Source organism: Acanthochromis polyacanthus, chromosome 19, assembly GCF_021347895.1.
Source record: "Acanthochromis polyacanthus isolate Apoly-LR-REF ecotype Palm Island chromosome 19, KAUST_Apoly_ChrSc, whole genome shotgun sequence".
In the NCBI taxonomy this organism is placed as follows: domain Eukaryota; kingdom Metazoa; phylum Chordata; class Actinopteri; family Pomacentridae; genus Acanthochromis; species Acanthochromis polyacanthus.
In genome coordinates, this window is record NC_067131.1 from 10,281,773 (window position 1) to 10,570,130 (window position 288,358).

The 288,358-nt window shown below is 38.6% G+C and overlaps 11 protein-coding genes and 1 pseudogene across 16 annotated transcripts; 7 read left to right on the forward strand and 5 right to left on the reverse strand.

Moving 5' to 3' along the window:
• Positions 1–334: 334 nt before the first annotated feature.
• LOC110949572 (ras-related protein Rab-5C-like) lies at positions 335–7,351 on the forward strand. The gene is made up of 6 exons (XM_022191703.2): positions 335–514; positions 2,717–3,056; positions 4,880–5,031; positions 5,360–5,482; positions 5,598–5,691; positions 5,968–7,351. The coding sequence occupies exons 2-6, from the start codon at positions 2,888–2,890 to the stop codon at positions 6,093–6,095; spliced, it is 666 nt and encodes a 221-aa protein (XP_022047395.1). The 5' UTR covers positions 335–514; positions 2,717–2,887; the 3' UTR covers positions 6,096–7,351.
• Positions 7,352–19,966: 12,615 nt separating this feature from the next.
• Positions 19,967–113,984, forward strand: LOC110949571 (zinc finger protein 385C-like). 2 transcript variants are annotated; one of them, XM_022191701.2, is made up of 9 exons: positions 19,967–20,125; positions 57,660–57,935; positions 98,798–98,952; positions 101,789–101,896; positions 106,678–106,861; positions 110,250–110,615; positions 110,722–110,924; positions 111,100–111,198; positions 112,235–113,984. In XM_022191701.2, exons 1-9 carry the CDS (start codon positions 20,089–20,091, stop codon positions 112,463–112,465), a joined length of 1,659 nt encoding a protein of 552 aa, XP_022047393.2. In that variant the 5' UTR covers positions 19,967–20,088; the 3' UTR covers positions 112,466–113,984. The 2 variants fall into 2 exon arrangements, with proteins under 2 accessions (XP_022047393.2, XP_022047394.2); XM_022191702.2 differs by lacking the exons at positions 19,967–20,125; positions 57,660–57,935 and adding an exon at positions 74,710–75,158.
• A 1,574-nt stretch (positions 113,985–115,558) lies between these two features.
• On the forward strand, positions 115,559–129,394 carry LOC110949569 (dnaJ homolog subfamily C member 7-like). Its single transcript, XM_022191700.2, has 14 exons — positions 115,559–115,688; positions 118,909–118,997; positions 119,478–119,602; positions 119,711–119,824; positions 119,946–120,020; positions 120,481–120,599; positions 120,707–120,860; positions 121,847–122,011; positions 122,239–122,330; positions 122,427–122,500; positions 122,605–122,751; positions 122,866–123,021; positions 127,788–127,862; positions 127,964–129,394. The coding sequence occupies exons 1-14, from the start codon at positions 115,618–115,620 to the stop codon at positions 127,999–128,001; spliced, it is 1,494 nt and encodes a 497-aa protein (XP_022047392.1). The 5' UTR covers positions 115,559–115,617; the 3' UTR covers positions 128,002–129,394.
• Positions 129,395–129,904: 510 nt separating this feature from the next.
• On the forward strand, positions 129,905–153,157 carry aclyb (ATP citrate lyase b). Of its 4 annotated transcripts, XM_022191699.2 has the most exons (30): positions 129,905–130,072; positions 132,829–133,010; positions 133,221–133,343; positions 134,610–134,672; positions 135,879–136,069; positions 136,876–136,955; positions 137,147–137,277; positions 137,648–137,766; positions 138,071–138,207; positions 138,534–138,595; positions 139,692–139,809; positions 139,971–140,125; positions 140,856–140,949; positions 141,184–141,240; positions 141,884–141,913; positions 143,377–143,518; positions 144,370–144,538; positions 144,639–144,743; positions 144,906–145,102; positions 145,253–145,334; positions 145,419–145,529; positions 145,624–145,751; positions 145,845–145,938; positions 146,522–146,676; positions 148,997–149,147; positions 149,499–149,642; positions 149,774–149,887; positions 150,925–151,007; positions 151,644–151,720; positions 151,804–153,157. In XM_022191699.2, the coding sequence occupies exons 2-30, from the start codon at positions 132,852–132,854 to the stop codon at positions 151,896–151,898; spliced, it is 3,366 nt and encodes a 1,121-aa protein (XP_022047391.1). In that variant the 5' UTR covers positions 129,905–130,072; positions 132,829–132,851; the 3' UTR covers positions 151,899–153,157. The 4 variants fall into 4 exon arrangements, with proteins under 4 accessions (XP_022047391.1, XP_022047389.1, XP_051795731.1 ...); XM_022191697.2 differs by lacking the exon at positions 141,184–141,240; XM_051939771.1 differs by lacking the exon at positions 141,184–141,240 and having other exon boundaries at positions 141,887–141,913.
• A 1,079-nt stretch (positions 153,158–154,236) lies between these two features.
• On the forward strand, positions 154,237–161,369 carry klhl11 (kelch-like family member 11). The gene is made up of 2 exons (XM_022191696.2): positions 154,237–155,069; positions 158,474–161,369. The coding sequence occupies exons 1-2, from the start codon at positions 154,537–154,539 to the stop codon at positions 160,056–160,058; spliced, it is 2,118 nt and encodes a 705-aa protein (XP_022047388.2). The 5' UTR covers positions 154,237–154,536; the 3' UTR covers positions 160,059–161,369.
• Positions 161,370–182,159: 20,790 nt separating this feature from the next.
• LOC110972760 (7-methylguanosine phosphate-specific 5'-nucleotidase-like) lies at positions 182,160–190,559 on the forward strand. Its single transcript, XM_022223118.2, has 10 exons — positions 182,160–182,369; positions 183,011–183,085; positions 183,473–183,571; positions 184,438–184,507; positions 184,631–184,677; positions 184,822–184,907; positions 186,378–186,467; positions 187,330–187,492; positions 188,070–188,270; positions 188,366–190,559. The coding sequence occupies exons 1-10, from the start codon at positions 182,367–182,369 to the stop codon at positions 188,480–188,482; spliced, it is 951 nt and encodes a 316-aa protein (XP_022078810.1). The 5' UTR covers positions 182,160–182,366; the 3' UTR covers positions 188,483–190,559.
• On the reverse strand, positions 190,547–199,339 carry fkbp10b (FKBP prolyl isomerase 10b). Its single transcript, XM_051939772.1, has 10 exons — positions 198,792–199,339; positions 198,398–198,543; positions 196,513–196,702; positions 196,142–196,287; positions 194,702–194,891; positions 194,418–194,563; positions 193,431–193,620; positions 193,169–193,311; positions 192,405–192,568; positions 190,547–190,825 (listed from the first exon to the last, which is right to left on the reverse strand). The coding sequence occupies exons 1-10, from the start codon at positions 198,980–198,982 to the stop codon at positions 190,631–190,633; spliced, it is 1,701 nt and encodes a 566-aa protein (XP_051795732.1). The 5' UTR covers positions 198,983–199,339; the 3' UTR covers positions 190,547–190,630.
• Positions 199,340–200,376: 1,037 nt separating this feature from the next.
• Positions 200,377–213,428, forward strand: LOC110959312 (endoplasmic reticulum protein SC65-like; annotated as a pseudogene).
• Positions 213,429–213,577: 149 nt separating this feature from the next.
• LOC110959311 (disintegrin and metalloproteinase domain-containing protein 11-like) lies at positions 213,578–251,085 on the reverse strand. The gene is made up of 26 exons (XM_051939774.1): positions 250,702–251,085; positions 250,373–250,524; positions 244,012–244,088; positions 243,521–243,587; positions 233,690–233,772; positions 233,180–233,237; positions 229,609–229,672; positions 228,869–228,990; positions 226,821–226,895; positions 226,003–226,074; positions 222,111–222,277; positions 221,397–221,481; positions 221,203–221,293; positions 220,816–220,867; positions 220,406–220,514; positions 220,091–220,144; positions 219,586–219,678; positions 218,529–218,609; positions 218,378–218,428; positions 218,220–218,283; positions 217,931–218,036; positions 217,721–217,840; positions 217,097–217,265; positions 216,866–216,980; positions 215,758–215,848; positions 213,578–214,060 (listed from the first exon to the last, which is right to left on the reverse strand). Exons 1-26 carry the CDS (start codon positions 250,757–250,759, stop codon positions 214,018–214,020), a joined length of 2,319 nt encoding a protein of 772 aa, XP_051795734.1. The 5' UTR covers positions 250,760–251,085; the 3' UTR covers positions 213,578–214,017.
• Positions 251,086–252,632: 1,547 nt separating this feature from the next.
• dbf4b (DBF4 zinc finger B) lies at positions 252,633–259,858 on the reverse strand. 2 transcript variants are annotated; one of them, XM_051939874.1, is made up of 12 exons: positions 259,753–259,858; positions 259,062–259,262; positions 258,159–258,350; positions 257,821–257,871; positions 257,625–257,694; positions 257,163–257,227; positions 256,852–256,888; positions 256,682–256,727; positions 255,657–255,788; positions 255,335–255,470; positions 255,111–255,244; positions 252,633–254,990 (listed from the first exon to the last, which is right to left on the reverse strand). In XM_051939874.1, the coding sequence occupies exons 2-12, from the start codon at positions 259,209–259,211 to the stop codon at positions 253,463–253,465; spliced, it is 2,541 nt and encodes an 846-aa protein (XP_051795834.1). In that variant the 5' UTR covers positions 259,212–259,262; positions 259,753–259,858; the 3' UTR covers positions 252,633–253,462. The 2 variants fall into 2 exon arrangements, with proteins under 2 accessions (XP_051795834.1, XP_051795833.1); XM_051939873.1 differs by having other exon boundaries at positions 255,111–255,470.
• Positions 259,859–261,479: 1,621 nt separating this feature from the next.
• Positions 261,480–272,774, reverse strand: LOC110959325 (gap junction gamma-1 protein-like). Its single transcript, XM_022206133.2, has 3 exons — positions 272,045–272,774; positions 270,812–270,892; positions 261,480–264,294 (listed from the first exon to the last, which is right to left on the reverse strand). Exon 3 carries the CDS (start codon positions 264,239–264,241, stop codon positions 262,862–262,864), a length of 1,380 nt encoding a protein of 459 aa, XP_022061825.1. The 5' UTR covers positions 264,242–264,294; positions 270,812–270,892; positions 272,045–272,774; the 3' UTR covers positions 261,480–262,861.
• A 5,687-nt stretch (positions 272,775–278,461) lies between these two features.
• Positions 278,462–284,722, reverse strand: LOC110959315 (probable phosphatase phospho1). Its single transcript, XM_022206121.2, has 2 exons — positions 284,606–284,722; positions 278,462–281,591 (listed from the first exon to the last, which is right to left on the reverse strand). The coding sequence occupies exons 1-2, from the start codon at positions 284,616–284,618 to the stop codon at positions 280,807–280,809; spliced, it is 798 nt and encodes a 265-aa protein (XP_022061813.1). The 5' UTR covers positions 284,619–284,722; the 3' UTR covers positions 278,462–280,806.
• Between the last annotated feature and the right edge of the window lie 3,636 nt (positions 284,723–288,358).

Here is a 288,358-nt window from a genome sequence, read left to right on the forward strand (position 1 = left end):
AAGTATGCTATTCCAGTAATTTTTTCAACCTAAAAATAAATCTCATTATGATCTTAACACACTAAACATCAGGAATTACATTTTGTTGTCGCTAAAAAATCATAGCTCGGTCTGCTCTGCTCGAATTTTTATATTTATAAAAATATATGTATTGCTGCAAAATATTAATATACTACTAATTAATCTTTCTAAAAAAAAAAAACGTTGCAGCTGTGTGCATATATTGATTATTTTTTCTCAAAATAAATTATTTTTTATTGCAAGGCCGTGAGCTGGCGAGAAGGATATGAGCAGGCTCCTTCTTACGTCTTGCAATCCTCCCATTTAATTGGCTGTGACTTTGCATCACATGACTGGTGAATCCAGGAAGTGTTTTGGTTACACAAGGCGGAAGCGTCTAATTTGCTGAAGCTGAAAGTGTTTTAGGGGAAAAGCATAAAACGTCCCTAACGAGGAACAACACAATTACAACTCCCTGGTCACAGGACGGAGTGAACAGTCTTTCTCGCTGTTGGTAAGAACGCCGTCACATTTTTTGTTTAATAGTATTTTTTCGTATTAGCCGACATTAGCATTGCTAACTCATCTCATCGTTATCACAGGCGAGCTTTAGCCTCGGAGCTAACTCCCTGCTGCTGTTGTTTTTGTCCGTTTCGACGGCCGCTATTAACCACAGCAGTTTTAGTTGGTGTTGTAATCGGCTTGGGTGGAGTTTGTCGTGTTTCCAATTCGAATAAATAGCTCCACTTTGTTGATGAGGTTGCGATGTTGACGCCGGGAAGATAACAGTTTAAAGCTGAGGAGACAAACATTAAACAGTCAGTTTCCTACGTCAGTTGAGTGAGGTGTGGAAACTATTTGGTATCTCAGCTAAATTCTCGTTATTATCACAATGCTGGATGCATGTTTTTGAGTGACACATTAGTATTTGACAGGTCAAGCTATGATGACCTATTTGAGTGGGTGTTTTTTACACGATCACATAACCCTATATGAACAGTTAATTCTTTTAAATGTTTAAGAATTGTGAGCAAGATGTGTTTTAAACTGTACTTTTGCACTTGAAAAATAAGCCACTCGTCACTGCACATTCTGATCCCAATATAATTTGCAGTAATAGTGACCAGCATATCAGTGAGGCAGATTTATTATTGTTAACTCAAACAAAGATTAACACACCAGGTAGTAAGATGACCGACAACTAGACTAGCTGGTCTACTTGACATTCCGACATAAAATGTGATATGAAATTAAAGTGTTTCTGGTTAAAGATGCAACAAGAAGAATATCTTCAGCCAAATAAAGATGAGTATGGATACACAATATGTCTTTCTATAAAAAGAAATTCATACCGGCCTCATTTTCCATGACTAATCTACAAGATTAGTGTGTCTGATGGATCACAATGTACTGTCATTGAAGGATTCTTGGATGCACCAGTTTCTTTTCAACTTTTATTTGGAAGACACAGGGTTTGTTACATGGAGCCTCCACCTGTGCAAAGCAAAATGAGTGAAGAATAGGAGAACACTGGAAAAAATAGTAATTGGTTACAAAAAGAAGCGTTTTGGCTGCAGAAGGGATGGCATTGACCAAAAGTAGACAACATCTTGGAGTTATTGTCATTACACAGGACAACACAACTAATGTGTTTGGCAATTAAAATCGGCACCACTAAGCTTTGTATGATGAGTGCAAAGCCAAGTCTGAATGCCATCCAAAGTACCATATGATAAAGGTGCCATTATCAGATTTTTAAAAATATTTATTAGCGTTGGTGCAGATTTACTTTTACTTGATCAGTCTAGTTATTTTAAAATGATCATTCTTTCCAAATGGAGTTATCTGGAAAAGCAAAGTGTGTGTGTGTGTGTGTGTGTGTGTGTGTGTGTGTGTGTGTGTGTGTGTGTGTGTGTGTGTGTGTGTGTGTGTGTGTGTGTAACAAAATATCACCATGTCAATTTATTTTATTGTTGTGCAGCCCCACTGCCCTGCCTATTGATTAATATGCAAATTATTGGCTGAATGGACAGGTTCATCATTTTTGTATTCCCTAGAGCCAAGGACGCTTCTTCAAATTCTTTGCTTTATCTCATCTAGCAAGATTATTAATTATTCAACGTTTTGCCTCACTTGTGCGTATGGTTTGTTCAGCTTATTGATATGTGGATGTCTTTATTTCATATTGTATAATCTATTTGTTTAATATTTAACTATTTAGGGCTCCATAAAGTACTTAGACATGTCTGAACACACTAGAGATAACAGTTGTTGCCCTGAAAACAAATGAAAATTTGATTAGTTGATCAATCAAGTGATATGAAATTTATATAATTCACTTTTGGTTGATGTTTTTCCATAGAAGAATGACAAAAATGTGTTGTTACAGCTTCTGAAATGTAAAGATTTTACTGCATGGCTTTCTTTTGTTGCATAGTAAAACAGTTTTGGAATTTTTTCCCTCTATTTTCTGATCTTTTAAAGCTTAAAATATCAACCAACCTGCAAACTATTTCGGAGGGAAATCAACAACTGCAAACCCTGAATACCAACAGCATGGCAGTATACAAGCTGATTCAGAGTTTTGGTTGTTTTGAAGTTTAATTCTATAAAAGTGTGAACTCAGATCTTCAACTTTAAAAATGCTAGTAAAATAAACGACTTCTGTTCTTATAACTGAGCCCACTGATTTTTCCATGCTTCTTTTTTTTCCAAGGTAACTGGGGTCAGTCCTCTGCTGTTCGCCCCATTTGGCTTTTGACACCAGGAGTTTGTTCTGTCACCTCATTTACCGTCAGTGCCTGCGTTTCCAAGGTCTTCTCCCATCTTTGCGCCTCGCCGACCAGTAGTTTCGGACCGTCTCATCCATAACAGTCTCTGTCTGTCAATGGCTGGGCGTGGTGGAGGAGCAAACAGGCCTAATGGTGCCGCGGCAGCAAATAAAATCTGCCAGTTCAAACTGGTGCTGCTGGGGGAGTCGGCAGTGGGCAAGTCCAGCTTAGTGCTGCGATTTGTCAAAGGCCAGTTTCATGAATTTCAGGAGAGTACCATTGGAGGTAAGCGAAACATGTTTCTAGACTTCTGAAAGAGAGCATTTTGTGTTAAAGCTTTGTGTGTCTGTGGGTAGATTATGTTGTTATGAGCATGTCGGTGATGAATATTGTTCATATTTTATTAAAACTTGTCCTGATTCAACACCACAATGGTACTTTTCTGTTAACCTACTTTAAGGATAATGAATATGTCTTTCATATTTATATTTTCTGAATCAGCCACAGTTTCACATGTTGAATCTTGTCTATAAATAAGCAGCTGTATAAGAACTTTGCCTCAATAAAATAACTGAAAATTCACTCAATTTAGAAAAAGTGAAGAAAATTATAGATTGACAGGACAGCCTATGGCGGTTTAGGGTGTTTGAAGACTGTTGATAAATGTTACACAAAGCTGTCATACGAATCCTAGCATAAATTGCAGAAATGATAACCAATACAGTTTTTTACCAATACCAGTTTTAATACTGAAGTGGATTTTGCATACAAAAGTTATCTAAACTTTCAGTATTAAATCACATTTTGAAATTTGATTTCTCTTTATAAGGTCAAAGAGCTATACCCTAATCAAAGGCTAAAGATAAAGGTGTCCCAACATATAAATGTAGAATGTTGGTGCTACAGATCATTTTGTACTGCAGTAAAAATCAGGTCATCGGATTCTATTTTTTTCAGTGGAAAATGAATGAAGCACTTACCATTCCCACTTAAATCGTGACTGATATTAGGAAGTATTGGCTGAAAGGTAAAGGCTTTGTGCTACTGATGTGCTATTAATATTTTTAAACTTTACTTTTCCATTTTTTTCAGAGAACATTTTTACAGAGACGGTAGCTAAACAAGATACGAATACATACATTAATAATTGTATAACAGTATGGAGAACAGCAATGGTTGTGAGGATAGGAGCACAGTACTGGAGTCTAAAAGATAATAGTATTGTTTTTATAAACCATAAATCAGAAAGAAGGCGGATTATCACCTCTTGTTGTGAGGTGGGTGTCCCATTTTTCCCAGAGAGCATTGTCATTTTGGAGTTTTATACTGAAAATCATGTGTTCCATACACTGGATGTTTGTGATTATTGCTGCCCATTGATCGATAGTAGGAGGTTCCTCACAGAGCCATTGCCTTTTTTTTAACCTTTTTACTCGCTGCCATTAAGATTTTTTGAAAACATCCGTCACCTTTAGGTAAGCTTGGGTCCATATCCCCCAAATTAAATGGGGGATGCAAGTGAATTCACTATCGCAAAAAAGGACTTCTCTGACGGCGCCATGAACACAGTCCCAGAAGGTTTTATGAATAGAACATCTCCAGAATATGTGTGTATAGTCTGCTTCACTATAGCCACATCCTCTCCGGCATTTAGATTGTGTACCAATCTGTTTGGACTTTTGTTTTGGGGTTATAAAATATCTACTGCAATTTTTCCCAAGAGAAATCCCTCCATGTATGTGAAGCAGTAGTTCTGATTTGTGTGTTAATTATGTTTGTGGGCTATTAATTTTAAGATATGTGGTGCAAGTCACCTGTTGGGGTCTTGAGCAACGCCATTTAAACTTTATCTGCTCCAGGCCTGTTCTGCTATGTCTGGCCCCATTGAAAAGGGAAATTTGACTCTCCTATCTGTCGCTCAGCCAGCTATTTGTCACATTAATTCCAGCTTATTTTTCTGCACATTGATCAGCCCCACTGAAAGCTACAGATTTGATTCTTTTGTCATGTTGAAAATGATGTAAAAGTTGTCAGAAGGAACCTGAACTGATACTGAAAACATTGCCTGGATCTTCGTCTGCTTACATACTTTGTTCTTCCCTCTTCAGCTGCCTTCCTCACTCAGACTGTCTGCCTGGACGACACCACTGTGAAGTTTGAGATCTGGGACACAGCAGGTCAGGAGCGCTACCACAGCCTGGCCCCGATGTACTACAGAGGTGCTCAGGCTGCCATCGTGGTCTACGACATCACCAACACAGTAGGTGTCACGCAGCAGAGTTATGAAGGGTGGTTGTTTCAGCAATAGCTACTTTTCTTATTTTACTTTAATGGCTTTTCTGATTCTTTGTATCAAATAATCTTGAGTTTTATCAACGTGTTATGTGCTGGTTGTTACTTAAGGATTCAAGACACTCACGAGTCTCGGTTCTGTGTTAAAAATTCATTGCATCTCGTCTAAAATTAGACCTGTTTAGGTGTTCAGACTTGTGGGTGTTTTGAGGTCAAATTTTCCACCAGAGTTGAAAATGGCTGTAGTCATAATAACTTGGTGTGAAAGATACTAATCAAGTTTGCTTCTTTATCAGGACACTTTTGCACGCGCAAAAAACTGGGTGAAGGAGCTTCAAAGACAAGCCAGTCCCAACATAGTGATCGCTCTGGCTGGGAACAAGGCGGACATCGCAAACAAGAGAGCTGTAGATCTTCAGGTAAGAAGATGCAGAAATATGGTTCAGGGTGACAGTACTGGTCTTGAGTTTATTTGATCATGAAAATGCAACAAACTGCCGCAGACTATCTTCTGTATCCAAATGATTTTCTCAGGAGGCACAAACGTACGCTGATGACAACAGTCTACTTTTTATGGAGACCTCAGCCAAGACTGCCATGAATGTCAATGAAATTTTCATGGCTATTGGTAAGTATCACATGAGAGCAAATCTCCCGGATGCATTTTGGTAGCACTTCAGTTTCCTGCTGCTTCCATTTCTGCAGCAAAAAACTTTGTAGACAGATTCAGTCATTGCTTTCCTGACCTAAAGGCTAGTTAGTAAAAAAATGACAAATTAGTTCACTTGTGTTCTTGAAGTAATACAGTTACCGTAAAAAACTGTAAATAAGGTTTCAAAAATGTCTAAAATTTATATTTCAACAGTAAAAAAATAAATAAAAATCTGTGCTCTTGTCCTTGTAGCAAAGAAGCTGCCTAAGAACGATCCTCAGGGTGGACCTGGACAAGGAGGACGGACGAGGACAGGAGTGGATCTACAAGAAGCCACCCCTCAGGGCCGCAGCAGCCAGTGTTGCGGCGGCGGCAATTAGCAAGTACAGAACAGCGAACTTAGTGAACGAGCCCTGAACATCATTTTAAGGACATCACGTAGCTAAAACCCAGAGAGGCAGGAGAGGGCAGAGCCACTCGACGCTCCTGCACTTAAACTGAGGTTACAGATGAGATTATCTGGATCCTCTTTGATTAAAGGAACTTTTTTTTTTTTAAAGAATCATAAGCTAGAGGGAATTCCCAAGATCCCTCACTACTTCTCTTCTGTCTTTCCCCTCCGTGTGTCTGTCTACCTCCCTGTTCATCTTCAGCCTCTGTCTCAGTTGATTGAATACTGTTTTAAATGAACTCTTTTGAAGCGTGATGCTGAGGTTGTTTTGTTTTGCCAGTTCCCTGTTTGTTTGAGCGTGTGTGTACAAACAGCATATATAGATGCACATGCACACATTTTGTACTCTTGTCATATCCCTCTAGGTTGATCTTTATAGTCAATACAAATACAAAGACCCAACCTCTTATTAATGCAGAACTTGCAAATGGAGACGCGATGAAGCTTTTTGTCTTATTGGCCCCATTTGCAGCCGGTGTTAACATGTGATGAAGTATCTGGATAATGACATCAGATCCTGCAGCTTTGCCCTGTTGCACCCAGTATACAAATGTGTTCTCATTATCGACCCGTACTCTCAGTATGCAAATAAGTCAGGTGCTAGCTGGTGATTTTGTCATTTAATCTGATGTAAGTCAAGGAAGGCAATGCCGCAAATGGACATTATTAATGAATCATTTCTGAGAGAAGACCTGCCAGCAATGTTTCAGCTTGCTGAATGTATCAGGAATAGACAGAGAAGGCTTTTTTTCTCAAGGATGTGGTCAGGCAGTCTTGACTGAGATCTGATCACAGTGAAAGCTTGACCACCTCTAAGTGTGTCCTGGCTGATTACTAGTCCCACTGTGTTCTGTGTGCTTTTACACCTGCATTTCCCCCCCTCTTCTTCCCTCTCCTAAAGGTATCCAGATACAGATCACATCTTAGTGCCAGATGTGAAGGGGGTATTTTATTCTTGGATGAGACGCAGTTAAAAGAGCCGCCCGTAACTTTTTATGGAAGCAGGCCGTGATCTGATAGGCTACACACATCTGAAGACGTTTCCGAACTGTACAACTCATTCGTTGTGTATCGCTAACTGTAACACCAGAGAGTTGTTAGCCTTTTTTTTAAAAAAAAATGTGAAATAACTTGTAAATCTAAAAAGTAATAAATAACACAAGATTCCTTTTGTGTTGCTTTGAATTGTACTTTGACCCTTTTTTTTTTTGCATGTCCAGTCTATTGTGACAGTTACACACTGAATTTGAACTTAAAAAGTCTCCATTTTAATTTTACTGAAAACATGATTAAAATGGCAATGCTGTATTATTAACCAGTTTATGAGCAAATGTCTCAGTCAGATTTTTGAGCACATTCTGCAAGAGAGTTATAAAATTATTAGAAATCTAAAATGCTCTGAGAAGAAATGACCAAAGTAAAACACTAGATGGCAGCATCACATTTGAATTCAAAGAGCCTTGTCACAAATGCATGTGGAGCTATCAATTTATTTTTGCCAAAGGGGGGGGGGGCATTTATTCAGCTGAAACAGATAAATTATTATTCATTTCGCAGGTAGAGCTGCTAGCTGAAAAGCTGCAGTGTTTAAGTGAAGGAAAAAAGGAGCTTTTAGCCACAATTTAGTGAATAAATTTAGCACGCAGTCAGTGTTTGCATTTGCCTGCATCCCCATCTGTGTGTCTGTGTGAAAGGGAACAGTGTGTAGATTGGCTACGCAAAAAGCCATTACTGGCAAAGTGAAAAAAAATGTTGTCCTGCAGAGGAACAGCTTGGTCGTGATGTGCTTCATTTGTGTTCACCTCATTACTCTGCAGCTCATCTTAAAGCAGCGTTTCTGTGGGTTAATGCCGCAGCTCATTGTCAAGATGATCTTTGCCCTTTTAATGGAGGTGCCTGGAGCCGATTTAAGACCATTAGTTGAAAAAAATATTTATATATTAAATGGTATCAAGCAGTTCTCAGTACATTTAACACTATAAACTACGGCATTTTATAGTGAAACCTCTGTGTACATACACTCAATGTCATTTTATGTGTAGCTGATCAAAGTTGATGGAGTCCAGTGAAAGAATTTAATAAAAAAAAAAAGATTATATCTTCAGTTATGGTTTAGAGAGGCGATGAGTCAATTTTATGGAAATTTTTAAGCTGTAGTTTGTGGTGCGCTTGAATCATTTTGGCAGTTCTGATATTTTTTTGTATTTTTAGTCAAAAATTGTAGCATTAAGCAGTGCTATTTTAGTAATTTGTGTAGTTTCTGTGATTAAAAGTTACAGAAAAAATTATATTGAGATAACTAGGTGGCTGGAGATGAACAATTTGATCGATCCCATTGAATTATTTCAGCCAAAGAGCACCGGTCAAGCCTGAAATAAGAGGAAATTGCGTGGCAAATACAAGTCAAATGTGCTTTTGATGCTCATTTTATGTCTTCTTTTGAAGGCTGCTACAGTCTTCTTATCTCTCCACACAGATCTGATGTTTTTGTGTGCTGCCATTTCTCATCTTTTCAACAGAGCTGGAGCTATGTCTCACTGTTGAAATTCCTCACATTGTGCTTTTACCAACACACCAATTCTTCCACCTCAGGCAAACGTAATGTTTTTGTCACTTTTTATGTACAATTTGCAAATGTGCACAAAAGAACTTACTTTATGGAAGTTTTGTATGGATAAATAAGACATTCTCCCCCATGGGAAATGATAATGAAGTGAACCCTTCTGCAGTTCATTAATTCAATGGTTTTTCCAATATATTCTTTGTGGGTCAGTATCTGATGTTAATGACTAATGTTTAGCGAGATACATTTAGATAGTTATTCCTTAGGTCCGCAGTAATTCCTGTTTAAGCAAAACACCTATCTCTGAATGCACGACCAGCAAGCAAACCCAAACAAGACATCAGGCATAATATTTATTTCCCATTGAATGGAGTAATCAGAATTAGGAGATACCGATGAAGAATCCTTGTAAAGATTTTCACACTGGAAACTGAAGTAAGCTGCTTTTAAAGGCCCGGTCACACCACCCGAACTTTGCTGGAGCGTTCCTTGAACGGTAGGGAGGGGGGGCCGAATTTCGACAACGCTCGTCACTGCGCAAAAAATGGGAAAAAAAATCGAAAACACGGGCACTGAAGCCGGCGTTGCTTTAGCGTTGGTTTAGCGGTGACGCGAGCGTTGGTATAGCGGCGTTTTGCCAGCCCGGTCTCACGGGGATTCGTGAAACTGTCACGTCAGTTTTTGTTTCGGTTTCGTGCGCACCAACACGATGTCGTCATGTTTTTCGTGCCGCTCACCACGAGCGAAACCCGCTGTGGTAATCACATCTGAAAGTGGTTTATACCGGCGGATTCATGACGATTTAAGCTGTCCATCCGTGTTTGCGGATGTCTGGCGGCCGCAATGGCGGCCGCAGTGGCGGCCGCAAACGCCGATGGACAGCTTAGATCGTCATTTTACATAACACACAGGAAAAATGGCATGACAAGTACACTATGCCCTTATGCCATTTTTCCTGTGTGTTATATAAAATATACCACATACATGAAGAAAAGTGCCATTTTAATACTCATAAAATAATCATACAAAACATAAAAAATCCTTAAAATTCAATTTTTCATTTAGCACCAAACAAAGAGTTGTAGTTTGACCAGCCGCAGCCGATTCATGGCTCCAGTGATTTTAGTGGCTCTACAGGGTACAAGAGTAAAGTTACTGAATAAATGTGCAGTGTCTCTTTTCGCTGTTGCAGCGGTTTTGCTATTTGCAGACGGTCCCTGTTCACTCGTTGCACCGCCGGCTGCTCATAGACGCCAATGTTATTTCTGTAGCTTGAAATACAGCGACTTTTGATAAAATTGGCCTTGTAGCACATTGTCTACCTTACAACGATTTGAAAGAGGCATCGTTCATGTTTTGACAACATATATCTCATGAGTTATTGATGCCGGAAGTCCGAATCTGTGAATATCTTTCCAACTTTACCGAACTCCGCCAGATTAATTGTAAACTAAACTAATGCACGTGTCTGAGTTTGCAAAGAACTAAAACTGGACTTAATTTACAGCAATTTAGGCTGTACAATGGGCTGATTCATACGCCAATTGCCACGATTCATAATCTCAAATTATGTTTGTTTTGTTATTAAGCCTCCTTAGCCTCCTTGCATTAGAAGGCTAATGTGTCACCGGCCCGGCTCGTTAGCGTGCAAGCTAAGCAGTACCGTCTTTCGTCCATAAACTGTATATCAATTAAAACAGTACAGTTTCATGAAATAAATAAATTACAAGAAGTTGGATGTGTTATTTACTTGACCTGTGAGGCGTCACCTGCCCCGGTAGGTCCACCGGGTCCACCCGGCGTCTACTCTTTATAAATGGCGCATGCGCGTTTGGAGCAATCTGTGTTCGATTACCTTCCCCTGTGACCTATGTGACGTCATTCCAGTATTTTTCTACTCGTACCCATAAACTTGAATTCGTCCTCACAGGGAAGACTTCGTAGTCGTAGAAATTAGAGTTGCACTCACAACTTTTAGGTTCATACTCGTAAAAACAATCCTAACCCTTAATTTATCAAACTCATGCATATGACAGCAGAATTTTGTGTACACATTTTTTATTAACATACAAATGTTTAACATTACGAATACGAATGGTTAGAATCGTGGATGAATACTTTTGACAGTAATCTTATTCCATACACCATCAGCTTGTCATACAGTCCATGTTCAGGCCTTCTCAGTATCCACTGTCTGACCCACACAACTCTGTCTCTCCTTCTTCTCTCTCTTCTCCTTCTGTCAACAGTTTGTTGCAATCTGAGGAGGTTCTGATTCTGCTGCTGGACTAGTGCACCAATCATAAGTCTCTCAGCATCCATGGTGATACAGTTTTACTGTAACTTTGAGCAAATTCGATATAGATGAGGTCTGAACTCAACGGCAGCTTGATTCCAAATGAGCTCCTGGTCCATTTCTCCCCGTATTTACAGCCAAATTCTGGTCCCGCTCCGACACCTCTATACCAACGCCAAACCAAAGTTCATCGCCGCCATGGATCGCTGCTTCAACGCCCGACACCGTTCCAGCAACCCCGTGTCCGCTCGTAAAACGCTTACAACCGCTCCACCGAAGTTTGTGCAACGTTTAATCGCCTCCCGGGCAACGCTGGCGAAGCAGCGGTGGTCCAGTGTTCAAGATTTCTGCGTTGGCCGAGCGGACCCAAGCGTCCACGAACTTGTGTCTAGCGGTGCCAAACTTTGATTGGGCGTTGGTGGAGCAGGGGTGAACATTGCCGGGGCGGAAAATTGCCCCCTCCTCACCGCTCGCAATATTTTGTGCAGCTCAAAACTTTCAGAGCGGTAGGAGGGCCCCTCCAGAAACATCAGCGGTGGCCGAGCGTATACGGCGTTGCTTTAACGGGGGCCAACTTCTGTTAAACGGTGGTGAGCGGTGATGATTTTTTTTCACCGTTCAAGGAACGCTCCAGCAAAGTCCGCCCGAACTTTGCTGGAGCGTTCCTGGAGCGGTGAAAAAAATTCATTACAGCTGTGATGAATTTACAGTAAAACTGTATCACCATGGATGCTGAGAGACTTGCTATGATTGGTGCACTAGTCCAGCAGCAGAATCAGAACCTCCTCAGATTGCAACAAGCTGTTGACAGAAGGAGAAGAGAGAGAAGAAGGAGAGACAGAGAATCAGAACTTGTATCAAAACGATCCATTCAGCTCCGTAGTCACAAGCGGTATGCCGCTAAACCAACTTTATACCCCCGCCAAGCCAACGCCCGCATGCGCAGAATGCCGCTATACCAACGCTCGCGTCACCGCTAAACCAACGCTTAAGCAACGCCGGCTTCAGCGGTGCACCGCTAAACCAACGCCGTGTTTTCGATTTTTTCTCATTTTGTGCGCGGTGACGAGCGTTGTCGAAATTCGCCCCCCCCTCCCTACCGTTCAAGGAACGCTCCAGCAAAGTTCGGGCGGTGTGACCGGGCCTTAAGATGGTCAAAACAGCTCCTGAGGTTCTAATACCAAGGAAGAATTTACATTAAATCCAGTTTTACAGTCATTTCAACACACACACACACACATGGGCTCACACTCCTCAGAGATAGGCAGCATCTCTTGCCAGAAGCAGGCGGGCGCTCTGTTCACAGTAAAGGATTTCTCATTTGTTGAGCTGTCAGTCAAAATGCGTTCTGTCAAAAAAGAAACTCATTTCATGCTTGGCCTCTGTGAATCATAATGGTGTGAGAGCCGGACTGAAATTGACAGTGTTTAGAGGAGGAGATTTGCAGAATAAACCAAATGTGCCCTGAAAATAAATGCATTCACATTTTGTTCCACTGTTTTTGTTTTTTTAAGTCTCTTATCTTCAAATGAAGCAGGTAATGCGGATAAAAAGGCGTTAGTTGTCATAACAACAGGAATTTTCAGATTAGCTTGAGCACTGTAAATGTGCATTTTTTGTTTTGTTTTGTTTTGTTTTTTTTTGCATGAGAAACCAGTGGCTCAATTTTATAGCACAGCAAAGTTCAAAAAGACGGAAAATTTCCAAACGCTCGCTCTGATGGATTCCCTCTATCTTCCTGAGCAGAAAGAAATGTCATTAAATACCAAGGGCACGGGGACACGGTATCTGGATTGCATTCTGTGGTGCGGTTTGAGATTTCTGCTGATAATGATGGTGCATGTGATGTGCTATAATAATTGTCTCTTATCTAAAATGAAACATCTAACTGTGTTGCCACAGGATGGGATGCTGGCGAGGAAGGTAGTCTACCGAGGAAGCACAATAAACAGCTGCTGGAAGGAGACTGGTTTTAAAAGCATCTTGCTGCATTTTACTGGATTAGCATGTACAACCCGTCAAGTGATATATTTTTTTTCTGCCATTTTACTAGATGTGATCTGAAAATTACCAGAACAGGGAAAAGCATTGAAAAATATCTTTAGTACTCAATACATGTAGTTTCTCTTTCAAATAATGATATTTTTCTCTATTTAAATGAAGTCAAATAAAAATAAATAAATGCCAGAATTATATAGTCAAACTTTGTAGAAGCACAAATTACTATTTATAAAATTACAGATTTTTGATGTCGATATTACATATAGTTGAGCCTCTTTTGTTTTTTTGTTTTTTTTAACAGTCAATGCAAATTATTCCCTTTTTCTGTAATTTTATCAGATGTTATCTATAATTTAACAAAACAACGAGAATCTAAATAACTACATTTAAAAATTATTTTTTAAAATTTTTATAATCTTTTATATACATATTTTATCTTGCAATTAACCACAAACATCTAGAAAATAATTAATTAATGGAGATTAAATACAGCAATAATTCTATAATTTTACAGTCAAATGTTGTAAAAGAATCATTTGAAAAAATATATATATAGCTTTTGATTTGGCCATGACTCACACATTTGGGCTTCTATTTATTTAGTTATTAATTTTAATTATTTTTATTTTACCAGTTATTATCTGGAATTTACTAAAGATGCAAAATCTGTACAATAACAATAAATTATATAATTAAAAAAAATTACAGTTCCAAAACTGTTAAATAATATACATTTTTAAAAATTGTTTATCTTCCTGGGTTATTCTGCTGGTTGCTTGACAACCACTCCCAGGACAAATATAGTCCCATAATAATCACATAAACACACAATCCCTCAGTTGAAAAAAAAATTGTTTTTACACTTCTGTGTCTGTATGATGTTTTTTTTAATTAAAAAGAAAGAAAAGAAACACATAATAAATAGATAGATAGATAGATACTTTATTAATCTCCAAAGAGAAATTCACAATAATGCATTATTTGATGAGTTGTAGGGTTGGTAGGTAGGTTGATTTTGTTACATTTGGACACAACCAGGCTAGCTGTTTCCTTCTCATTCCAGTCTTTATGCTAAGCTAAGCTAACTCGCTCTAGCTTCATCCAACCAGCAGACTATTTTCTAAAATTCCTGTCCGCATTAAAGCAATAAACAGCTTCGTCACATGTTACCACTATTTGTTCAACGTGCAGGGAACACAACAGCACAGCTGATGAGGGGGGAGATTTTTTAGCAAGATCACACTTGTCCCAAAGGACAAAATAAGAATCTATCAAAGCATATTTTTCTTGGCTTACACTGCAGGACCGTTAATGTTTTTATTTTGACAGTATATTCTATGTACGGCATGATTTCTACTCCCAACATCTCTAAAAAGATGAAATACAGAAAAATAATATCTAAAATGTTTCCATGTTTGTCCTGGAAAATCAGCTCCCTTCAAAAGAGTGAGTCAGAAACCCAAAACATTAAATACACAAAAAATCTGAATGGCTCCAGCTGTGGATTTCCGTAGCTGTGTTCAAAGCTCTTATTGTCCTCTTCGGTGAATCATTGCCATCTTGAGCGCAGTTCCATTACTGAAAAAAACTGAGGGTTTTGTCAGTGGCACTGACCCTCAGGAATGGAGGATGCACACTTGAGGAAAATGTCTTACCCAAAATGCATCACAATCTAATTTTCATTCATTTCTAAGAGGCTTTCATCATCTTTTGCTCTCAGCTTATGCCTGCTGAAGAGTAAATATGTTGATTCTGAAATGCCCCTTCTCTAAAAATGATTATATATAATGCAGTGTAGGACGGTGTTGCACCGTGTTAAAGAGAAGTGAGATGATGACGGTCTCTGCCATCTTCAAAAGGAGTTTTTTTAAAAGGAAAGAACGAGAAAATGCAAAAGGTTGGGCATAGTCGTGTCCATAATACAGTTGATATTGAAATAAAAATCTAAATTTTGAATTCTCTAATGTAAAGAATAAGAATTTAATGGAAATTTGTGCCGTGTTTCCGGCCTTCTGAAGCTACCAGTGAGATTTCTTCATGTCTGCTGATGATTCATCCCATGCTGAGGTTGGTGACCCTCATCAGCCTCCACTTCCTCTGAATGGCACAGTGATGGTGGTGATGCCCTCTGAATATCAGAGGCATGACTCCTCTGTTTCAGATTTAAACAACTAAAACTATACGAGTCTAAATCCTAATATATCTGCATGATAAGAAGTGTATATCATCACGAAGACATGCTTCACAATTGGCTGTTTTATTTTTGTAATATATATTATAATTGTTTTTTTTAATAGATTCTCCGTTTTGCTAATTTACAGATAATAACTAGTAAAATCCCATTTTTTTTAAAGAAGTGCACAAACTGTAAAAACATCCACGTCAAAAATCAGTATTTTAACAAATAGTAAGTCATTCTTTTACAGTGTTCTACTAAAAACTTGCTTTTTTTCTCCAATGTTTACTGTATTTAAATTACAAAACAGTGTTGAAAATTATTTCACAGATATTTAGTTGAATTTAAAAAAAATGCTTTGTATATTAAGGATTGAAAGATGGCTAAAAAATCTTGTACCTGTTTTGTTAAATTACATTTGAGTAGTAAGTTACAGTAAGTCTGGTAGAATTGCAAAAAATATATTAATTTAAATGAATAAAGAAATCAAAAATGTATATTTTTTACAAGTAACAATTTGTTCTTTTACTATGTGTGCCTATAAAATTATGCTACTTTACTCTATTTAAATCCACTAAAACATATAATTATTTAATGGGTTATCGCCATTTTCTCAGTTTTTTGGTTTTACTTTACAATGTTTTTTTTTAATGTGACAGTATTTATTCCATCATTACTTACATATTTTTTCTGGTGCTAGATATTCAAAGTTTTTAGCAGGGCTTGTTTTAGATTTTTTATTCATGATTTTTTTTAGTCATTTTTCATTGTTTTCATTGTCTTTCTGAAAACAATGTTTATTTATGCTAAAATTTGTGTTTTCTGTTCGTGATCTGTTCTGGCACCATGTCATCGTCCTTTATTGAGAAACTATGATAATGTGAGAGGAACTAAAATGGAAAAAATGTGAGGACAAACACCTTCCTCTCACCAGTGTTGTAAATCAATCACAGAAAATTAAGTGTGAGGTTTGATGACATTGGTTGCCAGGTTTTGTTATACTAAAGAGCTCTCCTGCTCAAAATGAACTTCATCCTCATTCTTCTTATTTTTGTGAGTCATAGCTGTCGTCGTATTCCAAAATAGTACTTTTTTTTCATGAGCAGAAGGCCATCAGATACGAATTGCTATTGATTTAGCTTTGATTTGAACTTTAAAGCTTTAAAAACCTCATCAAAAATCAGTTCAGGAGACTTTTGTCTTTTACATTTTTCAATACTTTTTACTTAGAGCACAGTGGACTAGTATGTCTGTCTTACCCTAAATTTATGGATAAAGCTAAATAACAATAACTGGGTTAATCATCCAATTAGTCACATCTCAAGGACATGAAATCCTTGGATGCTCTGAAATGAATGATTAAAATTCTACTTACTGCGGGAATGTATTTTGCTAATAACTAGACCTACTGAGCATCAAATTGAATGTGAAGGTGGATATTGTCGTCACGCTCAGATACTCTTTACCGCTGTGGGTTTCGCTGTTCCAAGCTGTGAACTGCAGTTATTGTGTGGCTGCTGCTTCCACAATGCTGCCATTCTTACATTCTCTCTCCATCAATTCGAAATGAACCACTCACATCCTTCAAGTGCCATCTCAATCAAACTTTGAAGTCAAAAGACGGAGTGAAATGCATTTAAAGAAGAAAAAAAAAAGAATGTTGCCATGGCGACCAGGTTAAACTGAAACACCGAATCGTGGCTGGTTTCCTCGTGATTCTGGTTTGCGGCGGAATAAAAATGTCCCTTTAATGAAAGCACTCGAGGTGATGATGGAGCCGAGCACTGGTATTAACTTTGATGCAGGGAACACGCTGATTGGACTTGAGCTTCATGGAAATGGAGGCTGTACATACCCTAATCCAACTCTAACAACAGGAGGCTGATTCTGCTTCGGTGCATCCTGTCTGAGGTGAACTTCGCGTGAGAGCGTGTGGCTATTTCACTCTGTGTTGTTTTCCTTTGTATCCAAGCAAAGACATCAGGAGAGCTGATATCTTACACCCTTGTCTCTGCCTGTATGTGCACATGTGCTCCTTTATTTTTAGGGCGGCTGCCTTGTGGCGGGGTCAAGCAGGGTGCCAGAGGACTTCAGTGAGAAGGACATAGCTCAAACTCCAAGTATATTTCCACCGTGCATCCATCACTGTCCATCTGACAGCTGATCCAGACGCACACCACCAGGTTGGCCGCGGCACACGGAGGCATGTGCCCGTGTCACTGTACTCCTGAATTCATCCGCAGGCATCTGCTTTTGAACACAGCCCAACAATGTTAATGAGGGGGTCTGCATGGGGAGGGATTGGGGCATGATGGCTGGTGATAGGCCCCTGTGGCACACAAACAGCACCTAAAGGTGGAGGGGATTTGACATGTCAGACCAATACATTTTCCTCTGACCCCCTCTGTCTTAGTCCCAGTGACCATTATGTGGTAGCAGGTTTATAATGGGACTGTTTGTGGATGTACATTAGCATTGTTGTGTGGCAGTAAAAATGCCAGCAGGTGTTTGACAAAGACTTTAAAGTGAGGCCATTCAAAAATGCACTTTCACTGGTCTAAGTGAGCAAATAATAGAGCCCTTACAGCGTCCCCTTTTACTGCAGGTGAATATTTAGCCTATTATGGTTGTATATTGTCTGCTGCTATTGTCAGTTTGTAATTCAAAGCCTGTATTACAAACTGAAGGTGAAAAATTTGAAAGATGTCAGATTGGTGCAGATAATGGAAAAATCGGTTAAACTGTCACAAGCATAAAACTTGACATTACTTATGAGTCGGCAATTAAGAAAAAAATGCTTAAAATTATCGGAGTTTTTCAAAATTGTGGATGTTAAAGCCATATTTTTTTTATTTTTATGAACGTCTTCAAACTCTGTTATCCGTTTTCTATGATATTAACATTGTTTCATACATTTCTGACACCTTAGAATTCGACTTTGGAAGCAGAAAAATCTATGAACCTTCTAAATAAAATCTTGTTTATGGTCTTGTTGTCAAATTTAATAGAAGAGTGTTTGCTATTTGTATAACAATTAATTGGCCCGGTCATGAAGTGTATAGGCTAAATTATGTCTAATTATGTTGCTTAATTCCATATATTTTACCACCAAAACCCAACAAATCACTCTACGATCATGCAGTTTGAAAACGTTTAAAATTGCATGTTGGAAGTACATTTTGCCATTGTCCTTTTGCAACATTCTTTTATGAAAAATTGCCCTGTGTCAGTTTTGATGCCTGTATGGCAAAATGAATGATTCTCTTCATATTTGCAGTTAACTGCCTATCTATCTTCACTATCAGGAAGGAAGGATGGAACAAAAAACAGTCCAGTTGGGTGAAGATGGGTGAACGTTATGTGGATGTCAATGATGCACTGAATATGACAGAGGACTGATAGGATTGGTACACATCTGCACTTCATTAATGAAGATGTCAATGCCTCACATTATTGAGAAGAAATCCTCACACAAAGTAATGATATTTGCTGATTTGAGCAGAAAAAAGTGTCATTTGTGGTCAAACATTGTAGAAAACAACAAATCCCATTTATAAAAATACAGATTTTTGGACATTATTTACACATTTGGCCTGTTTTATTTTACGGTTAACATGCTAATACTTTTTTCTGTAATTGTACTCAGCCTTTTCTGTAATTTAACAAGACAAAGGAAATCTGTAAAATAACAGTAAATTGTTGATAAAAATGTAAATGTTTCACTTTTGCAGTGTACACTGTAAAAAAAAAAATCCTGAAAAACAGTGTGGTTTCACTGTCACACATTGTGAGAAAACACATTACTATTTGTACAAATACAGGTTGTGCAGAGTTTTGGCCTGCTTTTGGTTTACAATCGACATGGAAATTAATATATTTTTCTGAGATTTTATTAGATGGTATCTGTAATTAAACAAAACAGGGTACATCTGTAAAAAAAAAAAAAAAGAACCTGTTTATGTAGTTATTTACCGTCTTTCAGTTCCTCAATATGCATAGTTGTTCTTTCAAACATCATTTTAGGGTCTCATCTGTTAAAAAAAAAAAAATACAGATTCTTCATGTGGACATTATTTACATTTTTTGTGTATATTTTTACAGTTAATGTAATGCATTAATGTAATTTTTTTCTGTGACTTTACTGGCTATTATAAGTGATTTACCTGAACAGGTTTTTTTTTGGACAATTGTGGCCTGTTTTTTTGTTTGTTTTGTTTTTGGTAATATACAAAATATTGTGTTTGTTCAATATACATATTCTGTCTTTCAAATGCTGGAAAACATCTGTAAAATAATGATTTTTTTTTCAACTTTTGCTATAGACATTATTTACAGTTTGCATCCTTTTTTCTTTAAAAAAAAAATCAGTGAACATGTCAACAAATTGTTTTTGAATGTGATTTTACTAGATATAACCCCTAACTTCACAAAATAGGGATAGTCTTTAAAATACCAGTAAAATGCTTTTAAAAACTGCAAACAGAAAGTTGATTTCCATGTGGCTTCCTGGTTACTCCCTGTAGCCAATTAAGTCAATCAACATTTAGAGCATTTTTTTTTTTTTGCAGAAAAAGAAATTAAAATGACGGATTGTGCTCCACAATTATGTCCACGTCCTTTGAGCAGCTTTAAAAAGTTACTGGTGTCTCTTATTCCTGTTTCCATCTCTCCACCCATCCTCTGTTTCTCACCTTCCGCTTTCATTCGTCTTCTGTTTCTTTTTTCTGTCTCTCTCGTCCTCGTGCGCGGTGATTCGGTATCTCCCTCGCGCAGACGGCAGCGGCACGGCGCACGCACATTACCCGCGTGGTTTATCTTTCCTTGACTCGCTCGAGGGACCGAGACGCTCGCAGCTGAGCTCGCGCTGTGATCTGAGGCAGCTGGAAATGGACAACGGAGGAGCCGTGAAAGCGTCTCACACAGGTAGGGGAAAGACGCGATTATTTCTGGTTTATTTCTACACGAGGTTTGTGGCGTTTTCGGGGTCGTTTTGGACGCTTGGACTGCTCTTGTATGTCGAGCAAGTGTCTCTACAATGAGTCTCCGCTTGTCCTTTAATGGTTGTTTTTGGCTGAAAGTGTCTCAAACGAGCAAATATTGTGTATTTATTATATTGTCTAAATAATGTTTAATTGGTCCTGTATGGACAACAGCAGGTCTGCAGGTGTTTTACTTTTCTTAAATCCACATATTTCCTCGGTGTTGCTTTTCCATACCGCTGTAGCTACTTTTACATAAAAATTAAACTTATAGATTAGAGTTACTGAGCCAGTTTGTTTGAAGAACTTGAATATTAGCCAATAGCTCCTAAGATAGTTGACTCCAATTTAAAATAGCTTAAACTGTATTTTCCTTTCTGAGTGGTAAGTGGCTTAGTTTTTTTTGTGTGGCTACAAAGGGCTGTTATTGAAAAGAATATTGCGTTTTAGAGGCACCCATATCAGATTCATTCATCATCGTTAATTATATTATATTATATTATATAAGGCTGTGTTAATCATATTCATTAAGAAATGCTGTCTTGATGCTGCTGTGGTCCGGTTGATGGAGGTCAAAGGCATAACTGGGTTGATGAATAAGTAATTATTTAAATCTTGTCATTCAGCTAAGTCTTCCCAGACTCTTACTGAAGATATAACTGTGTGTGTGTGCGTGCGCGTGTGTGTGCGTGTGTGTGCACAGATGAGTGTCGGCCACCAGAGGTATTCTATTGAGCAAATTGTGAATTAAATCGCTGATTGAAAACAAGAGACAACTTTACAGGCATCAATGCGGAATTATTCATTGGTTGTCTTTATGGTTACCAGTCTTTTTTCAGTAGGTCTTCTTTGTTTTGTGAAATGGGGTCATGTTGGATTTATTTTTATTTTTTTGGAGAGGCAACCAAATATGCTTAGTGTTGTGGAAGTAATAGACATACAGATAGGCAACAAATTAGGGGGAAAAAAACCTGAACCCTTGTGCCCTGCAGTAAGGTGATTTGGTGACTCTATTATGTTGTGGGGAGCATTTTACCTGGTGTATTTTGGGTTTATTTGTTCCGTTAGAGGGATGAGTCGCTGCAAATCAGTGCATGGTTGTTCTGAACGATCAACTTTATTGTATGATGAAATGTTTTTATGGTGATGAGAGTGGCTTCTTCCAGGATGACAATGCTCCCATCCTTTGACCATGAAGGCTCAGTGAATGGGTTGCTGAGGATGAAAATGACGCAAATCATATGCTGTAGCTTTCACAGTCACCAGATCTCAACCTGACATGTTATTTGCTGCTCTCAATCCTCATCAAAACACCAAATGAGGGAACACCTACAACAATGATGCACCCTCCCTCCAGCAAACATCCATAGATTTATAGAATCAATACCAGTGTGCATTGACGGTAGCTTTGTGGACAGACACCTTACTAAGACAGTTTATTTGAGGTTTTTCTTTTAATTTGTCACCCGTTTGTATGTAGTGCAGCTGCAGTTCAGGTGGTGGAAGAAGGCTGCTCATCAATCGTAGTTCAATTCTCTTTGAGGAAGAGTGAACTCTAAATCACTCTGTGTGAGTTTACGTGAACGGAAGAAAGTAAATTATTTTGGATGAAATTGTCTGCAGAATAAAAGCATTGTATTGTCTATCCAAGAGGAAAAAGTGAACTCACTGATTGGTGGTCATTTTGTCGAGCCTTGGAATCTTTGTAAAATGTAAGAAAATAGTAGGACATGCAATCACAATTTCCTAAAGCTCAAGTTGGCAAAATCGGAGCCTTTTTAATGACGTGTCGGCAGCAGGAGTGGATTTGACATTTTCCTTCAAAGTTACTGATTTATTTTCTGCAGGTTAACTAATGGAAAAATCAACTTATAGCTTCACATGTGCAGTGATGAAACACCATATGTGTGTTTGTGCTTTGCTTCTCATAGTTCAGTCAGTTTATCTTCCTATAGATGTGTCTCCCACTATCATTACTGTGAGTGTTGCCTTGGCATGCTCAGCGGCGACTCAATTCAAGCAGAGTAGACACACTTAAACACCCAGCACTGGCCACATCATCATGTTCTGCATCCTCTTTAAATGACCTTGCTCTCCTCCGTCCCCCTCTGCGTCAGCTTCAAACCTAAATGGCTCCAAATGACGCCTCCCTGCCTGCCAAGCACTGCCGAAGAGATGTTCTTTCCAACTGCATGGAAGCAGTCATTTTCGCTGTGAACAAAAGGTCCTTGATTCATCAATTCCCGCATCTCCTAGTGCCCACTCCCCAGAGTGATGCTGTAATTTTCACTAGCACTTCTCCTGTGTGCGGCTGGGAGAGTTTCTAGGTTTTTTTTGTTTTTTTGTTTTTGCATCATGTGTGATTTTTGTTGGCATCTCAGGTGTGTACATAGCAGGTCCAGACTTACTCTCCAGTCTCAACAGGAAGACTATCATACAGAAGACTATTTATAAATTCTACTGTATGCAGAGATAAACTCACTTTTGTTAAATATACAAGAAGGAAGTGCACTGAGGACAGCTTCCCCAGAGCAGGCACGTAAACAGCATACAGTACTTACTGTATAAATAAAAGGTCATCTGTGAGACTGCTTTTAAAAGAAATGACAGGTAATAAGAGGTCTAGTTGGCTTATTGCTTTTAAATTACAGTGCAAGGCCACTCAGTGCTTTGTGGGGACAAAGTGTTCTTCACGGCAAATCTAGTGAGCCGATAGGTAACAACTGAGCCTGTTGTTTACTGTGGGGATTCAGCAGCTTGTTTCACAAAATTGATCTGTGATCATTGCTTACACAGATTGCAAATCTCACATGTAGAGCTCAAACAGTTGGCAGATGAATCAATTAGTCAACAGAAGATAAGCGGCTGACCATTCTGATAATCGAATAAACGTTTGTTGTTTTCAAGCAACTTTGCCAAACATTCACTGGCGTTCCAGCTTTTCAGTCTTTGTTTTATGAGACTGTTAAACTGAGTGTCTTTGGATTTTTGGATCAATTTGAAGAATTTGTCTTCTGGAAATGGAGATATTTTCTGACATTCAGTACACCAAAGAAATATGCTTCATCAAGACAGAAAATCTCAGATTAATCAATAAATAAATTATTCTCAACTGTCTTTAATCAGTGAAATAAGCTCAAATGAATGAGTGAGATAATGTTGTAAAATCAAAACAAACTGAAACAACTCTCAGGTCAGCAATTATTTTTGCCCCACACCTTCTGCTGAAGAAGTAAATCTATAAAAATCAAGTCATGAATGTATCATGTTTCAACACATTGAAATTAATTGCCTAAAACAGCTGGACACTGTAATTTTGACACAAATGGAATTAAATAGTTTATTTTTAAGACCGTTTTTTTTGCTGCAGGTTTGGTCCTCTAGTGAGAATTTACATCCAGAGGGATCAGCTTAGAATGAACTACAGTTCCCAATTCATTGTATTGAAGAAACACGTCACCCAGTGCAACCATGCAGCTCCTTGTTTTGTATTAATTTTTGCATAACAATAGAGCGCTGTGACACAAAGGAAGAAGCAAACTCAGCTTTAACTGCACAATATGTGTTAGTAGGATTAATCATTGCTTGTTGACAAAAAAACCCAACAGAATATTAATAGATTCTTCCTCAAAATTGGTATTTCCATGGAGTAGTTTCAGGTCAAATGTTAGACAATCAAAACATTGATCATTATATTTCTCAATGTGTGGCTTTTTTGTTTTTTCTTTGACATCTGCCTGCAGTGTCTATCAGTCACTATTGTGTGTTAATGTGTCACATTAAAATCATGTCTGTATTGTTTTGTAGCTCCCCGCACACTGTTACTGTCCTGCACCATGGCAAAAGGTCACATTCACGGATTACTTCCAACCCAAACATTGGTGATAAAGTTGAGTGACCAGCTTATCTTCTGTCTCCCCCGTCCCCTAACTTTCTCTCCTACCTCAGAGCTTTCTCTTCTGTACTTTGGCATTTGGCTGCTGCCGTCTGTCTCAGTAAAAACCATCAGCTGTGAAATTGAGAATAATCATGTGGAACGAGATTGGGATGGGAGCAGCTTGAGCTCCAGCCCTTAACTGTCAATGGAGTCATGGCTCCTGCTGATAAAGTCCACCAAAGATTGAACAATCATCCACAAAACATTTTTTGTTGACGTGTGGGCAATATTGCTTTTTTCCCCATCGGCATGACCAAAGGGTTTTCTCCAGCACTGGTCACTCTGCGGCCTTCAGTGTCAGGGTGGTAAAGAAGCCAGTGATTATGTACAGCTGTGATTTCAACATGTTTTAAGCAGAGATTGATGAAATATCCCTTTGGTACTTGTAAATACTATACAGCTGCCATGGGGTGTGGCATTCTAATGTGTTTTATGACTAATGGCTATGGCAGCCAACTGGCACGCAAATGTGTCTCTTTATTTGAGCAGCCTCTGGACATTTGGCAGGTTTAAATGCAATTAAAGCCAAAATACTACAATGAAAATCAAACGGTCCCAAAACTGACATTGTACTGGATACTGTAACTACATGAATAGATGTGGGAAAATATATTCTTTTTGAGTAACTGAAAGAGAAATGTGGTGCAGTATATCATCAATTCACCGTTATTTATGCAGCATATCAAAACAACAGACACTGATATAAGGGGAATAAGTGGAAATGTCAGTTATCTGCATTGCACTTAATCTGAGAGTAATATGGTGTTGTAATTATTAATAAAATAAAATATTTATCAACATTGTATTGATAGTATAAATTACATAAAGGTGCTTATTAGACAAAATATGTCAGTGATATTGTGATAAATAACATTTTGCTCCTTTACGAATGCATTTGAAATATAGTGAACAGCAGACGTGAGTAAACTCCTGTGCAATATCACTACAATCTCAAATTTCTCAGAAATGTCTCTTCTCGGTAATTGCATTCTTTCTATGTTGACAAGTAGAATATTTCCTCTTATGAACACTCAAGAAAAAACTCTTTATACAGACTGTATCGAAAATACAGGCCCAAAAGTAGAAGCTGATTGCCACACAAGTGATTACCCTGATAATCACTGACTCACATGTAAGAAAATGCATTGTCACTGAAATCAAATTGAGTGATTTCCCATTAGCCTAATTGCATGAATATTGTTAGAAAATTACCTGAACATTCTGAATTTTGGACATATGATGTGTGTCTATCTGCATAGTGACTCCATGTGTAAAAATCTGTCATTCTTCACAGAGATAAGAAAGTACAGAAACATCAATGACCAGCTAAAGTAAATTGAAACCCAATTGCAACAGTATTCAGCAGGTAAAGATCGAGCCATTGTACCACTAATCAGAACTACAGTAGCCATGGACAGCGCACTCCTTGCACAGTTGAACTCTGTCGAAAAAAAAAAAAAACATGAAGTCAAATGCTTCGTAACTGGTACAGGGATTGTCAGTGGAACTCTGAGTTTCTGTGACACCTTACACAGTGTGAAGGACCATGTGTAGCATCAGCTTTTTTTAGATTGTACCTCAGAAAAAAAGCCCTTTGGTAGGGAACATACAAAGAAATCTGATGAATGTTGGGAGCAAATTATTAGATTAGATAAGACGAAGGTAAATTTGCTCTGCTCAGGGTAAATCCAGCATTTTTGTCTTGTTCTAGGACTACCACAGTGAATGTATAGTCCTGACAGTGGCGCACAGAAGGGCGACTGTGAAGATTTGATGCTGCATGAGTGCAAAGGTGTTAGGGAGATGACATTTATAGATGGCAACCTGAAAACTCTTAATTTGCCAAAATACTGACTGCCAAGATGACTCACAGTTAGTAGACAACAAATATTCCAGAATGACCTTGTCAAAATCACACAAGTTTCTCAAGTTAAAAAAAAAAGTGAAAACTATGAGCTAGACAAGCATGTGACCTGACTTGAATCCAATAGAACACATTTGAGCTGATCTTTTAAAAAGGAATTTTGAGCACCTCAACTCCTCTAGCAAAGCAGCTGAAAATCAGTCTTTGAATAATGGAAGAACATTTCTCCAGAACCGTGTGCGACACTGGAACCCTCCATGCCAAAGATGAGTTTGCCATCAAAAATGATACGAATATAAAGTACTGAAAATAAACAATTTGAAGCTCAGTAATGAAAAGTGCCCTGGCTTTGGAATCCATACCATGGGGCCTGAATTTTATAATAAAACAGTTTTTATTTTGCACAAGATAAAATGCTATCCTCTTCTACTTCAAAGTAGTGCAAGTGTTGAGTGGTGATTCAATTTTGAATCGTTTGACATTTAAGTAATATTGCACAGCTGAGCTTCAGTGTTTGAGTATAGAATATTCAAAGATCACAAGTCATGCTGAAAAGAGTTTTAGCTTTAATACAGTTCAGTGAGCATTAATCTAGTGCAGCCGTCTTCATCACTGCCACTTCGGAGATAAATTAATGTCAACGATCCAGTCTGACAGTTTAGAAGAAATGTTTCTTTATTTGTAGAGTGATATCGTGCTGATTTTGTGTTTGTGTTTTACAAAATAATGACACATATCACATTTTAATATTTATATAAAAATAGATCACATCAACTAGAGATGCAAATAATGATTATTTTCATTACTAATCTTTTGATAATTTTCTTATTGAAATAATTATGTGCTTGGGAAGTTTTTGATAGCCTTCAAATTGTTTTGTTTCTGAATAACAGTCTATAGTTCAGAGGTGTTTGATTTAAGTTGATATAAATCTTCTAAAAATGAAGAGAAGATGGAACTATAAAATATTTATTTATCACCAAGATCATTGCTAATGAATTTCAGGTCATTTGATTCATATTCTCTTTGTTTGAGCTCTTTTGTATGTTTTGTTATGAATATACAAAACTGCAAAAGAGAGTGGCAGAAAATATGGCAGAGAGAAAACAGTGCATATAATTACGATTGTCAAAGCCTGAATACTGCAGTCTCGCATCTAGGCAGCCATTTTCTGCCCTGGATTTTACTGTTGCATCACCCGCTTGTCTTGTTGGCACACGTTTTTTCTGCAGATGTCCGATATCAGCATGGAAAAAAAGACTACAAATGTTTAGATGGAACACTTCTGTACTCCTTCTGTGACCAATCTGGAATAAAAAATCCTCTGTCTGTCATGAGCTATAGTTTGAAATGGACTGTCTGTAAAATTACAAACCACGATCATCATCATCAAAAGGAAGCCTCCACCAGCAAATTGCAGGTGCAGTGTACATCTCATCACAATAGACTCACAACAGATTGCTCTTCCCAACCTCCCCCCTCTGAGCCTGCCTCACCTCAGACACTCTGGAATGGATTTCTGCTTAAGTCTCCCATCAAAGATGTAATGGCTCTCGGGCTGTGTCATTACAAGTCAGATGACAGTCTCCTTCACTCAGTGGCAGCTTAAACCTGCCTCTGGACTGATAACTGTGATCTTTATTTGGCTGTTCGAAGGTGAAGACGGGGCAGAAACACTTCCCCGACTATCTAGTAACCCCCCCTCCAAAACACAGATCTGTCAGTCCTTCAAGGTCCTTTGAAAATGTCAAAATGGCCACAAATAATCAATAGAAGACTTGGTATGACAACACAAGCTAGTCAATACTGTTAATAAAAACTGAGCTGAAGAAACAAGTCCTTGTCTGTAGCGAAGTGAAATGTATGGTTTACGGTAAATAGTTTCACAGCTCGTATATCATCTTCCCTGAGGCTGGATCATCAGCTTCCCCGTTGGGAAAAACTTAACACTTTTGTAAGCTGTTGAACATCTATGAAGGAATCAGAATCTATGTGGAGATAAAACAACATAAATACCAGCTGTTTGGAAAGAGCCACTGAAATAGGATTCTTACAAGGGGCAGAGTTACACATACAGACCTTTTACATGCCACTGTGGGACAAAAAACATCCTGCCATCATACCTTGTAATATCAACACACAAAGTGCTGAAGTGTACATAGAGCACACAGAGTGCCTCAGCCTCTCAGTTTCTCCTCCTGGTTTTTGAAAGCAAACGTGTAGTTGTCTCTCACATGCTGTTGCTACAGTACCTCTGAAATGTTGCCGGTTGGTGAATTTTGCCTCCGTGTACTTTAAGCAGCATATTGTAGATCCTACCTACGTTTAGAAAAACAAATTCACTTGATTTGTGGTGTCTGTCAAATGTAATGCAGCAGCTCAGATGGATAGTTGCTCTTTTGGTCCCTGTCATATGGACAGAGGGATGCACAGACACCTTGAGGGCCATGTGGGAAGTTGAATTTTCGCACAGCCCATTACCTCTCCATTCCCTTGTGGCTGGATTGCAGGTACAGATTCAACACAGCAGGAAGCAGTGTGAAAATGCTCCTCTTTGTGCTTGTATATGTGGTGTATATACGCCCACATATGTGTGTGGAATATTCTTCATAACGGACATGAACAGAATTTCCCAAAAAACTGTGTTCTGTGTGTAGAGTACGGATGACAATAAAAACATGCATTTAAACTAGAACAGAAATTTAGACTCTACTGAGCTACAGAATATTAGGCAGGTGGTTTCAATGTTGTGGCTGATTGTGTACAGTATGTTAGTTGAATTGAAAAAGGACAATAATGGGCTAATTGTGTATTAACTTCCAGTAACTAGTTTTCAGCTTGCCATAAACACATCACCGTCAGTACAAATGTAGTGTGAACTCTGCTGCATGTGCTGCAGACGTGGTAAATTGCATGAATAACCATGCTAGACAAGCTATTGGACGACACAGTACTAAATTACTCAAGCATATTTTTCTTCATTGTTTTCTGTTTACAAAAACAAGAACGGTGTGTAACGGGAAACTTCAGCTGATAATATATAGCAGGCAGACTGATACATTGACCAGGCTCTACTTACTATTATTATCACCAAGTTTAAAAAAAGGAGAAACATTTCACTGTTGGAGCTAAATCCTTTTTAAGGCTAATCTCTGGGGATGTAATGATTCAATTTGATTCCAGTTTTGAGTGCCATGATTCCAATCAATTTTCAAACCAATAAGTAGTAACAGACACTACTACAGTAAACTATGCTGTGATGTTGGCATGAATGAAACTCAGTGCTATCTGTACTTACCTGCTGTTAGACCTAGAAGTTGAGTTATTTTCTTCACTAGTGTGAAGTCAAACTTGAATGTGTGGGTGTGGCTGTCAGTGTTAGTGGTGATTGACGGCACTCATGGGCACAGGTGGGTTGATCACCTCACAGCGCGGCTTCGTTTCACAGGTGTTTCAAATGTTGGTTGATTAGCGGCACACAAAGAAACAGCACTCGCAGAGTCGCGTAGCCTGCTAAGTCTGCTGAGAGTCCGGAGAGGCAGCCGGTAAGAGTTTAAGCACTTTTAGCAAGTCGGGTTTGCGGTGTGAAGCTGAGGTTGGTGTGTGTTAGGTTACTGATTGTTTGCGTGAGTGTTTAAATGTTTGTGTGGCACACGGCGTCTGTCTTTGAATGAATGGATTTGTGGTTTTGTCCTGTAGTTCTTGTTATGCACAGTGGATGGCTTGAGTCAGATTGACGGAGTTTATGCGCAGATGTAAATTTAAATGTTAATTGATCGCTGTGGAAGTCGTGTGTGCATGTGCTTGGATGGTAGGATTTAAAATATATTTTGCTAAGATGATTATCTTTATTTAAAATAAAATTAGTGTATTTAACACGGTGAAATGTGTTATTTGCATGTTTTATTCTGTTGGTTTGTTGTTTACACATGTGCTTTGTGTTTCTTCAGGTTTTTCACCTGAGCAGCCGATAAGCAGGCATAACTAAATGAAGTGAAACATTTTTAATTCCAATAAAAAGAAGGGGAAAAAAATGGAAAAAGACTGCCTGGCCTGAGTGAATTCCTGCATGACCCCAGACCTTTAAAACAAAGCTTCCTTTTCAAGTTAGGAAGAGCAGGCTGTAGATTGATTGATCATTTATTTCAAACCAGCTTCTGACACCACCAAAATCAGACAATTTACATAAGTGATTTGAAAAGGGGATGGATGAAGCAAAGCTTATAAATTCCAACCCCCCACTCACCACCAGACCCCCATACAGGACCACACTCTCCCGCCACACACAACATATAGATGAGACAAAAGACAGACCCATTACTCTTCAAACCCACACCACTCCCCCCTTTGAACACTGAAACATCACAATTAGGTAGATACACAATACATCCACACAGATCCTTGAGCATCTACTTATGCTAATACATACCAACAACATACAATGTTATACAAACACATGAAATTATGTAAAGTGGTGTAGTGTGTTAAGCTAGTCAGCAGAGAGATTCCTACTTTCTTGGAGCTGGGTGCTCTACTCCATTAAAATTGGCGTTTGGTTGATGGTACGCAAGGTATTTACAAAATACTTGTCTTAATTAGTTGAAGAAACTGCCTTACAATACACTTATGGAAGACAAACTGCAAGATAACTTCAGAGTTTGAATGCTGGACTCTTTTCTTAAATGTTCTATCATGATAAGGACATACAAAATATTTTTTTTCCTGTTCCAGTGGCGTTTGCTCTTCTCCAGAAATTTCACTTCAGCGTTGAACCAAAAGATTCCTACATCCTAATTCCCATGCCTTCATTGTTATACCAAAACCCCAGTTAGAAATGCAGAGTTCGACCCCCAACAGAACTAGTAAGGGGGCACCTTAATGTTGTTTGGCGGCAGATTAATTTTTCTTCCTTGCACGTATTTCACTCTCAGCACGTTTCGTGTGCCATCATATCCAGCGAGAACAACATGTATGCATGTCTTGTACTCTGTTGTGTATGTTCCTGTGGCATAAAATGGGATAGTTACTAGAGGACAAATAAACACAATCTGACCAAACGGGTTTGTTTTGGTTTTTAGTCTCAGAAATAACTATTTATACTAAGGGGCCGTTTACACGAGGACGCTTGCAGGTAAAAACGTCAAAATATTTCAACAAAACGCCCTACCGTTTATACGAGGACGGCGTTTTGGGGGCTTGAAAACGCAAAAATTTGAAACTGGCCTCCAGAGTGGAAAAGTAGAAAACGCTCCGCTGTTACGTTTCCGTCTAAACAGCAAAACGCAAAACTTTGCCAAGATCTGACCACGTCGCGTACGCGATTACGTCACATACGTGCGCCGGTGCTTTGGTTTGCCGGCCGGTACAAGGACGTAAACAAAGATGTGATTATTTCCATCCTTCGTACCTTCAAGCAACTCTGGCAGCTCTATGTACACTACAGGAGTCGTACCAACAAACGTACTGAATCTGTACAGATTCCATTCATGAACATTTACCGTGGCGGAGATCCGAAAAGGGAGATAGTACGCATGCACGTAGACAAGGCAGTTTTATCACAGTGCCACCCACCTGCCTGGCATGCATATCCAATTGAATTCCACACACTATGGAGTCACCATATATACGCAGATTTCCTTCAAAACTGCTCATCTAAACGTGAAATGACAAGACACCACTTTTGCGTTTTCTGTTAAGATGGTCCTCGTGTAAACGGCCCCTAAGGCTCTGATACAGTTTGTACATTTATCCTTTCTGCTAAAATGCAGAACGGGAAAAGCTCATCTATTTATAAAAACCCTGACTAACTGCAGGCTTTGGGAAATGTGTTAGTGAGGAAATGAATTACATTTCCTTGTGAGCAAATAGTTCCCAGCAGAGAGCCTTACAGTCAAACTAGATTCAGTACAAAGTACAGTTGACAAAAATTGCAGATTTTCAGGAAGCACCTCGTCCATTTAGGGCCATTTCAGTCCTTGTTTTTCATTAGATCAAAAAGCTTGATTGGTCGTGCAGTCTCCTATTCTGAAATAATTTGTCTCTTTGTTCCCCCATTTAATGGCGTGTTATAGTCTCTCTAATGGCTATAACTACTGAGCACAAAAGACCACTCAAGCAGGCCAAATTAAATGGTCGTTAATTGAAGGAGCCATTATAGCATGGCTGTGCTGCTTCTGCTGTCTGCTTCAATCATGGATGAATCACAGGGAGTTGAGGGTGAAGCTATTGGACTTTTGTGTTCACTGTGCTATGATCACTGGGCTCATCTGGTTAAAATCTCAAGAATAGCATTCTCATGTTCAATATGTTTAACTTCTTGTTCTTATCAGCCTTTTTGAGGAACAGCCTGGTAATGAATTTTTGCTACTACATCTGCCGTTTTCTGCTTAGAAGTAAAGTCTGCGACTACTCTGTTCCCCAAAGAGCTTTTAAGTCAAACGAAAGATGAATACTCTGGTTTTCTGGGTAACAGCTGCTGAGAGCTCCAGCTTGTCTCATGATGCAAAAATACTACTGGAATACAGCAGAAAAGAGTTCTCATCTCTGTTTCAGGTCTTTGTTTAAATATCTAGCTTCACTTGTACCATCAAAACCAGTTTCTAAGAATTATCTGTTTTTGGTCTAGTCATAGTTAAAACTGAAATGTTTATTTAGGTAATTTATAAAAATAGCCAAATGTTATTGCTAAAATGTCATATCTGGTATTTGTTTTCGCTCACACTACATGAAACAAATCAATTCAACTCAACAAAAATATAAACGCAACACTTTTGTTTTTGCTCCCATTTTTTATGAGATGAACTCAAAGATCTAAAACTTTTTCCACATACACAATATCACCATTTCTCTCAAATATTGTTCACAAATCTGTCTAAATCTGTGATAATGAGAACTTCTCCTTTGCTGAGATAATCCATCCCACCTCACAGGTGTGCCATATCCAGATGCTGATTAGACACCATGATTAGTGCACAGGTGTGCCTTAGACTGCCCACAATAAAAGGCCGGACATGTCACCCATTGAGTGTTTGGGATGCTCTGGATCCGCGTATATGACAGCGTTTACCAGTTCGCACCAATATCCAGCAACTTTGCACAGCCATTGAAGAGGAGTGGACCCCCCCCAATAAAAGAAAACTGCGGATTTCAGAGTGGCCTTTTATTGTGGGCAGGCTAAGGCACACCTGTGCACTAATCATGGTGTCTAATCAGCATCTTGATATGGCACACCTGTGAGGTGGGATGGATTATCTCAGCAAAGGAGAAGTGCTCACTATCACAGATTTAGACAGATTTGTGAACAATATTTGAGAGTAATGCTGATATTGTGTATGTGGAAAAAGTTTTAGATCTTTGAGTTCATCTCATAAAAAATGGGAGCAAAAACAAAAGTGTTGTGTTTATATTTTTGTTGAGTGTATATCTATGTGTATGCCAGCAATAATAATAATAATAATAATGGATTAGATTTATATAGCACTTTTCTGGGAAGCTTTTCAGCAGGATTACCCTTTTAAATCAATGAAACATTACCTCATGACCAAATTAGCTGAGCAAATCAATTTAAGAAGGTATCAGTGAGTCATAAATTTGGCTAAGCTCAACTGGAATTGTATAATTTGTTGTAATTATGTATAGTAGCACTGTACATAGCAGAGTAATCTAACGTATGTAGACTTGGGGTATAAGTCTGCTATTGGACAAGCATTCTCCTCCCCTTCTGTTGTGTAGTGAAAAATTGTCATCATTGTAGGAAACAACTACACAATAAAAATGGCTTGTTTTGACAAACTTTTGGATTACACAATGAGACAAGCTTGCTTGATTCTTGTGTTGAATGGCTGTAAATATCTGCAAAGAAGATGCTGACAGCATTTACTGTCTAAGAGGGACGTTCTTGCATGTTTGCGATAAAGAAAATGGAAAAGTTTCATTCTGCAAGCATATTCCACCAAAATGAATTCCCCTCCGACCCCATTTGGCAGCGATACTTTCACTCCATCATGTGCTTTGTGTAAAGACAGTTGTTATTGTTTTAAAGAGATAGAAACAAGCCAGAAAGTTTTTTTGTTTGTTTTTTTTACCCTATAGCAGAATAATAATGGGTTTAGCCATTCTCCAAAGCTGACACAGCTCTGAAGCTAGATAAGACAACATCAAGCAATTTGAAGGATTCAGTCATTCTCTTCAAGTTACACAACTCTACAAAAGCTATTTCAATTGCAAACACACATTTACTCTCAATGAAGGACATTATAAATGCATGTCTCTTATTTAGTACTAAGAACAATGCAAAAATTGAAGTCATCACTAAAAAATGTGTAGCAGTGTGTAGTAAAAAGTAAAAGAAAGACTGTTGCTCTGAAGAAAATCACAATATACACTGATAACATACTATACATAAGTCTAGTGTTGGGATGTTTTTGACATATCAAATGATACATCAAAACATACACTGTGTTTGGCAGATCTACCCTTAACATCCTGAATCTTAATTAAAAATTCCACCTTATTCTGATAATCCTCTTGTAGGAACAACTACAGACTTTATTAACATTGAAACACTTAAAATGAATGAGGCCCTGAATGACATTACATGTTGCATTAATAATATTTTAATATTACAGACTGTAAAAGATTCCAGGTGATGCTTGTTTGCTTTAAACAAACATCTGTTTGAAATAACTGGTTTATTTGTTAGGATAAACAAGTCTAGATGTGCCTCCTTGCCCTCCTGCTTTAAGGAGCCAGCAAGATAATTCACACAATTAAACCCATTTTACCTTGGGAGTGCAGCTAATTAAAAGTCAATCCAATTTAGCCCGTCAGGTTTCCAATGCGAGTCAGCACAGATAAGAACTTGGAGGATGGATGATTGTGGGAGTAGGAGCAGAGAAAGAGCAGCGATCTTATCTGTAGTCATCTGTCAACGTTGGATGACAGGCTGTTGAAATTAAACGCCATTGAATTTCTCCACGATGTGTTTAGATACCTGTGCAATCCTCACTAATGTGAAAAGTTATTTAATCTAAAGTTCAGCTGGATAATTACTTGTGCAGGTAGGCAAAAATCAATATAATAGACATTCTGTTTATCTGTATTGTATTTACACATTGGAAGGTTTAATGTTGTACTTACTGCTGCTGATCACATTATTTTAAGTTCACTTTTTGGAAGCTATAACATAGATTTTGCAGCGTAGTTTTGATTTACAATATTTGATGACTGTTGTGTTACCGACCGGATAATAGTTCATCTTTATAAACCGTAGGTGCTGATTTTTATACAGAAAATACTACTATGAGGTCGCCATTTTGTAATATTTTTTTCTGTGTTGCTGAAATATATTAATAAAAAAACACCATTATCATATCAGGGTTACAACCGGGACCTTGTTAACTCTGGTGTGTAAGTAATCCACCAATTTTTATAATAGTGTGTATTATGTGTTACCCGTGAGCTTAACTTGTGTCCAATATATTTAACCTTTTTTGGTGTCGTCTGATAGTTTCTTACAAGTTTTGGTTTCACCCTAACCCGATTAAAAAATTATATAAAGGTGTTCTTTTTAATTTAAGAGTTCAAAAAAGAATAATGTTTCACGTTCTCTCATCTATCATTGCTTTTCCTTTACTGGCGTTTTTGGTCTTTGTTGTGGTTGCTGTGGCAACGTGCACACCATATGGGGCAAATGCTTTTAGCAGTGATCTTAATTCCACCTTTACTTCATATCATTCACTTGGTCTCTTTCCCACATTTGCTGGCTCTCTGCTCTGTCGCTATCTGAAGTGTAGGTCAGTTATGAAGGATGTCAGACACTGTGAAGCGTCTTGAGAAAAATTTGTGGTTTGTGATATTGTATTAAGTCGATAAAAATGACAAGTTGACGGTTGCAACATGAGCAAATCAGTAATGCATCCTGACCAGATGTTTTGAAAACCTGATAAGCTTTCAATGAAGCATAAAACAGACATGATTAGAGATGGACACCAGCCGTAGACACTAGTTGGAGAATCAGCTCATAATGATGTATTATTAGAGCATCTGAAGCAATCTTAGAGAAAATTGCATTACTTGGTCTTTAAAATATACCAATCTAAATGTATGTTTGTGTGGTTGCTTGTGTGTAGCTTTGTGAGACCATTTCAAGTAGTTCCTGTTGTCAATAATTTGCTGGCTGCAAATGAAGAGCCAGCAATCGTTACGTGGGGGTCTCGCCATCAACTCTACACAATGTACACTGACAGTCATTAAAAACTTTGAGACCAAATTTTTCAACATATTTTTTATTTTGAAGCCCGAAACTGGATTTTCTTCATATGAATCATTTGTTTAGCATATTGGCATACAGAAACAAAAATCTAAAGTTTCAAGAATGATTTCAAAATAAAGAATTTCACAAAAGAAAACGGCACCTGCCAAACACAAAGTCACAACAGTCAACACCGAGTATGGCCTCGATGCAGGCAGCAATCCGTCGGCGCATGCTTTGGACCAGGCTTCTGATTGTGGGTTGGGAACAGCCCATACGCCTGGCTACATCACTGTAGCTCAAACCGGCCTCCACCATACCCAGTGCCCGGAGACGACGTTCATGTGATAGACGCGGCATGATGCTGTTCACTGGACTAACAATGGTGGCCTTTTTTGGGCCTTTATATAGGCCTTCAAAACCCATTCTCAAATTGTGCAGATACTCACTGAGTATTGCTTGGTGTGTATTTGGTTCACATTTGCAAAGTGACCAACCCATGTGCAATGAATCATGACAAAATGACAACTCATTATCTCAACTACCAGGGCACTAGATCATCAGTAAATCCACAATGAATAATTTCAACCCCCCTACAAGTAGAATTCTGCGTACATTTCTACCTCAAAGTTTCTATTGACTGTCAGTATATATTTATCATCGGATGGGCTAGACATAGGCTAGACAAATGACACGGAAAACCACCCTGAAAACATCTCTTAGTCATCCTCGTTAGTCATCTGTGCCTCCATGCTCCCCTCCTCCCACCTCTAGCTATCACTCCACATGGAAAGCATATGTTTCTCCTCCAAATGGAAGTATTTTTTTTTTTTTTTTTTTTTTTGCTTGGCACATCATCAATTAGCATAAATGTATTTAATATTTTTCTCAAGTTCTGGAAACAGGCAGAGTGTAACTTGAAGCTAAAGCAAAAGAGAGAGAGAGATAAGGTGCATGTCTCTGTGATTTAGATGTCCTGAGTCCCTGCTTTAGTGGTGTTATCAGTGTCACGCAGCTACTGATCTGTGAGCTTTCGGGAGCACAAAACCTGAAGGGAAAACAAAGTGTCTTAACCCTGCTCTGTCCAGGGGTCTTTTCCAAATGCAAACATGTGTTCACACCCATGTGTCGGTGCCAAGAGAACTGAATAGCATTTCATTGAGATTCCTCAAGTAGCTGCTCGCGTTGTTTCCAATGCCAAGTTTGTACCCAAGGTTATTCCCAGAATTTAAATTGTGACATGCAATGAGGGACCTACCAACAACCCAGTTTAAAATAGATAATTGGCAAGCTTGTGCCAGAAGTACTTAGAATGAGGAGGAAATCTAAGTTAAAGGTGGAGAAACTATATTTAAAAAGATACTTTAGGAGGAAGGGATTGTTCAGCCAGACATTGAAATCTCTAACTGGTGACTTTTTTTGCAGCACTTGCATTTTGCATTACTGTAGCTTTGCTTAATAGGACACAATTCCAAACAATGCAACACAGTCTTTGTCTTAGACTTCACTTTATTTATATCTTTGCAGGAGTCATCAGAAAAGTCAATTCATATCTGGTCACTGACTTATGACACAAAAGTAACTCAATAAATAAACCGATTATCAACCTGGACAGTTATTGTGGTCTTGCCTGGGGACCAGACAGCCTTTATATTGTGTATTACAAATACACATAAAGTCAGTCTGGAACTGCTCCATTGAACCAAATCTAGCCCAGAGGCGGGACTACCGATCACAGCTTGAATTGGAGAGAGCCAATCAGCGTAACTCATGTGTGACGCAATCACTAAGCGACCTAACAGTTGCCTTTCCGCCATGATGTTTTGTAGTTTTAACAGCTTCCTTCGCCGTACAGGGGTCCTGAGGAAAATCTAAGCTCTCCCTTTCAACAGTGGAGGGCAGCATTACGCATTCTATCGTACAGCCTGCCGGAATTAAAAATACATCCTTTTTAAAAAGAAAAGCTTTAAGAGCTGCTTCTTGTTGAGGTTTTAAGGACAAATTCAGCCCGTGCAAAACAGAGGAAGGCGCACGAGAGAAACCTCGCTCTGTTGCGGTCGCATCGTTAACTCCCGCCTCTGGTGCTCTGATTGGTTCGGTCTGATCTGCTCGGAGCTTGAAAACCTGTCAAAATGTGTCAATGGAGGAGGGCTAGACCGTATTCCCGTATATCCCTTATAACGGGAATGCAGTCTAGCTAAGCTAGGCTAATTGTGGTCGATATTTGCCGTTTTTCCAATTGTCAGTATTTTTATTGACCAAATATTGATAAATTAAATATGCTACTTCAGGTCTGATGCAAGAAATGCAAGCTATTGCCACAAACTAGGAAACTGGCTGCTCTCACAGTAGCTAAGGCTATGCTAATGGCTAACAGCTAAGTCAGAAGACAGCCAAAAATTACCCCAAAACAGAGCGAGGGTAATAATAATTTAGAATGCTTTAACATTTGGGAAATAAAAGTGATAGAACAGTGAAATACTAATAAAATAAAGAACAGAAGACTGACCTGCAGGAGACAAACTGGCCAATCCAAGTTGATCACACATAAATTTCTGCTGTCACGTGATGTTAAAACATGACATTTAATATTGGTCCCAAATGTTGGTAATTGGCCTTTCTTGACCACCAATAATTGACATCAGTATCTGCCTTGAAAAACCCACATTGACTGATCCCTACTTAACAGGACACGGGTTCCAAAAAATGCAACACAGTCTTTGTCTTAGAATTCACTTTATTATCTTTGTGGGAGTCATCAGTAGAGTAGCAGATGAAACTGGCCACAGAGATTGGAGACTTAACTCAATAAGTCTCTTAAATGAGCCAGAGCTCACTGCAGTAACTTGCTGTTGGCTGCTGCAGGACTCAGTGACCAGAGTCTGAAACTACAAGCTGTATATATTGAGTTAAATAGGCAAAAGATCACATGAATTAAACTCTTGGCCATCATTCAACCCCTAGCAGGATTTCAGCTGGATGGAATATGTGGAAAAATCTTCAGAAAAGCACCAAGGACAGTGTTTGGGATGCTGCTCTGCTCTCACACGTTTTGGATTTTGAAAATCACAGATTATAGAAATATTAGAGATTTGGATTAACTTGAAGTGAGTCAGCTCCACTCCTCCTCCATGCAGATTTTTACATCAGAGATTCACACAGAGACTTACTAGAAGAAGTTAAGTGATCTTGCACGATGTCTCCAATCCATTAACGTCTCCCAAGAAATGCATAGCAGCCTTTAAATGGCATCTTTGACATGCACAGTTTACCATAAGTTGCATGTGTACTAATGAATGTGTACAGTCAGATGACTTTGCCTGGAGTAAAATCTACATTACACAGCTCAAAATGAATCTACAGCAACCTTCTGCATGCTGAACAAACAGCCAGTGTGTTTATTTCCTTGTCATTTTCAGAACAGCGGACATGAGAAACATAATAGCTCAATTTTCACTCAATATACACCCCATACTGTATGATTTCACACTATTTTTTGGCATCCTGCAGTGAGCTGCTTTTGTTAATGTAGCTAAAACAATTAAAGAGAATTTAGGTCACGTCTTGTTTTGAGTGTGAAGAGAAGGCAGAGGAGGATTACAGCTGACTGTAGGCCAATCCTTCCAACAGCCCACATCTCGCACAATTGTCCCAACTAATCCATCTCTTTGTAATCAGCAGTCTCTCACCACATCTTCTGACATGGCCCCGTCGAATCTCAGCACATGTAGTCCATTTAAAGCATATGCTGACACAGTTGGTTTGAGAACTGAGCTATTAAATTCACAGTGATTTCATGAAAACCCTTTTTGTTCAGCACCAAATGATCTTTGTTTGCATTCTCACATCAACATACTTGTATTTATTTTTGGCTTTTTAAATTTTCACCTCATATTTTTGCTGATATATTACAATATTCATTTCACTTAACACATTACATTGGTGCCCTGAGCAGGATACATATTCTGTTCAAAATATTGCATTTGTTTGGTGTGATGGTTGAATGGTGAGGAAATGCAGGAGAAGCTGAATGATTGAGCAGAGATCAGCATCAAACTACAAAATTATAGCAATCCTTTATGTGGCAAAAACATGAAACCTTATCTTGACTTAAAGGAATGGTGTGACTATTGGGAATTACTCTTAGTCTCTTTCTTACTGGGTGTTATGTGTAGTAGTACCTGGTTGAAATCAATCAGCCTATTTCCTTGAGAAGTTGCTGGGCAGTGAGTCGGGATTCCAAGACTCCATCCATAAAACTGTCAAGCCTATAACCACCTAATAAAAACATTACTGTTCTTTCTACACTTCAGTTTTACCACTGATTAAAATAAACAGACCTGACATGGTAATTACTGTGCTTTACAGGAAAGAAACACACTTGCTGTTTCTCCCTGTGTCCAGTCTTTGTCTTACACTAAGCTGCTGCCTATTTCCTCATATTTACTCGACAGATTAACTAGTGTGCCATTAAGCTTATCATTTAACTCTATTTGCGTGACATCAAATAAGAAAAATGTTGATCTCTTTCTTCAACAACTGAGTATATAATATAATATTGTATTTTGAAAACACAAAGAATTGTTTGATCCATCAGGTGTATCAAATACAAACTCTTGTACTAAATGCTGTGCTATTCACTGCATCAACTGTATATATTATTAGCAATTTCTAGCTTTAAAACTGTACTTTCATGCTTTTTTCCACTGTTTGCAAATTGGCTGGGCTCTGTACTCTGCTGTCATGCTCAGGTCACATTTGCTTTGGTACCCACAGGAGCCTCAGGCCTCTCCCAGATGGCCGATGACAGATGCCCACAATTGCTGTTGCCCTTGGTTGGAGAGCAGTTCCTCCCTCCAGATAAAAAAAGTAATTCCCGAGTTCCCACATGGTCCTACTTTTCCTATTTGTCCTACCCTGGTTTTTTTCCCCTCATAATTTACTTTCCATCATCGTCTGTCTCTTTTGATGTCGCTCTGGCCACCTACTGCCTTCACTTTGCGTTTCTTTGAAAATAATTGTTTCAGCTTCTCTTTCCCCATTAGAGATGTCCCACCTCTTCTTTTGTCTCCTCTCCTTTGCGACACTACTCTTGTTCTTTGACTTGATTTCATGCCCTTTGCTCCTGTTTTTATGCAGTGATGATATGCGCTTACTAAAGATGAAATAAGATGCCTATTCGTATATCCTCTATCCAGTTATAGCCAGGTATGAAAAACCTGCCAGAGATTCGTGTCTTGTTATTTACACCTGTCATACACTTGTGGTTTTAAGTCCCCTGTTGAATCTTTGCAATGAAAGGGATACTGCTGGAGGAAGACTTTTGCACTCTGGTAAAGTGCAATGCCATGTTTCTGAGTGCTTGAGCTGCATTAGTGCCCAGAATGCCTTTATATACTGTAAGTGTCAACAGTAGAGAGGATGCAGGAAATGAGGGGGAGAACATAAGGGAATGAAATGAAACAAAGGTCCCTCACACAACGCAAACTGTAAAACCTGCTCATCGGTTGTTTCCACTTCAAACCCTTTAATTGCCAGCGTGCTTCCTGTTAAACACTTCAATTTCAAACATTGACTAAAAAAATTATAGTTTTCTTGAATAATTAATTTACAATTGCTTGTATCAAAAAACTCTTGCTGATTTTGAAATCTTTAAACACAAAGCATCGTGTCAGCTTTTGTTTTTCTCAAAGTTGTGTTGTTGCACTCCATCTATACCTACATGTGTATTACAATACAATATACAGTTTTTGCAGACAATTAAAAAGTGGTGAATGTTAAAGCAAGTCTCTGCAAAGTAATTCTCAGATTGACAGTAAATGAGCTATAATGCCCATTAAAATGTAAAAACGTTTGAGTAGTTCACTGGTAGAACTCTAAATGTTCAGTGCAAATTCTTCTCTCTCTCTGTTACAGTAAATACAGTCTGTCTGCCACATGCTAGACGACACTTCAGTTTAAGAGACTCCACCTGGGCGAAGGAGATTACATTTTGTCATTCTTGACAGTGGCCTACCTCAGCAGTGTTTGCGCTATGCACAAACGATCTTTCTGTGAATGTGTCAAGGCTGAAAGAAGATTAAGTGCAAGGACAGGGATTTATTCCAATAGGCACGGCCACTGGGTTCCTCTGATTATGGAAATCTTTAACAGTTTGTGCCAGAATAGGACTTTTACTTAGATTGATTCTAGTTTTCTCCACTAAGCATTGGCTTTAAGAGAAACATGGCAGTATTTACACAATTAAAATGTTGCCGTTTTGCAATTTATTCTCTAGTGTTTGATCCATATTATTTGATAGTGATTGCAATATGCAGAATTTAATTACAGTTTCGTATAGAAGGATTTTGCTGACTGTAAATGCTGTTGTTTCTTTTTTTCAGTTAGTCTTAAGACACAGCACAGAAAATAAGACCCTTGTAAATTTTCAGGAAATAACAGGCTTCCAGATTTTACACTACAATGAAGTCCATGCGGGCAGAAGCTTATCCCTCTTTATGCTCTCACCACTCTTTATGAGCCCACTGCTGAGAACAGGGTGTAACCCTCAGGGCGAGGCTACAATGAGCAGATACTCCTCTAAAGTTAAGGTCAGAGGTCACAGAGGGGCACCTGCCACCTCTTGCTATACTTTGGTAAAATGTTGAAATGCCCTTTGTGTGTGGTCACTGCTGAGAGAACGGCTTCACACAGCGCCGTTCATAGACAGCTGCCAACACCTCATCAATCTGCTTCATGGTGTATGGAAGCCTGTAAAGATCAAACATACAAACGCATGACTTCAGCATAACATACACAGATATGAGACTGCATGTGGGTCGTAATCTTTATTGGATGTGTGTGCTTTTACTATTTGGGTGAATTTTGATGTCTGTACACTACATAATATGTGCAATATTATAAGGTGTGCATATTTTATTCTTATGATTAGTTTCTTTTTGCTTTTTGCAGCTGCTCTTACTTTTCTGTCTGACCTGTGACTCTGAACATCTATGAATATTAATAGAAAAAGGTTGATTTGATATTCGGACTGTCTGGTTTATCTCGTTACATCTTTTGAAGCCGAAAAGGCAATCAGTTCCTTAATTAAAAGGTATTTATCTTGATCCACTCATAACCCATCAACTGGTAAATTAGACCACTTGGTGCAGTTCATTTTCTGTTGTGGTGGTGTCAGAACTGTAGCTTTTCTTCAGAATTCAACACTGAAACCTTGACATAGCATTGTTTCAGGTGCATGGTTTCTCATCATCCAACAGCCTCAGGGGCAGTGATTAAATAATATGGTTTGGCAAATTAATGAGCAAAGATTCTACACATTTACTGGTTATTGTTGGTTAATTTTGCAATTTTTGCCTTGAACTTGTGGTCTGTCTGTCTTCACCTCTCATGCAGCCACAGTCGAGAATCCTGAGTTTGAACACTTTATTACTCTGCCTGTGCTTTCTGTGGTCCTATTACTGCTGCAGTCAGTCAACACAGGTAAAAAACAAACAGACAAAACGTGTAGGAATTGAGAGAGCTTGGGAGTTTTTTCTAACGTATAGAGGAGACTAAAGGCCTGACACACGTCTTACGATAGCCTCACCTTTCACCTCAACCTAATGGGTGACAAACCACTCTCTGAACAGTCTCTGTTGTCTTAAATGAATGGAAACAGACTATTCTATCCTTTTCCCTATATAGCTTATATATCATACTGCAAAGAGGCCAGAGCTGCAGAAATGTTCACAATAAAAGTATCTTCCCTTTACACATGGGTGACTGCAAAAGTCAGTTTAACATTATTTCAGTAACTTCACATTACATTTCAGTAAATTCTACCACAAGAGTCTCAGCAACAAGCTCACATCTAAATGATTTTGCCAATAAATGTTTAGTTTCCTCCAGATGTCCCTACTCTGCAGACAGAATCTGTATCTTTATCGTTTATTGGGTAAGAGCACCTTTTCTAGCTTTTGGTGACATTACTGTTGTTTGAATTGAGATCATGGTGCAAATAGCATTTTTATATCACTTGTTAACTAAGTTAGATACCTCCTGATCATTGTGGATACTGGTTTGTTGATACCAATAGTTCTGTGAGGTAGAATGCAGTGATGCTATAGGAATTTTGTGTAGCACAAGAGACATTTTCATCACGCTAAAAGCACACATCAGGATTCATCACTGAACTTTTTGGAAAATTTTCTTTAAATGAAATGGTTTAAATGCTGCATTATGCATCAGTCTAGTGCCCCTCTAATGGATTTTATGATTCACTGAGCCTCTTGGATTGGTTGAGTAGTCCGTGTTGGCAAATACTAGTCAACATGGGTAATGCTAAAATACCAAAGAGATGGCATGCAGAGCTGTCTGGTCCCGTAGAGCCTCCAAACACATCAGTGAATGTGACAGCTGATTGGCTGCTCCACCTTCTATCTGTCTGTCTCTCTCACAGTGAGATGGTGCGACAGACAGCTCTGATTACAAGCACTTAGTATATCAGTGTGTATGTTCAGATTTAGCATGTTTGACTCAGTGGATTTGCTTATTGTTAAGGTTCTGAATTTTCCACTGCTCTTCTGACAGGTTGAGGTTAGTGTAAAGAATAGGTTTGGCAAGTTATGGTCAGGTTTAGTCTCCTGGAAATTAATGCAAGTCAATGTAGTGTCCTCCGAAGTGATGGAAACATGACTCTTTGTGTGTGTGTATATCTGCAGATAGCAGCGGTCTAATTAAAGAGCTGGCATGTCAAAAACCTGCTCTGCCTCTTTGTTTAACATTGGACCTAATCTCTCGCTACAGAGAGCAGTGTGTCTTTCTGTGTGTGTGTCTGTGTCATCCGTTGATTGCTGTAAGGGAGCCTACAAGATGAATGCCAAACCTGTACGGACATTTGTTGGGAACCAGGCCAAACCACCTTGGGGGAGCATGTGTTTGTGTGTGTTTGTGTATATGTGGTTGTGCAATTTCACATGAATTACACGTGTTAGTACGTGCCACACGTCATCTTGTGTTGCTGTTATTTCCATAGATATTTAGGTGTTTTGACAATATTTCATCTCTGAGCCTGAATGAGCATCACATGTGGTGTGCTGAAATGTTTTCTGTTGAGGCAGATACTATATATGTGTATATTAAAGGAAAACATCTATGAATACCTCTCATTACCTCTATAATTTCTTAAGGTTTGACTCAGAAGACACATACCATTTCAATCAATTTTTTTTTTTTTACAATGTATGGCATGTCATTTATTCATCTATGTAGGCAGTGTGCTGGAGCTTTAGTGAGAACATATAATATGCTGATTGGATACTGAAATTAAGAGGAGGAAATAACCATTTCAGATTCAGGACACAGTAAAAATGTACCTTCTTATGTTTTTCCACTGTATAAGGCCTTCAGTTACCTTCATGTACCATGTAGACAAATTTATTGTTGTGTTTTGGTTGACCGCTTGCATGGTTCACTGCTGACCTGTTTTTTTTTTATCATTATTGCATCAAAGCTATTTTAACATACAGTTGAACATTGAGCCTCAGAGTCTCAATGCTGTGTACAACAATATGCATATGTACAGCGTCACTGCCCCGTGTTCCCAGTACCAGAGTCCAAGGGAAATGGTGAGACTAAAAATATGCACCCTCTTAACAGCTCCCACTCACTTACCTAACAGAGTGAATCACTGCATTATATGAGTGGAACATTTGCAAATGACCTTGTCATAGAGATCTGGCACACAAAAGACCACTTGTGCTGTGGGATTATGTATTCCAGCACAGTTGTTTCTATAGGCACACATACACTGATCTGCTACAGCATTAAAATCAGTGACTGATAAAGTAAAATATTGATTCTTTTGTTACACTGGCACCGTTTAACGAGTGATATATGTTAGCAACGGTCAGTTCTTGAAGCTGATGTGTTGGAAGCAGAAAAAAATAAGCGTGTGTGTGTGTAAGGACCTCTGAGACATTAACAAGGACCAGATTGTGATAGCTAGATGACAAGGTTAGAGTGTTAGGCTTTGTTGAGTGTCCTCAGTATGCAGTGGTATCTACCAAATGTGGTCCAAAGAAGAACTAAAGGTATAATTATGATGTGGTCATGGGCACCAAAAGCTCATTTATGCAAAAGGGGATTGAGAGCTGGCCTGTAACTTCAACCACAAGAGTTACTGTAGTATTACCTATGATAGGTGTTTTTGGAGGGATTTATAGCCACCGCTAATCACTGTCTTCTTACGGAAGCGCCTACAATGTGCATAAAAGCATCAGAACGGAACCACAGAGAAATAAAAGAAGGTGGCCTGGTCTAATGAATCACAATTCCTTTTCATAATGTGGACCATCGAGTTGTTTGCGTCATTTAACTGTGACTAAGATGGCGTCACCACCTTGTGACTTCCAGGTCTCAAAGGATTTGCCGCTAATGTCTTGATGCCTGATGCCAGAGAGCACCTTCAGATGTCTGTGTGCCTCGATTGGTTTGGACTTTCACAATATTAGGCAAGTGTTTTTAAAGTTGTTGTGGCTGATCGATGGTAAACAGAGTGTAAATGTGCATGTGTTGCTTTAAGAATCATGGTATGAATTTTTGAATGTAGTCTTTGTCTGGCAGTGTGTGTGTTTCAGTTTATTTATACTCTATTGAGTCTTCCAGGTGAGTCATCCATCTCTTTGAGCTCCTTTCTTAATAAAAGGCTCTTTGTTATCTTATTTTAAATGCACCACAGAGAGACACATCTTAGCACAGCGAGAAAAAGCTTTTACTTCACCACTTTCTGATAAAGTGTATTTTTTGTTATTCCTGTACACCTGCCTGCCGCATTTTTTTAAAGAAAAGCAATAAATCTTTGCAATGTAAAAGGTGCAACAGGAGAATGTTTTGGAATTTTTGCTTTCCGATTATTATTTAGTCTGTTGATCAATTATTAGACTCATATTTGCTTCAACTCTAACTCCACTACCTGACCACAAAAACTGATAAATTTCCAGATCATATATTGTGCCATTGCACTGTAGTCATTAGGTTCAGCCTTTTTGGTCTTTTCCTGCCTGTTTGCGTGCTGCAGACATTTGCCTTGAGTTAAAATGAAGTAAATCTTTTTTTATAGCCTAATGGCTTGCTCTGTTGTTGGCATCTCGGCTCTCACAGCACTTCAACAAGGTTATAAAAAGCTTGTAGAATTGGCTGTAAATATTGAAAAATCCAAAGTGACTTAAAGCATAAGATGTAACATAATTTACCTTATAATTTACCCAAATCTACAATGTTCCTCTAATCTTAACTGAAGTATTTTAATTTAACAATATACAGGATACAACAAGCAAACCTTGGTCTTCCATAACACTTCCCACACTTAAAAAAAACCTTGCCAGCTAGCATAATCCATTCAACAATCACATTTATCTTTGAGCCATATTTGGGAAAACCAATTAATTGTATATAAATGTCATTTTCAACAGACTGATTTGTCCTGTTTTTGAGTCCATGACACACTTATCAGAAATGTTGTAGGTGGCAACTTGCACAGCAGATCTCAATATCAGTGTCGCACCAAGAATTGTGATTGTCCCAACACCTGGATTCAGCACCTATTTCAGTGTTAAAGTGGTGAGATGATAATTTAGTTCACCCATGTTTCAGCACTGCAATCAATACATGGTATTTCATCAAACTGCAAACTATCTCACTCTCACTCTGAAGTCTGCTCCAGCTAGTTGTGTTCATATAGTTTTATCCTTTTTTGATTCAGGTCCAAGTGGGTTTCATTCATCTCTTAAACCAGCCTGCAGGTTTGAAAAGCATTATCTTTACAAAAATGACAAAACTACACAATTTGTCAAAGCAGGAAACTGTAAAAGCTACAAAAAATAATTGGATTATCAACTTTTCAATGTTTTTTGCAGTAGTCATCTGCGATATGCGGTTCTGTCTGAAAACATAACTAAATCCAACTTTAAAAATTTGATCAAAATCACTTTCTTCTATACCTTACATTTAAAACGTTCTTGATTCTCTATGGCAGTCTGATTTTTCAGATTCTGTAAGAAAGTAGATATCCTGCGCTCATCAATGCAACCATGCATTAGCAACTCAACTGTATCCAACTGTCCTGACAAAAATTATTTTCACCTGAACTGGGCTGAACTGCATGTTGTGCTTAAATGGAATAGACCGACAAGGATTGTAACAAATTAAAAATTAAAGTGGGAAAAGTATGTGTGCAGAGTCACCATTTTTCCATTATTAGTACTACCTGTGGGCACTTGTGGTGGTGGGGGGGAGTTATACAGGCTGATTCCAGGTGATTCCACAGAAATGCAACTTTTTTGGTGCCGGACTTTATACTGGAGTGATGAATGAACCCACAGTAAGTGAAAATGTGATGTGAGCAAAAAAAAAAAAAAGCCCCTAAAGTACTTAGGGTGCAAGATGTTCAAGTTCATGGCCAAAAAAAATCTTTATCAAACCATTTATTTGCAGTCCCTGAGGAAGCCCTTCTGCCTCTCTTTGACATAGCAAAGGGGGAAAAAAATGGTGACGTATACAAACACATGCTAACTCAGCCCTGCAGTTGTTGGCAAGATTAAATGACTTAACATGTGGGACTGTCTCAACTCTCCTGCGTCAGTGAAATAGCTACTAATTGCAATAGCTGGACTTTAATTGATATTCAAGGAATCATTTGGTAGAACTAATATATCCACCACGTAATGTTTATGTTCATCAGCTGTCACAGAAACCCACAATGACCCCCTTGGTGTAGTTTGGTATGATTGTCCTTCAAACAAACGTAAAAAAGACTCGATAAAAGGTTTTAAAATATAAGAAGCAGATTAGGATTTGGATTCAGTGAAATGTAGCTGAACTCATCCCGACCTCCAGCTCTCTTCAGTCTGTATTGTCCATGTTTCACCATTCCCTATTCCACAGACTATGGATTTTTTGTACTTTTCTGCACAAATTACAGCATAATTGATCTGCGTTGTGTGGGGAAACGGCTTGAAGTCACATTCACACAGTATATGCAGGGTTGCCTAGCGACAAAGCTATAATTGTAGCCCACATGTTATTCATTTGTTCAATATTCAATACTAAAAGTCATTTTTAATGGTGACAACAAGTTGTGATGTGTGAGCTGTGAACATTTATCCCTTGTGGGTTTCAAAACTCTTCTCCTGGCATTTGTTTTCTCATCACTCAGTAAATATATCCAATCTAGTGATTATTAGAAAGATCAAAATTATTACTCATATTCCACCACTGTCCAGTTTTTCCATTCCAGGCTGAGCGCTTCATCTGCTGTTGTCTGCCGTTGATGTAATGGAACAGCGATGATGACAGGTGTTGGGGTGAGAGAACTCATCTTGGCCTCAGTGTCTGGTATAATGCCATTTTTAAAAGAGCATATGCCTGTGCCAAAACATCCCATTCACAGCTGCCTTCCGCGTAAGTGCTGAAGGCCTCCGTCCACCTCTCCACACATCTGGATTAGACTTGCTCATTCCAGGAAGTTTCCTTGGTTGCAGATGAGAATGAGCTGCGAAAGTTCACAGGTTCAGGAGGATTAATGGCCTGAAGGGGTGTTGGATTTGTTCCGTCTTAATTCTTAAAGGCCAGTCTAAATAGAGGACTTGGTTCTGTGAAAGATATTCATAGACCACCTTGTAGTTATATGTGATTATTATGGATTCAGCAGGCTTTGATTGTATGGAGACAGATGGGCAGACTGTGTGGTTAAGGGACAAAAAAAATGCATAGCAACGTAGCCTTTATAGTGTAATAGATATACAGTACAGTCACAGGGAATTAAGTGCAGCTATATATAGAGACGTGTCATGCTGTACTGTGACCCACTGGGAAAATATAGGACAGTGATCCACATGCTGATTGAGTGTTTTTTTTTTTGTTTTTTTTTATCATACGATAATGTGATTTTTGTATTATCGCAAAATGGAACACAAGTGAAAACCCAGATAGCAAACTATGGGTGAATCAATGTTGAATCTATGTTGAGACCTAACGTCGAAATTATACAGAAAGCGCAAGGTTGATAAAATGTTGAGTCAACGTTTGCTTTTCAACCATAAATCACACTTTACCCAGATAGCAAAAGATGTTAAATCAATGTTGAATTAGGGTTAAGAAGGTTGAATTGTGGTTACGGTTGAAGACTGATGGTTGGATCAATGTTGTTTCCACAACATTTTGTCAACATTGAAGTTTGTGTTTAAAAGATACCATTGAATCTACATTGTATTTTGGTTTAATTAAAATGTTTGACAGGTCAATGTTTAATTAATGTTGAATCTATGTTTGCAAACATGTAATCTATGTAAGCAAACGTTGACTCAACATTTTATCAACCTTGCGTTTTCTGTATAATTTCGACGTTAGGTCTCAACATAGATTCAACATTGATTCACCCATAGTTTGCTATCTGGGAATGAAAAATTCCTCTAATCTCTGCAGAGCACCTGTTAATTTTACAAAATTTTAATATCTAAACTGATATGTTCCCGAAGGAAAAATCACATTTCTGAAAATGTTTGATGGCATATTGCTCTAAAAAACTCTATTACTCTTCGCGCTGCCAACACTTTTCTTGTAGAAGCCCTCATTTGTCAAAGCTCAGTGATAAACAAGTTCTCCCCTGGTGTGAAACAACAGCCCATCAAGGCGGGCAGCACATCATACAGATGGGAAGAGCAGCTTGAGGGAAATGGGCTGAACAGGTTGGCAGCTTTATAGCAACCTGTCAGCTCAGTGTCCACCTGGTTGGACCGTGTATAACTGCTGCTGTTAGACTCTGTCCAACATCTAACCTTCTTACCTTTAAAAGCCATTAATAAGACTTAGCAGAAAAAGCCAAAGCAAGCAAATATTATTTTTAGATGAGTGCAAGATCTACTTAATACTGACTCAGCTATTCTAAACCCTGCATGATCACATATAGGCCCGTCTTTAAAAAGAGCTATAAATCATTTTCCATTGTGCCAAAACAAGCAACTAAAGAATCTCCTTCTTTCTCTGTAAGTCAGAACTCTAAAATTGTACATTAGATATTGGCAGTCCTTTGACCGGCTTCCAAATATTCGGTTCATCCAGGGATTGGTAGAGAGCCATTTTCATGTCACAGAGTGAAATGAATGATTCCTCATTTATGTAGGCACCCATGTGGAGAACATTACACTGCAGCTACAAGTGAGTCCCTTGATAGAGTACTTTATGAAGTTGACAGGTCATTTCCATGCAGCTGTCTCAGGCCATAAAGCAAAGATGTTGAGCATGACTGTTACACTAAGGGATGCAGGCAGGTGAACAATTTTACTTATTTTATATCTGCTGTCTTGATTGACTGGTGACAGGAGTCTTTAGTTGGAATCCTTTTACAAGATCCAGATGAAGGATAGCATCATACTTAATTTTTATTAAATCTTTATTTAACCAAATAATCCCACGGAGGTTAGCGAGGGAGACCTGGCCAGGGCAGGAAAGTTTCAGACGGGATCAGGCACACAAATAAAATAATAAAACCGGGGGATGATATATGCTTGTTTCAAAAATAAAAATGAAGTTACAAAATCATTTTCAGTATTAAGAGAGCTAAAATGAGTTAAAAAATTATGCAAGAACTAATTCAGAAGTGATTTGAAAGATTATTAAAATCTTAAATTCAACCTGGAATACCAAATTATTTAATATTACTTTCTTTTGCAAACTATTCCAACTGGCTGAAGCAGAAAATGGAGAGGCTTTCCTCCCAGTTTCTGTTTGTACGCTGGGGACAAGCAGCTTATGTGTCTTGTGACTGGAAGATGAACTCTGTGAAATAAATTTGGCAACTTTTCAGGGAAGTTCAAATGCAATGACTGTATAAATAAAATATGCCAATAACTGAAGCGCTCTTATTCTGCAGTAGCACAGCACTAAATAACAAATGGTATTCTTGTTGCTTAGGTAGTTTGGTCAGTGGTGGACACAAAAGGAAGCCAGACAGTCAGTGTTGATTATGCATTTTATAAATTGCATGTAATGTGGAGTGTTAAGATTTTTTCTCCATTCTCACACTCTCTTTTTTTTTTTCATTTTAGCTATATAAAAATCTGCAATACCCATTTGATTTCAGATAGTAGATAGCTTTAAGCTTAATGGCTACCTGTGTTCAAAAACATAAAACGATACTCGCGATGTTAAAAACAAAAACCCAACCAGTGCTTTATTTTTGAGGAGGAAAATGATTCAGTTAATGTATCAGTTGATATTTTGATTTTATATCTACATTTTTTTATATTTTAAAGGGTAAGACAAAATGAAGACACCACTGACTGCTCAGCTGTTGTGTACTCTGCTGCATGTGCTGAGAGGATCCTAAATGATGAATTTGCAGTCAATATTCTTATTTTGGATATATTTTAAATGATTTCTCTTATGTTATATATCAGACTTGTACTGAAAAGAGAAGGAAACCATGAAGGCATTGCTTGACTCGCTATCACTGTTTGCTCTGCTACATGTGCTGCTGACAGTAGTGTAAACAATGAATTTGGAGTTGCAGTCAAAATCTTTTTTCTTTTTAAAAATATCTTTTTATTTTATATATCAGACTTGAATTCAAAAGGAAGTGACACCATGAAATCACCACTTTACTCCTAATCACCATCTGCTCAGCTTTTATGTGTACTCTGCTGCATGTACTACACACGGTGCAAAGTACACATAAAATCTTTAAAATGATTATTTCAAAGCTATATATTGACACCAATTATAAATCAAACTAATCATATTTTCCAAGCACATTTTTTTTGTATTATGCTCTGTAACAAAAAAAAAAAAGATTGGACATATCACACCACTTTTACACCAATGCATTATATTAAACTCTGTTTAATAAGATGTGAAAAGGAAACCAAGTGTTTAAATTTTCCTCCATTTTCTGCTTCAAATTTGCTACAGGGCAGTTTGGATGCTAAAAAATGGTTCAGTGATTTTATTTTTCCACTTTGCTATGGCAGAATGCTTTTTGAGTGTGGTCAAGCAAACACAAACCTCCACATGTTGTACTCTCTGACATGCTTATTTGTTCAGGATTTTAACTGTACAGAGCATCAGGACAGAGAGTGCAAGAGAACAAAAAGCATCTTTTATGACCTCTGTTTCATATTCTTGGCTCTGATGTTGTCTTTCGACCAAAAGCCAGGCTGATGAGTGCTGGTATTTAAAGAGCTGCAGAGGCCAGATAGCTGCACGACAAACAGGACAACAGATAGTGTGTTCACTGATAAAAGGTACCAAGTTTCTGATGCTTGAACTCCTCTCAGAGCTTCATGATACACAGAGATCCTCCTATTGGCTCGCTGGGATTTATCTGCAACCACGGGATGTGTAGCTGAGCTCATGTCGTCTGCACGGATAATTCTACCAGCTTGCAGCTCACATCACTTTACTGTAGGCAGGAACATCTGAACAAGGTGTCCCAAACACTATCGGTAAGCCATTATAATTCACAAATAATATGGCAGTACAAAGAGTGGAAGAGAAATTCCCTTTTAAATCTGTATTTATGCTGATATTTGGATTTATATGCATCTTTTGTATGTTAATTTGTCTGTTCATTTGCTTATTATCCCACTCCGTTGTGTCATATTTCTTTAGAGTAATTTATCTTTTGAAGCATAGTTGTTGGTTCTCATCTGCAGAGTATGGCTTTAAAAATCATATAAATAAACTGTAATTATAGACAAAGTATGAACAATGAAGAGAGATTCATGGTGCCTGTTCGCTTTAAAGGATCAAAAGAAGTTTAAATTCTCATTACTTGCATTTCATTTACTGATATGTTTCCAACGTTTGCAGAAAAGAACAACTTAAAACTTACACCTGCTTCTGTAAAAACATTTGGCACGACACTACATAAATCATTGGAGGGCCCAGAGCAACAGCTACAGCACTGTGAAGGTTTTACAGCTTCATCACGGAAGTGCAGAAATCCAACCTGCAGTTTTGTGGGGGGGGGGTTTGGCTCATGATTAAATTTTTGGTGTTAATTTGTTTTAGTAATAGTTGGATTTCATTTAACATGTTTTATAGGATGTGATAGGATCTAATATTCTTGAATCTTTTGTCATATTCATCTTGTGTAGTTTTGCATGGAGTATAGTTATTTTTCTAATGCGTGTTGATATAAAACCAGAGATTTTTAATCTCAATGGGACTTCCTGGTTATAGGTAAATAAATAAATAGATAAGAATTGGCAAAAAAAATGGATCTGCTGGGATTTTTGGTGAAACTAAAGAAAAAACGTAATCTTGCAGATCACAATGAAATCAGAAGTAAAACGGCAATAAGTTAAACTTTCTTCAAAATTTTTACTGAAACAACCCAACTATCCCAAACATCTAATATTTTCAGATCATTTGTTCTCTTGAGTGACAGAGAGCAAAATGATTAAAAGTATGGATTGCTGGACTGTTGAAGTTTTCAGACTTTATGGTTTAATGGTTTGCAAAACTTCATTAGTAACAGATAAATGCAGCACTTAATGAGTGACGTTACAGTTTTACTTCACTACGTCTGGTATTATCCTCAAACTTCAAGCTAAAACCAATAGATTCAAACACGCTATTATACGTTCTACCATCTCCCTCCTACATTATAACAGAAAATATAGTTACTGTGTCTTTTATTTACCTGTTTGTTCTTGTTTTTTGCTCTTTTGTCCTAATGTTGTATTTATGTGCCCCGTGTTTTATGTGTTGTAAATATATTCATCCTACTGCTGTATAGCCAACTGCCCAACTTGGGACCAATAAAGTCAACTGATTGATAACTAGTACATCATATAAATAACCAGACTGTTGTGAAATACATCATATAATGAGCACTGGTCCCTGTAAGGCTTAACTGCATCTCTAGAAGTTAATATATTGTGATGAAAATATAGCAACACTATCTTTTTGTGAAGGATTTCCAGTCTCAGCTGCAGGTGCCACAGATTGTTCTGCGGAGCGTTGGTCTCTTCGGCCATTTGGTCCAGAGCAGAGGACTGAGCTGGTCCCAGCTGCTCTTTCTGATGCCAGACAGGCAGAGCAGCTTTGGCTGTAGTGCCAGCAGGAACCAGCAGCTGTGGGCCGGCAGGCAACCTGTTAAATGTTGTTTTTTAATGTGGCCCTTGGTGCCAACTCCAGCTGACCGCATAAAGATGAGTGATTGGAGCAGCTCGGCTGGTTCCAATGTGCTGGAGGGTTTACACCTAGGCTGGTGGCATCTGTGTACAGTATGAGATATTAGTAAACACAAGCATCCAAACTGTGATTGACTTGGAACAAAAACATGCCAATACTTTACCCTCTTCTGGCATGGAGGTCACTTACCAGGACTGAGCGTTATCTGTGAAGAAACACACAACTGGGACCGTTTTTCAACAGTCACCAAGCCTAAACCAAAGAGGCCAATTGCTCCTACTACAATTAACATGGATGAAGAAATTAATTTCTTCAGCATCACATTTGGTAGATTTGTAGGTAAGAATTTTTAGAATGGGTTTAGCAACATCTGGACTCTCAAATTTACAGTTTTGATTAGACAGCAGTCAAAATGTCAGTTTTTGTAGAGTTTTTTGATGTTGTTCTGACCTGATAATAGGGACACAGTCTTATTTTATACATTTTATATTATATATGTTTTATTATATTATTTATACAAATGCATTCCATGTGCACAAGACAAAATCCCATCCAACTTTATTTAGTTTGGCCTTAAGTGTGATATTTTAGGACTTTAGGCCTTTTGCTCCGTTAAAGCTTAGCTGAAAATATATTATAGTCTAGCACTATAAAATATTTTAAAAATGTTTGAATTTTTCAATACAATATGGTTTTCTTCTTGAGAATGGGTTCATTTTTTTTGTCTAAATAACCATAATACTGCTTTTATGTTTGCTAAGCTGATTTGATGGGCGTGATGGCACATATAGTCACTATTTTTAGGGCTTTTTTCTCTTTGATTAAATAAAACCTAGTATTCTTTTGCTGAGCAGAACTGCAGGGAGGTGCACGGGGTGGATGGTGGGCGTACAAAGTGTTGGTTAGTTTTAGGCAGAAGCAACCATTAGCAATTTCAGTTCAATGCTTTATCAAGATTTTGTGGCTCACATTTGTTGACTTTGTTGGTCAGTGTGTTTTTGTTGCATTATTGCTGTGCTCATATAAAAGCACAATCTCTAAGATAGTGGGTTGGTTTTTCTTTTAGTGACTTAAATGTTTAAGAGTCGCTGACAAACACTTTCACAGTTTTATCTGTGTCAAACTTGCATGTAAATCCATATTATATTGTGAAGAAAATAATAAAACATTATAACAAGCTTGTCAGAGATCAGAGTGTTCATGTTGTGCTGCTTTTATTTTAGTCTGTATCTGGCTTTCGGAAATTATGCCAATATGGTATGTTCACTATCTTTTAACACTCTGTTTAGGCATGTGTTGGGACACTCCTTATTGCAGTCAACATCTTCACCAGCAGCTGTTCCTACCCACTGCCAGACTAACATTCAAATAATTGTGGCGATGGGCTGCAGCTTTGAAGTCCGTGTTGCTGGTTGGAGGCTGATGAATTCCAGTGAACACATTTCCATTCCACTTTCATCTTGTCAAATAGAATTTTTAGAACAGCTAGCATTTTACAAATGAAGGTTTCTGTTCGGCAAGATTTGGGGGGTGGGGGTAAATCCAGACGAGGCAGGCAATAAAATGTCCAGCACCACGAGGGCTTAATTGATGCCATTATCACATGAACGGAACCAAAACAAAGAATTCACTTACTGTCGACTTTGGGTGACATTTCCACATTCACAGCAGAGCTTGCGCTTAGCTGTTGCTTGATTTATGCTGTCACTCTGCCATAATCGCTCAGCCATTACAGGTATTAACTCTGCCTTGTACCACAAAGAAACATGTCACTTTGTGTACGCCACGAATCGGCTTTTACTATCTGGTGAATAGAAAGACAGTGGAACAAGATATTTATCTGCCGTCTGTAGATAAGTATCTTGTTTCAAACCCTTTAATGGGATCTCGGATGTTTTGAACGCAGGCATCTGGACATATTGATACATTTTTACGAGCTGGTGCTCTCGTCAAAGGATATAGATAAAATCAGGTGAAAAGCGTTCTTTGTTTGCCTGTAAAATCTCCCCGTTACAGTTAAAAATCAAGCAGCACAATGGCAAAGAACATGAAATTGCAGTTTTGGCTAATAAAATAGAGCAGTATTCCTCTCTTCTAAATGAAGCCATGCTGCTCTGTTGCCCCCCTGTGGAGGCTTTAGCAACTTGCATATGTGACTTGAGCGTTTTACATGGAGACTGTTGCTTCTGTTTCACATCCATTTCTCAACACTGCTAGATACTTACCTCTAAAATATTGTGTTTCCTCAGATATGAAACGTCCAAAGAGCAGCGACTGGCTGGACGGCAGCCCCCCTCCCAAGTGTGAGGATGGAAGGGATGAGGAAGAAGAGGAAGAGGACGAAGAGGAGAGGAGGATCGGGACGGGGATCAAGGCCAAACGGGAGCGACGACAGGGCAGCGGGAGTGCCACGGTGTGCCAGGTGTGCAACATCCAGCTGAACTCCAGCGCCCAGGCTCAGATCCATTACAGAGGAAAGACACACCAGAGGAGGCTCCGGCGACTGGCAAAGGCCGTCAGTGCAGGTAGGGATGGACGCGTTTTGCTTTCTTCTAGAAGAGTTCTCGTATGTTCTGATTTAATGTAGATTATTGCTCTTATTTAATGTGAAAGTTGACTGGGCTCTTTGTAAATATATCCTGGTAAAGTAGCTTCATACCAGATAACAGGAAGATGAACCCCAGATAGATGAACGCATAATTATTTTTGCACTATATAAAATGAATGAATGCTCCACGTCTTTGGAGGAATTTTCTATTAAATTTGCCCCCTTTTCGGTGCTTTTCAAAGTTTCTGATACTTTCTTTGTGCTTGTATGGCTGATGTTTCTTATCTCTGTGCCGATTTCTTTTGTGGTTTTGCGGTCTTGGTGTCAGTGTGTTGTTGTTGGGTACATGATAAATGGTGGACAGCATGGTTAATGAACTCTGTATTATAGTAGCTTTGCAGGGAATTTACGCTGATCGAAGCTCATGATGTTAATTTTAGGGTGATAAATGGTACCAACCAGAATTACATCCATGGCAAGCAGGAGAATGCGCCAAAACTATGTTAAGGGATCCCAACTAAACGACCATTTACTAGTTTAAGTGGAGTTTTCCCAGTTGTAAGTGAAACGAAGCTTTGGAGCTAGTATGATTTTTATTCAGAAATTCACTGCTGATCCAATGCTGTCTCTTATAATTATGTTCCTGTGCAACTAAACTGACAGAGGCATAAATCAGCAATTGGACCGTTCCCTTTGAAAACAGGGTTCATGTCTTATTTGGTGACATTATTCTTAGTTACATTTTGTTTACATTTGTGTTTCATTTTCACTCACTGTCTAGTAAGGTTTGGACACCAAATCTACATGGTAAGATTTAGGAAAATATCTGACTTTAGTTAACACATTAACATTGATAACTACACGTTTGAAGCTTGGCTAAGTTTAGGCACCAAAACTAATGGTTAGGCTGAGGAAAGCAGCATGAATTGGGTTAAAATATGACCTTTTTATATACATACAAGTTTGAAGTTTTTCCTCTATTTTCTGCGATACAACTATGATAAATCCTACCCCATATAATTTGTCATTGGTTGTCTGAGAGGGAGCAATAATAAAGCAATAAAATAAATGGCAAAGATATGTTGATTGGACACATATTTATGATATGCCACCAATGAAATCTGGCATAAAATGTGTTTTCCTCAAAATGTAGCCATTGTTAAGCTGTGTAGCCGTGTCATTTTTGGCAGTCAGGGCTCGCAGATGAAACTCTGTGGGGGGGAAAAAAAGCCAGTGAGGAAGGAACTTGCCTGCTTTGGTGACTTTGGTGGTTTTTCAAAGTTTTTTCAGTGTTTTTGAATTCAATGCTTCAAAAGTGAGTCACACGGAGATGAATACCAGACGAGAGCTTTACCACACATTTGCCATTTAGACCTGACATTTAAGGCAAATTAAGATGAAAAACATGCACAGACAGAAAGAGGCTAGGTAGTCCCCACACTAATGGACGTTTCCCACAGCAGACATTGAGCAGGAAAGGCAGAGGTGTAACTAATGAAATTAATGATGGCTCCATTACATTTAAATGTCCCACTAAGGCATGTCAGTGAGACGTTCTTTGCAATACCTGAGTGCTGGAACTGGAGCATCTAAATGGGACAAAATCAGCATTTGTTTTATAAATTGTACCAAAATTTTTCTTCCAGTGATGTGTGATAAAGAAGCTGAAAAATGTGACAACAGGAACAATATGTTAGACCTTCACCAACACTGACTGAACATCTCATAACTTTATATTTGCTTGACAGAACAGCAAAATGCCTGAAAATGACCACAGTTTAATCACCACCTGTTACACTCTGAACAAAAACACTGAATTATGAACTCAGACAAATTGGTATTTATACTGAAGTGCCGCTTTGTTGTCAGTGGTATTGTTCTTTTGTCATCTGCAGCGTTTTAATCTTTTCTCTCCACATAAAGCGTTAACATAAGAGTTCATGCCGTGGTGCAAACAGCTTTACAGCGTTCATGGTAGTTTGGATTTCTCTGCTGCATAGACAGAAGATTTTACAGATTAATGCCACAAGAAAAGGATGAACAACCAACATCTATATTTATTATCATTCATAATTATTAGTATTATTTTAAAAATAAATTAAAATAATTACATTTTTATTGCATTTTTTAGGGCCGATACTGATGCTGTTGATTGGTAATCAAGACAGACCAATAACTCATATTTAGAATGGATATGCATTAAGTGTTATGTTTTAACAGCATGTGATGGGTGTAATTAAAGTAGGATGCTCACCTCTGATTTTATGGAATCGACTGAGATGGATCAGTTTGATTCCTGCCAAAATCATCAAAAATTATCTGCTATTGTTGTCTATTTTCTTAATCTTTTACTATAATATAACACTCATTGCCCACTAAGGTCCACATCTTACATATTATTAGTTATTGTTTTCCAGACTCTGTTTCAGATTAATCTGTGACTGCCTTCTAGCTTAGCTGCTAGCCATTAGCATAGCCTCAGCAACTGTGAGAGGAGCCAATTTCCTGGTTTGTGGCAAAATCTTGTTTCTTGTCTCCACTTGAGACATTTCTGAGAATACAGAGTAACAACAAACAGAGAGAGGCCACATTAGACCTGAAGTAGCACATTTAATTCCTCAATAATCAAACAATAAAACCACAGATACCGATAATCGCAAAATGCCAAATATCGGCCTCGATAATCAGCCAGGTCGATAATTGGTCTATTCCTAGTTTGGAGCCACCATGACTTATCTGAAACAGATTAGCTTCTTTACACTACGGCAAAAGTTGTGCTGTTTGGTGTTTTTGCCTCCAAAAACTCGACCGTCTCAGTCACGTTCACATCTGCAAACCATGAGAAGATGTTATGCACTGAGTATACATTTATCATTCCAGAAGAGCCCCTCGCAGTTTCCAAGTAGTTTCTGCACACCTGTTTTGACGAAGGGCCATTAATCTCCTTCAGTCAGCAGCACCTGTGTCACTCTGCCACGCTGACCAGCTTGATCAATCAGGAAAAATCCTCTAATGAACAACTGGCCAGAAAATGACACATTTTAACGTTGATTTATGAGACTGTCCTACGACACATATTTAGCTGTTTCAGTCAAATACAGAACATTAGACTGGACTTATTTTATAGCCATTGTTTAATTTCTTTCTGATTCCAACCTTATTCTGTTGTCATCAGAATCTTATTGACTTTTTCGGTGTCAGATAATAGCCTTTGCAGATCATCATTCATACTTAAGAATGGGAGACTGATCCAGTGCAAAAGGAGAGACTATTATGGGTGTGTGAGTGATTTTGGGCTCTGCTATCTGGCTTTTGTGTTTTTGACTTTCCTGTATCCAGAAACCAACTTTATGTTTCTGATTCATTCAGGAATTATCTCTTTACTATGAGTGTATGTTAGCTGCTGTGGAAATTGGGGTTGAAATGGGCACTTTTTCAGCTTTTTGGTGTGGAAACCAACATTACTCTTTATCTAGCAAGTGGCAAAAACTGTCTTGTATAAGTAGATGTGACTTTTTACATCTTCAGGATTTAGCAGAGGGCTGTATTCAAAATCTCCCTCTCATTCACTGCTATACACACTCAGTAATCCACTATATGGAGGGCAGCAAGCCCACTATGGATCATTGCCTTTCTGCAGCTTAAATGTAAAGTACAAAGAGAATTAACTGTTCCAAACTAGGTGAAAACACTAACAGAAAAATAATATCTACAAGCAACATAATGAATGAAGCAGGATGACACCACAAGTGTTATTTTTCTTGTGAAATTTGTGAAGCAGGAGTGTACAGACATCTGAAATTGACATCCATGTGACAGTGCGTTACCATGCAGACTATCTGAAGGCTCAGCAGTGGCCTCTGTTGTGATGCAAAGGGTGTTGACAGACTTGAAACAACGTATTGATCATTACCGGTGCTAATAAAGGCAAGGTGATAAGGCTGGCAGCGCAGCAGTGCTGTAGACAAACTGACAAACACTTGCTCTTCTTTTACCAAACACTTTTAAACACATCAAATACAATTTATCTGCACTTGCTTGTTTGCTTGTGAGTGTGTGCTTGTTGTTCCTGGAGTTTTCCTGTGCTAACAAGGTATAAACCAGCAGATTAAAGACATATGTGGTGACTTTTAGTGTTGTCTCACTGAAGCAGTTTACTGGGACACTTACTCAGGTGGAGTCATCACTAATATTTCACTTGTGCTATAATGAGCCAAAATATCTGCTTTCAAAAAAGGCTCTGTTTAAGTCAAAGCTTGATGTTTAAACATGAAAAGGATCAATATAAAAGCTGAAACTAGTGTCTGACAGAAAATGAATTAACACTTTTAATAATCATTTGCAAAGTCGTAAATTCTGGTCCCAGAAACTCTTAAATGAGAGTTTATCACTTTTTTATTCTTCTTTTCTATTTGTTATGATTCTAAATCTAATGTATTTGGACTGTAAAGAGACAAAACAAGACATTTTAAATTCACCTTGGGCTCACAGAAATGTAATGGCTATTTTTATTTATTTTTATTTCATTACATTAAAGATTTGACTACTTGAAAAAATAACCAACATGCTAATTGATAATTACAATAATCCTTTGTTGCATCCCTGTGCAGTTAGTGTCTAAAAATGCTTGATTGTTTTATGCAAACATTTACAGCAGCAAGTTAAATTGACAACTGGACAGTGGACATATATATACATTTTATTTTCTAAGGCGTTTTTAGAGCTTTTAACAACTTCCGTAATTTATTGTATGTGTAATTACAGCTGATTCTATGTATGCATTACAGAATGAGGTAACAGAGTTCATCAACAACACACTATACAACGCATGTTTCCCTCTTGAGCTCAAAACCTGGTGAAAACCTGCTTCCATTTAGTTTGGAATTGGGACGCAGCTTGTCTGATTGTAGAGAGCAGCAGTAAATCATTCTGACTGTATATTTTAACTAAAGAGATTTGTTATGTGGAGAATGATAACAGTGTGACAACAAACTGATAGTGAACTGAAGTGTGCATGTGATCTTTTGAATGTGACCTCCATTCTGCTCCAGTTTATTCGTTCTCTCTGATGAAGCACTGCCCTCACTGACACATTTCTCTGAAATAAAGGTGAAGTAATGTCAGAAATACTGCTCTGTCTTAAAGGGGAACTTCGTTTTTTTTTCAACCTAGGGTCTGTTTTCACATGTCATTTCATACATGTGAGTGATGGAGAAATGAATTTTCGACATAGCTCCAGTATTTAGCCAGGCAGGCAGCTTAGCAGCTCAGCTAGCAGCTCAGCTAGCGAAAAGTATGGGGCAACTTGCCCCCCCGCGTCAAAGTCCGCCCTAACGTGCTTTTTTTCCCACACTGACCGGCTCGGATAGTCTCAATGAGTGTCCCACAACATAGTAGAGATGAGAAGTGAACGAAAAACCTCCATATTACCTGGCGATCGCTGTTTGTTGTGGTCTGTATCCAAGCGATAGCTCGCGAAATCGCCAAAACACTGGTTTTGGCGCGAGTTATTGTGCGATTTCGGAATGAGATTTGTTTTCTAGCGTCCTGAGATTTGGATACAGACCACAATAAACAGCGATCGCCAGGTAATATGGAGGTTTTTCGTTCACTTCTCAAAATTCATTTCTCCATCACTCACATGTATGAAATGACATATGAAAACAGACCCCAGGTTGAAAAAAACTGAAGTCCCCCTTTAATGTCATCAGTCCTCAGTGTATTGCAATGGGATGGTGGCATATATACAATTTTAAAAAAGGAGAATACCAGCACACTTTTTTGTGCCCTCTAAAAAAATCCAAATGTGTAGTACAACTTAGTGTCTAGAAGCAGTTTCATGGTGGGATGTAAAGGACGAAACAAACACACAGAAAAAAATAGTTACACAATGGCAATGTGCTAGTAATGTGTGCAGGATGTCATCTTAATACCTGGGCTTGATATGGGGATTTCTTTTTATCTTATAAATACAGGGACATGACGGTGTTTTCACTAGAAATGGGTGAAAATGGTGTTATACTACACACTTACTTACACATACTTGGACATCAGTAATTGTTGCAGACTGTAATCTTATGAAAAAGTGCAGGCAGTTTATTCTGATCATAGCTACTTGTCATTGTAACAGACCACTCCTATGGTCATAGTAATAACTAGAAAAGCACTCAGAGAGTGCAGACCTCCGCCAAGGATAGAGAGGAAAACAGGAAACCCATGCAGTAAAGGATCATGAGCTGGAATCGAACCTGCATCTCTGACACAGTTCTGTTTACAGATCATCTTCTTAACCAGTTGAGCTATCTGGACACCTTGCTCCAATTTGTTGGACGACATACTAACCTATGATTTGTCATATTTTGGACCACATACTAAAAAATTCAAAGTGATCCAGAATGCAGGATCCTTTCCGGATTGCCACCAAAATTAAATCAGCTCTTCCTCATACCATAGTCTACATCCCCTCAAAATTTCATGTGAATCTGCCCAGGCGTTTTTGAGTTATCTTGCTAACAGACAGACAGACAGACAGACAGACGGACACACAAATGCCAGGTGTCACATAACCTCCTTGTCAGAGGTAATAACAGGAGCAAAGGAGGAAGTGAGACGACATTGTTAAACAGCTGCAATGTTTGCATCGGGAGGAGCTCAAGGTGGATGGAGTGGTCAACAAGTAGCGCTGCACTGATTTGTCGGCATAATGGATGAAAATGCAACGTCAGTGTTTTTTTTGTGCTTTAGTTCCTTATAACAAAGCATTTTCTTCCGTAAAACTAAGTGACATTGCTTACATTAGTCATCTCTGGCTTGTTTTGTTTTAGACTAAGGCTTTGAAAGTGTATGAGTACTTTAGATGATCAAAAACAAAAGGGTGGTTTGTGCACTCTGTCAACTTTTGGTGGCAAACCACAGCAGCACTACTGCAATGCAGGAGACCTGAGAAATAGGTATTACTTGACATGGAGGCACTTTACATGCTTTTCTTCTTTCCATGCTCCTCTATACTGTCTTTTCATTAAAATGAATTCCCTATACAGCTCATTTACATATTTTTCTGTTGTCAGGCAATGACATAAGTATGAAATAGTGACTGAATCGCAGCTCATTAGGACGACATGTTAACCAGCTGTCACTTCCAAGCTGCTGCTCTACCCCTATACAGTCGTGATTTGATCACTGCAGCGTGATCTGACAAACTCGCCACATACATGACTTAAAGATGACGGCTGTGCAAAGGTTTCAGCTTTATTTACCCAGAGCTCAGACCTGCTAGCAGAGTCTGAGGACAATTATGCAATTTATAAAATTTCACAATTTATTTAAATTATACAATTTGGAGAAATTAGTCGTTTTGACTGTGTTCACTTTGTTAAATTTACCAACCAAACCTTTTCACTTTATTAAGTAGTTATACAGAAATCTGGATTTGTAGTGGAGGTGCACAACTGACCTGAATAACAAGCTGTCATTCTTTACTTTTTCTTTTTAGTCGTTTTGGAATTTGAAGTTTGCTCCTACAGTTTTGCACTTTAGTATGTAAATTGCATTTCGTATTGTGCTGAATAAAATCATACTAAGTTTGTCCCAATGGCATGACCCTCAGTGGTCTTTTTTGGGTGTAAAATTAATTGTTTTAGATTAACTGGCTAATCAGTGAAATAGCCTAATAGAAGCTTAAAGGAAGAAAAACCATTGTTAGTGGCATCTTTGTGACCACAGATTGAACAAATCAACATTTCTTTTAACGCCTAGTATTCCTTAATGTTACCTCTTTGTTCATTATAATAATATTGAAAATTGAAAACCTTAATTTTCTCTTACCCTAGCAGAGTTGTTTTTCTGTTAAAACCTAACCAAATAGAAGTGTAAATCATCTATTTTTCCCTGCCACTAATAAGAGCGCTAAATCAGGAAACACCCCTGTTTTCTTGTGCTCAGAGGGTGGAAGCAAACCACTGTATGGCTGTTTGGGTTCGAGGCAGAATAGCAAAGTATTTTCGCTTATAGCTTGCTCAAAGGGAATCCTTGGATTTGTTGGATTTTTGTCTGTTTGTTTGTGAAATGCCCTGGCTGCTGTATGAATAAAACTGAATTCAACTGGACTGAATTACCACCACTGTAACGTCTATGCGTTTGACGACCGACTGCATTGCTTACTGTACATCATCGCTGCGCTGTCAGAACCATGTCATCTGCTAATTGATATTTAAGCTGAGACTCACTCGTGGCCTGCTGGTGTCAGTCCCCCAGGGTGAAGAGCCTCTTGTTTCCCCTCGCAGGGCACAGAGTGATTTCACACCTGCCATGTTTGAACCAGTTAAATGAACCCCGCAGCGTTTGACCCCGTTTGTTTGCTCTGCTGAGAAACTGACAATACCAGTCAAACTGAGCAGTACAGCAAACAATTGCCTGGACTAAAATGGTTTATTAAATTGTTTATTTGAAGCAAAAAAAAAAAAAAAATCAAGTGCATCATGGACAGGAAAAGAGCCTGTAGATGGTCCTTTTAAAGACACAGCTGCCTGATTTTTCCCACTTTCCTGCACTGCGTTTCTGATTAATCGCACAATTTCCCCTCGAGATCACTGAAGTATTTCCGATTCTGCCTCTGGTTCAGATTTTTCCCTCTACTGCTTGATTTTATCTGGTTTACATAATGACAATGAATAATGACAAATGCATCATAAACCCAAACTTGATTTTTTTTCAAATGTTTTATGTCCAAACCCCACAAATATCCACTTTACTATCTCAAGACAAAAGAAAGCTACAAATCACAATAAAAAAGCTGAGAGCAAAATAAATGCAAAACAACTTACGGACAACAAATAACCCATTATCAGAAAAGGTGGTGAATATCTTGTGGTTATATTTGCATCAGAATAGCCGTCTTCTGCTTTAGCTTAGGGGTCACATGCATAATTAATTTGTTACTGTATACTGGAACATTTCTGCAGATTGACTCTATAAACTGTATAAATATGTATTATTTACTGATGTGTACACACGCACAAACCTAAATAATTACGAACAAGGAATTTATCGCTAAAAAAACTTTAAGTCTTCCACCTAATTAACAGAAGGTCTATTTTTTGCTCAAATCTGATTTCTTTCATTCAGTGCATTTAGCACACAGTATATGCAAATGAGAAAGTAAAATTTTCTCACACAAGTTCATACAAATTGGAACTTTTATCCAAAATCTCTCACACGCAATATTCTCAGTAAGCCATTCTCCCTGTTGCTTTTTTAATTGTAAAGAGGAGAAAGAGGACGAGCCAAGTCAATTAAGGTGACTGTTAGTATAATTCAGCGTGTGCTGCAATGAAACCAGCCTAATAATACCCATTCCCTTCCCACAGCTGAACTAACTTTCCCTTTATTTAGCTTCATGAAGTGATTGCTCAAATGAAAAGAGATTTTAATGGGATGGTTCTCACTGGGGGCCTTTTGAAAAGGGAACAGAGCAAAGCGCTTCCCACTTCCTACACTCTGCACTAAACTGCAGGACAACAATTCACTGTTATGATTTTCAGAGTTTTTGGTGTAATGTGTGTGCAGGCAAAGGAGTACCACAGAATTACATTGCAAAATGCTAAGATATGAGCCACTTTCAGACATGTATGCTTTTAGGTTAACCTGAATTTAACATGTTTATCTCATATCCAAATAGCACACTTGTCACTGTAAAATGTCTTTTCCAACAGAGTCCGGTAATATTTACCTGTCAGTCAATACATCTAAACTGAGTATTTAAATTATTACAATACATTATTAAAATAAAGACTGTAGTACTATGACGATAAACATGTACAAAGACAGATATGCAAGATACCTAAACAGATACATTGTGAAAATCAATTTAATAAACTTAATTATCTATATATTTTTAATGATTTGCTGTTTAGTTTAATTATAGAAACCAAGAAGTAAACAAAAAAATGTTACTTGCATGTTGACTGTAATGAAGAAATTTTTTTTTAAAAAACTGGAAAAAACTGTAAATGAATTCCACATCAAGAATCTGTAATTCATTCTTTTACAACATTTAATATTACCCTTTTTTTTTTACTATATTTTAATGAGCCTAAAATGTCATTATTTCACCATTATCATTATTAGTGATGTGTATAAAGAATAAAGAATGGTACATAATTCAACCTCCAGCTCCTGTATTTTCAGTATCAATTCCTTCTTTTACAACATTCAGCTTTTTAATATTTTTGCTGTATTTAAATCTGCTAAGAATATAGTTAATTTACAGACATCTATTAATTTCACCGTTTCTTTTTGCAGTCTTTGAACATTACAGTATCATAACGTGTTTTTTTTTTTGTATTTTTTTTCTGGCACCCTTCCTGCAGAATTTCAGTTTTTTTTAGAGGGATCTGTTTTGACAATGTGTGAAAAATCTAACATATAAAGATCATATCAGTATGTAAAAAACTAACTTCTCTCTAGAGGTGCAACCAGGAGAAAAGAAGCTGGCACTCTTCTCCACATATATTCACACCAATTAGGCAGACAAATCAATGAATATCCAAAATATTAAATATAACATGTTAGTGTCTACTCCACATCATTCAGAGTTTGTGCACTGACAGATATAAAAAAAAAACAGATTGCAGAATCTCACTATATGGTAACATTGATGAAAAAATGTAGGTACATTCACAGTGAAAAGTTGAAGCAACCTTTTGCCGTCTAAAAAATTACTGTTGTTTAGAATTAAGTAGCTTATGTAAAAGTACCTTTTGAAAGTAAACAAAACCATAAAATGACTTCCTCAGTCACAAGCTTTTTGCTGCTTGTAAATGTTTTTCTACTCTGACGTGAATTATCCTACTTTATCTTTTCACATACAGCTGAGAGTTCGATGGTTAATGGTCACTTTTGCAGTTGCCACTGCTTCTCTGTCTGAACTCCTAATTGTCAACAGAGTCATTATTGTCTTGTTTTTGTCATTCTCGTCACAGTTTAATGATGCATCTTATTTAGGGATGCGCGATATTGGATTTTTGCTGATAACTGATATGCTGTCTTTTTTCCAGTTCATTTTGGGTGATTGCTAATGTACATATTTTTTCCACCTAATTGCAGAGAACATAAAATCTCCTCTGGAGTGGAATTGACATATTATTATGCCTACTTCTATTTATACACGCTGGCTAATGCAGACAATATAATACTTTTCAAATGTACACATTTACTTAAAAATAAGAAAACATCTCTACACATAAAACATTTATTGTTATACAACATTTCTGAGGAAAACCGCTATCTGCCTGTCATTGTTATTTTAGGCTGCATTAAATTTTAAACCCTTTACTGGCTGATACAGATGATGATGCTGTTATTATTATTGTGTCCATAGCTTTAGTTATGAGGCAACAGTAAAAGAAGAGACGTTTTCACTTCTTAGTGCTGTTTTATGGGGTTGCTTAAGTTGTTTTAAAGGACAAATCAAGGAACAAAAGTCCTGTTTCCACAGATTACACGAAACACTGCAACATGATGTGCACTCATACATAACTGGGAATGCGCTCTACACCTACATTATTACACCTCTAGCTAAAAATTGAAGTTAACCTGACCCTACATGGATTTCCAGTCTTCTTAGATTTGATTTATAAAGTAAGACAGTTCAACAACACATCCTGAATAATAATGCCTTTCAGAGAGGTGACCTACCACATTTCCTTCAGCGTTTATAACAATTTGCCCACCGAGAGGAAAAATAAAGCTTTTTGTCTTACTCAAGCACAACTTCCCCTCACTAATGGAAAATCTGTAATTTTCTCAGATAGAGATTGACTTGGCTTAATGCTTTTCTGAAGGTTGACTCGTTCCTGCTCCTGTACGCCGACCTACAGTAGTCACAGTGTTTAAAAAAAAAGAAGAAGAAGAAGCCATAAGAGCACTATGTCTGCAGGCACATATCCACACACAAACATGCTGAAACATATTATGTGAGCTGTGAAATAGGACATTTATCAGCCGGAGTTTGGTGCTGCTTGGCCTCATTTCATACAGCAGAGGCTGCCGAGCAAAAGCTGACTTTTTTTTATTTTCTCAGATGTCACTTGATCTGTCATCAGCTACTATTCTGCACAGTCTGAGGCTTTCAGCAAGGAGTGCTATCTGGACACAGAGTTGCAGTGACACAAAAAAGGGGGTGATGTTGTTTTTTTGTTTTTTTTGACTCTGGCTGCTGGATTCAGCACTGCAACCCTCATAGACTGATTGCGTTAAAGTGGACACCTGTTCCTCAGTATTCACATCAGCTCTGTGATTGAAACAGGTCAGGGATGTCGCAGAAATTACTGAGGAAGCTGTATGTGGATGTTAGAGTGAAAGAGAACAGTTAACAGGTTCTTTTTGGTATTCTAGATAGCGGTGCATTTGGGGCTGTGTTTGTGAAAACATGAGTCATTATTCTGCATGTGAAGCAGAATCACTGTAGAGTCAGTGAATATATTTAAATACCTAAAAACAAACATGAGGAGTGGAAATTTGGATTTGTCTTGGAGTTAAGCCTTGCTTTCTGAAATTAATTAGTCTGACGTGATAAATTAAGTGTATGTCTTTATATAGTTATTCATTTTATGTGTATTTAGGAAGTAAAGCTATATGTTTGCATGCAGTAAGTTGTGATAATGCAGGATGCTGAAATGATGAAACAAGAGGCTTTGTAAACCCGTATCATCTCTGTTTCTGTCTCCCTGTCCTCTCTCATAACCTTTACCAAGTCTGTGATTTCCATAAGTAACATGACATGTCAGTCTCACACACACAAAATCCACAAGTAGGTAGAACAGCTGATGTTTAGGAGGTCCGTGGCTGCATGAAAGCACGGTCTGTGTGGCCGACATGCGATTGTTCTGCTCGAGGCCCTCTCCCTGCACTTTCATTTGGATGCCGCAGCCTGAAATCAAGTGTAAAACTGTCAGGATTGGTCAGTGTTGTGCTTCCACACCACACTTATTCAAGTGGACAAGGAGTCAGGAAGGAGCACACAGGGCAGACACAAGCTGTGTGTAGATGTGTGTGTGTGTGTGTGTGTGTGCTGGTATTACTCGTGTTGTGAGGACATGAATCTGTTTACATAAGCATAATGTGGGGACTCGCCTCCCTTTTGGAGACAAAAGCAAATCCTTATAACATAAATCATTACATTTAAAGGTAAAGACATGGTTTAAAGGTTAGATTTATGTTCAGGTTGGATTTAGGAAATGAATGTAAGTCAATGCACTGTCCCTGGAAGCGATGGGAACATGACTGCTTGTGCGTGTTGACAACACTTGACATTTCAGGCCAGGGTTCCAGGGTAGAGACTGTGGCTATAATTGTGTTTATTTGAAGTGATTATAGTGACTGTCGAATGAATAACAATGCATTAAAGGCTTGCCCTCCCCAGCAGTGCACAACTGCCTTTGTGTTGATTATGCAAATGTAGAAACTATGTGCTTCTGGAATGAGTCGAGTTTTCAGATGCACTGAACCTTCTCCTGCCCTCTTCTTCAGCAGCCTAAAGCACATAGTGGCAAATCCTGAGGTTAATGCATATTCTGTACCGACTCATTAATATTTAAAAATACATCCATTGTTGAAATAATCACAAAATGTGTAACTTGCTGCATATTATACCTGAGAAAATCTGCAAAAAGTACTCAGGTTTACATAAAAATTCGCAATACTATAACAGAACGATACAGCAAAGTAGCAGTGCTACGTCTGTTATTTTATGGGATTTTTGTTAGAAAAGTAAATTTTTCTTTGAAATTTAGTGGAGAAAGTATAAAGCAGTGGAACATCCATGAAAGATATGATAAAAGACAAGGTAAGCCTATTTGTAAAGCACATTTTAACAACAAGACACTTCAAAGTGCATTACATAAGACATAAAAGGCGTTAAGGAAATAAACACGAGGCAATATGAAAAGACATATAAACCGGACTTTGAAAGAGCGAAGAGATAAAAAATAAGCTAAGTCAGTAGAAGACGGATTAAATGGGGGAATTAAATTGACTGTTAGATGGAATATTTTTACATGCAGGCATTAGCTCATTTCCCAGTGGTGTTGCCAAGGCCGTCACTGTGGTTAATACATCCCAACTCAAAGAACTGTTTAATGTATATCACACAGAAAAGACTGTAAAACGTTTTATTCAGTGGTGGAGCAGAGCATAGCAGCACAAAATCCAGCTCTGCTCAACAGAAGAGTTAGTAATCATGACACGATTAGTCAGGAAAATTAGCGAGCTATTTGTTGAACAATAATCTCTCCCACCTGCTCATTAAAATAAACACTTAATCTCAAATAGTTTAAATTAATACTGAGTGGAGAAAGAGCTGCCGTATGAATATGCTACGCATGCGTTCATAACTCATTACGGAGTGTCAACTCATTTTTGGACATTTGCAGTGTTTTCATAATGAATCAAAAATCTGCTAATTAATCCAGCTTTTGTGTAAAAAAAAAAATAAACATTTGCATATAGGGACATGTTACTATCTCTTAAGCTTTCAATCTGTCTCAGCTCTTTGCAGAATGCTGCTCATTCTTCAATAAATGGCAGATGTGGGTCACTCTTAGTTGTAGAAATGTCCAATTCTTTAAGGACGAGGTCTTGACTTCATAAAGCTCCTTTAGATCATGATATGTGCTATTGTTCTAACCATTAGCCCAACTCAAAAAAAGGCAGCAATTGTAAAGTTGCTGTTAAGAATTAATACTGCATCAATAAACCAGCTGTTTAATATTGTGAAGGCGCCTCTTGTGCAACCAAAACAGCTCTGACCCATGCTTGATTGGATTGAGATCTGGGGAGTTTGGAGGTCAGATCGGTGCTTTGGACTCTTTCTCAAGCTGTTCCTGAGCAGTTCTTGCGGTATGTTGGAATTTTACCTGCGGAGAGAGGCCACTGCTGTCTGGGAATACCATTTTTAAAAGGGAATATATGGATTTATTGTCTGACATATTTTATATATAACCCATATATACATATATATTTATGTTAAAATGATATTGAGAAGGAAAAACAAAGGTGTTGTTAACTTTCCAACGATATATTTCACAAACTAGTTATCATGTTATTGTGAAGGTAGACATTTATTCACCACCTTTGGCTCCAGTGTAATACGTACTCTGCTACATGTGCTGCAGACAGTGTTGCACTGTAAATTATTTTTATTTTTTAACAGATTTTTCCAGTTTTGTTAAATTGCAGATGATATCTAGTACAATCACAGAAAAAGTATTGACTGTAAAATACCATAAATGGGCCAAAAGTATAAATAATGTCCACGTGAACAATCTGTATTTTTACAAATATTAATTTGTTCTTTTGTAATGTGCGCTGTAAAATTACACTATATTTATTGCATTTAAATAAGCTAAAAATATCATTAGTTTACAAATATTTATTTGAAAGAAAAGATTATTCATGAAGAATTGAAAAATGTTTTAAAATTGCAGTGTACAATTGTATTGTTTTTTTTACAATTTAGTGCTATGTCATAGATTTTCCCTGTTTTGTGTCATTACAGATAAAGTCTAGTGAAATCATTAATAAAAATATTCATTTACATGTTGTTTGTTGTAAAAGCACCTAGTAGTAATGCATTCTTGGCGTTACTTTAAAATTCCAGTTTTGCTGTATTTAAATCAGCAAAAAATGTCATTTTACATTTATTTGCTCTTTTCTCATGGTTTTTCAATGTTAAAATATCCCCTTGTTTAATGCATTGTATCACGCATCTTTGTGGACAGATTTTTGTAAGTTTATCTTTACAGTGTGAGGATATTGCAAATAATGGAGTTTTAGCTGCTCTCTTGGATGTTCGTAAATTATCTCAAGCAACTTTTTCTACAATATGTTCTATACAAAAAAAGTTTTCATATTGGTGTACAACCAACAACATATATACTGATATGTCTGTAACAGTCTGATATTGTTCTGGCTCCAGATTATAGTTAGATATTGCTCCATAACTGTTAGTTTGACTCCTCTGTGATGTTGTTGGTTCTGCAGTTCATCTGTTTTTGATGCTTGTGGCCACAGTGGTTGTCGTGCAGTGAACATGCAATTTCTTTCAATTGTTAAATTTATCTTCTGTTTTTCTGGCAGTGTCACATGTGGCTCTGCTTCCTGTTCCGCTCCAAAATGCAGATATTGCTCTGTGAAGTTTTAAATATTTCAATATCAGGGTTTCAAAAAGATACAAGCAGTTGGTTTAAAAGCTACGTAAGGCTACTTGGGATGACCTGTGCTGCTGAAGTATGGTAGTGATAATATCATATTGTGCTGCATGAGAACTTTGATTAGAAAATCAGAATATATAACTGATTGGAAATATAAACCTGGAATAAAGGAAAATATGACTCTGTTGCAGAATGAATCGCAACAATATCCGACCTCAACATGTGCTGCATATTATTTAGAAGTGAATGAAAACTTCTCAAACGTCTCACTCTTGTGCCCGTGATTGCAGCTTGAGAACAACGCAGCACAGCAGCATTTTAGAAAGAATAGAAACAGATTGATAAATGACGTCCATTGTTGTCAAATAATGCCAGGAAGGAAATTTCATTCGAGTGTCCTTAAGAAGCATGCAGGTGTGAACCCTTGACTAGAAAATGCTGCGAGGAAGAAGAGGAAGCAGGGGGAGATGTGGGATGCTCATGTTGTTAATAGCCCGTTCTCTGCCAGCTCGCTCTCTCTCTCCACCTCTTTGTCGCTGCCTCTCTCGCTCTTTCGCTCCCCCTTACATACTCATACACGTAGAAGAATACACACTTGCTCTTCAGACACTCTCTCAGCCTCTTTTATTTCTCCTTTCAATCCGCCTTGCTCTCCTCTCTCTCTCTCCGTCGCCTCATAAAGGGCAGCGCGATCAGCAGAGCATGACACTTTTAATTGAAGCGCATATTTGTCGTTCTTTCGCTGCGGCGGTTTGGATCACGGCCAAGATGTGTCATTGACCGAGAGAGGACTGCCATTTCACCTTAGGCAGAGCATCAAAGTGGGGGAGAAGACAGATACAGTGAAGAGACGGAGGCTCAGTGAGGAGGCACTTTGGTTGGTTTTCGGTCAACTTCTTCTGATGGGAGATCAGCTGGCAGGAGAAGCCTGAGTCGAACCCAGAGGAGAGTTGCAAGCAGAGGAATCCTGAAACACGTGGAGATGCTGTTAGGTAAGACTCTCACAGTGTACGTATAAGAGTAGCTTTAGGTTTTATCGGGTTTTGTTCATCTTGAGATTTTCCTGGCTCCATCTGCCTCAGTGCATGTGAGCGCGTCCCCCCCTGTCAATGTGTGTTTTACAACAATGACTTCACATCAGCGCTCAAGGGCAGCTCGGTCTCCTGCCTACCATCTGCCCTCATTCAGTTCCTCTGCATCCAAAATGAGTCCCCGGCCTGTTTGTTTTTCTAATTGACCCCTTTTGATGAAGCCAAGTGCGGAGTTCAAACCAATGCAGCGCCGTCGCTCCCACATGTGTCAAGTCATTTTAAAGCCACACAAGAACAGTGCTGATATCACTGTGCAGATTGCTGGCAATTATGTCTTTGCCTCCCCAGGGAAATATGCCCAGATTAGCTCGCATAATTGGAGCCTGTTAAAGATAAAGGCAGTGTGGGGATTTTGAGTCATTTGTGTTTTTTTTTTTGTTTTTTTTGTTTAAGCTAAGGGACCAAAATGCTGATTGCATGTACTTTTTTTAACGTTCAGAACCACTTTATTTTTACCAAGTTAAACTCTTATTTAACTTGCTGACCTTCAGAGTGCTCGTTCTTCACTTGAACTCTAGATAAACCTGGGGAAATGCAAGACTGAGCTGAGTTTATTACTGATGTAGCTGATGTTATTAGTCAATTAGTAGGTCAAAAGAAAATTAATATGCAGTTATTTTTAATAAACTACTGTCATTTTTTTTTAGCAAAAATCTCCCAAATATGCTGGTCTCAGTTCCTTAAATATGAGAATTTTCTGCCTCTTCTTGGTTGAGGCACTTATTATTTTCTGACACTTTATAGATAAAGCATTTGTCGGATCTGCTAAGGAAATGTTTACCAACTGAGAATTAATCAGCCAAATAGTTTGCAGATTATTAACTGCTTATATAAATATCTCTAATGTTTGCATTCTTTGGATTATAGCCTTTGTATGAGAATGATCACTGCAATTTCTGATTTCATACAGTTGACATAGAGGTTTGAATTATGTATATGCATGTATTTTGTGATGCGCTTCAGTAGCTTACGGGCACACACAACAGTGAGGATGGAAACACTGAGAAGTGTCTGTGTAGCAGCTTTGGGAGCTTTTTTCTTTAAATGGCAGATTAGGGAGATCAAAGGGAAACAGTTGGAGAGAAGATAACTGTGGTTTTGCCTGGTGGCCATGCTGCATCTGTCCCCACCCCTCCACCCCTCGTCAAGAGCTACGTTTTGAGGTTGCAGTGAAACCCCGGTGTGTATAAATCTCATCTCTGCTCAGCACAACATACAGGAGATGTGACAGTGTGGAAGATCCCAGAATCAAGCTTTCAGATTCCTATTTTTCTCCACATCTTTTGTTTTAAAGTCGTAGAATAACATGTAGCACTGTAGAAACTGGAGGAGCTACAGTGGCAGCATTGACAGTGGTGTGGCAATGCTTTGCCTTGATATACTGGATGAAACTTTTATAATAAATCACTCCAGGAGCATGATAGTGCAACAGCACACACTGGGGGGGTTCCGTGCATCATACTGCACTGGCAGATTTGCAAGTTACAGCCACCTATAGCACGACACAGTGACTGGTTTTGATAATTAAGTGTTCAGAGGCACACAGCACGATTACGGCACTGTTGGAAATTAACTGCGTCTCGTGGTGGAAGATGTTTATCATGCTTTCGCTGCAAAGATTCCAAATTGATTTTACAATACAGCAAAAAACACGAGATCGAGAACTCCTCTATTAAAGCAGGGAATGCAGTAACAGAGGGCGATGAAAGTAAACCTGTAGTAGAATCTGATAAAACCGTTCAACCAAACATTTCAGACAGACTCCTGCACACTGTCCAGTTTTCACAAATACTTTTATTTGCAGTGTTTAGTGCTCAATTTTCATCAGGCAAATGGTGTGTTACATTTACAAAACAGATGAAGGTCGAGCACAGAAACATTACAAAAATAGTCTTAAAGTTTCTGATATAATGCCCACCTGCCTCATAACATACATGTGCAAACGGTTCCTTCGTTTGTAAAACTGCTTGAGAAGAAACTGAAGAAAAATGAAGTTAACAAGACAAAATGAAACAGTTTGTCAAAGTGAGTCTTCAACCAAGATTTAGAACAACAAATTCCCTCGTTCTGACACGGCAAGCATAATTTATTCCAGTGCTTTGGGGTGCATCATCGTCTTCAGTTTTAAGTTGAGTTGTCGGCACTGTGTTCCTCCTCCTACATGCTTTCTGTTGCTCTCTACTGTCAATAAACAAATACTGGAGAAATTCCAAATATCTGTTTAAAAACATAGCACAGTGTGAGATAGGCTGGCTTGACTTTTAAAGCAGGTGAAACAAAGTCTGCACTTAACTACAATCCTGTTTGTGCTTGTGCAAGGCCCAATTGTCCAATGTCATAAAAATAAAAATCCTGAGATGCATTTTATCACCCACACACAAAGAAAATTACCTCTCGGTTACTGTTTAAAACAAATTACCCCGGTGATTGCTCGCTATTAAATGTAGCAGTGATGTGTGTTTAATTTATCATCTCTTTCTTGCCAAAACATAGAAGAATCTTACTTTAAATATAAATGTCTTAACATACAAGTTAAAGATAAGTTGTTTTTTGTGTATTGTTTTGGTTACAAGTTATTAATATTTTCCTGTTTACATCCATATATTGTCTATATTGTAGCAATGAGTGCATTTTTCCCTGGAATTTACATGATAAAATGACCTTTTGGTGTATCAGCTACAACTTGGACAAAAATAGGACATGGATTTCTTTCTTACCATTTGACAAACTAGTCGCTTACTTTTCTTTTTTCCTCCAAATCATTTGCTAGGAACAAACAAAATCACATTCATGCAGGTCACGTGTGATGTTCTGAGCCATTACATTAGTTATGAGACATTAATCTGTGTTCTGTAGGGGTGGAGAGCTTCAAAGAAAACAAGCCTCCGTTTCTTTGTTGTGGGAAAACTTTTCCAATATGTTCGAGGAGGCAGAAGTTCATGAGTCAGTTTAGATGGGATCATTAATTTTCCTGTTGGGGCACATATTCACTATCCAGCAGCGTTAATGACTCATTATTCTAATCGAAGGGTAATGAGTATGGAACAGTATGGTTTTAATTGCAATACTGATAGTGCAAATTATCTTCGAGACCAAATTTAATTAGTCTACTGTACTGACTCGGTACACTGCGTCAGTGAAAATGTATTTGAACCACAGTAGTACTTAAAACATGCAGTATGACACAACGATTTCTCATCGATGTTGTTTTTTTATAGTGATTGTTATTGTGTATATGGCTACATAAATGTTCCATCATGAATAGAATATACGTTACAGCAACATATGCATGAGAAAAATCGCTTGTTGTCTGGTGAATAACTAGCAAAGCAGATGTGTTAAGGCGAGTATAACGACTTCAGTTAACACAAAGGTCAAAATAAGTCAACAGTTAATAACTGAAAACATTTTCACTTGAATTCAACCCCAGGATGTTTGAATTAGTGATAAATATTTGTGCCACTCCACTAAAGACGCCTTTGTTTCCCATTTTTGTCTATAAATTTAAATGTGTGTTGTCTGATCTATTATAGGGATCGACTGATTATCAGCCTGGCAAATTACTATGTAGCATTTTTGTTTGTGTGTACATGCATATTTGGTTACAGTAAGCCTTACTAATGAAGGGGCCTAGTTGTGAATGACAGCCATCCCTTATCAGTCTACTTCATTACCACTAATCTGCGTCAATATCGGCCCATAACAAACCAAATCAGTCGAACCCTCACCTTTTACACATGATCCTTTCATTGCAGGTAAACATAAATTTTACACTTGTACATATGCGCCGTTTTTGAGCGCATTCGACTAGTTCTTTTTTTTTAATTCCAAAGACTGGATAAATGTGGCAGGCTGTTTAATTGTGTGCGCGTTTGTTGTTCCAAATCTGAGGCTGGTGCAGTAAAAGCTTGAGCAAACTGACACACAGCACAATGACTGACAGCCCCAATCAGTCATTGTGGTGTGTTGACAGTGTGAGTTTGATTAGCCTGACTGGTAATGACTGCAGGAGTGAAGACGTGCACACACTCTCAGAACAACGTCTCATTGTTTCCTTTCCCCTACACCCGAAACCCGAATATAATTCTAATCAAAAGCAAAGTTTTACCCAAAACATGAATTTTAACCCTTGTCTCAACTGGAGTTTGAGCCACATAACCACACATTTACTTCCATGCTGGTTTTCACATATTCACAATTGAGTTTACATATGTGAAAACCTCATGTAAAGTTTAAAAGATGCATTGTATGGTTGATGATGGTTGGTTTTAGGCCTGCGTTGCACAACTTTTGTTACCCCCTTCTGGCAGTGAGAGTAATTACACAAACATGATATAACATCGATGCCATTTGCTTTTTAAATTTTTTTCCTCTGAAAATGGGAGCATTGCAAACCTTTCTTGGATACCTCCTTGTTTTTTCCACCTCTGATTGCAGAAGTTTATTCCGTTTTTGTTGGAATGGTTGCTTCCTTTTCAGCTCTGGCAAAACAATCATTGCTGGTTGGCATAAAATGCATCGCTACTGGGGAGAGAATGTCAGCAGCGTCCAGAGGCTGAAAGATAAAGCTGATCTTGAAGTGCCAAACACTGCAGTTCCTCAAATGGCCACTTGATGCTTGCTCCCAAAGTGAGTCATTGTCTGTAGAGCCCCATGTTGAAATGACTAACATTATAGCAGAAATAGTCATGTTTACAGCCTGGTACAAAAAATTATTTGTTTTTTTTTTAGGCTAATTTATAAACTGTGTTGTGAGTAAAATGTTTAATTTATTCACTCATTTATATTGTATTAAGGCTTAAAGTTATGCATAACAAAGGAAGGGGCCATCATAAGAAAGTCCAAGGCCCCTTCAGCTCCACTCACACCCCAGGTCTTTGCAGATTTTTGGATTAGCCTGAAGTCGAGCAAGGTCAGGCACTGCCAAGATGTCAATTTTTTAAGTGCTGTGCAGGTAACCTATAGGTGACGATATAGAGGTTAGTCCTTCTTTGTATGTACACCAAATTTGAAATTCAGACATTTACTTGACACTGTTAGGCTTAATGGACTCACTTGGCTTGAATGCATCAAGGGTTCATTCATATGTAAAAGTCCTGCACTCCAGCTTCGAGTTGTTGGTCTCTTTGCATGTTTAATTGAACACAATTTTTTATTTTTTTTTGCCAGTGTTTTTGTACAGGATGTGTTGAGGTCTGACTTTTGATAAGACAGATATATTTGAGTGTATGTGTGACTTTTCAGTATCTTGATAATTGCATAATTAGTTTTGAAACATCAGAAGCTTTTAAGAGATGACGAGTTACAAATTCACTTCCTGCTTTATATCGTATTAGACTTGGAGAGGCTTAGGGTGACTCACATCCTGCATCAAAATGAGGGCAAAATTTTCCAGATGTACCCTGGGAACGGAGTTGCATGCCACTACACTAAGTCATTTTAATGGTTTAGACACGTGTCATGGATCTCTGTTATATTCTGGATTTGCCAAGAAGTTGTGCAGCCTCAAGATATCTGGTGACCGGGGATGTGCTGCTGCCACCAGGGGTCTGTGCGCACAAAGTGAGTTCACTGAAGGCTTCCTCCACCTCATTATATAACCGACTATGTGGGTTCTGAGAGTGAAGTGAAGTCAGATGTCCTGATTTTTTTCAAATAATTATCCCTGGATAAATAAAGCATTAAGTCTCTATAAATGAGGTTATATATTGTTGTCTGACTGACTATACAGAAATAACTGGAGGAGTAACAGCACAGAGCAAAGTGATTAATCAGGTTCATCAGATTTGACTCTCAGGCCTGCCTCCTCCATTACTACGGCCTCTTACCTGCCCACATTGTGCCCTCTCTTACTGCTGACAATCTGTCCGTCACTGTCAGTCATATGACCCGTGATGCACTTTAATGGATTTCCCACAGAGAAAGCAACCATTAAAGTGTCACCATGAGTGTCAAGCAGCAGAGAAGAGGGCTTAATCTAAGGCACATTTTTCACTGCCGTCAACTTGATTGACTAGAAAAACCTTTTGGTGGAAGTGTTCCAATAGCTGATGCAATGCAAGTTACCGGTCCGTACCAGACAGACAATAATCATGACAACCTTTTCATGTCTACTAGTTAAATTTTCCAAGACCAAAATGGGATGTTCCATTTCTTATATTTCAAATATTTGAAAAAAAGATGACTTTTGCAAAATTAACCCTTTAAACCTCAAACAGTTTCTGGCCATTTGTTCCTCCTTTCAAATTTTCCTTGCTGTTGGCTCATTTTTCACTGCAGTAGTCCTTAAAGTCCTACACCTGTATGGAGAGTAAAAAGAACTCAAATGTATGTTGTGTTACACAGTTGTATTGCAAGTATTTATTTAAAACAAAACTGAATAAAACAAAAGTTGCATTTGGTCTTCTTGCTGCTCTGGATTCAATTCTTGTCACATTGCCATTGTTTGCAGCTGAGTCACTAATGGGTTCCTGGTAGTGCAAATGAGCACAAAAGTAGTGTTTGTTTTTGTTTTTTTTTACAGAATCTGGTTAGACTAAACTTTTTATTTTGGTGATTTAAAACCGAAACATGTCAGAGTAAAGTGTTTTGAGGAAGTTGATGTGAATTTAAGCTAGCTCAGACCTATTGTAGCTTAAGTTTTTAGATGGAACCCAAATTTGCACATAAGTTAAAAGACTTTTGAAAAGTTGAAAATATGACAATTGTTTCTGTTTTTCAGGGTCTGTCTCTGACAAGCAAGGTAGTTTTGGTGATTTTTAAAGGATAACATGCTTTTCAAATCTGCCAGCAGGTTTTATGGTTCAGGAGGTTAAAAGAGTTTTCATAATCTGGGTATGGTTTGAGTTCCAACATTGATATAATAACAGAGAAACACCTGTAAACTAGTTGCTGTTCTGGTAATGTGTGTATCTCTCACCAGTCCTCCACTGCTTATATGTTCAAGAGGCAAATTTATAAAACCTGCAAGACATTTCACTTATATTGAAACATTTCCAATTCATGTCCCCCCAGGTGATTTTGTGTCCAGTTTTATATGCCTTCACACTGCCTACAGAATTCACTTTGCATCCAGCGAAGGCTCGGAGTTCATGGAACAGACCGCTTAACATACTTTCACAGTTGTGGCCTGTGCTCTGTTCTTTGTGGTGCAGCCAACACCAGTGTTGGGATGAATAAACTGGTGAAAAACAAAAGCGATGAGCCCGCACAGCATGGAGTTAGAAACAGAAGGGAGGATAAACTGAACTCGAAACAATCATCATCTCAGGGTGCAAGCTGGGGTGTCTGGGAGTGTTTTTGTGTCAACAGTCATCAGACTGTATAATGCTACCTGTCCAAACAGCTCCTGCCTGAAATCACTAGGGGAGTACTGACGTTTGCTGCCTGCATTGTGTACACAGACCTCCATACATTCCCAGTTTTATTTATTTGCATGAATTCTGTCCTGTATGCATCATTAAAGTATCTGCGTGTTGTAATAATGCGCATGGAGTGATTGTTACTCCCTGATGTTTGTCTGTCTCTTGGTTTGTGAAACAGATTAATTTAGAGGAGGATAACTGCTGGTCAAGTTGACATAATTTGTATTTGCAATGAAATCTCTAGAAAATTTAGGACTATGTTTTCAGGAAATTTTTTGTGGCTCAACAGGGAGTGAGTGTTTTGCTGATACCCAGCGTGTACTTTTGTTAGTAAGGGCAGGTCGCAGAAAAGAACATCATGAGAGGTGAAGATTTTTAAACAGTAGAGAGTGTTCCCATATCACCTAACTGTTTGGTTTTCATTCACACTTACCTGACAAACTGTAGTGTCCTCCTGAGACTGAATTTCATGCCAAAATGAAAAATATCTCTTCCAAAGCTAACCTGTCACATCTAAATGGGATCCAGCACCCTGAGGGCAAGTCACCATGTGTTCTGTTGAAGCGTTTTCTTCTGTTTCACCCCCACTGAGGGCAGGACTCCTGAGGACACTAGCATCGTTACACCCTCCATGTCCTTCTAACAGGAGCTGTTAGCATGTGGCTCTGCCACTTTCCAAACCCTGCTTTCTGCATAAACGGTAAGGTAAGGTGCAGTTATTACTCTGGAGCTACTCTTTTTACACCACCTGCTACCTACTGCACATGAGCAAATGATGTCTAAATATATTTTCTGCTTTCTCTGGAATTAACCCTAACCCTCTTTGGAATAATGACAAACAACTGATGTTAATTGTTCCAGGAGCCCCTAAAGACACACTCACACAGGTTTTAAGCTTATTAAACATATCCATATGATGTTTTTATGTCGTAGAAGACGCATCATGACAAAATAGGAAGCCAGTGTCATCACTATGCATTTCCACCTTAAAACTGGAGTGTGTTAAGGTCCATTTGAAAAGCATGGATTTAGACTTCTGGGGATTTATATGTTTAAAAAAATGAAGGAACCAATCCTGTTAAATTAGAGGTTTCTCTGTAATTATTCTCCAGAATTGCTTTGACTGAATTACTTCGATATCAAAACATACCATTGTGTAATTTGGAGTAGTTCTACAGTCAAATGTGAGCATTGTAAAGGAGCAAAGGTGTCGAGTCTCATTGAAGCCATTTCAAGCCATAAAGGGATTATTTTAATGGAAAAAATCTAACTATGTAATTTCAATATACAGAGAGACATTTTCAGAGTTTAATCAATACCAGGAGAGGAACACAGTAATTTAAGATACAGTTTGCACATGACCGCAGAGCCACACAACAGCAGACGCACACACACACACACACACACACACACACACACACAGAAGCTACACACTCTGTCAGCAAAATGCATTCACGTGTTGGTATTTTGCTGAAACCCTGACATGAATGAAAATATTGTGCCCCCAAATCCGACAACGTGCCTTGAAAATCAAGCAGGAAATGCAAAAACCGTGCTGAAATATGCAGCTGCCAGGAGACATGACATTGCCTAAAAAACGTTGACTGCAAATTTAAGTGCTCTCTATTAGAATTCATGTAATGCACTGGTATGTTGTGTGCATCATTAGGTCAGCTGCAGTGAAATGTGTTAAAAAAAAAAAAAAAAAAAAAGGTATGTGTTTTTGAAGCTTAAAATTGACGGATGTTTCCTTGCAGCATTTGCCCTTTTCCTTGAGATGGTTTTTTAACCAACAGCAAGCTATTAGTCAGATCTGTGAGGGGAAACTTGAAAAAGTTTCCCCGCATTTCATAGAGTCAATAGAGCTGTTTAAAAGTGTCAGTAGGAAAATATGCTGAAATATAATATGATTCTGAATGAAAGATCCAGTACGAAGAGTCTTAAATAAGCACTTGATACATCCTTACATATCATGCTGAGGTTGCCCTTTGTGTGATCCTGTTTGTGATATTCACGAACAGGATCTCAAGTCCCCGTGGCTGTGGGGAGGGTGTCCACACAACCACGGGGTTTTGCAGCCTTAGAGTTGCTTTTTGTAGATGTCGTAGTTCTGTTTGCTTCTTCAGGCTTTGACCTTCAGCAGAGGCAAGGTGAGTCTGCACCTCCGAGTCTGAAGTCATAGTTCTCTGGTGAACCAGTGGACTGTTTTCTTCTGGGTTGTGGGTTAGGCACTGCCCTAAACGGAGGAATTTAAGTATCTCTGGGCTTTGCTCACAAGTGAGATATAAATGGAGCATGAGACGAACAGACTGGGGAGTCTGTGCAGTAAAGGCAGCATTGTACCAGATCGTTGTGGTGAAGAGGGAGAGGAGTTCAAAGGTGAAGCTCTCCATTTAGCAGTTGGTCTATGCTCCAGCCCTCACCTATCATTACGAGGTCTGGATAGTGACAACTGAAAGAAGTGGCCAAACGCATTTGCTTCGTAGGATGGCTGAGCTCAGCCTTCTAGATAGACTGATCAGCTCGGACATCTGGAGGGAGCTCATTAGAATCAGTAGTCTTTGCGATCAAAAGGAGCTAGCTGAGGTGATTTCAAATTGGACATCTGATAGGATGCTTTTCTCCACAGCCTGACTCTGGATAAGCAAAAGATGGATGGATGGATTGTTGGATGGATTGTTGGTTGGCTGTAGATGGAACAAGATTAATTCAAATAGGACCCTGTGAAGATCTTAGTCCCAATATTATTTGTTCGTCAGGCTGTTTGTATGTATTTATATAAATAAGTTTGCTGCTTATGGTTTACATACTTACCAGTTTTTCCTAAATAACTGCTTTCACTTGTAGGATAGCATACAAATCCAGCTTTCACAAAGTGGACAAATGCCAATTGTTACACAGTGACTGTGCATTTGTGATCATTCCTAACCATGGAAGAAACACCATATGCTATTTACTTAAAGTGTCATGCAGGTAAAGGCACTATTTACTTCATTACTTGCCCTTTTGCTTTTGTGGCATTGCTTTTGCAGAGGGTAAAGAAAAGACAGCACCTTACACATGCTGCTGAAAGTCATTCTTATTAGAATCTCATGCACACCTTATTAATACATGGAGGAAGCCAAACTTTAGAAAGTTTTTTGAATTACTGTGATCAGACTATTGACATTTTCCCAGATCTTCATGTTTAACAGTATTTACTTTTCCATAACAAAAATTAAAATCACAGAAATATTTAACATGCTCTGTAATACCTTTACTAGCTTGCCTTCTTTAATATAGCTCTGATAACCCTCTTTCAAGGTGCGATTGTCGTCTTAGAAGCCTGCTAATGCATAATCCTTGAGGCTCACTCCACCAGGCAGACTGCCATATTTACTGCAGCCCAGAGAGGAGCATCGAGACAGAAAGCTGCTAATTACCAAGTTCATGAGGCGGATAAAGCTGCGCACAGACTTTAAATATCAATAAGTATGTGCTACACGTTGGCTGACTGCCGCTCAGTAGGTCTGATTGGACTCTTATCTCCTTTCTCAACTCGAGCAGATGGTGGCAGTTTATTTTAAGTGTTTGAAACAGACGTGCACAGTGCTATGTAAAGGGAAAGGGTTGGTAAAAGAAACAAAACATAACACGGCAAACATTGCTCTGTCTGAGCAGCACTGATAGTGCAATCACACTTGTTTCCCTCCAGATGAGCTCCCTCTCTCAGCGCTTGTTTATTCTTTGTGGTCATGTTGCAAAAACTTAGCAAAATCAAAACAGCAGCGTACATTATGTGGCTTAAATTTGATGTTTATGTGTTTTCACTAGGCAGTCTTTTCAACACAAACAAGGCCGGGAGAGTAAATGATGCTTTACCAGAACATATCAAAAATATTACTCAATATGAACAAGGGAGGATAGTTGCTCAATTTAATTTATGATTTGGTGCCAGTATTAACATTTCCCTGGATAAGATTCCTTGTGGATATATTTTAAATGCAAAGTGTCAACAAACCAACAATCTGCTGTAAAACTGCATTCGAATGGATATTCATCACATTTGCTTGTTGATTTGCTGCTTTGTGCCAGCAGCATGGACGAAAAGGTTGTTGGAACAAGATGAATGTAGTTTAATTCTCCTGTGTGGACATTACAAGCCGTTGTAGCTTGTGTCCTCAGCAGTATCCTGTGATTTTTCTTTGACCAGAGGACACAAGTCCTGGATTTCACCTTGAACAAATTCAATAAAAGTTTGTGAACCCTGGGGTGAAAATGGGCCCACAGTGCTTCAGCTGAAAGTAGGACAGATTACCACAGGGAGTCTGATCTGGGCTGGATGATGCCCTGCAGGTAGAATTTCTTACGAAGCTACTGGCTTTGCCAGCTGCGGCTGTATGAGTTTAAATAGACGTTGACAGCCAGCAGGAGAATTTGCCTGTTGGCTGCCAGTTGTGGCCTAAATGTACTTTGTCACAATAAAGATGATTTATTTAAAGACCACACAGAGCAAGGCGGGGGCAGTATTTCAAGCCATCATGGAAATTAGGCCTTCACTCTCCACTTTTTTGTTTCCAGTGGAGAGAGCTGAGCGGAGCTGTCAATGGCAGTTTTAATGGATGCTAATTCATCCTCCAGAGCTCATCATAAATGCCTCGCTCTCTGCCTGTTGTGTAAGCAATGAATGGCATCATCATTACTGCAAAAGCGCAGTGCACTAACCACTTCTGTTTTATGACTCAGAAAAGCTGTGCGCTTCATGCTTTTATGGAGTGGAAAACATAGCATTCAATTTTCATTATTTGACAATGTGTTTTGCAGGCTTAACAGCAAACCCCTATCAAGAGAGAAGACACTTTCTTACATTTTAGCTGCACATTCCTCAGTGCTTAAACCTGCTTATTTCATTAAGCCATTCTGCAAATAGAAAGATTATTGTTGGTTAAAGATACAGTGACAAGGATTTTCTGATCTGCACCATATAGAATAGAATGTACCCCCATATCTGTGTGATAGGTGATCATAAAAGTATATTAGCACAATTGTTGGGCAGTTTCTTTTTATTCAGTGTATTTACTGATGCTGTATTTTTAATACAAAATCCTTAATATGCTATTACCCTTAGTAAATCAACGTACAAAGTGCCAAAAATACTTGTCTATCTTAGTTAATAAAAGTTTTTATTGACATAAAGTATTAACACAAGCTATTTATTCAGTGCTAATGTCAACCAGCTCAACAGATCGTTAAAATTATTCTCTGTCCAGGTTCAGATTTATGATGTGGTGATGCCCCAATGTCTACACCAGATACTATTTAAAGACATTTGCAGATTTGTGGTTTGCAAAATGAGGAAACATGTAAATTACATGTCACATCTGGCTGAAAAACACACTGAAAAACACAGATTGAGTTTGAGCAGATGTTAGTTTTCACTCAACGTAATGCTGGGCACTGCAGCTGAAAACCTTAGAAAAGGGTCAAGATTTAACTAGAATTGAATTGAGTTTGTAGAACAATTGGGCTTTTTATGACACAACATCCATCTGTTGACTGTTGGGTTCATATTTTTGCTAACAAGCTAAATTTAAAGCTCAGGACTTTAATAATTATTGAAATTCCACTAAATTCAACATAAATGTTTTTATCATTTTAGTTTTATTTAGCAGCAAACATGCAGTTGTTCTCCAGCTTTAGCTAAACCCAACCTAATCTTAATGTGAGTAATGTGTAAGGTCATTGTAGAAACAATATCACAAAACTGTATTGCAGTGGCGAAAAAATAAACATGTATTAGCAAACAAATTCAAGGAAAAGCCTGAATAAATGATAGGTGCACTGCATGATACAATTAGGAAATTAAATAATGTAAGTAAATAATAATTGTTGCATGTATAAAAATGCTGAGGAGACCTAGTTGATTTTAATTTTGTATCAAGATCTCAGTAGGATAACATCTATGTGACTCTGATTCATTGTTGGGGCACAGATGGCAGGAGCTTCAGTCGCAAAGACTGCTCAGTTCCCTTGTGTTTCAATGTGACTAAAGTTGCATCTGTATTTATATTTCTGGGGAAGACAACAGTATAGATCATCTGATGACAGTGATGCTCATACATTAGTGTCATATTAAAGGAAAAACCAAAGAGAGCTCCTCCTCAGGTGACTGAGCTTGTTAGTGCAGGACATGATCAGACAGTGAGCAACAGTCCATCAATATTCCTAGAGAGGAATATTGTAGCTGGGTTGCAGTGTACAAACTCCTCATTACAGAGATAAATGCACATTTGAGAGGTCAGCGGTGCAAAAACAGGCGCCTATTTACAGAAATGTAGAAAAAAACACAATCGGATGAGTCATTCTTCCCCATATTCTTGACAGTATGAGCATGAATGCTTGAACCTTTCAGTGCGGCAGCATTGCCATTGCAAACCACTGAGAAAATATGGTGGTATTTTTTCAGTGTAAAAACCTCTTTGTTGGACACACCTACTGAGAAGGAAGGGTCACTGCAAATCAGTGCATACTTGTTCTGAGTGACGAACTTTATCCTACTGTGGAATATATCTTTCCTTATGGGAGAGGCCTCTTATGATGCTCTTGTCTACAGGGCATGAAGGGTCACTGATTGGATTAATGAGCATGAAAACGATGTGAATCATATGTTGTGACCTTCACTGTCACCAGATCTCATGAACTCCTATGGGAGATTTTGGACTGATGTCATCATCATCATCACCACCACCACTGTTTTGGAAGAATGATGTATATCCCACCAGTAGAGTTCCACAAGCTTGGAGAATCAATACAAAGGAGCACTAAAAACTGTTCTGGGAGCACTTGGTAGACAATCATTTTACTATGACATTTTTGTATTGGGTTTTCCTTTAATTTGTGTAGGTATACATACATTGTTCAGCAACTGGTTTTCAAAACAAAGCATGAAGTGTTCTTTTACATGCTATGGGAAAATCCGCCTACCAGTTAAACGAAGTATGCCACCTAAAAACAAATGGAATTAGCTGAAAAATGCACTATCACAAAGCTGAAATTATACTGTTGTTCTTACCTCATTGGAGACCCATGGCAACAATAGGTTAAACACTACATTGTGAAGTAGATTTGTCTAATTTAGAAATGGGAAGATGAGAGGAGAAAATTTACACGGTGACTCCCAGCTTCATTACCTGAGGGAATAAAGAGAAATTAGAGCTCAAACCTGTGAGTTTGATTCTGGCCAGATCAAGTTTCCTAACTGAGAGTGGACTGAGAGTCAAAGCTTTCATATCTATCACCTAGATTAAAGTGAAACATTTCCCCTGAGGAGCAAACTACCTACAATTTGTTCCAGTTCCCTTACTTGATTTTGTCTTGGTATAGATTCAGTTTCAGTAATTTTAATTAAACATGTTTTTATAGCAGAATATTTTCAACATAAAAGCAGTGAAACAGCCCTAATTCATTTGCTAATGTCACCAGGCATTAGCTCTGCAGAAAGGAGGCTCACGGGGGGATGTTGTTGGGTATCAGAAATGAGACTGTGCTTCCACACCACCATGTTGGTTCACAGTGAAGACAGAGAGCCTGGCTCAGACAGATAATCCCAGGAAATGTGTTCACCATGAAAAGAGGCAAAGCAGCCTTTCCTCTGATGCTTTCGCTGTGATTTGCCACTATGAAAGCCTCTCATCCCCATTTCTTTCCACCCTTCATGAAAACATGCCATTTCTCTCCCTCTGTGATTGCTGTGATGTTGAGTCACCCAGAGACTAATCTTGGAAATAATAGAGATTAAGCGTTTCCTCATTTTTTTCCCCCAAGATGCTGTAATTTCTCCCGCTCATAATCTTTTATCCCCTCTCAATACGGGAAGGTTGGCTGCTGTGACCTACACTCCCCAGTCTTACTGCACAGAAAAAGAACGTGAATACAGATTAGCGGGCAGGAACCGGCTCATTTTAAAATGTGGATTTACATTTATAGTAGCAAAAGGAAAAGAGAACAATCAAAAGTCACACCGGTGTCAAGCTTTGAATTTCTCCACATGAAGCAGCTGTGTGAACAAAGGCTTTAGTAGGCTTGATGCCTAACATTTAAGGTTTCACACTGAAGACTGATCGCTGGTGTCTTTTTAGTGTTTACAAAACCAAACGCACAAGTATTATGTTGTAGGGTTAAGTTATGTTTAAAAACCAGACCATTCATAAATGATAATAAGTTAATCCATATGCTTTACACGGTGCAGGATTAGAACAAAGGTTATGTGCTGTATCTGGTCCAGATTTGGATTGAAGATGGGGTTGTAAATGCTCACAGGGTGTAAGAATCAAGACTAATTCCTGGGTAAGTTTTCAGCGGGTCAGGTGAGGGAGAATCTGGGGTGCCAATGAAATCACAATGTGTGGAATAACCTCCTCAAACAGTATTCATTTTTGACAATTTGGTCAATATTCATGCAATACTTCTGTCACTGAAATAGGAAATGCTCTTTTAAGATGCATTTTACGTTGAATTTTTTTCACAAAGTTACTTTTTTAATGTTGAATACAATCTTGTTAATTTTCTCCCTTATATTTATGGCTGTGCCAACAAGCTCAGAGTCTTCAATTTTCTCGGAGAATCTGTTTATTACATACTATTTATTTTTTTTAGATGTCTAGAATAATGTGATTTTGGTGAAATATCACAATTTTAGGCTTACATTTGGTTAAGTTACCAGATGGAATGTCACATCAAACATACAGTGCCTATTATAAGTATTCACCCCCTTTGATGTTTTACCCTTTTATTGCTTTCATAAATCCATCATGGTCAATAAAATTGAGCTTTTTTAACAAAAAAATTATTGGAAAAAACTCTTTAATGTCAAAGTGAAAACAGATTTCTATAAAGTAATGTTAATGAAAGAAAATTATATAAATGAAAATAATTGTTTGCATAAATATTCACCCCCTTCAAGTCAGTATTTAGTAGATCTCCTTTGGCTGCAATCACAGCAGTGAGTCTGTGTGGATAGGTCTTAGTCAGTCTTGCACATCTGCCCACTGCAATTTTGCTCCATTCTTCTTTGCAAAACTGCTCAAGCTCTGTCAGGTTGCGCGGGTATCAGGCATGAACAGCCCTTTTCAAGTCCAGCCACAAATTCTCTATAGGATTGAGGTCTGGGCTTTGACTCGGCCACTCCAGAACATTTACCTGGTTCTTTTTTAACCATTCCTGTGTAGCTTTTTCAGTATGTTTTGGATCATTGTCTTGCTGTAAAATAAATCTTCTCCCAAGACGTAGTTCTCTTGCAGACTGAAAAAGATTGTCCCCCAGGATTTCAGTGTATTTTGCAGCATTCATTCTGCCCTCTATCTTTACAAGCCTTCCAAGTCCAGTTGCTGAGAAACATCACCACAGCATGATGCTGCCACCACCATGCTTCACAGTGGGGATGGTGTGTTTTTGGTGATGTGCAGTGTTTGGTTTCCGCCAAATATGACGTCTTGTCTGATGACCAAAAAGCTCAATTTTGGTCTCATCAGACCAAAGAATCTTCTTCCACTTGACCATGGAGTCTTCCACGTGCTTTTTGGCAAACTCTGGTCGAGATCTAATATGACTTTTCTTCAACAGTGGCTTTCTCATTGCCACTCCCCCATAAAGCTTTGACCGGTGAAGAACCCGGGCAGCAGTTGCTACATGCACAGTCTCTCCCATCTCAGCAGCTGAAGCTTGTAACTCCTTCAGAGTAGTTGTAGGGGTCTTGGTGGCTTCTCTCACTAGTCTCCTACTTGCACGGTCACTCAGTTTACGAGGGCGGCCTGATCTAGGCAGATTCACGCAAGTGCCATATTCCTTACATTTCTTGATAATTGATTTCACTGAACTCCGGGGGATGTTCAGTGCCTTGGAATTTTTTTGTAACCATCCCCTGAATTGTACTTCTCAATAACCCTTTCCCTGAGTTGCTTAGTGTTCTTCTGTCTTCATGGTGTAATGGTAGCCAGGAATACTGATCAACCACTCTCTGGACCTTTCAGACACAGGTGTTTTACAACTCAATCACTTAAAACACACCCACACCACTCAGGTGATCTTCATTTCACTAATTGTGAGACTATTGGCAACAATTTGATGGACCTCTATTGAATTAGACCATTAAATTAAAAAGGGGGTGAATAATTATACAAACAATTATTTTTATTTATATAATTTTCTTTCATTAACATTACTTTATAGAAATCTGTTTTCACTTTGACATTAAAGAGTTTTTTCCAATAATTTTTTTGTTAAAAAAGCTCAATTTTATTGACCATGATTGATTTATGAAAGCAATAAAAGGGTAAAACATCAAAGGGGGTGAATACTTATGATAGGCACTGTAAGTTTAACTTTTTCTTGTAGCTTTTTAAACTCACCAGCAGGCCTTGAGGTTTAAATAGTAAAGGTAAGTTACTGTTTATAGTCTGGTTTTTAAAAAAATATTCTAATCATTTTTACAGTAAATCCAAGCATTTTTTAAAATATTTTATTTAATTTCTTTCCTGTGTGCAGGGAGCTAACAGATGTCAGTTTAGTCAAATGTTGGCAATCTCAGTTGCACTCAGTTGAAAAAGACAAAGAATATGAAGTAGTGTGATCAACATTCAGGTACCTCGTCAAGGAAACTTGAAAAGCTCTTTCAGCTAATGTGCCACTGAGCAACTTCCATTTAGATGAATAAGGCACCATCTCGTCGTCTGGTATCTAGCTTTACATGATGATGATCAGGTCAGTCTTATGAAAGTTTTTAAAGTTGTGTTTTTGGTCTATAGACCATCCACACGATAGTTCTTCTTCAGTTGAAAGTTCATACATTTGAGAGTGCTGACTTCCTAGTTTATGGTTCCCCTCACCATAAATATGATCAAATAATTTTATTGCACAGCTCGTCTAGATTTTCCTAAAGGCCTTATTGCCAATGTTGTGGTAGTATTGCTATTTTTTCCCTGTTGCATATAAAGGGGTTAAACTAAATCCCTCCCAACTCAACGGTTTTCATTTTAGGCCTTGGCTGCAGTAATTGAGTTCATGCGTTTGAGGTCATGAAGTTAAAGTGATGAGTGACTATTTCTAAAAACTTATCAAGGCCACCCGGTTAACACATTCCCAACATGATTGGATGAAACTAATTTAAGCACAGCTTTAGTTGATCTTGTTAAATTTGCTGGAATGAATCTTTTGCGACGCTTTCTGGATGCAAACGAGATGGGTGACATGAAAAGGACAGTCCTGTCAAAAGCATGTTCTTCTTGTCGCCAGATGTTGCAGAAACTCTCACGGATGAAGGCGGTTTCTGGTTTGTTCAGAGCAAAATGCAGTTAATTAAACGTCTCACCCTGATGTGTTTTGTGACTATATGCGTAGGAGATTAATGAGATCAATTTCAGATTTGTGTAGGAGAGGGAATCAATGTCCCCAAAAGTCATACTGACAGGCAGATTAAGCACATCGGCCTAGCGAAGGGAGAAAAAAATGTCTCTCATCTGCCTCTGCTTGTCTCTCTCCTCCTCTCTTTCATTTTCTCTCATTTCTCGCTACTCTGTCATTCACTCTCAATTCAGTGTAATGCAATTCAGTGCACTTTATTGGCATCAGTGATACATGAACGGTCCCAGTGGAGCATTTTAATGAAAATGGAATTCAACAAAAACAAAATCAAATCGTAAACATGTAGTACTTGTGTATGTTTATTTTTTTTGTTCAGCCTATGTGTGTTTTCCAGGGATATTCATGGCTGAACATTACAAATGCAGGATCAAATAACAATGATAATCGCTCTAATCACTCCCCATTTTCAAATTCTAATTTGAATAAATGCATGGCGCAGTGGAGGGAATGGAAATCTCTGAATAAACAAAATAAACTGTGTTAAATAAGACAAGACCACAAATAAAACCCTTTTGTCTACATGTAAGTTTAATTAGGAATTTCAATACTTAGAGCAGTGGGCTTTTTTCCCCAGTAGAATGTCTTCATATTTTGTAAGAAAAACTCCTAAAGCATTGAATTACAGTGATGATTTATGTCCCACTTTTGTCTTTATCTCAGTGCATGCAGTCTTTTGGTAGTCAGGACTTGTTTCTTCTTCCCTGTGGTAAACTGTGGTCATTCCGTTTAAGGTTTTCAAGTCTTCTTATGTTTGCTATCAGTGTTTCAATGTGTTTCAATTTGCTCTTTTTTGTTTCTTTTTGGTTTGAGATTTAAAAGCATCTGTGATTAATCCCTTACTGGTTTGCAGGATTAGTTATTTGCTTGGCCAGTCTGTGAAACAATGCCTTCCTTTAAGAGAATTAAGTCTTGTAGTGGTTTATCTTTTTGTGTCCTAGAATGTAAAAATTTGAATGAATCTTGAGGAACTTTGATCTGCATTTTTAAAAATTCTTCCTGAGAACACTGTGTCAATAACAGTTGGTCAGTCCACCAGTTTGGTCTAAGCTAAAATGTCTTAATAACTATTAAATGGATTGACCTTTAGGCTGTACAGATGATGAATCCTAATGATTCTCATGAGCTCCTGACTTTAACTTAAGTGCCACCACAAGGTTCTTTAATGTCTTATTGCAGGGACTGCTATGCATTTTTGTATATAAGATGTCGTGCCAAGATGGTTTTTAGTCTGTTTGATTATTTACCATGTAGCACCATCATTAATTGTAATTTGTCCCGTGTTTTGGTTGATGACTAAATTCCTCCAAAACTTATGCAATTCCCTCCATCTTCAGTATGCCTTCCTAACACGGTGCATGAACAGCTGGCAATGCCACTGTTAGCATGTTAGCGCTCCACTGTTTAGGGAAGTTGTGACATTAGAAATTTGGTAGATTGGTAAAAAAATTCTGAACACCAAATTTGATACAAAAGTAATTCACCAAAGGATTGAACATAATCTTTTATGCATGCACTACCCGGCAAAAGTTTGGACACATTTTCTCAGTCAGTGTTTTTTGTTTAAGTATTTTATACACTGGAGATAATAACTGAAGACATCAAAACTATAAAAGAATACATATGGAATTTTGTTGTAAACAAAAAAGTGTTAATCTTCAGTATTAATCTACAATATAGGAAATGATACAAATAAATAAAAAGCATTGAATGAGAAAGTGTGTCCATACTTTTGACTGGTAGTGTATATGTAGGGGAAAAAAGACAAAAAACTACATGCAATCTACTAGCATTTTGTGCAGCATTTCAGGAATTATAATTAATATTCATTGATCACCCACAACACACACAGGTGACTTCAGTGACACTGATAATCTTATTAGAATGCAGTGCTCTGCTGGGAAACCTTGGGTTCTGGTGTCAGTGTAGGTTCTCAGTCATTCTGGTCATGATAATCCTAGGAGCAATCAGCAACTAGACTTCTTGAAGATGTTTCATCTCTCATTTAAGAGGCTTCTTCAGCTCCTGGTATTCATGTAGATGTTACTTCGATAGGAAGAACCTCCCTAAACATTGTTCCACACCAAGCAAACTGCTCCGAAACGGCTTGAGAGCCTGACAAAGACCTTCTGACGCTGACCTGACCTCCAAACTCCACAGATCCCAGACTTATCAAGCAGCTTTAGGAAGCACTAGAACAAGCCCCATTTTCAGAGCCCTCACCATGTAGCCTACAGCATCCAAAGGTTCTGCTGCCAACATCCCAGAGGCAGACTCCACAGAACACTCCCAGAAGTCCTATGCCCATTCCCCGACTGGTCAGGTCTGGTTTGGTGGCACTTGGGGGACTATTTTATTATTGTTGCTGATTGGTGTAGAGTTAACAACTGAAACTCACCTTAAATTCTGCGTACAGATCCTGATGCCTGACCTTGAGGTTGCTAGATAGGTCTGCAGTGTTACTTCTTGTCATTCAAAATGCTCTGTTACACTGTTTGCATACTGGTTTTTAGTCATATAACTTGACCCTGATTTTCCAATTCAAACACTAAATGTCTCCACACTGTGTGGTTTTGTTGCAGCAGACCTCCTTCTGCACATGAATTTGCTGCCACTATTTCACATCTTTTCATTTTTGCCCAGCATCTCCCAAATTTACTGCATCTATGGTAACTGCACCGCGATGGAAAAAGCAAAAGTACTTTTATCTTTTATCTAGAGTCTATGGTACTGACATATTTTCAGAATTTTGACATCACTTTGGTTTTCCCACTATTACACACTACATTTACCACAGCTAAAAGCACGGTTGTACCGGCCAAACAGAGAGCTCCCATCGTGGCTTTGGATTTTTAGTCTTGTTTAGCATTTATTCCATATAAGGTGTCAGATTGCGCTCAGTCAAATTTAAAACTAATACTGGCAGGGTTTTATCTTTTACCATATTCACTGCTGGAAGAAAATACCCTGAGGCTTTTGTTGCTGGAGGCGATGATAAAACAAGACATGCTGCTTCTAATCTGTTAGCTGCTGCTTTTAGTAAACATTAAGGCACCTGCTGCATGGAACAATTCAGCATCTTTGATCGTTCTCTAACCAAAATTTTAGCCTGTGTTAAGTATTCCCTCGGCTGCACTGTTCATAACAATCATTTGGGCGTGTTTTGAATCTGAAAAGGCTGCGTTTTTTTTCCTCCTTTGCATTCCTCTCTTCTGTACTGTGCTCAGAATCTTTGGAAAATGAGACCAGATTAGTAAAAACATGCTAATGCTCAAGGACTTTCAAACCTGCCCCGTCCCCCAGAGATAAATCCTGAAATCCAAAGGTGAAAGAAGCAGAAAATTGAGGAAAATTGCCTTCTTGTTGCAGTGCTTTTCAGTAATATGAAATAACATCATTAGACTCCAAATTTAGGCTGGACTCTATTCAATGCCTGCAGTATTTAGAGAACATGTTTAGGTTTTAATGAATAATGCGCATTACGATCGTGTATGTTTTGGCACAACAAGCCAAAACAGTGTCTTATATTAGCTCTGCCATTTACTTAATGTTTATCTAATAAAATAAATCTTCGTTGAGCTGACAGTTTTATCCAGAAGGTGATAAATCTTTCAGCAAGCATGTACATTATGGTTTTCTCACATATTTTTCCTAAATCCATAATCAATGAGTCATCTCTCTCCGTCATTCAGTCAAGAATTGGATATGTTAATATATCTGGCTTCATCAGTCAATTTCATTGAGTTTTTCTACAGAGAAGCCTCCTGCTACCATCCACTGCTCCTTTCATTCGTCTCATCAAGCTCCTTTTGACATTTTCCATCCAGCTCAGGCCAAACATCCCCTCCATCCTCGCTAACCACAAATTTTTGATCCATACCGAGTCAAGCTACCAAGTCTGTCAAATTGAACGAAAAATGACAGGTATTTGCATTTTTAGCTCCAAAATTTGATGTTTTTTCCGCTGCTAAGATGTCAGACCAGAGGAAAGTTTCCTTTTTTTTGGTAGAATCACTGTGTGACCAAGTTTCGATGCCACATTAGTTTACACATGACCTTTTCACTTAAGGACTTTCAGCATACAAGCATTACAAACAAACTGCAATCATCATGCTTATGTAAGACACTGTGCATTTTAATGTGAGTGCACTAATGCTGCTTTGAGTCTTGACAAAGGTCAGTGCCATGCTGCTCTTTAAAGCATGAGCAGTCTGAAAGCGTTTAGGCCAACCAAAGGCAAGTGTGACGAGATGAGAGGTCATGTGGAAGGAGGTTTCAAAGCAAAATGTGTTGGCGAAATTGCTGTGGGATTCATCAAAACAAACACTTTAATTGTAAAGTAATGTACACAGGAAGACAGGAAATTAGGTAACGCTGAATAAACAAGCATGTACATTAAAAAACCGTGCAGTCTGTTCGGCACCTTAAACTCTCCTTGCGATTCTTTTTCTCATTGTGTTGACTGAGCTGGCGGAAGAAATCTCACAATTACGGACCCTGGTGTTGTGTTTAAAGGCCAGAGACATTTGTCAGGATAAACTATGGACTTGTAAAGCAGGAAAAGGCCACACAAGGCCTCTCATCATTTATCCCCCGCTATTACTGAAGTCATTAAAGCTTTACTGAGTGAATCATTCACTGTGGGAATGGGCCTCGCTCTCATACGTGTGCTAAAATCTCTGTTTATCCCGGTGCGAGTGTAATGATCTGCAGCTTTGGTGGCCTGAAAATAAAATTTGTGTCTTTCCGCAAATGACTAAAATACAATCCTGTCTGCTTTAGGTGCACTGTCCCAGAGCCAGGTCCACCCACTGCTGGGCTCCCTGCCGATGCCGGGTCGACCCCTTCAGCCGCAGACTCATGCCCAGCTGGAGCATTTCCTGCCACTTCGGGTTAACGGATCCTCGCCGCTCAGCCTCTTCCCCAATTTTAACACGGTACAATACGCACGCATCACAGATGAGGGTACAATAGATATTTAGAAAATGATTCCAGCCCCAAACAGAGCCTGAAATGTTTCCTCCGCTGTCAAGGCAAAACTGTGATTTTAGCTAAGGTCTGAGATTAGGGTATTATTTAACTCAAATGTTGCTCAAACCTGCATTTGTTAGTTTTAAAATCATCTCAACTGGAGCTCATTCATCATGTAAAGCCCTGACATCTATAAAATTAGTTACATATTATCAGTCATTAACCAACTTGCAATTATTTAAGATATTTTTGGAGTCACACATACAGTTGTCACTTTTTAGCCAAAACGCGCCTTCAGAAGTGCCTGCTAACACCTCTAATGTTTGATTTAACACATTATATCTCATATAAAGGTGTTGATGGGCACATTGTTTGTTTGTTTTTTATCTTTGTACAGAACAAGGCTAACTGTTTCAGTTTCTAGTCTTTATGCTAATTTCATCTAACCCGGCTCTACTACAGACACGAGAGAGGTGTCGATCTTCTCTGTTAAATCTTAGCAAGAAAGTGGAAAGCCAAAATTGTCCAACTATTGCACTATCAACGATCTAAATGTCTACTGTAAGTTAGAAACAAAAGAATCTGACTCAGAAAAAATATTTATCACCAACAGGCAGTTATGGAGGTTGTAAGGTAAACAGACTCCTCACTTTAAACCAAAATAAGGTAATTAAGAAGGCAAACTTCTAATTAAATTAAATGCAGCTTGAACAGCCACCTATATTTGCATCGCCCCTATTTCAGTGAAAAATGTTCACAGCTTCTCTCAGCTTGAACAATGTGAATAATTACCAGCATTAAGAGAAAATCTGATTTTAAAGGTTCATAATTTGCGATGCTTTAACTATTTGATTGTTATTTTGTGATTAAATTGTGGGGAAAAATGTTTTAATAGCATCTTTATTTTTAAAAAAAACAATTACACCAACACTGTCATATAGAACTATTCATTATCAAGCAGGCTAACATAACTTAGAATTTTAACTTTCTATCACTTAAAACTGGAGCTGCATTTTAGAGGAAAACATATAGTAAGACTAGATCACAACTGTGTATTGGCAGGGACTAAATATATAAAATTCCTCACTTGTCATTAATCAAACCCCTTAAAACTCATCTCTGTGTATCTACATAACATATTTAGATTAGTCTCCACCTACCCTTCTTTGCTCGCTCCACCTCGAGCACACCAGCTCACCGACTCTGCTCAAAGACTTTAAAACGACTCTACACAATTGGAAAGTTTTAATGTTGGAGTTATTCATGTTTGAACCAATTCTGAGGAAAAAAGCATCACTCAGCAAGTTGACGGGTTGAATTGGTTGTTTATGTTTGTTACATATGAAACCCTGCAAATCTGAAGCAGAGACTATCATCTGTACTCGGCAGATTCAAGGTGGAAATGCTGAGCCATCATGTTGCCTATAATATGTCTTCCAGTATACAAATAACAACCTGTTAACAAGATAAAAAAAAAAAAAAAGATTTTCACTGGAGGAGGTTTTTAATTGCTTAGTTTCAATGCAAACACATATCCGAGGCACATCCACACACACACACTATGTTTGGTCTGGCTTTAAGTAGTGAAGTGACAGACTTTCACAAGCTGCATTATGTTTAACCCCTATTAAGCAAAGTCAGAGAAAAGTGCTAAATGTATCGGGCATGTGGGAGGCCGGGAGAATATTCCTGTCTGACATCTAAAGCTAAAAATATGGCTTCAATAGCACAGCTGCACCGTGGGGATTAAATGCACGAACGGAAGTAGTGATGGGAAAAAGGCTATTTAAAAAAAGTGTGAATTCAAGACAGTAATTTTCTCATCTCAGGTTCTGAAAAATATACACAGCTTGCATTGAATCTTTACATAAATCTATTCAAGAATAGAATGATAGATGGTAAAGTCAAACTTATTCCCCTCTTTATTAAAGGAATTCATGTTTAACATCACACAGTACAATAATTCATTCAATCACTGGATGACTCCAAGCTGACATTTCTGCCTTATTTAATAAAAAAAATTACAATAATCAGCACTGACAAATGCCTCATCACTGACCTGGAAGATGGTGGTAGTCGTGTGGATATTTATTTCCTATATCTGGGCAGATTCAAGTCCGATTCATTAGCTGAGAAAAAGAAATAAGCTTAAAGATTATTGTACTAGAAACACACTAGTAGAACAAATTTACTGTGCATTCATTGTATTTAATTAATAGGACCATTTGGATGTGCTGACTGGAGATAAAACATGTTCTAACGAGTGCAATGAGTGAACAGCTACAGGAGGCATTTTAAATGCAGTATTAATGTTAGAAATGTTCCGAAATGTGGAAAGTGTATTCAACACTATAATCTATACAACTATGAAGAGACATTTTCATTTTTTAATTGAAATGTGAAGTGTGTTTAAAACTGCTCCAGATGCTTTTTTTTCCTGTATTTTTTCCTTTATTCCACAAGGACTGTCGAGAGAGACAGGAAAAGAGGGAGTAGTAGTATTAGTAGTAGTAGTAGTAGTAGTAGTAGTAGTAGTAGTAGTAGTATTAGTTGTAGTATTAGTAGTAGTATTAGTAGTAGTAGTGTAATAGCATGCTTGAAGTTGAACTTTGTGGTTAAATGATTAAATTCTCGATTCATTTCTTAATTCTCAAACCCTGAGGGATGCAGTATGCCTACTAAATATTCATCTGTATTTTTTTTTATATTACTAGGGTTAGATTTGGTGTTTTTGTAGGGTCATTGCTGTGTTAAAATTTAACACAATAACTAACATGTTCATGTATGTGTTTCACCTTGCAGATGGATCCGGTGCAGAAGGCGGTGATCAACCACACCTTCGGCGTCTCTCCACCCAAAAAGAAACCCATCATCTCCTGTAACATCTGTCACCTGCGCTTCAACTCCACTGTGAGTCACACACCGACGTCACAGAGGGAAAACTAAATGGCTTTTATCTGCAAAACGAGATACGACAAAAGCTAAAAAAAGAACTGAGTTTATCTTAAATTCGCTGCAGGAAGGCGATAAGCCACCTCTGACCACACAGCTCATGTCTGACTGTTTTCCTGCAGAATGTAATCATTAGCTGCAGTCAGTCACATTAACCTGTGATGTATTTTAATGTAATAAAATGAAAGAAGAGTCAACCTTATCTTGCTTTACTAGCTTTTAAACCCCCTGAACCTTTTGATGTGGGCTTTTCCAAGCAAACAAAAGTCATCCAAAGGTCATCTTTTGATAATTGCTATCATGCATCCACATTTTTGCAGCTAATTTCATATTTTTTGCATCCTAATGGTCGAACACAATCTCGAAGCAGGCTATTTTTCTTGTCGATCGAATATCCCTGCCATTTTCTGACCACTGAGCTCTTTAAAGGAAACCAGTCTGCTCGTTCTGTCGCCTTTTGCTCCTTATCACACCTACCTATTCATATTCATTTGACTCCAGTTCCTATGGAGTTCATTTATACATATTTGCATTTATATTGTTAGAAGGAACCTGGCAGAATGACAATGACTCTTGGTTTTTGTGAAACTTGAAAGAAGCAGGACTGGTGCAGAGCCTTTCTGCTACTCTGACTTCCTCATCTGTCTCTATTTTCTGTCTCTGCTCTTTACTTTTGGACTTGCAGTGATGGTGTCGGGAGTCTGTTTTCTAGCTAACAGACTCTCTCCTCCTCCCTCTGTGTTACCTGCAGCAGTGCTGAGAGTGATGGTTGACCCAGGAGTTGGATGCCAGGTTGCAGGCAGGTACCAGGTCCCAACAGGGGGCAGCACTGATGAGCTGGAATTTGCACCCCACAAAGAAAACTGATTAAAGGAATAGTTCAGAATGGTTGAAGTCTAGTTGTTTTTTTATACTCACTGCCTGTGTAGTAAAAACACGACGTACCGTAGGTTGAATTTTCACAGTCGTTCGTACTCATTTTTCATTTTGGACACAGCTTCAGCTCGTTAGCCAAAGTTCAGTGCAACTCGCAGGGATGAATTCGAAGTTTTTTGCGCAAGAAAAACGTTTAATGTTTATTGAAAGCTAAAATAATTTAACAGTAATCTATAAGGCTCAATTAAGTTTTTTTATTGTTGATGTGCAGTTGTTTTCTTTATGATTATGATAGGAAATTATTGCAGTAAATGATGTCAAATGGCAAGAAAATATAATGTATAGACTAATGTGGGGAAAAAAATTAAAGCTGCTCCAATCAATATTTTTCTATTAACAATTCATAAAATGGCTATATATAATATGTAAAGCATCACTTGTTGGTAGGAACCATAGACTGTATATAAAGATGGACGTAGCATCTGGCTCCAAAGTTGAAGCCCACCCGGAAGTGTCAAAAACTTGCAATATCACGCCGTCCGCTAGGGTTGGCTCCAAAAAGCTTTTGCTCCATAGACCCCAATTCATTTTTGGAAAAAATAAAATTTGATAGACTGATTTTCTACAGCTCAGGATCTTTTTTTCCCCCCGTTAGTTTTCATGGTCAAAATGAGAGATCAGGTGGCCGATCTTAAAATAAATCAATACTGAATTTTAAATAAATCGTTAAAGTTGGCAGAGCCAGGGGGCGTGGCTATACTTGATTGACAGTCCCATTGACTGGTGCTGCCCCGAGTTGCTCTCCGGTCCAGTCTGTTTGATGATGCTTTTTACGTCACTGGCTCCAAGAAATCCAAAATGGCAACCAGGAAGTAACAAAATCTGGGCTTCATTTTCTCGGTGTTGAAACCAACGGGTGACGTCACGGTTAGTTCACGCCTGGTAGGAACCCATATTTTTTTATTCAATTCTGCAACTCCCCATTAGCGCCGCACATTTTTTAGCATCTCTTAGCTTATTGTTTTGGTCTGATGGCCCAAACCTCTGTTGTTTTGGTTCACCCATTTCATAGCATTGTTTTTGCAGCAGCAGGCATGTTTTTAGCCAAAAGGCTCTACAAACCCACTGAGATCTACTTGCCTGGCACCAAAGGTCAAAGTCAGCAACTAGCTTGTGGACATGGTACTGCAGTAAGCAGCTAAAAATATTTTTTTCAGGAGTTAGTGGAGAGCAGAATGTGACAAAAAAGGAAGTCTATCAGATTCTCTCACAGCAAAAAACATAGTTTGGTTTAAATGCCAATTTTAATTAATTTCATAACATTATGTGTGGTGTCTGCAGTTTGTTGTATTTTCACCAAGTGGACAAAAACAAATACACTAAAATTCCCTCTGATATACTGCTCTAACATCATGCTAATGCAGGGTATTAGAGTGCTTCAGTGCACTGAATGAAAATGTGAATTTGTCCCTTCTTGAAAACTGAAGCAGTTAACATGGATGACTGTGAAAGTGAAGCCTATGTGTAATACTGCTACATGATCGGTGTATATAAAAATAAAACAGACTACAAAAATTCCAAATTACTCCTTTAAGGCTGCTAAACTCACTGAAAAAAAGCATGAAAGATTCAAGTCTGACAGCTCGCACATGATATTCTAATTTTGCTGCCCTTCTGTGGACAGTTGTTGCTCGTTGTTGGAGAGTTTGAGCATCAATGATGTGACAATGCATAAAGCAGCTTGAATCAAAGGCCTTGGAGGCTGAAACTGTCCTGGCGGTCTCCTTCACGTGTCCTTAACTGAAGATCTTTGTTTTGCTGTCCTCTGATACTTATTCCATGTTTTATTCTACTCCAAGCTACTATGACGCACCATAGTGAATTCATACTACACTGGCATGCCAGATAGTACGGTAGTATGCAGACAGGAGCAGAGTCATCCCTCTGACTCAGTTGAAAATCACGCTGAATGGTTAGTGTGAACTGACATTCAACGTAGCCAAAGGGCTTGTGTACCCTTTGCTCAGCCCCGTATTCCCCACCACACACTTTGACCCATGGTGGTGCCCTTTCTGTTTGTGTAGCCGTCCAAAGCTTTATGCAAAGTGTTGACAGGGAGACTTCGACTCCACCGCTCCGTGCACACAGTCAGTGAAAGATCATCTCTGCACACTATGAGTTTGAATGCGCATTAGCAGGGGCTGTGCAGTGTGTGCCTGGAAACTGGTATGGATAATTTGAGCAATGACAAATTATCTAACAACCTTGTGTGAAGCCAGATACTTGAAGTCTTGTCACACTGATTCTGTTTATTTAGGGAGTGCACTGTCTTTTATGTACAGAAAGGCACCAGTGTTGTAAAACTATGTGCTCTTAAAGGATAAGGATGGTTATGTTTTACTCGAGTTTTCTTATTGTCAATAAATCCCATGAAAAGACCAAAAACAACAATGGTTGTTGGACTTTCACACCTTGACAGCCTCAAACCGATTTAGTTCTACATTTAAAATGTATCACAAATATTTAATATAGTTTGTTTTAAGAAAGGACTTAATAACTTCCTATGACAACTTTCTTTTTAACAAAAAATGTTTCTTCAACAGGAATAGATACACCATTCATTAGGGACTATTTTCAGTGGTGGCATTTGGCATTTTAGCAAACATGTAGCCCCAGCAAGGTGTATGTTGCTAAGACTTGTTTTAAAAATAAGTTAGAGAGCCCTTGTTCATTATTTTTGAAACAATATGTCACCCAGTGCTAGTGTGTGGCCCATTTGTACTTTTTATTTTAGAGATTTTCAGTAACAGTGGTGGCCCAGAAATCAGATATTAGACACAGTCTTTTTTCTTACTTAATTACTTGTTTTATTCATATTAATTAAGGTGTTTCTTTTTTTGACAATAAGAAAAAATCGAGAATATCACCAAACTTATCCTTCGTGAGTTCTGCTTGTTCTGTACACTTGTTATGGAATGTTTAGTCAAGTTGCTGAAGCTGTTTTAACTAATTAAGCATAGTTTATTTCCAACCATATATTTATCCACCTGTAAAATAATTACATTTTTATTCAGTATTAAATAACAGACAGGTCTGTTTAACCTGTGACATCTGTAAATGTTAAGTGAACAAAAAACGTGAAAATTATATAGCATATTGTGTGGATGAGAGCAAAATAATCAACAAATTGCTTTACTTTATTGTCGTTTGTTTCTTAAAGCTAATGTGTGCAAATAAAATGTGTAGGTTTAATGTGTTGTATGCAAAAATAGCGTGTGAATGGACTGCAAATTAAATCTGATCCGCTTCAGTCGTTTTGTGTCGCTGTTGTTGTACTTTGAGTTGCTGGAAGCTGATTTTCCTCTGTGGAGGATGTCTCGCTTTCTCTACAGGCATCCAGAGCCATTTTGGGATCCCAGATCTGCATGCATCTGTTGTCTCACTGCCACAAATGTGTTTTCTCTTACAGAGGAAGGCACAGAGGTCATTTTGTGTCACAGCATAACGAACACGGGCCATTTTGTGTCAGAACGAATCAGTGGAAAGATGAGCCAGCGAGCTCAGAGGATGGTCATGAGATGCCATGAGTCCAACTGATGCTCATTTGTGCAGCACCATGACAATGACGATTATCACAGTGGTGATGGGACTCTACCTCTGAGTCAAATGCTCATAATTTTTCACAAACTCCATGGAGGCATGTGCAGCCAATGCATTGGAACAGACGGAAAGATTACAGTTTACTGACTTTATGCGGCCCTTCACTAATTTAATCAGCCATACGGTGCATCTAATGTACACTGACTTTCCCCTCTGCTTGTCCTGCTGTTGTGTGGTTATTTGTATGTGTGTGTGACGGCCAGACCCAGGCAGAGGCCCACTACAAAGGTCATAAGCATGCTCGCAAGCTCAAGGCCTTGGAGAGCCAGAGGAATCGGCAGAAGAACGGACACAATCAATCCGCGACAGGAAAAGACAAAGACAGAGAGAAGGGGATGATGGGATCAGCGACGGTGCTGACAGACTTACAGCTGAAAGACAAAACGGGTATCAATTTTTCTTTTTTTAAAAGACAGCCCTCTCGCCACCTTGTGAGTAATTAGTTGTAATTGGAGAGACGTATCCACTAAGGCTTGGTAGTTGCCACTCAGCTGGTTAATTACCAGCTATTACCTGTCCTGCTAGCATTGGCTCTGTCAGATACGTAATTACTCCCATGAAGCAAAGACGTTCTGAAGATGGGAAGCATTACAGCACTTAAAAAGAGAAGCCATCTGAAGAGGGGTGCGATGCAGTTACAGGCTTTCGTTTGGTTGTACATCAGCGGTGGCTCAGCAGAAGCCCCACTTGCTGTCAGTTTGACAGGGGACAAGTCAAAAGCTGTAGAAAATTGTGAGACCAGAAGCGCGAATAATGTTTACAGACATGTTGTTTTTTTGTTTTTTTAGTCAAACTCAGATAATGTGGCAATCAGCAAACACAGCAGAACTTAAGCACGTATCTTTCTAATTGCAAAAGATTAACCACGAGTGGAGGCAGTGGAATTAAATTCTAGAAGAAAACTATACAGCACCCTCCAGAATTATTGGCACCCCTGGTTAAGATGTGTTGAAAGCCTTAAAATGAATTCAGTTTTCATTGCAGAAGCATACTCTCTCAGAAAAATGTACAAAATTGTATTATAGGAGAAGATTAGGTGCTGTTTTGTTGGCAAAAGGGGGTTGTACAAAATATTAACATCAGGGTTGCTAATAATGGTGGCACACATGATTTGATGTAAAAGAATTATTTCTTAATGTGTGCTCCCCCCCCCAAACCACCACCACCACTGAATAAATGCACTTGAATTGAAGGTTGGATTTCGCTCTTTTTTTCATTGTGGTCCTATATTATTTAGAAAAAAAATGAATTTATCAAAAGCTAAAGAACACATCTTAACCAGAGGTGCCAATAATTATGGAGGGCGCTGTATCTTCAAATTTTGGGCTCTAGATTAATTAGCTTCTATGGTTCAAGTAGTCGATGAAAGAGTCCACAAGAACTTCAGCATTGGCTTTAAACCCGTTCTTTAAATCATTATCTGCTTATCTTTTTCCAACTAATCCTAATTAATTCTTTAGTCTTCAAAATCCACAAACTCTCAGACAAATACAGGGATGTGTGTCCTCACTGCTGCTGTATTCTTACTGTCATAGCCACTGGTTTTTCAGCCTACAAAAAGGCTCCCGTAAGAGTAATGACTCTGCTGTTTGCTATTTTACTCCTTTTTAGTCATTACTCACTCAGCTTCTCATTCTAAAAAATGTCGCCGTCTTCCTTTCTATGCTCTGTCTGGTTTTCCTTTTCAGTATTGATCTTCTCCCTCCCATTTTCTTCCAGCACCTATCAATTTCCCTCTAACCACATAATGATAAGCTTGTTACATTCAGCGGTTGCCATGGTTGTTGATTGATGGTGACAGAGGGAGCTTCGGCAGAGAGAGTGAACAAATGACAGAGAGGCGCAGGGACAAGGGGAGAGTGGTTGAGAGGGCAGGGAAAAAAGCAGGAAAAGATATGAAAATTAAAGAAGAAAAGAGAAAGTATAATAACAGGGTTATATGAAAGAAATGGAACAAAAGAGAAGTTTGAGGTTACACTTCCCTGCTAGAGGGATCGCGTCAGTCAAGAAGATATGCCATTTATACTTGATTGTATAGAATTTATGCCATTATAGATAAAATGCTACCTTCAAGAAGATATGAATTCATATATACAAAAATATGTTGAAATCAGTATGTAAAATACCAACCAATGAAGTGATACAAAAGCATGAAACATTACCCATGAGAGATTGCTGAATAGCTGAATACCTAAAGGGCGTAATGATTACTTTTACAGGCTGGTAGAGCACAGCGATGTCATGAAGACAGCAGAGAGAATGTGGTTGTTGAGATGTGGATAGATCACTCCACCTACCAACCTGACAAGTGTCATATAGAGACGCACACTTCGACAGGAAACAAACTACATACTGCCGATAAATATATAGCGCGCTGTATCGTATCTTTTCATCGTCATTTGTAGTCTAGAAATATTTAACTTCTTCATGAATATTTACTGTAAAGTATTTTAACATAGAGCAAATGTTTTCATTCTGGAAACTGGTATGAAGTTCTGAATAATGTAACTGAGTATGCAGCTAAAATCAGGGTTTTCATATTAACAATTTGCAGTTCAGTTCATCTGCATGCCAAAGCTTCCCTGAGCAAGATGCTGAACTTAAAGTTGCTTCTAATGACGAACGAGCTTCAGTCCAAGAAATATTGCAAAGAACTTTTAGGACCATTATGATAGAAAAATGCTATATAAGTGCAGACTGTTTTTTTTTTTTTTTAATTTACCATAACCCCATGGCTATTTGTATGTGAAAAATGTTGCTCATGTTGAACTTACCGAGATTAATCACCCGACTCTGTAGTTCCCCATATGTCTGTGAAGCATTTTAGCTTTTCTCAGTTTATTATTAAGATTTGCAGCTTTAAAGTCTCCAGAATGTTGTCGCTGCTCCCAGGGCCTCAGCATTTGTCACCACAGGCAGCTGTAGCTTTATATTATAACCCTCTGATCCACCGACCAGTTTCTGGCCAGTTTTTGCTCCTGCCACAATTTTCCTCACTATGGGCTTATTTCTTATTGCACTATAAAGTCCAGCACCTCTATGGCCAAAGCACAACCATGGCTAGAAGTAGAGAGAACTCAAAAATATCTTTTGGGCAGTAGAATGCAAATAACCACTTTTTAAAAACAAAACAAAAATGAATGTTAAAAAAAAAAGAAAACTACACATAGAATTTTTCACGTTACTAATACTAGGAAAATAGTGACACCATATACTGTAGATATTTTACGATTTGCATGTTAGTTTGTTTCCATACTTGTCTCATGCCTCCTGTAAACACTGCCTGCAGTTCAGCTGAATAGTCACATAGCTGTTGGTCGCTCTGAGGCGCCCAAATTTTGTTCTATTTTTTTAACAGAATGTGGTTAGTACAAACTATTTATTCTTGGTGAAAATGAGGCATGTAGAATAAAATTATGTTGATAAGATATCACTATTTTACGCTTAGATCTGGTTCATTTTCATGATCATCACACATGACTGTCACAAAGTTGAAAATCTGGCAGTTGTTTCTTTTCTTACAGTCTCTGACAATAATAAATAGTGTCATTCTGGCAATCAAAAAAAGTTAAAATGTCTTTCACACCTGCCTGTGAGTTTTGGGGTTCATAGTATTAACAGACAATGCTAAGAATGGTGCCAATCTTCTCACCTAACTCCCCAGTATAGCTTATTTTCCAGAGTATTTTAATGTCCTTAAAATTGTTACTTTGGTCAGTATATCCATATGATTGACCACCTTTTTGTCTGCTTGTTTTTATCCCTCTGTCCACAGGTCCAAGCACTTCATCCCAGCAGCAACCTGAAAACAGCCAGAGCAGCTCACAAGCAGCTACTCCTTCTTCACAAGCTTCATCCACCGACTCCTCCTCCTCACTCCACTCTGCTCAGCTGTCACCACAAGTCTCCCCTGGCCCTCAGATTTCAGATCTACCTTTAAACAGTCCACATGTGGAGGGGAGCAGCCCAGCTGGTAGTTCAGCACAACACTCTGACCCTCACAAAAGCTCCACAGGAGGTGAGGAGGAGTCAGTGCAGGCGGAAGAGGTTAAAGACGCCAAGAGCAACAAAAAACATCTTCACTGTCCCACATGCAAAGTGACGGTCAATTCCAGCTCCCAGTTGGAGGCTCATTGTAGCGGTACTCTTTTTAGTTTATTTTCCACTTGCACTTTCATTATTGAAGCTGTTTTATTCTACATTGCTTCACAGTTCTGACATTTGGTTCTTCTGTTTGTCTGATTTAGGCTCTAAGCACAAACAGATGCTGGATGGTCACAGCATCAGCCAGTCACAACGCAGGGTCAAGATGACATCATCGCCCAGACCAGGATGTCGAATTAAGCATCGAATGGGCAGCAAGACCAGAGCGGTTGTTCGTGTAACCAACCAGCCTTTTCACTGTGAACTGTGCCAGGTGTCTGTCAACTCAGAGACGCAGCTGAAGCAGGTATGTAGTTTTATCCTGTTATTGTATTAGCTAATTTTACTCCTGATCACTGTATAAAGACTAAAAATGCAGAATGCCTAACTTTTGTTTTCTACAAGGTAGCTTATCCAATTTGTTTGGATTGTTAGTCAGAGCTGTCTGGAGTGAATCACTGTATATCCCTGTCCTCTTTTAGCACATGAACAGCAGGAGACACAAAGAGCGTTTGGCTGGGAAGCCTGTCAAAGCGAAGTTCACTCCCTATAATAAACTACAACCCAATGCTATCTTAGCGGTGAGAATTACACACACACACACACACACACACACACTTGTCTACTTGTATTTTTGTTTACAATGCACATGGTCATCTAAGAACACAAACAATACATGCACAAACTCGACAGATGCAAATGAAAAGCTCTCCCTTGCACCTGTCGGCATATTCGCAAATCTGATGGCTGCCAAGAGGCTGATACATAAAACTGCAAAGTGTTTATATTTGTTATGTGAAAACTCTGCTATTTTGGAATTAATGATTTGTTTTAATTTAGGATTTAAGAGGTCTCATAATGAAGCTTAATAGAGTCAGTTAGATACTTTATTCATCCCCATGGGGGAATTCAAGGTGTCCAGTAGCTCACATATTACATACAAGATGGATAGATAGATAGATAGATAGATAGAGGAGCAATGTACAAAAGAATATGCAATTAGCGTGCAAATCATGAAATAGCAGTAAGGTGTCTAAAATGCTGGTATTTACAGAAATGTGCAATAATTGTTAGTATTTACCATAAGGTGCAAATTGGTGGTATTTACAGTAAAATAGAGTATTGTAAGTGTAAAGAATACAATAAAATACAGTACTAAGTGTTAACTATAGCTGGTGCACATACTTTGAGGGACTGGAGATGATTAAAGTTGCAGATCTTGCATACGTTCCTTTTTTAGCTCATGGATGCATTTCTTTAGCCATAAAAGCGACATTCAGTTGGTCCAGACTGAAACATCTCTGCTATTACTGGATGAAATACTATTTGTATAACTTGTCATGATCCCCAGACGATGAATCCTTACACTGCGTTGATCCGAGACCATCAGGTCACACTTTCAATTTGTCCATGCATGACCAAATCTTCTGCAGACTCGGTAACATTCTCATTTACATATAGCTGTATAGAAACTGAAGCTTGCCAAACAAATGGTGAACATAGTAGACATTATGCCATTTAAACATGACTATGGATTGTATTTGTGTCAGAATGTAGCCTTACTGAGCTGCTAGCATGGCTTCATCTTGTTAAGACTGAATTTTTCTTTGTTTTCAGACTAAACTGGCCTTGCAGAAGCAGCTATCCAAGGCCCTGCCGGCAGGGTTCCTGACCAGCCCCCTCAATCCAGCTGCCTTGTGCACCATGGCGTCTGGACCGTTGGCACTACGCCTGCCTCCAGGGCCCACCGCCATTATCCAGGGTCCACTGATCAGCCCCACGCTCTTCAGGCCTGCCCCAGGACCTCTGAGGGCCACACATGCCCCCATTATCTTCTCTCCATACTAGCAATGAGCACAAGGCTGGAGGAACCACAGCAGAGTGGATCTATATGAGCCAGAGCTGGACTAGAAGAAGAGATTAGCGTGGGCTGCTGAGGACAAATCACAGGACCCCTTGAGTGACACCAGGACACTATGCAGTGACAGCGAGGGCAGCGTATCAGCATGTCAACTTTGGCGGGTTCAAGTCATAAGAACACAAAGCACAATCCCCTGGAGTGGATTGAGATTTCAGTGCTGACTGAGCAGCGTGTCACCCGTCGCTCAGCTGTTTCCTCTCAGCAAACTGCTGAGTGCATGTTCCCTGGGGTCTGGACCCCTCTGGAAGCCATAATAACGAGCATCTTCTAGTTTTATTTATAAGACAGTAATAAACTAATACACTAGAGTGTTTAAATGTTAAGTGTTTGTTGCCAAAAATTCTTTCATTTTGAGAGCTTTCTAGTTGTAACTGGGGAGAACGAGAAAAATCCCTCACCCCTGCTTTAGTTTTCAGAACCAAATTGTGTTGACCATCCATGAAACTGGCCTCCACCTGTGAAAAAGACCATGAAGATTCTTAACTTTGTATTTCTTAACATTGCTGTATCTAAAAAAAAAATTATATCTTTACAGCCATGATGTGGATGCCTTTATTTTTGTCATTTATATTACATAAATCCATTCAGTTTGTTCCTCTGCCGGTTTCTCTGTCTTTTCTCTTGCTCTCTTTGTAATGAAGTGACAATCAACCATCGCTCTGACGTGAATGAGGACTTACTATATGGAGATAGGCTGCATATAATGAGATATAATAGAGTCATACATTATATTATACAGTATTTCTTTGACATGAGGCATTATATGTTTATCAGGTGATGCTCGATAGATTAATAGGGGGTAGCACTTTACTTTAAGTCACCGTACTTACAGCAGCATTCATCAGCAGTATATAAACATTTATTAAATGGTTTATAGCACACAATAATGTAAGTTTATTAATGATTATAACTCCTTTTGTAGGCACCACATGAGTGAAGGCTAGCATATAATAGAAAAGTCATGGAAATATAGTAAAACGTATATAATAATAAATAAAAATGTCTTTAAAATGTCCTATACCTGCCTTTAGCTTAGCAAAAATATGTGTGTTTTCAACCATTTATCATGTCTGAATGCTGCTTAGAAAAGCTAAATGGGGAGACTTAAAGGAAAGTGTTTCCAGTACATTAAGATTTTGAAACGGCTTGATGCTGTTTATGGAATATGAAGACACAGGTTTAAGTGTGCAATTTATCAACATCAAAAGACTTACATTATTAGAACTGCTATTTTTTATAGTGTATATTGAAAATAATGTTCATTATAGAAATCTCTCCCCCACATGGCTGTGCTGAATCACCCTAAGCAATATGTACTTTTGAAGTGTCACCTGGTAAAATTTATGACTAGTGTAACTGTGCATCAATTGCAATAATGTAAATTAATATGTGGTAAAAATGTTGATACTGTATTCTAAATGAACTTATAAATATTCCTGTTTTTTACGTCGTCGTGGTTGTTTTTCCTTCTTGTGAAGGCAAGTGTCTTTTACTATTCATTATAGTTATAAAGTAATTAAACTTCATTTAAAAACAGTATGTAATCCAGGCACTCGGTGATATCATACATCATTACATCATGATGCTGTCTCCTATTGAAGGAAAAGAAAAAGAACATTTATTGAGCATTCTGTGGCTAAATGACTGCATCTTTTCTGGAAGTGTACTTGCATGTTTGGCTGCTGAACTCCTGAGGATTTGGAAACACCAACATGAACACAAGCAAAGACACACTTAATGTCAATCTTTTGGCAGACTATGGTGTTTAGGTAGGAAAAAATAACACTAAAGAGGAAGTCACTGTTGACTTGTTTTTTTTTTTTTTTACACCAGAGTACACTCTGTACTTTATGATAGTGTAGTGCCCTCTAGTGGTAATATGCAAAATGAGTACAAGAAAAGGTAACCTCAGGGTATGATTGGAGCGGTAGAGAAATGTTTGTGCTGCGTTTAAAATGACTCAATAAAAAATAGACATAACGTTAGTTATGATTTACACAGTAATGACAGTATAAAGAATAGAAATGGTATATAAATTGTTTGATTATTGATGCACAAACCTTACTGAAAATCATCAGTATATTTTAGGAGACATAATATCAGCAAACATTACATTTTTAGTAACCTTATCTTTTATAACTTAAAGGTTATTTTGTGAAGCCTTCGGGGACCTTCAGAGAATCTGGACTGTCACAATTTTAGAACAAAGATTTTTGGAACCATAGAAAGACTGCAATTTTAATTTTGTGAGATCTTTAGGTAACCCCCATGGAAGTGTGTGTGTGTGTGTGTGTGTGTGTGGGGGGGGACCTTTAGGGAATCTTCAGGGATTGTTTAAATGGTAAAAGTTTGAAATGGTAAAAATTTACTTATATTCTTTTATAATTTTTGTGACCCTTACTACACCTTTTGGGAATATTTCTGGGAACATTGTTGGGGTCACTGTTGGTGCACAAACCTTATTTAAATTCATTATTAATATATTTTGGGATAGATAATACACACTAAACATTACTCTTCTATGAACATTAAAACTGAACATTAATGTACCCTAATCTTTTGTAACATGAATGCTATTTTATGAAACCTTCAGGCAACATTCCCTAAAGGTCCCTGAAGATAACTTAAATGGTTCTACAAAAAGTTCCTGAAGGTTTCACATCGTTTTTAGGAGGTTGTTCTGTGAGACCTTAATTGAAGGTTCTATAAGAGGTAACTTTTGGTGAACATTCCTTAAAAGTTAGATTTGTAGAATCTTCAGGTAGCATTCAAGGAACCTTCATTTACCGTCTCCTAAAGGGTTGGATTTCGCTAGGTAGTTTTATTGGGTTTGGTTCTTGTAAAACTGTCATGGTAAAAATATATTTTAGTCTTAAATTTACATAAATAAAATGTAAAATATTTTCAGCTTTTAAAACCTTCATTGAATACACGACATGCTACGTGAAGTTATATAAAAATTCGTGCTGTGTTTCTCCTGTTAGTACGTCTTTTCGCATTGGCCTACTTCTTACTGACCTAAAAACCATAAAGTCTTCACGGAAATGACGTCAATTCGTGGTCGTCCTTTCCAGAAAAAATGGCAGCTGTTGACATCGACGTGCCGGTGGAAACAGAGCAGCAGCTCCGCAACCACGATGACCTGGAACGGTAAATATATATCTCTTGGTTGTGTTTTATTATGCTTTGTGTGTGATGTGTAAATAACCCGACTGGATTAAACGGGAGAGCTGATAAAGCCCATAAACAACAATGCGGTCACTCCGGAGATAAGCTAACTAGGCTAACTAGCCGCGAGCTTTTAGAAATCTTACATTTTTATCGCCTGTCGAAAGTTGCACGCTTTGTAGTTTTCTTAGTTTCGACGACTTCAACTAGAAGTAAAACTGTGGACTCCTTAAATTAACTGACGAAACAAATATTAGCTTGCAATTTTCAGGGAAGACAAATATGCCGGGTGAAATGTCTTGTTGGGACACATGGTTAGCTACAGATATCCAAAAAATAACGTATTCTGAGACTCTTTTGCTTCGTGAAGCCGTTTGTTCAAACATTTTTACATTTCAATGCGGGAATTAAATCTATTTGTTGGACACCAGCAGTCGGTGCTTTCCTCTTTCGGAAAATTAGCAAGCAGTCGGCTAGCTTCACCTACAGCCGTGATACTCAGCACAAAGTAGCAGTGCTTATACAACTTTACGAGCTTCCTGATACATCAGAAACAGTCCACTTTTATGTAAGTAGCTGTCGTGATAAGATAGCGTCGTTTTGGGAAACCAAAGCAAATTAACAAACAACTTCCGGCAGATTTAGCTCGTGTTGCTGTACCTGTCCGGATGATTCACAAGGCAGGAAGTCATCACTTGCACTTTGTTTTCATCCATGTGGCCTGAGTTGCATTTCTTTGGAAATGTGGCGTATCACGTTTGGATCAAATGGAAACTGAATGTTTTACTTGATCCTAGGTGATTAATTAGTGTCTACAAATCAATCCCATTCATTTTGATAACGCATCAGAAACGGAACATACCACGCGTGTAACAGAAAACACTAGTTTTCGTCCCATTTTTACATTAGTATAACCCAAGGTGCCAAAATATGTGCCAGTATATCAGAATGATTTATAGTGTGGTGAAATAGAGCTGCAGATGAAACTTAACAAGCTCAAGCAGCTAGTGTCAGTTTAACTCGAAGCAGAATTATGTGGATTTTCAGGTTAACCAGTAGACAGTTTTCTGGTGACGTGCATTCGTAGCTAAATCATCAGAGACGTGTATGCTTCTTAAGTCTGGGAAAAAGGAAGGAAATGTGTTCAAACTGAGCAAATTTTTTTCAAAGTTTTTTCAAAGTCAGATACGTGTATCTGTGTAAACATGCCGAAGCGTTGCGGTAATTGTTCCGGCCCGTTGGGTACCAGCAGACTGGACCAGGTGAAGGAGAGCTGGGAAATGCAAATTCCAGCAAAAATGGCTCGAAAACGTGGAGTTCAGAGAATGACTACAGCCTGTTGGTGGTCAGTGGTGGTTTCTGGATTCAGAAATAGTGAAATATAGGGACAGTTTTCATATAGAAATCATCTTTTACAAAAAATACAAACCTGTCTAAGTTGTTGAGTTCACGGTCATGGCATTAAAGTTTTTAACAGTATAGCATTAAAAAGCATTGAATTTGACTGGCACAAACCCTGTTTAATCAAAGATAGCAGTCATTGTCTGTGCGTTCTGCTGAGTCCCTTTCTACTTTTAAGAGACAATTGAAGACTCAATTGTTCAGAGAACACCAAGGCACTTAATCCGGCTCCACCTTAGGGGTAGAATAAGTCAGGTGGTCCAAAGCCCAGCACTTATTTGCTGGGCGGGGGCGGGCGGGCGGTTGGCAATTCTTCTGCAACTTGATGGCAACACCTTTGACCAGTCGCACTTGAAGCACTTGCACTTACTACAGGTTTTGGACAAAAGTGTCTGCTAAATGAAATTGTACAGTTGTAGAATTGTTGGATTGTTATGCATATGCAGAATGCATGTGGGTTTGCACATCTACAAATAGATGTGCACAATAGGGATACAAAAAATTAAGTGTAAATTTTTTGTGTTAAACAGGATTGCAGTGTCATATCAAGTATTTGACAAGAAACCGTGAGTCTCCAACTAATTCAGTAGTTGTTTCCATAGCCAGTTTAAAGGTGTGACTTTGTCCTCTGGTTTGCAGAGAGATGACAGACATCTCACATTATTGTTGAATTCTTTTAGACTATATGATGGATCAATAGATCGATTTTGTGGATGTTGTAGCCTTACATTCAGTAACACCAAATAATGTTAAAGCATTCCCAGTTTTGCCTGCACAGTTAATTAATTGATTAGTAGAATGACAGATAAGAAAATTAGCAGCTATTTTATAACCAGTCAGTTACAACAGTCATTTACTTAGCAGAAAAAGATGTTTGAAAATGACATCTCTGACATTTGGAGTTTTATTTTACTGTTTTAAATCGAAGAGATAATTGGCCGATTAGTTGATATTGAAAATAATCATGAGTTTCTAATTCCTAGTTAGCCTCAGTTATGTGTGACTTGTTCATTTCTGGGACAATGTAATCAGCTACAGATATTTATGTGGATGTTGTTGTTTGCATAGTTCAGTTTGTTGTGTGTTTTTTGAGTCAGTTGTGTTAGACAGCATCTTGAATTCTGTCAACAGCACATGCTGCAACACAGCAGCACTCACTTACATCAACCACTGACTCCTACCGTGACAGGTTTTGGCTGCGCCTGTAGAAATTTCTATTTCACCCTAAATCAAAACGGCTCCAGAAAACCTTCTGCCCATAGACTGTATCCAAGCAGCCCAGCAGCAGTTTCTTCCTCATGTGATTCAGCGTTGATTTACCCTTTTGCACTTGGCACTTCTGACAGGACTGCAGCAGGTGAATTTCACTTCTATGTTTAGTACAGGAGCTATCAGGAGTCAGGACTGTGTGTACCCTACTCTGCTGTCCCAGTTCCAGGTGAAACACACCACAGTTGATTCCCTGAAGACACTCGTACTCTGACCCATCTGCAAGAAATTCCCTGATGAATGCAAATCGTTCAGGTCGGGTTCATTCTTAGGACTACGACTGAGGAATTCAGTCACCAGTGGAACTCGCAATATTAAAAGGTTTATGAGGAGATTGCTGCTTGTTTTGTTTTTATTACAGGCTGGCTTTAGTCAAGTAGTAGGTGTTTAAAGAGCAAGAATCAGTTTGTGTATATGCCAGACTTCTTGAGGTTTATTGGTTGACTGGTTAATCAAATGATTTTGGTTTATTTGTGTTCACCTGAAGTACAAATGCCATTTTGACTTTGGTTTTTGTTTCTTCTGTCTCCAGTCAGGCTGAAGGCTTCAAAGAGCAAGGGAATCTATTCTACAGCAAGAAGGATTACTCTGAGGCTTTCAACTATTACACAAAGGCCATTGGTGAGATTACTCTCTATCGCTGGAATTAAGTTTCCCCAAGAGTTGGGTGATTATAAACACCCTCAGTCATCCACTCAGTCTTTCCTCATAGTGTCCTGTTGAGCAATGCAGATTTGTACATTTTGATTTTGGCGTTGCACGCCTCATCCAGTGAATATTCCACTAATATGTTCTGTTGTATGCGATGCTGTCATACACTTGTGTATAATGCTTGTTTAAGTCAGCAGAGCAAATGCTGTGCAGTCAGTCCCTTTGACTTTCTGATCCTGCTCACTCTATGCATTTTACCAGGAACACATTTACAGTTGTCAGTAGTCTTAGATCTCCATCTAAGGCTACTGACAACTGTCCTGTCATTGCAGTAAATCTCTTTATTGTCAATGTAGCTCTAGTGTTGGCAGGCCCAGATGTTGATCTCTAATTTGGCTGTGTATCAGTTTGTTTGTGTGACACTGACTTGTTTCTTTCCTAAATCTAAAGACGCATCCCCCAAAAATGCCAGTTATTATGGAAACCGGGCAGCCACCCTCATGATGCTCTGTCGCTTTCGAGAGGCACTAGAAGACTCCCAGCAGGCTGTGCGTCTGGATGACTGCTTCATGAAGGTCGGTTTGAGCAAAACCTGATTTTGCTTGTTTTCTGTTTACACCACATATTGTGTCAGAAGTTTAGTTGCACCTGATTAGTGAGACAAATATAAATGTATGCTACAGGGGCATCTACGTGAAGGCAAGTGCCACCTTTCTTTGGGAAATGCCATGGCAGCCAGTCGCTGCTTTCAGAAGGTTCTGGAGCTGGAGCCCAGCAACAGAGAAGCTCAGCAAGAGGTGGGAACTTTTTACACTTTATTCAATCATTGTATGAAACGGGCATTGAATTGGGAAACCTACCGAGCACAGATCTTGATTTCAGAGATGTCACTCACTATTGAATGCTGTTTTATTTCAGAATAAGAACGCAACAACACTGCTGGAGTATGAGCGAATGGCAGATTTCGGCTTCGAGAAGCGGGACTTCAGAAAGGTACTTTTTCATTGAATTCAAAAATAGTTCCCCTGCATCTTAGCCGATTGATTATCAAATGTATTATTATGTAATAGGAAGGCTTTAGGTGTTTTTTCAGTGCTTAGCGTCTTTAGTTTGTAAATAACACCTAGTCTAAGAGATCCTATTACCACAGTCATTACGCCAGTATAAATAATAGCAGTTTGTCAGATTCTTCACTTCCATGTTTCTTAGGTTGAAATCAACTACGAGTGCGTCTCTGACTTATTCAGAGAGTTTCTTTCGTAGTTGTCAGCTTAAATATGCAAACCTTTTGTTTGCACTTGGAACAGCTTGTTTTACTGGAAGAGACACATTGTTTGTAATATTAATGTTTGATAAGGCTCCAGATATTTGTAAATATTTTTAAATGTCTAAATGTAATGACTGGGTGTACCTGGTGTAATCAGTGAAGTATTTGGCTCTCGTCCCTGTTCAGGTGGTGTACTGTATGGACCGGGCCTTGGCTTTGGCTTCTGCCTGCCATCGCTTCAAAATCCTTAAGGCAGAGTGTCTTGCTTTGCTGGGACGCTACCCTGAAGCCCAGTCTGTTGCAAGGTAGGAGTAGTTAAGAGTTTGATATGAGTTTTGGGTCTGTTTTAATAAGAAAATTTGATCTACAGGTTCTTGAAAGCCTCTCTTTTAACAAAACTTTATTTTGACAGTGATATCCTGCGAATGGATTCCACAAATGCAGACGCGTTGTACGTACGAGGACTGTGTCTCTACTACGAGGACTGCATCGACAAAGCAGTACAGTTCTTTGTCCAGGCTCTGCGCATGGCACCTGACCATGAAAAGGCGCGACTAGCCTGCAGGGTGAGTTCTTTTTTATTTTGTGTGGTTTGCCGTAGATGTACTCATTAAAAGTTATAAGAAAATAATTAGTATTGGAATTTATTTTTCATGTCTCAGATGTTGAACAGCTGTGTCTACAAGGTAAAATAACCCCGATTCAATGCCAAAGCAATCACAGGTTGTAATATTAGACTGCTATTATGAAATGCTAAATATTTGCAGATTTTCCATTTGTTACTGTCAACAGACTGTTACATTTGTTATGGCAAAATACAAAGGCTACACTCTAGTTCAGACAGCTTTGTTGAAGGGTACCCTTCTGGCTTGTTGATCACTAGTAGCAATATGGAGCAATGACTTTGTTTCTATACATGTGGGCTGCACAATACACATATGTTTGTTATTTCACATTAATGTTTTGAAAGGTAATTGGTGATACAGGGCTCCAGACTAACTTTTTCTCTGATAGCAAAGGTGCGACCAACTTTCTCCTTTTGGTTGCACCTTCCACCTTGTCGCAGGCAAAACACATCACTTGCTGAACATTTTCTTATCAATAGACACTCCAATTTTCCAATGTTCCCTAAACACTCCACAGGTTGCAGTAGCTGTGATGCTCAGACAAATTATTTTGAAAGGAGCTAAACGAGGGCGTTCTAATATCAGGTTTGTCCGGGATGAAACGGAATGATTTTTTATTTTTATTTTTTTCTTTGCAAATACACTGAAAATGCTTTTCACACGTTTTTAGACTTCAAATATACAAACAGTGTGTTATGGAGAAAGAATATAAATGCTTTTCCACAGAGTACCTTTTAGGAATCCAAAAGTAAAAAGACTGAACAATATCTGCTTTTCTACACACGACAAGGTAGCTTAATACAGTTCATCGATCATTCAAGACATGCTAAAATATCTGAAGCACCAGCTACATGGCTTATATTTCAATCCGTGATTCAGTAAATGTTCTAAGAGAAACATACTTATTTATTCTCTTCCTAAACCAGAATGCCAAAGCCTTAAAAGCCAAGAAAGATGAGGGCAACCAGGCATTTAAGAGCTGCAGCTATGAAGCCGCCTACCAGCTGTACACTGAGGCGCTGACGATAGACCCCAACAACATCAAGACCAACGCTAAACTCTACTGCAACAGAGCCACGGCAGGAGCAAAGGTAAAAGGCAACAGATCAACTCGAGCTCTGTACTTATTCATGCCACAGACTGACACGGTTTGGAAAGCGGAAATCACCAACACTGGCAGCTGTGTGGAAGACAGTAAAATGCACTTGATCAATAATACTGTCTGATTATTTGCTTAAAAATAGCATCCTTGCATTGTGCTCAGGCTCTTCTGGCTCTTTAACAATTCACTGTCATTATCCTCTTCATCTATCAACAGCTGAAGAAACTTAATCAAGCCATTGAAGACTGTAGCAGTGCAATCAAACTAGATGACACTTACATCAAGGCCTACTTAAGAAGAGCTCAGTGGTACGTTACTTAGAAGTTTTAAGTGAACTCTTCCTACTTTGTGTCTTTTGTTGTTTAGCATTGTGCAGTTTTTGAGTGACTTTGTGTGACCCGTAGTTACATGGACACGGAGCAGTATGAAGAAGCTGTGCGGGACTATGAAAAAGTTTATCAGACAGAAAAAACCTCAGGTAAGCTGCTGCTGTTCTGGTTTGGCTCATGCTTATCTTTCTTAACCGACACGTTGGATGATAAGGTTTTCACACACATCGTTTGCTTTCGTCTGTCCCTCAAGATCACAAGCATCTGCTGAAGACGGCACAGATGGAGCTGAAGAAAAGCAAACGGAAAGATTACTACAAGGTGCTGGGGGTCGGCAAGAACGCCACAGAGGATGAGATTAAAAAAGCTTACCGCAAACGCGCCCTCATGCATCACCCAGGTATCCATCTTGGTCTCTTACACACACATGCCTGATACCAGTTTTTAATCACATTTTACTGTCATTCATCGCGAGGATTTGTTGTAAGCAGTCCTTATTATCATTGCGTTGCAGATCGTCACAGTGCAGCGACTCCAGAAGTGCAAAAAGAGGAGGAAAAGAAATTCAAGGAAGTGGGTGAGGCCTTCACTGTCCTCTCCGACCCGAAGAAGAAGATCCGCTATGACAACGGACACGACCTGGAAGATGACGGCTGCTTTGATGGTGGAGGTAAATGCTTCGAGTTTTATTTTTTAATGGCTGGATTTACATTCTGGATTCACTCTGGACTCTCATAAGCTTTTTGCAGAGTTTTTTTTAAAGAACATACATTTCTATAAACACTAGTAAGTCATCAAAAAGGTGCTTTTAAAGATGAGAAAAGCCTTCATTGATAGCTGAACAGAGCTTTTTCATAAAGGACATTTTGAAGTGGCATCAGAGGAAAGACACTGTGGTAAATATTCATTTCAATGATATTTAAATTAATTGAGCTATTTATTTACACTGACTCAGTGGAAACTGTTAATAGCATTAGTTAAACCTGTGGCTTTCCTGCTGGGACAAGTCAAAATGTCTATGTAAAAAAATGTCTGTTTGTAGTTCATTTTTGGAAGAAAGCCGCATCTTGGTCATGTGCATTTTTTTTAACCCTCAAGCAACCAAGCTATTGTAGCGACTAAAATGACCGACTGGGGTCATTTATGACCCCACTATATTTTACACAGGAATGTCTACTTTAGTGCCTCTTTTTGTGCTTTCTTACCTATTCCACTCCACTGCATTTTAAGATGGATATTCTAAAGTATCCTTCTGTAATTATTTATGGATTTTAATCATTTTTGACTCAGAGCTAAAGTAAAACCATATGAACAATATGTAAGAACACAGTAACATTTATTTAGGGATGCTTTGTCTGCCACTTCTTTTAAAACGTTTTTCCTTTTTGTTTCCTCAACAGTAAATCAAAAGTACATAAAATCAAAATCTACACAAACATCTTGTCTGTATGTGTGCAGTGTAACATGCAGACAAGTATTTAGATGAGGGGCGGCTGTGGCTCAGGTGGTAGAGCGGTTCGTCCAACGCTTGAAGCTCGGCGGTTTGATTCTCACTCTGACCTAGTCATGTGCTGTCGTGTCCTTGAGCAAGACACTTTACCCACCTTGCCTCCAGTGCTGCTCTCACACTGGTGGATGAATGTGTATGCTGTGTAATGTTGGTGGTGGTCAGTAGGGTTGTAGGAGTGGATCGGCAGCCAGTCAGTCTGCCCCAGGGCAGCTGTGGCTAAAAATGTAGGTCTGCCAGCTATAGTACACTGCAAAACACTGAAATATAGCGATTAGAGGTAGAAATACATAAATAAAACCAAAGCCTACAGTAGTGAAAAACCTATACATCTTTCTGAGGTCATAAGTGACCCCAGACAAGTTTCCATTATCCTTGTCACACCAGTTGGCCGATCTGTACAAAAAACTATGAGCAGCTGTAGGACAAGTAGACTGACAAATTTATGGTAGGAAACATTTTTCGGATAAAGGATATAAAAACGACAAATCTAATTATATGGCTGGGGTCATAAATGACCCCACTCGGTCGCTTGAGGGTTAAAGCAAAAAGATTTGGGTTTCAGCCCTTAGTAACAGTTAAATTTAATCTGCAACAAATCACTATGTTTTAAAAGCTTGAGCAGCAGAAGATTATCTTTGAAAATATGTGTTTTACATCTTAAAGCTACACACGTGGACAAAATTGTTGGTACCCCTCAGTTAAAGAAGGAAAAACCCACAATTCTCACTGAAATCACTTGAAACTCACAAAAGTAACAATAAATAAAATCAGCCATCACTTTTGAATTGTTGATTAACATAATTATTTTAAAAAACAAACTAATGAAATAGGGCTGGACAAAATGATGGTACCCATAACTTAATATTTTGTTGCACAACCTTTTGAGGCAATCACTGCAATTAAACGATTTCTGTATTTGTCAATGAGCGTTCTGCAGCTGTCAACAGGTATTTTGGCCCACTCCTCATGAGCAAACAGCTCCAGTTGTCTCAGGTTTGATGGGTGTCTTCTCCAAATGGCATGTTTCAGCTCCTTCCACATATGTTCAATGGGATTCAGATCTGGGCTCATAGAAGGCCACTTTAGAATAGTCCAACGCTTTTCTCTCAGCCATTCTTGGGTGTTTTTGGCTGTGTGTTTTGGATCGTTGTCCTGTTGGAAGACCCATGACCTGCGACTGAGACCAAGCTTTCTGACACTAGGCAGCACATTTCTCTCCAGAATGCCTTGATAGTCTTCAGATTTCATTGTACCTTGCACACTTTCAAGACACCCTGTGCCAGATGCAGCAAAGCAGCCCCAAAACATTACTGAGCCTCCTCCATGTTTCACCGTAGGGACAGTGTTCTTTTCTTCGTATGCTTGGTTTTTGAGTCTATGAACATAGAGTTGATGTGCCTTACCAAAAAGCTCCAGTTTGGTCTCATCTGTCCAAAGGACATTCTCCCAGAAGCTTTGTGGCTTGTCAACATGCATTTTTGCAAATTCCAGTCTGGCTTTTTTATGAGTTTTTTTCAGCAGTGGTGTCCTCCTTGGTCGTCTCCCATGAAGTCCACTTTGGCTCAAACAACGACGAATGGTGCGATCTGACACTGATGTACCTTGGCCTTGGAGTTCACCTTTAATTTCTTTGGAGGTTGCTCTGGGCTCTTTGGATACAATTCCAACGATCCGTCTCTTCAATTTGTCATCAATTTTCCTCTTGCGGCCACGTCCAGGGAGGTTGGCTACTGTCCCGTGGGTCTTGAACTTCTGAATAATATGAGCCACTGTTGTCACAGGAACTTCAAGCTGTTTAGAGATGGTCTTATAGCCTTTACCTTTAAGATGTTTGTCTATAATTTTTTTTCGGATGTCCTGGGACAATTCTCTCCTTCGCTTTCTGTTGTCCATGTTCAGTGTGGTACACACCTTTTCACCAAACAGCAGGGTGACTACTTGTCTCCCTTTAAATAGGCAGACTGACTGATTATGAGTTTGGAAACACCTGTGATGTCAATTAAATGACACACCTGAGTTAATCATGTCACTCTGGTCAAATAGTTTTCAATCTTTTATAGAGGTACCATCATTTTTGTCCAGGCCTGTTTCATTAGTTTGTTTTTTTAAATAATTATGTTAATCAACAATTCAAAAGTGATGGCTGTTTTTGATTATTTAATTTTCAATAAATTTTTATTTATTGTTACTTTTGTGAGTTTCAAGTGATTTCAGTGAGAATTGTGGGTTTTTCCTTCTTTAACTGAGGGGTACCAACAATTTTGTCCACGTGTGTAAATGTCACAACAGAGAAAGCACAAGTTTAAAACAACCAAAATTCATAAATGAATAATAAAAAATAAATAAAATGAATAAAGGTTTAGTTTTCTGTAGTGAATTTGGATTCACACTCTGGGCATTGGGCATGTTGTCTGGCTGTCACACTGTCATGTACCTTTGAGAGAGGAGAGGCTATGCTGTAAGTAACACTAGTGCTTTTCTTACCATGATAAAGCAAAATATCTACCTGTGGTAAAACCTGTTATAACCAAAAATAGTGCACGTTCCTCTGAATGTCTCTACAAAATGTGGACTCACTCCGTCTGTAGGTGGTGCCACAAGTTCACAAGTTTCCTGTAATATTCACTGTAACTGCCTGCAGCATGCCTTCCAAAATCATGCTGAAGTGATCACCAGTTGGCTTCTTTGGGAATAATTGTAATGACCCTAGTTGAAAGGCAAAAAACCTAACTTAAAATATCGCGAAGTCACTAGTCTCTCCTGAAGAATTAAGTGTTTTTGCAATGCAAGGTGAAACATGGACAAGAAAGACTTTGCTTCACTGCTTCAATGACAAAATCTATCGTGCAAAATTTACAAGATGAAATGTCCAGCAACTTCCAAAAGGGTAGATTTAAATATATCAAAAATGATTCACAAATTATTATACTATGGACTTTAACCCTTTAAGCTTCAGTCAATTCCAGCCGTTTTCAGTACAAAAAAATCGCTAATATTCTATTTTTAAATAAAAAAATTACGAAAAATACGGGGAATATTGGACGGGCATCGCGAGGTGCATTTCCTTGAAAATGACCGATTCGGGGATTTTATACCGACTTCAGGACATGTTTTGGATAAAATAGTTTACTGGCTTGTGTCATCTGGATGTAAAAGGTTGGATTATGGCCGTTTTTTGTGGAATATTTTTTTTTGTGTGTAATAATAAACCCGGAAATGTGAGTCGCGCTGTGTGCGTTGAAGCCGTGTATAGAGAACGGATGGATGAATATTCGTTTTTGTCGGACAAATGTGTTTTTCTCACCCGCTGTGGTAATCGCATCTGAAAGTGGTTTATACCGGCGGATTCATGAGAATCTAAGCTTTCCATCGGCGTATAGTGTTTGTATAATCGTGTTTGCGGCCGTCGGACATTCTTGAAATTCCTATGCAAATTAGTAGGTGTACCGCCGGCGGTACACTGAAGCTTAAGGGGTTAATTAATAAAGTAAGTAGTTCGTAAGTTATTAATTCTCACAGAATCTGACATAAATTTAAAGCCCAAGCTGTGAAAACGTCAGGAATCCATTTTCCCCATATTTGCTATGATGTGCCGTATAGTGACTCCTCAGTATTGAACATTACATTGAAACCAGTGGGCTCCAATAACCCTAATTGTGCCCATAATCAGACATTTCTTCTAGTCTCCTGTACTCCAGTAGGATCATTGTCTTGGTAGTCAAATACTTCCTGTTTCTTTGTATCAGTGGCCCTTGTGTCATGCAAGTTATAAAATTGTGTAGGAAAATGTCAAACAGTTTGATACATCTCTATTTTTTTTGTTTAGTAATTTATGTAGACCCCCCCCCCAATCTCACTCTCAGCTCTTTCTGAATGTCATCGTCACCATCTAACCCTGCTCTATGTGCCTTTTGTTTTCTCTCCAGACTTTGATGCAAACAACATCTTCAGGGCTTTCTTTGGTGGCCATGGTGGAGGATTTAGCTTCGATTCCAGTCCAGGTATGTTTGTTCCCGTTTAGATAGACTTACATTTGTTAAAGCATTGAAGAGTCACTCGGAGTAAGTGCATCTGATTAACTAACGTCCTTTTTCCCTTTTAGACTCTGGTCCTGGTAATTTCTTTTTCCAGTTTGGTTAAAGCGAAGGAGTGTGTGGGGAAAATGCAGCCCTGCAGAGGGAAAAAAACATCAAGTTGGACCCACAGTCACATCACGATGCTCAAACTCTTGAGTGCAACGTCTCCCCACTATTCTTTCTCAGCAGGTCTCTGATTATTGCGTTCCCTCTTAAATTTTTTCCCTACATTGATGCTAACGGACACTGGGAATGATAATTCAGAGATTTTAGTTATGATTTAACATTTAAGTCCTTCTTTTTGAAGAGATTTGGATCAGCTGATCAGAGCATGTTTCTTTTGCCAAAGCTAACTTTTATGATGATGAAATCTAATCTTATAAAACTGTCTCGGCCATCATAAAGGTGATCAGTAGTGAGGACATTTAAAAGAATGATGGTTGACTATTTTTAGAGGACATAACAATGTATACATCTTTAAGGCTCCCCTAGGCATGTCTCCATCGAGCAAGAGTCAGTGTGCTGTGGAAGTTCAATGTCAAAACTGACCTCAGGACAGCCTGTTTAGGACAACGCTGTTCTCTTGCGAGTATGTGTCCAGGTTCTATTGGCTCACTTGCCAAATATAGTATCGACTTGCAGGGTTTTTCTTTCTTCTCCATGCTGCATTGTATATTTGACTCGAATGTAAAGCATTATGTGTTCAAACGTTTTCTTCGGTCTTCCCTCAGTCTGTGTATATTTATTGTACTGAATATCCCAAAATGTATGCAGCAGAATGCCAGTGGTCTTTGTCTTCCTCCGTTTTTTTTTTTTTTTAAAGAGACTCATTTGTAAATGTTTTCCATGTATCCTCTTTGCTCTCAAATTATTTTCTATGAAACAAATGAAAATCACAATACATTTACAGGTATTTTATTTCTGCTGAAAGCAATTTGACAAACACTTCGACTGAACACAAACCACACATCTGTTCGACTACTCCAATTCAAATTCATTCAAAAGTGGTGCCTTAAAAGAATCGGTAAAGCTTCTTACAGTGAAAGCTACATCAGTCGCTGTAGAGCAAGTCACATCCTAATTGAAAAAGGCAGCATTTACACTTGTATAGTGTTTTTTTTGTTGTTGTTTTTATTTTTGTGCTGTTCCATAGGAAAACTTTGTCATGTCCCGCCCGTAAACAAAATCGTCGTCATGTCTAACATGAAAGACTTATATTTGGTTTCATGCCATCAGTCATGCCTAGCTGTTATCCTCCCATTCTTGTCATGCACGTTTGGTCAGTACAGCCCTTCCCCTACTTGTTCCACCTGTTCACAGGGGCGCTGATAGTAGGGCGGAAGTTTCTGCTGTTAATTGTTCTGTCACTGATCTATGTATCATTTTTAAAACTTGTTACAGTATTAACAAGACATGCTTTTTTAAATTGTGAAAATAAAGGCTCGTCTTTTACTGTAGTGCTGGCTTTTTTTCTTAAATTGTGGGATATTTGGATTTAATTGCTTTTCCTCTGGCTACTGAACAGAATATCCAGAAATGTAATGTGAATTAGGTCAACATAACCTGGCAAAAAATGTATAATTTTGATTACATTTAAGTGCAACAGTAGCCAGGGGGCACTTTCTCCTGATGAGTAATTGTTTTCTTATGATAATGTTGCTTTAAAGTGAACACAAGAGTTTTATCTGTGGTTATTTTTAGACTGTGGTATTACTAACTTGCTATTACAGGATGGGAATACATATTTCATCACTGTTTATAGAGTCTTAAATGATTAAACTGACATTTTGTTACAGGGAAGGACGTTTTCAGGACTGAGAAATCGACCCGTCATTCGTGCCATTTTCCACCACTGGTTATTTTAATTTTTACAGTTCAGTTTATTTATTCTCAGTGGTCTCCCACAAAGCTATGGGCGTGACTGACGCACCACGTGACCGCGTCTGAGCCAATCAGAGAGCAGCACTGACGTGCAATCGGTCGCCAGATTATGGTGCGACGGGAGGAGAGTGAGGTGGCAGCGGCTGGCAGTAGCAGATTCCGGTACAAGAGCAAGTGACCGCTTTGCTGTGTCATTTTTTGTCCAGGACGCGATTCATTTACTTCAAGAACAAGGTGTTGCTTTCTTTACCAAGGTAACCGTCTTTTCTTTATGACTTTGCACGCCTACGTTAGTCCCTTTTTCGGTTAACTAGCTAGCATCTGCCCTCACCATAGTGAGGCTACGGCAGTTAGCCTATCAGGACTTCAGGTTAGCGCATATGTGATGCTGTGAGGTTTGTGTGCCAAAACTGCATTCAGTATCGTCTCTCCAGACCCTCAGCCATACAACTGTTTTCTATCTTGTTTTGCTTAGCTGTTTGATTTTCAATAGCGAGTCTTAAATGAGTCAAGTGAATCACCAACGCAGGGTAACTTTACTTTACATCATCCACAAACCGCATCTTCCTGCTTTCGGAGTCTAGTTTTTTTCCACCTCACGTAGGTTTTGCTATCCGTATTAGTTTGTCCTCTCAAGGAATCGGTTCCTTATTTACATACTGCCAGAACAGCTAAAGTTACTTCTGCTTGAATACCTAGTTGAGGCTACAGTGTAAGGAGTGGGTGTGGTAGCTGGTACAGGGGCTTCATTCAGAAGTGTGTAGCTAGCATGGAAGGAGTGATGCTAACTCATCAGACAGCTGCTGTCTGAAGCAGTTCTTCCCCTGTAGTGGCCCCTGTGATGCTTATACCCCTAAATCCAGTCTCCTGCAGCTCAGGAGCCCGTACAGAGACACTAATTTCACGGCTAGGTAGGTTCAAACAATAGGCTAGACTCGTGGATTAGGTTAGGCTCAACACCAGGACATCTGTCTCTGAAGGCGTGACAGGATAGGCTGCTCAGCTAAATCCTAGCCAAGTTAGTTATCACAGACTACTTATAAACTGCATCTCCGTGAAGTGCTGAAATAAAGCCATTGCTACAAAGGCAGAGACCAAACCACCATAAAATGTTATCAGTAATACAGAGGCAGAGGAGATAACATGCTTGTAATCAAGATTCAACGGTTATCACTGTGGGACTGATGGTGAAAAAGGGTAGCAGAATAATTTTCCTGTTTTATGCATTACTTTCCAGCTTAGAGTATCTTGCCTGTCTTTAAATTAGCGTTTAGGCACCTGGCCAAACGAGACATGACCTTACTTTTGAATGTTTGTCTTAGTTGAGGTACAGTTGGATGAGCAGGTCGGGCAACATACTGGGATGTTTAAAACTGGAATATCAAGGCCATCAGTGCAGCTTGTTCCGTTTGTTTAAGCTCATTCTATCCATCACATCCACGTTTTGAGATTCCCAAACATTATATTGCTAAGTTTCAAAGCTTTGTTTATGTGAGATTATGTATTCGATTGGGGATTTTGCAGTAGCAGTTTCTTGTCTACCATGTTGATCTTATCTGTTAAAGTGAGTGTAAATCCAAAATTGGCCAGGTTAGGAATCTTTTAATCTTATCTTATCTGATGAATCTTCCCTTTGACTTGATGTTGCATAATGCTGAAAGGCTCTGAATGTGTACATACTGCTGTAGTTAGTGTTTTATGTTATTGGCTGTGTCTGGGGTTGCAGTTAAGTTCATTTTATTTTCTGCTCAGTTGTTTTCTTTAATTATTAGTTAAACTTTGTCAAAAATGTCTGAAAATTAGGGAAAAATTTGTATTTCATGTCCATCATTAGACAGAAAGGTACAGCACATCTAAAAAATTGAGAAGCTTGCATCAGAACATGTGAAGATTTAGAAACTATCCGTTGATCAGTCAGCTCTTGAAATATTTGCTTAATTGTTTTTCGTTGGTTGACTTGTTCTTTTGGCTCCAGCAGCATCTTTGATACGGATAGAAGACTTTTCTGATGTGTTTGTATGCCAAGATGGTTGTTGATTCAAGGAGGGAGTAGAGTTGACTGTGTACATATTATTAATTTATTTGATGTGCATGCATGCAATAGTATGAGTGCTTTAACTATATTTGTAGAAGTGTAAAAATAGAACTGAGTCTTCTCTCATTTTCCTCTATGAAAGTATGCAATGACAGTTTGTTTTATCTACAGCTTAACTGGTAAATGTAACTATCAATACAGGTAATTTGAAATGATTTGTTTACAGCTTCAGATTTTTTCGGTTTGGAGTCGACAGTCATTGACCAGTTTTCAGTATCATACTAGAACCTTAAAATGCAGTAGTAATTACGTTTAAGCTGTGCTTTTTCCAGTGGCCAGGTTATTTTAGTGAGCCTGAACAGAGAAATGACTCTCTTAGATGAGTGAGAGTATTTGTGCACACAACCAGCAAAATGACCACAGAGCAATTATCATGAATTTGAAAATGCAGATCTTTTTGCTTTTCTAGCGTGCACGAAGGGCCATAGTTTTGGCATTTTTTTGCATAAGTTGGATGGACTCATCTGTAGATTTGTCTGTTTGGGTTCTCAACATGTCTTTGTGAGATCTACTGCATGAAAAGGCAACATAGTTTTATCTCTAATCAAGACAAACATAATTTACTGTTTGTTTTAGCAGTTGTCCTCATTGCTTGTTCAGTTTATTGGACAAAAACATGGGGCCATGCAGCAGACTGGAAACACTTTTATACCAGCTAGTGCAAAGTTACAGTAGAGGCTGTAGAAATATGATTATATTGTATGTGTTGTTGACAAGGCATTAGAAAATTTTAGAATTCATTCCACACATTGGATTGAACACAATTGAACGTAGTCTCATCTCAGTTTCAGATCAGAATTGACTTGGCCTATTATTTCTAGTTGCTAAAAATGCTCCTGTACTTAATTTTTATTGATTTTGTCCATCAGTGCATCCTTATGATTGAAATGAACTGTTTCCCTCCTTCTCCTTAAGGTCCTGTGCTGTTCACCGCTGCCATGTCGGCGAAAGCCATCTCAGAGCAGACAGGAAAGGAGTTCTTGTATAAGTATATCTGCACCTCTGCGGCTGTGCAGAACCGCTTTCGCTATGCTAGTGTAACTGCAGAGACTGATTGGGACCGCCTCACACAGGAGCATCCATGGCTGCTGACAGAGGTAACACTGCTGTGACAGGCTCAATGCAATCGTTGGAGCCTTCAGCCATTGTGCTTTATTTTTTTGTGTTTCTTTGCCTAGTAAATGCTGATTAGAAGCATGTGAAGCTGTGTGTAGAGTGAATGCTTGATTTGTCACACTCGTATTTATACACATCTGTTGCTTTTCTGTAGCATCTGTCTGATGTTTTTCTCCTTCCTCTTCGTGTAGCGGCTGGTGGTGAAGCCAGATCAACTGATCAAGCGGCGTGGGAAGCTCGGGCTGGTGGGCATCAACCTGGACCTGCAGGGTGTCCGGGAGTGGCTCAATGGCCGCTTCATGAAAGAGACCACTGTGAGTTGACTCTATCTGTTTTAGCAGTCATTTAGCAGAAAACCTGAAGTTTTATGAGAAACCAAAACGCGGCACAGTGATTTATAGTACTAGAAAATAGAAGATGTCATATATTAAATATTATGACGATGGATTTAACGTCAAGTTTTTTGTTTTCTTATAGCAATTGGAAGATAAAATATTTGAAATATGCTCCTCATTATAGAAAATCTGCAACAAGAAGTATGTGCCTGGATTTGCTGACAAAGTTTAACTTTTTAGTGTAATGATCTTGATTTTTCTTTCTTTTTTTTCTGCTTTGCTTTGCTCATTCTGCTGTCTGTTTTTAAATGAATGTCCTACATTTCTCCATGTGGATCTAATATTGGTCTGAATGTGGCTTTTCTGGTTGTCATATAGACAAAGAAAGTCTTTTCAGGAGATCTGACTACTCAGTGTCTTTCTTCTCAAACATGTCCAAGCTTTCTTCTGATGCCATTTGGTTATTTATCTGTAGATTTGTTGCTTTAACTTTGAAATCCATTTGATGTACAACTTTATTTTCCCCTCATGATGTGGGACTTCACAGCAGATGTAATGTTAATAGTATATGAGGTGTACAACAAAGAAAACTTCCATCGCATCTTCGTTATAAATACCAAGATCCTTTCTCTTTCATGCTAAAGTCTAATTAATAATACCATGAAGGTAGCTAATAATGCAGCTAAAGATCCATACCCCCGCAGTAAATTCAATGAATGCTACATTGTGTTTCTCTCAGCCTATGGAGGGAATGTCAACTCCATTAGTCCCAACCTATAGATCTGTTATGGTGTCCAGTGCCAGAGGCCATGGGCTTATGTTTAGATCTGCCAGGTCAGAGGGTGGTCTATTCTGGTCCTCCATACACACGGACATGCAGCATTTTAAACAGGCAGTTGCCATACTTCCACTGCATAAGAAAGAGAAATTTGCTCTGACCACAACATCACTGGTTTCTTTTAAAATATCACACCATTCTTTGAACTTTGCTTTCAATAAAATAAAGTGAATGTTCATGTAAAAAGTAGAACCCACAAAGTAGGAGTTGTAAAGACAATGTGTTGTAAACCAATTTGCAATGTCATGTTCTAAAATAAAACCTGGTAGCAACATATAAGATGCTGATTTAAATTTTGTTTAAACTGTAACAAATGAACTAAAATGTACTGTAGGAATGTGTAAATCTTATATAGTTTAACTAGGTCAGAGTAACAAGGTTTGTGACATACTGTTTGTCTTTAATAGGTGGGAAAGGCAAAAGGTGTGTTGAAGAACTTCCTCATTGAGCCATTTGTCCCGCACGTACAGGTAATACATGCCAGCCACCGTCTTGTTTCATCATCCACATTATTATACTTAAAGCCACGTCATGTTTGAATGTAGTCTTTAATTAGGAATGCAGTCTTAAAGAGTTCCAGCAAGAAAACAAACAGCCTCTTCAGCAGGACAATAAATCACCCAGGATGCTTTGTGTGTTTTGTATGTAGGTCAGTGTGCATGTGATTAGTTGACTTATTTACATTTTACTTCTCTGTAGCCTTTTTCAGACATCACCTCCATTAATGTGATGGATGAGCGCTCTGGTCACATTTGTGTACAGTTCATGACAGGAGTCTCACTATGTACTTTAACCCATAAGAACCCACCGTGACACCAGTGTAACAAGCACTTGGAGTGCCCCACTCTCTTCCTTGTAAAGCTTTATGTCTGACCTTAACTCATCAAATAACCTGGCAATAGCCAGATTAATAATTGTGTAGTACTTGATAGTACTCCACAATATCAATCTGGGACCGCTCCATGTAAATCCGTTCGGAGGAAAGAGGCACGGATTGGACAATGCGACAGTATGTCCCGCCTCTGACAGGTTTGTTTTTAGCCAATCGCGGGATCTTCACAACGTGCGGAGCCAATTGGTAGATTAAACTCTTGCCAAAACCCGAAGGTAAAAAGGCACAAACATCTTTACCGTCCAGAAATGCGCAAAGCGCCTCTCGTTGTTCTTCCTTCAAAGAAGCGATACGAGATTCGGCTAAAACTGACTTAATAGCAGCATCTACACGATCGTTGTCCTCCGTTGCCATGTTTGTTTTGATCTACTGGCGCTTGGTGTCGTCTTCACACCTGGATATCCCGCCCCACACACGAATACTGCTGCGTGATTGGCCCATGCCAACTTGGCTCTGTACAAACAGTGAATGCGGGAGCGGAGCAAGATGGTTTCTTGAGAGATTTGTGAACTCACAAATATCGCGAGAAATCAACTTGCTGGCAAGGTTACTCATCAAGGCCTTTAAGGAGAAATGGGTCTGGGTTCTTATGGGTTAAGAGGTTAATGAAACCAACAATGTTATCGATAGTGTATCCGAAAAGGACTCATGAGTGTCACTTTGGGAACTAAATGTTCTTTAGGTCGGCTGTTCAAACAGCCTTATGTGTATACCATTTACAGTTTGCCAGCTAAATCTGTAAAACATCCTTGTATTTGGCCTAACTCTGTGTTTACTCTCTCAGGAGGAAGAGTTTTATGTGTGTGTCTATGCCACACGTGAGGGCGACCATGTGCTTTTCCACCACGAGGGCGGAGTGGAGGTGGGTGACGTGGACGCCAAGGCCCAGAGGCTGATGGTCGCAGTGGATGACAAGCTCAGTGAGGACCAAGTCAAAGAGCAGCTCCTCACACATGTTCCTGATGAGAAGAAAGAGTATGGAGAATCCTCTTTTCATATTCTAATTTTTATATTACAGATCATCCTTAAAATGACACACGTGTTGTAATACAATACAAGTAGATAAGAACAAAGAGTGCTGCTGTATCTGGTTCATTATGTCCTTAAAATCATAAAACGCAACCAGATGATCATCTTTTATCTCGTCAGTATTTTTAGGGCACGTCACAATATCAGTTACATGAAGGCAATTTTGTAGCTTTTGCAGTTTTGTGTTGGATACTTAAAATGCAAACCTTTCCACTTCCGTTTATATTCTGTGTCAGAGGCTGTTATCAAGAGCTGCAGACAGACTATGATAAAGGATGCCTTCCATCCTTTGATTAGCCAGTTAATATACCAAATGCATTACAGGGATAGCCAACCGTTAATATCAATATAATTCTATTGATCCAGCTTTGTCAGTTGAATTTATTTCCTGTTATCTCCTGCCAATGAACCAAAGACACTCTCTGTCTTCAAAACAGTTCTTGTGTTCTTTGGCGCTGTGCCCTTGAGCCATGTTTGTTTTTTCCCTCCTGGTTCCCAGTGCACTGAGAACATAGTGATCTATCTTTGAAACAGAATGAAGTTTTTGTCTAGTTAACTACATTGTTGTGTGAATTATACCACTGCTGCACTGTCTGTTGTGACAGTTTTCATCCTAACTGTGGGAGTATTTGCATGTATTGTGGATCAAGGCTGCATTCTGTCTGTTTTCAGATCTTTTCTAGTAAAAATTTCTGCCATTTAGTCACATTTTTGAATGGTGATTTTGATCTGTTGTTTTTTCTTCCTCAAAGGATCCTGGCCAGTTTTATAGTGGGGCTCTTCAACCTGTATGAGGACCTCTACTTTACCTACCTGGAGATCAACCCACTTGGTAAATCACTTCACTGTGCACAGCTGTACTCAAGTCATTGAAATTAACAGAAGCAAAATCCAGTGTGGGCAAGTTATTTACTTGGGACAAAAAGTTAGAAACTTTTGCCTAAAAATAAAAAAGGGTTCTGTAACACGTTTGTTTTTGGAGAACATACAAACTGAGAAATCACTTTTTATTGTCTTAACCAGTCGTCACTCAAGATGGAGTGTACATCCTCGACATGGCAGCTAAGATTGATGCAACAGCAGATTACATCTGCAAGGCTAAATGGGGTGATGTGGAGTTTCCTCCTCCCTTTGGTAGGGAAGCGTATCCAGAGGTAAGATTTGTGGCTTCATAATCCAGTTTTTTATTCGTGTGTTTAGTACGATCTTTTGGGTGATAGTGCTAGTATTGTGCTTGTTTTTTTATTTACTGTTTATTAATTGAGAGAGTGCATGTTGAATGTCTTGGGGAATATGTTTTTGCCTTCACAGATGAAATGGTTTCAGTGACTGCAGTTTTTTTTACTTCTATTTCACTTCCTTCCTGAAGAATTGTGTCACATTTAGTCTAATCCCTCCCCTTAAAATAGCACTCATTACTCAGATTTGAAGGCTTAAATTTGTGTTAATGACTTCATCTTTGGCCATGTGTGTTCACTGACCAACATGTATTTTTTTCCCACCCTATTTTTTTGTCACTTGTAGGAGGCCTACATAGCAGATCTGGATGCAAAGAGTGGAGCGAGTCTGAAGCTGACCCTGCTGAACCCTCGAGGCAGGATCTGGACCATGGTGGCTGGAGGAGGTGCTTCAGTAGTCTACAGGTAGTTCTTTCATTAAAAAGAGTTTATATGAGACTGTGTAGTTGACAGAATTGATTAAAAAAGCTTTGGAAAATATAGTACATGTATTGCAGCCTGTGCCACTTCTTTTACTGTTTGCTTTGAAATTTGAACACACGTTAAACTGTCGTAGCAGTGAATGATATAAGCAAAGTGTTTTCTTTGAAGGAACACCAGTTTGACATTTCTGTTGCTGACTCAACATGTTCAGTTAACTAAAACTGAAAAATATCAGTCTGAATCAGGACACGGTATTTGACTGTTTATGTCACCTCCTCCTCCTCAGCGACACCATCTGTGACCTGGGTGGAGTGGATGAGCTGGCAAATTACGGCGAGTACTCGGGCGCACCCAGCGAGCAGCAGACCTACGACTACGCCAAAACCATCCTTTCTCTCATGACACGTGAAAAACATCCTCTAGGTGGGTGCAGCCAGCTCTTCATTAGTGCTTGAGTTCCCAAACAGAGTGAATAAAGTGGGCCAAAGTTGAACGGCTAGTGGGAAGAAGCCAAGAGCCTGTTTCAGATTAACAGGATTTTTCTTAGGGCTCTTTGTAAATTTGTTTTAGGAATCAGTGTTGAATCCTTCTTCTGCAGTGCGATCTACTTGTTCTCCTCAAGTGTGTCACAAGCCCACTATTCACTATGTGGATGTTGCCAGCAGTAGACTTCAAGGCTGTCACCAAACTATGTTACTAGGAGCCAAATTTCCGTCTTGATCGTCTTTATGTGATTCTTTATCCTGCAGGGAAAGTGCTGATCATCGGAGGAAGTATTGCCAACTTCACCAATGTAGCAGCCACATTTAAGGTGAACCATGCTGATATCTTTATCTGGAACACTGTGTCAAGTAAAGCAACTGTATAGAGTGACTACATCAGTGACATTTGTGTTTGCTCCTCTAATATGTTTACTCACTGTGGGTTCATTTTTTTTTACTGCAATATTGCATTTCCCTATGGGAAACACTCCCAACCATGGCTAGAAGTCAAGAAAACTCCTCTTTTTGTGCAGTGTAACGAAGTTACAATGACATAAATCATAAAAAGTTGCATTTCTTCGATTATTTATTTTACAAAAAAATTTAAAAATCTGGAATCAACATGTACGACATTTTTCCAAGTCACCCCAGACGTTTCCAATACTATAAAAAAAGGTGATTCTACATACTTAGAGGCCTAGATATTTTACTACCTACGTTTTTTACATAATTATCTTCTATCTGCTCTGTATAAGTGCAGTCTGCAGTTCAGCACAGTTCAGATATAAAGTCCATAATTTTCTGTCAAAAGTGCCTTTGGTTATAGCTGAATTACTGATGGCTTTATGGTTGGCATTGAACAGTTCAAATTTTTTTTTATTTGCATTTTTTACAGCATCTGATTAGAGCAGGCAGTGTTTTTTTTAATTGAAACATCTACAATAAAGTCATTTTGACAAAATATCCCAACTTTAAGTATATATTTGGTTCATTTTTCTGACGGATCAAGACATTAAAGATGAGTAGTTCAAGGCCCATCGATAATAGGCAGTTTGAAGACTAGATGTCACATTTTCACGTCCAAAAAAACTTTCAAGACAATGACTTCTGTAATTCTTTTACCTAATTGTGTCAGATTAGTATAAAACTTTACATTCAGCACTTTAAATTAGAATAGAAAACTGCTCAATGTTAATACATGTAAGGTAGGATTTTCAAAAAATATGCAATAGATAACTGTGTGAATCTAAGAAATATTGGCGACACTAAATTACAAACGGAGACATAAAATTTGTTAGGTTTGTGTGAACATAGTGTGAGAAAATGTACCTTAAAGCTTGGAAATATTGGCAGTGCTTGTGTCTCTGAGCTGTCCTTACTATTTAGTGTGTGTGCAGCACATGACCTACCTGTGTGTCTCCTCAGGGCATTGTCAGGGCCATTAAGGACTACCAAGGTCCTCTGAAGGAGCACGAGGTCACCATATTTGTTCGACGTGGCGGGCCCAACTACCAGGAGGGCCTGAGGGTGATGGGGGAAGTAGGTGAGTGAGGCCAGACTGGGGATTGTTGAGGTCTAACAAAGGAATTATGTAGTAAGTTTTTCAACAAGAGAATTTTAAATCATCAAACCATAGATTCCAGGAAAGAGAGATGCTTACTATATCTAATGTAATGTGAGTTAAGTCTGCGTTCTTCTCTCTAGGAAAGACCACAGGTATTCCTATCCACGTGTTTGGTACTGAGACCCATATGACAGCCATTGTTGGGATGGCTCTGGGCCACCGACCAATCCCTAACCAGCCCCCAATGGACGCACACACAGCCAACTTTCTCCTTAATGCCAGCAGCAGTGCAAAGGTAATATCATTCAGTTACTCGGTGTGTAAATGTACGAGGGTCTGCAGATCATTATCTGCTCTCCTGAACAAATTAGACATTGTTTTGCTTAGCATGTGCACAGAGTTTCCTGCTGTTTATGTAGCTGGATGGACAGTTAAGGAGTAAAATGTTCTCATGTAAATTCATTTATCTGTTCTTCTGGTCGCAAGATTTAAAGAAATATTATTTAGAGATAATTTCAGAGATATAATTCAGGTTCTTTAGTAGCAAAAAGGAATTTGGTGTTATTCAGCTCAATTATGCCTTTTGATTTCTGCAAAGTGTGGACTTGTTTGAGTGGCTCTTTTCTATATATTTTTCCTTTAATGTGATCTCTGTGTGCTCTTAGTGTAATTTTTAACTCAGGCAGGCATATAGGTTTTGTAATTGGGTTAGGAAATAGCTCTTATGCTAATCTGTTCCCTTCTTTCTTTAGTTATGAGACCAAACTTTATAAAACACAAATTTGTCATTTCAGTATTTCACATACAATTTTAAATATTGTACTCTCCAAAATTACCATTTTATTGTAGGTTATATTGACTGATAATAGACTAACAGTTTAATGTAGTACGGATGCTATGTGTTTCATAAAATGAATAAATGTTTGTGAAATGGAAAGACATTGTAGCTGCGCTGCTGCTTCTGCTTGCAAACTTCTGTTAGGCTTTGAATAACATCAATTTTTGCATCTCTCTATCTGTTCCAGACTCCAGCTACAACAAGGACAGCTTCATTCTCTGAACCCAGGACGTCCAACGATGTCACTCCAGCTAAAAAGTCCAAAGCAGGTCTCCCACCAGGTAATTAACGCAAAGGCCCTCACTTCTAAACTGCCTCTTAGCAGCAAGACTCCATATTTACTCATGCGCTTCTGCTTTTTCATTTTTTTTCCTTGCTTCTTGTATTTCTCCCTCCCTCCTTCCTAAATGCTACAACTACTACTCTGCACTTTTAATTTTCGTTGAATTTCTTCCTCCTGCGCTTCTTGTTCACTGTCCACTCACCTCCGTCTCTTTCATGCTTGTTTCTCTAAGACTCTCTTCATTCTATACTGTGGCCTCTGAAGAATATGGTCACAGGCGATTGGAAAGGTAAGTGGTAGGTGTGCCATGGCCTCACCGCGCTCGGCTGCCCATACACTCGACATTGGTTTGCCCCCTTTTTTTCCTCTTTGCCCTTCACCCTTCTTAATTTGGTAGGAAGGAGTGTATCTGAGTGTGACAGCAACTTGTTCGCTTCATCTCACTTTCTCAGTAGTGATTTGAGTGCCTTACATTGTTCTGCAATAAAGGAATAAAAAATGTAAATAAGTTGTGTTTGAAATGCTGAATCCACAAATGAATGCTAAGACTCATACATTTTAAATGGCTAGAAAAGAGTTGTCAGTTTCGCTCTTGGGTTGTGTGTTGCTGTGTTGGGGTAGTTTTGATTGTAGTTTTAGAAGTTAAAAGTTCAGCGCCGAGTATAAAAAATGTAAATGTGTATTGAAATTGTACTTTTTTAGATTGCTTTTCACAGCAGCACAGTAAAGGCATGCTCTGTAGCAGCTGAGCTTTGCATGCTCTTTCCTCTGCTGTGCTTCTCATGGAGTGATGACGCACAGTTGCCTCAATACCTTTAAAGTGTGTTCATTGAATAAGTTACACCAGAAGTTGGACTCATTCTTTTTCTCTCTTTTTTTTTTTTTTGTGCTCATTTTGTCGTATTTTGTGTTCCCGTCCTGTGGGGTCACAGAAGCTCAGGCCTCTTCAGGCTGCAGCGGAGGTATGGAAGGGTGTGAAAAAGCTGTCTTCCTGCCCTGTCCGCCCTCTGTCCACTTCCCTCTGCCTTCCCGTTTTTTTGTCTGCTCTCTGATGTTTATCCACAGTCTGTCCTGCTTTTTGGCATTCTTACGGTGGCTTGTTCACCTTCAGGGACGCTCTTTCACATCACTAAGTGGAAACTGACTGAATAGACATTGCCTTTCACACTGATATTTGTAGGAGTTTCTAAAGACAAAACTGTGAGCTTAAAAAACAGGTAGAAATCAATTAAACGCAGTGAACGTTTTCATCCCAAAACATTACTCCTCATTCAGACCTCCTTTTAAGATTGATCTGGTAGTTGTGGACAGCTGATCATTGTGTGCACAACTTGTCGAAGATCAGATTTAACAACAGAAGGCAGAGAGCAGGAGAGACTTGGGAGGACTGTAACAAATGTGTGGCAGTGTAATTTGTTATTTTCACTAAACAACAAATGCTTCAAAGCACATTGTGCACTAACAGGACAATCTGCTCTTGGAACAGGACGGTTGCAGAGTGGTGTTATTTCCACCACGCATCAGCTCAGTCTGGCCCTAACATTTAATACTTTCAGGTTCTTAGTTTATTTATTGCGGTACTGCTGGATTGCAGTGGTAGTCGGACCTTTTATTTGAAATGTACTAATTTAATTACGAGTGAAGAGCTTTGTCATCAACACTCAGAGGTTATCTACAGACAAGTTTAGGTTTCAAAGCAGGGAGAAAGTAACTATTGTGAACCTACTGTAGAAAAAGCCTTTTGTAAAACTGTTCACACTTAAATATGGAAATGTACTGAATAACTGGAAATATCTTGCTTAACAGAACACAAATGCAAGAGGAATCCCTTGATAGTTGTACTCCAAAGGAATGAAGTTGTCAGTTATCTTATCAGAGACAAAGCAGCTGTTTGTGCAGAAGACAGTGATTAGACACTCACAAGAATGTACAATGTTTTTAATATAACATTGGTGTGGCTCAAAGTGTTCCTTGTAACATTTCTCATTTTTAACATTGTGAGGTCTGTATTGATTCTCCTTCACAGTGTAACTTAGAGGGGGTGGATAAAATGAGTAACTTGATCGTAATTGTTAGAGATTGAATGCTTGTTAGCAGCATTTGTCAGCTAAAAGGGAAGTCTGGCAAAATGTCTGACATATGCAATTACACTGCACGTGTCAAATTTGGAAAATTGGATTGTGGTATGTTAAAGGGAAGTAGGAGAAATACGGCATATCATGTCAGTGTTTGCAGCGTTGAGGTGTTATTTTCTCTACCTCCTCCATCTGTCGTCAGAGTGAGTGCACTCTACTCTGCTTCTTACCATCCCCATTCCTGCGCTTTTCCTGAGCCCAGCTCCCGTCCTCGTCTGTGACTGTTTCTGCTTCAGCTTTAAGTTCTCACTTGAATGTCTGTCTGTCTTTCTGCCGTTTCGTTCCGTCAGCCAAGGCAACCACACTGTTCAGAAAACAAACCAAGGCCATTGTCTGGGGCATGCAGACACGTGCTGTACAAGGCATGCTGGACTTCGACTATGTCTGCTCCCGGGATGAACCCTCTGTGGCAGCCATGGTCTACCCCTTCACGTAGGTCACCCATCATCTCGTGATTCCTTCAGCTGAGATACATTACAAGATGATACTACACTGATTTAGGAATATTGCTGCACATGACAATTTTTATTAAATACGTGTTACTGCAGAAATCATATGATTTCATTTGGAAAGAATTTTTTTCAAAGGGAGGATGTTGTGAAAGGTTTAAGGTTCATAGTTTTTTTTTAACCCTGATTTCTTGGTTTGTTAAAACTTCAACCTTATTTCATTCTGATTAATCCTCTGAATCTCCATGTCATACTGACTGATTTTAAAGGCATGTTAGCTTTTAAAAACTGCCAAATTTACACCATTTATCAGAACCAGAAACTAAAAACAGAAAAATGTTGCAGTCCTTAAACTCCTCGTCTGTGATATGTATTCCTTTATGGGTGAAAAAAAAAGCAAATTTAAGCTTAAAAAAATGCAATATTGCACACAAAAATTGACATAAAATTTGATAATTTGACAAAAAATAAACCATTTGCTTTAACCAGGTTCTGTGAAAACTAATTCTGAAGATTGAAGGAGCGCAGTCATGAAGCCATGGCTGACTCAGCTGTGCCCAACCGCCAGAGGGCCAATTGTGCTTCACTTTAAGTTTACTTATTATAACAAATGACAAACCTGCCAACCTGTTCTGTACTGAGATCAGCTTCCTTATTGTCATTCAGAGACCAAACTTTTTCACTGACAGGAATGCAGTTTCCTTCTCAGACCATCATAAAGTCATACTGTTGTAATTGTAGCCATTTATTACTGGAGGGTAAGATATGAAATGTGACATTCTGTAGCTTTATTTAAATTCTGTTCCGTTTTCTTTACGTTCTTGTGCGGCTCAGTGGAGATCACAAACAGAAGTTTTATTGGGGCCACAAAGAGATCCTGCTGCCAGTTTATAAGAACATGGCCGATGCCATGAAGAAGCACCCAGAGGTGGACGTCCTGATCAGCTTTGCTTCACTGCGCTCGGCTTTCGACAGCACAGTGGAGGCCATGCAGTACTCACAGGTAGAAAGACACACTAGTGATATTGTTCACACTTCACCACATAAATAACTAAGATTTAGACAAAATTGTGTGTGGACCTGACTGGTTTAACTGTTTTCAGATTCACACCATCGCCATCATAGCTGAGGGCATCCCTGAAGCTCAGACGAGGAAGCTGATCAAGATGGCGGATGAGAAAGGCGTCACCATCATTGGCCCTGCAACGGTACAAATCTTCATTATTAAATATGTTTGTTGACAGCAAACGTTATTGGCCATCATCTCTGTCTGAATGTAAAGTTGTGTTCATCGTTAATGTAAATGATACCTTTTTTTTGGACACATGTTGTAATTTAATACCTATTTATTTAATGACTCTTTCTCCCAGGTTGGTGGCATCAAGCCTGGCTGCTTTAAGATCGGCAACACAGGTGGCATGCTGGACAACATCCTGGCTTCCAAACTTTACCGTCCTGGCAGCGTGGCGTATGTGTCTCGCTCTGGAGGGATGTCCAACGAGCTGAACAACATCATCTCACGCACTACAGACGGTGTTTATGAAGGCGTGGCCATCGGAGGAGACAGGTACAAGAACACAGTTGTAAATGATTTGCTTAATAGCTAGAGACAGATGTCCTATTAAAACATGTTGTGAAACCAGATTTTGAGGTGATTCTATCCTTGCTTCTCTGCAACAAAATTTAAGTCCTCATAATGTGGTCCTTTCCTGTCCAGATATCCAGGCTCCACCTTCATGGATCACGTCCTGCGTTACCAGGACACTGAAGGGATTAAGATGATCGTGGTGCTGGGAGAGGTGGGACAAGCTTCAGGGATGCTTCCAGTTTGGTCAATGCTATTTCCAGTTTCCCGTTTTTAACATCTTTCTAATGTCATCCAGATTGGAGGCACAGAAGAGTACAAAATCTGCCAAGGCATCAGAGAGGGCAGGATCACCAAACCTGTGGTGTGTTGGTGTATTGGAACCTGCGCCACCATGTTTGCTTCAGAGGTCTGTTGACTGTTACGAACAGACTGGCTTTGGGTTTTTATACCGTCATTACCTCTGAGTCTTTAAAGTTAATATGCAATGTTGCCATCTACAGGTTCAGTTCGGCCATGCAGGAGCCTGCGCTAACCAGGCTTCAGAGACGGCAGTAGCAAAGAACCAGGCTCTGAGGGACGCTGGAGCTTATGTACCAAAGAGCTTTGATGAGCTGGGAAATGTTATCAAGTGAGAAATTAATTGCATTGTCATACAGTATGGCCTTTTTGGTGAAATGCTTTCAGAGCTGTATACTGATATTGTGTTTATGTGATGAATCAGGACAGTTTACGATGAACTGGTGGCCAACGGTACCATCATTCCTGCTGAGGAGGTGCCTCCCCCAACAGTACCTATGGATTATTCCTGGGCCAGGGTAAGACCCTCACATTACTCCTTAATAAACCCAAAAAATAACTGACAGATATTTAAGTTTAAAAGTGATTCTTCTGTGTATTTATTTTGTTTGCTTAGAACTAGAGACCAACGCATAATGAACTTCTGAGAGTGTTTCTGTTTCCTTCAACATTTCAGTGAGAGTATTGTACTGCAATTTCTTACACTCAACAAAAATAGAAACGCAACGCTTTTGTTTTTGCTCCCATTTTTTATGAGATGAACTCAAAGATTAAAACTTTTTCCAGTGGCCTTTTATTGTGGGCCGTCTAAGGCACACCTGTGAGGTGGGATGGATTATCTCAGCAAAGGAGAAGTGCTCATATCACAGATTTGTCAACCATATTTGAGAGAAATGCTGATATTGTGTATGTGGAAAAAGTTTTAGATCTTTGAGTTCATCTCATAAAAATTGGGAGCAAAAACAAAAGTGTTGTGTTTATATTTTTGTTGAGTGTATGTCGATACTCCTCTCCGCTTCAAAATGTGCAATTTTTCACATTCTGTTCATTACCTGTGTCAGAGTCCATCATTTGTTTAATTCTCTACTGAAATTTCTCCAGGAGTTGGGCCTGATCCGTAAACCAGCCTCCTTCATGACGAGCATCTGTGACGAGCGAGGCCAGGAGCTCATCTACGCTGGGATGCCCATCACCGAAGTCTTTAAAGAGGAGATGGGTTTAGGAGGAGTGTTGGGTCTGCTCTGGTTTCAACGCAGGTTAATATACACACGTGGACAAAATTGTTGGTACCCCTCAGTTAAAGAAGGAAAAACCCACAATTCTCACTGAAATCACTTGAAACTCACAAAAGTAACAATAAATAAAAATTTATTGAAAATTAAATAATCAAAATCAGCCATCACTTTTGAATTGTTGATTAACATAATTATTTAAAAAAACAAACTAATGAAATAGGGCTGGACAAAAATGATGGTACCCATAACTTAATATTTTGTTGCACAACCTTTTGAGGCAATCACTGCAATTAAACGATTTCTGTATTTGTCAATGAGCGTTCTGCAGCTGTCAACAGGTATTTTGGCCCACTCCTCATGAGCAAACAGCTCCAGTTGTCTCAGGTTTGATGGGTGTCTTCTCCAAATGGCATGTTTCAGCTCCTTCCACATATGTTCTATGGGATTCAGATCTGGGCTCATAGAAGGCCACTTTAGAATAGTCCAACGCTTTTCTCTCAGCCATTCTTGGGTGTTTTTGGCTGTGTGTTTTGGATGGTTGTCCTGTTGGAAGACCCATGACCTGCGACTGAGACCAAGCTTTCTGACACTAGGCAGCACATTTCTCTCCAGAATGCCTTGATAGTCTTCAGATTTCATCGTACCTTGCACACTTTCAAGACACCCTGTGCCAGATGCAGCAAAGCAGCCCCAAAACATTACTGAGCCTCCTCCATGTTTCACCGTAGGGACAGTGTTCTTTTCTTCGTATGCTTGGTTTTTGAGTCTGAACATAGAGTTGATGTGCCTTACCAAAAAGCTCCAGTTTGGTCTCATCTGTCCAAAGGACATTCTCCCAGAAGCTTTGTGGCTTGTCAACATGCATTTTTGCAAATTCCAGTCTGGCTTTTTTATGAGTTTTTTTCAGCAGTGGTGTCCTCCTTGGTCGTCTCCCATGAAGTCCACTTTGGCTCAAACAACGACGAATGGTGCGATCTGACACTGATGTACCTTGGCCTTGGAGTTCACCTTTAATTTCTTTGGAGGTTGCTCTGGGCTCTTTGGATACAATTCCAACGATCCGTCTCTTCAATTTGTCATCAATTTTCCTCTTGCGGCCACGTCCAGGGAGGTTGGCTACTGTCCCGTGGGTCTTGAACTTCTGAATAATATGAGCCACTGTTGTCACAGGAACTTCAAGCTGTTTAGAGATGGTCTTATAGCCTTTACCTTTAAGATGTTTGTCTATAATTTTTTTTCGGATGTCCTGGGACAATTCTCTCCTTCGCTTTCTGTTGTCCATGTTCAGTGTGGTACACACCTTTTCACCAAACAGCAGGGTGACTACTTGTCTCCCTTTAAATAGGCAGACTGACTGATTATGAGTTTGGAAACACCTGTGATGTCAATTAAATGACACACCTGAGTTAATCATGTCACTCTGGTCAAATAGTTTTCAATCTTTTATAGAGGTACCATCATTTTTGTCCAGGCCTGTTTCATTAGTTTGTTTTTTTAAATAATTATGTTAATCAACAATTCAAAAGTAATGGCTGTTTTTGATTATTTAATTTTCAATAAATTTTTGTTTATTGTTACTTTTGTGAGTTTCAAGTGATTTCAGTGAAAATTGTGGGTTTTTCCTTCTTTAACTGAGGGGTACCAACAATTTTGTCCACGTGTGTACTGAGTAGAAATACTAGTTGTGGTTCCATGGCCACTGTAATTTCCATTTTGAAGTATTGCATTAGGAAGGTGGGAAAATTAGAAAACATTTTCTCAAATTCTGTAAAAAGTTTTAAGGCGAACCTGAGGTGATTTTTGAGTTAATGCATTTCATGGTAGATGAAAACATTTTCTCTGTATATATTCAAACATAATGAACAATTAACTCACATGACTGATTGGCAATTTCAGCTTTAGAGACTCTTAACAGCATGAAACATGGCCAGTATTAAGACACTTGAAAGAATGAATACAATTCCCGAAGACCCCTCTCTATTTTTCTGTCATAGATGGGCAAAGCGACAGATTTTGTTAGTTTCGTGCTGTAGCAGTTTGCAAACAACTGGTTTTCTGTCTGTTTGCACCTCTACTTATTGCACTCTGTTGAATTAGGCCATGCATAATTTAGACTGTGTGGCTATCCTCGTATGACACTTGGCAGCCGAGTTTATTTGCTCCAAAGCAACAGTTTTCTGAAACAGTGGATTTATTTTTGCCACTTTTCAAAAGTTTGCTACACATTTGCTTTTAAGTTTTAATGGAAGCTCAGTTCCTGTTACCCGGCTGATGAGAAAAGAGAATAAATGCTGGTCACGTTACTTTCTAGTGGAATAAGCTCTGCTCTTCTTATGTTCAGGTTGCCTCGCTACGCCTGTCAGTTCATTGAAATGTGCCTGATGGTGACTGCTGATCACGGGCCTGCTGTCTCTGGTGCTCACAACACAATCGTCTGCGCTCGTGCTGGCAAAGACCTCATCTCAAGCCTCACCTCTGGCCTGCTCACCATTGTTAGTAGTGCTCACACACATTTACACACAAAAACTCAGACATGATACCACCATACTTTATTTTTGGAAAAGAGATAATTAAAAAAATCAAATACTTGTCAGAACAATAAATCTAGCACCGATCTGATGTAAAACTCAATATCCTATTAACACATTGGAAGCAGTGTATATTGTAGTTAAAGATGTTAACATTGTTCTTTACTTGATACATTTCACTCTGGTCCAGGACCTTTTTGTTATCTCTGTTTCTTATTGTCTTTTATGAGCCACTTGGGCCACACTGGGATTCCATAACTGTTATATTCCACCTGAGTATTTCTGTGCTGAAACATGATTTATTTATAAATCCAGGGGGACCGTTTTGGAGGTGCTCTGGATGCAGCAGCCAAGCAGTTTAGCAAGGCATTTGACAGCGGCATGCTGCCCATGGAGTTTGTCAACAAGATGAAGAAGGATGGCAAGCTGATCATGGGCATTGGCCACAGGGTCAAATCTGTAAGCAGGACTTTTCTTAACCTCATCAAAATTTATCAACTTTGTGCTGTTTCTCTCTATTAAAATCATTTCAACCTAGCTTTTTCTGTGTTAATTAGTTTAACTAAAGCAAAGATTGTGTTTGTCTTCAGATCAACAATCCAGACATGCGGGTGCAGATTCTGAAGGACTTTGTTAAGCAGCATTTCCCTTCCACCCAGCTGCTCGACTACGCCTTAGATGTAGAGAAGATCACCACTTCCAAGGTACTTCAGCAAGAGTGAAGCAAAGCTTGTAAAGCTTAAACTTTGCTTATGTAGCTACTTTGTAAAAGCTAAGCACTGATAAAAATTAAATGGCAGCAGACAGCAACTATATGAGCCCTCAGTAGAGGGCAGAACCACGCCCTCTGCTGGTGAAAACCCTGTCCTCCCTATACAACTGATGCAATATGTATCAATTTTGATCATCGTACATATCTCCCTTCCTACGTGATCTGCTGACCTGTAACTCCACAAGTGAGCAGGGGACCTTAGACTGATCTTCAGTGCCAAGTTTGATTATCCTGACTTCAGTGGTTGCAGAGATATCGGACCGGACATAGCCACATACATACATACATACATACATACATACATACATACATACATACATACCCAGCCAGATACCGCACCGAATGCAATAACCCTGCCGACGTACCCGTCGGGCGTGGTTAACTATATGTTGGTACCAAATTACTGCATGTGCAAAGCCAAGCGCTGTAAGCAGATCTGCTGTTGAATCAGTGACTCGTGTGCTCTAAGTCAGGATGTCTTTCACTGTCAAACAGTTTTATTTGGCAGAAAAATTGTTAAAATTTCTATTTCTGATTATTCTGAGCAACCATTTCAATGAATGTCAACAAACCCTGAGGTTTCATAATTTACAAGAGCTAAAACTAAAAGAACCCCTCTGTTTTATAAATGCTCAATTTCTGTAATGACTCCAAATCAAGTTACGCCTTAATGGGGTTTATTTTTAAAATATGATTGAGCACTGTATGTGTCTTATTTTGTCGTATAAAAGATAATTTGCTTGTATGAGGGAAAGGGGTGTGTGTGTCACAACTAAAGAAAGGACTTGTCTTAAGCTGAACTTTCTTTAATGTCCTCTTGTCCACTCGAGCCCAACAAATGTGTTGAATCTATTCCCTCTTTAAATGCACCAACAAACTAATCAGAACTCTGCGCTACTTTGGACTGTGTACAGGATCCTTATTTATGCTCATTTTATAACGACAGATTTTTTTTAATTTTTTTTTTAGAAACCCAACCTGATCCTCAACGTAGACGGTCTCATTGGTGTTGCCTTTGTGGATCTGCTTAGGACGTGTGGTGGCTTCACACGGTAAGAATAGTAGAGGTAAAGTGACTGAGATGTACATGTCAGTCCAGTAAAAGACTAAAAATGAATTATTTTATCAAAAATTTTCCAGAATACTTCAAAAATTACTGGCTACTTGTCGAGGAGCAAATTCCATCACTTTAAAACTGTTGAATAGTCACAGATTTTGAAGTTTTTCCCTTTTCAAAGTTAAATTTTTGATAAACTCTTTGAATAAACAAAAAGAAAACTTGGTGGCGTCAGTTAAAAAAAATCATCTCTCTTTTTTTAAGCACTATTTAAACACAAGACACTATAATGCAGTTCTGCAGATATTTTAAACTGTTTACGATATTTTTTAACAATTACTTAACGTGTGAATGGTAATTTCATAGAATCATATCTTTTTACAACAGCGTTATTGATCTGTTGATACTCCATCCGCCACTGCTGAATGCTGACAGGAGAGTTCTAGTTATTGGGAGATGCATTAACAAACAGTTAGATCTGCTTGCAGCTACATTAGTGTGTTCCAAAACTTCAAGTGTTTCTAAAACGTCTTTTCCATGGATGCATTGTGGGAATTTCAGTCCACTGTCTGTATTGTTGCGAGCACACTGCCCCGTATTGTTTCTCACATGAATGTTGAACTGCTTCCAGAGATGAGGCTGATGAGTTTGTGGAGATCGGTGCACTAAATGGGATCTTTGTCCTCGGCCGCAGTATGGGCTTCATCGGTGAGTCCCATTCCAACAAGAGCCGCGACACAAACCGTCAAAGTATAAAACAGGATCTCTAACGTGCATCTGTGTTCCATTAGGACACTACCTGGACCAGAAGAGGCTGAAGCAGGGCCTGTACCGCCACCCCTGGGACGACATCTCCTACGTGCTTCCCGAACACATGTCCATGTAACCCCACAGCGCAGAGTGGGGCTGACTTCCAGATGCGACTGTCTGGCAGCTTTACACTTCTCACTTAACATATTTACACTGCGGTTATGACAGCAGCTCCCATTGGGGGAAAACTAATCAGGATGATTCTGGAAAGTGGAAGTACTGTCTGTCTAAGGGATCTGGGTCGAGCTTTTCAGTCTAGTTTTTATGGAGAAAAAGGGGAAGTATATTTTTAGATTTAGTTTTTGACAAATTATTTAAAAAAATCTTAGGCGTAACTTATTCAGTTCTGAGGAATAAACAGCCAAACTAACGCAAATTAAAGAGCACAAAATCATGCGGTACATAAAATTGGATACATCTCGTTTGCGTAGTCGATACGAGAGCAAAAATTAAAGTGCGTTCAGTTCTGACTCCTGCATTCTGGAGTCTGGATAGTTAATCTGCATTAACAGCTGCTGATGTGGAATTTGTTCAAGCTCAGCAATACAGTAACATGTCTTTTTCTACTACTTATTGAAGTTCTGATTTACTGGTACTCAAATCGATATTTGCCTGTTTTAGGCCACAGGAAAGTGTGCTTAGGTGTGCTTTCTGAGTGCTGCTCCTTGGTTTAAACTCCACCAAATCCCGACGTAACATCGGTTTTTGAATTCTTTCTCCGCGTAAAACTCCCACTGAGAACATTTTTGTTTGTCTTCAAAAGGTACACCAAAATTATTTTTGGGAATTTGTTAAAAGTTAGAGAACAGGGTCCAGTGGTATATGTTACATATGTTATAAAAAGGAGGCATTATAATGGAATAAAGAACGTCAGCACACGTCACTAAACCATAGCCTTTCCTGGAACAGCCATGTTTACAATCCCACTTGTAAATAAATGGTTGGAATTCATCAGTTACTGTAACTTATAAACCCTTCTGAGGTGTTCAAGTCTTAATGTAAAGTTCGAACTTGCGTTGCTTTTCTGAATCTGCAGCAAAATGCTTCATGAATGAGCCCTGTGAGTCTCTAAAGCATGTTTTGGCGAGGGACCATGAAAGCGGTTTGCGTTACTTGGAGAAATGATTGCACATAATACAGAAGTCGGTTCTCTGAAGAAATTGGCCAACTTTCACTAAAGACTTGACACCAACTCAAAACAATCTGCCCCACTGTAATGCCTGCTGTGGTTAATCTTTGTTTGCTGTCTTTATTTAACTGTGAAAAAAAGCTTTGTTTTTTGTAATATGCTGTCATATAGTAGTAAAATAAAAGAACTTATTGCTTTACTTTTCATTATGGCTCAAGTGTTTAATGTCCAAATATGTGTTTGTAGATGTGATATGTGAACAGAGGTGCTGAGCCTGACAGAAAAAAGCAAAGAGCTGCTCTTTTAAGTTATTGAAAGTCAAGTTCAATAGTGAGCAGGAAATTTTAATTCCATTAATGATGAACCGTTTGATCCAATAATGGTGACTCTAACTTGGACAGTAATTACATTTGCAAACATGGCTCACAAAGCAGAGATGAAAAGCTGCTCCACACTGAGTAACATCGAGCTCCTTTGTTTTAGCAGTTAAGGGGAATTTAACTTTGATTAATGTAAATTTAACCTATTTATTTAAATGCTGTAACTGCATATCGGGGATTTTCGGTAAATGCTTAATGCTGTCTGAAACCCTGTCTGGACCAGGTTATACATGTTTTTAGATCTGGACTGGGTAATGTGATCCTGATGAAAGACAAAGAGAGAGAGAGGACAGAAAACTCCCATTTTGCATTTTTGCAAATAAAGGCTTCATAAATCAGAATTTGTGGTTTAAAGACATTTCAGCCTCTGCCATAATTTAGTCCATTTTTTTTTTAGCTGTATATGCAAATGGGTTTAGATATGTTACTGGTCAAACGTGGTCTAAATGCAAAAAAGCAATAGAAACTCACTCCTTTTTTTCCATTTATACAAATACAATAAAGGTTTCAAACCGTGTCTTATAGATACTCTAGTGTCTGTCTTATTCAGACTTTTACCAGTCTAATGCAATGCAAAAAGAAAAAGAAAGCAGTGAAATCTCCTTTTTGTGTGTGCAGTTTTAGTTATATTTAGGTTTCAGGAATCCGAGGTACTGTTTCAATAACTATTTGCCATATCCACCATAAGCCAGTTCAGATTTAACCTGTGTATATTTAGTAGTTTTATATGTGGACCTGGTCTAATATGGGCCAGATGCTGAAATAAAAATCAGCTTTACCGAACTATGAGCATGACTAATACCTGATAACAGACTGATAACTGGCTCTGTGTGTATTTGTGTGATTTGCGGTTTGTGATGAAGCAGATTTTCTCTAAACATCAGGTGCAGTGAAGTGCACATCACCGGCAGTGGGATTCATCGCAACACGCATGCGCGGCATCGGTGAATCCCTAAAACAAAAGGTAAACTTCGCTGAAATTAGGACGACTTAATGCGTCATTATAGCTTTAAAACATCCGTATCATCTTGTAGTTTGGTGTATTTGCGTCAGGGACGTGACTGTTTTGTATTTACGGAGATATCAGCCTAAATGTGAGAGCCTCCCATTGGCAGTCCAGTAAAACCCGGCTGCGTTCGGAGTCTTCTTGAAGACGGAAGTGAGCGCTCCTGTTCTCCGGTGCAGCCTCTGAACGCAGCGCCTGCATGTCAGTCCTTGAATGTTTGTTTACGTGTGTTGTTTCTACCTATGAGCTCGTCCCAAAGATACTTCCTCTACCTCTGACTTTCTCCCCCTGCGGTATGGCGGCGGCGGCAGAAGAACCGGAGGACTGCGGCCGGAGCAGCCAGGGAGCGCTAACAGGTGACGGCGAACCGGAGGAGGCCGAGGAGTTCACCTGCTCGGCCTACTGCTCCGAGCTCTCCCGGCGGCAGAACGAGCAGCGGAAGGCGGGGCAGTTCTGCGACGTGAGCCTGGTGTTCAGCTCCGGTGCTCTGCCCTCCGGGGTCCACACCTTCTCCGCTCACCGCTCGGTTCTGTCGGCCGCCTCGCAGTACTTTACAATGCTGCTGGGCGGACAGTTCTCCGAGTCCCGGTCCGGCAGAGTGGAGCTGAAGGAGTGGAGCTCCGCCACCGGGCCGGACCCGGACACCGTGGAGCGGGTGGTCCAGTTCATGTACACGGGAGAAGTCCGGGTAACCACCGCCAATGTGCATGAAGTCCTGGAACTTGCTGACAGGTGATTTATCTTTGTAGATCAATATATTGATCATTAACTTTACTAATAATGTCGCTCAGTGCCACACCTGGTTTATGTCCTCAGTAGGTGTGACTGACACACCTGAGACTCTTTGTCTTTTTACTGAATCTGCATGTGGTCAGGACAGAAAATTAGCCAGCAAAGTGCATTTAACAGCCTCAAACTAACAAATTATTCATAGAGACCATTTTAAAGCAACCTCAGTTGCTGTAAATATTGTCAGACAGAGAGGCAACAATAAAAGTGCAAATATCAAGACAGGATAAAACTTGAAAAATCATTTAGAAAAAGAAAATAAAACAGTGAAAAATAATGTATATATAATAAATGTTATTTACATGAAATGTATTTAAAATGTATGTAAAAATAAATAAAATATGTACTGTAGGCCTACATGTAAAAAGAAAAGAGTTAATAAAATTAAGACAAGCAAAACAGGATAGCTACTGGCCAAGATTGGTTTCTAAAACAAAAGTGTTGCAACATAAAACTACAAATAAAGTATTGTGATGCTGCAGCAAATCACATTCCTATAAAGTCTCATTCTCCACACAGAAGGGAGCATGCGTATATGGTGACGATAACCGCAACTATCACATCCAGGTGATTCTATCGCATTTTTAGAACAGTTTCTGCTCGACCAGCTCTAATTTGAATGTAAATTTTATGGAATAAAATGTGAATATTTATAAAGATAGTAGTTCAGCTTTGTGGAGATTTTGTTGATATACCAAATACTTTGATTTTTTAAAAAAAAACCTGACTGCTAATTTGAAACCAAGTATTTCTTATTAACTATATTTTCTATGTTCATTTTTTTGTTATTGTAAACTGCAACTGCATTTGGATCAGAAAATATCACTAGTGGACTAATGTCAAATTCTGTGTTAATGTGGGCTCAAAGGCTTTTCATGATGGCCTCATTTTTTTCACATTTCAGCAAATTTCAACTCGAATATGTAGACACAATTTTAATCTACTCGTCTGAGTTTTAAGACTGTACATCGAAGGCATGATAAGAAATGCATGGGAAACTTTCAAGATTATATCTTAAATAGTTCCTGAGAAAATGTCGTCCAAATAAGCTATAGCCTCAAATTTCAATATGCAAAAAGACAGGATGAAAGGGGGGTGACAGCTAAAAAATGTTTTAAAAGTCTCTGAAAGTAGTTGATAAAACAATCTAAGATTTCACAGATGCCATTTTAAATAGTTTGTGATAAAAAAAAATCAAGCAAATCAGAGATGGTTGATTAGAAGTCCCCTGATGATTTTTGTATTTGTTTCAGTGGAAAATAAATGCAAAAATTTGCATTCTCTCCAAAACAATGACTCATATCGCACTCCTTAAGGCCAAAATAATCACAGTATAATTTTTTTTCTTTAGCCCCAGTTGAAACCCAAAATAACGTACTTTAAAATAATACAAGATTAAGAAAACCAATGATATTCACACTGGAGAAGCTGGAACAGTTGGTGTCTTGGCGTCTTTGCAAGGCAAATTAGCCGTTTGGTTAAACGCCAGATCAGCAAACGGAACAGTTATTAGAACTGTCTGCTGTTAAGTGACTGATCAAATAACCAACTAGTCTCCTGAGAGCAGATGTGGCTCATATTAAACGCTCATGTATTGTGATTGTGTCAAATCAGGAAGGCTTTGTTTGAGCTGCTTCAGATTCACAGAATATACCAGACTGACAACTCCCATGTTGTTCTACTTGTCAGGGTGAGACAGCTTAGACCTGTACTGTTTTGTTGACGTGTGGCCGTTGGTGAGCTCATTTAATTCCTTTCATGGTTCCATTCAACGTCAAACTAAACAGATCAGATCAGTCAGTCAGAAAAACTAAACACTAAAACCAGTATTTAACTATTTAGGGGAATAAAAATGGAAGTTGTAGGATTTTCAAGTGTAAGCAGAGATTATTACTTATTGGGTCCATTGATAGAACAGATAGAAGCTCTCTCTTTTTGAAGTTTCATATAAAATATACTATTGCATAGACAAGAAAATTTGATAATACCTGTGGTTAATGATACTTTTTGGAGACTCGTGCACAGTAAAAACTTCATCTGTACTGTTGGGATGTTATTATATAACTTAAGACAGTCAGAGTATCATTCCTGCACATTCATGTGTTAAAAGATGTACCAGAGACAGGAAGACCTAAATCGTTTCATTCTATAATGTTTGTCATAGCAGACAGAGTCTTGGTTTCTCCTGGGTTCATATTTATATATCTTTGTTTAAACATTTAGGCAAGGCAAGGCAAATTTATTTATATAGCACATTTCAACAACGAGGTGATTCAAAGTGCTTTACAAAGACATTAAGAACAGAGGATGATGATTATTAAAAGAAAAACAAAAGAAAACATTTATGAAATCATTAAAAATGCCAATGCCGAGGAATGTCTACTTGAATTTTAAGTGGATTGAATGAACCTGCATGCTTTAGTTAGCTCCTGACACATGATACTGTCTCTGTGGATTGATTTATTGACGGAAAGCTAATCTGTAACTGTTTGGGTAACTGATTAATCATTTATGTCATTTTTTCAAGCAAAATGACAAACACTTTTAACTTCTCATGTGGTATTTTTTAATTGTCGAGCCTTGATTTAACTTAATACCTTTAGGTTTTGAATTGTCACTCAATCAAAAGCACTATGTAACATCAACATTTTGGACTTTTTATTGTACCTTTTTTAAGCCAAAAAGTGAATTAAGATTAACTCTCGTGTCGTCCTGCGGGTTTAAATTGACCCGTTTTAAAGTTTGAAAATGTGGGGGGAAAAAAATTCACTGTGAAACTTCTGATGTCCACATTTTCAACATTTTTGGGAAATCTTTGGACATTTTTTGGTGGAAAAAAAGAAATGTTAAAAATGTTTCTTCAGAACATTCACAAAAAAAATCACTCAAAATCCAGCGAAACCATTTTTTTCTTGTGAATGTTCTTAAGGAAAATATTAGAAGTTTTACTGATATATATGTAATCACTTTAGATGTTTTTAGAATTGTTTTGAAAGATTTTTACTAATTTTTTGAACATATTTACAAGAATTTTCTTGCCAGATTTGGGGGATTTTTAAAAAATATGACTTTTAAGGGAAAGTTTTAAGGAATTATTGGGATTTTTCTCCTGAAGGTTTTGCAAATTTTCAAAAATTTGGGGAATTTTTTGCTGAATTTCTGGATTCTTTTCAGACAAGGAAACAATATTTTTTGGTGCCCGTAAATGAGGAAAATAGGAGGGTTAATCAAAAATAACAAAACATTACTACATGCCTGCAGTAACTGATAGACATCATAAGCAGATCAAAGCTACACTGTTACACACTGTTACAGTCATAGTCATTTTGACTTCATCCTTCTGTCAGGTTCCTTCTGGGGCAGCTGAAGACCTTCTGTGGCGAGTTCCTCATGAAGAAGCTGAATCTGTCCAACTGTGTCGCTGTGCACAGCCTGGCACACATGTACACTCTGGACCAGCTGGCCCAGGGAGCCGCCACAACCATCAGAAGAAACTTCCACAAAGTCATCTGCAATGAGGAATTCTACACGCTGCCGTTTCATCTGGTGCGAGACTGGCTGTCCGACTCAGAAATCACCGTGGACTCTGAACAGGAACTGTTCGATGCCATCGTGAAATGGGTTCACCAAAACACAGAGGAGCGAGAGAAGCATTTCGAGGAGCTGTTCAGGCTTCTGAGGCTGCCACAGATTGCTCCTACATACCTGACAAGAGTGGTAAGGAAGGAGCCCTTAGTGGCGAACAATGCAGCTTGTCTGCAGCTGGTGTGTGACGCACTCGAGGTCCACGCCGTTCGCTTCGAGAACCTCAAGTCAACAGATTCAGAGCTCTGCGCCTCCTACATGGCAGCGATCCAGCCTAGATTTGGCCAGAACATGGATGTAGTCATGGTAGTGGGTGGTGTCTCAGAAGGCGGAGATTATCTGAGTGAGTGTGTCGGCTACTTTGTGGCTGAGGACCGTTGGGTCAACCTTCCACACATTCACAACCACCTTGATGGACATGCGGTTGCTGTCACTGAGAGCCATGTTTACGTGGCAGGGTCCATGGAGCCTGGTTTTGCCAAGACAGTGGAGCGCTACAACCCCAACCTCAACAGCTGGGAGCAGGTCAGCAGCCTGACCAGCCGCAAGCACTCCTTTGGCCTCACATGTGTCAAAGATGTGCTATATAGCATCGGCGGTCATGGCAACTTCAGTCCAGGCTTCAAGGACGTCACTGTCTACGAACCGGAGCAGGACGAGTGGCTCAACCTTGAACCCGCTCCAAAGATCCTACGAGATGTAAAAACACTGAGTGTGGAGGATCGCTATGTGTACGTTATGGCCAGGACTCCTGTGGACATCGACAACGAGGACGGACTGAGCACCGTGACCACTCGCTATGATACGGAGAGTCGCAAGTGGCTTGAAGTGGACTCCCTACCCCTCATCGATAACTACTGCAGCTTTCAAATGGCTGTTGCATCCACCAACTTCTACCACACAGCTTCCTGCTGCCCCAAGAACTACAAGGTGACGGTCGAGGCCGCCCAGCAGAAAATAAGCAGAAACATCTCGGACGACATCCTCGACAGCCTCCCATCAGAGGTCCTTACCATAGAAGGTGCTGCTGTCTGCTACCTTGGAGAAGACATCTTCATCGTGGGTGGATGGAGGAACAGCAACAACCTGGACAAGCAGTACCGCAAAGAGGCCTACCGCTACTGCGCTGAGAGGAAGCGCTGGATGCTGCTGCCGCCTTTACCTCAGCCGCGCTGCAGAGCTGCAGCCTGTCACGTCCGAGTCCCGTACCAGTATCTGTACGGCAGCCAGCGCTACCCGATGCCCCAGAACCTGGCTCGCCAGAGAGATCGCATGCAACAGATGCAGCAGCTCCATCGACGCACCCTCACGCTGCGACGACAGCTTCAGTCTCAGATCGAATGCTGAAAATCCGCATTGAATAACAAGCACATCATCTGCTGATTCATGTTTTGTTCTTATCCAAAGTTTCAGTCTTATGTTTTGCCTTAATTGAGATGAAATTAGTTTTTTTCAGTCAAAAAAATACACTTTTAATGTAAAAAGAGAACAGATAGCCAAAGTGGCTACTGAATTAGCATTCTAGCATAATCATTTTGCCTTACACTATCAGCTTATGCCTTACTTTTCTTCTGCTAGTAAATCAGACTGTGACTGCTGTGATTTTTTTTTTTCTGTGAAGATTCTTGATTTTAGAGCTACATGGCTTAGCTTTTTAAATTGTGGCCTTTGCTAACACCTAAGAGGTAATGATGTCAGCATTAATTGTGGTATGAGCTAGAATGCAACTATACCAGTTACCACCCAGACCTTCTTGTGAAATTTGGTGAGCTTAGTGTTGAGATATAAACCTTACAAAGTAAATGATGTCTGCCTTTATTGTGATGTAACTTAGAAGAAAAGGACCAGTGTAGTGGTGATAAAAATACTCCGCTGAGAAATTAAGTATCAGCTTTAACGTTTTGCTCCTGTCGTTACTTGCATCTGATTGTTTTCTACCTCCGATTTCCACCATGTTTTTTTGTTTTCTGTTGGCTTTTTTTTGCACTCGCGTCATTGGAATATCAAAGTCTTGGTCATATTGTATCTGGTGTGTGCTGAACTAGACAATCACGTATCTGAATTTTTGTAGCAAGCACTAAGTAGAGAGAAAAGCACATATTGGGGAACAGCTTGTTTGTGATTTTCTATGAGGTTTTTATAGATTGTACAGTACTTGTTGCCATTCCAGCGGATGTGATTTCTTAAATATTCCAGCTTGTCAAAAATTGTTGTATTTGACTTCCCGGGTTGCTGCATAGCTTGAAAGATACACTAAATGCTGCCATAATAATAATAATGAGATGTCATTTTTGCCAAAAGAAGCTTTGTTTCTTATTTAAATTTAATTGTTGTGCTGTAGGGCTGGCTAGTGGATCCATTCCTTCAAGATGAAAGTTTTGAGCTTTGTTGGTTTTAGTGGACAAATTTCGTGTGTTTTTGTCCTTTGCACTTCTGGCAGAATCTCCTCTGCATCTTTGTCTCAGCAAATGAAAGCACATGTTCACATAAAGATATTGCACTGTGGAAAGATTATACAATGTGTGAAGCACATTCAACTATAAGGGTGATGTCTTTGTGCATGGTTCTCTCCATGTTCCCAACTGTGCCATATAATCCCAACTCTGTCTTATTAAAACAGTTGAATTAAATGTATTTCCTGCACTAAAGGATCTGAAATGTTGCACTGTGTTGTTTTTGGACTCCAGTTTTCTGACTCTGTTATTGTTGTATGGATCATTTATTCATCTCAGTATTTTTCATTATTAGTATTGAAATTGAGTTTGCTTCCAGTGTCATTGCTCCATGTATATTTTGGCAATTAGAATTGGAAAAACAAAAAGCGAGTGGTTATTTGATTTTTGTTTGAAAATACAAATGAAATGAAAGAAATACAAGGCGTTTTTCCTTTTCATGGTCAAAAAGGGATATAAGAAATTTTTAAAAATGCTTTGATTTTCATTTTATATTTAGAATAACAAAAAAGTAAAATCAGTAAGAGACAGAAACGAAAAAAGTCATTGTTTTCATTCTCTGAGACCGGAAGTGGTCATCAGCAAGTGTAGAGCCAAACAGAGTACAGTGCATAGAGTGTATATAATTTTTTTCATTAGTTGTCATGGTCATAATGAGAGATCAGGTGGCTGATCTTAAAATAAATCAATATTGAATATTTTTATAGAGCATTAACACAGGGGGCAGGGTTACTTGATTGACAGTCTGGTCTGGAATGATTGACAGGTCCTATGGTTGGGGCAACCGAGACTGCTCTTCTCGTTTGGATTAAATCTGTACGGAGCCCCTCTGGTGACATGGTTAAAAAAAATTGTCGCCACAATATAGCTATAAGGTGCGCACGAAATACTAATTCGTTGGTCCGGACCAGGTTTGGTGTGCAGCATAAGTTAGCATGGTGATGTAGCCAGGTTTTGTTTTTTGATTTCTTTTTTTCAGGTCTACACAGACGAGCAGATCGATGTTTAGTGAGCCGAACGAAGGAGTGAGACAAAGGCGCAGACAGGCTTCAGACAAGAAGATAAGCGACAAACGAGAAAAAAAACCCAAAAAACCGAAAAACATAAAACTTCAAAACAGTAAAAATACAATTCAACCATAAACAGCAAAAGAGTCCAGTTGTGTCCAGTTGTGACTGTCACAGACTGAACTGCCGACAGAGTGGAGGGTGGAAAGAGCAAGAGACACCTTCGTGACACAGAAAACTCTGGTCTTTTGCTCAACATACCTGGCTCATTAGTATGCCCACACCCCTCAATTGTTCCTGAAAAGTGTCCTGATATGTGTGCAGGGCTGCAGCTCCTACAGACACAAATGAGTTTAGCACACCAAAACAAAACAACGTGTAGTAACAGGATGAGGATAAAAAGTTTGTAAATCGGGTGACACGTCAGCAGATAGGCTACCCGTTGCAACAAAGAATCAAACATAGGCCTAAATAAATAACTGCCTAAATGCGGGATAACAAGATATTGACTAGAACAGCTCCTTAACTCTGATATGATCACTGTTTATTTATCGGTAGATCAGCAAAACCTTTTCCACACACAGCTTCCCTGCCTGTTAGCTTGTTGACCTTCAGCTGATTCTACCAGAAGACACTGAAAGGACTGTGATAGTTTGGTAAGTGTTTATTTTCTTAGCGGTGCCGGTTTTGATGCACTTTATATGCAACTTTAGTGTCAGATATAATGTGTGCCATACACTCCAGATGTTGAGTTCGGTAAAGTTGGAAAGATATTCACAGATTAGGACTTCCGGCATCAATAACTCAAGAGATATATTTTGTCAAAACATAAATGATACCTTTTTCAAATCGTTGTAAGCGAGACAATGTGCTACAAGGCCAATTTTATCAAAAGTCGGTGTCTTTGAAAAAAAAATCATCATGATTTTTGTCCAAAAAAAAACGCCATAGTATACTATGTCGTAAAAAATATGATTTTTTCAACATGTTGTAAAAACATGCCAAATGATGAAATAATGTAAAGTAGGCCGTGAAAAACACTATAGAGCAGTTTTCTTTGAAAAAAAAAATCATCATGAATTTTGTCCAAAAAAAACCCGCCATAGTATACTATGTCAAAAAAAATTTGTTTTTTTCAATATGTTATAAGAAGGGCGCCTGTATAGCTCACTGGGTTAAGCAGGCGAACCATGTGTAGGGGCTGGTCTTGGACACTGCCGCCTGGGTTCGATTCCCGCTTGAGGCCCTTTGCTGCATCTCTTACCCCAACTCTTCTCTCCATTTCCTGTCTCTCCTGTCAAATAAAGCCGAGAAAAAGGCCAAAAAAAAACCCATGTTGTAAAAACATGCCATATGATGAAATAATGTAAAGTAGGCCATGAAAAACACCAGTGAGCAGTTTTCTTTGAAAAAAAATCATCATGAATTTTGTCCAAAAAAAACGCCATAGTATACTATGACAAAAAAAATAGGATTTTTTCAACATGTCGTAAAAACATGCCATATGATGAATTAATGTAAAGTAGGCAGTGAAAAACATTATAGAGCAGTTTTCCTTGAAAAAAAAACCATCATGAATTTTGTCCAAAAATAACGCCATAGTATACTATGACAAAAAAAATAGGATTTTTTCAACATGTCGTAAAAACATGCCATATGATGAATTAATGGAAAGTAGGCCATGAAAAACACCAGCGAGCAGTGTTCTTTGCAAAAAAAATCATCATGAATTTTGTCCAAAAAACATGCCATAGTATACTATGAGGAAAAAATATGATTTTTTTAACATGTCGTAAAAACATGCCATATGATGAAATAATGTAAAGTAGGCAGTGAAAAACATTATAGAGCAGTTTTCCTTGAAAAAAATCATCATGAATTTTGTCCAAAAAAAACGCCATAGTATACTATGACAAAAAAAATAGGATTTTTTCAACATGTCGTAAAAACATGCCATATGATGAAATAATGTAAAGTAGGCCATGAAAAACACCAGCGAGCAGCGTTCTTTGAAAAAAAATCATCATGAATTTTGTCCAAAAAAAACGCCATATTAGTATGTCGAAAAAAACTGATTTTTTTCAACATGTGGCAAAAACATGCCATATGATGAAATAATGTAAAGTAGGCCGTGAAAAACACTATAGAGCAGTTTTCTTTGAAAAACAAATCATCATGAATTTTGTCCAAAAAAAAAACGCCATAGTATACTATGGCAAAAAAAAATATGTTTTTTTCAATATGTTGCAAAAAGGGCGCCTGTATAGCTCACTGGGTTAAGCAGGCGAACCATGTGTAGGGGCTGGTCTTGGACGCTGCTGCCTGGGTTTGATTCCCGCTTGAGGCCCTTTGCTGCATTTCTTCCCCATTTCCTGTCTCTCCTGTCAAATAAAGCCCAGAAAAAGGCCAAAAAAACCCATGTTGTAAAAAAAAATGCCATGTGATGAAATAATGTAAAATAGGCCGTGAAAAACATCATAGAGCAGTTTCCTTTGAAAAAAAAAAAATCATCATGAATTTTGTCCAAAAAAAACGCCACAGGATACTATGACGAAAAAAATGCAATCTTTTCAACATGCTGTAGAAACGGCGCCTGTATAGCTCACTGGGTTAAGCAGGCGAACCATGTGTAGGGGCTGGTCTTGGACACTGCCGCCTGGGTTCGATTCCCGCTTGAGGCCCTTTGCAGCATCTCTTACCCCAACTCTTCTCCCCATTTCCTGTCTCTCCTGTCAAACAAAGCTGAGAAAAAGGCCAAAACAACAACAAAAAAACCATGTTGTAAGAACATGCCATATAATGAAATAATGTAAAGTAGGCTGTGAAAAACACCAGCGAGCAGTTTTCTTTGAAAAAAAAATCATCATGAATTTTGTCCAGAAAAACGTATACTATGTCGAAAAAAATATGATCTTTTCAACATGTGGTAAAAACATGTCATATGACGAAATAATGTAAAGTTGGCCGTGAAAAACATTATAGAGCAGTTTTCTTTGAAAAAAATCATCATGAATTTTGTCCAAAAAAAAAAACGCCACAGTATACGATGTCGAAAAAAAATATGATTTTTTCAACATGTCGTAAAAACATGCCATCTGATGAAATAATGTAAAGTAGGCCATTAAAAAACACTATAGAGCAGTTTTCTTTGGAAAAAAAATCATCATGAATTTAGTAAAAAAAAAAACGCCATAGTAACTATGTCGAAAAAAATGTGATTTTTTCAACACATTGGAAAAAGGGTGCCTGTATAGCTCACTGGGTTAAACAGGCGAACCATGTGTCGGGGCTGGTCTTGGACGCTGCTGCCCGGGTTCGATTCCCGCTTGAGGCCTTTTACCACATTCCTTCCCCAAACTCTTCTCCGTCTCCCCTGTCAAATACAGCCTAGAAAAAGGCTAAAAAAATAACAAACAAATCCAGGTCGTAAAGACGTGCCATATGATGAAATAATGTAAAGAAGGCCGTGAAAAACACTATAGAGAGGTTTTCTTTGAAAAAAATCATCATGAATTTTGTCCAAAAAAACGCTATAGTATGTATGCTATGTCGAAAAAAATATGATTTTTTCAACATGTGGTATAAACATGCCATATGATGAAATAATGTAAAGTAGGCCGTGAAAAACACTAGTGAGCAGTTTTCTTTGAAAAAAAAATCATCATGATATTTTGTCCAAAAAAACACTATAGTTTACTATGTTGAAAAAAATATGATTTTTTCAACATGTGGTAAAAACATGCCATATGATGAAATAATGTAAAGTAGGCCATGAAAAACACTAGTGAGCAGTTTTCTTTGAAAAAAAAATCATCATGATATTTTGTCCAAAAAAACACTATAGTTTACTATGTTGAAAAAAATATGATTTTTTTAACATGTCGTAAAAACATGCCATATGATGAAATAATGTAAAGTAGGCAGTGAAAAACATTATAGAGCAGTTTTCCTTGAAAAAAAATCATCATGAATTTTGTCCAAAAAAAAACGCCATAGTATACTATGACTAAAAAAATAGAATTTTTTCAACATGTCGTAAAAACATGCCATATGATGAAATAATGTAAAGTAGGCCATGAAAAACACCAGCGAGCAGCGTTCTTTGAAAAAAAATCATCATGAATTTTGTCCAAAAAAAACGCCATATTAGTATGTCGAAAAAAACTGATTTTTTTCAACATGTGGCAAAAACATGCCATATGATGAAATAATGTAAAGTAGGCCGTGAAAAACACTATAGAGCAGTTTTCTTTGAAAAACAAATCATCATGAATTTTGTCCAAAAAAAAACGCCATAGTATACTATGGCAAAAAAAATATGTTTTTTTCAATATGTTGCAAAAAGGGCGCCTGTATAGCTCACTGGGTTAAGCAGGCGAACCATGTGTAGGGGCTGGTCTTGGACGCTGCTGCCTGGGTTTGATTCCCGCTTGAGGCCCTTTGCTGCATTTCTTCCCCATTTCCTGTCTCTCCTGTCAAATAAAGCCCAGAAAAAGGCCAAAAAAACCCATGTTGTAAAAAAAATGCCATGTGATGAAATAATGTAAAATAGGCCGTGAAAAACATCATAGAGCAGTTTCCTTTGAAAAAAAAAAATCATCATGAATTTTGTCCAAAAAAAAAAACGCCATAGTATACGATGTCGAAAAAAATAGGATTTTTTCAACATGTCGTAAAAACATGCCATATGATGAAATAATGTAAAGTAGGCCATTAAAAAACACTATAGAGCAGTTTTCTTTGGAAAAAAATCATCATGAATTTAGTAAAAAAATAACGCCATAGTAACTATGTCGAAAAAAATATGATTTTTTCAACACACTGGAAAAAGGGTGCCTGTATAGCTCACTGGGTTAAGCAGGCGAACTATGTGTAGGGGCTGGTCTCGGACGCTGCTACCCAGGTTCGATTCCCGCTTGAGGCCTTCTACCACATTCCTTCCCCAAACTCTTCTCGGTCTCCCCTGTCAAATACAGCCGAGAAAAAAGCTAAAAAATAACAAACAAAAAACCCAGGTCTTAAAAACACGCCATATGACGAAATAATGTAAAGTAGGCCGTGAAAAACACTATAGAGCAGTTTTCTTTGAAAAAAAATCATCATGAATTTTGTCCAAAAAAACGCCATAGTATATATAATATGTCGAAAAAAAATATGATTTTTTCAACATGTGGTAAAAACATGTCATATGATGAAATAATGTAAAGTAGGTCGTGAAAAACATCATAGAGCAGTTTTCTTTGAAAAAAAAATCACCATGAATTTTGTTCAAAAAAACGCCATGTCGAAAAAAATATGATTTTTTCAACATGTGGTAAAAACATGCCATATGATGAAATAATGTAAAGTAGGCCATGAAAAACACTAGTGAGCAGTTTTCTTTGAAAAAAAAATCATCATGAATTTTGTCCAAAAAAACGCCATAGTATATATAATATGTCGAAAAAAAATATGATTTTTTCAACATGTGGTAAAAACATGCCATATGATGAAATAATGTAAAGTAGGCCATGAAAAACACCAGTGAGCAGTTTTCTTTGAAAAAAAATCATCATGAATTTTGTCCAAAAAAACGCCATAGTATATATAATATGTCGAAAAAAAATATGATTTTTTCAACATGTGGTAAAAACATGCCATATGATGAAATAATGTAAAGTAGGCCATGAAAAACACCAGTGAGCAGTTTTCTTTGAAAAAAAATCATCATGAATTTTGTCCAAAAAAAACGCCATATTAGTATGTCGAAAAAAACTGATTTTTTTCAACATGTGGCAAAAACATGCCATATGATGAAATAATGTAAAGTAGGCCGTGAAAAACACTATAGAGCAGTTTTCTTTGAAAAACAAATCATCATGAATTTTGTCCAAAAAAAAACGCCATAGTATACTATGGCAAAAAAAAATATGTTTTTTTCAATATGTTGCAAAAAGGGCGCCTGTATAGCTCACTGGGTTAAGCAGGCGAACCATGTGTAGGGGCTGGTCTTGGACGCTGCTGCCTGGGTTTGATTCCCGCTTGAGGCCCTTTGCTGCATTTCTTCCCCATTTCCTGTCTCTTCTGTCAAATAAAGCCCAGAAAAAGGCCAAAAAAACCCATGTTGTAAAAAAAATGCCATGTGATGAAATAATGTAAAATAGGCCGTGAAAAACATCATAGAGCAGTTTCCTTTGAAAAAAAAAAAATCATCATGAATTTTGTCCAAAAAAAAACGCCACAGGATACTATGACGAAAAAAATGCAATCTTTTCAACATGCTGTAGAAACGGCGCCTGTATAGCTCACTGGGTTAAGCAGGCGAACCATGTGTAGGGGCTGGTCTTGGACACTGCCGCCTGGGTTCGATTCCCGCTTGAGGCCCTTTGCAGCATCTCTTACCCCAACTCTTCTCCCCATTTCCTGTCTCTCCTGTCAAACAAAGCTGAGAAAAAGGCCAAAACAACAACAAAAAAACCATGTCGTAAGAACATGCCATATAATGAAATAATGTAAAGTAGGCCGTGAAAAACACCAGCGAGCAGTTTTCTTTGAAAAAAAAATCATCATGAATTTTGTCCAGAAAAACGTATACTATGTCGAAAAAAATATGATCTTTTCAACATGTGGTAAAAACATGTCATATGACGAAATAATGTAAAGTTGGCCGTGAAAAACATTATAGAGCAGTTTTCTTTGAAAAAAATCATCATGAATTTTGTCCAAAAAAAAAAAACGCCACAGTATACGATGTCGAAAAAAAATATGATTTTTTCAACATGTCGTAAAAACATGCCATCTGATGAAATAATGTAAAGTAGGCCATTAAAAAACACTATAGAGCAGTTTTCTTTGGAAAAAAATCATCATGAATTTAGTAAAAAAAAAAACGCCATAGTAACTATGTCGAAAAAAATGTGATTTTTTCAACACATTGGAAAAAGGGTGCCTGTATAGCTCACTGGGTTAAGCAGGCGAACCATGTGTCGGGGCTGGTCTTGGACGCTGCTGCCCGGGTTCGATTCCCGCTTGAGGCCTTTTACCACATTCCTTCCCCAAACTCTTCTCCGTCTCCCCTGTCAAATACAGCCTAGAAAAAGGCTAAAAAAATAACAAACAAATCCAGGTCGTAAAGACGTGCCATATGATGAAATAATGTAAAGAAGGCCGTGAAAAACACTATAGAGAGGTTTTCTTTGAAAAAAATCATCATGAATTTTGTCCAAAAAAACGCTATAGTATGTATGCTATGTCGAAAAAAAATATGATTTTTTCAACATGTGGTATAAACATGCCATATGATGAAATAATGTAAAGTAGGCCATGAAAAACACCAGTGAGCAGTTTTCTTTGAAAAAAAAATCATCATGAATTTTGTCCAAAAAAACGCCATAGTATATATAATATGTCGAAAAAAAATATGATTTTTTCAACATGTGGTAAAAACATGCCATATGATGAAATAATGTAAAGTAGGCCATGAAAAACACCAGTGAGCAGTTTTCTTTGAAAAAAAATCATCATGAATTTTGTCCAAAAAAAACGCCATATTAGTATGTCGAAAAAAACTGATTTTTTTCAACATGTGGCAAAAACATGCCATATGATGAAATAATGTAAAGTAGGCCGTGAAAAACACTATAGAGCAGTTTTCTTTGAAAAACAAATCATCATGAATTTTGTCCAAAAAAAAACGCCATAGTATACTATGGCAAAAAAAAATATGTTTTTTTCAATATGTTGCAAAAAGGGCGCCTGTATAGCTCACTGGGTTAAGCAGGCGAACCATGTGTAGGGGCTGGTCTTGGACGCTGCTGCCTGGGTTTGATTCCCGCTTGAGGCCCTTTGCTGCATTTCTTCCCCATTTCCTGTCTCTCCTGTCAAATAAAGCCCAGAAAAAGGCCAAAAAAACCCATGTTGTAAAAAAAATGCCATGTGATGAAATAATGTAAAATAGGCCGTGAAAAACATCATAGAGCAGTTTCCTTTGAAAAAAAAAAATCATCATGAATTTTGTCCAAAAAAAACGCCACAGGATACTATGACGAAAAAAATGCAATCTTTTCAACATGCTGTAGAAACGGCGCCTGTATAGCTCACTGGGTTAAGCAGGCGAACCATGTGTAGGGGCTGGTCTTGGACACTGCCGCCTGGGTTCGATTCCCGCTTGAGGCCCTTTGCAGCATCTCTTACCCCAACTCTTCTCCCCATTTCCTGTCTCTCCTGTCAAACAAAGCTGAGAAAAAGGCCAAAACAACAACAAAAAAACCATGCCGTAAGAACATGCCATATAATGAAATAATGTAAAGTAGGCCGTGAAAAACACCAGCGAGCAGTTTTCTTTGAAAAAAAATCATCATGAATTTTGTCCAGAAAAACGTATACTATGTCGAAAAAAATATGATCTTTTCAACATGTGGTAAAAACATGTCATATGACGAAATAATGTAAAGTTGGCCGTGAAAAACATTATAGAGCAGTTTTCTTTGAAAAAAATCATCATGAATTTTGTCCAAAAAAAAAAAACGCCACAGTATACGATGTCGAAAAAAAATATGATTTTTTCAACATGTCGTAAAAACATGCCATCTGATGAAATAATGTAAAGTAGGCCATTAAAAAACACTATAGAGCAGTTTTCTTTGGAAAAAAAATCATCATGAATTTAGTAAAAAAAAAAACGCCATAGTAACTATGTCGAAAAAAATGTGATTTTTTCAACACATTGGAAAAAGGGTGCCTGTATAGCTCACTGGGTTAAGCAGGCGAACCATGTGTCGGGGCTGGTCTTGGACGCTGCTGCCCGGGTTCGATTCCCGCTTGAGGCCTTTTACCACATTCCTTCCCCAAACTCTTCTCCGTCTCCCCTGTCAAATACAGCCGAGAAAAAGGCTAAAAAAATAACAAACAAATCCAGGTCGTAAAGACGTGCCATATGATGAAATAATGTAAAGAAGGCCATGAAAAACACTATAGAGAGGTTTTCTTTGAAAAAAATCATCATGAATTTTGTCCAAAAAAACGCTATAGTATGTATGCTATGTCGAAAAAAAATATGATTTTTTCAACATGTGGTATAAACATGCCATATGATGAAATAATGTAAAGTAGGCCGTGAAAAACACTAGTGAGCAGTTTTCTTTGAAAAAAAAATCATCATGATATTTTGTCCAAAAAAACACTATAGTTTACTATGTTGAAAAAAATATGATTTTTTCAACATGTGGTAAAAACATGCCATATGATGAAATAATGTAAAGTAGGCCATGAAAAACACTAGTGAGCAGTTTTCTTTGAAAAAAAAATCATCATGATATTTTGTCCAAAAAAACACTATAGTTTACTATGTTGAAAAAAATATGATTTTTTTAACATGTCGTAAAAACATGCCATATGATGAAATAATGTAAAGTAGGCAGTGAAAAACATTATAGAGCAGTTTTCCTTGAAAAAAATCATCATGAATTTTGTCCAAAAAAAAACGCCATAGTATACTATGACTAAAAAAATAGAATTTTTTCAACATGTCGTAAAAACATGCCATATGATGAAATAATGTAAAGTAGGCCATGAAAAACACCAGCGAGCAGCGTTCTTTGAAAAAAAATCATCATGAATTTTGTCCAAAAAAAACGCCATATTAGTATGTCGAAAAAAACTGATTTTTTTCAACATGTGGCAAAAACATGCCATATGATGAAATAATGTAAAGTAGGCCGTGAAAAACACTATAGAGCAGTTTTCTTTGAAAAACAAATCATCATGAATTTTGTCCAAAAAAAAACGCCATAGTATACTATGGCAAAAAAAAATATGTTTTTTTCAATATGTTGCAAAAAGGGCGCCTGTATAGCTCACTGGGTTAAGCAGGCGAACCATGTGTAGGGGCTGGTCTTGGACGCTGCTGCCTGGGTTTGAGTCCCGCTTGAGGCCCTTTGCTGCATTTCTTCCCCATTTCCTGTCTCTCCTGTCAAATAAAGCCCAGAAAAAGGCCTAAAAAACCCATGTTGTAAAAAAATGCCATGTGATGAAATAATGTAAAATAGGCCGTGAAAAACATCATAGAGCAGTTTCCTTTGAAAAAAAAAAAATCATCATGAATTTTGTCCAAAAAAAAAAAACGCCATAGTATACGATGTCGAAAAAAATAGGATTTTTTCAACATGTCGTAAAAACATGCCATATGATGAAATAATGTAAAGTAGGCCATTAAAAAACACTATAGAGCAGTTTTCTTTGGAAAAAAAATCATCATGAATTTAGTAAAAAAATAACGCCATAGTAACTATGTCGAAAAAAATATGATTTTTTCAACACACTGGAAAAAGGGTGCCTGTATAGCTCACTGGGTTAAGCAGGCGAACTATGTGTAGGGGCTGGTCTCGGACGCTGCTACCCAGGTTCGATTCCCGCTTGAGGCCTTCTACCACATTCCTTCCCCAAACTCTTCTCGGTCTCCCCTGTCAAATACAGCCGAGAAAAAGGCTAAAAAATAACAAACAAAAAACCCAGGTCTTAAAAACACGCCATATGACGAAATAATGTAAAGTAGGCCGTGAAAAACACTATAGAGCAGTTTTCTTTGAAAAAAAATCATCATGAATTTTGTCCAAAAAAACGCCATAGTATATATAATATGTCGAAAAAAAATATGATTTTTTCAACATGTGGTAAAAACATGTCATATGATGAAATAATGTAAAGTAGGTCGTGAAAAACATCATAGAGCAGTTTTCTTTGAAAAAAAAATCACCATGAATTTTGTTCAAAAAAACGCCATGTCGAAAAAAATATGATTTTTTCAACATGTGGTAAAAACATGCCATATGATGAAATAATGTAAAGTAGGCCATGAAAAACACCAGTGAGCAGTTTTCTTTGAAAAAAAAATCATCATGAATTTTGTCCAAAAAAACGCCATAGTATATATAATATGTCGAAAAAAAATATGATTTTTTCAACATGTGGTAAAAACATGCCATATGATGAAATAATGTAAAGTAGGCCATGAAAAACACCAGTGAGCAGTTTTCTTTGAAAAAAAAATCATCATGAATTTTGTCCAAAAAAACGCCATAGTATACTATGTCAAAAAAATATCATTTTTCAACATGTCATAAAAACATGCCATATGATGAAATAATGTAAAGTTGGCCATTAAAAAACACTATAGAGAAGTTTTCTTTGAAAAAAAATCATTATGAATTTAGTCTAAAAAAAACGCCATAGTATACTATGTCGAAAAAAATGCAATTTTTTCAACATGTCGTAAAAACATGCCATATGATGAAATAATGTAAAGTAGGCCATGAAAAACACCAGCGAGCAGTTTTCTTTGAAAAAAAATCATCATGAATTTTGTCCAAAAAAAACGCCATAGTATATATTATGTCGAAAAAAATGCATTTTTTTCAACATGTCGTAAAAACATGCCATATGATGAAATAATGTAAAGTAGGCCGTGAAAAACACTATAGAGCAGTTTTCTTTGAAAAAAAAATCATGAATTTTGTCCAAAAAAACGCCATAGTATATATAATATGTCGAAAAAAAATATGATTTTTTCAACATGTGGTAAAAACATGTCATATGATGAAATAATGTAAAGTAGGCCATGAAAAACACCAGTGAGCAGTTTTCTTTGAAAAAAAAATCATCATGAATTTTGTCCAAAAAAACGCCATAGTATACTATGTCAAAAAAAATATCATTTTTCAACATGTCATAAAAACATGCCAAATGATGAAATAATGTAAAGTTGGCCATTAAAAAACACTATAGAGAAGTTTTCTTTGAAAAAAAATCATTATGAATTTAGTCTAAAAAAAACGCCATAGTATACTATGTCGAAAAAAATGCAATTTTTTCAACATGTCGTAAAAACATGCCATATGATGAAATAATGTAAAGTAGGCCATGAAAAACACCAGCGAGCAGTTTTCTTTGAAAAAAAATCATCATGAATTTTGTCCAAAAAAAACGCAATAGTATATATTATGTCGAAAAAAATGCATTTTTTTCAACATGTCGTAAAAACATGCCATATGATGAAATAATGTAAAGTAGGCCGTGAAAAACACTATAGAGCAGTTTTCTTTGAAAAAAAAAATCATCATGAATTTTGTCCAAAAAAACGCCATAGTATATATAATATGTCGAAAAAAAATATGATTTTTTCAACATGTGGTAAAAACATGCCATATGATGAAATAATGTAAAGTAGGCCATGAAAAAAACACCAGTGAGCAGTTTTCTTTGAAAAAAAAATCATCATGAATTTTGTCCAAAAAACGCCATAGTATATATAATATGTCGAAAAAAATATGATTTTTTCAACATGTGGTAAAAACATGTCATATGATGAAATAATGTAAAGTAGGTCGTGAAAAACATCATAGAGCATTTTTTTTGAAAAAAAAAATCACCATGAATTTTGTCCAAAAAAACGCCATAGTATATATAATATGTCGAAAAAAAATATGATTTTTTCAACATGTGGTAAAAACATGCCATATGATGAAATAATGTAAAGTAGGCCATGAAAAACACCAGTGAGCAGTTTTCTTTGAAAAAAAATCATCATGAATTTTGTCCAAAAAAAACGCCATAGTATATATTATGTCGAAAAAAATGCATTTTTTTCAACATGTCGTAAAAACATGCCATATGATGAAATAATGTAAAGTAGGCCGTGAAAAACACTATAGAGCAGTTTTCTTTGAAAAAAAAATCATGAATTTTGTCCAAAAAAACGCCATAGTATATATAATATGTCAAAAAAAATATGATTTTTTCAACATGTGGTAAAAACATGTCATATGATGAAATAATGTAAAGTAGGCCATGAAAAACACCAGTGAGCAGTTTTCTTTGAAAAAAAAATCATCATGAATTTTGTCCAAAAAAACGCCATAGTATACTATGTCAAAAAAAATATCATTTTTCAACATGTCATAAAAACATGCCAAATGATGAAATAATGTAAAGTTGGCCATTAAAAAACACTATAGAGAAGTTTTCTTTGAAAAAAAATCATTATGAATTTAGTCTAAAAAAAACGCCATAGTATACTATGTCGAAAAAAATGCAATTTTTTCAACATGTCGTAAAAACATGCCATATGACGAAATAATGTAAAGTAGGCCATGAAAAACACCAGCGAGCAGTTTTCTTTGAAAAAAAAATCATCATGAATTTTGTCCAAAAAAAACGCCATAGTATATATTATGTCGAAAAAAATGCATTTTTTTCAACATGTCGTAAAAACATGCCATATGATGAAATAATGTAAAGTAGGCCGTGAAAAACACTATAGAGCAGTTTTCTTTGAAAAAAAAAATCATCATGAATTTTGTCCAAAAAAACGCCATAGTATATATAATATGTCGAAAAAAAATATGATTTTTTCAACATGTGGTAAAAACATGCCATATGATGAAATAATGTAAAGTAGGCCATGAAAAACACCAGTGAGCAGTTTTCTTTGAAAAAAAAATCATCATGAATTTTGTCCAAAAAAATGCCATAGTATATATAATATGTCGAAAAAAAATATGATTTTTTCAACATGTGGTAAAAACATGTCATATGATGAAATAATGTAAAGTAGGTCGTGAAAAACATCATAGAGCAGTTTTCTTTGAAAAAAAAAATCACCATGAATTTTGTCCAAAAAAACGCCATAGTATATATAATATGTCGAAAAAAAATATGATTTTTTCAACATGTGGTAAAAACATGCCATATGATGAAATAATGTAAAGTAGGCCATGAAAAACACCAGTGAGCAGTTTTCTTTGAAAAAAAATCATCATGAATTTTGTCCAAAAAAAACGCCATAGTATATATTATGTCGAAAAAAATGCATTTTTTTCAACATGTCGTAAAAACATGCCATATGATGAAATAATGTAAAGTAGGCCGTGAAAAACACTATAGAGCAGTTTTCTTTGAAAAAAAAATCATGAATTTTGTCCAAAAAAACGCCATAGTATATATAATATGTCGAAAAAAAATATGATTTTTTCAACATGTGGTAAAAACATGTCATATGATGAAATAATGCAAAGTAGGCCATGAAAAACACCAGTGAGCAGTTTTCTTTGAAAAAAAAATCATCATGAATTTTGTCCAAAAAAACGCCATAGTATACTATGTCAAAAAAATATCATTTTTCAACATGTCATAAAAACATGCCAAATGATGAAATAATGTAAAGTTGGCCATTAAAAAACACTATAGAGAAGTTTTCTTTGAAAAAAAATCATTATGAATTTAGTCTAAAAAAAACGCCATAGTATACTATGTCGAAAAAAATGCAATTTTTTCAACATGTCGTAAAAACATGCCATATGATGAAATAATGTAAAGTAGGCCATGAAAAACACCAGCGAGCAGTTTTCTTTGAAAAAAAATCATCATGAATTTTGTCCAAAAAAAACGCCATAGTATATATTATGTCGAAAAAAATGCATTTTTTTCAACATGTCGTAAAAACATGCCATATGATGAAATAATGTAAAGTAGGCCGTGAAAAACACTATAGAGCAGTTTTCTTTGAAAAAAAAATCATCATGAATTTTGTCCAAAAAAACGCCATAGTATATATAATATGTCGAAAAAAAATATGATTTTTTCAACATGTGGTAAAAACATGCCATATGATGAAATAATGTAAAGTAGGCCATGAAAAACACCAGTGAGCAGTTTTCTTTGAAAAAAAAATCATCATGAATTTTGTCCAAAAAAACGCCATAGTATATATAATATGTCGAAAAAAAATATGATTTTTTCAACATGTGGTAAAAACATGTCATATGATGAAATAATGTAAAGTAGGTCGTGAAAAACATCATAGAGCAGTTTTCTTTGAAAAAAAAAATCACCATGAATTTTGTCCAAAAAAACGCCATAGTATATATAATATGTCGAAAAAAAATATGATTTTTTCAACATGTGGTAAAAACATGCCATATGATGAAATAATGTAAAGTAGGCCATGAAAAACACCAGTGAGCAGTTTTCTTTGAAAAAAAAATCATCATGAATTTTGTCCAAAAAAACGCCATAGTATACTATGTCAAAAAAATATCATTTTTCAACATGTGGTAAAAACATGCCATATGACGAAATAATGTAAAGTTGGCCATTAAAAAACACTCTAGAGAAGTTTTCTTTGGAAAAAAATCATTATGAATTTAGTCTAAAAAAAACGCCATAGTATACTATGTCGAAAAAAATGCATTTTTTTCAACATGTCGTAAAAACATGCCATATGATGAAATAATGTAAAGTCGGCCGTGAAAAACACTATAGAGCAGTTTTCTTTGAAAAAAAATCATCATGAATTTTGTCCAAAAAAACGCCATAGTATATATAATATGTCGAAAAAAAATATGATTTTTTCAACATGTCGTAAAAACATGCCATATGATGAAATAATGTAAAATAGGCCGTGAAAAACACTATAGAGTAGTTTTCTTTGAAAAAAAAATCACCATGAATTTTGTCCAAAAAAACGCCATAGTAACTATGTCGAAAAAAATATGATTTTTTCAACACACTGGAAAACGGGTGCCTGTATAGCTCACTGGGTTAAGCAGGCGAACCATGTGTTGGGGCTGGTCTCAGATGCTGCTGCCCGGGTTCGATTCCCGCTTGAGGCCTTTTACCACATTCCTTCCCCAAACTCTTCTCCATCTCCCCTGTCAAATACAGCCGAGAAAAAGGCTAAAAAATAACAAACAAAAAACCCAGGTCGTAAAAACACGCCATATGACGAAATAATGTAAAGTAGGCCGTGAAAAACACTATAGAGCAGTTTTCTTTGAAAAAAAATCATCATGATATTTTGCCCAAAAAAACAGCATAGTATACTATGTCGAAAAAAAATGCAATCTTTTCAACATGCTGTAAAAACGGCACCTGTATAGCTCACTGGGTTAAGCAGGCGAACCATGTGTAGGGGCTGGTCTCGAACGCTGCTACCTGGGTTTGATTCCCGCGTGACGCTCTTTGCTGCATTTCTTACCCAAACTCTTCTCGCCATTTCTGGTCACTCTCCGTCTCTCCTGTCAAATAAAGCTGAGAAAAAGGCCAAAAAAAACCCCCATGTCGTAAAAACATGCCATATGATGAAATAATGTAAAGTAGGCCATTAAAAAACACTATAGAGAAGTTTTCTTTGAAAAAAAATCACCATGAATTTTGTCCAAAAAAACGCCATAGTATACTGTCGAAAAAAATATGATTTTTTCAACATGTTGTAAAAACATGCCATATGATGAAATAATGTAAAGTAGGCCATGAAAAACACCAGCGAGCAGTTTTCTTTGAAAAAAAAATCATCATGAATTTTGTCCAAAAAAACGCCATAGTATACTATGTCGAAAAAAATATCATTTTTCAACATGTCATAAAAACATGCCATCTGATGAAATAATGTAAAGTAGGCCATTAAAAAACACTCTAGAGAAGTTTTCTTTGAAAAAAAATCATTATGAATTTAGTCTAAAAAAACGCCATAGTATACTATGTCGAAAAAAATGCAATTTTTTCAACGTGTCGTAAAAACATGCCATATGATGAAATAATGTAAAGTAGGCAGTGAAAAACACCAGCGAGCAGTTTTCTTTGAAAAAAAAATCCTCATGATATTTAGTCTAAAAAAACGCCATAGTAACTGTCGAAAAATATATATAATTTTTTCAACATGCCGTATAAACATGCCATATGATGAAATAATGTAAAGTAGGCCGTGAAAAACACCATAGAGCAGTTTTCTTTGAAAAAAATCATCATGAATTTTGTCCAAAAAAAACGCCATAGTATATACTATGTCGAAAAAAAAGGCATTTTTTTCAACATGTCGTAAAAACATGCCATATGATGAAATAATGTAAAGTAGGCCGTGAAAAAAACTATAGAGCAGTTTTCTGTGAAAAAAAAACATCATGAATTTTGTCCAAAAAAAACGCCATAGTATACTATGTCGAAAAAAATGCAATTTTTTCAACGTGTCGTAAAAACATGCCATATGATGAAATAATGTAAAGTAGGCCATGAAAAACACCAGCGAGCAGTTTTCTTTGAAAAAAAACCCTCATGATATTTAGTCTAAATAAACGCCATAGTAACTGTCGAAAAATATATATAATTTTTTCAACATGTCGTAAAAACATGCCATATGATGAAATAATGTAAAGTAGGCCGTGAAAAACATCATAGAGCAGTTTTCTTTGAAAAAAAAAATCATCATGAATTTTGTCCAAAAAAAACACCACAGGATACTATGACGAAAAAAATATGATTTTTTCAACATGTTGTAAAAAGGGCGCCTGTATAGCTCACTGGGTTAAGCAGGCGAACCATGTGTAGGGGCTGGTCTTGGACGCTGCTGCTCGGGTTCGATTCCCGCTTGAGGCCCTTTGCTGCATTTCTTACCCCAACTCTTCTCCCCATTTCCTGTCTCTCCTGTCAAATAAAGCCTAGAAAAAGGCCGAAACAACAACAAAAAAACCATGTCGTAAGAACATGCCATATAATGAAATAATGTAAAGTAGGCCGTGAAAAACACCAGCGAGCAGTTTTCTTTGAAAAAAAATCATCATGAATTTTGTCCAGAAAAACGTATACTATGTCGAAAAAAATATGATCTTTTCAACATGTGGTAAAAACATGTCATATGACGAAATAATGTAAAGTTGGCCGTGAAAAACATTATAGAGCAGTTTTCTTTGAAAAAAATCATCATGAATTTTGTCCAAAAAAAAAAAACGCCACAGTATACGATGTCGAAAAAAAATATGATTTTTTCAACATGTCGTAAAAACATGCCATCTGATGAAATAATGTAAAGTAGGCCATTAAAAAACACTATAGAGCAGTTTTCTTTGGAAAAAAAATCATCATGAATTTAGTAAAAAAAAAACGCCATAGTAACTATGTCGAAAAAAATGTGATTTTTTCAACACATTGGAAAAAGGGTGCCTGTATAGCTCACTGGGTTAAGCAGGCGAACCATGTGTCGGGGCTGGTCTTGGACGCTGCTGCCCGGGTTCGATTCCCGCTTGAGGCCTTTTACCACATTCCTTCCCCAAACTCTTCTCCGTCTCCCCTGTCAAATACAGCCTAGAAAAAGGCTAAAAAAATAACAAACAAATGCAGGTCGTAAAGACGTGCCATATGATGAAATAATGTAAAGAAGGCCGTGAAAAACACTATAGAGAGGTTTTCTTTGAAAAAAATCATCATGAATTTTGTCCAAAAAAACGCTATAGTATGTATGCTATGTCGAAAAAAAATATGATTTTTTCAACATGTGGTATAAACATGCCATATGATGAAATAATGTAAAGTAGGCCGTGAAAAACACTAGTGAGCAGTTTTCTTTGAAAAAAAAATCATCATGATATTTTGTCCAAAAAAACACTATAGTTTACTATGTTGAAAAAAATATGATTTTTTCAACATGTGGTAAAAACATGCCATATGATGAAATAATGTAAAGTAGGTCGTGAAAAACACCAGTGAGCAGTTTTCTTTGAAAAAAATCATCATGAATTTTGTCCAAAAAAACGCCAGAGTAAACTATGTTGAAAAAAAATATCATTTTTCAACATGTCATAAAAACATGCCATATGATGAAATAATGTAAAGCAGGCCATTAAAAAAACACTATAGAGAAGTTTTCTTTGAAAAAAAATCATCATGAATTTAGTCTTAAAAAACGCCATAGTAACTGTCGAAAAATATATATAATTTTTTCAACATGTCGTAAAAACATGCCATATGATGAAATAATGTAAAGTAGTCCTTGAAAAACACTATAGAGCAGTTTTCTTTGAAAAAAAATCATCATTATATTTTGTCCAAAAAAACGCCATAGTATACTATGTCGAAAAAAATGCAATTTTTTCAACATGTTGTAAAAACATGTCATATGATGAAATAATGTAACGTAGGCCATGAAAAACACCAGCGAGCAGTTTTCTTTGAAAAAAAAACATCATGAATTTTGTCCAAAAAAAAAGCCATAGTATACTATGTCGTGTTACAGGATGTCCGGAAGAGCAAAAGTAACAATCGATTAGATTTTGGGGGTGATCCGGATCACCGTCTGGATCCAGGATTTTTTTGAAGGTCGAAGGAAAATTGGACAAAATCTAATCGATTGTTACTTTTGCTCTTCCGGACATCCTGTAAAAATTTGGTGAAAATCTGTCCATGACTTTTTGAGTTATGCTGTTAACAGACAAACAGACACACACACACACACACACAGACGGACAGACAGACAGACAAACGGTATGGCGGAGGTATGCGCTCTCCGAATGCTTTTCTAGTTGAACTATGCGGTGTTCTTTTTCACATACTTTTTGCTGTTTTGCGTGACAAAAAACAAAGAAACACAATGGTTAGGATGTCAAAAAGCCCTCTTGCAGTTGTCATATGCAGTATGACCTTTTCTTATTTTAGTGAACTGTACTACTTCTTAATTACTATATATCATTTCTAATTGGCTGAACTGTGTGTAACTAACTCAGAATTCAGCACATTTGATGAAACAACTTCTTTTCTTCAACAACGAAAGAAGATACATGGCACTTGTATTGTAAAAATAATTAAAAGTCATTGTTCAGGTGGCTATTTCATGAAGAAATTCCCCTTTAGAACATGGAGTATGATTACACTCATAAATTTAAAAATGAATAATAAACATGTATAACAATGCTACTAATGATAGAAAATTAAACAATATTTAATTATTGAAAGAGAGGACACGAGTCTATATGCAAAAGCAAAATCTATTTATTTATTACAGGGTAAAAAAAAATGCAAATACATTTTTTTTCTTTTTACAGCACTCATTGTCAATACATTGTATGCTACATGTGCCACATTTATTTATTTATTTGTGTGTAGTGTCATGGGAGTTTTATTACTCGAGACAAATATATTCGATTAGTGAATCCCGTTATTGAAGTAGGAACAAACATACGCCGGAACCATGCTTACGACACACAGGGGATGGGGGGAATCTTGAGGCTGCGACAAAGAGAGATGTAAACATCATTCAAACCAGCAGCGGATTGTAAACTGTTCAACTATTGCAATATTTTATGCCTGTAAATACAAAACACTAGCTTATCGAAAATGATGCACTCCGAACGGCTTTCCTGAATTTCCGGTTGCACGTCACTGACACTTCGTTTAAAATGGCAAGTTAACGGTCAGATGTTACGTAACCCGGTGCAGTGTTAGCTAAAACAGGCTGTTAAAGTTTACATATTTATTCTTTGACAACGTTTATGGACGGTAAAATAACGAAAGACGACGCGTTTTATTTCAAATACAGCGTAGTTTTGTAGAGAGAACAAATTGTTTGTAATTAGTCTGAGCTGAGCAGCTGTGGTATTTAGTTAATTGTAACTGATTAGCAGCTTGTGAAACAGGAAATTAGCCTTAATGTGAGGCGTTATGTTTTAAACATAGAATTATATATGTTGGAACAGCTTACAGAGAAAACGGGAATTTCCTTAAATGGAGGCTCAGCTAAGCCAAGTGAATATGAATTTCTTTTTCTTTATTTTATTTGTTTTCTATTTACAGTGGAGCCTAAACACCAGCACTGAAAGCCTGTCATGTATTTATGTCAAACAAAGTCGAATCGAAGTTTAATTGTGGCAAGAGAAAATGAGTCCTCTGTGCATTAAACCCATAGTATTATTGGGAATTAGTTTAGGAGAAGTGCACCTACTGAACACTTTCTCTATTTTCTCCAAAGTTATTACCTTGCTATAACCAGGAAACGTCATTAAATCATCAAACAAATGAATTTTCTCCTTGTCTTTCCTTGCAGATATACCATATTCCCTGGATCTACACACCGGTGAGGACTATCCTGGCAATCTGGCACCAGCTCACCAAAACTGAGGTGAGGACGCTCATCTGAAATATGAAAATGTGTAATTCATTCTAGAGACTTCACAGACAGTAGCTAAGTTTCAGTAGTATTTGTACAGTGACTTTTTTTTTTTAGTTGTAATCTTGCCTCTGTACACTGCCACAAGAAGAAATGAAGCATTCATGATGTGGTCTGAAACATTGACTTTAAGCTTTAATTCAAACATATTGCAAATTCACTGTGGTGGTGTACAGAGGCAAAATAATACAAACTGCATCACTGTCCAAACACTCGTGGACCTGACAGTAATTCCACTTTGAAAGAAAATGATTGATAAAAGGTAAGTGAAATCTCTCCAGGCTAGGGGGACTGCATTTTAGTAACATGCATCATAAGACTGAAGGCTTTTCTTTTCAGATCCCGGAGTTGGCCAAGTGCTCGGTGCTGATGAGGGAACGCAGCAGAGTGGAGGAGACGATCTACGCCATGCAGCGAGCAGGTGCAGGCAGTCTGCAGGTGAGAGCACTGAGTGGACGTCATAAACAGGAATGTTGGGAGATAATTAAAACGATTAGACGAAAACAAGTTTCCGGGCACTGAAAAGCTTATTCAATTTGAGAGGGATATCTGAATATAATACAGCAAATAGTCCCAAATATACAAGGTTTTCTGTCAAACACATTAATTGATTTAGGCATTTATTCTAGTGCACGTGCTTGGAGAACTCAGACTTCACAACCTCTGAACAGTGGAAAAGGTATTATGGTAAAGAAGCAATAAGTCTGAACTTCAGCTCCACCTCTGAACCTAACTCCGCCCACTGCATGATTTTGAAAAGCTACAAAAACGGGCAAGCAGCTGAGAGGGGAGGGATGTGTGAGGCAGGAGTAGCTTAACGACAAACCCCAGAGGAGAGCGAAAGGAAGACTGAGAGTGATACACCTAGAGAGCTGTTTTTAGGCAGAGAAACATGTTGATCCAGTCTAAGATCAGAGCTGTCGGAGAGGAGGCAATGCAAGTACAATAGAGGGAGGAGGTAGTTTCTGATTTGTAATGTTAGTAAGGAGGGTAGAAGGAGCATCTGCTGGGGAAGAATACAGACTGGTGGCATTTCTACCACTGTGAAAAGCACAAATCTAAGCCACTCAAAATTTTGAACGGTGGTGTAATTTATGTGGGAAAGGGAGGGTTGGTGAGTGAAGGACTTGTTTGTTTTCATTCACTCAGTTAGTACAAGGTGCTGTGCAAATAAAATCTGATCAAGTGATTGATGCAAAGTTAAACTTCAGGGTTAGGACTTGAGAAAATGTACTGTATATTTCACTGTATGGAATCTTTGGTTGGTTGCTGATTTTCATGGAGATATCTTTCCTTTTTCACAGGTCATCTCAGACTTTGACATGACACTCACCAGATTCGCTCACAACGGCAAGAGAGTTGCCACCACCCACAGTAAGCACAAAGATCGTCTCATCATTCTAGACTTTTGTTACGTTGTTCTTCTCCTGTGTTGACTTGAGTGTCTTGTGTCTTTCTAAAACTTACAAACCTGTTTTCTTTGCTTTTTTTTTTAAGACATCCTGGATAACCGGTTGCTGATTAATGAAGACTGCACTAAGAAAGTCAGAAATGCAATAATTTCACTCCACACATTTCTACTGCTGCAATTTTTTTGTCCAGATCACGATTTGCTTGGTTCTCTTGAATTCTGATCAATTGATAAATTTGTCAATTATTGTGGAGTATTTCTTGTTGTTCCTTTGCAGATGAGGGAGCTGTTGAACATTTATTATCCCATCGAGATTGATGCTAGTCGGAGTGTTGAAGAGAAGCTACCTCTCATGGTGGAGTGGTGAGAAAGAAACTGATCAGGATAATAACTGTTCTGTTACACATGCAGGTTTTACAAACTTAGTTGATTAGTACATCTGCTTTTTTTTTTAACAATTCTACACATACTGCAAATATATTGTAAACTCTGATGCTTATACAATCTTTATACAAAGTTAGTACATATTATCCTCTTTGAAACGGAGCCCACAGCAGCTACAATCATTTATTCAACAAAAGCGTCAATGGATGTTGTATTGTTCCACTGAAAAGTAAGCGGCCTGTACTGCCCCTTTAGCAGAAATAACTTCTTTTAAGCGTGTTACAAAGTTGCCCACCAGTCTCTGATGCTGATTTGCTGAAATACTTCAGTTGTTCAGAGTCAATGTTGAGGTTTCTCGCTCACATACTGCCTGTTTCAAATCCACCCGCATAATTTCAGTTATGTTCAGATCTGACCTTTGACAAGGTTTTTCCACAACGTTCCATTTCTCCATGTGCCACATCTGCTATTTTTAAATTTAAATTATGAAAATGATTAGAAAATGTCAATTTTTACATTTGAGTGCATCACCTTCAATCAAGGCAATCAAAGTTTATTTGTAAAGCCCTTTACAACAGCCCAAAGGGTGACCACGGTGCTTCACAGTGAAAAACAAGAGAATAACTTAAAAACAATACAGAAACTTAAAACAGGACAAACAATCACACTTGCTCTCACACCTATGGGCAAATTTAGAATAATCAATCAACCTCAGTGCATTTTTGAACTGTGGGAGGAAACCCATGCATGCACAGGGAGAACATGCAAACTCCATGCAGAAAGATCCCAGGAAGGCCGGAACACCAACCAGGGATCTTCTAGCTGCAAGGCAAAAGTGCTAACAACCACGCCACTGTGCAGCCTGTAAAATATACAATAAAACAATAAAATAAACGGCAATAAAACAGCACTAAAATATACATCTAAAAGAAATAAAAGTAATAAAATGTCACTGTGCCGCTCGGTATTAAAAGCCAATTTAAACAGGAAGGTTTTGAGTTTTGCTTTAAAAAGGCCTAGGTCAGTGATGGTGCGCATGTCGTGGGTTAGGGGAGCATTTTCCAGAGCCTGGGTGCAGCTACAGAGAACACCTGGTCACCCCAGTGTTTGTACTTCAAGCAGCCGCTGATTAGATGATCTCATAGCTCTTTTTGGTCCTTTAAAGTTAAAAGCTCAGATAAATAAAGTGGAGCAAGTCCGTTAAGAGCTTTAAAAAGAAGCAAAAGTTTAAAAAGAATTCTTGACTGGGCTGGAAGCAAGTGGAGAGCGTACCTTTGTCCAGTGTTTGTTCTTTTATGCATGTTTCTATCCATATTGTACCAGTTATACCTCAGACAAATTAAAATGCAAATAGTTTTTTCCAATACTTTCAATACTTTTTGAGTTTGAGTTTTCTGTGCACCAAAGAAAGAAGAGGATGGCTGATCTTGAACTTGCTGCCCCCTACAGGTGGACCAAAGTTCACGAACTGCTGATTCAGCAGAAGATCAAAAAAGATTTGCTGGCCCAGGCTGTAAGGGAATCCAGCACCATGCTCAGGTACAGGATGTAAAAGATTGACTCGTAGTGACTGCTGCTAGAATCTGGTTTAACACTGCAGGTCACAGAATTCTGGGAGCAACAAAACAAACTTTATTAAGAAGGCAGCCTATAATTAGTCTTTTTTTAAACATTGTGTGAGTGACATGATCTGATTATATACTGCACACGGAATGAGTCTGCAAACAGCAGGGCTGGTCAAAGTGAAAATCGGTTACTACACTCTGGGGTTACTCCATCTTGTTCCATTTCTCCCAGCAATATCTCAAAATGACAGACGTCTTGTTTTGGAGTCTCATTTTCGATGAAAAATTGTGTTAAATCCTAAACTCACATGGAAGCTAATTGCATTTCCTGAGCCTGTTTTGTTAAGCTGCAGCAGCCAAAGATGTTGGGTTTGCATTAGCAGTGACTTCATACATTGCCTGTAAATGTTAACACAGACAGCAGCTCATATGCAGCTCTTTGATGAGCGGATAAAGACTTTTCTGCCATAGGTGATGACTTAGCAGAAAAGGACAACCAGTCAGTTACATCTACAGATGTAATTCCTTTTTTGTAGACCTAATTGTCATTTTGCGATTTATTTTTTCTATAAATGAGTATTTGTAATGACATTTTAATTGGTGAACAGACCAAAGTTTTGAAGAATTCACCAAGAATTAGAAACGTCACATTTTTTGGGATGTTAGTAGATTATATCTAACACTCCTTTTTCTGCTTGACAAAGGAGTGTAGCTAGAACCTGCAGTACTAGCTCAGGTAGACATACAGCGATTTAAGCCAGTACTGCTTTCTCTTCTTTCTTGTTAGAATTACTGAAAACCCTCTGGTCTCATGAGCGCTGTGTTTCTGTTTTAAGGGACGGCTACAAAGTGTTTTTTGACGGTCTGGCTGAGCATCAGGTCCCGCTGTTGATCTTCTCTGCTGGCGTTGGCGACGTCCTGGAGGAGGTGATCCGTCAGAACCACGTCTTTCATCCCAACGTTCACATCATATCCAACTACATGGATTTTGACCGCACTGTGAGTTTAACCGCAGTCTGCTTTACGTGGACTTCACATGATGCTCGTTATTGTGTTGAGTTAGTTGCATAATGCATATTTTTAGTCATTCTAATAGAGGAAATGGAAAATAAATCATCAAAAATATCAAATCTAACTTCATGTTATTACTAACTGGAGAGCTCATGGAAAACGTACCACAAGGTTTACTTAGGACACACTCTAATGTAGAGTCCATACCTTATCACTTAAATTTCACTCGAGATTAATAAAGTATCTGTCTATCTATATCTGACTTTTAAAGTAATCTTTCCTGCTGTATTTATTGCCTCTTTTTTCTGCACTGTCAGACACAATTTCATTTTCTGGACTAAAACAAGTTAGCATGAACCATTTATATTACATTAATTCGAGGCATACTGGACAAGCAAAGTAATACATTGCAAGGCAAGGTTGACAGCAGTGTTGGCTTCTAAAAATTTCGGCATTTTTTTGCAGCAAGGCCTGTGCACCTTATTTCATCTGTAATGCCTGTAGATTTTAGTACAGCCATTAAACCAGCTTAAGCATACATTAATCTAATTGTCTCGTTGATAAGGGGGTCCTGCGAGCCTTCAAAGGCCAACTGATCCACACCTTCAACAAGAGGGAAGGTGCTCTGTCACATGCAGCGGGCCTCAGAGAGCTGCAGGGTCGACCCAACGTTCTGCTGCTAGGAGACTCTCTGGGAGACCTCACTATGGCCGACGGAGTCTCTGAACCCCAGAACATCCTCACCATTGGCTTCCTCAATGACCAGGTCAGACTAACTGGTAGAGTTATCCTGGGTTTTCTTACGTCCATATATAAGTTTTAGAAACTGGGTGATCATTCTCTGTTTGCTTTGTGTCTCAGGTGGAAGAGAGAAAAGAGACGTACGTCAACTCCTTCGACATCGTACTGGTGAAGGATGAGACGATGGACGTTCCTAATGCCATCTTCAGGTACATTACCTCATCAAGAGACAAGTAAGACACACAGGAATGAACTGTGGACTCTTCTTGAACAAAGATGAACTGAACTGGTTCACTGCATTCACCACGATGCATGCAGGACAATCGCACATCCTCGCTTACCTCAAACCAGAACTCAGGACTGGATATTTCTGGAGGTATTGGTACAGCACACACACACTATTATCTATACACTGCTTAATCCTCTCTAGGGTTGCTGGAGTCTATCCCAGCTGACTCAGAGTGAAGGCAGGAGACACCTGGACAGGTCTGTCGCAGGGCTACACAGAGACAAACAAGCACTCTCACATTCACACCTATGGACAATTTAAAATCACCATTAACCTCAGCATGTTTTTGGACTGTGGGAGGAAGCCGGAGAAAACCCACACATGCACAGGGAGAACATGCAAACTCCACATAGAAAGATCCCAGGCCCAGGCTCGAACCAGGGGTCTTCTACCTGTGAGGCAACAGTCCTAACCACACTGTGCAGCCCACACACACTCAACTCTGAAATCTTTATTTTGAAACTGTTTTTGACTTGTATTTACTGTAAATTAGTCACTGTACCAAAGTGTTATGGTGAAAAAGGAAAAATTGCTGCTTGAGCTGGGCTTTGAGTTGAACTGTGCTGTAGCAGATGTAACTCGGTCAAAGGGGACTTTATGTTGTCTTGTGCACCTTCAGTGCTTCTTCTGACAATATTTCTGTAGTGTTTCTAATTTTGTCCTTTTTTTTCTCTCCGCTTCTTTAAGGAGAAAAAAACTTTTACTGGGGCTGCTTTTAAAATTTTAGTATGCTCATGTATGAGCAAAGTCATACAGCACATTTTGTAAATGTATCTGCCAGGTCTTAGACTTAATATTGACATTGTTCTAGTGTGTTTCATGTGTACTGTATATTACCTCTTTGTACATGAGGTGGAGGGATAACAAATTTACAAAAAAATGAATTACTGCTACCAATAACATTTTACATTGCAGTCGTTTGGGAGTAAAGCAGTCATTCACTAGATAGATGGCCATTATTCAAGCTTTTAAATTCTATTAGAGATGCTTCCTAAAACCTGTTAGTATTTTGTTTGAGCCAACATCCAGTAGTTTCCCACCAGCATTAACCAATTTTTAGATCTTGGCACATATGTGGGTGCCAACATGCTGAGAAGTTATTTACCAGCTTTTTAAAACTCTTCATGACAATTACAGATCTGAGCATCATGTAACATGCTACTGCTGAAAAAACAGTAGTTCCTCTTATTTTTCATCCAGAATGCAGAGCTGCAACATTTCCTGATATCAAACTACCCCAAAATGTTTGATCACTTTAACATATATGCAGGGTTATAGTGATGAATAAAATCACAAACAACTGATTTTTTTTTTTTTCGATTTTGAGGAGAACGAGCCACAGAAGTCGAGCTTATTGACAGCGGCTGTCTAATCCCTGGCTGCTGAAATGGTTTTTAGGGACTTGGAATGTTACCTTTCTGATGGTAAAGGAGCCTTAACTTGTGTGGGAGGTTGACAGAAGCAGACTAGATTTACTTGTTCTCACCTCAACATACAGCACAGGCTCTGGAACCAGTCTCCTGGATAGGAGCAAGACACTACTCTGGAGTTACCCAGGGTGAGAGGTGGCAGGCATACGCACTCAAAGCCTGTTCTGATTCTGTTCTTACTTTCATGTACAGGATTACTAAGGACTGGAGGCTGTTCAGTTGATAGAGAAATTTTGCAACTCTGCAATTTGTACTAAAAAATACAGCTCAAAAAGAAGCCAGTAAAATGTTTTCCAGCATACTGGCGCACCTCTTTTTTTGTCATTATTTTCAGATGTCAGGGTATTTTTGTGCTAAGATACAAAGCTGTTGAAAAACTGAAACTATTTTTGTTTTTCTTACAAACATTTTAATTAATGTGACTTTCAGGACATATAAAGGTGCTTGTTTGGTTTTCTGAAAAACAGCTGTCAAACACAGAACACAGTACACAACACTCAACTCCACTAAACATCCTTTGCACTATTTTCAGGTCATTTCAAAACACGGTGCAATGTGGTACGAAACATATTAAACCATGATGCTGTGTGGCAAACGTCTCTTGTTGCTTGTTTTTAAGATCTTGGAGGTTTATCCCTGAGAGAGAGTGAAGGCATTTTGTCCTCCTCACAACTCGTCGTGGGTGGCCTCTTCCCGCTCCTTGTCCTCCTCTACCTTTAGTTTGAGCTCGTTGGCGGTGATCATGCCATCTTTATTTCGGTCCTGGTTTTGGAACATGTCAGTGACGACCTGCTCCATGGTCAGTCCAGGCTTTATGCGACCTTTACCTTCTGCTACCTGCAGCTTGATGAACTCCCCAAACTAAAGTTCACGACACAGAAGGGGAAAATTCTTGATCAGTAACAGTTTTGTGGCCAACTTGCCACCAACAGAAACTGAATATTTCAGTCACTATTTCCACTTTTATTCTGCTGTGGTTTAAAGCAGGGATGTGATTTTTCCGCGAATTCGTGGAATTCCGCTTTTTTCAGGGATGGGAATTTACCGCGGATCCCCGCCGATTTCATTTATTTGAACGCTGATTTCACAAGTTTGAACACTTTATTGTCGCTGATACTCCCGCGCGATGGTAACGACGTTAACGACGACTGTAAACGGCCCCCCCCCCCGGTCAACAACTTTCCGCTAAAATCAGAACTTGCTGATCCCATCCCTGTTAAAGGCAACTGAACTTCTTTTTGGTTCCTGAACACATTTCACCTCTCATCTAAGACGCTTCCACAGTTCTGACTCAGTGCTCATTAACCACTCTAAACTCACATGAATCTACCTCTGTCAGTTATAACTGAGGAAGCCTCTTGGGTCAGAAGTGAAACGTCTTCAAGAATCAAAAGGAAGTCCAGTCACTTTCTACTGAAGCACTTAGATTTACCTTGACTTGGACAAATGGCACCAACTGTTTATCTTGAGGCACTTAACTTGTATTTGACAGACTTTACTGCAACAAGCATCTACTGACATAAGAAATGAGGATTTAGGTGCAAAGCCAAACACCACAGCTCCGCTCCAGAACAGCTGCTAGACGCACTTTGACAGTTTTGTCATCTGTCGTCTCCACAGTCAACAACTGAGAGTCATTCTTAATTATTCTGATGGTGTAAGTTTCTGATGTCACCACCAGGTGGCCCCAAAGTAAGGTAGGCACTATAATTTTTTGCTGCTATACACTTAATTTTTATTATTTCAGAGACATTGTTCTTTTCACTCCTCTACATCTCTGTGTTGTGTAGTTTATGTTTACATCACAAGTTATAATTTTACATCCAAAGAACATCCTGTAAAGTATTTATTAGAACCTAAAAAAAAAATTCAGAACACCTCATTTAACAACAACAGAAAAGTGCTACATTACACCTGAATCATCATATCAAGTTAATGTTTTCTGATGTGTATTCCTAATTTTGACACTTACTAAAATTTTAAACTTATTTTTACTTAAAAAAAATAGGAATAGTGCACCTATATAGAGAATCTGAATGTGTCTTCTACTCCCCTTGTTTGATTTATCCTAAAAAAACATTTAATCTACACTTTTCAAAAAGAAACAAGGATACATGCTTCACACACAACTAATTGGGTCTGGACTATTTTATCAATAATTGTCAAGTTCTTATAATGACTATACATTAAATTGTAGAGTAGAAAAATATGATAGCTGAGATGAGAAGCAGTTGTCTTGTTCGAAGTGTCAGAAAACATGAGTCACAAGGGAGAACAAGGACACCAGGTAAGTAGAAATTTCACAAATTCAGCTGAATGTTTTAAAGCCTACCTCTGCTGTTTGTTCACTGCTTAGTAAAAACTTCAAACTTTAAGGTGCTGCAATTGCCTAGCATGTTAAATGACGATGGTAGTGGTCATACTTTCAACAGTAACGTACCTCTTCCTGCGGCACCTCTCCATTTTTGTTCAAGTCCAGGGCTTCAAACAGGTTTGCAGGACTTTCCTCGAGCCACACAAACAGGTAACCAGGCGGTACGCCCTTCTCAAAGCTCACCATCTCAATGTCAAAGACCAACACAGCGCTGCTCGGCACACCAGTGGCTGACGGAAGGATAAAAACAACATTTAACTTCACATCTCAATATCCATGAAAAATATACATGCACATATATGAGAGTGTGTAAAGGGCACACCTTTTCATCTTATTTTAAGATAAAAATAACCCTTTTTTTAATCCCACAGCAGGGAAATTTGTAAAATTACAGCAGCAAAGATAATGAAATATAAAATAAAAATAGATGAGAACATACACAAGTACTAGTTAAAAAAAAACAAACAAACATTGGACATATCACTGGTATTGCACAGATTTTTTGAAAAATATTGATAGCATACTATTATTGCCCAGATTGTATGCAAGTAGAAAGACTAAGCTAATAGCATATAGTCTTGCGTATGTAGTGAAATAGCTATTGCACAGGCTTTTTAAAGTGCAAAATACTCATAATTCACATGGTATTGTACCAAAATGATGTCTGACAGTATTTTCTTTTGGTTGCTGGTTGTACAGTCTAACAGCAGCAAGTAGGAAGGACCTGTGGAACTTGCAGAAGTATAAAATCAGTTCAATTCTGTGCTCTAGCTCACGATTTTAAGAACCTTGCTAACATTAGCTGAGACTTCATACCGCAGAAATCTCACCTCCTCTTTCTCCGTGGCCGAGGTGAGGCGGCACCGTGATCAGCCTCCTTTCTCCCACACACATCCCCCTCAAACCTTCATCCAGCCCGTCGATCACCTTATCCGACCCGAGCACTGCGTCCTGAACATTCTCATAGTCGTGTCTGAGGAGGAGGTTCGTCATCAAGTAAGTTAAAGTGCGACTGCGAATGTTATGAATGTTGATCTAAAATTTCCCAAATATCAGCATTCAAATGGATGAAAACACGTGGTGGTGACTCACGAGGAGAAAAGCAGCGTGCCGTCCACCAGGGTGCAGTTGTAGTGATAGTGGACGAGGTCGTTCACCGCCGTGGTGTCGTTACACACCTCAGGTCTGTACAGGATCTGGATGTTCACAGTGTCGTTGGGGTTGTGGAAGTCAATGACGTGGATGTCGAAGACGAGGACGGCTGAAGGCGGGATCACATCACCTGGAGAGACCAAATAAAACTCAACCTTAATGGAAACACTTTATTACAGCACATTCAGCCTCATTTACTACCAGTAAGTCACTGATATGATTTGTTATCTGATTTCTGTGTCTTGATATATTAACTCTAATTAATAGGCTGAAATGTATTATGACTAGGTGATGGTAGTTACTATCGCTGGTTGTTTGTAAAATCAGTAATCTGATCAATCTTATTCAAATAAAATGTGAGAAAATAGTTTTTATAAAGTCTATGATAATTCTTCAGAGCTCAAATTCTGGCAAATTGTATTTATTTAGTCCAATGAACGACCCAAAGTTTAAAGGTGTTCAATTTACAACAGAAAGAAAGACAGCGAATCCTTACATTGGAGAAGCTTCTTGAATTTCCCCAAGAGGATGAATAAAGTATCTGTCCATTTATCCAGAAGTCTAAATAAAGCAACTGTTTGACATCTGATAAGTTGATAAGGAGTGGTAATGATTTTTTTTTTCTGTCTCAATTGTTTCAGCACTAGAACAATTGTAGCTACAATGTGTTTTCATTTATACTTGCATATATTCTAAAAATAATGAATAGTTTTTACAGTTACTTCTGGCTGCCCTAAGTATCAGTACATATCCAAGCAATGAAGTAGTTACAAATAAAACTAGCTTCTGGTCTCTAAAAGATAGGACTTTTGAATAGGACATTCTGTTTTGACCAAAAATACAGAAGCGAGATGCCCTCAAGACTTCAGTTGATGTCTGTCAGTTTGAGGTAGTTTTGTGGTACAAAGACAAGCTACAGAAGTTTACCTGCTCCTTGCTCTCCGTACGCCAGATGTGGAGGGATGGTGACCCTCCTCCTCTCACCAATGCACACTCCCTGCAGGGCCTGGTCCATCCCGGCAATAATATACCCCATCCCTATGTAGGTGTTGTATGTGCTGTTCCGCTGGTAGCTGTGGACAATATAAAAAAACAAAAACAAAAAAAAGATGTTTCAGGCCAAAAATCCACTTTTATATCATAAGAATAAAACTGAAAAAGCGGTATTATATCAATACTTTACAAAATCCTCTTCATGTAACTGAGCTCACCTGGTGTCGAAGGTGACTCCGTTCAGGAAGCTGCCGTTGTAGTGGTACCGGATATAATCTCCCACCACAGACCTGCGAGAGCACGACTCCGGTATCACCTGGTTCTCCACGGTGACGGTGTCTTTTGGGTTGTAAATGTCCACCAGCAGGACGTCAAACACTAGAGTCGCCTGGGAGGGAATCTCTGTACCTGACAGACAAGAGGGAAATGGAAAAAAGAACTTTATTTAGGTGACACATTTGTTCATTTCTAAGGTAATTAATTTTAGAATATCACTTATACCTTGTTATTTGTGTTAATAAAACTAACCAGTGTTGCTGTGATAGACAAAGAATTATAAAATACAGCATTAAACATAACTGCTCATTTTACTGAGGATGAAATATGGTCTAGAAAAAATGTTTTTTTCTTTTAAATATTTAAACTACTGGATGAAAGAGGCGAGGACTGACTTCTGCACAAATACGATTGGGATAACTATAATTACAGCAGATTTCACGTAATCACAGTACATTTCAACATTTTTACCAAAGCTTAGGGGAAAGCAGAGGAAAGGTAAATGATGTACATAAAAAGAAGTCGAGATATGAGCTAAATATTGAAGTTTCACAGTGGTACAAGATGGGTTCAAATGAGCAAGTAACTGGTTAAAAATAGAAAATCTAAATTAAATGAATGCATATGCTACATGTGACTATCCCTTGAATGTGATGCTGCTACGAGCTGCCATTTCCACCTTTGAAAATGAATGTAACAAAAAAAAAACATTTCATTTCATGAGCTTCTTAGCTGAGAGGGCGACTCATAAACAGGACTGCGTCAGAGATGCAGGTTCAATTCCAGCTCATGGTCCTTTACTGCAGGTCTTCCCTGCTTTCTTATCTCCTGAATAAAACCAACAAAACGGCCCAAAAACAACTTTGGCAAAAACGTCATAGGATGTTGACCTAAATCTGGAAAAACCTTTAAACGTCATAGTTTAGTATGTGATCCAGAATGTCACTAAAACGTCATGTTTAGTATGTTTAAACTACGACGTTTTAGTGAACTGAGCAGTCTTGGCGGAGTACTGCAATCCTTGCAATCATTTTACGCCTATTTTTACTTGTGCATCTCTTTTTCATTGTTTTACACCTCTTTTGGTCTTTTTAATATTCTTTGCAGCTGTTTGCTTCTCTTTGTTGAAATCTTTGGCTCTCAGTAGCTTCTTTTGAGCTAGTAGGTGTCTCTTTGTGGTTGTGTGATTGCCTTTACAAAAGGACAATGTTAACTATCAGTTCGCAGAAGCTCTGAACCTGGGCTCCTTGGTTCTTTAGGACTCTAGACTTGTGCTCGATAAACCCATTCAGTATTACAGCCAGGCCTTCTTCCCAGTGCAACAAGAAGCTTGAAAACATGCTCTGAAGAGTAAGTTTTGTTCTCCTGTCATTTGGATTTACCTGATCCCTTCTCTCCGTAGGCTTTGAATGGTGGGATGATGATGTTTCTGATCTCTCCCACACACATGCCCAGCAGGCCCTCATCCATGCCCTTGATCAGCCAACCCTCACCCACTAAGGAGTCTTGGGTCTGCTTCCTGGTGTAGCTACGTAGGGCTCATACAAGCGCAAAGTCAAACAACGTCACAGACAACAAACCTGGATGACACAGTGCAGAGACACAAGAGCTGTCATTCGGACGGGGCTTTGTGGGCTTAGTGAGATTTAGAAACAATAAAAAGGTTTTAGGCACGCAACTGTTAATGCTATTCTACTTCATATTGATGGATGCATTAAAAGGCCTCGTTTTGGACAAAAAAAACAGAACTCACCTGGAGTCAAAGGTGGTGCCGTCGAGCAGAGTGCCGTTGAAATGGTAACGCACAAAGTCGGTGCGCATCACGGAGCGTTTGCAGTCTTTGGGGGTGGTGACAGTTTTGGTGAGGACCATGTCGGCCTTGTTCCACAGATCCAGCAAGTGGATGTCAAACACCAGAGTGGTGTCTGGAGGAACCACGTCACCTGAAAACATGGTTAGATGAAGATAAGTATGAGTGGAGGATGCGGATGTAAACCTGACACGTTCTCTTTCTGTGTCTTCAGTGCTGGGAACAGCAGCAACCTACCACAATGAAAATTTGAAGTTTTGCAAAGGATTTGGATCATGCAGCAAGGCAGCGCTGCTCGATTTTTTTTTCTTTTACTGTAAATGATCCATTTTAATCACAGTTTTCGTCTTGCCGAATGCAACAGTTCCACCACAACAATTCCAGCCGTCGCTGTTTTGAGGGAACACCCAGACGGCATCCTTCATTTAGCCCCGCTACGGCAACTGTGATTGGTTCAAAGAAACACAAACAAGCCAGATCAGTTTTTCCTCTATAACAGAAGGATGGTGCGGTGCAGCCAGACCATAATGTCTGGCAAAGTCAGACTAGATGAAGGGTAGGCAGAGTCAGCAAAGACATCAGTGTGAAGGACTAAACAGGTATTTTACAGTTAAAATTATGACAGTGGTTTATATAATCCACACTGCATCTTTAGATATGCTTCATGACAGCACATTTATTCACTCAAGTGATCCATTCAAGTAAAATTAAGATATTTCAATTTAGTTTTCATTGTGAAGTGTTGCAAGTGTTAGCAACAACTTCAGATACACTTTTGTCCAGTAAGTTAAATAAATACATTTAACTTGCAGAATCATTACATTTTTTGGTATTTACATGTTTATTGGGACGTTATTTTGCATTTCAACAAACAACCAGTGGAAGGTAACGATGTACAATTAATTTCACGGATGTACTTCTATTTTATTTACCTATTTTGGGGACTTCATGCTTTGACTCCTCTCCATTTCAGAAAGAAATGTCATCTTTGTAGTAGTATCTTTGAAGTTATTTTTAAGTTTAAGATGTTACACAATTAATCAGACACCAAGCTTTTAAAATACAACACATTACTGAACATTAAACCAACTTTCTTGGCATCTGATGTCTTACAAAACAGCTCCACCACACAGTGATTTTTCACTCTGAAATTCTCACGTGATTTTATTTAAAACAGTGTCCGAATGATACAACTTCTCAGCAAACAAAACAAAAATAGTTGAAAAAGTCAAAAAAATAACTTTGTTTGCTCATCTTTTTTCTCATTATTCACATGAAAACCTCCCCGATTTATCAGTTGTCCCTTTATATAAAAAAAAACTGAGAAAGTAGTTTAAACAGCAGCATCTACAACAGCAATTCAATTTTAATACGCTAATGAGCTTATATATAATAACATATCAACAAGGGAACAAACCGTACTTTTACTTTTATACTTGTGCTGCTATGATTTTTACATGAGTAGGATTTTTATTTATAGTAGACTATGTTTCTGTTGCTGTATTGGTATTTTTAAAGCAAATAAAGGATCTGAATAGTTCTTCTTCCAGTGGCCATGACGCAGGTTTAATGTAATCAACTAGTTTGTGGATAAACATTTCAGTGTACAGTAGTAAGTGAACCAGCAAAACCAAACTGCATTTAAGTTTGAGGTTTAGTGGCACATGTTTAGAAATAAATATATAAATCAACAAAGAGACACAAAGTATTATCTGCATGGACAATGTGGAGCCTCCAGAGGAAAACCTGAACTCCTAATTATTAACTTGTGGAAACTTGAGCTCCTTAAAGTGTAAATAATAACTATATTAAAACACTGTGCACTGACCTGCTCCGGTGCTTCCATAGGCCAGGTGTGGAGGGATGGTGACGGTCCTGCGTTCATTCACACACATCCCCTGCAGACCTTTATCCACACCAGCTATGAGGCGACCCTCCCCAAGCAGACCCACCTTGGCTGCTCCTCTCTGGCGGCTGAAGAAACCAAGAGGTTGACAAAGGAAAAGTCAGAAGTGGGTCAACTTCTAGAGGACGTGAACTCTGGCAGGACTCCATCAGTAGACATTTATCTGGATGCTGGAAACTTGTTCTAACACGTAAATCATTGTCTCAGCATTTCTACATGACACTGCTCCTACAGAGGGCCTCTGCAGCCTAATTATTGAGAGCACTTAACTATAATAAATGCATTAAATTTGGGGATTCAATGCGCTCTGACTCACCTCGAATCAAATGTTTTTCCATCGATAAATGTGGCGTTATAGTGATAACGAACGTAGTCTCCAGTTTTCGCCTCCCTGGTGCAGACTTTGGGGATGAAGTATCTGTCCACGACTACATCTCCCAACACTGGACTGGGGTTACACTCCACGGAAGACCACGTAGTGAGCAGGAGAAACGCAACGCAGAACATGTTTTACAGAATTAAATCAATTGGGACGGATGAAAAGAAGAAGTAAAGACAGCAAGGCCGCCAAATGAATGGATCGGAGGCCGCGGCTGTGCGCTCTGAGGACGCAGAGGCTGCAGAGGTGGAGCAGAGCAGCGGATCTGAAGCCTGTAAACGTGGACAATCTCCAGGCTGCTGTACAGAGTTTTTACCAGAGTGGAAGGAATGTCGGAGTTAGGAAGCGCTTCTGTCAAAGCCAGCGCAGTAAGGGACAGGAACCGCTTCCTTTACAAAATAAAACGGGATCAAAAAGGGCTGAACATACTGAAGGAGTGCTGTTGGTAGAAGGGAACTAAGGAAAAATATTGAGACAAATAGAGCATCTTTTTAAAAACGTAAATTTTTTTAAATATTTTTAAGAGACACCAAATAATAAAATTGCAAAAATACACTGTGAATGTACATGTCTAATATAAAACAACCATAACATTTATTTTTTAAATAATTTTGCACATCAAAATGTATTGATGTTTTATAAATATATGAAAATGTTGCTTTAGTCATGTTTAATACTGTAAATACGTCTAAAATTAAATACTGTAATTTTCCATGCATGTTATTAAATGACAGCTATTTAGTTTCTTAGTATTTCTTTCATTACAGAAGTTTCCACAACAGAAATGTTGAAAGAATGTTTTTTTGCCATTAGTCTATAATAGCTATAAGTATTGGATTATTTGTACATGCAAGTATTTTTTTATCCAACATTAAAAAGACAGCAAATACAAATTAATGCTGAAAATATATATATTTTTTTTCATTTTAGAAAATTGATATATTTTGAGAGACTATTTTTTTACATTATTTTTACAATATTTTGCTGGATTATCACAGTTTATAATTCATTATTTTTACTTACATTTTTTTTACTGCTCATTACTTTCAGATACAAGCTCAAAACCTTCAAAATGTTTTTTCTAGTAGACAATATGTCAATAAGTATTCTGTCTTTCACTATATGCCTGCTTTAAGGTCACTAAGGTCTTCTTTGAGTCTAACCATATACCACATAACCGGATACCTGACAATGCCATTTTCTCGCTTTTATTTTGAAAGCAAACTCTTCTTTTGTTTCAGTGGGCTTGACTCCTGAGCACCGCTGTATACAGCTGCGGGCAGACAGAGCAGAGCGAGCAGAGATCCGCCTCTCTGGATCTGCCTCTATGAGCCGTAAAGTAGCCCGAGAGCCTCAAGAGTTTGAGCTTTTTCATTAATGCCGTGAAGTTACAACAACGTCCACCTCCCATTGTGTTCACTTCCTTTGTATTGTCAAAAAATCTCAAGGAAAGATGATGGCCAAACTTTACAGAACTACAGCAGCATGTAGGGGTACATTTTAAGAGAACGGAAGACTGGAACATTTAATTAAATTACTTGTCTAAATAAAGGAAAACCAGCTTTATTATTCTGTTTTGGAAGATTTACAACAATTATGCAGTTTTATCTCTAAGTCTGGGATGAATAACAACACAAAAACTCATCTCTGGCTGGTTTGTTAGTGTAACCAAACCTGCACTGAGACCCCCTGCTGGCACCAACCAACCCCGTGCCGAAGTACGCACAAGCGCTCACTTTTACGCACGCCTATTCTTAAGCCAAATAAAGAAGCGCAGCAGCCTCAGTGACAGCTGTGGGTCTGCACTGAGAAACTTGAGACGGTAACCTCTAAAAGGCCCAATCCTGGAATTCCCACAGACCCCTAAGCGCTTCAGCAGACCACCGACCAGACACTGAGGCAGCAGGAGGAGACAGAAGCAGGAGATATGTTATCTTATCATGGTTACATCGTGCGCAAAAGGAGACTCGCTGTTTATACTGCTCTGTGTGACCTTTGTTTTTATGTCAGCAGCACAGTATGAAAACTACAATTTCAGGAATTTTCCCAATGAAGAGCTCATGCCGCTCACTGCTGCGTATGGAAAGGCGCTGGACAATTACGCAGCAGGAAACTGGACGGAATCGATCCGTTACTTGGAGTTAAGTCTGCGTTTGCACCGGTTTCTGAGAGACAGCGTGAGGTTCTGTGTTTTCCACTGTAACAGGAGCGAATATGACGAACCTGTCTTTACTACTGACACGGATCTGCGCGTCTTCTGGCACGTTATGATGAGAGCGTCCTGTCTGAAGAAGTGCAGAGCGCATTTCCCCGTGCTGCAGCTGCCTCCTCCAGGCAGAGAGATCCTGGAGGATTTCAACAAAAGATCTGTCTACAGATACCTGCACTCTGCTCACTCAAAGGTCAGATTAATCTTTAGCATGAATAAATCACAGACATTCTTTCATTATCCTCTCCTAGGTTCCTATAAAATTAAAGTAGAACTTAATGGCCTGGCTGGCAAAATGAAATACAGATTTATGCAGGTTACTGACCAAATATATATATATAAGAAAAATAACAGGATGGCTTCAACTGGACCTACAAAGTTCACTGACTCGAATAGGAAAGATGAAGATTTTAAGTGAGAAAACAAATCAAGGTCTATGGCATCAGTTAAGTCTTGTTGGACCTGATATTAAAACAGAGACAACCATTTTTAAAAACTGATGTTCCCCCAGATTTTTCTCTCTTATTTAAAACTGTCTAACAATGACATACAAATAATCGCAGTAAAAATCTACCTTGTGCATTTCACAGGCCACAAGTTTTCATATCTACCAGAAACAGCACCCAGCTGTGAGCAGAAAGTAAATATTCCTGGATAATTCTGGCTCCTTCATTGAACAAAAGTCTTCAGTTTAACTTAAATCACAGAAGAAACCACCAAAGACCCATCTGCACCACGTGCCACTAGTCTTCTTTTAATCTGTGTACAGCTGAACAACCTGCAGCAGGCTGTCCCATGTGCCTTCACCTTCCTCCAGAGGAACCCAGAGGATCAGGAGATGCAGCAGCTGATGGAGGAGTACAAGAACCAGTACGACCTGAGCGGCTTCCTTATCGACCACGAGGAACGGCCTTATGAGGTGAAAAGAGCTCAGACACTGTCCTTCTTTTGAACCATCCTGTTATATTGTCACAGGAAATGCAGCCATGTGGACAAACTGTACATTTTGTAAACTGTGGAAATGAAAACAAAAAAGCAGCAGACAGACACCAACAACTAGACTTTCTTGAAATGTTATTGCACCTAACCTTTCATTTCAGTGACTAAAAAGCTGCGGAAAATCTGCATTAATGGTGCCATATGCAAAAGTTTGTGAAGTCCCAAAAATTCATTAATTTGTCAGGCTATAATTTACTCATTTGGACTTAAAACTCATTGTGGACTGTCTGGATTTATAAAGCTCTGCAAATGTAATCAGGTGACAGCTCCCAGCTCTGAAGATCTTGTGGTGACACTCAACAACAAAGGCTCACTCCAATAAAGCAGGGAGAGACATTTAAAAAAAATAAATCAAAGTTCCTCCAGCTTGAAATGTCATTAGGAAATAATGTTAAAAGAGAACTGTTAGAACAATGTGTATGAACAAGAAAATATTCATCTGTACGTGTGCTGGGCTTAAAGTAAAACCCACATATGACTGTAAAGGAGATCAGCTGACACTGCAAGCCCTGATGGACAAACAGACTCAAATATGGAAGAATCATCAGACAGAAACCTCACCTACAATCTCACTGTGTAAGTCAGCATCTGGAGTGCACAGAGCAACATCTGGATAATCCAGTTACTTTGGAAATGGTTAAAACAGAGTGAAGTGTGGGCTCCACTAAATATCAGCTCATTTGTGGATGCAAATGCAGAAGAAAAGCAGATCCAAAATCCACACTTAATTACAACAAGAAAGACAAGTTAAAGCTTTTGAAGCAGCCCTTACCTGACCTGAACATCCCTGAAAATCTGTGAGTACATTTATTAAGGTCAACTAAAGCCAGTTAAATGCCATCGCTATTGTCGTAACAGGTTGTAACTGGTTGTAAGAACTGAAGTGATTTTGGTTATCAAGAAAACCATGGAAAATGGCTAGATATCAGCTCTTTAATTAAACTCTTCTGAGCCATTTTTGTTCAAGCAATGATGTAATTTTCTTTTTTTTTTTAAAATTACTTCCTGTAGATGGCGTCCTCCTGTACGAACGCATTCTTGAAATCTGCTGTTGAGTCCTCATTGACCGCTGCAACATCTCAGCTGGGATACTGTGAATTTCATCCTGAATTCTCTGTTTTAACTCATCCAGAGTTCTTGGTCGAGTTGTGTACACTTTACTCGAGATAGCCCCAGGTAGATTTCAAGAATGCGTTCGTACAGGAGGACGCCATCTACAGGAAGCAATTTTTAAAAAATGAAAATTCCATCATAGTTCCTTAAATGGCATGTTTTAAGGTTTCAATTACTATGAATAAAATATTTTTCTTCCATCACTCTTGGTTTTATTGGATTGTTAAGTTCCCTTTTTTGTGTCACCCTGTATTATACAGTAAATAGCCCTTAACTATATTCAGACTGTATAGAGTTCAAGACTTTTGGCAGAGTAACAACATTATAAATGTTGTTGCCACATCAGAGCTGTTTTCTATCAGTCAGTAACTGATGTCTGTCATTTCTTTTTCCAGGCCTCTTTTCTTAAGGGAGTGAAACTCATCAGTTCAGGCGACTACAGCAGCAGCGTTGAGCAGTTGGAGGAAACTTTAAAGCTCTACCTGCAGGAGTACGACCTCTGTCAGTCTGACTGTGAGGACATCAGTCAACTTTCAGCAGACAGGGACTTCTATGCTGTCATAGCAGGTCAGTGCAGAGTATTGGATATGACTACAGTATTAGTACACACAGGCAACACAAACAAGCATCCATGAGATACTGAAACTGCTAAATACATCATGGTGTTGGTGGAGAACCGAAAAGTTATTTTTGGTATTATATCGTAAGACTCCCAAATATATCACAGATGTGTTTGCTGAATAAAAGAATTTAAGGTCTCTCAGATCTGCAATGACTGATCAGTTAGTGGAGCCCAGAGTTGAGATCAAACAAGGTGATGTTTAATCTTTATGCCGCTTTAACCAGCTCCCCTTGAAATGTAGATATTATTCATTTTTAAAAGTACGCTTAAGACAGTTTCTTTTTTCACTGCTTTTCTATAATCAGTTATACTTACACATGTGGACAAAATTGTTGGTACCCCTCAGTTAAAGAAGGAAAAACCCACAATTCTCACTGAAATCACTTGAAACTCACAAAAGTAACAATAAATAAAAATTTATTAAAAATTAAATAATCAAAATCAGCCATCACTTTTGAATTGTTGATTAACATAATTATTTAAAAAACAAACTAATAAAATAGGGCTGGACAAAAATGATGGTACCCATAACTTAATATTTTGTTGCACAACCTTTTGAGGCAATCACTGCAATTAAACGATTTCTGTATTTGTCAATGAGCGTTCTGCAGCTGTCAACAGGTATTTTGGCCCACTCCTCATGAGCAAACAGCTCCAGTTGTCTCAGGTTTGATGGGTGTCTTCTCCAAATGGCATGTTTCAGCTCCTTCCACATATGTTCAATGGGATTCAGATCTGGGCTCATTGAAGGCCACTTTAGAATAGTCCAACGCTTTTCTCTCAGCCATTCTTGGGTGTTTTTGGCTGTGTGTTTTGGATCGTTGTCCTGTTGGAAGACCCATGACCTGCGACTGAGACCAAGCTTTCTGACACAAGGCAGCACATTTCTCTCCAGAATGCCTTGATAGTCTTCAGATTTCATTGTACCTTGCACACTTTCAAGACACCCTGTGCCAGATGCAGCAAAGCAGCCCCAAAACATTACTGAGCCTCCTCCATGTTTCACCGTAGGGACAGTGTTCTTTTCTTCGTATGCTTGGTTTTTGAGTCTATGAACATAGAGTTGATGTGCCTTACCAAAAAGCTCCAGTTTGGTCTCATCTGTCCAAAGGACATTCTCCCAGAAGCTTTGTGGCTTGTCAACATGCATTTTTGCAAATTCCAGTCTGGCTTTTTTATGAGTTTTTTTCAGCAGTGGTGTCTTCCTTGGTCGTCTCCCATGAAGTCCACTTTGGCTCAAACAATGAGGAATGGTGCGATCTGACACTGATGTAGCTTGGCCTTGGAGTTCACCTTTAATTTCTTTGGAGGTTGCTCTGGGCTCTTTGGATACAATTCGAACGATCCGTCTCTTCAATTTGTCATCAATTTTCCTCTTGCGGCCACGTCCAGGGAGGTTGGCTACTGTCCCGTGGGTCTTGAACTTCTGAATAATATGAGCCACTGTTGTCACAGGAACTTCAAGCTGTTTAGAGATGGTCTTATAGCCTTTACCTTTAAGATGTTTGTCTATAATTTTTTTTCGGATGTCCTGGGACAATTCTCTCCTTCGCTTTCTGTTGTCCATGTTCAGTGTGGTACACACCTTTTCACCAAACAGCAGGGTGACTACTTGTCTCCCTTTAAATAGGCAGACTGACTGATTATGAGTTTGGAAACACCTGTGATGTCAATTAAATGACACACCTGAGTTAATCATGTCACTCTGGTCAAATAGTTTTCAATCTTTTATAGAGGTACCATCATTTTTGTCCAGGCCTGTTTCATTAGTTTGTTTTTTTAAATAATTATGTTAATCAACAATTCAAAAGTAATGGCTGTTTTTGATTATTTAATTTTCAATAAATTTTTATTTATTGTTACTTTTGTGAGTTTCAAGTGATTTCAGTGAGAATTGTGGGTTTTTCCTTCTTTAACTGAGGGGTACCAACAATTTTGTCCACGTGTGTATAAACCCTCTGTACTTTTATGAAACTTGGATTTTCATTCAGTTCATTTTAATTGCTTAAAACATGTAATTGTTTTACTATTTTATTTTATACTTTATATTTACATTATGATTTTGTTATCTTTTGTATTTTTCTGTTTAGTCAATCAGTTTTAATGTTCCTACAACAATTTGTGCACTTTAGTCACATTGTACCATTTTTGTATTATTATTTTTTTGATTAAATGATTTTTATTCTGCTGTATGTATATCTGTATGTAGTCTTTTTCTACTTGTTCACTTGCTAAAAATCCTACTTTTTTGTTCTGAAATTGGTTAACATTCTTGATGATTTTCTGGATCTTTTATTTCTTTTGGAGTCTCAGTTATAGCCTGACTCAGTGTCTTTGTGCCTTAAGTAAATCATTTTACCACATTATTGAACTGTGCTTTAAGAATAACATTCATTCATATCATCATCGTATCAGATATTCTAAATAAATATTCTCTCATCTGCTGTTCAACAGACGTCTATGTCGACGTATTAAGGTGCAAACTAAAGTGTGAAGGAAACCTGATGCCCAACATTGGTGGATATTTTGTTGAGAAGTTTGTGGCCACAGTTTACCACCACCTCCAGTACGCCTATTACAAATGTAAGTTCACTGCCAGCTGAGTTTTCCCATCACAGATACTTATTAGTATTCTTTATGACTCCCTTCCATCTCCACTTTAGCTTTACAACCTCTACTTAACATCTATCATTTTTAAAGAATGCTATATTTCTAGTGTCTCATTGCCTTGTGGAACAGTAACTTTACATTTAACTGCACATACTGTCTGAGCATCTGACAAACGCTTGAATATGAATCCTGCTGTTAAAATCTGTATATTTGCCATCTGTCCTGTAACCAGTGAACGACGGCCGCAGTGCCGTGCCGTGCGTCTACAGCTACTTCTTGTTTGAACCAGAAGACCAGGTCATGAAGCAGAACCTGCGGTATTATAAAGCCTACAGTGAAGAGTGGGGCCTTCAGACGGACCACTTCACACCCAGGAGGGTGAGACAAAAACTATGTCTCGATATTAACATTCACTACAAAACCAAAACCTTGGTATTATATCTACTGGAACAGATCTGAAGATATTCCAAAGGAGGTAGAAAGTCACTGACAAGTAAAAATAGACAAGCAAAATGTGTCTGCAAGAGTCCCAATAAGAACAACAATTACTTTCTCATTTATCCTATCCAGTGCCTTCACACAATAATTATATATTTTACTGCTACTATTCTTTAAGCAGTTTAACATGATCTACATAGACACAATTCTACTCCTTTGGGATGAAAGCTCACATCGTGATCCGTCTCGTTTGGACCCTGATCTGTGCCAAAGCATGCAGTGAAATGTAAAAAAAAGTGCTGTTAAAGGATTTCACATACGAGTGCATATTAAAAATACAAAACATCATGAAAAAGTTTAATATTGTCTAGGTCGGTATATACACACTTTTCAGAAGTTTAATGGATATTTTTGTATTTTAAATCCTTTTTATAATTTACAAAGAAATATTCTATTAATTTGAGATACTGAATGTCTGATTTTCATGCGCTATAAGCCATTATCCTCAATATTAAAACAAAAAAGCACTTGAAATATCTGACGATATGTAATGAATATAAAATATGAAAGTTTAGCTTTTTGAATTAAACTACAAAAACATTTAACTTTTTTTCCCCACACTGTTCAATATTTTTGGAAATGTGTTTATACTTTAACATCTCTTTCAGTGTCTTCTGAAAGCCAGTACTGAGCACAAACTGGGACATTATACTGTAATAGCTGCACATCATCAGTTTGTTATTCTTGTTAATTCAGCTCCTGACGTGTCTCGACGATCTCGCTCTGTTTCAACAGGAGGCTTACAGACACTACGATCAGACCGTCACTCAAAAGCAGATGCTGACATTTGCAGAAAAGTATTTAAAGATGAGTGATGAGGTAAGAATAAACCTTTACATTCTTTGTTACTGTACTTATTAAAACAAGAACAGTGACATCCTGTACAGCATATACGAAGATAATACTTTGTTTTTGGAATTTATTTTAGCAGTGCCTCCCCTCTTAAGGAACAAAATAAAGAGAAAGGTGTCAAAATACTGATTTCATGTGTCCTATAATCATCTAATCAGTGTAATGTGTATGAACAATCTGTGTAAAACCCTTCCAGAAAATTGTTCTAGTACAGTTTAACATCTTTTAATAATTGTCTTATTTGTTTTTCCAGGATTTTCTTGGAGCAGAGGAAGCTGCACTTTTGGCCCCAGAGTCTCCTGATGTTGAGTTTGAAGGTACTGGAGACTACGAGGAATCTTTCTACGCTAACTGGAAGCAGCCAAAAGGCAAAGGGGACGCTGGAGAGTCGGACGTGTGAAGAGAGCTGAAAGTGAGGATTTATTCTGCAGTGGAGGAGAAAATGTCAGGGTCTGTAACAATGAGTAAATTCAGGATCAGTAATCAGAAGTGCAGGTATTTTCAGTTCCAGTTGTGCTTCCTCAGTGTCTTTGAAAGTTGGTTAATTATTTTGTTTTGATCCATCAATTCCGTGTTTGTAAAAAATAAAAGAAAGTCAGTAATAACCATTTTCATTTTTTCTCCACACTACAGACGTGCTTGTACATGTGTGTCAGGGAGAGCTGCAGATTTTACCAGGTAACGCCTGTAAACAACATTTTTTTGGTTTGATTCATTTCTCTTAAGGGGAGAAAACCAGTAGCAGGGGAGGAGAGTCAATAATGACAGATACCAGTAATGTTTTTATTGCTAGTTGACTCACTGGTTTTGCCATGCATCAATAATTATGTCCCGAAGGCGCTAAGTAATTTATGTGAAAAACTATTTTCCACAATTAAAAATACTTCCAAACTCTCTATCAATCTTTAGTGTATGTTAGAGACTACTAGTATTATAGGGGTACCATTTAACTCCTGAACTGTCATCATAAAAACTTGAAAAGTAATTAGAAAGTTAGTTTCAGTGTCAAATGCTGGACTGTACAGACTGAATAAAGTTTCTCTGTGCCCTAAATATGAGATACACAAGACACAGATGCACAGATCTTGCTCCAGTCTTTAACCAAGCCTGAAGAAACATCATTAACTTTAAACAAATATTTATAAACATTTACAAATCTGAGAATCTGAAGTAGGAAGAAATACAAGCCAGTTTCAAGTTAACTCTTCAGTGGAACAGGTGAAGGCTAATAACTTATCAAACAATTTATTTACCAAGATCCTTATTTATAAACTGCTTTAAAGAGAGAGCTCTGTAAAATGTAAAGATATTAATTTACTGTTAATGGAACTGAAATAATCAGACCACCAATTGAGAATAATACTTGCTTTGTCCAGATTCCAACCGACGCTTTTCACGTGACGCCACGATCAAATGACGTGAAAACATTTGTTACTACATTTTAAAAGGTGAAAATATCAGCAAATGCTTGTGATTGAGTGTGAAAATAATGACTGCTAAAGGCAAAAGACATAATATTTCAGGCAGTGGCTCAGACCAGTTTGCTCAACTTAATGATTTGTTCTTTTGAATGAAGTGTTTGCAAATAACACATTCTATAGTTAGTGATAAATAGTGGTGCAACGGATCATCATTGATCCGTGATCCGTTCGTATCGACATCATCGGTTTGGCACACAAGTGACCCGCGTATCGATTTCTGAAAACAAAAAAAAAAGTTATGCTCTGTCCGCAAAGGAAAGGAGGAGCTTGAACGCCCCGTGACACTTAAATCCCCTCTATGGGAGCATTTTGGTTTCCCTGTCAAATATGACGACGAAGGAAAGAGGTCAGCGGACAAAACCGCGACGGTGTGTAGGCACTATGGCATAAGAAAGCCATATGATAGTGGACAGTCCACACATTTGAAGTGCCATCTAATAATAAACAGACAAAACGTATGTTTATTTGTTTTTTTTTTTGCTTTTTGCTGATCCGAAAAACGATCCGATCTGTGACTCTTGATCCGAGGACCGATCCGATCCGTGAGTTTAGTGATCCGTTGCACCACTAGTGATAAAGATAAGAAAAATGACAGAGATGAAAGTAATTAAGGTGAGAAAAAAAAAAAACAGACAGAGGCAGCATCCCATTGTACGACTATGTATGAACTCATCACATTAAGAACCATCAGTATTTGTAAACATTTTCACAGAATCCATCCAGTAGTTGTTGAAATATTTCAATCTGGACCAAATTAATGAACAGATAGATCAAAAATCCCAAATTTATTAAAATCATACGCTGCTATTACTGTTAAATATAATCAGCTTCTCATTGAGATTACAAATAGAGAAGTACAAGAAGAACTGCGACCTTAAACTTAAGTAAAAGTCCCAATACTGATGTGTAGTAATCTTGCACGTTTCAGCCAAACATTTGAGTTTCTAATTAAGCATGAGTACCAAATTACTAGCATCAAAATAGACTTAATGTCCCAAAAGTACTCAATATTTAGAACGGCACGTTTCACAATCATGCATATTCGGAGATTATAAACTATTGATACATTAATATGTTCATCGTAATGTTGGAGCTTGTGAATGTGATTTCACTGCTTTATATACTTCACGCTGCTTGTGAATTTCTCCCTAAGGATCAATAAGGACTGTTATTAATCTTTCATTTTAAATCATTTATTTGTAGCTTTTTGTATTATAGAATTAAATCTGCAAAGTAACTCATATTTGAAGTTACCAGATAGTTATATTTACAATGTTTGCTGCTGAACTGTACTGATTTATAGGCATAAAGTAGCAAAAAGCTACAGCGCTCGAGTTAATGTACTTTCCAGCACTGCATTACAGGCAAAATAATTAGAGGTCAGTGTCAAGTAGTAACTAGAACACAGCAAATTCAGTTAGTTTTACTATAAAGAATCATTTAGTTTCATTTGTACATCCAATATATATATGTATTAGTTGTTATATAGTTGTTGTTTTTTTTAACCACTTTTGGATTCATTATATCAGCAGTTTCAACAGATAAACCTTTGGAGCCTTGGAGTTCATGAAGACAGCATATTTCTACAACACAAAATTCTGACTTTAAAAATAATTTTCAAATATTTTGTAAGGTAATCGTATGTTCTCTTCAGGTCCATGTTAATTATTTCAATAAAGCAAGTTGATACAAGTACACTTTTCTTAGTTTTAAGAGGTCACCAGCCAACAAACTCGATATTCTCATGCAGAAAAAACATCCTGCAGAACTACTGTCCTCTTTATATCTGGATTTACACATCCTGAGTGCATCCCATAATCACACAGTCACTGGTACTCAGATATGTTTAATAAGCATTTTAATACACAGGAATATGAGTATTTACACTGAAAGTCAGTACTGGTTACCTAAGACGAGACAATGTTGACTTCCGTAGTAAATGGTGCCAAAATCCTTTTAAATGAGTCCAACTACGACGTGTGATCACAAACAGTGGCAGTAAACACAGCGTGACCTGAGCTTTCAGCCAAGTCTGTCCTTGAGTATTTTCATAGATTTATACAGTGTATACGGAATAAAGACTTCAACTATGATTAAAGGGATATGCTGACATTTTAAATTTAGCCCGTGGTGACAAATTGTGAGAGGATAACCTCATATGCTGCTAGAAATCTGAGCAAAGTCACCATTTTGTTGACAAAAAAGCAATTCTTTGAATAAATGCAGTGTTTTTATTCACTCATGTCAAAGGCTGAGAGGTTTGTGTGATAGACCTGAACTCAAAATGTCAACATATTGCTTTAATGCTGCTGTAGGTTGACTGGCAGTGTAACTTGGATCACTTCTTTGCACACTTGTGTGGCTTCATATACAACAACCACAAGCATGTAATCCTCAAAACCTGATTCAGCTCTCTGATGTGCAGAGAGGATAAATGGACAAAGTCTTGCTCATAAAGCTACAGAAATGAGAGCTTTTTGATGAATGTTTGTTTCTTTACCCTAAAAAACAGTAATATTTCTGATATTCTATTTTAAATGTACATATTTATTCCTTATGTGACTTTGCTCAGTCAGAATTAAATAACCTGAAGCCATTTGGTGATACAGCATATTTGAAATCTAACTTTTGCTATTTCTACAATTTCCTCATTGGCTGAGTACACAGAAGCCAAAATATTTTTATGGATGACTCTTGTGATAAATCAAGAAATCTGTGTTAGAATTTTCCAGCTTAAAAATCTCTCAGGAGGCATGTATGAAACACAGCACACACATTGTTCTCTGCATCCTGCGATAATTCTGGATACCTAAAGGAGCTCAGATTTCTCTAAAATGCAAAGATTTGAATCTTTTTTACGAATTAAATCTAAAAAGAAAAAAAAAAAAAAAAGCAGTTTCAGGCAGGAGGAGTCTTCTCTCTCCAGACTTGTGCTTCCATTCAGAGCGGCAGTGAGTCACTGCTGTCTAAATGAGTCAGAACACTATATACAACAGCACCCATGTTCAGCATACTCGTATGCATATAGTTTGTATACGGATTACATATCATACAGCAGGATAAAACATTCAGTGCGTACAAGTGCCGTCTGTCCAGCTTGGCCGGAGTAAAGTACAAAGTTTTCGCATGTCATCAGCACAGCGACTTAACAAGCTTCCCTGCAGGCTTCAACTATACATTCATACATTAACGCATATTATGTAAAAGCACTGACTTAGGACCTAGGACTACTTTCTCAAAAAGGAAAGGCAGCATAAAAGGAGAAATTATGGCTGTTACTGTGGAATGTAAAGTCTAGCAAACAAAACTAACCTTCACCTACACGGACAAAATGTCAACATTCAGTATTTGGTGATATTTATACTCTTCTATTGCAGTTAAAGTCACACTACTGAGAGGAGGTGGTTGTGCTCTCCATGAGGTTAAATATGGTAAATGTGTATTAACAGAAGGGTTCCTTGGGAGAAGTGTATGGCCTTTCTCTGTCACGTCACTTAAAGGGGTAAAAGCATAATAACAGTCGATACAGCAGAAGACTAAAGTCTCTGTTCAGATAAAAACTACCAATCAGTCCATCAAATGAATTACAACACCACAAAGATGAAGGAAATATGAAGGTGTGCCTGAAACAGGAGGCGATGCCACCAACAGCAACTCTGAAACCAGAAAATCCCTGACAGCAGTAATGATAGATGGTGTGTCCTCAGAGCTTTTTTTTTTTTTTTTTTTTAACCACCGATTTACTGTCCAGAAGGAGTAAGTGTAGGTGGAGCAACAAGATCAGAAAAGGAAACCGAAAAGGTTAGAGGGCTCGGAAGTGGAAGACATCTTTGTTCGGTCTCCTCAGAGTGGACTGCACACAGTGTAAAGAAGAAAGGGAAGCAGAGAGACGCGACTCAGACTCCCGCAGATCTGGAAACAGAAGTGGAGAAAGAAGACAGAGGAGGCAGATAAAGAGGTGAGAGAAGAAAAAAAAAATATGTAAGAGACTGAAAAGCTGAATGAAACATGGAAAAGACTAAAGCAGATTAGGGAAGCAATGTAATTCTAAGATTATTTGTTCAATCAAAACACCTGAAAACAGCAAAAAATGTCCATTAGATTCTTGTTTAGCCCAACTTACTGACCAAAAACCAAATATAGGCAATTTAGTTTACTGTAAAGTACAGCAAAACAAATGCATCCGAGGAGATGGAAATGTAAATGCTTGTATGTTTGTCTGAAAAATGATGTTACTGATGAATGTTCAACAGCTGCCAATTCATTTCCGGTTGATTAATCGACTAATCACTGAAGCTCTAATGAAAAGCATAAAATAATAATGAAAATAAACGAAAACTTGGAAGAGAAGCTCACCTTTTATTACTGAAAGTCTTATGAAATGAACAATACAAAGTAAACACAGCAGCTATCTTCTATAAATGGCAGCCAACTCAGTAAAGAGGCACACAGAAGAATTAAAAATAGTGCAAACTAGGGGACACAATTATGTTTGCCAAAATATGAGCTGTTGCACATGGAGGATATAATTCAGAGACTTTTGTGTATCATAAATAATACATAGACAGGTATTGCAAACTACTATAGCCTATAAAAATGCTGTGATATGTAGCATTATTTCATGCTATATGTGTGTGTCCCGATACAAATGCATATTAAAATTTTTAAAAAATGTGTGAGAGATGAAAAATAAGGATAAAGAAGCAGATGACAGCTGTGTTTGTTCTTATAAAACAGATGGCATTATGCATGAAGACTGATAATGTCCGTGTGTTGAGATCAGGACTGAAAGGCGGGATCGTACCTTCCTTTTCGGATGTTTCTGGATCGGCAGCAACAAGAAAAAAAAAAAAAAAAAAAGATGTACAGTGAGATTATACCGTTTTGTGTGAGTGAAGGGTAGCGTGAGAAAAAAAAACATGCACACAGCCGTAAAAGCAAAGCAGTAAACAAGCTTTGGAAAGACCGCCCATCTTTATCTTTTTGCTACTCACACGCTAAACTCGACTACCAAAGAAGCTGCTGCTGCACTGTCAGGTGGATCTGATGCCATCATACAAGCTACCATTATGAGATGAACGCGAAAGATTGGAGTTGAAGACAAGCATATTTGTTACTTTGCATGCTGCAGGCATGCCACAGCAAAGCTAGCATGAGCAAAGCAGCAATAGTGGAGTGAATAAAACAAAACAAAGAAGATCTGGAGTCAAATCCAGCCATGCAGAGTGGAACATGGAAATGTTTTTTTCTATTTGAGATTCGGCACCGAAAGAAAAACAAAATCCCTCCTGTAACACTGTCAGTCTGATGATTGACATAATGCTAGAAGCAGCTGATGTAGTTTATTCTGCAGAGCTCTGGAAGACTCACTTCTTGTGATCTATATAGTCTTCAGTCACAGCCAACACTGACTCAAATAACATAATGCCAGTCTGATTTCAATCAATCAGACTTCACGCGACTTCCTTTGGAGCCACAAAAGGCCTCAGCAACTTTTTGTGTGGAATTTAGCACCAACTAAAACCTGTGAACTCACACTGATGTGCAAAATAAGCAGAGTTCTATCTTGAAGGGTACAGAGTATACAAACACTTTGATTGGTTTCGTTCTATGTGGTGTGAGAATTTACAGCAGCGTCAACATTTGTCCAGTGAAGAGCTTCAACTAATTTTCATTATCTATCAGTTAGGATCAGTTTAATGTAAAGAAACAGGGAATATCAGCCATCATAACTCATCAGGTGACTAAAGGAACTTCTGTCTAAGAATATTTGCCTTCAAAAATGCTTGCAAAGAGCTCCAACTAATATTAATTAAAAAATATCCTTGATGAACTTAAATCATAGTTCGGAGCATAAAGATAAAAATGTCCATCCTAAGTTTCCATGAGTTCTCAAAGGATTTCTTCAAAACCCAAAAGATGCTCAGTTTAGTATCATTGAGGGGAAATTAGAAAATATTACCAATTATGAGGCTAGAAGAAGTATTGTTTTTAAATAAATTATATAAATTACTAACGAATCCATTAATTAACTCACTAAATAATTCAATTCAATTTTATTTATATAGCGTCAATTACAGTCAAATCGTCTCAAGACGCTTTACAGAACCCATATGCCTGACCCCCAGAGCAAGCCCAAAGGCGACAGTGGCAAAGAAAACACCCTTTTAACAGGGAAAAAAACCTCGAGCAGAACCCGGCTCTAAATAAAAGATTAGTCTTATACCAAACTGAATAAATATTCATTACGCACAGTTTAAACACCTGCCAATCATCTCAAGTGTCATTTAACAGCTTCCGAGCCAAAAGTGCGAGTGAAGGTTAATAAGTGCCATGATTCATGCCGAGCTCCTCGACAAACCCGCAGATGGCGAACCATCTACTGCACGCCCACCAGTGTCAAGAATCAAGTCTCTGGTTGTGAGTGTGGATCAGACAGCAAGCAGAGGAGCGTTGAGCAGCAAGCTGTGTTAGCTGACAGAGCGACACACACACACGGAGGCATGCCAGAGCTCTTACTTAAATCCCCAGCCAGTTCCCCCCAGGACTATCGCTGCCAGCAGAATTGCACCAGCAACTGAGCCTATTATGATATTGGTGCCGCTGGGACCTGTGGGAGTGAAGGAGTTAGCCAGTCAGGGGAAAATAAAGTAAAACAGCATGTGTGAGAGAGCTGAGAACCAACACTTGGCACTATGTGTGGTTACACTTTTTATGTTTTGTGTGACATTTCAGTTTTAATGCGCCGTAAAACTTCAACAAGAATATGTGGATTTCCAATTTTATATCTTTTTTGTTATTATTTATGTCAAACTGGCCACTCAGAAACAAGCAGTTTCAGCCTTTGTCTCTTTAAGGGCCCCCTTGCTAAAAAGCACATCTTATTCTGATTGGCTGGCTTTTGGAAGTCTTCACTTGTGAGCGCCAAGTCATCCTCTTTCCAGTATGGAAGTACAGAAACCGTGAATCTACGAAGTAACATAATTTCTTGTTCTTGACGTGATATGGCAACCTGTCAAATCCATTCATACTTGGAGCTGATCCGCCTCAGCTCCACTTATGCTCCACCTATTTGCTGATTTTCGTTTATCCGGGAGTTGGGAAGAGAGAAGCACAGAGCTACCACACTGAACTTTAAACCTGCTCTTAAGGAATCTTCTAAGTGACACATATTCAATACTATGTGAGCCGCTCCTGAAGCAGAAGACAATATAAAGAGATTGAGTAAAAAAAAAAAAAAAAAAAAAACACAGAAAACTAATTATTCAAAGCTGTTGAAAGACTGATCTTTTGTCTCACAGGGATTACTTTTTACATACCTCAATATGTGATTATACATAACACAGAAAATAAGGATAGATGCTACAACACTCCTTTCAAAGCTGTACAACAAAATGCTCATGATGAAAATATAGATATAATTACATGTGTCTTTGCTTTAAGAGGTCAAAAGCCATAAAGATAGTGAACCAACACACTATACCAGAAAGATCACTATCATTTCATACTTTCAAACTTTCTAAGTTCTCTTGATTTTGTTCATATTTTTCGTTGTCAAAAAAGGTATTTTACAGATGAGCCGTGGTGGCTGTCTGATGAAAAGGACTGAGCTGCTCGGTGTGGTTACCTCTGTACTTCTCTGGGCCTTCTAGCGGAGTCGGGGTGGGGATCGGGTCGAACACACTGCAGTCCTTCCCGGTGTAGTCTGGATCACAGATACACTTCACCTCATTACTGCAAGTCTGCAGGACACAAAGGGAAAACATGAGCGCATGCAACCAAGATATGATCTCTCCATAAGCCGTAAAGCTCCACAAAACATATCCTGAGGCGTAGCAGACAGCAGACATGGACTCACCCCGTGGTGGGAGCAGATGCGTGAGGACGAGGAACCTGGACAGATGCTGAGATTGAAGGTGGTGACGGGGAGGCAGCGGCGTTCCAAACACATCATGTTCGGTCCGCATGGCGTCCCGTCCTCCACGTAGCCCAGATCCAATCCATCATCCAGCACTGCATGACCACCTCTGTAGGTCAGATTGGCCCTCATTTTGTTAACTATTTGACATTTAGCTTTTACATGATTTAAAACATGTATTTATTGTGACCATATTGTTTGTATTTATCCATTGTGGGTCAGAGATGAGGGGTCTGACTGTTTAAAAGAAATTGAAAAATGAAGGGGAAGTGTTTTTTTTATTGTGCTGTTTCTTGTGCCTTCAAATAAAGAAAGTGACCTTATGCCATCTGTTCTACCTGTTGAATTTAACATAACTAGTAGACTACATTATTAAATGCAGTCCTATGTACAGCACTAGAAATTCAAATCTGGCAGTCTACATTACCTGATCTTGATTAGCAAAACATGGGATTTCGAAATTCCATCATTCTGAATTCAACTAAACTGGGTCCACAAGATCATACAGAAACATCCTGTCAGTGTTCAAGCCTATAGACACCCGTCAGAGAAAAGCTGCCTCACCTACAGTCCAGGTATCTGTTCTGATGGTGGATGGTCAAACTGGTGATCTTCCCCTGAAGCTCACCAAACCTCGGCCTGTCAGTCAGGTTGGTGCACAGCAGCAAACCACACAGGACGTCTCTGATGCAAGAAAACAAGAGAAGATGCAACGATAAAGACTCCAGTGTTAATCCAGAAAAGGTTTGATATGAATCTTCACTGTTTACTCACTGTTTGTTGCACTGCACCCATCCCTGACCACTGGAGTCTGGACCACAGTTTCCTTTCTCTGTCCCCTCAGCGTTCAGCTTCTCATAGCAAAATCTGTCGGCTGAGTCTGAGAAGAGACAAACTCTGCTGAAACCAGTCACCAAAAGCATTTACTGACAAAGATCTTCCCTACAAAGTCCCCCCGTTAAACTTTCAAATTAGACATCTTGAGAAAAGCATCACCGACCGCAGCCACGAGAGGGCAGTGAAACATCAAAAAAATACAGCTCAATATCCAATCCAAACCTACTGTAGCCCCACAGCGTTCTGCACTGGCCATCTCTGGTCTTACAGCGACCTCCATAACACCGACCCTGTTGAGGTAAAGAGTGGAACTGATGATATACGAATGATGAAATATATAACAAGAGAGGCAGTGGCAAACATTTAAGTTAAATGTGGCTTCACCTGGCCGGCATCACATGTGTAACCATCCAGTTTGTGGACGTTATGAGGACACTGCAAGAGAAAGAACATTCAGTCAGTTTGGCTTTCAGATGTTTATTAAATCAGATTAATAAATGCACACATGTAAAGGGTCTTCTTTTTTTTTCTTTACCTGGCTGGAGTCTCCTGTGCAGGTCTCAGGAATGTCACAGTCATTCACAGCATCGCGGCACGTCACCCCTCTCAGCTCGTACTGTAACAGAGGAAGACGAAAAACATGACAAAAAGGTAGAAAGAAAACACAAGAAGTGAGAGAGAAACAAAAGAGACGGAGTCATTAGGGACATGAACAGCGACAACCTCTCCAGTTTAGAAGTCCTAAAGTCCCTGGCTACTTTTTAAAATTCCACCTAAAGACCCACTGCAATAATAATCAAGTCCAGCACCTCTATGAAAGCAGCACTACCATAGATAGAAGTGGAGAGAGCTCAGAAATGTCCACTGTCATCATGTTAGTAATACTGAAAAAAAGAGTATACTATAGATATCTTCAAAGTTTTGTTTCCATACTTGTTTCTTCTGTTAAAAAGTGATTTTTTTTTTTTAACTGCTCATCCAAGCAGAGTCACCATAGTCTTCAGTATTGTGGCAAGAATTGTAAAATGTTTTGTCTTTGACAGAATCTGGTTAATGCAAAAGCTTTTTTGTTGTTTTTTTGCCTTTATTGTCAGACTCTCGTTTTGATGAGTCCATTTCCTTTTGGAGGGTTGCCTTGCAGTGTAGGCAGCTGCTGTATTAGAAACTTTTCCTGCAGGATTTCCCACCCACCACTGAATAAAGCTTTCAACTATCTTAAGGGACACACAAATGTAGCTGCATCTGTAAAACAGCCAATATGAACGCCCTCTCTCTCAAAATACCCATCATTGGCCAAAGTCACGGGCTAGATTTTTTTATAGCCTGAAACCAGAACCAAAAGGAGGTGCAGAAGTGCAGTTTCCTCTTGGATCACTTGAAAATCTTGCCTGTCCCAGCAGTTCTCAACTGCAACTCCATCAAATCGGACACAACACAAACATTATATTAATTGTAGTCATCTTAGTACTAAGAGGCTTTTCCACTGTATGTGCCATGCTCAGCATCCACTTCTTCAGGTACAGCCTGTATCCAGTGCAGCGACCTTGAGGGAGGAGAGGATTACTTTGGTGTGATGTACTGAAGCAGCTCACCTTGCAGTCCCTGCAGCAGAGCCCGTTGCTGCACATGGCATTGTGGGTCAGAGTACACTTCTTACAGCAGTTGGCTCCCCTCTGAGCACACTCCTACAGGCCAGAGAGGTTTCTCAGTGTATTTATAGAGAGTTCTGCTTTTGATCCTGACATCCTGAACTCACATATGACTATGGATTACATCACAACAGTTAAATTCAATACAGTGCAAAGACAGAGCTGCAACATTTGGGGTTCCCAGCTTAGATTCTTGGTTTGCAAAAAACATTTCTTCTTTCCGTGATTCAGGGAATAACATTACATTTTCACAGTTAAATTTTCACAAGTTAGTCTGGACTAAAGACACAATGAACTTAATGTGTGTTACAGATAGTTTTCATCCCTACAACAAACATTTATCACCGGTCATTTAGTTATAACTTTCCCAGACAGGCTTAGTGCCAAATGATGTATGTAGTGTTGCAAGGAAATCAATAAAGACATTAGTTATTTTGAGTTTGCTCACCACAAGTGATCCACAGTCACATTCTTCTCCCAGCTCTACATATCCATTGCCACACTCTGAGGGTCCAGTAGCTACAAGACAAACAATACGCATTTCATAATCAGGGTTTGTGAATAGCAGCAATTTTTTACTAACTAATGATCTGATGTTTGTTGCTCTAAGCTCAAAGATAAGATAAATAAACATGCCTAGGAATTTCTGACAGTCTCAATGTGAAGCCATTCATTCTCCACTGAGAATTCAGAGATGCTCTGACATTTCTGGCTCCATAAAAGTGATAAAAGACACTCTGAAGAGCCTCTCTCATAACCAAACATCTCTCACCTTTGTGGGCTTGTTGAAGAGGCAGCTGCCTCCTCCCTGTTGGAGAAAACGCAGGTACTCATCTATGCTGCAGCGGGAGAACTTCCTGGGCAGGTAGTAGCTGATTGATACGGCAAAAACAGGAATAATTTACTCTCACATTTGCTTCTTGTGTTCCATTTCTTATTCGCTTCAAAGTCAAAAATCAGAAACTTTTAAACATTTACAAAGTACAGTTCACACTCCAGGATGTTTGTCGATCATAGACCACAGAGGAGACACAAAAAAAAAAAAATAAATTACACAATTTATCAATAAAATTATGCTCTACCGAGACATCTTATAAACCATAAAACTCATTTTAGCTGAGAATTCCTCATGAAAATGCGAAAGTATGAATTAATTGCAAATTGCGTTTTTACCCAGTATCCTCCATGATGCAGCCCAGCCATGGATCTGGACACCTGCAGGCTCCTGGACAAACAAAACATTTCTGTGGTCATGATGTGGCCGCACACAACAAAATCTACTCTACACTGCTGAAATCTTACCACTTCAGGACTAGTACAGGTAAAGGGACGTATCTTCTGAGGTAAATGTATTACAATGAGCTCAGTGGACATCTCAAATGAGCACTTAATATTACTGTACATTACAGGAGTTTGGTTTAAAACTACGAAATATAAATATTACAGATTAGTCATTTAACTACTCAAATAAAATAAGTGCTTTTATTTAAAGTAAAACAAACTCTCAGAATTATTTTTGCCTGCCAAACTGTTATTAGTTCCAATTTATTTCCGTCTAACCTGCAGCCGTTTGTTCCTTGTTCCTCAGCATGCCGATGTTCTGGCCAAGACTCTGGCAGAGTGTGATGGCCATAGGACCCACACTGCCAAACTGAAGAAACACATGCACATGATTTAAAGGGCTAGAAGGAAAAGTAAGAATTTATAACTTGTGCAAACACATTTTTAGTGGTTCAGATCAGGTAAAGTCTCACCTCATTGATGCCTCCACCACGAGTCACTGAGCAGATGCCTCCGATGTAGGCGGCTTCACTGCGGCTGCTCATGAACGTTCTCCCACTGAAATAAAGACAGGGGGAATGTTAGAGGAGATGGAGAACAAGAAAGTGGAGGAGCAAGAACAATAAGGAGGACAAAGAAGAAGTAGAGGAACAATAAAAAGGAGGAAGAAAAACAACAAAGAAGAAGGACAAGGAAGAGAAAAAAGTAGTAGTAGTAGAACAACAACAAGGAAGAAGAATATAATCAGAAACCAGAAGAGCGGAGAGGAGAAGAAGAGGATGAGGAAGTAGAAGAGGAGGAAAAAGAATGAGGAGGTAAAAAGAAAAGAAGCCAGTTTTAGGAGAGAAAGAAAGAAGAACAAAGACAAAAGCAAGAAAAAAACAACAAGGAAGAATAATTACAAGAAGGAACAAGAATAAGGAATAATAGGAACAAAAACAAAGGCTGAAAGAAACGGCAACAATAAAAAGAAAAATCAGAATGAAACGAAGAGGAGGAAGAAGAATAAAAAGAAAGAAGAGAAGAAGAGGGTAGATCAGGAATAAAACAAAAGGAAGGAGAAGGAGTAGGCAAACTAGCAGAAAGCAGAGAGAAGAAGAGAAAAGAGGGCAAAGAAGGAGAAAGAAAGAAGATGCAGAGGAGCAGAAGGACGACAGGACCAAACACATTCAGAGGACTGAACCCACGAGAAAAGGTGCACAGCGTCGCAGCGCTCCTTGATGCTCTCCTTCCTGTACTTCATAAAGTCACGCAGGGTCAGCAAGGCGTCGTCACCGATGGAAACCCTGTTTTCAGATGACCAGGTTTCCATGGCCACTAGGACAATACGAGTGTTGAGCTGCTCCCTGTATATCTGGACACATCAAAAAAGAAGAATCAGTGACAGTTATGCAGGTGAGGAGATGCAACCTCAATGAATTCAGTTGTGTGTATTTTAATCTAATGATCCACTAATCAGAAACACCGCATCAATTTCGATTTAGAGAAGCATTTTTGGAAGATATCAAATCTGATGGCTTCAAATGAGCTGTAAAATGCAGCACATACATAATGCAAAATACAAATGCAAAACCGTAACAAAAAAAAAAAAACTTATCCTGTAGCTGTTCGATATTACTGCAAGGTAACTATATTTAAATTCATTTAAAAGTCAACGGATGCATGAGGAAAACAACCAATATTCAACAATTTTATGAGGAATGAGTCACACTCTTTGTGTTTAATGATCCACACAGATATGTCCTCATTTTTGAAAGAACAGCAGTTTTGTTCCAATGAATATAACACGAAATGAATCAGAAATACACTCTTGACATTGACAATGTGGTAAATGATGGCTGATTTTTAATGGAATATCTACATAGAGGTACAGCGGAACATTTCCAGCAACCATCACTCCTGTGTTCTAATGCTACATTGTGTTAGCTAATGGTGTTGAAAGGCTAACTGATGATTAGAAAACCCTTATGCAGTTATGTTAGTACATGAATAAAAGTGTGAGTTTTCATGGAAAACATTAAACTGTCTGGATGACTCCAAACTTTTGAATAATAGCGTATGTGATGAGTAACGATGGATTTAAACGCAACTGCTTATTTAAGGGCCTTTAAGTACACTGCCCGAACTTTGCTGGAGCGTTCCTTGAAGCGTTGGTTTAGCGGTGACGCGATCGTTGGTATAGCGGCGTTCTGCGCATGCGGGCATTGGCTCGGCGGGGATATAAAGTTGGTTTAGCGGCATACCGCTTGTGACTACGGAGCTGAACGGATCGTTTTGATACAAGTTCTGAAAGATTTTTGATAGAAGTGCTGGAAGGCTCGTGGATCCTCATTCCTCAGCTCCACCATCAGCTTGTCATACAGTCCATGTTCAGGCCTTCTCAGTATCCACTGTCTGACCCACACAGCTCTGTCTCTCCTTCTTCTCTCTCTTCTCCTTCTGTCAACAGCTTGTTGCAATCTGAGGTGGTTCTGATTCTGCTGCTGGACTAGTGCACCAATCATATCAAGTCTCTCAGCATCCATGGTGATACAGTTTTACTGTAATTTTGAGCAAATTAGATATAGATGAGGTCTGAACTCAACGGCAGCTTGATTCCAAATGAACTCCTGGTCCATTTCTCCCGGTATTTATAGCCAAATTCTGGTCCCGCTCAGACACCTCTATACCAACGCCAAACCAAAGTTCATTGCTGCCATGGATCGCTGCTGGCGGAGGGCCGAATTTCAACAACGCTCGTCACCACGCTCAAAACGGGGGGAAAAAAAAAAAAATCGAAAACACGGCGTTGGATTAGCGGTGCACCGCTGAAGCCGGCGTTGCTTTAGCGGTAGCGAGCGTAGGTTTAGCAGTAGCGAGCGTTGCTTAAGCGTTTGTTTAGCGGTAGCGAGCATTGCTTTAGCGGTAGCGAGCGTTGGTATAGCGGCGTTCTGCGCATGCGGGCGTTGGCTCGGCGGGGGTATAAAGTAGGTTTAGCGGCATACCGCTTGTGACTACGGAGCTGAATGGATCGTTTTGATACAAGTTCTGATAGATTTTTGATAGAAGTCGATAGTTGAAGTTCATCATGCCACGTGGACAAAAGAAGAGGATGGCTGGAGAAGGAAAGGCAGCAGCCTCCAAGAAGATCGTTACTGAGCAGGCAGCTGAAGCATCCACTGTCTGACCCACACAACTCTGTCTCTCCTTCTTCTCTCTCTTCTCCTTCTGTCAACAGTTTGTTGCAATCTGAGGAGGTTCTGATTCTGCTGCTGGACTAGTGCACCAATCATATCAAGTCTCTCAGCATCCATGGTGATACAGTTTTACTGTAACTTTGAGCAAATTCGATATAGATGAGGTCTGAACTCAACGGCAGCTCAATTCCAAATGAGCTCCTGGTCCATTTCTCCCTGTATTTATAGGCAAATTCTGGTCCCGCTCCGACACCTCTATACCAACGGCAAACCAAAGTTCATCGCCGCCATGGATCGCTGCTTCAACGCCCGACACCGTTCCAGCAACCCCGTGTCCGCTCATAAAACGCTTACAACCGCTCCACCGAAGTTTGTGCAACGTTTAATCGCCGCCTGGGCAACACTGGCGAAGCAGCGGTGGTCCAGCGTTTAAGATTTCTGCGTTGGCCTAGCGGACCCAAGTGTCCACGAACTTGCGTCTAGCGGTGCCAAACTTTGACTGGGCGTTGGTGGAGTGGGGGTGAACTTTGCCGGGGCGGAAAATTGCCCCCTCCTCACCGTTCGCAATATTTTGTGCAGCTCAAAACTTTCGGAGCGGTAGGAGGGCCCCTCCAGAAACATCAGCGGTGGCCGAGCGTATACGGCGTTGCTTTAACGGGGGCCCACTTCTGTTAAACGGTGGTGAACGGTTACGAGCGGTGATGAATTTTTTTCACCGTTCAAGGAACGCTCCAGCAAACTTCAGGCGGTGTGACCGGGCCTCATACATGAATGTTGCAACAGCCTGCTTCTCAAGAAAGAGGGCGCTGTAGGACAGAGTGCTTGACTTGTCCTGAAAAAATTTGAATGTGGATTTGAAAAGGAAAATGTGTATCCTGTGTACAGAAAATAAAAGCTGAATCTTAAGGTTTAAATGGAGCAGACAAGAAGAAATTAACTACAAGCAATAAAAAATTAAGAAAAAAACTCAACTTTTACAAGTAGTCAGATTTAACATTCACTCACAAACACAGTATTTAACATTTCAATTACTGAAGAGAGTTGCTTCCGTCTACTTCAGTCATGAAGTAGAAGGAAAGAGGCAGCAGCTGGTTGCCATGGAAACCAGCTGTACTGTGGCTTCCTGTGCTGATGGTGCAGCGGAGGACAAAAGCGGATCGAGTTAATTTTTTTTTACACTCGATTCGGTTTTTTTTGGAGAAGGTCAATTTTATTAGTTCTCGCAAGAACATGGAGAGTAGTCGGTACTAGACAGTGGGAATAATTCACTCTTCACACGTAATGTTTACGGTGCTTTGCTTGGTCTTTGATTACATGCACTGATATTGAGCGACCTTTCATTTTTTGAAAGCAACAAATCTCAATTTTATTTATAAAATCTATCTTTTAAATCCATTGAGAAATTCATACAAGTGCAACAAAATGAACATATCAAAATGAACAAACTAATAAAAACATATTTTAAAAGCCCTTAGAGTCATGGAGATTATTCTAAATGGAAGAGGATTCAATAGAGAATTATGTCTTATTTGTTAGAGGTAACAGAAACAAGCTTAGTCAAACTAAAAAGATCTTAAACCATCCAACAACAGGCCTGTGATGAAAATAAAATCATGTGAGATAGGAGAACAGCTTGCGGCTTGACTGGATAAAAGATGGCAGCCGTCCCACTCAGGAATGTCTCGCGTGCAGAAAAAGGCTCTGAAACGTGGAAAGAAAGCTCAAGAGACTATGATGGGGTGAGATGGTTAAAAAATAGATAAGAGGAAGCTCAGTTCCAATTTTGCTGCTTTAAAATCGAAATATTCATGCCCTCTGCTCAGCTATAAATCAGTTTGCTGGTGTGAGCGTTGAGGATTTTGTGCTGTGATGTTGGACTTTATACACAAAATAAACTTCTTACCAAATCCGCCATGTTCACCACCGATTTGGCAAAAATCTTCGTCTGAGTGGTTGACCGACGGAGCTGCACAAACTATAAAAAGGGAAGAGAAACAGTGTGTTACTGCCTTTCAAAATTCTTCTGTGCTCGTTATAAAGCACAAGCAACACAGTGGGTGAAGAGACTGAAACTGACTTCTTATAATTTGTGCAAACACAGCGATTAAAAGCAACCACGTACAATAACCCAAGTACAGTACTTAAACTTTGTTTTCTGCAGCTTTATACTTGCAACCAAGTATAATTCAGAGGGAAATATTGCACTTTATGTTAACAGATTAAGATTTTAGATAAACAACCACAAAAAATCCGAACATACAACAATTGTATATTACATTTCTCAGATTTCCCTGATTTGTCTTCTTTCACACACAGAAAAGGATCTCAGAGCGACTCGGTGCAATGCTCTTTATTGTAAAAACTCTAATCTGGTTTGTGTTTTATGTTAAAGCAGAAAAACACTCAAAAGTGTTGTCAGGGTCAGAGAACTGCTTAAATCATCGTCAAACAGTTTTGGGTTCATTATTCACATCTGATGAAAGATGAATGGGAAATTCAGAAGCTGAAAAGTTAACTGCAAATTAAACTTCACCTCAAGACAAAATAAACTATAGTCAGACTACAGAATAAGAAGAGAAACAGTTACTGCATTTCATAGTTCTGTGTTCATTATAAAACACAATTAATCCAGTGACTGGAGCTGATTTCTTACTGTTCATGCTGCAGTTTTAAAAAGTCGGTAAAAGAGAAACACCTTGGAGCGCTCAGCGTGACACCTACCATCTCGTAATCGTTGACAACCATCAGCTCGATGTACTTGGTCTCAGTTTGGACGGTGCGTTGGCCTCGCCGCACCTGGAGGGGGCAAAAGAAATCCACACGTTTGAGTTTGCCGTCATAATAACCTTCACACAGGACAAACACACAAACACAAACCCAGCAGGTGAAACCATCATTCACACAGCGAGAGCGCACACAGAGAGAGACACACACACACACTAATGCTGGTGAAACTCTAGCCTTTGTCCTTGAGAGGGCATCACAACTTGGACAACAACAATTCTTCATTCCTGAAGCACAACATTGCTTTGCATCTGAAAAGATAACTTGCGGCTTCTGTGTTTGATTACTTTGAAAGTCTATCAAAGAAGAAAACACTCCGAGTCCTAAACAGTTTGTGTGTTTTGTTTTGGTCACATTTTTACTCATTGTGAGCTCATGTTTCAAAGTGTTCATGTTTAAAATCCTGCCCCTTTACAGAAACAGACTAAACCATGGGTAGAGAGAACTCAGAAAATGTCTTTGTACAGACATAAAAGTTGAACTTCTATGATTACCTACAAACGATTCCAATACTGGGGGAAAAAAAAAAAAAAAAAAAAAAAAAAGGAGCTCTTATTACTGCAGATTTTGTTTACAATTTACATTTTTATTTTGTTCTAATACTCGTCCTGTATCTGGTATGTGCAACAGCCTGAAAGCTGTTAAAAATCAGACAATTCTTTCTGTTGTTGCACCATTTGTCACTAATAATAACTGGTGGAATTTTGCAACATTGTTAAAGGCAAGGCAAGGCAAATTTATTTATATAGCACATTTCAACAACGAGGCGATTCAAAGTGCTTTACAAGGACATTAAGAACAGAGGATGATGATTATTAAAAGAAAGAAAAACAAAAGAAAACATTTATGAAATCATTAAAAAAAAAGTCAGAACAGTAAAGAGATCAAAAACAGAAGTCAGAAAACAAGGGCAATTATTAAAAAACAGAACAGTAAAAAGATCAAAAACAAGAGTCAAAAGGTAAACAAAAGGTAACATGACTGTCAATTCTGCCAGAGAGTTTTATTTTTGTATCTTGCAGTTTTTGTCTTAAGCCTATCAATAATTTCACATTTAAAGTTGATGGCTGAGATTTGGGACCATGGTTAAACCAGACAGGAAACATAATTAAATAGGTTTCAAACACCTAATTTAGTGAGCAAAAACGTCTCTGGAATAGAAAAAGGTGAAAATTTAAAAATAAATTACTACCACAGTTTACAAAGCCTGTTCAACTTCGATGAATGTATTTGCAATCGCTGCACCCCACCTCCAATAAAGCTGGATCGTCCTTTAAATTACTTGCCGACATGCTCACAGGGACAATGCTAACCTGCCGATGCTTTGCAGGTGAAAAGTTCTTCTTTAGTGGCTTGGTTTAAATTGAATGTTGAATTAGTCCATTAAAATTTGCTAATTAGCACTAAACACAAAGTATAGCTGAGTCTGCATCAGTTTTGATTGTATTTAGTGATAAAGCAAAAAATGAAAGTTTGATGGAATGCAAAAAGTCAGAGGACCAAAACCAAAGCTAAGAATCCACTGCTGATGTTTCATTCTGCAGAAAAGCAGTGGAATTGACTAGCTACCGTCCCTATAGCCAGCACTGCTAGCCTGACATGAAATTTCTAAATAAATGAAACATAACCTTCTGTAAAACCTTTTATACCTTACATTCTTTTGCAATGCAAGTCCACTCTAAAATTATTCTGGTGTCATCTGTTAATACTCTTAGATTTCAGAAACCATCCCCGGATGCATGCAGCTCCTCTTTCTGTTTGTTTTGTTTTTTAAACTTATCTGGGGATTTTGGTTTTATTAGCATGAAAGTCGACACAAGCTGTCGGCATGTGTGTGGAAATTTGGCATCATCTCACAGACTTGTCCGTAAAATATTAATTGTGTTTGCATATCTTGTCTCTGATGTTTTCCCTCATGGTGACTCTCGCTGCAATGCCTGCAACACGGACCATCTGTGTGCACGGAATGACACATGAAAACTGACTTGTCTTTTGGAGCGTCTCCGGCCTTCTGTAAAAACGGGTTTCTCTTCTTCAGACCAGTCGTCTCCATCCTTCAGCCCGCCGTCTGTCTCCTCCTCAGGCTCTGTGCCATTCGTGGAGCATCCTGCAAGACGAAACAGACGGCAAGAGAGAGAGAAAGAGGCGAGTCATCAGTCCAGGGATCGATGTAACTGAGCATTTTAGTCTGCAAGAGAGATCAATATCACACAGCCAGTGGAGGAGAGAGGAAGCAGAGCGAATGAGGAAAGTTGGGGTGAGGAGGCAGGCAGGAAGGAACCGGGTAACAGGAAGGAGGTGAATCTGGAGAGGCAGGAAAGTATAAGGGACAAACTGGGGAGGATGAGAAGAGATGCAGCTAAATTAGATGCTTAACAAGGACAAGGAGGACAGATGGACAACCTGAAGAGGACACTGTATGTGAAGAAACCAAACAGACTTGCATTACAGAACATTTGATTATTTCAGATCGATGTCAAGGACAAGGCTGAACGGGTCGTCTCCAAGGAAGTGATGGCATGAAGACTGAGTTTCAGTAAGAAGCTGCATCCTACCAGGTTTCATCCAAATCCATCATTGAACTACGAACTTGGAAAACCGTTTTGAGACTAAATTTCCATGCATCACCGTGGATTTGTGTAGCATGTTTTGGGTTATTCAGATATATAAATTAGATGGCAAAGAGACTCTCTGTAAGCATTACAAATGTATTTATAAATCCTACCTGGACAAGGAGGTGGGAAGAGGTCAATGCCGGGCATTCGATACACAATGTGGTCATTCTGCCCCTGAAAGATGGCAAGAAACACCAACAGTCATGCCTTTTTTCTGCAACTAAAAAGTCAAAATGCAGTGATGAAAGGTGATAAAGTACATTTGCTCAGGTATAGCACAATCAATGCAGCATATTTTGATTTTTTAATTCGGCATCTTCAATTAGGCCCTACAGATTGAAATTTTCACTAAAGAAACAATAAATTTACAAAACACTACAAATTATTAAAAAAAAAACAAGTGGTCCAAAACATTACTGTCTTTCATGATTTCTTTTTAAAAAAAAAATGCAGTCAGGCTTATTTAAAGGACCTCAGAGTAGCGGTCTCATTTACCTTTTGCAATATGCCTACACTCTTGTTATTTTAAAGAAAGGAAATTTGATTTTGAAGTTCCACAAAATTGCCTCTTTATGTTGGTAGTCATTTTGAAGGTTAGAAAAAAGTTAGACCACCGTCATAAAATTCAAGCAGCAGATGGCGACTCATGTCCAAATGAAATCTGACATTGCATTTTTTAGATTTTGTCCAACAGAAGTGAAATCGCAGTACTGAATATGTACACACGTGGACAAAATTGTTGGTACCCCTCAGTTAAAGAAGGAAAAACCCACAATTCTCACTGAAATCACTTGAAACTCACAAAAGTAACAATAAATAAAAATTTATTGAAAATTAAATAATCAAAATCAGCCATCACTTTTGAATTGTTGATTAACATAATTATTTAAAAAAACAAACTAATGAAATAGGGCTGGACAAAAATGATGGTACCCATAACTTAATATTTTGTTGCACAACCTTTTGAGGCAATCACTGCAATTAAACGATTTCTGTATTTGTCAATGAGTGTTCTGCAGCTGTCAACAGGTATTTTGGCCCACTCCTCATGAGCAAACAGCTCCAGTTGTCTCAGGTTTGATGGGTGTCTTCTCCAAATGGCATGTTTCAGCTCCTTCCACATATGTTCAATGGGATTCAGATCTGGGCTCATAGAAGGCCACTTTAGAATAGTCCAACGCTTTTCTCTCAGCCATTCTTGGGTGTTTTTGGCTGTGTGTTTTGGATCGTTGTCCTGTTGGAAGACCCATGACCTGCGACTGAGACCAAGCTTTCTGACACTAGGCAGCACATTTCTCTCCAGAATGCCTTGATAGTCTTCAGATTTCATCGTACCTTGCACACTTTCAAGACACCCTGTGCCAGATGCAGCAAAGCAGCCCCAAAACATTACTGAGCCTCCTCCATGTTTCACCGTAGGGACAGTGTTCTTTTCTTCGTATGCTTGGTTTTTGAGTCTATGAACATAGAGTTGATGTGCCTTACCAAAAAGCTCCAGTTTGGTCTCATCTGTCCAAAGGACATTCTCCCAGAAGCTTTGTGGCTTGTCAACATGCATTTTTGCAAATTCCAGTCTGGCTTTTTTATGAGTTTTTTTCAGCAGTGGTGTCCTCCTTGGTCGTCTCCCATGAAGTCCACTTTGGCTCAGACAACGACGAATGGTGCGATCTGACACTGATGTACCTTGGCCTTGGAGTTCACCTTTAATTTCTTTGGAGGTTGCTCTGGGCTCTTTGGATACAATTCGAACGATCCGTCTCTTCAATTTGTCATCAATTTTCCTCTTGCGGCCACGTCCAGGGAGGTTGGCTACTGTCCCGTGGGTCTTGAACTTCTGAATAATATGAGCCACTGTTGTCACAGGAACTTCAAGCTGTTTAGAGATGGTCTTATAGCCTTTACCTTTAAGATGTTTGTCTATAATTTTTTTTCGGATGTCCTGGGACAATTCTCTCCTTCGCTTTCTGTTGTCCATGTTCAGTGTGGTACACACCTTTTCACCAAACAGCAGGGTGACTACTTGTCTCCCTTTAAATAGGCAGACTGACTGATTATGAGTTTGGAAACACCTGTGATGTCAATTAAATGACACACCTGAGTTAATCATGTCACTCTGGTCAAATACTTTTCAATCTTTTATAGCGGTACCATCATTTTTGTCCAGGCCTGTTTCATTAGTTTGTTTTTTAAAATAATTATGTTAATCAACAATTCAAAAGTAATGGCTGTTTTTGATTATTTAATTTTCAATAAATTTTTATTTATTGTTACTTTTGTGAGTTTCAAGTGATTTCAGTGAGAATTGTGGGTTTTTCCTTCTTTAACTGAGGGGTACCAACAATTTTGTCCACGTGTGTAGCCTGGAAAAAAAAACAAACAAACAAACAGTTTGAACTGATTTATAAACACCAAATGGAGCTCAGCAATTGTGACAACATTCCTTCAAATTCAGAAAAAAAAAAATCCCACAAAACTCGGAACAACATTCCTTGTCCTGAACTGAAAAGCTTTTGTGTGTGAAGAAAGCGTCGTTCTCGGAGGCGGAGACAGTTCAGCGGGAGGAAAGTGCTCTGATGCATAATTAATCAATCACAGGGCTGTCATAATGGCAGTAACACTACTGGACACGGTGGTACACTTGAGCTGGGGATGAATACTTTATGAAAATGACCCATCTGAGAGCCGAGGAGAGAGAAAGAGTGCGGGAGTTTGAAGATGAGCTGAGAGGCTATTGATCCATCTCTCCAGTCTATGTAATTGAGCTGTACTTCGATTGCTGTGGACCTTAATGGAAAAAAAAGCTCAGCCTCTTCCACTCAACGCTTTCCTCTCGCTCTGTTACACATCTATTTCTTTTAATTGAAAATCAAATCTGAATATATTTTTTTAAATAAAAAAAAAATCCTTTTAAAACTTTTGTCAGTTATCTTGCCCTCACTCTCTCTGACTACCAGAGAATGTTTCCTTTTCGAGGGGAGGCAGGAGATGTGTTTTAGAGCTGGTGGATTGTGTATCAGCTCAATACCTTCCATACAGCAACTCGGAGATAAAGTAACACTGTCTGGAATGACGGTAATTCACTGAGAGTGGAGACAGAGAGAGAGAAAGTGAGCTTTGGGTGGCTGCTTTGTGAAGGATTCAAACAGATTTTGCCGAGTTATGGGAAGCCAGTGTTTCATCATGAATCCAACTGGCTAAGCTTTTGATTGTCAAGCAGTTTCTGGCTATTTTTATTCACTGAGGGCTCATTTTTCACTGCAATATAAAAGTCCTGAACCACTATGGAAACAGCACAACCATGACAAGAAGTAGAGAAAAGTCAAAACTGTCTACTGTGCAGTTTGTTACATTTATATCACACAAAAAAGTTGAGAAATACTGAGAAAACCTAGAATCAATATGCACATTTCAGCTAAAAAGTTACAGAATTTTTGTTATACGACTGCTTTTCTGCTGCACTGATTTACAGAATCTGGTTGGGGAAAATGGGTTATTTTGTCAGTTTTTAAAATAAGACATGTAGAATGAAGTGATGAAGCTGAGAATTCAGCGATTCTGTTTGTAAATCTAATAAACAGTGTCATTTTTGCTTTTCTTTCTTTTAAAGAGCATGCCTTTCAAATCCATCTGCAGGTTTTGGGGTTGAGAGAGTTAATACACTTCACTGAACTCCTCACTCACCTCTCCATTGCGAACAGGCTCAATCCCATAAGAGAAGTTCCCATCAGAGAACATGCCTCTGGGAGAAAAAAAAACAACAAAGTATGCAAGTACAGTTTTTTCTTCATTGCACCCATTCACATGAGACATTTTATGCAAACCTAGTTTCCAATATACTGTCTGATGAAAGACTGAGCTAAACACAGCTAGCTATAGAAACTTGCAAATTTAAAAGGTTTGCTTGAAGTAAAAGTCGATCTATTGTTTTTGTCAGCATATTATAGTTTAATGACAAATGCTTCACTTGTAGCTACATAATACATGTATAATTAGATTTCATTTCTTTTGTTAGAATATTTTTAAGTTTCCAAAAGCACTTGCAATGAATTGGGGGATTATTGATTAGACTGATTATTAAGTCTGGACCAGGGTTTTTACCATGTTTCTGTGCCGTTAAAAAAAATATTGGGTCCCTGACTGAGTCTACATTTCAGGTTACGCGACACTGAGCAGTCAAAGTACTGGACTTACTGCAGGCCGTGGCAAGTAGACAGAGCGACCCAGGACCCCGGCAGGCCCCGCACTCGCCCGTGATAGTAGCAGTGTTCGCCTCCCTGAAACCAAATAACAGATTACAGTCAGACTGTTACATCCAGCCTCTAGGGGGTGGCTGGATGTAACAAAAATAACCAGAATGTTGTTGGTTTAGGTGAAGGGATTTACTGCTTAGTGGCAAAGGAACATAAAAGTGACAACGAACACAAGAATGGTGAGTGTTGCTAAATCAAAGAACATAACAAAACGAAGGTTAACAGTTTCCCAAACTTATCTAAACCCAAAACAAAGCAACTGAACTCCCTAGCCAAACATAAGTGCAACAGCAACACCTACCACCAGTAACAAAAACTAATGCAATAGTGCAAAGACAAGCTAAACAAAACTGGTGTCTCACATTCACACATTTGACCACACAGGTCACAAACACACATTGATCACACAGGTAACAAAGACTCAAAACTCGAAAGGCTTCTTCACTAAGCCCACAGTGTCTGCAGCACTCACCATGAGTGTCTACAGATCAAAGTGGTCTGCAGTACCCACCAACCCAACCACACGTACCTACAGAGTAAAACTCATCAAAATGCAAACAAATGATCACACACCGAGGCACCAGGGAGGACTGGTCACAAATACCAGCTGCCCCAACTAACAGCATGGTTGCAGGTATATAGCCTGCAGGTGTGGCAGTGGCCGTGTGTAGTTGGTCAGAGATCGAGGGGAGCTGGAGGGTGGTCCAATCAGGAAGGTCGGGAGGCGGGGAGAACAGGGCTGCAGTGAAGGTTGTCAACTCCAGCGTCGTCAGTGGGAATGGCTGGGAGCTGGGGTGCTGGAGAGACTCAAACAGCCACAGCTGAACCCACACATGCAATCTCCCCACCAAAAGGCCTAACAGAAAACCACCCGGCACACCAATACTGATGGACGTAACACAGACACTGAACCCTTTGTCATCCAGTAACATGTTCATGTCAAATTTCAGAAAATGAAACCAGCACTGTCTATTAAACCCTCGCTGTCACTGATCTCCTGAACCCGAAATACACAAAGGGCAGGAATTTTCCATCAGTCTGAAACCTGTAGTTGGGCGCGTGGGTTGGCTGAAGGAGATCAATGACTAGCGTCTTAAGAAGCCTACACCTGCTGCAGCTGCGGGTGACTTTCAGCAAGGAAAAGCTGAGCATATAACAGTGTGTGTGTGTATTTGAGTGCATTTAAAGTGCATTGGGGAAGAGGATCAAACAGAATTGAGTTCAGATTTAGTAGGCAATATAAGTGAACACAACGAGAACTTAATTCAGATTTTTCATTCAAACACCACTTTTTCATGAGTAATTCTGTCCATGCACTAAGCACAATATCATCAACATAAAAACACATCCTTTGATATGTGGAAAGTTGCTAGTTCATGTCCTGACGGCAAAAATCAATCACGATTAAAGACCAGATTCAGAACATAACCCACCTCAAGGATACAGTGTGTAATTTGATAGTGGATAGTTAAATTATCTGAAACTGTAGCCTTCACACAGGAACCTGACGAAAACATATACTTATATTACTTCTATATTCTAAAGTATACATAGATACAAAGGCAGCACTTGCTCACTCGAAGGAAAATTGTTTGAATGACATATGAGCCAAGCTCTTAGTTTCCTGGTTTGCTTCCACATTGTGCAACCCTTTGAATACACAACTTCAGATTAATAACAAACAGAAAATCCCCTTTTCTACAAGTTGGGGACATTTACAAATATGAAACCTGAACTAACTGAAAATTCACAATAGAGTAAAAACAGTGTTTGCAGCTGAAGGTGTCCTATCACTCATTTTCACAAACATCTTTCTTATAATGGCCAGTGTAGAAAATGCTTCTGGACTGCAGCATTAAACTCAAAGGCTGAGTGTCATTATTGAATCCAGATCTATATCCTCTATATAAAATATAGAAACTACTAGATGGATTTCTGAGAGTTTTTGTGCAGACATTCACAGCCCCCAAATGACTTGAAATTTCCCATATTACGACGATGGCGATCACATTTTCAGTCTTTAGCACAATATTGAACTGTTTCAATGCAAAGTGTGCACAAATACCAACTTGAAATATATACCAGTAATTTGTTATTGCACTTCAATAAAGTTTTTATTGCAGGTTTTCTGTCAAGTCAGAAGTTAGGATAATACAAGCCTGGATTTAACCCTGTTGATTTGTTTCCACCTTCAGTATTGGATAAAATAAACCATGACAGTGTGTGTCTGTACACCTCCCTTAAACATACCTTCCCTTGATTATTCATAAACCCCTGAAAGGTTCCAACTGGATGATCGTGTTTTGAATATAGTGTTTCCACGCCGCCTCTCACAGTACAGGAATGATCAGATTACGACAATCTGAGAGGAGACTCGTCGCTGCCAGTCATGCATGTTTTTAAATGTGAAAAACAGGCAGACAGAATTACACGCAGGAGAAGGATTTTTAATAATCAAAGAGGCTTCATCTAAATGATTGGCGATTACAGCCACGTGTCTTTGTTTGCAGCATCTTAGAAGTGTGTGTGACAGTGAGAGAGTCAGTTTCAGTTGTTTGTAATGAACTCCAATAAGTCATGTCTGCCACCTGAGCCTGCTGTTGTCCAGCACACAGCTGACAGACCAAAAAGAAAAGAGGCAACTTGGAGCTGCTGTTCTTTACGCTTGGTCAACCTTTACTCCGAGCTACAAGTCAAAGCTGGAATTCACTCAGAGATCCTGTTGAGTCAAATACGAGCTTGCAAAAAGACTTCTTTGCTACTTTCCAAAGATATAAGGTGTATTTTTAACCACTGGCTGACTGGAACCATAAAAGAAATGTACTACAGTACCAGCTTCACAGTAAGGACACGGCTTAAATTCAATTTATATATTTATAAAGCACTTCACATATTTTAACAAAGAAGAGAGAACCCAACAATGCAAAGGTGCTTTTGGATTCCCAATGAACAAGCAGTCGGGGATGGTGGGAAGGAACCAAAAAAGTATTTCTTTCACATGATGGAGAAATAAACTCCAACAGAACCAGTCTCAGGAAAAGCGGCTGTCTGCCTCGACCGGTTGGGGTGAGAGTGGAGTGGGGATAGCAAATCCTAACAGGTACAGTCTCATGCACACTCCGTCTTCCGTTGTGAGAAATCAGTGGTTGGTCTGGTTGTCAAGTACAGCGTCTAAATGCAGACTCAACTCGGTCACAAACAGCCCCGACAGAAAGCTGCATCTTTCATCTCCCACCAGGTGAAGCCCGGCGAGTGGGAGGTTCAGATGAAGCTGCGACTGTCCATCTGTCAAACACGATATCTCACATCTCTGAGCACACAGAGTTCTGGCTGCGTTTTTCGAAGGAGGGAGTGTTAACGCATCGAGTCTGTTTAAGTTTTCTACACTGATCTAATTACACTAAGGAAGCTGCAAGAACTGCAAACTTTAAAAGGGTATAATTGCTTTACTGCCAGTGCTGTGTGACAAAATAAGGGATGGCCTTCACTTACAAATGAGTTTAAGTAAAGCATCTGCTTTGTTCTTTGAGGATCCATCCAAAATAGTTATTAACTTACAAATGTTCAACATCATTGAAACACTAACTCCTCTACTGTAATTGTGGTAGGCTGGATATTTATGAATACAGAAATCACAAGCAGTGCTGCACAAAAAAAAAAACCCATTTACTTCAAGTGCAAAAACTTTAAATAAAAATAATTGATTAAATAAATAGACAAGACCATCGATGTTTAGACAGGCTGTACTGAAGAAACACCTAACAGGGTCAAAATTAAAATGCTAACATGCTAATTAACAAACTCAAATTACCACTTTGCATTTGTATGAATACACCAACCAGTAAAGGTCCTGTTTGTAGCTGTAGTGAAGAATTGCAGGAATTTAACAGCTGAGTTTTAGCACTGAACAGCCAGAAAATGGTTTTTCAGATCCTTATGATCTTAAAACAATGCCAACTTTTGGCCATTTAGATATCAAATGTCATCACTTTATCTTACCCTATTAGACCTTTGTGTGAAATTTTGTCATAACTAGCACATGAATTCCTGAATTAAGGCCAAAAATGTGTTTTGTGAGGTCAGACATCCAAATGCAATATGTTCAGTGTTCAATGCAAGTCAAGTCAAACTTATCTATAAAGCACACTGGAAAACACCAAGAGTTAAACCACAGTGTTGCACAAATGAAATAGCAACCCATGAGGCACAGTAAAATACAACAAGACAAAAACAAAAGTGAACATTTGTGCCAAATATGAAAAAAATACCCTTGAAGTGCTCAAGAAATATCACACTCAGAGAATCAATTTTTCTTATATCTGCTCATAAAACACAGAAATATTTGGACCTAATGATGGGGCTGGAAAAACCTTAAAGAATAACATGTATAAAGCAAAGTTATTACATTTTTTTCCTGACAGTATATAAATGTGTGACCAAATTCCACGACAATTCATCCAACGACTGAAGGAATCAAACATCAATTTATGCTAAATAAACTTTTACATCGAAAACTTTACATCTCTTTACCATTTCAGGGATCAGTTCAAAACTGTGGAACCACACTGTGTCGGACAATTAACCAAACATAATCACCACCTCCAGACATTACAGTAAGTCCTGGTATTTTTATGATTTTTGTGTAGATTGCGCATTCGTTCTGTTGAGGAATACAAGGACTTTCATCAGTCGTACCGAATCGTGAGTCAGCCACAGCACTTAGCACAGGGCAAGATAATAAATAAATAAAAAGGTAGGATTACAAGGCTAAATGGAGGAAATCAAATTGCCTGACACAGCAGACACACACTCCAACTGTGAGGGACTGAGTGTGCTTTTCAGAGATGTATGCACTTCAAATAATGGCCACTCATGCAAATAAACCGTGTTGTGCAAGAAAGCGTGGATTGATGGCAAAATATCATCAGTGCTGGAGGACAGTGACAGGTAAGCAGGTCACTACATTAGAGGAGAGTGACTACACGAATGAAATGAGAACTGCTTGCGCTCACAAATGGAGGCAAATAAACAATCGCGTCCTGCAAAAACAAAAGGACCAAATGTGACATTATCTGCTGTAACAGAATTAAAAACAGCTGGAGTGCACTTTGCATCTGGACTCAGCAATGTTGGCCTGACAGAAGCAGGGAAAGGGAACAAAACAATCAGAGCTAAAGTAGAGGAAAAGCAGGACAGAACAGAACAAGAGTCATATATTGAAGTGCTGAAAGTCTTTGGAAGTTAAGAGTATTGAACTCTCTAAACCTTAACACTTTTTTCCTGTCACAATTTTACTTACAATTAACTCATTTTTCACTGCAATTTAAGTCTTGCATCTCCATGGAAACAGCACAACCATGGCTGGAAGTACAGAGAACTCAAAAATGTGTTTTGTGCAGCTGAAGCCATAAATCGTTAAAAACAAACCAAAAAAACCCCAAACAATTAAAGCTTACAAAAATTGGAATCATATGTACAGCATTTTTCAAAGTGCTCTGAAGTATTACAAATACTAGAAAAAAAAGTGGGCTTTGCATACTTCTGAATATTTTACCCCTCGCAGTTTTAACTCGTTTCCATACAGTTCAGCTGAAAGTCAGAATTTCTGTCACTTGAGTGTTGGCTGCTGAGGTTGAGTCCAGAATTACTTCACAGTTGCAACTAGGACTGCAGATTGCTTTTGCTTTACAGAATCTCACTTAAGTATATACTTTCCTTTTAGCAAAAAAAAAAAGTAACTAAACCAGTAGATTAGAGTGATTTTGATTGGGTTTATTTCCCAGACAAAAGTCTACAGTAGACATTCAAGGACCATGGAAAAGCAGAAAACCTGATAATTCTGTCTTTCTTACAGTTTTTGGCATTTTTTAAAGAAAGAAAACATGCCTTTCAGTCCCAGCAGCGGGTTTTGGTATTCAGAGGGTTAGGCATGTTTAAAACCCAACTTTTTTTTTTCCAGATATAACAAACAGCAGGCTAAATAATTTACGAGGAGAAACTATTTTGGGATGACATTAGGAGACAGTGAATACATATTACTCGACAAAGACTCCACAGCCACAGATAATTTATCATCAGAGCTCATGCACCATTTCATATGTAGGGCTGCTCGCTGAGAGTGGGTGATGCACTATGAGCATCAATGCATTAGGCACAAAATTATGATTTAGTACATTATTGTATGGCTATTATACAAGTAGCCGTACATTATTGTATGGCTATTATACAAGTAGCAGAAAACACAGATAGAAACTAAAATTTCCTAATGGCATTTCTTTTTTGCTGAATGCACAATGATCAATAGTTTCCTTAAAAGAAAAAATATATATACAGCATTAAAACAGATTATATAAATGCAAAAAATGAGAAGAAAGAAAAATCTATGGGAGGATTTCAGCAGGGCACTGACAAATACATAAACCAGCTTCCATTACTTCTAGCCCATCCATATCGCTAATTCAATTCCCCTTTTAGCCGTGTGTCATTGAGATTCAATCCGAATGAGACAGTCACAAGCTCAGCAGAATAGCAGGGACCCATAGGGACCAATAAAAAAAGTGACACACAAATTCAGGAGAAATTTATTGGCATGTCAGTAAAACTAAATGAATCAATATGGACGAGATGAGGGGGAAGGAGATGCGTGCAGCAGGTTCTTAGTCCAAGAGGCAGAAAAGAAAATGTCAATACAAGCAGTTCTGTGTCATTTCTCAATAAATGCATGTGCTTGCATTTGGATCAGAACATTAGCAACAATTTACATATACTTGGTTCATTTAGTAGTTTGATTTGGTGTGGAAATATAATATTAAAAGTTTTAGTTTGTGTTAGTTTTTCTAATTAACATTTCACTTGTATACTGACGGTCAATAGAAACTTTGAGGTAGAAATGTACGCAGAATTCTACTTGTAGGGGGGTTGTAATTATTCATTGTGGATTTACTGATGATCTAGTGCCCTGGTAGTTGAGATAATGATGAGTTGTCATTTTGTCATGATTCATTGCACATGGGTTGGTCATGCACAATTTGAGAATGGGTTTTGAAGGCCTATATAAAGGCCCAAAAAAGGCCACCATTGTTAGTCCAGTGAACAGCATCATGCCGCGTCTATCACATGAACGTCGTCTCCGGGCACTGGGTATGGTGGAGGCCCGTTTGAGCTACAGTGATGTAGCCAGGCGTATGGGCTGTTCCCAACCCACAATCAGAAGCCTGGTCCAAAGCAAGCGCCGACGGATTGCTGCCTGCATCGAAGCAAATTGAGGCCATACTCGGTGTTGACTGTTGCGACTTTGTGTTTGGCAGGAGCCGTTTTCTTTTGTGAAATTCTTTATTTTGAAATCATTCTTCAAACTTTAGATTTTTGTTTGTGTATGCCAATATGCTAAACAAATGATTCATATGAAGAAAATCCAGTTTCAGGCTTCAAAATAAACATTATGTTGAAACATATGGTCTCAAAGTTTCTCTTGACTGTCAGTGTACTTACTTTACTAACTATAGATTCATACTAATGCTATCATATTTATAATTCTAGCCCTCTTCTTAAACTTACATTTGTGTGTTTTCAATAAACACTAATGAACTGGTGAACAAACATTTGACATCAGTGAAAACATTTGTACTGTATTCCTACTCAATAGATTTTCATAGAGAATAGAGACATGAATGGAAAAGTATTAAAATATTATTTGTCAGTATTTTACAACCAACATAGGACTTAACATGGTGCTATTCTAACAACATATTACCATTGATTTTTGTGCCATTGTATCTTTTACATTCCTTCTAACATCAGCTCATTTATAAAAAGATTTTTTTTAAAAACTGTGCATTTTAATGCATTGCAAACATGTAGATCATGGCAGATTTTTTTTATGCCAGGGCAAATTTAAATGTGTGGGGATATATTTAAAAATCTTACTCATTACATCAGTCAATATTTTTTACATAATCACATGCTTTTCCTGAAGGAGACCCTTTAAATTATCTTATTATAAGAACTTTGCCTTTAATATTGAACACTGACTGGGCCATTTTAAAGTTGAAAAATAAACCTGTTTGTGCTTGCTGGAGGACAAAATGTGTAATAAAGACAACATTCCTCATTTCTTATTTACTTTGCCCATTTTGAATATTTACAGTTCAGACTACATAAAAATTTATTAGAACAATAAAAGTGGCTTAGCTTTCCAAACATATTACTACCTTATGGAGCTCTTCTTCTGCTGTACAGACCATGTAAAAAAGCAACATTTATTTTGATATATGTATGACATTTTGATTGTTTGACATTATACTGGCAGGGAAATATTGAATAAATTTATATGATTTTTTCTCCTTGCATTCAATAGGTAATACATTTATCTATTGTTTGTCATTTGTTTGATATGAACCTGTGCGAATAATCCTCAGACTCAACGACTGTGACGATATCACACATCTGGCTCCAAAGTTGAGAGCAGAGGTTGGTTGTGAAATGACGTTTCGATGATTCCAGAAATGTACATGATTTGAATTCCCCTCACGACACAACAAAGTAGAACCACACTGGTACTGCTGCTGACTGCTGGTTGTCGCGGCAACCATCTACTGATTGGTCAGGTGGTTCGGTGGCAGAGAAACAGAGAATGAAAGAGAGACAGGGACAGAGAGTGTGAGAAAAGGAGGGAGAGAGGGAGGGATGGAGACTAAAATAAAGCAGAGGATGCAGACAGAAAGAGACGTCTCTCAGATGCTGAGACTCGAGCTGTCTGCATTAATGGCTCGTCCCCGAGACTCGCTTTCAAAGGGCATTTTGCTCAAATTTATAATTCATGACAGGGAGGACCTTGTCAACAATTCAACCGCTGGCAGCTTGAAATCTGATTTTGGACACATTTCCAAAGGTTTGGAATGATGCGCGGATCTGATAGACGGCCGAGACACATGAGGCAACATTCGGCTAATACACACTTATGGGCTTTCACACTAGTCTCTAGATATCCAAAAATATTCACCATTTCTGCCAACATAAAAAGGCGCTGCTGCTACGGATTACTGCTCACTTTGGGGGAACACACCCATGGAAAAACATCCCAAAACACTGGATAAAGGAGCTAACAGGAACTCGCCTATAATTAGTTTTTATGTAATTTAAAGGGAAAGAGAATATGGTTAGCATTACTTTCTAATGAAATGAGGATACAAACTTCATGAAAAGTTTACTAGAGAGAGTAGTTTTGGCTTATACACTCTCATTGCTTTACTGTCAAGAGTTGCACAAAAGAATCAGCACCATTCCTAGGTTTGTTTGATAAATGCCATGCAACAACCTGCAGGATGTTTGCCTATCTTGGCACAAAGACTAAAAATCAAAATAACGAGTAACCTAGCTCTGTCCAAAAGGTAAAAAATAAATTTGCTTATCCACATGGACAAATTCCACACAGAAAACTCACACCTGTCTGGTAGGTTTAAACCATATATTAACATATTCCACAGTGTTTGTTAAATTCATGCACAAGCCAGTATTGACATTCGCCAAAAGATTGTGTAGCACACAACCCCATAAAACCACCATTAGTTGTTTTTGCACTGCTTTTTAGAGGTTTAGAGGTGTTTTAAGGTGAATTTTCTTACTTTTGGACAGAGTTGGCCAGTTATTTCCCTACTAGGCCAAGCTGCTGCATTATATTTACTAGACAAATGAGTGTTCTATTGATTTTCTCATCTCTCTCTTGGTGAATAAGGAAATTTTCCAAAACGTCAAACTGTTTTCACAAGCCTACCATATTCTGTGACAGCTGCCCATCCTCGTCAAAGTGACGCTCCACATAGTCTGTAGACAGCAGATCGCTGGAAAGGAAAAGGTAGAAATATTTAGTCTCAACCTGAATCACTGATTGAATCACTATTAATTAATTAAAAGCCACCGTGGTTGTTATTCAGGGCTATTTAACAGAATAATATTAACCAGTGGCTAATGTTATGACATGCGCCAGTCTAGCCAAATGGTTGACTCATACATGAAGCAAAAATATGTGAAGATTCATTTTTTCGAAAGCCAATAAAAGGCATCACATAAATGCGGTCCATTAGAGCAAAACGTGTATGGAGAGAGAAACAGAGGGAGGAAACATTTACAGAGCAGCCGGTGTGTCTACATACAGTAGGCGGGAGGAGACTGATAAAAAAAGATCATCGTGAGTAAACTTAAAATGTTGCTGGATGGGTCTGAGGTGTGGATGTGGGGATGTTCTGCAGGAATGTGTTGACTTACTGGTTGAGCTCCAGGTCAAGGATGAAGGACGTACCAAAGGCCTCCACCAAGAAGCTGCTCTGGGCCAGATGGATGGGCTACGAGAGGCATGGAAGGAGGAGAAGTGGCATTAAAATGACCTAGAAAATGATTAAAGTAGCTGGAAAAAGCCTGATTTAAATACAGTCGATCATGTCTATGGCTATTATAAGCATTATGAAGCAATGCATTTATGAGTGGCTCCCAGTTTGTTTTGTTTGTGCCTATGGTTGACATTCATTAAACACCATCCAGGGTTTGGCAGTGGAAAACATGGCAGTGTCCCAAAAATACTGTGAAGAAGAATTCAAAATACTGAGAAAATAAAGTTGGCTTTACAAATGTTTTCCGAGAAAGAAAATACCAGTTAAATGATAATATAAATATTTTGTTTAGAGAAACCCTGAATGTAACTATTACTCCTGCTCATTTACAATAAATCTGCACAAGGCACTAAGACATATGATGCGTTTTCCCAAAAATTCAATTAACTTTTTAATAGTATGCTCAAAAACCACAGGTGTATTAGTATGCGCCAAGTGTTTTCAGCACAGTGTTTTGTAATTTTCCCTACATATTACTCACTCCAAAGCTCACTTAGAATTACTACAGTAGTATTTAGTGTGAAGTATGGACACATTGTCTTTTGAGCTGCAACATTGTGCTGAAAGAGAGTTTCATAATTTAAACCTTGATTCAGATAAAGAAAAAATACTCTTTGTAAAAATAATAAAAGAATCCGTCTTTCGAGATGAACAGGATTGCAGTAGGTGCACATACAGAAAAGATAGAAGCAGCAGTGACTGAATTTCAGTATGAACAATGTCTTTCTGTCTTTACGAGTCAAGGTCATCTGGTAGCTTCGCGGATCTTGGAGAATGTCTCATGACTGTGTAAGAAGGGCAAGCTGTTGGTGAATAAATGTTAAGCTTGTCAATGACGTGCAGTAGGGCAGATACTAAAAATAACTATTTAGACACGTAATGCTTCCTTTTATCTTATGCATCTTTGGTTCATATTGCAGCAGAGCACTGGTCCCAGACACCGACTCAATCAAATGACTCACTAATTTGTCAAGTATTTCATGCTTTCATTAAACTGTAAATAAGATTGTGTGGGAAAAAAAATGTGACAAAACGATGAAGACAGTGTGAAGGAGGGAGGAAAACCGACGGATGTTTGATGGAAAAATATTTGACGGCATGCGCAGAGAACTAGGCAACCAGGACTCAAAGAAAAACTACATCCTCCGGTTTCTTCTCCCTGGAGAGGCAACGGATTCATTCGTTCCCGAGGCTTTTGGACAAAACTCTGTGCTGGGGCTCGTCGCTTCCATCTAACCTTCCTCCAAGGTGAACCCCGTCCCCATTATAAGACTGAGCTCTGTGGTGGCTCCCATCAGTACTTACTGGACAGGTCTCATTAGTATTACCCTGCACTCTCTCTAAACCACTTAGTATCAATCTAAACCTCCTCTGGGTCCATATACTGTCCCATTCAAAGACCACAGTGGTACTTGTATGCAGCAATAAGAAAACCCCATCAGAGCTTTGACTGTGAAGAAGCTTATTGTACTGTATTAATGATTTATCATCAAATCCCAAAAGATTAAATTTGGGCCACAATACATACAGCAATGGATCTCAGCTCCAGATGCAGAATTTCATAGACACAAACAAGATCAGATTGCTCCAAACTTATTACTCACCAAAGGATTTTAAAGTATGTTAGTAAGATTAGACTCTGGTGATCTGTGAAGTGCACTTGTTAATTTTTTTTCCCCACTTTTAAAGGCTTAAATAGTGCTTAATAGTTGAGAAAATATACTACAAAATTAAATATTAACCAAAAGTCTCCGCTTTGATCTCTGGGACCAGTCCCCATGAAAAGTCCCACCTTGGTCCACACAGTGACAAAAAAAAAAAAAATTGATAATACTAAACCAATTTGTGATATTTCTTTTAACATAATGTAGCTGCATGTCACAATAATACAGATTTTAACATCCATCCATCATCTATACACCACTTAATCCTCATTTGGGTCGCGGCGTGCTGGAGCCTATCTCAGCTGACTCGGGCGAAGGCAGGGGACACCCTGGACAGGTCATCAGTCTGTTTCAGGGCTACATATACAAACAATCACATTCACCAGCTTCTAATATACAGAATTTTAAAAAATAATAATATATAACTTGGTAAATAGCCTTATCCAAATATAGCAGAGTTCTGGAGTTACAAAATGGTTGATAAATATGCAAGTGATTTTTATTTAATCTGCACTTATTTTTTCCATGTGTAGAACCTACTCTGTGGGGATAAACTTTGGTGTAGTTTTGTATAATTTCTTTGTGTTAGTTTCTGAGATATCGGTTCCCAAATATAGCCTCAAATTTCTATTCATAATTTCAGTTTTGCAAAAAAGCATGCAGAAAGTGGCTTAACAGATTTTTATTTGGGAAAATTATATTGGAGAGTGAATAACATGTCACTCAGATACCATTTTAAATGTTTCAAGGAAATCAGACATAGCTGAGCAGAAGGCCCCTGATGATTTGAGATGGTAGAACCTGACTGTAGCACAAGAGAGATGGCATAAGTTTGTGTTCACACAACAGTTGTTATAAAATTATAATTATGTTATGATCAAAAGCTCTTTATGATTTCAAACTATTGTATAACTGTGTGACTGAACTGAAAACTCAATGTACCCCAGTACATTTCCATGATCTAACTTTGACCATGAAAAGACAAGTTGATCCTGCAAGCAGCTGGTTGAAACTGGCTGCTCAGAAACAGAAAATCCCAACTTGTTTACGTACCTGCTTAAAAACTAAACTGTTTCCACCTATCGCCAGTCACTCGTTCAGACTCTGCTCTGCTCAAGTGATTCTTTCCGCAAGTAAAACTTTGCTTTGACTTGAGAAACGACTGAGTATTTATTTGGAGAATTCAGGACTTCACTAAAGAAATGAAGACTTTTCCTGACAGTTTAAATTACAGGTCACACATGCTGCATAATTTAAGAAGCACCCTTTCCAATTTATTAATTGCATTGTTTTAAACTGCCATCTGAATTGATTAATTGTTCGACTCTAGCTCATAACTGCCCTCTTCCAGTGTTTAATGTGAAACAGTTCCTAAATTGGTGCCCATGAAAAGCTGGGCTGTGTCAGTTCTATCTGTAGACTCATCTGCTGCTACAGCCATATCATCAGCTTTTCTGAGCTCTTTCAGCAACATATCGAAGACATCTGTGGCGAGAATGTCAATCCTGCGAATGTTTGAAGCATCAGACAGAGGTAAATGGTAAATGGTCTGTATTTATATAGCGCTTCACTATACCTGCAAGGTACCCAAAGCGCTTTACAAGATACGTCACATTCACCCATTCACACACTGATGGCGGAAGCTGAAGCAAAGCGCTAACCATGACCCATCAGGAGCAATTAGGGGTTAGGTGTCTTGCTCAGGGACACCTCGACATGAGAACAACGGGCACAACGGCATCCCTCCGGTTGCAAGACGGCCACTCTACCCACTGAGCCATGCCACCCCCAAGGTACTTGTTTGATAGCAGATGTCACACTCGTCTTAACTTTATCGTCAGTTAAAAGTTCATCCATGACAGCCAACGTGCAGTCCTTCACAGTCTGAGTCTGTGAACGGCCTCTTTTTCTTTGCCATGATCCATGACACACAAAGGGAAGCTGCTTCGGCCCTTTCCTGAGCTGTGCAAGTCCGCTTCATTGTAGTACAGCTTCGGGTGTAAGTCATAGTCAAACTCTGAATTTTAGCCGCGCTCTCATGAGATCCCCCAGGAAAGTTTGCCCAAAACGCGGCATGTTTTTCAATGTGGTGTCTTCGGACATAATCTTTCAGCACTGCAACTAGTGCTGGGCGATATGGAAAAAATAATATATCACGATATGGATTATTTTATATCATGATAACGATATACATCACAATATATCACAAGTTTTTCGTGGACATTCTTTAGGTGATAGAAGAGGTTTGTTGTCTTGCATCGGGCGTGGGAATAGTCTCGTAGCATAGTTTGCATATGGCCGTCTTCTGCTCCGTGTCGGACCTCTTGAACCCAAAATGTAACCAAATCACAAACGTATCCCCTCTTTCCGTTAAAAGTGCTGCTTCCTGGGCTGCCTGCATAGCTGTCTCTGTCTGTTGCGACTCCGGGCATGAAACTTCAACCTGTTGCGCGTCCATCGTTCAGCACTCATGAGTTAAGTAACGTAAAGCATGTTGCAAACCCACGTGAGAATCAAAGAACGTAAAGCAGCGTCATGTCGCAAAACTACAAGACGGAGTTTCCTTGCGAAACATCTCTTTTTAATTCTTCTTTATTTTCACATACAAACTTAGAGTATGCATAGTGACATGAAAACACCAATACAATCATCACAGGCTATTTAATGATATATTTTCTCTAATAATTGATAAAATTAGGTTAGAAAGGATAGAAGAGAAATGTCACAAACACTTTTCTATCGTTCCCATGATATGTATCATCATATTGTCTAGCACTAACTGGAACACACTCGTTGCAGAGTAAACACATTGGTTTGGCCTTTGGACTTGGTGGTAAAATAAATATTTGTCAGTCCACGCAGGATTAAACCAATGGTTTTCCTTGCCGATTTGTCGTTTCAGGGTAGAAAAAGACATGCTGCTATTTTCACCTGTATAGAACTGCTAATGTTAACTTTTCAAACACGCCTCGTCAACAACACAATGCATTGTGGGTTAGTTGCTAAGTTACGGTAAATGTTGCATTCAATGTTTGTAATAACGTTGGAATTTTTGTCAGTGTTACTACAGATGTTTTTCTGTTTTTCCCTCGGACCCAAGTCCCAATCACTAGGCAGTTGCTTTTGGACCACTCGAGGGTTGCTGTCGGGCCGCATGATTGAACAGGGCTGATGTAGAGCTTTAAAACAGCCATTTAATCTACCAGCATTTAATTTCAAAATAAAAGCAATGATTTACAATTAAGTAACAATGATCAGGAGGATGTGCCTCAGTCCAATGTGTTGACAGATTGCCGCACTTCAATTTACATGACAAACATATGCAGTGATAATATTTTCCATCTTACAAAAGGTAATTATGTGCCGACAGTGTATCATACACAGCTTGGAGACTCCATCATGTATAAATTCATGTCTGGAGGTCAGGAGACGCCACGCTGACCGCAGAGGGCAGCTCAAGGTCAAGCCTGTGTCATATCCACTGACCGAGCGGTGTTTGTAGGAGGGACGGTAACAAGAGAGGACAGGCAGAGGTGTGAAATATAATCTAATGGGGTGGAAAAGAGCTGGGGACTGAGGCGGGGGGGTTGGGGGTGCGCCGAGGCGTTTCGGGGTGGTGACCTGCTGAGCATCATGTGGGGGGTGTGGGTTTGACAGGGTGGGGTGGGAGTGACAGACGGATGACCTCAGCAGAGGAGACAAACGGAGTTTAAGTCGGGACGCAGAGAGAGCGCAGCTGACGGTTAGAGGGAGCTCTAAAATGAGACTAGAGATGTTGTTTATCTCTGTGTGTGATTATTTTAAATGATTTGATATGCAATTTCTGTTTCAAATTATAATCTACAAGCACGTGTTATGAAATGCAATGCATCTTCTGGCTGCACAACACACTCTACATCTTCTACAAATGCAGAAAATGCAATACAAGTTTGATTATAAAATCTGAATGTATTTATTACTTTTAACTATAATACAATTCTATTCATTGCATTTTGTACTTTTATAATACTCTATTTTATAATAATCTACCTGAAAGGAGGTAAGTAAGGAAAAATTATAATTAAAATATCATCAGAAACCAATTTTTTCCAGCATTAATTTGGGTGTTAAAAAAGCACCAAGCAGCATATTTCAATCACATTTACTCTCATATTCATCCTCGTCCAGCACACCCCACTAATAGGAGACTTTCTAAAGAGCGTGGTGGCTTTAGTAAAGGCTGTAGAATCTTTTTTCATCCTTTTCAGAGTGCTCAAGGTCTACTCTCGCAATGACAATAGCAGCTTTTTCCCAGTAGACATCTTGACTTGTCACAAGCACAGGTGTATTAATGATGGATGCATTCCAATTAGAGGAGGACCTGCTTTTGTACATGCTGGGTTCACTGTCATTTGATGGAACTGGGCCATCATTCATCCCACCTGTGACAAGCCCAAGTGTCTCCTGTGGACAAACCTCCACTGCTGCATGAAATATGGAGATTAAAGGACATCCAGTGATAATAAACGCGTGCTCAAGTGAGACGATTTGTGGAAAATGGGTGTAAAAAGGGTGCCAGGTGAAGGTAGGACTCACCTGCATGCCGGGTGGGGGGTTCTTGACCCGGGTGTCCAGGCGGCTGTGCAGCAGCTCCTCCTCGGTGTGGATCTGTTGCAGGAGCCGCTTGGGCTGAACGACTTCTTCTGCAGGCAGCTGCCTCCCCTCCAGACCCATCCATTCCCTCAGATCTGCAGAAAGAAAGAAATCCCAGTAAAAACCTGGAATATGAATGTGACTTTGTCTTGTTTGTGTTGTTTTCGTGAGCTGCTCGTTGGCGTTTTCTAATCAAAGGCTCAACAGATGCAGGAAAAAACACCGAACTCTCCCTTTCATCCTCCTAAAATGAAGCGTGCTGAGCCTCTTACCTGTCCCGGCGCACCGTGCACACACTGCAGCGAACAGCAGGCATCTCACAGCGAGCATGATGCTCACATAGTCCCAGTGATTTCCTCGGTGCAGCGGCGTTAAACCGAGTGACCGGAGCCGTGAGCGGAGCGGCGGCAGGACTGTTGTTGATGGTGGACACGAACACACAAACAGCTGGGTTCCAGGAAACACGACGCCCGCATCTCTCACCGCCCCCCCTTTCGACCGCCTCCAGCCAGTTAAGGATTCCCGGCGGCTGCTTCTCCTCTCGGCTGCAGCGACATGGTGAGTGTCGGTGTCACGGAGCTCCGCGGCGTTGGTTAGCAGCAGCGCGCGCGCACACACACCTGAAGGAGAGTCGAGCTCGTTATCAGTGAGGCTGCGCGAGGAGCCTGGAAACAAGGAGCACGTGGGGCTGGACGGGGCCCACCCACGCGCTTTGATGAGTCTTGTCTTGGTGAAGTCCAAGCTCTGGTCCGCGGACCCGAGCTAATTTTACTGGTCTGATAATATCAAAGGGAATGGTTTTGAGGTGTTTTGCTGTCACATTTTACAGTACAAAATAAGCATCTGTACTTTTCTGTGACTCTATATTATGCAAACTTTTCTGCTTATGCAGTCCTACACAGCGTTATCTGTAGGGACTGAGGGAGGACGGGCAACACATGAAAGAAAGCCGATATTTATTTATTTATTTAACGTTTGTAGGAAAATGACAGAAAACTGTCTCCTTCAGTCTGATTTCACTTTAATTTGGGACTCTGGAGCTTTGAATGAATGAGAGTGAATGTGTGAATGAGTGATTGAGGAGCTTCAGAAGAACCCCCCCCCCCATGGACATCAATAGCCTCCAATAATCTGGCCTACATTTCTAGTCTATATTGTACATCATCTAATCACTTATTTTTAGCTTTTGCAAGCAAAACCTGCACAATGTGTCTTTATATTAATTTCATACTCATTTTAGTTTTTTAATCTATTTCATTTATATCATATTTTTTGTCTATTGTGTAGTTTTAGACTGTTTTTAAATTGTGTTCCACTCCAAGACAAATTGCCCCTCAGGGACAATAAAGATTACCCTGAGTACAATTCAAGCTAGCATAGAAAAGTGTCATCAGTTTACCATACTGTAGAGTCAGCCAGTTAAGCCCTTTAGACAGATGCTAACCATCAGTAAAAATGTACTATTGTCTGTTTAAAGGGCTAATTAGCGTAACATTAGCCTGCTGTAGCACAAGTTAGTTAGATTAGCTAAGCCTTCTTGGTGATTTGACATTGTTTTTATGGCAAAAATTTAGGTATTGGTGATCATGTTTTAGTAACATTTTAACTTTGGTCTTAGTACTAACTTATTTAACAATAATCAAACTTTTCAAAAAACTATTCTGTCTGTATTACCTTACAATTGTATTGCAGTTACAGTAAGAGGAATGCAAAAACTTGAAAATCAAATCAGTGTTTTGGATGAGTAACACGTTAGCATTGACCATCATGACTCATGAAGGAAGATTTACCCTGGAGGCATCATTGCTTCTATCCCCCTTTTCATCAGCCATGTTCATTTTTCCTCACAGCGCAAAAACTCACACATTCCTATCCATTTTCCAACAAAGTTTACAAAGTACATGACACCCAGAATCTTAAAGGGCAGGACTGTTCCTGCACCATTCAAAGTATCATTTCATTCCAGTGAATCTGGACAGTTAAGGGTTATGTAAACAGGGATGGAGATTACGTATCAAATATTGTTTATGTCAGCTGGAAGCTGCTCTGATGAGCCAACAGGACACATCGACCTGCTGCTGCCCTTGCTTCATCCTTCCTATTTGGCTCCTATAAGCCCAGTCAGCATTTATTACATCAACAGGAAAAATTGTCTTGAACGCAAGATCAAAAGCTGCTTCTAAAATATGCTGGAGGAAACGCGTAAGGCCAAAAACATTTATTGAAACACTGTACAACTTCACATTTTCCTAAAAGAATTGCTACTTTTCCACATAGTGACATCATGTGGCTTTCCACTTTGTTGCGTTCAAATTTGAAATGTACAAGTTACAGTGCGTTTACAAGCTGAGCATTAAGGAGACTTTAATGGTAGGTGACCTCAGACTGTCAAGATAATAAACCTCCATGGAGTTGCGGCACACTGCTGTGAAGCACTCACATCACCTTGACAAAGCCAGTCCTTTGGCCCACCTTCAAAAGGCAGGATAAGCTACATGACATTAATCAGAGAGAGGGTCTCACAGGTTGTCAGTCGTCCACTCTGCAAACGCCTCGCCTGTTTGACCATCAACATCGGCACATGTGAGATCTGATCCAGGCGCAGCACTTACAGTAATTGAGTAATGCCCCCTTTGAGAAAGCCTCATTAAATTCTCAGTACCACCCTGTGTTCCCGGACATAGCTGCTGAATGACTGCAGTCAGCACGATGTAAAGAATATTTCTTAGGGGTCTGTGCAGGAGAATTAGAGGTTGAGAGGTAAAATGATCGTGGACACATTTTAAGTTCATGGGAAAATGCGCTATCCACAAATTAGCATCCAGTCCAATAAAGCAAAATTTAAAATCTGCATTTGTCACTTAAAAGTTTTAAATATGTTTTCAGTGCACAGCTGACTTGATGGGCTTAAGTGCTGCTTGGTGTTTCTTGCAGTACAATAGGTAGCTGCAAAGTCAAAGACATCCTACTCCAAGTGTGTCTTTCATGCTAAGGTTCTTCCAGTTCTTAAAAAAAAAATCATTAAAATAATTATCAGTGCTGCACCTCAACAATCTGTACCACAGTTCTGGAAAATGTTGAAGGTTCCTTTTCTTCCCTGCGTAGTGAGGCAACTGGGGTTGATGGCTGAAGGACAGTGTGCAGATGTGACTCGTAGCTGGTGTCGTGCATCCAGGGACACGACTTCTGGAGCAGTTCTTTATCGAGCTCAGTGTTCTGCTCAGAGGGCGTCGGGGGCGTACCTGAGGTTAGACCCAACCGTGACAGCAGGTCACAGTCCCAGTCAGAATCTGATGATGATGGACACAGCGTGGCCAGGTCTGGGATGAGGGCTGACTCGATACAGACCGAGGTAGAGTGGGATAGTGAGCACTGCGAGTCTTGACTGGAAAATGCACGGTGAGATTTATCATTGGGGAAGTGCTGTGGAGGATCAGACACCTTTGCTTTTGAGGACAGCAGGTTTAATGACTGATCGACAACAGAGTCAATTTGATTTGGTGCCGGAGTGAATCTCTGTGCAGTAGGAAAACAAAAGGTGGTGTGAGTCTGTTTTGAACCAAGCATGTCCACAGTGCATGTATTTAATGTTGAAGAGGCATTTAAATTAGGACAAGATTGTACTGTCTGATAAGAGGTCTTGTCAAATAATAAATAGTCCTTGGTCTTTGTCACATTGTCACTTTGTGATTTTGCAGATTTAAGCCTGTGTGCAGTACAGCCACTACCACCTCCAAATGTTTCTGTCCTCCTCCTTTTTCTGCAGCTGTGTTCAGGGCTGGCAGATTGACAGCACTTTTTGGGGTTTGGTCCCACAGATGACTGTCGAGTAAGGGAACGAGATCTACATGACGACAGCGTGGTCTGTTTCAAACCCTGTATACAACATGCAAGTCCACTGAAATCAACAAGACGTTCTTGGTTTGATTCCTTCACTCCCTCTGCATTGGTCACAGGCACAGAGATGAGAAGTGGGCTGGAGAGAGGATCTGTGACAGCTGAGACAAATTTGGACACACTCTCTGCAGTGTTCATTTCACAAGTCTGTCCTTCCACAGTCTCCTCTGTGGTGTACTGTTGAGGACTGAGGACAGGGGGCTCTGAATAAGGATTTTCTGTGTCCATAACGTAGGAGGAATAGTGAACTTGTGGGCTCAGGACCGGAGGCAGGGAGTATGGGTCAGGGAAGCGAGAAGAAGCACTGTGGCAAGGGGACAGATGCTGAGATTCCAGCTGTAAGTTGAGTGAGTCCTGGGTTTGTGGTTCAATGTGCAGTACAGGCATGGCTGGGCTTGATAGTTGGATATCAGGGAACTGGCAGTCTGTCTCAGGATTGAAAGACTGAATGTCAGCAGGTAGAGTGGCTGGATCTGGGATGGTAAGCTGAACTCCTGGTGATAGACTGGCAGGGCCAAAGGAAAAAGGACCTCTAGTAGGGCTGGAAATGTGAGTATTGAATGATGACTCTTGTCTCTGCAGGGCCTGAACAGCATGTTCCGTCTCAACATCAGTAAGAGGCTCCAGTTCGAGGACATCATGGACAGGCAAAGGAGTTGGTGGTCTGGAGAAGGACACAGAAAATCAACACTTGAAGAAACAGATTCTTAAAAAAAAACACAGTGGTCGTATGAAAGAGCAAATGCACATTGTAAGGAGTTTGCTAGTAATAATCAAAGCTGACCTGTTCAGTGTTTCCTCTGATTCCTGAGAAGGATTGGGGTCAAATCCCGGAAACATTTCAGTCACCAGTTGATCCACCACGCTGTAGTTCGAGGGATCCAGCGCAAAGGTGTGGTGCTGGTCAGACTGTAAGTGCTTCAAGAACCAAAAAGATGACCACATTAAATACCGAGCAAAAAAACTCTTATGTCGTAACGAGAAAGAGCAATTCTGAAAGATTCCCACCTCCTCCAGATTAGTGAAGGGTTGATGACAGCATTCGCAGTAAGACACATCCTTTTTGCGTGGCCGCCAAGGTGAAGGGTTACAGCTGAGCGGGGTTTGGGATTTGTCCTGAGTGCTGCTTTCAACTTTCTTTTCCCTAATTAACAAAGAATAAAACATTATACATCCACGTGAACATACAACACAGCACTGAACAACTTTATCTACTATTTAATTTTAAATTCATGTGTTTTTACTACTAATCCCAGACAGAAAATAACCATGAATCCATAGTCTGTCAGCACTATAAATCAAACAATCATTGCAGCGCAGTTGAACAAACCTTGGTTTACTTTCTCCTTGCTCTGCTCGTTTTTCAAACCGAGGAGGAGGAGGAGATTCAAAGGGACTGAATCGACCCAAGTAGCACAGAGAGGGGAACGTCATGGACTGCATATGCAAAGGCTTGTACTTTCTGGATATAAGGAATATTAACAAAAGAATTATAAGTAAAATGTGTCAGAATCAAAATGTGAAAACAAATGAAAATACACCATTATGATGCTGAAAATCAGGCTGTGGATTGAAATCATTTGACTTTCATTATCATCATGATTGAAATATTTCTGAACTGAAAATATTTTGAGGCACTCTTGTGAGATTATACATCTGATATCGCCTCTAGCTAGGCCTCCAGATGTCATGGGTTCAATATCTCAAAGCAATGGCCTATGCATTAGCCAGAGCACTTCAATTAACTGAAACGAGAAGGCAAATGATAGGACCTGTTTGCACGCAGTGGTCCCCTGCAGGAACAGGCAGTGGAGCTTGCAAAGCATCATCAAATAGAAATTGTATCCTCTTGGGTTCTGGGCTCCTGGGGAGCAGCTTCACTAAGGGGGCTTGTCACATTACATGATGGGACTTCTAAGCAAGTTCAATTAAGAAAATCATCCTGGGGCTGAAATGCACACCTACAGAATTAGCGCCCAGTGGGGTAGGAAGGGCAGAAACAATGGGACAGATCACTGCCATCCATTCACTGTCATTATGCTCGACCTGCAAAAAGGATCTAATCTGATACTGAAGAACCATTACATGAGCCTGCGCAGGCCAAAAAGCATCCCCTTTGCCTTGCTGAATTCTAGCTCCTCTCTCTTGATTGACTGGAATTAAAAATGGAGGATTAAGGTAGAGGACTGGGCTGTCTTGGTAATGTGAGAAAGTTTTGAGGGATTCCTCAGGGACAGAGAAACTTTCTCCTCCTTAAGCGTACCGTTACTCTTAGACTCAAAGCCAATTTGCCTGTTAGACACAAAACAAATAGTCAATGAACATAAACTGCACTAAATGACAAATGACACTCACCTGCTCAAGTCTTCAATTTTAAGATATGGAGATCTCAGAGCTGCAGCTGTAAACAAGAGACGTGAGGAGAAACCACGGAATAAATAAATAAACCAAAACACAAAGTGTATAATCAAAGAAAAGAGTAAGTATTGAGGAGAAATACACATAACTGAGACACACAAACTAACCTTTGACAGCAGGCAAACTTTGCTTGCTGTTAGTCTTCTGTAATAAAAAAAAGCAAAACACATCAGCATTTAATAAAAATCAACATACATTTGCAATGTTTTGCAATTTCAAACATTTTTTTCTGTTATGTCTTGAATCATTGCTTCTCAGTCATTTTTCCAATAAAATCGTTATGTGTATATGTTTCTGTTGTTTGAAGATCAACCATTATTTACTTTACCCCCCCCCCCCCCCCCATAAAATATAAGATCTGCTATATTTGGAAACCTGATCGGAATGATGTGAAAAGACAATCAGCTGAAACTTTTACCTCTGGCCTCCTATGTCTAGCGCTGAAGCTCTCTCGAGACAACTGTTTCAGATATAAAAGGACATCTGAAACCACATTAAGGAACAAGACGTGCTTTCCAAACAGTGATCAAGAACTGTGAAACAGGCACAACCCTTTCTCAACAAACATGGTACATATTATCTGTCACACTAGCATTCACAACACTGTACATTTCTATAGTCAAAACATGTATATTTATGTTACTCAGGACACTTGATAAGGTATTAAGTCTACAGTTCTACAAGTCCAAGTGCAACAGAAATGATCAGGGCTCAACATTTCTATGCTAGTTCACAACAGGATGCTGCATCTTGGTAAATGAAGCACAGAACAAAACAGGAGAACTCATTTGGTGCCACCTGCTGCCAGCAGAGGTTTACTGCATGTTAATCATGTTTTGTTGTGGAATTCCTCTACCATTTAAACTGGTCAAAAGGATACCATCCACGTATAAAATCTTCACTCCCCATGATCGAGCGTTGGACAAAACACTGTTCCCATGCAGTCGCTCCTACGAGACAGATCCAATTGAAAACAAGATACCAGTCAAGATATCAAGCTACGTCAGTCCAGTCTAATATCACAACCCACTAAAACTTGACCCACAATTCTGCAACATAGAAGTGCATGAACTTACATTGTTGCGAATAGCTTTTTCAAGCAGAGCTTTCCCTCGGCTGCCACAAGCCTGTGGAGACAAATGTGGTTGAAATATCGAGCAAGTTTCATTCAGGTAAAACCCACTGGATTATTGTCTAAATTAATTACTGATGAAAATGAGATCAATAACTATTTGGAATCTTTTCTCATGAATTTACATCACAATTTACATAATTCACATTTCATTAGATAGTAGTTCAGTATATTTTTTAAAATGTATGATATGGAATGTATTTATGGGACTAGATCGCTGATCCCAAGCTTGAGGGGTGGCGGCAAAAAGGTTTTAAAACTTGTGTTGGTAACGCTCAGTACCACTGGTCGAGGAGTTCCTTGTCGGGGTTTGTCAATGCTGAGGCCACTCTCCTTCTGCTTAATCGAATGTTTGGCTTCTTCACTGGTCCCCTTTGCTCCTCCCTTGGTAACCACACACTTCTCCTCCTTCAGGCCCTCCTGGCTTCCAGTCACAACAAAGCTTACATCCTTGTGCAGGAAACTCTCAACCCTCTTTAAAAGAAAAAAAACATCATCTGCTCATGACTATTTGCTGAGAGACACTGTTCATTGTCAAACTTATGATATAGGTGGCGTACAACTGAAGAAAACAGCATTAGTGTCATTTATTTTTCTAGCTGAGAACAGGCCTTTGAGGGGTACTCCAAGCATGATAGTCCACATCTAGTCAAGGCAAAGAGTTGGTAATACCACATTTTAAAGAAATGTATTCATTTTGTACATATTTCTGACCATTTGAAAAAAATGTCTATTACACTTGAGTAAAAGAAATCAAAATGAGCAAATCTGTTAAAAAATTGTATTGCCAGTTTTATTTTCAATTCTTGTTATCTTGGTTCTAGACAAGTTTTCTTTGTGGCCGGCTAAAATCTCTGTAGTGGTTGTCAAAAAAATCTGTATACAGGAAAACCCTGCTTAAGGGTATAGTCAGCTTATAGTTTAACTATTCCTTCAGTGTACTTTCTACTAAAATTATAAGATGATCTGATCAGACAATCTCTTTCAAAACATACCCAAACGACCACATTTTTCCTGAACTGATTGGGTACAAAATGACACATTTTTTTGCAAATTATTTAAAGTAACAGTGTGACAGTCTAAAGCAAAACCTGATAACAATCCTTGCATACACACTACAGTATGCAACATTTTTGTTCTTTAGGAGCTCCGAAAATTATAGACTCCACAGGCACACATGCTTACCCCTCCTAGAAGAGATATGGCCTCCAAAAGCAGGACTGTAGGGCGTTTCTTCACATTGTCCAGGTAGAAGGTCATCCCCTCCAGCTTCTTCTCCCCAGGACAGAGTTTTCCTAGAAGCCCTCGCTCATTTGAGTACTGTTGCGGCTGCATTTCCCTGGTGCAGTACAGGAGCTCACGACTTCACAACAAAACACCAGGATCCTACGTTTAAGTAAGAACAAAACAAGGTCTTATTCCAACCAAATAACTACAGCAGAACTTTTTAAGAACTAAACTGTTTAACAAATTCGTTGGGTAACTTCATGCAAGACCTCCAAGCCTTTACTTAAAAATCCGAATTATCGCGTCTTTCTAACAGTTAAATGTCCTTTGCTGTTTGTAAAAGGTTGGACTGGGGTAGGTTTAACAGAACAATGTTTAGAACAATACTGTAAAAAGTTTAAGCTTGCCATCCTTCAGTCCTACAGAAGGAGCATTTGGCTATCGTATACTATCCCACTACACCTGCGCAGTCTGAGCATCAAGCTGGCCACACTGTTAGCTCGCAAATTTAGCCGTAACTGCTAAGCTTTAGCTAACCTAGCTAAGGTTAGCTAAAGTTTCCTCAAAATAGACGACAGAAACTTTAGGTAGACTAGCTGGCCTTCCGACAGGTTGTCGGTGCCGAAATAACGAACGACCGCACAATTACGTTTTGTTGTTGTGCCGAAGAGCTGCGATAAAAACAAATAGTCGCTATCAGTTCATCGAAAGCTGGTGAAGCTGGAACCGCCGCTTTTTCAAAAACACTGGCGGAGATGCGGACGCACAGGTGACGTCAAATCCGGCATAACGCTGGCTTCAAGTGCTTTTTAAAAATACAGCGGATTTTCACGTCTGAAAGGCTGCTAATTTCTCTGACTTTTTAACCGATTCAGTTCTGTTTTCTATTTAAGCACTGAATAAAATGAAAATCATTTGCTTATAAGGCTGCTTCTGACACATGCTATTATCTCAAGCTTGAACGTTGGCTTCATTTTTTAAGAAGTTGATTGCGTTTGTTGTAGTTGTGATTTTTACATGACTTCTGACAATATCTAAACGCGGCACAAGCCATTTTCTATGCAAGTAATTTTTCTCTGGTTATTCTAGTTTTTTGGAGTTAACACATAGATCTTTTCATGGTTGAGATCAATAATTCTTTCAATAATACACGTATAGCCTATTTGAGGCACGTATACATACAGGATTTTGCACATTGAAGTAAGTAACATAAGGTCACATCAGCCTGAACTAATAATATGTAAAGACAACAGTTGTTTGTTGTTTAATAAATTAAGATATACACAAATAATTCTCACCTCTAATCTCTGGGTTGATGTCTGCAGTTGACTTTTCAGCAGATCGTCACTCCAACCGGTAATTGTCAGTATTGTTTCAGTTTCATTAAGCAGCTCTATACAAAAAAAAATCCTTATGATCCTTTATGACTTACTATCGCCAAATCCCAGCAATGACTGGAAAAATAAACAATAGATAGTGCTTGAATAAGTGATAGAGTAAAACATACCTCTTGTATTCATCATGAGTGAACCAACTTAAACATTTTTCTCAACATAGCAGTTACCTGAAGGGCGTTTAAAATGAGCACATGTCCTCAGAACACTGCTGTTACAGTGGGGTTTGTCTTCTCTTTCAAAATGAACATCTATTTAAATGTGTGGATGTCCTGCAGATGCTAAAACGTAATTTTAAAACTAAACACACTCAATTATTGTTGCATTAGCTCCCAACATATAACACTGAGAAAAAGTGCTAAAACAAACATGCAGAACGTTTGGGAGGTTTTACCTGCTGAGCCCCCACAGAAGGAGAAGATAGGATACAGAAAAGTCTAATGTTAATAAACTTCTTCCCCCCATCCTTTCCAGCAGAGGGCAATGTGGCTGTAACTATCCATCCTCTATACACCGCTTTATCCTCATTAGGGTCGCGGGGGGTGCTGGAGCCTATCCCAGCTGACTCGGGCGAAGGCAGGGGACACCCAGGACAGGTCGCCAGTCTGTCGCAGGGCTACATACACAGACGAACAGACTCACTCTCATATTCACACCTACGGGCAATTTAGAGTATTCAATTAACCTCAGCATATTTTTGGACTGTGGGAGGAAGCCGGAGTACCCGGAGAAAACCCACGCATGCTCAGGGAGAACATGCAAACTCCGTGCAGAAAGATCCCAGGCCCACCCCGGGATTCGAACCAGGGATCTTCTTGCTGCAAGGCGAAAGTGCTAACCACTTCCACTGAACAGCCCATTGGCTGTAACTACAGCAGCTGAATTAGGCTACATGCCCACAAAACCTTCAGAAATTCTAACTTAAATACTGTAAACCTAGTCTTAAGACCTAAATGGTTATACGTAAAACAAAGACCATGAGACAAATACAAATTCTTTATTCAAAACATGCACTTCTTTTTCATAAAAATAGTTTTTCAAAAATGAAACATTGGCAGTGCAAACAAATAGCCCTAATGGCATTTCAGTTTAAAGATCTGTAAATGAAAGTATTTCAATGATAAAGAATTGTGTATACCAGGCCCAATGGACTAACAGTTGATAACTTCACAGCATAAACTTGAAATAAAATATGTAAAAAATGATAATAGCTTGACAGTAAGACACTAACAACAGCTTTAATATCAGAGTTAGGTTGCTAAACATTGCCAAGCATTTCCATTTACCGATACAATTTACCATCTGTCAAAACACTTACTAGAGAACTTATTTTCTCTCTCCAAAAAATGGCAAAAAGTCAGTAACCTGACCAACTGAAAACATGGTGAAACTACCAGCTTAAACATACTTCCTTTTATAGTCTATTTATGGCTCCGGAAAACAATCAATCCAAGAAAGATAAAAGATGATTAGTTTAAAAAAAACTCTTTTGCATATTCAGAAACAACAATATCGCTCAAAGCTTTAAACTCTGGATGGTGAACTGGTGAATACTTACATAGACAGCAGGATTGAGGTCCTGTTTTCAGTCTATGGTGATTTTACAGAAAGAAATAAAAATATGTGGAACATAAAGTGCTGCATATTCAGCATGAAGCAGCTCTTTGACTGTTTAAGGCACTATAGATTACAGCATAGATGCTCCTGTTAAATTACGGCACCAGGATCTTACAGCAAAAGCTATTAAAATATACAATTATTTTGAAAATTACTCTACTGTAATGCAATGCTGTTTACATTTGCAGCAGAGCTAAACATCATGTTGTGCCAGTCACATTATTTTCAACTGTTTCTTGCAAGTTCCTGTTTAAATGTTAGTAGCAGGGTCTGTTCCATTGCTCAATGCAGAACTCTAACACTGAAACCGTGCAGCAAAACTGTACAAGTTTAAACTTATTGTAATGAAGCCATGACTATTTTGTGTTTCTCCCAGAGATGTAAAGGTTGCTTTTAGACAACTTTCTACTTGAAATAGCATATTTTTATACTACTAAAGGCATTTTTTTGCATATCTCTGTAAACTGTAATTGAATTTTGCATATGACCCAATCAATCTCCAACATAGCTGCATTAAACATGCTGTTTACTAGCAGAAGAGACATTTAGGTTTATAAATGAGTGGTAAACTTGTTCTTATCGGTCTGTTTTAGCTTCTCACATATTTTCACTTATTTTCATCACATAAAAATACTGCAAATTGGTTGTCCTCGTTTTTTTTTTTAGGTTAGATACAGTTATGCAAATACTGTGTTTGCTGAGGCTTTGCATTGCTTCAAGATTAACGAGAAAACGACCGTCTGTGCTTCAGATCCACTCAGAGCCCTTGATCACTCCATATTTGCTGCTACTACTGTTGCCACTGCTGCCTCTGTCCGTGTCAGCCTTGCTGGAGGCATGTCTGGAGGCCTGCCGGTGTTTGCGTTCGCGGTGAGGCTTGCTGTAGTTATTGCTGTGGCTCTGCAGCTGGCTGTAGGCCTGACTGTTAACCTCCAGCTTGTTCGGAGGCTGACCGATGTCCTTGTGAACACCTCTGGGGGCATCTCCCATCCCAGCTCTGCACAGGTTTTCATCATTACTGGTGTACTGCTGACGCTCCTCTTGGGCAATGTTAACATGGTTCTGCCGACACGCCATCTTGGCATTAGTGAGATCGGTGATGGGAAGCGGCTGGCTGTGGTTTCCAGTGGGTACCAGAAGAGGCTTTATGGCGATGTTGTAACCTGGTGGAGCCGATGGTGCATTCCATGAAAAGGGGTAGCTGCTGTAATCGTCCCCACTCAATCCCGCCTCATTAAGAGCCCCTTGAGCCCTTGTAAGCCTGTATAGCTCGTCGTCATGGAGCTGTTCCCGGCGGGAGCGTATAATTTCACAGATGGTGCCGATGCCCAGGTGAAGCATCTCCCATATATTGAGGACCAAACAGAGCACGGAGACGGTGTACATGATGAGAAGAAAGATGGTTTTCTCAGTCGGCCGTGACACAAAGCAGTCCACGCTATGAGGGCAGGGCAGGTCTGAGCACACGTAAGTGGCAGGTACAGCAAATCCATACAGGAAGTACTGTCCACACAAGAAAGCCACCTCCAGCAAGGAGCGGGCCAAGAGCTGGATGACATAGATGCGCATCAGTCCATCTTCTTTGATACGCTGACGGCCGTCATGGCGGACCTTCCCTTTTACTTGTCTGTCACTGCTTCCTCCTTTTGCTGCTTCCCCACCGTCGCTCTCTGCCTCTGTCATTTCGTAGATTATTGGGTCTTCCTCGTCGTGATCCTCGGCCTGTTCAGTGCTGCTGTGCTGCTTTCTGCCTGCCAGACAGTGCTTCTTGGGTTTCCTTCGTGAAAATCCACTCACTCCCCCGCTGTCAGCCTGCTCTTCTGCCCGAGCAATCTTGTTGACAGCGTATCCCAGGTACATGAGCGACGGCGTGGCCACCAGAATGATTTGGAAAACCCAAAAGCGGACATGTGAAAGCGGAGCGAAGGCGTCGTAGCAGACGTTCTCACAGCCTGGCTGGCCAGAGTTGCAAACAAACTTACTCTGCTCGTCGTAGTAGATGGACTCACCGCCTACGGCTGTCAGCACAATGCGGAAAACAATGAGGACAGTGAGCCAGATTTTGCCCACAAATGTGGAATGGTTGTGGATTTCTTCCAGCAGGCGAGTCAGGAAACTCCAACTCATGGTAGTGGCAGGAAAACTACAGTGAGAGGCAACATACACCTTCTGTTACTGCCCTGGGGAAAGAAAAGAAATGATAATGAGAAAAAAATATCTACATAATACTCACAAATAATCACAATTTATTCATTCAGTTGAACCAAACTGTGGGGATATTTAGTCTCAGATTACCACCTGAGGTTGTTATGTCATCTCTATACTAACAGCAAATAGTAAACTAATTAATTAGGAGAGAGTGAACGAGACTGCACTAGTTTTATAAACTAAAACGATATGAAGCAAAGTCACACAAAGGGCAAAGCTAATTATAACTGGCCAATACATTTAAAGCAAATTAAGACTGGCAAAAATAAATACCGATACACATTAAATTACTGTTTTGCCTTATTCGAGGCACTAAATGGTGATTATGCATTTCTTCTAATGTTGTCGTATTTTGTTGCATTGCAGTTTTTTCCTTCTCATGTGGGAAAACATCCAATTTAATCCAGCATTGTTATGGGGGTGCAGCTAAGAACTGTGAGACCTTTACTGTCACAAAAAATAACACACACTTCCTACACAGCATCAACAGACACAGACTGAAGTAAATAAAGTGACTAGTAAACAAACAGAAGCAAGATCCCAAGTCTGCACACTATGATCTCTGTAAAAATAAAACCATACACGGCACACGTGTGATAAGCTGCCTCCAGATACTTCTCAGGATATCAGACTGACTAAAGACATTAGTGTGGTACATAAATACCAGAAGGGGAAGCCAAAAAATGACATTATAAACAATACTATCCCTCATTTTATCATATTAGTACATGATCAATTACATTGTTTTAACCCTCCTGTTGTCTTCACTTATGAGCACCCAAAAAATACTGTTTCTTTGTCTGAGAAAAATCCAAAAATTCAGCCAAAAAAATTCCTCAAATTTCTGAAAATATGCAAAACTTTCAGGAAGAAAATTCCAATAATTCCTTAGAAGTTTGCAAAAAAGGCAAAAATGGCAACTTGTCAAAAGGATTCATAGTGTGACAAGTTCACGACTGTGATAAATAATTTTCCTATTCCTTCAAATGAAAGTGCTTATTTGTGATAATCCAACATTTTCCACTATCAGAGTTTGATGAAGCAATTAAGGGCAATTATACCAGTTTAATGGGGCTTCATCTTTTTAGTCAAATTAATAATTTGGCAAACATCTCTATAAGCAAATGCAAGATTCACAGTGGTTATGTTAACTTCACAGCTAACTCTAAAAATCAAGTGTTCACAACACCAGTGACAATAATCACCTGAAATCTTGCACACAGACGGAAAACGAGCGATCAAAATGTGCACTAAAGTGCTACTCACGCTTATCTCTGCAAAGATTTAACCTTTTATAAGCAGCAATGTTCACCATTTCATGTTAGATATGAAAATGTTTCAAGCCACGATGGTGCAATCATTCACTCTTCCTTCCACATCCTAAACTGTTCTGCACTGATATTGTCAAAGTATTTTCATTTTTTCTTCGTGATTAATACAAACATTGCATGAGGAGTTCCAACTATTATTCCTTACTTTTCCTGATGTTTTAGATTTTTTCTGTGGCATCATTTCAGTATCTGTACTATTATTGATACGTTTTGGAAAGTATTGAATCAAAATCATAGTTTTGGTGTTGAGACAACAATAATAGGGACGATTACTAAAACATAGGTTTGTATGAATTTCATAAGATGGAATATCTGAAGATCTATTTGCAGTGTGAGGCTTTATGTTGAAATGAATCCATCCAAAGTGTAACTCATGTCACTCTGAGAAAACGCGTGCTCCTCCTGACATGCCCTCCACTTATACAAATCAACATGTTACAATGAAATCGCTTTCACCAAAGACCTCCTTACTGTTAAATATTTTTCCCATTTAAAGACAAGCAAATTATCAACCCAGAAGCCCCTGAAATGATTTTATAGGAATTCCATAAGTCTCAACAGTCTGATCTGCAGAGAGGGAAAAAAAAAAATTACTTATTAATCTGTCATTTTGAGTGTGTCTCTCAATGTGTCTCTCTTTCCCACGCACAAAATAAATGGTTCAGTTTTCATTCTACAAATAAAGACGCTGCACACTCATCGGCTGTATTCACAAAGCTTCACTAGCTGGCGCGGAGAGCTTTGAGCACTCCAGTCATCTGCAGGAGGCACACCTCCCTTCAAACACAGTTACTGTGATTTGTAATGCAACGCAGGCCACTACTTTGTCTTTCCTTTACACGCTATCAAGCAACGCATTTCTTCACAATAACAACACTTTTATCCTTCTTCTTTTAACAGCTGTGCCTTAAAACTGAAGTCTAAACATAACCTTGGCAACAATACACAAAAGAAAGAGTAATGATGACAATGGAATGTCTAACCATAATTGCTATTGTTAACTGAACTCCCCTGACGGGCATTTTACTTGGCATTAGTACAATGTCTGACCATCTAGATGCTCTGTCCACTACAGACGAATGATAAGTACTTTATTTGTGCTGGAAAATTAAACCTGAAACACTGAAACCAGTTCACTGTTCTAGTCATACCAGTCATCAATTTTTTTTCAAGTTTAATTTCACTAAATTACAGTGTTATACAAAGTGGCGCATTAAAAGGCACAAGAAGGCTGATAATGAACAGTAAATGTGTAATCATTTTAAAGACTTTAATACTCCAAGCTGTGAGGCATTTGCTACCATCTATATATTGCCGTCAGATGTGCATTAACCTTAAATGCATTCGCCATTTATCCCCACAGAATGTGACACGTATTTATATTTAAAAAAAACTGATTAACTAAAGTAAAGCCATTAATTGATTGCCCATAATGGAACTACATTATGTTACTTATATAACACATTAGGAGCTACTTAACATTATTTTTTAGTCACAGCAATTTGCAAGCAGTGATTTACACACACTATATCGCATAGATATTTCACAACTTAGGAATAAAGCATATTAGGCTGTTTATCTGCTCATCTCCAGAGCAGCAGAACTGAATAATATTAACAAGAAGAAGAAAATTGGTACAGAAAGCATAGATTTCTTTATCGGTTACATTTTGTATCAGTCCACGATAAAATAATTGGTCCACTACTGAACGAGAAGCCAACATACTGCAGCTAGCTAACCCTGAAAAAACTCTGTTTAACCTGAAGACACCCATCTGCTCAAATCTAACACTGCAGACGCCGCATGTGAGGGAAAAGGTCTAGACCGTCTGCACATGTGATGTGTGCCTGAGTGTGAGTGCATTTGTGTATGTGATGTTGGAGGGTTTCTTAAAATAGTTTGTATTCACACAATCCATCTCCTGTGCTGCTGTTATTGTATGCATTTTACAGTCATCTACCAACCGGGGACAGAGACTGAGGTCAGGTGATATAGGAACATGCCTGGGGTTGCTGTTCTGTCGACGTAAAAATATATTCTGTTACTATATATCGTTCAGGGTGTGAATCAAAAAGCCACTCTTTCAATCCATCTCCACTGAGAAGAAATCTGTTATTCCCACAGGAGGCTGACCACATAACAAGGTAACTTAGGATTTTCTGTTATTTGTTTTCCATATGATTGCAAAAGGATTAGAAAATTAATCAGAAGCAATTCTGATAATAGCTGTGACATCAGGTTAAGCGTTTAAGAAAATATGTCACTGTTTTATAACACTCCACACTGAATACTCACATTGTGAACATCAGCATTCCCCCACTAATAATATATTGCCTTACATAAGTAATACAATCATTAAAATAATAAAAAGGTTGATAGCAATGCGGAAGAGTGCTCTGCTTTTATAGTTTTTGTCCTGTTAAGTACTTTGTGTTACGTTCTGTTTGTATGAAAAGTCCAATACAAAGTCTGACTGATGGATTGATGTGATTTGTATTCATCATAAACGCAAATTCTGGATTAAATTTGTTGCAATCAAAGTGCAAATTCAATTTTATGAGTCCATATGCAGGGCTCCAAACACTTCCACTGACGGCGTGACGCAGAAAGTTTCTTGCACTGACACTTTGTAATAATAAGCGCACTGACACACTGTCACACTGAGTCACTGTGACGAAAAAACAGGTCCAGCTGCTGCGAACATAACAGCTACAATGCTTCTTAAGGTCTCGCTCTGTGAAGAAAAAGAAGAGTTTTGACTCTCTCATTAAAAGTCACGTGCCCTCTCAAACTGCACATCTGGCCATGTTGTGTAATACACCGTTTGGAGGCTCAGTAGCACAACTTTCACCACTCAAACACAAATCTGAAAAAAGTAATGGAAAAAATCTCAAGAAACTGAGATATTCCCTCACATTGCTTATTTTCAGCTCATCAGCAAAGCAAGACATACTGCCGGACAACAACAGAATGTAATATAATTGATCCGTGAGTCATAAAATCATTCATTTTAGGGATTAACAATCTGCTAATTATACATCACACTTAGGTCCAATTCATCCTTTTGAATGAAAGTAATGACTGACTCAAAAATAGGTTTAATAATAAATGCTTTAACTGAACCTTGGGGTGTTTTTGACAACTAGTACATGGTGGTGTCTTGAGAACGAGGACACATGCTTGTCACAAGCATTGAGGCTATGTGGTATCTGCTGACAGAATGGTGGTAAATCTATTTCTTACAACCTTTATTTGTATTTTTCCAAATGATGTGCAGCTTTTGCACTAGTCTTGAATACATTTCACTCACCAAACAACAAACTTCAACTCTGGCACACTAGTTGGGGAAGCAACCTAAATACACGTGATCAGCAATCCCCCAGTTTTGAGATAATTGTGAGAAAACAGAGCATCGGCCTCCCAACGCGAACACAAACAAATGGGTGAACAAACACGTGTTTAGATAATTGCCTTTAAGTTATTGTGGCCGGATTTTTGGGATAAACACACCATGTTAAACAAGTATGCACCAAACCAGAGCCTCTTGTCAACACTTTTTCTGTCACATACCTCAATAAAATCACTTAATTTAGTGGTAGGAAAAAGAGAACATAAACCTCACACTTATGCCTTAATGTAAAACTCCTTCGTCTAAAAATGTAGCAACAGCCCTATAGTCGAGGTTACAAGCAGTGCCACACTGAAAGCCTGAAGGTGGTATAGTGCACTTTCTCCAGATGTCTCCCATCCACAGACCAGCAGCCTCCTGCTTCCTACAGAGCCTGTAAAAAAACCCAGCTTTGTACATACCTATCTAAGAAGGCTTCAAGCTGTGAACGTAAAGGTTTGCGGTTTCCTTCAAAGCAGTAAAAGCGATGCTCCACCCAAAATCTATCTTTGAGTATGAAACACTCACCAACTATTAACTTAAAAGGCAACTGTAAAATGTTTGTAGTTTGCTGACACGGCTCTTTAAGTATTTTTTGGGGGTATTTTTCCTTGATTGGACCCACGCTACAGAGTAGAAAGCTGGTGGTGGTGGGAAAAATCGAAATAAGGAAGGGAACAACGTGCAGCAAACATCCTCGGTTGGACCTAAACCAGACATGTTGAGACCACACAGTCAGCATCTTAAATGCAAGAAACCCTTGCAACATCCTATAGACTGAGGAAATGGTTCAGCTGTTTCCATGCTGCATTCGGAAGCCAATCAGTCAACGGGAATCCAGAGCTAGAGAGAAGCTAGAGGCAGGTTTGTGTGGACAAACCATGAGCACTAATGAGGGCTGAATCAAGAAACAAAACAATGACAATAGCCAGCAGAATAAACCGGAGGCAGAAAACACCATCACTACATGTCATAGCTGACTTGCTTTAACAGAACAATAAACAATGTCCTGAGGAATAGCTCCAATTAAGGAAAGAATTTCACCTAATCTTTAGGTCCAGCCTGGCTTGTCACTGTAACTAGCGTTTAAAACATGGAATGACATTGTGAGCCATTCACTCAAAGATGTCAAAACACACCGAGGTTGCAGCATGTGGAACATAATTTGATCTCGACGCAAGCCTCCAGCAAGAAGAGTTACTTTGTCAACCTGCAAAAAATCGATAGCAGTACACAATGACTGCATAACCCATCAAATGTCCTGCAACACAGCCGGGAAATACTGTGTAGTACTAGAGGAGCAAGTGTTATTTTCAGTAAATAACAGTTTGGGGGCATTTTTATGCTTTTATTGGCAGCTGAGAGACAGGAAACAAGGGGAGAGAGTTGGTGAAGGACATGCAGGAAATGGTCTCCACCCGGGAATTGAACCAGGAACTGGGGACTCACTGCTCAGGACATCGGTGTCTATGTGGTATGCACCCCAACCACTTGGCAATGTGGTCACCTCCTAAGCCTACTTTTTCTTACATTAACATTTCATTATGTGCTAATTCTATTAGGGAAGTAAACACTGTTCACCAGTTTGTGCTTTTCCTGCAAAATTTAATCCTAATATTACTGCAATTTTGACTGCTATGAGTGCCTACAAAGCATGGTAGATTACAGGTCTCTGGCATTTATTTTGACTCAGTAATGATAACAAAGCAAGGTGTTTTAAATTTATGGTCTTATGAATGTATTTGTGCCTTATGAGGTGAATCTTGTTACCTGATTGTGTTATCCTTTGTTTGCTTCCAATCCTTCTTGTTATCCCAGCCAAAATTCAGAGAGATTATCAACCCTGTGTGCCTGTAAAGTCAACAAAGATAATACAATAAATCATCTGTTTTTGTTGTTCAAAGGACGGTGAGAGTTTTGTTGTGATTTTAACACATGTACATAGGTGTTTAAAGTCAGAGAACTCTGCTTAGCCTCTAGTTTAAACCCTTTTATAGTGAAAGAAAACCTGATCATTACAATTACAGTTCTTCTAAGCCTATATGTTCTTCCAGTCACATGTAATTTCATTTTCAAATGTTGCAAAGGTTAAAAATCCTCAAAAAGAACAGCATGTACAACAGCTTTAGATAATTTCAGTAAGGTTTTGTGCTGTGCATGGACTAAAACTGATCAAATATAAGGTATTTATCAGTGTGAGCCAAAATAATTAAACTGATAGGGACTGATCAGACCAATTCAGTTCAATAAATGACAGGAAAATGTAAATACAGCACAAGGTCTTATTGATCCCAATGAGCAACAGTGAATTTGTAATGCATTTAGATTAATTAGATTTTTGTTAATTTGTTTACTTAATTTGATGATTTTTTGAAAATGCTAAGCTTTGCTGCTCTTCTCTTTTTTACTTATACAATGTAAGCTAATTAGCTAACTGAATGTATTTCAGTTACAGAGTGTTGGACTGTGATAACAAGCCGTCTTTGAGTTGAGCTCTGGCAAATTGTGATGGCATATTTCACTTTCTTTGTCAAAATTCATAAAGAAAAACAATGACTAAAAATAAGTGACACCTCCTCAGATCACCTGGAGCAGCAGCTTCTGGTGCTAGCATTATGCTAACACTAAGGGAAATAATAAAAACTTCTCTGAGAGAGGTGTTTTTAATTCAACCTTCATGGAAATATGATGTATATAGCTTATTAAATTGCATAAATTCTTAACAAATACGTTTGTATTACTATAGTGACTTAAAAACTGTAAAATAACAGCTAAGTAAATTTCAAACAGAAAGCAAACTGTACTGACTTTGATAAACTAGCTAATTTAGCATCATTGCTTGTTCAGTTAAAACTCACCCAAATTATAGAGAGGAAAAAATGGAAAGACAAATTTCAAAGTATTTCAGGTACTTTCGCGTTTTTCTGTAGTTTTTCAGAACGTTTTCCTCGAAAAAATTTTCCCAAATATTAATGTACTCACAGTTCATTAAAGCCGCCTCACCTTTTCAGGCGCACATTTCTGGATCAGCGTCTGGATCTTGCAAAACACGGTTCTCCGGTTTTCTCAGCGAAAAAGAAAAAAAAATCTTCACTGCCGAATAACAGAAAAGAATATAACACTCTCTTCCAGTAATAAAAACACTCTGAAAGTTTCAGGCGAGTTAAGTTCTTATTCATTAAAATGTAAAATTAGCTATTTTAACGCGCAGCCTGGAGTGAGGAGGGAGACAGTGTGATTGTGTCAGCAGAGGAAGACAAAACTGGCTGCAGGAGGCAGGAGGGGTTTCAGAGAGAGAGAGAGAAAGTCAAGCATCATAGCACAGTTTCTTTGTTGATGTGGAGTGAGACACATGGGAATTTTGAGAAAATTAAGCTATGCATGAGTATCTTTTCAAGGAATATATGAAACATCCCCAAAAATTTGCTTATGCGTTGCAGAAAACGCATTTCATTATGAAAAAAATCTCCATAAAAGTCATTAAAGTGGGCGTGGCATCACATAAAGTCAACTCTAAAATCACAATCACAGTGGTAATTAAAAAAGGCATGGCAATCTGACATTAAAAATGTCAAACTTGTACAGATTACATATATTCACTGCCTGGTCCCAGTGTATTTTGCAGTGTCATCCAATTAGGCATCAAAATCAAGATAGAATAGAAAAGAGTAGAGTAGATTTATTTGTCATTGTACACGAAATTGCATGCAAATCTATTCAAGTGCAAAGCAGTAAAGTGCATCTAGCCAGAGCTCTATGAGTAAATAGATAAATAAATAAAAGGAAAAATGCTTCTATACTAGCTATAAAAATATAACTTAAAAGGAGAAATAAAGATTCTGAATAGGTTAAAAAATTATTGAGAATCTTTTTCTATATTTTTTCTTTGGTTTTTAAAAAATAAATTCCTTTGTGTTCCCATTTTATCAAGTGGATATTGTTAAAATAAGACACCCTATAGTTGCTGTCTAAATAAGACACTGCTTTGAGTCATTTTGCTTTTTAGGATCACATAATACACACTTTCTATAATAAATAAATAAAATTTCTAAATAGTATCAAATATAATTTCTCAGATAGCTTGCTGGAATTAAATTAAGAAGTGCTAGTCTATGCTAGCTCCATGTTTTAGTTTGCACACTTCTTCATCTAACATGTTTATAATAATTTAATATGAAAATATTTTAACCTGGTGGCCATATCAAAAAAGTTTTGAAAGTCCTGTCTGCATTAAAAAAAACACACATGAGGGCAACAGAAATGCTTAGATGCTTTTTAGTAGTTCACACAAATATTTAAATTTTCTTGTACCGGTACTTTCAGTGTGTGGTTATTAGAAGACATTAAAACACTGATATCACTTATCTTCTTTAATTTGGCTCTCTCTTTTTTCATATCACACTATTTTGTGACCCATGTTGCCAGTAGCATCTTTATAAACTGTTGTAATCATCAGATCTGTCTTTGACTACTCTATATTTTTCCTCCTGTGTATCGCAGTCAGAGAGATAAAGTTTACAGAACAGTATTATGTTGGAAGCTGAGTCACATTTTCAGGAAGTGCCCCCATTTTTTCACCCTACATGCCAAGGTCTGTGCAATTTGTGCCTTGACTGTGCAATCAAACACAACAGGAAAGGTTTGCACTCAAAAATCAAATTTTTGAGCAAAACTACACACACCGGACTCAACAAATGATTTACCGCTAATACAATAAATATGTAAGGCTGACAGACATTTCTACTGAACAGCTTTCCCTCCAGATTTGTATATATTGATGAATGATAACTGGCTCATAAAGGCAACTTGACCTCCTGTCATTTTCAAACCTACATTTGTGTCTCACTGCACCACTGGCTGCATGCATCACCTTTTACATATCTGCAGAAGAACGGTAAAGAGCTATATTAGAAATACCAGTTCTGCTACTATATACCACGGTTCATTGTTCTGTAGCCACATGTTGAACTCATCTTTGTCTACATGGACACGAAGCATCATCTGGTGATGAAGGACCACAGGGATGAACTTCTAGCAGATAGCATTCAGTGCAGCACAGCATGTCAAAAAATGTGGTCCTACACATGTCAGTAACCTACATCTTTTGTGCAGAACGTTAAGCTTCACTGCAACCTCTCTGGCTCCTTCCTGTACAGCAATAAGAGTCAGGACTTTTTGAAAAGGGGAAAATTTTCAGACCCTGTACTGTATATTTATAGTCTGACACTGAACAGACACTGACAGTTTGTTTCATCTTCTTCCATCAGGGTTTGGATACAAAAGGGGACTTTTTGCTTTATGCTATCACACAATGCACTAAACAAGCTGCCTATAGGCTGCTACTTAACATGAAAAAACAGCTGTATAGTGTCATCTGTAGCTCTAGAGGGAGCTTTCTAAAGTCCAAGAAGACGATCAGACTATATGCAAAGGTTTGAAGAATCAAGGCTCTAATGAAGGATTTAGTTGCATTGTGGGAATTGCAAAATCCAGGACTCATACTAGAGATTAATTGCTTCATTTATTTCCATACTTCAATCTTTATGCAAGTGCAAATCTAAACCCCAAGAGCATCGATTTAATAACTTAACTACTTTCAGCACAAACATTTGGTCCTTATGTGTTCTACTTTGTGCTGCATTCAGACACACGCTGCTTTGCTTCTTGTCAGTTTTCCTCACACAGATAAATTAATGAAAGCATCTCACTGTGCAGGGAGGGTTATTTTGTGATACCGACATCCACAAGGACACACAGACACAATTCCAGCATTGTTGTTTTTTGTGTGCCTGACAACCTACAAGGGGAGGAATCTTTGTTTTATCTCTCCGGTTCATCTCAAGGACGTAAGACGAACGTCAGCTCAGAGAGGCCACACATCTCCCTCCTCTCCATGTTGCTAACTGACTTTTTTCTTCCAGGGAGAGATTCCTGCTCAAAGCTATTACCTTGACTTTTGGCTGCCATTGTATTCTTACTACTATCAACCAGAAAAATCAAACTCAGAGGAGTGGAAACACTTAAAACTCTAATCAGACTGATAGCATTTTGGCATAGGAAGCTTGGATCCTAATTCAGAGTGACCTCTTACAAAGCCCAAGTCCCTTAACTGAGTTATCTTTCACCTCGGAGGGAGTAATTGAATGGAGAAGAATCGATGGGGTTATCCATAAAAGCAATCATCGGACTGCGCTAGCAATTTAAGGCATTTCAACAGTTGAGTGTCTTGTGTTATTATTGGGAGGACGGGCTGTATCAGCTGATATCTGGATATTGACAGGGAGGTACAACAGGAGGCGCTGAGGCTGTCGTTGGCGAGTTTCGGATCCGATTTGTCATCATTCTCCACCGGATTGATGTTAATTGGGTTTTCTATCCATTTACCCACCTCTGGAGGTCACTGAGGGCGGACAGCAAGTTATCTTTTGCCTATTTAACCATAATAGACTCAGCACGTACTCGTCCCTCTGGCTCAATATGGCCTAAATTGATGGATCAATACTGTTGGGATCATTTAAACTGAGAGGTGAAAAAGTACAGAACCAACAGATGTGTTTTACAGAGGAGGATGATGTATAAATAAATAGAAAAGCAGAGTAAGAGTTGGCTACAAGTGTTCTGTATTGTCAGCGTTTTGTTGTGTCATTATCATTAGACGTCCTGGACGTGACACAAGAAAATATACCAGTGGACAACAACAATAACATGGAATCACCCGAGGGACGGAGTGACAGAATAAATCAGGGGGAGAGAACAATGTTGAAGAGATTGGATGCAAAGATGGATCAAATGGAGTGGCTGTATCTGATCTGACAGGAGTCAAACCAGAAGAGAAGACGGCAGTACAGAGAGGAGAGAGGAAATACGGGTTAAACACAGCGACAAACAGGCCGACTTCCATACAGAGCTGAATCAACAAATTGCTGGACTGACTGCAGCAGCATCACATGGTGACATGGATCACACACTAAGACCACACGTCATGTCACTCACTGCAGCCTCCAGCCTTCACTGTCATGACCTCGGAGAGATGCTTCACATATTTACACCAGCCCTGCTGTTTATGCCGAAGGATGCGTCACTCTAATGTTGTCACGTTGTTTCTTAATTAATCAACACAAGTCCCAGTTAGCGTAAATGATTGAAGTACAGAACTGACCAAAGTCACATTCACAGAGGACACTCGTGAGACATTAATACAGAGATATGTTGACTTAGCGCCATCTTCTGGCCAGGAAACAGAATTTGGAATGCAGTGAAGTGGTTTCTGCTTGTGATTATTGTCTCATTTTCACCACATTTGATGGTGATTCAGTGATGTCACCTTCAAATTTAAGGTGTTACCAATCATCAAGTTGGGAATAATGGTGTAAATTGTACCACTTAAGCTCCATCTTTGTGTTCTTTAATATGCTTTCTTAGCTTGACTAATTGGTTTTCACAGTGCAATCATTAAAATCTGTTTTACTTCAAATTCCTCTTGTTTTGATTTTTGTGGGGAAAAAAATAAAGACATGCAGTTTATATAATGGGATTCAATGATAAAGGGAACATTTCTAAGGAGCTGCTGAAATGCTGACTAAAGTCAGACTTTTTCTTATTGGTGAAAACATTTGTGTTGTTTTTATCTTAAAGATTATCAAAATTAAGAACAAACTTGAAAAAAACAAATAAACCCAAAAAAAGCTAGACTTCTTTGCATTCTCATACACACAAACTTTACTCCTTCACCTAAATGCTATGATGTTTCTCTCCTTGCCATATCTGTTCATGTTGCCACGAACCGCCTGCTCTCTATCTGCACCACCTCATCACTTCTGCCTTCTCTCTCCTTTAATCCTGCCCTTCTGTCTTCACTTTGACCTTTAGCTGGATGTAGTTCTGCAAGATTACAAACTGGTTCAGATCACTCCACTAATTCCACATCTCTTCCCTCATCTGAAGCTAAATCATCTACTTTGGGAGGAAAGATCATCTTTCTTCAGTCACTCCCCATCTTCTTACAATTTCTTCCAGACTTCACTTTAAATAAATTCAATTTAAAACCAGTAACATCAACAAAGACATACAGAAATAACTTTTTGTTTTCTGGCCCAAGCTAAGCACAAACTTACAAGTGCAGTTTTAACACAGTTTCATAATTCATTCTTAACTTAGGAAACTCAAGTTGAAAGTAGTTTATAGATACTGGCTCTTTTCCAAAGATTTCCATGATCCAAAGAAAAGCAGCAAAGACTCAGTAACAAGAAGCTATAATAGCAGATTTCCCGGTATTTTGCTTGAAAGAGGATTTAAATAACTCACCCAGTGGTTCTATTTCTGGCATGTCCCATTTCAGAGGCTGAAAAAATGTCACACACCAACCTAATCTCACCATTTTTATTAGTTACTACCACTGACAGTGGAAGCAGCTAATAAAAAAGAATCCAAGTTGAATTCTAAAGAAATAAAGGTGAGCATGCTAGCATCAGTACACTCTTGGTGGTTTGTTCTCACTATTTTCCTGAAGTCATACATTTGAAACTTGACACAAATTCAGCTCTAATACACATTTCCCATGTTTTAAACTTATTTTTTATATAGGAAAATAAATTGAATATCACTGCCAAACTGTCATGAAAGTAGCCTAGCCACGCTATACCCATGTTTCTGACGGCACAAGGGTCCAGGGAAGCTCGACAGGGAGGGAGGCGGGCTAAAAGGTTGTCTATCAAATCCCTCTGCAGCAATTGGGTAGGTATATAATGAATTGGCTGACGTAGTTCCGAGAGCACCGGCTGATTGTGGCTAAGTCCCATTAGCTTCCCAACCAGAGGAGGCACGGAGCCGTGGAGCCAACTGGTATATTAAGGATTTGCCATATCCCGTCGGCATAAGTCCAAATACGTCTTTCTTCTCAATGAAACACTTAAGTGCCGTCCTTTGTTTATCTTTCAAGTTGAATTTTAGCTTCAAATCTTTAAGGGCTGTGGTCAAAGCCGAGTCGAAAGATAACTGTTTATTTCTGTTGTTTCTGCCAGAATCGTCACGCCTCTGTCGTCACTTCGTTACGCCCGCCTTCTGACTCTACACTTCATGGTGATTGGTCCGGCCAGTTTTAGGAGAATCCAGCCTCGAGCCTTATGGAGGGTAACAAGACCCACCCTGGCAGAGAATTAAATTCGTTGCCGTGGGTTGTCTAGCGCGGCTAGGCTATCATGAAAGTATAAATGTGGAAGAAAATCTAATTTTTGCCTTTATTTATATATGTATTTTTTCTTTTTACATCAGCGTGTGTTTAAATTTAAAAAGTCCGATTAAAATCTGGCTAACTCATGTGATCAAACACCTCGAAATGGACTTTTAACTGATCTTTAATTGATACGTTTGTGTTGTATTAGTCTTGGGTCACACTTACAAATCACACAACAGAAGCACATAGTCAGATAATGGCTTTATATTCCCGTTACAATGATGCTGTACACACTTACTTTTAGATTTTTGATTCAGCACACACACACTTGATGTACAGCAAACCACAAAAATGAAAAAGGTAGTGTATTAGTTGACCACAGTCTCGGCTAACACAGAATCATTTTATTTGGTTGTTATAATGTGATTTTAAAGTTTTGTTAAAAAATACAACGGTTTGGTGATCCGGGCTCGATTCACATCCCTGAAAAGTTTTTCTTCCTGTTTAAACTCTTGTTTTATATCAAGTATACAGCTTTGAATTATTGCACAAAACTCTTTAGACAGGTACACAAACATTTAACTGAAGTAAAGTACTGCTGTATTATATTTCTAACAACTGTAGTGTCACACAGAGGAAAGCTCACAGAACTAGAACCTCCTAATCATACAGCATTAATGGATTAGCTCTTAATCTAAAAGAATGTCAGGGTCACACTTTTCAGTCACAAATAAAACGTTTTGTTCTTAGCGTGAAGAGTGCAAATGAACACATTTTTATACACATATATTATTAATATTAGTAGTATTATCTTTGCTTGTTTTCTTCTCTACTCCCTGAGAAACTAAAACACTGGTTAAAGGACATTTCCAGCACTTAAGTTGTTTGTTAAGGCTCGACTTATTTCATGAGTTAACAAACATACCACTGCACTGCTTTTCATCAGCACCACCACTTGCCCATTTCTAAGTATAATGGCTTGACAAACATGATTTTAAATACAAAATGAATGCAGGTATATCCTCAATTATCAGCTTTCTTTAAAAGTTACTTGAAAGAATCCCTACTAAAAATGTTAAAACAGTGTTAAACAGGCTGCAAAAATGAACACATGTACAGTACACATGCCTCAGCTGTACAGTAATTTGGACAGTTTGTTGCAAACAGGATGGAAAAAATGGAAATAAGACCCTGAAGCAAAATATTCCATTTCTTGATTCTGAACAGAAAATTTAAAATGCTAAAAACAGACACCATTTAGATTTTCCTAAATATATTTTCTCGCCATGTCATGACTTCAGTGAGGCAGAGTGAGGTTAGATGTTGAGTTAGTAATACCAAAACCCTTAATACTATTCACTCACAATACTGTAGTTTATACATTCGTACATAAGCAAGGTGTTAAAGACTACAAATCATTTCTAGTTTAAGGTTTTGTCACCAATAAATTTCAGGGTACAGTGGATGTGAGCTAATACCTACACAAAAGGACTTTAAAATCTAAAATTAGTACTTCACATTACCCTTTATTGTATTGTGTCAGAGAAACAGTGTATAACAGGTGTATGGCTGCGGCTCTCCTGCTGGATCTCTTGCTGGTGTAGATTACAGTTGTATAATCAAGACCTGGATTAGGTGTCAGTGCCGGGCGGTGTAGAATGCACGGGTACTGCACCTGAGTCCCTGTCACCTTACTCCTGCTCCACGCCGTCCTTGTCCCTGCCCGACGCGACATGTGTGGTCCTTTGTTCCGGGTAGCGCTACGACACCTGATCCCACTTATGCGTCTGTCGTCGAGGTCTTCGATGGCGTTTTAAAAAGAAGCTTGTCAACACCGGGACCCACAACGATGGAACAGTTTCAAGCTGTAATCTCTACACTCACACAGATTCAGAAACGTCAGACACAGTGAGATATTCACACGTAAACTACATTCATACTGATGGTTTGTTAGATGAGCTGATTCAGTTCACTCCAGAGCACATCAGACTCCACTTTGGTTGAAATGTTCTTTAGCATTTTGATCAGACTTGAGAACGAAGTGCATAATCAATACTGCATATGTCCATTATTGATCATGATCATCTGAACCTGCGAGCTTATTCATTTGCATTCCAATGAGACCTGTAACAGTGCATACACCATAAATACTATTACATTAGGGTTTCATACTAGGCTAGCACTAAAGGAATAGTCCTACATTTTGGGAGCTTCATTGCTTTCTGGTTAAGAGATACCATTCTGTTGTCTGCATGGTCAATATGCTGCTTAGTTTAGCATAAAGACTGCAAACAAGACGGAACTGCTTGCCTGGAGAGCTTCTAAAATTCTCAGACTGCCATGTTAGTTCACGTTGTTCAGCAAAAAAGAGTGAAAAAAGTTAACATATTTCTCAACAGACACCTAACTCTCTGCAACAAAACCAAGACGTGTATTTCCAAAATGCAGAACTATTGTTTGGTTACATCTTTATAAGTTGTACCAATTGTGTCTGGGCTAAAATCATGCATATCTTGCTTTTCACCAATACCAGGGTAGGTGCACTTTTGCTGCATTTTCCCTCCTCTTTCACAAGCACAGACACGCACAGATCTCATCTCTCCTCCATTATTTTCTTCAAAGAGTCCATTATGTCCTCACCACTGACCCATGGAACTATGTTTGCCTTGAACTGCGGCACCTCCAGCAGCAGTTTGTGCATTGGGAAGCCCCTCCTGGGGAAGGCTGTGTCCTGGGGCTCCAGAGCCAGAGAGGGGCAGATATCATTGGCCCCATCTCCAATATAGAACACTCTCTGGAAGGCAGCACCGCCACGCTCCTTTTGCCTTCCCGACAAATAATCCCGAAGGATCGCCTGCTTGCACATGTTGTCGGGACAATGGGAGCATGAGTGTGAGTGGAAAGGGAGCAGCACAAGGCGGCCGGTCGCATCAAAGCTGCCCGGGTTTGTGAAAATCTTCCTGAAAAGGTGGCGAAACCCAGCGTGCTCCAGCCACGTTTCAATAAAATACATGTTGGCATCGGAGACCACAGCCAGCTCAAAGTCCTGCTGGTGGCTCTGCAGAAACTGGAAGAGGTTCAGGAGGCCAGGAGTCGGTGGGATCTTCACCACAGCTGAATGGATGGAATCTTTGGACACGCCCTGCTCCGCCATATACGCCAAAACCTTCTGCATGTGCTCATTGTAGTGACCCTCCCTGTAGCTGTTCCTCAGCCAGTCAGGGAGCTTCTGGCCCGGCAGAGCACGCACCACAGCGTCATCACTGCTTTCACTGATGATGGTCTCGTCAAAGTCAAACAACACCAGAAAGCGTTGCTCCTGTGGAGCGGCATGAGGTGGGTTTGACGGAGCTGTCATCTTTGGCGAGTGGTCCCTCTCTATAAAAAAGCAGGAGGGAGAAATGAAACAGTCAGAAAGGTTTTCTCTTTGTCAAGGACAACAGATTCTGAGTCTGTTTTACTGCATCTCACTCTAAAAATAAAAACGTGAAGAGGCCGAAAGAGCCAGCAATTACAGTTTGAATCACACTGTGTTCAATTAAACTTCAGCGTTGAATCACGCAGAGCTGAGGAAACATCAAAACGCACAAATACTCTTAATTAGCCTATAAGCTGAAGGGGAAACACGTGTTTACAAGAGGAAAGGAAGGGAACAGAGTTTAAATTAAACAAAAGGAGAACATAAACAGGATGTTCATCACACTTAGTGAGAGAAAACGACCTCAAAGTCACCCAAACCGTTTTACTTTATGATCAAGACTAAATGGCTGCTGCTTTAAATGGCTGCTCCAGACATTCCTTCATTCCTTTAGGAATATTTATTTATACATGGCAGATCTTGGGCCGGTGCCATTCCCATATTTACATAGCTGATAGATCTACAGCACAAGGCTTCTCCTTCTGCAGGAATGTTTTAACTTGAGCAAAGAGAGAGTTGATTGTAACACAGCATACCTTTTCCATAAGTGGAGCAAATCGCAGCGGTACAGCGAAACCAGCAGTGGAAGTGGGAGGGAAGATAATAGGCTCATGTACTGTATAATTCTGAGTGACTACTTTTCAGGAATATGTATTTTGTAAAAATGTTGCACCTTTTCTTCTTCCATGATACAGCCAAAAAGCACGAACAACGTCTAACATTTTGAGATACAACCAGAAAATGTTGCTTATTTGGCACATTTTTTACCATATAAACAATATTATTCCATCAAAAAGTGTAATTTGAAGGTGACAAATAATGTAAAACAGGTAAAAACCAAGCTTACAAGATAGCTAGCCTTGCTATAGGTCATTTACCAAAGACTTTATAGACATGTTTCGCCATTCAGCAGCCGTTTTGGCAACAGCACTGGGCAGTTATTTCAGGTTAACAGGACTGGACCTCTATCTAAATGAATGAGGAAAGAGCATAAGTGCAATTTCAATAGTCACCGGATCATAAAAACTACAATTACCAACAAAATATGATAAAAACACTTAAAAGGTTGGGTGATTTTGCACTAAATTTAGGTTTAAAATGGGTTTACACATGAGCACAGTTTCACAACAGGATTGGCTGGATGTTTTCTGGTTCAGCTGGTATAAGACAGATGATTGGTTATTTACAGGAAGGGGCGGGACATGTGAAATACAGACGCCATCTTTGCTGTCATAGAGCTCTCCCATATATTTCTATTCAAGATTCTTTAGGTGTTTTTTCTGTCCTTTATGATGTCTCTGAATTTACCAACACTTTGGTTTCTTGTGACTGAAAAATCAACTTTGATGCCCCAACTTCTTAGTAACTGACTTTTAATCTGTTACATAAAATATAATGTTGAAAAATTCAGCACCAGTCCTAACAAAATGCAACTAAGCAACCTCAGCAGAGAGGCAGCAACTCTCATTTCTGCAGCCTCTCCTTGTTTACATTCTTGTGCACAATTTCGAAGTCTGGAAAAGATTTCTGTCTGCATTCACGAACAGAAACAACAGAGTTTTTCCACTGCAGACATGCTTACATGTCGCAGCAGGAAAAGCACTGAGGTGTATCAATGCTAAATCCACTGAGGGGTGATCCTGCTATTGTGTGTTTTAGGACAGCTAAAGAAACAGACTCATCATTAATCTTAGTCTCTCCACGTGTGCTTTCCCTGGTGTGACAAGTCAGATATGTGAAAAAAGGTCAATAAGAAAACATAAAAGGGAGTTTCTGAGATACAAGAGCTGGAATCAATAAGGATATAGAATACTTCAAGCAAGTCTGTGCATGTAGCCTATAGGTATTTGGCATAGGTTAGGAGTTCTTACACATCATCTGCACTAAATATGATGTGTTTGTACTGATTACATCCTTTACATGCTTCATACACATCACTAACCTGCATTATTAATAACAAAGTAGAGCTGCAATAATTAATTAATCAGTCTGAGCCATTGTTTAAGAGGAAAGAAATCTATGTTTTGAGATTCCTGCTTCTAAAAGTTGAATCTTATCTGGATTTTTTTCTTTCTCTATGACAGTAAACTGAATATACCGTAGTTGAAGGTTAAAAAAGACTTGTTTTATGGCTCATAATTGTCTTTTTTTTAATTTTATAAAATACCAAACAACTAATGAATTAAGTGAGGAAGTAATCAACAACTGAAGCAGTCCTATGATACAGCAATGACATCTGTTGCTGATGCTGAAGAATATTTGGTAACAATATGCAGATTTTTCCTGCACTTTCGATGTTGAGGTATTTCTACTTTACTTAAGTAAAGTTCTGAGTCCCTTTTTAAAAAAAAAAACAAATGAGAATTAAAAACCTGTTACATGAAGCTACTATGACACAATAAAAATGATTTATAGTATCCAGAATAGAAAATATCCATGACAGGAATCGTCAAAGATGAACATTTAAGCAGGTATGTGCCAAAATAGTCTAAGGTTTAATAAACATCTACAACCAGAATAAATCCAACTATCATTTTAGTATTAACACCCTAAGATAACATTGGAGCTTGGTGCCATAATTAAAGATTAAATTGACCAAACCACTAAAAATACAGACCTCAAAGTGAAACAGCACGGTTTGATGTACTGCATGTACACCATGTCAATGTCAGCTCAGTGTAATAACATGAGAGCAGCCTGCAACCTGCAGTTTGTCTGTTCGTCCCCAGCAGCCGCTACATTATTAATAGTGCATATGTACACACTAAGCTATCTAATTTTAACCCTGCAGCGCTATTCCTGTGTGTGAGAGGTTACAGTGAAAGTCATTAGCGAGGCTCAGTCAGGAGTCATTAGTCCCTGCATGTCCGAGCGGCGACACAATAAGATGCACATTCAAAACAACTGGAAACCCGCACATATGGATGCAAAATAGAGATTAATGATGGTTAAGACGGAGAAAAAACAGGCCTACCGGTGGTGGGCATATGAGCGGGGATGGTCGGCTAGGTGCCCGGCTCCGGCAACCGCATCCCAATGACGCGGTAAGATTTTTAAAGGAGACTCCCACAGCAGCACAGAGGGTTTTCCCATTTAAAGCTGCTGCATCAAGTCTCACGGCATGAACACAGAGCATCCGCTGTGACCTTTCAAAATAAAAGTTCTGTAGCGCAACCGAACATTCAGCCATGCTAAATATGATATGCGTTTTAGATTTACTTTAACTTTAAAATAATCAAAAGTGACTTTCTAAGGCAAAATAATCAGGCAGAAGCTTGTTTTATATCCACTGCCACATTTCGCTTTCTTTTATTTTGTCGTAATATCCGTCACTTCTGCTGCATTCTCTTCAGCTTCATTTCCGACCATCACAGGCTGCCCAGTGTGCTTTTAATGTTATTTTGGATTCATTCATTGTCCTTTTGAATGATTTAGAACGCAGATTGATGAAGCTCTGGGATACCAGTAATTAACCAGTAACAAGATCATATAATATTGAATATCATGAAAGAACAGCTTGCTATTAGACTATGCTGGCTACCTGAGGACCATTTAGGCTAAATGACAGGAGGCTAGGGGCCAGTTAATAAACAAACAGGAACACTTACTAGATAAAATGCCTAAACATTAAAAGGCCCATATCTCGCCTACCTATGAACTCATTTATTTTCAGATTAAATGGCTGAGGGAAATCATCAAACATTTACAATATGAACAAACTTGCAAAAATTCATGATGTGAATTTAATCATTGTGAGTTACAAAATAGTCAGCAGATCAATCTGCTCCCTATTCTTGAAGTTTCCCCTTTATAGCTTTTTAACACTGAATCACAATCAAAGTCATTAAGCTTTCTGGACAAGAACTTAAACTAAAAGACTTGTTGGTGTCAATGTGAAAACAGATTTCTACAAACTAATGTCACTTAATTTAAAATATAAAATGTAAAATAAGTGATTTCATAAGCATTCACCACCTTATCATTTAGCTGATACACCTTTGGCCACAATTACACCATAGATCTTAGGGGATGGGTCTCAATCAGCCTTGCATATGTTGGAAATCAGCCTATTCTACAATTAAACAAGCCAACAGAATACGTATAAGGCAATTTCCACCCAGTTCTTTTGATGGAGTAGTCAGGAGACTTCTTCTTAAAATCGAAAGTATTTATTACAGCAAAACTGAATGTGCGATACAGAGCTCTGGGCCTGAATCCTCTGTCCCTAACCAACAACAAGTGTTCAGTCAGTTCGGATGGAATCAGACCGCTGCCTGTTTCTGGCCCAGTCTTCTTATGCTCTAACAGCATGTATAGCTATCTAGGCTGGCCACCCCCTCCAGTGCTGCGTTGGTCCGCTCTCCTCTGTCACAGCTGATGTTTTGTCATTATCGCTCTTGTAGGACTTCACCCCTGCAAAGCAAGATTAGAGACTGCACACACAACAAGCTCATGTTCGTTACTGATAACGGCTTACGTCAAAAACGGTCTGTACTTTTATTATCAATCACTTTATGTCTTGATCATCCTTGCATTCAATCACATGAGTAAAAAGTAAAATAAAGCATAAGCTCCTTCTTATCGATTCTGGACTTTTCTACTCTTTGTTTCATTACAGTCACACCGTGGTAATGATGCTCTTGACCTTCCTATTCCTCAGAACCAATACAACTCTTTAATATGCACTCTTAGCAAATTAGAAAACACACAATTTCTCACAGTTTCACCTAATTTTATTTTTGCAAAACTGTGATGTTGGGATCCTTTTCATGAACAGTCACAAATTCTGGATTGGATCAGGGTCTGGGCTTGGACTTAGCCACTGTAAAATATTCACTGCGTTGTCTTTTAACTACTTCTGTGTATATTTGGCTGAATACTTCATGCCACTGTCTTGCTGGAAAGCTAATTTTCTCCCAAGTCACAGCTCTGAAATTGAGAAGCATCCACACGTCATGATGCTTCACCTTTGGGTTAGTGTGTTTGTAGGATGTGCAGTGCCTTTCTCTTTGCCACTCTCCCATTAAGCTTAGGCTGGTCAGGAATCTGGGCAGCACTTGCTACATAATATCTCCTATCAAAGCCGCTGAGAAGCTTGTAACTCCTTCAGAGGAGTCGTAGGTGTCTTGGTGGCACAGTCACTCAGTTTTAGAAGACAACAAGCTCTAAGCAGATTTGTGTGTGTGCCATACTTTTTGTTTTTCTCAATGATGAATGTCACTGTAGTCCATATATTCAGAGACTTCAGCATTTCTTCTTCTAACTTCTGCTTTTCAATTTTCACAGACTTGCTTGGAGTGTTCTTTTGTCTTCATGGTGTAGTTATAGTTAGAAATACTGAATCACCAGAGACTGGACCTTCCAGATACAGGCGTCTTTCTACTGCATTCACCTGAGACTTGTAGATTATTGTCAAGAAAAACAAATTAAATTGACCGTGATTTAATTTTAAAAAGCAATAAAAAGCGACAACTTCCAAGGGAGCTGAAGACTTTTTATAGCCGCCTATATCTGCCACTTGTTCTCTACTGTACATGTATTTTCAGATGTCGTTTCTCCTCTGTGCCTTCTGCAGCTCCTCTGTTACGCCCCTCTGTAATATGACACCATAATTCATTACCAGTCAAGCAAGCATGCCATGACGTGCAGCGTTGTAAATCATCAGCTGGATTCATATTCAGAGTACAACTTGATTAAACAACGGCAATAATAACAGACCTGCTAATAAATGACAATGAAACAGCTGTTAGACTGTGGACGAGACACTGTTGCAGCTCTGAAAACCACAAGTTGTGGCTTTAACTGTGACAGCGGACATGCCCGTCTAAAAATAAACGGAGGCATATCTGTTGACAGCAGGATGAGAACGTGAACCTCTGCAGACAGCTGAGGGTTAAACAAAGGGCGTCTAATTTCCCAAGACGAAAGTATCTGCTGCACAAAGGGCTGAACAAACTCTGAGGGTGGTAGGAACAAGACAAACAGCCACAGTCACATTATCTGCTGATAAAGAAAGACGATAACAAGCACAATGTCATTAATTTACTCAATTCTAAAATATACGTTTTCAAAAGTTTTCTCCAAGTTTTCTCCAAGTTTTGAATTAAAATGCAGAAGGTGTGTATGTAAATGCTCCTTTTAATCCAAAATTGTTCTGCATCTTTGTCCTAAAATCAGCATATTGCAAGGCTCATTACATGTTTATCAAATATAGACATGTGCGACTTCAAATGTTGAGTAAAGCTAAGTTCAAGTCACTAGTATTGTACATCTATAAGTACAGTGTTTGCATGTTGTATTACTTATACTTCTAAGCTATGACTTGTATGTTTCACTTCAGCAAAATTATGAGTCTGACCATTTCAGAGGATATAGATCTGACCTGCTTGACTTGTGGGAAAAGGTTATTTCTACTCTCAAAAACAAGTATGTCTTAATTCATTGTTTAAAAAGTGGAGTGAATCTATCATTTTAAGCCTTTTAAAAACAGTTAAACTCAAATTAGGTTGCATAATACTGCAGATTTGGGCTTTAATTCATTAGTCTGTTAACTCTCCACAAGAATAATTGAGTATAAGCTGCTGCTTTCTTGGCAGGGTGATGTAATGCCCAAAGAAACAAGCTCAGACATAATGTTCAAGTAGGGCTGCAATTAAATGCTATTTTCTTTATCCATTAATCTGTCAAGAATATTCATGGTTAATCAAGTGGGCGTTTGGTCTATGAA

Coding starts and splice junctions, on each gene's coding strand:
- klhl11 (XM_022191696.2), top strand. CDS start 154,537: ATGTCAGTCCTTGAATGTTTGTTTACGTGTGTTGTTTCTACCTATGAG. Junction 155,070..158,473: donor GTCCTGGAACTTGCTGACAG/GTGATTTATCTT, acceptor TCCTTCTGTCAG/GTTCCTTCTGGGGCAGCTGA.
- dbf4b (XM_051939873.1), bottom strand. CDS start 259,211: ATGCAGCCGCAACAGTACTCAAATGAGCGAGGGCTTCTAGGAAAACTC. Junction 256,889..257,162: donor CTAGACATAGGAGGCCAGAG/GTAAAAGTTTCA, acceptor TTTTTATTACAG/AAGACTAACAGCAAGCAAAG. Junction 254,991..255,110: donor TCAGAGGAAACACTGAACAG/GTCAGCTTTGAT, acceptor GTCCTTCTCCAG/ACCACCAACTCCTTTGCCTG.
- LOC110959325 (XM_022206133.2), bottom strand. CDS start 264,241: ATGAGTTGGAGTTTCCTGACTCGCCTGCTGGAAGAAATCCACAACCAT.
- fkbp10b (XM_051939772.1), bottom strand. CDS start 198,982: ATGTTCTGCGTTGCGTTTCTCCTGCTCACTACGTGGTCTTCCGTGGAG. Junction 196,703..198,397: donor CTATGGAAGCACCGGAGCAG/GTCAGTGCACAG, acceptor CCATGTTTTCAG/GTGACGTGGTTCCTCCAGAC. Junction 192,569..193,168: donor CGGCCACGGAGAAAGAGGAG/GTGAGATTTCTG, acceptor TCCTTCCGTCAG/CCACTGGTGTGCCGAGCAGC.
- LOC110949569 (XM_022191700.2), top strand. CDS start 115,618: ATGGCAGCTGTTGACATCGACGTGCCGGTGGAAACAGAGCAGCAGCTC. Junction 115,689..118,908: donor AACCACGATGACCTGGAACG/GTAAATATATAT, acceptor TTCTGTCTCCAG/TCAGGCTGAAGGCTTCAAAG. Junction 119,825..119,945: donor ACAGAGAAGCTCAGCAAGAG/GTGGGAACTTTT, acceptor GTTTTATTTCAG/AATAAGAACGCAACAACACT.
- LOC110959311 (XM_051939774.1), bottom strand. CDS start 250,759: ATGCTCGCTGTGAGATGCCTGCTGTTCGCTGCAGTGTGTGCACGGTGC. Junction 220,868..221,202: donor CAAGGAACAAACGGCTGCAG/GTTAGACGGAAA, acceptor TTGTTTGTCCAG/GAGCCTGCAGGTGTCCAGAT. Junction 217,841..217,930: donor TGGGTGCAGTGCAACAAACA/GTGAGTAAACAG, acceptor TTCTTGCATCAG/AGACGTCCTGTGTGGTTTGC.
- LOC110949571 (XM_022191701.2), top strand. CDS start 20,089: ATGGACAACGGAGGAGCCGTGAAAGCGTCTCACACAG. Junction 98,953..101,788: donor TCTTCCCCAATTTTAACACG/GTACAATACGCA, acceptor TTCACCTTGCAG/ATGGATCCGGTGCAGAAGGC. Junction 106,862..110,249: donor ACAGCTGAAAGACAAAACGG/GTATCAATTTTT, acceptor CTCTGTCCACAG/GTCCAAGCACTTCATCCCAG.
- LOC110949572 (XM_022191703.2), top strand. CDS start 2,888: ATGGCTGGGCGTGGTGGAGGAGCAAACAGGCCTAATGGTGCCGCGGCA. Junction 3,057..4,879: donor TCAGGAGAGTACCATTGGAG/GTAAGCGAAACA, acceptor TTCCCTCTTCAG/CTGCCTTCCTCACTCAGACT. Junction 5,483..5,597: donor AGAGAGCTGTAGATCTTCAG/GTAAGAAGATGC, acceptor TGATTTTCTCAG/GAGGCACAAACGTACGCTGA.
- LOC110972760 (XM_022223118.2), top strand. Junction 183,086..183,472: donor ACCAGCTCACCAAAACTGAG/GTGAGGACGCTC, acceptor TTTTCTTTTCAG/ATCCCGGAGTTGGCCAAGTG. Junction 184,908..186,377: donor CTACCTCTCATGGTGGAGTG/GTGAGAAAGAAA, acceptor TGCCCCCTACAG/GTGGACCAAAGTTCACGAAC.
- aclyb (XM_022191699.2), top strand. CDS start 132,852: ATGTCGGCGAAAGCCATCTCAGAGCAGACAGGAAAGGAGTTCTTGTAT. Junction 141,241..141,883: donor GGTCACAGGCGATTGGAAAG/GTAAGTGGTAGG, acceptor GTGGGGTCACAG/AAGCTCAGGCCTCTTCAGGC. Junction 151,721..151,803: donor CCGCAGTATGGGCTTCATCG/GTGAGTCCCATT, acceptor GTGTTCCATTAG/GACACTACCTGGACCAGAAG.